The 288,358-nt window shown below is 43.4% G+C and overlaps 1 protein-coding gene and 3 long non-coding RNA genes across 5 annotated transcripts in view; 3 read left to right on the top strand and 1 right to left on the bottom strand.

Annotated features, from left to right (window-relative positions):
• Nucleotides 1-448: 448 nt before the first annotated feature.
• On the bottom strand, nucleotides 449-1,219 carry LOC123752988 (uncharacterized). The gene is made up of 3 exons (XR_006772253.2): nucleotides 1,119-1,219; nucleotides 867-992; nucleotides 449-499 (listed from the first exon to the last, which is right to left on the bottom strand). It is a non-coding gene; the product is annotated as an uncharacterized lncRNA (long non-coding RNA).
• A 4,797-nt stretch (nucleotides 1,220-6,016) lies between these two features.
• Nucleotides 6,017-43,230, top strand: LOC138357079 (uncharacterized). The gene is made up of 2 exons (XR_011224750.1): nucleotides 6,017-6,244; nucleotides 41,661-43,230. It is a non-coding gene; the product is annotated as an uncharacterized lncRNA (long non-coding RNA).
• Nucleotides 43,231-51,877: 8,647 nt separating this feature from the next.
• Nucleotides 51,878-185,921, top strand: LOC123771588 (zinc finger protein 271-like). 2 transcript variants are annotated; one of them, XM_069313627.1, is made up of 3 exons: nucleotides 51,878-52,362; nucleotides 181,681-181,779; nucleotides 182,188-185,921. In XM_069313627.1, exon 3 carries the CDS (start codon nucleotides 184,203-184,205, stop codon nucleotides 185,316-185,318), a length of 1,116 nt encoding a protein of 371 aa, XP_069169728.1. In that variant the 5' UTR covers nucleotides 51,878-52,362; nucleotides 181,681-181,779; nucleotides 182,188-184,202; the 3' UTR covers nucleotides 185,319-185,921. The 2 variants fall into 2 exon arrangements, 1 of the variants encoding a protein (XP_069169728.1); XR_011224751.1 differs by lacking the exons at nucleotides 181,681-181,779; nucleotides 182,188-185,921 and adding an exon at nucleotides 76,517-76,806.
• A 48,422-nt stretch (nucleotides 185,922-234,343) lies between these two features.
• LOC123771428 (uncharacterized) overlaps nucleotides 234,344-288,358 on the top strand; it is a 112,326-nt gene continuing 58,311 nt past the window's right edge. The window contains exon 1 of the long non-coding RNA XR_006774479.2: nucleotides 234,344-234,650. This is a non-coding gene — a long non-coding RNA (uncharacterized lncRNA). The remainder of the gene's footprint in view (nucleotides 234,651-288,358) is intronic.

Genomic DNA, 288,358 nt, shown 5'->3' on the forward strand with positions numbered 1-288,358 from the left:
AGTTATCAATTCGATCCAGCAACTGAGGTTGAATTTCTAGCGCAGGTGGAGGAGAGGGGGAAAGAGGTGGCGGGGGTGATGGGATAGGGCTGGGAGGGGTGGGGGGTGGTGATAACCCTCCCCCTCCGAGATGAATGGGTGAGACCGCTGGGTCCGCTATTACGCCAGACGGTGCTAACAAGTCAGAATTGACAGACGCTGGCGGGTCAAGGTCACGGTCTGCTGAGCTGTCGTCTGAGTCACTGTCTGAGATGAAAATGGTACGATTCTCACCACTGCTGCTGCTGCTGCTGATGCTGCTGCTGCTGCTGTCATAGCTGTCGCTGATTGATTGGGGTACAGGGCTGAGGGAGGAACGAGGGGTTGAGTGAGCGGGTGAACGAGTCCTCCTCCCCTCCCTGTGAGAGCCGGAAGTGGCTACTGTCCGCCCTGCTGTGTCACTCACTGCCACTGCTGCAGCTGTCGCTGGATGTCAAATCTATGCACAGCGGTGTGTCGTCTGTAAAAAAAAAGAAAACATATTATCTCTAGAAAGAATGAAGCATATATATATATATATATATATATATATATATATATATATATATATATAATATATATATATATATATATATATATATATATATATATATATATATATATATATATATATATATATATAGAAAGAATGAAAGCGTATATATTATGAGGTATGGGAACAGACTAGTGGGAATTAATATGTTTAGGAAATAGACTGAAATAAGTAGGTATTAACTTACTTATGGCCTGGTGAAGGGGTTGAGCAGGTGAGTGGGTATGAATTCGTAACATCGTGTTAACAGGGGGCGATACGGTCTCGTAGCCCCTCATCTGTCGGGGTGGCTGACCTTGATGAAGGGGCTGTGACTCCTGGCGAGTGAGATGTGCTCTCCTTAGCTCAGTGTGTGAGGAATGGGGTATAGGCTCGATGACGTCGATCTGTTCCCTCCGTCGATTGAGGTATGGATTATAACCTGAAATGGAATAAATGATATTCAGCATGGGTGAATGGGGAAAATATGTTTATTATTATGCATGTGTGTTCGCTTGCAAGTGGATGAAATACAGATACGAGAAGTATATTTTTATATGCTACCTACGTTTATGTGAAGTTTCATTCCGACGATGACCTCCTCGCGGGGCGGGTGAGCAATAAGGACACTTCACGGTTTTGTAAACTGAAATTGGAAAGAACATATTTAACTGTGTGGAATGTAATAGACCGAATGAGTTAATATTCTCACACTATAGTAGTTTACACGCGATATTTCACCTGTGGTTGCCATAAAATGAACTGTGGAATATTAAATATGAATATCACTCACGGTTATCACAGAAAATCTGCTGACATCGCTTGCATTTGATGTTGTAATGTCCTAGGGGCGGTTTTTCACAGCTTGCGCATTGCAGTCGACACACTTAGATTCGGTGATGGAATATAAAACACTCCGCATTTCATGCATGCTGTAGAGCTTCGCCTTTCCATGACATGGAGCTGTATGACGCGTGTGTAGCGGATGAAGTCTCGCAGGGAACTGGCGGCGGCGTTTGTGTGTGAGGGGAGTGAAATGCCCCGGGTCAAATGAGAAGTGATTGACGGCTGACAGGTGTGGGTCTGTCTGTCGGCAGGAGTAAGTACCTCGCCCCCTCCTTACCGGAATCCACAGTGTATGGGGAGTCGCCGTGGGACGAACATCAACACTCTGAAGACAACGAAAACCCTTTAGACAAATGGCCCCCACTTCCACAGGAGGGTGCCCTCTCTTACCCTCCTCTCGCACTTATGACTTCCTGTAGGAGGAAGCTAATGGACGTCTAGACCTTCCTCTCAGGTATGGGGGTTCTCCTCTCCCTCCCCCCCCTCCCCAAACAACATAACCACTATGATGGATCCCCTCTCTTCCTCTACTCACGATCATCATCACACAGGATTAAGTCTATGACAAACACACATACATATTCTTTTACTCCTTCCTCACTCTTCCTTCTATTTTCTTACTCTATCACTTACTCTACCACTTACTCTACCACTTACTCTCACACTTACTCTCACACTTACTCTCACACTTACTCTCACACTTACTCTCACACTTACTCTCACACTTACTCTCACACTACTCCCATCTTTCCTGACCACTTACCATAAACCCCGAGGACTAGACCCGCGCGCGCGGGGTGGGGGGCCGCACCTGCTCACCCGCCACTCAAGACCGACACGCGCCAAACTTCCGGGAAATTCCCTTACCCCCTGTGACTAGACACCCGCGCTGCGACGACGACGTCGCGCACCACCTGGCACTCATCAACATGACCTCCCCTCTTTCCTGACCACATACCCAAACACCGGACGCTCACACGCGTCCGAAACGCGCCAAAACTTCCGGAAAAATCCCCAAAACCCCTGAGGACTACGACGGCGCGCGTGGCACCTGTCGGGTGGCACTCACCTGAAGGTGACTGCCACCTGGCAGGTGCCGCGCGCGTCGCCGTAGTCCTCAACCACACTACTTCTATGCTTGGATACAGTAATCCAAATGAGAGTGACAGATTTATACAGTTGAATCACCACCACCTTGTCTTAAAAATCAAAGTTACACTTGATTTTTTCATTTTTTTTAACTTTTCTGATTGCTGCTCCTACAAGTTGTGCAACTTTTAGTAAGTGGTGGATTTTAACTCCAAGATTATTAAACAGTTAGTTAAGGATCTCGGTAGTACAGTCGGGTTTGTTATCGATGTATAATCGCGGATTCCGGATTCGAATCCTGGGTGGGACAGACATGGTTGGGCACATTTCCTTTCACCTAATTCTCTCTTCATCTAGCAGTAAGTAGGTACTCAGGAGTTAGCCAGCTTGTTGAGGGGTTGCATCCTGGACGGGGTCAGTAATTCAACTTGTGTAGGACCTCATATAAACCTAATGTGTATGAATACACTCTGGCTTCCTGTCCCCTGACACAACGAAATATTATTTATTATTTTCTTCGTCAATCTGCTGTAATGTAATGCTATTAATTTGGTAGTTGTGGCGTGAGTTGTTATGCCCCTTACGTAGGGTCTTGCATTTGTCGATATAAAAAAACGTTTGCCAGTCTTCTAAGCATTTGTGTAATTCATGTAGATCTCTTTGTAAGGTTTAAATATAATTTTCACTTCCCACTTTACCATAAATTGTTGTGTCATCTCCAAATTTAATGATGTGGTTTGTAATATTCTCGTCTGTGTCATCGATGTATATGACAAAAAGGGTTGGCCCCAAAATGGACCCCTGTGGCACCCCACTCACCACATTTCTTCAGTGAGAGTCATTCCCATTTATCACGACTCTTTGTTTTCTTTGTTTCAATGGTTGTTCTATCCATTCTAGTATTTTACAATTTATTCCACGAGCATGTCTTTTCCTTGCCAGTCCTTCATGTGGAACTTTGTCAAAGGCTTCAGCAAAATCCATTGTATACTACATCCGCCGGAAATTCCTTATGTGATGTTATCTTGAGGTTATCTTGAGATGATTTCTTGGCTTTCAGTGTCCTATCGGCCCGGTCCTTGACCAGGCCTCCACCCCCAGGAAGCAGCCCGTGACAGCTGACTAACACCCAAGTACCTATTTTACTGCTAGGTAACAGGGGCATAGGGAGAAAGAAACTCTGCCCTGGGATCGAACCCAGGACCACAGGATCACAAGTCCAGCGTGCTGTCCGCTCGGCCGACCGGCTCCCGTGAAGCTGGTGACCGTTTCCAGAAATGTGAGCAAGTTTGTAAGACAGGATCTATTTCTAACAAACCCATGTTGTGTCGATTTTAATAAATTGTTCACTGAAAGATAGTGAATAATTCCCTCCCTTAGGATTCTCTCTGTGAGCTTGCAGATGTGCGATGTCAAGCTGATTGGCCAGTAGTTCTCTGTTGAGCTCTTTCTGCCTTTTTTTTAAAATAAGGGATAACATTTGCATATTTCCAGTCTATAGGGACTACCCTTAGGTCCAGAGATTTTACGAAAGTAGCTTCAGGGGCAGGCATGGTTCTTCTGTCAGTTCTTTTAAGACTGAATTGGATTCCATCCACACCCTTGGAGCTTTTGGGGCTTTTAGTTTCTCAATGTTCTTCCTGATTATGTCACATGTTATGGTTATATTCCTAAATTCCTTCTCCACCTCTCCTTCAGACATGTGTGTGGGTGATGGGATGTCATCTAACCTATATTGTGTGAACACCGATGTAAAATATTAATTTAGAGTGTTTGGTGCCTGTTTGTCATCTATTATTACTTGGTTAGTCTCATCTATTATAGGTCCTACCGAGTCCTTTGTTTTGGTTTTACTTCTAATATAGGCATAGAACAACTTTGGATCATTCTTTATGGTTTGGCCAAGTTTTCTTCTGTAATTTCTTTTGGCTGATCTGCATTCTGAGTGCCCTTTTGAGTTTAGTTTAGTGCCCTTTTGTATAACTCATTATAAATGATGTCCATCGAGGATTTATATGCTCTCCAGCGATTCCTCTTGGTTACCAGTGCTTATGTCATCCATCGAGTTCCCTTATTCCTGTTGCCACATATTTTTGAACGAGTTCCGTGATGACCTTGAAAATTTGTCATGGTGCTTCTATGCCATGTTCACCCTCTCCCTCCAGGAGATGTTTTGTAGTTCCTCTCTCTCATTCCTTGATAGTCACCTCGCTGGTAATGTAGACAGTCTCCATCATGAACCTTTATGTGGGTTCCTGTATTTGTTGTCCATCTTAAAATATGGACAAGTGTAAGTGTCTCTTCTGTCTCATCACTTAGTGTAAGTGCTACTTGTCTCACCTCACTATGTTGCTCGTGTTTTCTAAGTCAATGAAAAAGTTTCTATAGTCACCATCACTGACAGTGTTGCCACAGTCACCATCACTGACAGTGTTGCCACAGTCACCATCACTGACAGTGTTGCCACAGTCACCATCACTGACAGTGTTGCCACAGTCACCATCACTGACAGTGTTGCCACAGTCACCATCACTGACAGTGTTGCCACAGTCACCATCACTGACAGTGTTGCCACAGTCACCATCACTGACAGTGTTGCCACAGTCACCATCACTGACAGTGTTGCCACAGTCACCATCACTGACAGTGTTGCCACAGTCACCATCACTGACAGTGTTGCCACAGTCACCATCACTGACAGTGTTGCCACAGTCACCATCACTGACAGTGTTGCCACAGTCACCATCACTGACAGTGTTGCCACAGTCACCATCACTGACAGTGTTGCCACAGTCACCATCACTGACAGTGTTGCCACAGTCACCATCACTGACAGTGTTGCCACAGTCACCATCACTGACAGTGTTGCCACAGTCACCATCACTGACAGTGTTGCCACAGTCACCATCACTGACAGTGTTGCCACAGTCACCATCACTGACAGTGTTGCCACAGTCACCATCACTGACAGTGTTGCCACAGTCACCATCACTGACAGTGTTGCCACAGTCACCATCACTGACAGTGTTGCCACAGTCACCATCACTGACAGTGTTGCCACAGTCACCATCACTGACAGTGTTGCCACAGTCACCATCACTGACAGTGTTGCCACAGTCACCATCACTGACAGTGTTGCCACAGTCACCATCACTGACAGTGTTGCCACAGTCACCATCACTGACAGTGTTGCCACAGTCACCATCACTGACAGTGTTGCCACAGTCACCATCACTGACAGTGTTGCCACAGTCACCATCACTGACAGTGTTGCCACAGTCACCATCACCTGACAGTGTTGCCACAGTCACCATCACCTGACAGTGTTGCCACAGTCACCATCACCTGACAGTGTTGCCACAGTCACCATCACTGACAGTGTTGCCACAGTCACCATCACTGACAGTGTTGCCACAGTCACCATCACTGACAGTGTTGCCACAGTCACCATCACTGACAGTGATGCCACAGTCACCATCACTGACAGTGTTGTTAGTCACCATCACTGACAGTGTTGTGTTGCAGGTCGCCGCTGGTGACGCTGGACCTGGGGGTGGGGGTCGCTGGGGCGGCCTGGTCCCCCTACACCAGCACGGTGCTGGTGGCGGTGACGGAGGAGTGTCGGGTCCACGTCTACGACCTCTTCCTCCGTCAGTGTCGTCCACTCTGTCTCCAGAACCTGTCCCAGCGCCGGCGAGTCTCCGCTTCCTGTCTCGCCTTCAGCCCCTTCTACCCCGTCGTGTCCGTCGGCGGTGACAGGTTGGTGCCTTCTCTCTCACCTCCCACCTTCATGTCACTATAAGTAGACAGACAACGTTTTAACTAATAGATCACGTAGATACATTTCTGCTATATCTTTATCTTCAGAATAAAAGGTCTGTCTGTCTGGTCAAAGTAGGCCAGATGTGTGGAGTATTTATGGGCCATTGGCCTGTCTGAGTCGGCCTAAGTGCCAGGCTTTAAGAAATTTCGTCATATTAGATCACTGATCAAAGTATGCAGAAAAACCATGTGAGATCATCACCATGTGCGAATCTAGCAGGTAGTGGATGGGTCCTCACGCCCAATTTATACTAAATGAATGGGGTTAGGGGCTGGAACCTGAACAACTCAAGTTTTTTTTTATTTTTGTTTTTTTTATTTTTTATTTTTACATGCAAAGCATGCAATTTAAATACAATAAAAACAACACATAATACAGAACAAAACAAAATAAAACAATAGACCACCGGCCAGAAGGGCCGACAGCACAGCACAACAAAACACAAACACGATAAATGCATAGAAAAATACAGCATACATCAAGGCACAAAACATAATACAATGGCAAACTAGCAATCACAGTAACATCACAAAACAAAACCTGCATAAAACAAAACATACATCAAGAGGCATAACAGGAAACATAACAGGACAATCACAATACAGTCCAAACAAAACATAAAGAACAAACACGTACAACATGTAAAGCAATATGAAAACACCAGGTCAAACGTACAGCACAGAAACAATACAGGAATAAAAACACTCACACCAAACCGTCCGCCCCGTAACAAAGGGCGAGGCCAAAAGAAACAATAATAATAAACAAGCAAACCACGCAAACCAGAAAACAAAACAGGTACAAACACAACAACATACATGCACTGGCCTGAAGGACCGAGAAGAAAACACAACATAAAGTACAACAAGAAACATGCTGGAACTGAAGTTTTTTTTTTTTTTTTTTTTTTTTTTTTACTTTTATGTTTACATGCAAAGCATGTACCTGAAATACAATAAAAACACAGAAAACATAACAGAACAAAATAAAACAAGAGACCACCGGCCAGAAGGGCCGACAGCAGAGTACAACAAAACACAAACATGATAAACTCATAGAAAAATACAGCACACATCAAGACACTAAACATTATACAATGGCAAACAAGCAAGCACAGTAACAACTCAAAACAAAAAACACTGCATAAAACAAAATATACCTATACTATTCGCCCCGCAACCAAAGGGCGAGGCCAAAATAAACAATAATAAGAATCAAACAAACCAAACACAATAACATACATGCACTGGCCTGAAGGACCGAGAATAAAACACAAAACAAGACAACACGCACAGCACCTAACAAGCCATGAATAACAACAAAAACAACAACTACGGTAAGTGTACATGCAGGCCCGTGAGCCTGTCCGGTGGGAACCGCACATTGAACGCCTCCCAAAGCAGCCACGTCGTCCAGGAGGCTCGACCCAACACCGGGGGCGCCATGCGGACCGGAACCCCGGCAACAAACACCCACAGACATGGAACCCACATGGTGTCCCTCCGGACGCGAGTAACCGCCACCCTATCCCATAAACTCGGAACCCGTCCATCAGAAAAATCCTCTGGCCGGGCAAGCAGCAGGAACTCGGCAACCCGGGCCTCCAGGTCCGCAAAGCACAACACCGCAGGAGGGGGCTCGACAGAGGGCATCACCACAGAGGCATCAGCGTCCACGAGCACACCACCAGACGACTGCAGGGAATCATGGCGGGGCGGATCCTTACGTAAAGTCACCACCAGGCAACGCCCAGCACCAGCATCCGCACCATCCCTGGCAGCAGAAGCCACCACAACCTATAGCGGAGAGCCCCCGGACGGGGAAGAAACAGGAGACACACCCGAGACACGGGCATCAGCACCAGCAGGCACATGAACCTCCGCCACCACCACCCGTGGAGACAACGACTCAGCCGGATCCACGCCGTCAACACTAGAAGACCCACAGTCACCGAAGTCCTCAACATCAGCCCTGGCCGTAGACGAACGCCTGGAACGTTTGGGCTCCGGCCGGATATCGTCAGAGCCGGAAGCGGACCCAGAAACACGGGCACCACCAGCCGGACGAACCGACGCCCGACGCAGAACGGCAGCAGCCTCTACCACAGGGGGAACCGGACCACACACAGCAGGAGGCACCGCAGCCACCCCATCACCCAGCACAGACGGCGAGGGTGCAGGGACCAGGACAGACGCAGCAAAGGAAGAACCGGAAGACGAGGGGCCCGAGCAGCTGTCAGACGGAAGAGGCTCAGGAACGGCAGACGGAAGAGGCTCAGGAACACCAGCCGGAACAGGCGGAGCACCAGGTGAGGACACAACCACCGGAGGAGAGGTGACAACAGGGGGCGCAACAGGCGGAGCAACAGCTGAAACAGAGGGCACCTCCACAGCCGAAGAGACGTCCACATCCACCGAATCATCCCCCACAGGAAGTGGCGGAAAATCCTCCTCACTGAAGAGATTCACTGGTGCCACGGCAGGCGCAGAACAGGCAGCAGCCTGATGGCCCAAAAGACCACAACGATAACATGTCCGCAGCTGGCGGGCGTAAAACACCCGAACGTTGTACCCCATAAGGCGCACAGAGGACGGAATATCCTCCCAGAGTCTCATGCCCAGGGTGCGAATGTTAGACCTCACCCTTAAGAGGACTAGAAGACACCACGTTCACCCTCACACTAACTACCGCGCCAAACCGGCCGAAATACCGCCGTAGCAGAGCCTCTGGAAACTCCAAGGGAGCCCCATGCACACTGATGTAAGTAAGTGCACCACTTCTATCAGAGAGGGTTACAGTGCCCGCACCATCCGGCAGGGGTAGTGTCCGCCCCTCGTATCGCCGGAGAAAATCGCGATACGCCACCTCCCCTGTGAACTTCACAATCGCCCTACGGGCCGTTACCAACTCGACCCCATAAATCTCAAAAAACAGGGACAGAGAACATATCACAAGCCAGCGCAATCTTCGGGTAACCAGCCCGCACAGAGAACTCTAGTCCCACAGACTGAGCCCGGACGACAGGGGATAGAAGGACCCCCCATCGTAACGCCACGTCAGCACAGGCGGGCAGAGACACACCCGCCCCCAACCGGCCGAAACTGAAAAACAACCCCAACTGCTGGAGCGCCGAAGCAACACGTCTGTCCCCTACCGAAGCTAGGGCCTGAACAACTCAAGTTGTTGTAATAGGGGCCAGCCATTAACCTCTATTTACTGGTTAAATGCTGGTCGTTATTAAGTAAAATATTCAGAAACCAGAGTTCTACTGTGTAACCTCCTTAAGATCTAAGAACGTTCGACCGTTTAGATATCATAGCTCGAGGATAATGTACCCTTCTATGCTACACTGCAAAGCCTCTGAAAACGCCGCCACCACCTGCTACCCGCTGAGTAATTCCCCCAATTGACGGTGAAGCAGGATACCATCAATTAGGTATAAACACCGTAAATGGATCCCCAGTTATCGGAAAAAGCGGGATAAGATTTATGTTAAGTGTGGAGATTAAATCAAAGTACAAAGGGATCATCTTATGTAATAAATAAATGCTTGCTGGCTTGCAGGGGGAGTCCTAGTTTCAAGCACGGGACTTAAGATCAACAACAATAAGAAATAACCGTTGGGGGAAATTCCACTAAACACCATAAATTCTATAAAAGATTTATTAAAACAAAGATTAATTAAATTTTAATACACTTTCGCGCAGCGGTGGCGCCAGACATCGTTACCAAGTTTTCTCTCGTGTCCGCATAAGTGACTCCGTCTGGAGTCTCGAGCAAAAAATATTTGTATAAATTCCAATTTCTGTTCGATCTACTTGGGGATAGTTTACAAATGTTCGTCATGAAATTTACGTTTTCTCTAATAGCCGAAGAGCTTATTTGGGAGAACGGCATGGCATTGAATCATCGTGGTAAAACAATTGTATTATTGACACGACGAGTATAATCGACGTAGTTTTTTATTTGTTGCCGGTCAAACGCATCCTTATGTGACGTTTTATACTTATGTTCTTCTAGAACATTCTATCACGAACACATTGGTACAAAAATGAAATACGTACATAGAAAATTAATGTCAGGACAGTGAATTGAATATACACTTTTCAATGCAGGTTTCGCCGATATGCCGCCACGGGTAACACTTGGGCCACATCCCACACTGTTGTGGATGGGCTGCGACATTGATTCTAGATTTATATGCATATGTCCGCGTAGGGAATTTTATTGCGATTTCAGTTATATCAAAATTAACGCTGTAGGACAAGTGTGGAGTTGACAACCCTGAAGATAGTAGAAACATTTCGTTGCTGTCTGGCGTTCACGGCTAGTGATCGACGTAGTTTTTTATTTGGTGCTGATCTAACTTATGTTTTGGTGACATTTTATACTTATGTTCTTCTAGAACATTCTATTGCGAACACATTGGTCCAAAAATGAAATACGTACATCGAAAATTAACGTCAGGACAATGACAAGAGTATACACTTTTAAGTGTTGCCGCTCGATCGCCGGAAACGCCGCACGCACAAGGGGCAAGTTTTTTTCCACTGCGCCAAGTGCGCGAAAGTGGTGGAAAGGATGCCGGTGGAAAGAAGCGGCATCATCCAGACACCCAGGCATCACCCATTGAAAATAATGACAAAATTCCTACGGCCCATCTGAACAGTCCTTAAATTTAAAATCTTCCTAACTGAGGCAAAAATACAGAAATAATGTGGACTCTACACTGTACTAAAACTTCAGACACAGATACCTAAAAATATTACAGCCAGACCTCGATGGCCTGGCCCGGCTCCAGAGAGAGATGTTGACCCCCGTTAATACACAGCCCACACTGACCTGGACCTAGATTCAGGAAGCTCTGTGTATTTCTTCGTAAGTGGGTTTGCTACGAAGGTTCCTAAGTGCGCCCTAAGATGATGCTTAGGTGCGATTCAATAAGGTCCACTTAGGAAGAAAATTGTTGGTTCACCTGCGTGCCGATAGAGGTCACTACTGTGTTTCGTTTTGGCCAATCAGAGAGCAGCAACATTCTTCATATTGAAGATTTAGCGCTGGTTTATCGGAGCTCTACTGCCTCCTATTTACGTCGAATTTTCTTTTAAAATTAGTATATTTCGAAGTAAAACAATGTTTTTTCAACTTCTACAGCAACTTCAACTACTTCTACAACTTTTCACCGACATTGTAGTAAACAAATATGTTACATTTGTTGTTTACCTATGTAATTCTAAGAGATACTGTTTAGCTGTCCTTGTTGCTCGGAAGATGCGCTGACAATTATTGTATATATTTACTGAATTTACCCAAGGGCCACTAACTATCTAGTGGCCTCGAAGAGGACAGAAAGCCGGCGGCTTGTTAAAGGGCCCGCCAATTGTCTTAATGATATTTTTTAGCTGCAATTTGGCATTTACGGCTTCAGCGGGTAGGTGGTTCCATGGATTTATAGCCCTCTTGGTGGAAAAAAACATCTGTTTTCAGTCCTACTTGAGAGAACATACTCTCCAACACTATATCTGTGATTGTCCTGTTATCAGTGACTTCATACCAAATGGTATGAGGTATTTTGAGCTCTGTAATTACTTCATACACTCAGGAATATTGGAAGATATTCTTGTGCTGCACCCAGATTTTGCCAGTGAAGGCTAATAGATTAGCATTAAGTATTTTGTTCTCTCCTAATTCCATGTATGACTGGCCATCCTGTGAGGTGAGGATGTTGGATGAGCTTGTAGCTGGTTTTTGATCTACACTGTGTGGTCCTTTATACAGAATAGGGAAGCAGCACATTGCTCTGTATACCTAAACATGTTTAAAAATACATTGTTTGAGAGGAGTCTGGTAGAAACTAGTAAGAGTAATTATAATATAATGTTTCCATGATTCAGTGCTTACCTCTTTGAAAATTGCTTAGAGTTGTTTAGTCAGAGTTGATTTGTTTTTTGTATTGAGGCTGGTATTTTCTAAATTGATTCCATGTACAGTATGTCTAACCATCCTGTGAGATGGGAATATTAGATAAACTTATAGCTAGTTTTTTATCTACACTGTGTAATATTCCATATAGAATAGGGTAGTAGTACATTGCTGTGTATACTTAATCTTCTTAATAAAAAAATCAGTAATAAAGATTTTAAATTATAGTTTGTATTATTACAAATTCAGTACTGTATTATCCTTATTAAATCATGTTGACCATGGATCATTAAGATCTCATGTTGATATGTAATGTCATATTTCTTTTGAACTGCTAATCCATGCTAATCATTCATTAAATTGTGCATTATGTCTCAATTTTTCACTTCCTTGGATATACTGTACAGTACAAAAAGATAGGATAAAAATAAACCAGTAATATTTCTTTCATTATATTTTTCATTTAAATAACTGCATCAATATTTTTACAGCTGACAGGATTTGTTAAAAAAAAATTTGGTTTATTGTTACACACAATGGTGCTACATAGCCTTCCCAGCTTGGTGCCTTCTTTTAATACTTACTGATTAAAAAATAAATAATAAATACATTTTATTCAGGAAAAGTACATACAGTTGATTTACAAACATAATGTTGGATTTATAGACAGAGCTAGTACATACAATACCAAAAGCCACTAATACTCATAGAAATTTCGGGCAAGGTGTGGGGGAAAAAACACAGACTAAAACTTAATAGTAATCGGGATTAGGTATAAATTGTGTTGAAAGAAGGAATAAAAAATACAAAAAGGGGGGTTAACATAGCATAAATCAGCAATTGCACATGTTGGTGAACAGCGTTGTTTAAAAAATAGCAAGACATGGGTTGACATTTAGGAGGTAAGTTAGGTTACATGGAGTTAATTAGGCAGTACTTGGCTTAACTCTTAAACTCGTTGAGAGAGGTACAGCCTTTGACATGATTCGGGAGGTCATTCCACATTCTGGGTCCCTTGATTTGTAGAGCATTTCCAGTTTGGTTACACACAGCCAAATTGTGTAACAGGAAGAGGTCTTGGACACAAATTTGTTCCATGCTAAATGTAAAGGAATCAGCTGAGTATTCCTCAAATAAAATAAGTTGCCTCAGCTTATAAGGTAAATAAAATAAGCATTTCTCAAATAAGTAGCTGTCTCACCTCACTGCCTTACTGCTACATAGTCTTCCCGGCATGGTGCCTTCTTTTGATAATTACTTGTTCCACACCCAAATTGTATAACAGGAAGAGGTCTTGGACCCCTACTTCCCTCTCTCTTTTTTAATAATCTATATAGTCATAATTATAGCTTTAAGTATTCAATGAATAAAGTTTTTGACATTTTTACCCTTCTCCTTACCTAACATCATTTGTGCAGCATATTTTTATTTTATGTCTCACCCAGATTTAATTTCAAAATAAAACCAAACTAAATAAATTAGAAATGGGTATGTATAGCTAAGGTACACCCTTACTACTAGGTGAACAGGGGCATTTGGTGATAGTAAATGATCCCATCAGGCAGGGCTCATCACCTTCTCTCATATTTCATGTTCACCAGTGTTTATTTACTTAATATCTACGGGTATAATATCTTGCTATTATAAAACTAATTCTACTATCATCAAACACATATTTACTTCAAGTTTCAAGCAGAGAATGCATATATAACTAACACGAAGGACTCCTCTTCACTAGATTCACCAGCTATAATATTTTGGTCATGTTCCACTATCATAAATCGATCCCAGTATTATGTAGTAGAGAAAAAATGACTTATATCCAGTTTACGTAAAGCTACGAGTGGTCGAACCCACACTTAAAGCCCGGAATGAACTTACGAAGGTTTTTCCCCTTAGGGTAGTTACTTGAATACGGACGTAGCCGCCACGAAGGCGCTAAGAGGGAAATCGTTCTTAGCCAAGAGGAAAAACCTTCGTAAGTACCTTCCTAAATCCGGCCCCAGGTTCTCTCAAGGTCCGACTGACCTAGGCTAGTTGCCAAATTAATCTTTGAAGAAGAATACTAACTAAAATCCTGTATGCGTCCCTTGAAGATGACTTATTATCCCAAAACAATTGGGAATAATCTAGATACGAGAACCAGGCTAATTACAATATTCAATAGCCTTTGCATTTCACTAATTTTACAGGAATTAACAAACAAGTTAGTAGGTACCTATTTTCCAGTGACGAAATATGTCTTACCTATTTTCAGATCTTACTGAACTCAAATGTTTATTTGATAACCTACAAGACTTATTCTTTATTCACATTTGACGTTAATTTTAACATAAGTACTTAACCACGATTGATATTTTCTACTAATTCTGTAATACCTTTCATTATTCTCCTTGTCGAATGACTCGACACAAGGGCGAGTGACGCTACCGTTCCTTACATGAGTCTAATTCCTTGGGGAAGGGATTAGGCTAGCCTGCCAGTCAGGTCACTACCAACTTTTAATGTTAAATCTGTGATCTTTCTATAGTCCTTTCACACAGTCCTACTGTTACATTCTCTTAAAGTCAATTGGTAAGTTAAATAGATGGGCAGTACTGCAGAATGAGCAATGGTATTTAAGAGGCACGTGTATAAAAATAAATTAATGTATTCAACAAACTTTTTGTCAGTCACAATTACTTTATCACACACTGTCACATAGACGGTTAATAATCAATGATAATTAAATCAAATACAATTTACTACTCAAATAATCAAAGATAAACAATTACGTTAACTACTGTCACATAGACAGTTAACAAACCAACAGTTACGTTAATGACACTATCACACAGGCAAGTGTCCGAACAGTCATAATCAAATCACTTCGCTAATTACATTACAACAACAACAACAATACAATTTTATTTAGGTAAGGTACATACATACAATAAATATTTACAAGGATTGTTTGACTTATAGGTATAGCTAGTACATACAATGCCTAAAGCCACTATTACGCAAAGCGTTTCGGGCATGATAAACTTAAATGACAAGCTTAATACTAATTGAGCATAATGAGTCGAATGAAAACAAGAAATGAAAACATAGATGAAAAAGCAGCACAAATACAATTATGTCGACAAACAGCGCTCTTTAAAGAAAAAAAAACAGACATTGGTTGACAATAGAAGGGTAAGGTAGGTTACAGGGAATTTATTAGGTATAGCTTCGCTTTTGACTTAAACTGGTTGAGAGAGGTACAGTCTTTAGCATGGGGTGGAAGGTCATTCCACATTCTGGGCCCCTTGATTTGTAGAGCATTTCTAGTTCGATTAAGTCGTACTCTAGGAATATCAAAACTGTATTTATTTCTGGTGTGATGCTCATGGGTTCTGATACAACCTTCTATGAAGCTTTTGAGATCAGGATTGGCATTATAGTTTAGCGTTTTATACATGTATAATACACATGAGAGAATGTGCAGTGACTTAATGTCTAACATATTCAGAGATTTAAGTAGGGGTACCGAGTGATGTCTGGGGCCAGAATTGGATATTGTCCTAATAGCAGCTTTGTGTTGAGTAATTAGAGGACGTAAGTGATTTTGGGTAGTAGAGCCCCAAGCACAAATACCATAGTTGAGATATGGATAGATAAGGGAGTAATAGAGAGTCACCAGAGCAGGGCGTGGTACATAATATCTGATCTTAGAAAGAATGCCCACAGTTTTTGAAACTTTTTTTGATATGTTTAGAATGTGTCCCTGGAAATTAAGCTTGTGGTCAATGAGAATGCCAAGGAATTTGCCATCTAATTTGTTACAAATTTGGGTATTGTTTATTTTGAGATTTATTTGATTAGAGGATTTATTGCCAAACAGAATATAAAAGGTTTTGTCAATGTTAAGGGTGAGTTTGTTGGCAGTTAGCCACAGATGGACTTTATTTAGCTCAGTATTTACTGTGGCATTTAGAGCAAGGGGATCAGGACTGGAGTAAATGAAGGTTGTGTCGTCAGCAAATAGAATTGGTTTGAGGTGTTGGGAGGCATTTGGAAGGTCATTAATGTAGATGAGAAAGAGGAGAGGGCCAAGTATGCTGCCCTGGGGAACACCAATGTTGATGGGTAGGGTGGGAGAAATTGTATTATTCACAGAAACATATTGGAGCCTGTCAGTAAGGTAGGATTTGAGGTATTGTAGGGAGTGTCCTCTGACTCCATAATGATGTAATTTAAGAAGAAGGTTTTGGTGGTTGACAGTGTCAAAAGCTTTACGCAGGTCCACAAACAACCCAACAGAGAACTCATTTTTATCAAGAGCTGTATGAATCGAGTTAAGCATACTAATAAGTGCATCGTTAGTGCTTTTTTTGGGTCTGAAGCCATATTGGCAAGGGCTAAGTATATTGAGTTTGGCTAGATATGAGTAAAGCTGCTTATAGATTAGTTTTTCAAAAATTTTTGACAGGATAGATATAGGTCTGTAGTTGTTAACATCTGTAAGATTACCACATTTGTGGACAGGCGTTACTCTCGCTTTTTTTAGAATATCTGGGAAGGTTTGGAGTTCAAGTGACTTGTTGAAGAGCAAAGCAATAGCAGGGGCTAAAGATCTGGAGGCTTTTTTGTAAATTAAAGTTGGTATCTCCTCAAGGGCACCAGACTTGGTTTTAAGGGAAAGGATTATCTCATTGACGTCAGTGGAATTAATAGGCTTTAGGTACAGAGACTGTGGATAGTTACCTGAAAGATAGTCATTAATGTCTGTACTGGAAGATGGAATATCATTTGCAAGGGATGAACCAATGGAAGAGAAGAACCTATTGAACTCAGTAGCAGAATCAGAGGCTGAAAGCTGACCATCGTTATTAGACAGGAGAGTCGGTTTGTTATTTAAAGACTTCTTTGATCCCAATATTTGAGAAATTGTTCTCCAAGTTTGTTTAATGTTGCTCTTTATTTGGGTAAATTTATCTTCGTAGTATTTAGTTTTGGCTCGTCTAATTATCTTAGACAGCAATAATGAGTAATTCTTTGAGAATTCTTTGGAGACAATTCCTAACCTATACTTCTTCTCAAGGTCATGTTTTTTATTAATAGATTTAAGTATTCCCTTTGTAAGCCAGGGATTGTTAAGCCTTTTGGTTGTGACTTGTTTTGTAAGCATAGGACAGTGGGTATTATAAAGGCTAAGAGTTTTTTGAAGAAAAGATTGCACTGCTAGGTTGATGTCCACTATGTTACCTAACTCGGACTCCCAGTTGACATTATCAGCAGCAGTTATAAAATTGTCTATAGCAGTTTCATTGTGTAGTCTAAAACGTATCACTCTTGACTCAAGAGGTGGTTTGCTAATGTTAGTTAAGAGAAATGTGGGGTAATGATCTGTAGTGCTATCGGTGATTATACCTGAAGTAAGCGGAGAGGTTATGTTTGTCCAGATGTGATCGAGCGTCGTGGCAGTGCTATCAGTGATTCTAGTAGGTCTAGTGATTAAGGGTATGAGGAAGCAGGAATTCATACAGTTGAGGAAGCTAACAGCAGTGGGGTGTTCAGGCTCGCAGAGGTCAATATTAAAGTCCCCTGCGATAATTAGGTGGTTTTTGTTCAGTCTGTTATCAAGTATTAGATTTCTAAGGTTTGAGTTGAATTCGGACACATCAGTGTTAGGAATTCTATAAACTGCACCCACAGTCAGGACAGACTCGGCACCCTTGACTCTGAAGCTGGCGAAGATATACTCCCCATAGCAGTCTCTGGTTCTAATGTCTTTTAAGCATGTTAGTTCTTGGTGGTAGTAAAGAGCAGTGCCACCACCTCTCTGAATTTGACGACAGTTGTGAATTGCTGAGTAGTTAGGCATGTTAAAGAGCTGAGTAGTATCCTCTTTCAACCATGTTTTAGTAAGTATAATAAAAGAGAATTTGTTGTCAATAGCTTCAATCAAGGCACTAACATCATCGAAGTGTTTACCTAGGGATCTAACGTTCAAATTGATTACAGAGATATTGTGATTATGACTTAATACATTGTTTACATCATGTGCTGCAAAATATCTGCAATTTAGATCATTAAAGTGATAATTGGCATAGATAGTGGATAAGAGGTTAAGTTCAGGGTCTATACTTGTCTGCATAAAAAAAGCTGATTGCAGGAAAAACAAGGGAAGAAAGGCAAATAACAAGGTAGAAATAAGCTATAAAATAGGGAAAAAGATGTACACAATACAGAACAAAGCAAACTCAAAAGGGGCTTACAGGGGTACAATGGAGTAAGGGAGTATGGCTAGGCTAGGCAACCTAGGTAATAAATGAGATTAACGAAAAAACATATAAACATGGACTATACAAAACACAAGATATAGAAATACAAAACAAAAATATAAACAAGACTAAGCAATACAAAAACAAATTGAGCAAAAATGAAAAATGAGGTAGATTGCTTACAAGTACTCTCAGGTACACTGTAAGTAACAATTTGCAATTTGAGATGCAGGCAAAGCCAGGGGTACAATGGAGTAAGGGAGCATGGCGAGGCTAGGCAACCTAGGTAATAAATGGAATCAAAGAAAAGTTGAATAATAAGCATAGGCAAATTTAAGCTAATGATTATTAACTATAAATGTGTATCTAGTAGGAAGTTCAGTTATGACTGTATAATTAATAAGACCTGAAGAACTATTTATGCACTCAATTAAATAATTTCAGTAAATGACTAGTTAAGAGTAAGTTAAAAATTAAGTCAGAAAATGAAACAATGAGACTTAGGAAACCTAGCCCCACTAGTTGACAGGGGGTTAATTAAGTTAATTCACTGGGAGTGATAATGAGCTGAGACAGACCACATTGGGAGAGGAAAGCGTTGAGGTTCTCTTCTTTAGTAATTGTGAACATTTTGCCCTCTGCGGTTTTTCTCACCTTTATCAGTCCATCTCTAACGAAGCACTGATGAATCGCATCTGGGTTTTTTTGACGGATTTGACGCAGGCGGTAGAGGAGGTGCTGTCTGTTCCTAGTCAAGCACTCGTTGATGTATAATCCCTTCCGTTGGGCTACAGCTGTCCGGACTAGATTGGATTTCGTGAACTGGGAAGACAGCTTCAGGCGAATTTTCCGTTGGTTTTGACTTGATGGATTCTTTTTGCCTACTCTGTAGGCAGCAATAACGTCAGATTTGTTTAGACTGAGCTGCAATTTGTCTTTTATGAGATCCAGAGCTATTTCGACACAGTTTTCACCATCATGTTCCACAGGTATATCTTGGGACGACACTATAACAGAGTCTAGCAGCTTTTGCTGGTCTTGTTCATCCTGGGAGACAGAACGCTGGGCTGAAAATGTAGATACATGCAGTCATTTTGTTGAGGGCTTCCTCCTGTTTTTTAATGGCTTCATCAGTTTTCAGAAGGTTGCTTTCCTCACGGAGATCATTTAAATCATGCTGTAGTTGGTCTTGGCTTGCCTTGCAGTTTCTAATTTCCTCGCGGAGGAGGGTTATTTCTTGTTGTTGTTGTTGGAGATTAGCGCGGATCGCTAGATTCTCATTTAGAAGACTCAAGATGATAGCATTTTGAGACTCGAGGACTTGTCACAACTTTTTGAACCACTGATTCTCGGCCCAGTTATAGAATTCCGGTGAGGGACCGGAAGCTCGCTTGAATTGCTTATAGTGGGATGCTAGCATGTCCATAGGAGAGGGTTGAGATGTGTCTGCTCCCTTGCTCAAAGGGGTGGAGGGGAGGGCAGCACCGCTGCCCTGGACCCCAGAGCTTCCAGACGGAGAAACACGAATGTTGTTTGAGTTGGCCGGGATGGTTGCCTTGTTAAGGGGTTTGTTGTCCTTTCTCTGCACAGCCCCATGTTTAGGAGACATGATTGGTTAGAATGGACTGGGGGTATATATTGTGAAGAAACTTGCGTCAGGCAGCGCGGTGGCGGCAGCATGCACTGGTACTCACAGCCGTAGAGGAATGTTTTGAAACTTAATTGAGATGGAATGAGTCGATTTTGGTCGGTTACTTTGGTTTTGCTATAACATGCTAGGACTCCATGTACTTAGCTGCCTGTGGGTGGCGGTCTACATCATCTGGCAATAGTATAAGGGCTGATATACAGCTAAGAGTGAGGAGCGCTGCGTGATCACGTTGGTCTCGTAGCGTAGCTGAGACAAGTCTCCAATTAATGACTTTTCAATACCTATAGTACAATCAATAGTTAGGCTTATCACCCAGACAAGCCACTGGCAAGACATTACCTAGACCACCACTAACAAGGCATCACCCAGACAAGCCACTAACAAGGCATCACCCAGACAAGCCACTAACACAATCTATATAAATATAAATGAAAATGTTCGTTTGTTCAAAATCGCTAATCTCCGAAAGTTCTTCACCGATTGCTTTGAAATTTTCACACAATGTTTCATTCGCATCCGAGCGGGTTTTTATATACATACTAAATTGATGCCACGTCTGTGACGGAAAAAACATGCTTTTTTTAAAAACTGTTTTTCATGTGAGAGAAATCTTCGAAACTTCTTTACAGATTGTTTTGAAATTTTGACACGACGTTGCATTCGAATAGGCGCGGGTTTTTATATACCTACTATATACTTGCCTCACCCGTGACAGGAGAAAACTTTTTTTTTTAAACAGTGCCATCTATTGGACGTAAGAGCAATACACTCTGTAATCTCCCAAAGTTCTTCACCGAGTGCTTTGAAATTCTGACACAACGTTCCATTCGAATATAAGTGTGTTTTTATATACTTACTATATAGATGTCACACCTGTGACAGGTAAAAACATGTTTTTTTTTCAAAAACAGCGCCATCTGTTGCACGTAATAGCAACACACACACACACACTATACTAAATATGTTACGAATTCCATTTCAATGTTTCCGATTGCAATGACCAATTTAATTTTCATAGATTTCGATTTATTTAAATTTGTATTTTATTAATTTTATCATTTTATTAATTGTTATCATTTTATTAATTCTGCTAGAATTTACCTACTTAAAATTATCTGTTAGATTAAGGACCTGCCCGAAACGCTGCGCGTACTAGTGGCTTTACAAGATTGTAAATACTATGCTATGTATTCTCACAAACCAATGTACATTCTTGTATATAAATAAATAAATATATATATATATAAATAAATATATAAATAAAATATATTGAATTATTTTGTTTGACACTGTGTTGGAATTGAGCTGTGTTGTTTAGCATACCTTTCATTTTGTAAGTATAAGTATAGATGCCACACCTGTGACAGGAATAAACTTCTTTTTTTTATGAAACAGTGCCATCTGTTGCACGTTAGTCACACACGCTATACTAAATATGGTATGATTCCATTTCAGTGTTTTTGATTGCATTGACAAATTAAATTTTCATTCATTTCGGTTTATTTTAATTTTGATTTTATTATTTTGCGTGACATTGCGTTGGAATTGAGCTTTGTTGTTTACCATACCATTCATTTCGTGAGTATAGTTTATTTTTCATTTTTTCATTGTTTTTCATTTCGTTTTTTTATTGTTTTTCTTATATTTCAGTGATGGGAACATCAGATCATTTAATATTCCCAATTTGCTGATGGGAACATCAGATCATCCGAGAATGCATCGAAAGAGGGACTGAGGAATGGTGAGGAGGACGGGAGTGGGGGATGGTGGGGAGGACGAGGGAAAAGGGGAGGGGGTAATGGTAGGGAGGACGAGGGAACAGGGAAGTTGGGGATAGTGGGGACGAGGGGACAGGGGAATGGAGATTGGTGGGGGAGGATATGGGGACAGGGAAGTGGGCATGGTGAGGAGGATGAGAGGACGGGGCAGGGGGGGGGGAAATGGTAGGGAAGACGAGGGATCGGGGAAGTGTGAGATGGTGGAGAGGACGAGGGGACGGTGGAGTGGGCAAGGAGTAAGAGGACGAGGGAACAGTAGAGTAGTCGATGGTGGTGGAGGAAATGGTGGGCATGTGCTCAGCAACGCAAATGCTTTGCTAAGCCACAGCAATACGTGGCCGGGTACAGCTAGTGCACAATAATTACACACAAATGACAATATTGAGCCACAGAGACAACCGCTAATCACTTACGACCGTGCCACTAGAATAACCATGCCATTAAGACGACAGTGCCACTAAGACGAATGTGCCACTAAGATGACTGTGCCACTAAGATCAGCGGGCCACTAAGACGACCTTGCCACTAAGGCGACTGTGCCACTAAGACGACCGTGCCACTAATATGACCGTGCCACTAAGACAACCGTGCCACTAAGACAACCGTGCCACTAATATGACCGTGCCACTAAGACAACCGTGCCACTAAGACAACCGTGCCACTAATATGACCGTGCCACTAAGACAACCGTGCCACTAATATGACCGTGCCACTAAGACAACCGTGCCACTAAGACAACCGTGCCACTAAGACGACCGTGCCACTAAGACAACCGTGCCACTAAGACGACCGTGCCACTAAGACAACCGTGCCACTAAGACGACCGTGCCACTAAGACGACCGTGCCACTAAGACAACCGTGCCACTAAGACAACCGTGCCACTAATATGACCGTGCCACTAAGACAACCGTGCCACTAAGACAACCGTGCCACTAATATGACCGTGCCACTAAGACAACCGTGCCACTAATATGACCGTGCCACTAAGACAACCGTGCCACTAAGACAACCGTGCCACTAAGACGACCGTGCCACTAAGACAACCGTGCCACTAAGACAACCGTGCCACTAAGACGACCGTGCCACTAAGACAACCGTGCCACTAAGACGACCGTGCCACTAATATGACCGTGCCACTAAGACAACCGTGCCACTAAGACGACTGTGCCACTAAGACGACCGTGCCACTAAGACGACCGTGCCACTAAGACAACCGTGCCACTAAGACGACCGTGCCACTAATATGACCGTGCCACTAAGACGACCGTGCCACTAATATGACCGTGCCACTAAGACAACCGTGCCACTAATATGACCGTGCCACTAAGACGACCGTGCCACTAAGACGACCATGCCACTAAGACAACCGTGCCACTAAGACGACCGTGCCACTAAGACAACCGTGCCACTAAGACGACCGTGCCACTAAGACAACCGTGCCACTAAGACAACCGTGCCACTAATATGACCGTGCCACTAAGACAACCGTGCCACTAAGACAACCGTGCCACTAATATGACCGTGCCACTAAGACAACCGTGCCACTAAGACAACCGTGCCACTAAGACAACCGTGCCACTAAGACGACCGTGCCACTAAGACAACCGTGCCACTAAGACAACCGTGCCACTAAGACGACCATGCCACTAAGACAACCGTGCCACTAAGACGACCGTGCCACTAAGACGACCGTGCCACTAAGACAACCGTGCCACTAAGACGACCGTGCCACTAAGACGACCGTGCCACTAATATGACCGTGCCACTAAGACAACCGTGCCACTAAGACGACCGTGCCACTAATATGACCGTGCCACTAAGACGACCGTGCCACTAATATGACCGTGCCACTAATATGACCGTGCCACTAAGACGACCGTGCCACTAAGACGACCGTGCCACTAAGACGACCGTGCCACTAAGACGACCGTGCCACTAAGACGACCGTGCCACTAAGACAACCGTGCCACTAAGACGACCGTGCCACTAAGACAACCGTGCCACTGAGACAACCGTGCCACTAAGACACCGTGCCACTAATATGACCGTGCCACTAAGACAACCGTGCCACTAAGACGACCGTGCCACTAAGACGACCGTGCCACTAAGACGACCGTGCCACTAAGACGACCGTGCCACTAAGACAACCGTGCCACTAAGACAACCGTGCCACTAAGACGACCGTGCCACTAAGACGACCGTGCCACTAAGACAACCGTGCCACTAAGACAACCGTGCCACTAAGACGACCGTGCCACTAAGACGACCGTGCCACTAAGACGACCGTGCCACTAAGACAACCGTGCCACTAAGACAACCGTGCCACTAGGACAACCGTGCCACTAAGACAACCGTGCCACTAAGACGACTGTGCCACTAAGACAACCGTGCCACTAAGACAACCGTGCCACTAAGACAACCGTGCCACTAAGACAACCGTGCCACTAAGACAACCGTGCCACTAATATGACCGTGCCACTAAGACAACCGTGCCACTAAGACAACCGTGCCACTAAGACAACCGTGCCACTAAGACAACCGTGCCACTAATATGACCGTGCCACTAAGACAACCGTGCCACTAAGACAACCGTGCCACTAAGACAACCGTGCCACTAAGACAACCGTGCCACTAAGACAACCGTGCCACTAAGACAACCGTGCCACTAAGACGACCATGCCACTAAGACAACCGTGCCACTAATATGACCGTGCCACTAAGACAACCGTGCCACTAAGACAACCGTGCCACTAAGACAACCGTGCCACTAAGACGACCGTGCCACTAAGACGACCGTGCCACTAAGACAACCGTGCCACTAATATGACCGTGCCACTAAGACAACCGTGCCACTAAGACGACCGTGCCACTAAGACAACCGTGCCACTAAGACAACCGTGCCACTAATATGACCGTGCCACTAAGACAACCGTGCCACTAAGACAACCGTGCCACTAATATGACCGTGCCACTAAGACAACCGTGCCACTAAGACAACCGTGCCACTAAGACGACCGTGCCACTAAGACAACCGTGCCACTAAGACAACCGTGCCACTAATATGACCGTGCCACTAAGACAACCGTGCCACTAGGACAACCGTGCCACTAAGACAACCGTGCCACTAAGACAACCGTGCCACTAAGACAACCGTGCCACTAAGACGACCATGCCACTAAGACAACCGTGCCACTAATATGACCGTGCCACTAAGACAACCATGCCACTAAGACAACCGTGCCACTAATATGACCGTGCCACTAAGACAACCGTGCCACTAAGACAACCGTGCCACTAAGACACCGTGCCACTAATATGACCGTGCCACTAAGACAACCGTGCCACTAATATGACCGTGCCACTAATATGACCGTGCCACTAATATGACCGTGCCACTAATATGACCGTGCCACTAAGACAACCGTGCCACTAAGACGACCGTGCCACTAAGACAACCGTGCCACTAAGACAACCGTGCCACTAAGACAACCGTGCCACTAAGACAACCGTGCCACTAAGACGACCGTGCCACTAAGACGACCGTGCCACTAAGACAACCGTGCCACTATGACAACCGTGCCACTAAGACGACCGTGCCACTAAGACAACCGTGCCACTAATATGACCGTGCCACTAATATGACCGTGCCACTAAGACAACCGTGCCACTAAGACAACCGTGCCACTAAGACAACCGTGCCACTAAGACAACCGTGCCACTAAGACAACCGTGCCACTAAGACAACCGTGCCACTAAGACGACCGTGCCACTAATATGACCGTGCCACTAAGACGACCGTGCCACTAATATGACCGTGCCACTAATATGACCGTGCCACTAAGACGACCGTGCCACTAATATGACCGTGCCACTAATATGACCGTGCCACTAAGACGACCGTGCCACTAATATGACCGTGCCACTAAGACAACCGAGCCACTAAGACGACCGTGCCACTAATATGACCGTGCCACTAAGACAACCGTGCCACTAATATGACCGTGCCACTAAGACGACCGTGCCACTAAGACACCGTGCCACTAAGACACCGTGCCACTAAGACACCGTGCCACTAAGACGACCGTGCCACTAAGACACCGTGTCACTAAGACGACCGTGCCACTAAGACGACCGTGCCACTAATATGACCGTGCCACTAAGACAACCGTGCCACTAAGACAACCGTGCCACTAAGACGACCGTGCCACTAATATGACCGTGCCACTAAGACAACCGTGCAACTAAGACGACCGTGCCACTAAGACGACCGTGCCACTAATATGACCGTGCCACTAAGACACCGTGCCACTAAGACGACCGTGCCACTAAGACGACCGTGCCACTAAGACAACCGTGCCACTAAGACGACCGTGCCACTAAGACGACCGTGCCACTAATATGACCGTGCCACTAAGACAACCGTGCCACTAAGACAACCGTGCCACTAATATGACCGTGCCACTAAGAGAACCGTGCCACTAATATGACCGTGTCACTAAGACAACCGTGCCACTAAGACGACCGTGCCACTAAGACGACTGTGCCACTAAGACGACCGTGCCACTAATATGACCGTGCCACTAAGACAACCGTGCCACTAATATGACCGTGCCACTAAGACGACCGTGCCACTAAGATACCGTGCCACTAAGACACCGTGCCACTAAGACACCGTGCCACTAAGACGACCGTGCCACTAAGACACCGTGCCACTAAGACGACCGTGCCACTAAGACACCGTGCCACTAAGACGACCGTAGTAATCATTCAACAATTCCTGTAAACACATATTAAACAATACTTCCTTCTAATTACACTCACCTTTCCTCCGTCCCCCTCTCTCCCTGCTCACACTCACCCTTCCTCCGTCCCCCCTCTCTCCCTGCTCACATTCACCCTGTCTCCGTCCCCTCTCTCCCTGCTCACACTCACCCTTCCTCCGTCCCCCCTCTCTCCCAGCTCACATTCACCCTGTCTCCGTCCCCTCTCTCCCTGCTCACACTCACCCTTCCTCCGTCTCCCTCTCTCCCTGCTCACACTCACCCTTCCTCCGTCTCCCTCTCTCCCTGCTCACACTCACCCTTCCTCCGTCCCCCCTCTCTCCCTGCTCACACTCACCCTTCCTCCGTCTCCCTCTCTCCCTGCTCACACTCACCCTTCCTCCGTCCCCCTCTCTCCCTGCTCACACTCACCCTTCCTCCGTCCCCCCTCTCTCCCTGCTCACACTCACCTTTCCTCCGTCCCCTCTCTCCCTGCTCACACTCACCTTTCCTCCGTCCCCTCTCTCCCTGCTCACTCACCCTTCCTCCGTCTCCCTCTCTCCCTGCTCACACTCACCTTTCCTCCGTCCCCTCTCTCCCTGCTCACACTCACCTTTCCTCCGTCCCCTCTCTCCCTGCTCACACTCACCCTTTCCTCCGTCCCCTCTCTCCCTGCTCACACTCACCCTTCCTCCGTCCCCTCTCTCCCTGCTCACACTCACCCTTCCTCCGTCTCCTCTCTCCCTGCTCACACTCACCTTTCCTCCGTCCCCTCTCTCCCTGCTCACACTCGCCCTTCCCCCGTCCCCTCTCTCCCTGCTCACACTCACCTTTACTCCGTCTCCTCTCTTCCTGCTCACACTCACCTTTCCTTCGTCCCCTCTCTCCCTGCTCACACTCACCTTTCCTCCGTCCCCTCTCTCCCTGCTCACACTCGCCCTTCCCCCGTCTCCTCTCTCCCTGCTCACACTCGCCCTTCCCCCGTCCCCTCTCTCCCTGCTCACACTCGCCCTTCCTCCGTCCCCTCTCTCCCTGCTCACACTCACCCTTCCCCCGTCCCCCTCTCTCCCTGCTCACACTCACCTTTCCTCCGTCCCCTCTCTCCCTTACCTTGAGGTTACCTTGAAGTGCTTCCGGGGCTTCGCGTCCCCGCGGCCCGGTCGTCGACCAGGCCTCCTGGTTGCCGGACTGATCAACCAGGCTGTTGGACGCGGCTGCTCGCAGCCTGACGTACGAGTCACAGCCTGGTTGATCAGGTATCCTTTGAAGGTACTTATCCAGTTCTCTCTTGAACACTGTGAGGGGTCGGCCAGTTATGTCCCTTATGTGTAGTGGAAGCGTGTTGAACAGTCTCGGGCCTCTGATGTTGATAGAGTTCTCTCTCAGAGTACCAGTTGCACCTCTGTTTTTCAACGGGGGTATTCTGCACATCCTGCCATGTCTTCTGGTCTCATGTGATGTTATTTCTGTGTGCAGGTTTGGGATCAGCCCCTCTAATATTTTCCACGTGTAAATTATTATGTACCTCTCCCGCCTGCGCTCAAGGGAGTACAGTTTTAGGCTCTTTAGTCGGTCCCAATAGTTTAGATGTTTTACTGAGTGGATTCTAGCAGTAAAGGATCTCTGCACGCTCTCCAGGTCAGCAATTTCTCCAGCTTTGAAAGGTGCTGTCATTGTGCAGCAGTACTCCACTCTAGAGAGCACAAGCGTTTTGAAAAGTATCATCATCGGTATAGCATCTCTAGTGTGAAAAGTTCTTGTTATCCAACCTGTCATTTTTCTTGCAGTTGTGACGGCTACTTTATTGTGTTCTTTAAAGGTAAGGTCTTCCGACATGAGTACACCCAGATCCTTTACATCGCCTTTTCGTTCTATGTTATGATTTGCCTGAGTTCTGTACGTGGTTTCCGTTTTTATATTTTCATTTTTTCCATAGCGCATGAGCTGGAACTTATCTTCGGTAAACACCATATTATTTTCTGTAGCCCATAGAAAGACCTGATCTACATCTGACTGGAGGTTCGCCGTGTCCTCTATGTTGCCTACTCTCATGAAGATCCTAGTGTCATCTGCAAAGGGTGATACAGTGCTATAGGTTGTGTTCTTGTCTATGTCCGAAATGAGGATGAGAAAAAGTACTGGAGCAAGCACAGTACCCTGGGGGACTGAGCTCTTCACGGTTGATGGGCTGGATTTTATTTTGTTGACTATTACACATTGGGTTCTGTTGGTCAGGAAATTGTAGATCCATCTGCCTATTTTTCCGGTAATTCCTTTTGAACGCATTTTATGTGCAATAACACCATGGTCACATTTATCAAAAGCTTTTGCAAAATCTGTGTAAATTACATCCGCGTTATGTTTGTCTTCCATAGCATCCAATGCCATATCATAGTGGTCCAGCAACTGCGACAGGCAAGAGCGCCCTGTTCTGAAACCATGTTGTCCGGGGTTATGGAGTTGCTGTGATTCCATGTATTTTGTGATTTTACTTCTTAGCACTCTCTCAAAAATTTTTATGATGTGCGATGTTAGCGCTATCAGTCTGTAATTTTTTGCCTCTGCCTTATTTCCTCCTTTATGAAGTGGTGCTATCTCTGCTGTTTTTAGTATATCAGGAATAACGCCAGATAGTGGTTTTTTACAGTTCTTTATGAATACGGAGTTCCAAGAAACCGGGCCTGGTGCAGAGTGCATAGGCATACTGTTTATGGCTTCTTCAAAATCCAGTGGGGATAGGGTGACGTCTGATATATGATTTGATGTTGGTATCGTATCCATGAAAAATTCATTTGGGTTATCAATCTTTAGTGTGTTTAATGGCTCGCTGAAAACAGAATCGTACTGCGTCCTCAGTAGCTCGCTCATTTCTTTGTTGTCATCGGTGAAAGTTCCATCTCCCTTTCGCAGGGGCCCGATACTAGATGTGGTTTTTGATCTTGATTTTGCATAGGAGAAAAAATATTTCGGATTTCTTTCTATTTCACTGATGGCCTTTTGCTCTCTTTGCCTCTCCTAGGTTTTGTATGATTCTTGTAGCTTCCGTTCAATTGTTTCTATTTCTCTTGTGACGATAATCTCCTTCAAGAGATTGAGCCTGCTCTTCCCTCCAAAATACGTCGCTATACATCTATATAAAACAAGTATGGAAGAAATATCCAACAACTACATCTCCAAGGTTTGCCAGAGCGCAAAACGTATGCAGCCAGGAACACCTGCTCCACCTCGAACCGCCAAACTACCTGTCTGTCGCTTGCTCATCGCTGATTGGCTGCGTGTCCAGTTGCACCTGCCCTCCACCCCCCCACACTTCCTGATGTCTGGGGCCACACGACCTACCGCTCTCAGAATATCCAGTGCTTTCATCAGGTTAACACGTCTCCTTGGTGGACTAAGCTGTGGCTTACGTGTACTAAGAGAGGTGATAGCTTAAAGCCAATATTCCTGCACCTCTTATTTGATTGTATATTATTCACTTGTTATTACTCACTTGTCTTAATGGAACTTTTCATTTTGTCATTTGATTATTCTTATTATTTTGATTGATTGATTTTATTATACGAATTTGTATGTCCATTTTATTCATGTTTTGCTTTTTCTAACGTAATTAAAATCGCATTGTTAAATTTACTTGTGTTTTGTGTGTCTTCTCATTACCTTACCACAGACGAAGTTCCAGATTTTCTATTTTTTTGTTTCTATGTGACGAGGCCATACCCCTAGCTTTTGAACAGCCGAACACCAACGCGTTACCGTCACATTAAGTGGGGACCTGTCCTAGGAGCTTCACTCAGGTACTGGTGCCAAGTAGTAATTTATGGTAAGCGTATTTAACTTTGTTAACGTAGCTTTTATTATTTTTCATATTCAATTTCATTTTTTATATGGTGCGGTGTATTGTGCATTACGAGAGTAGCATATGGTGAAGGTGAGACAACTTTGGATTACGTGGTGACTGTAGGCCTCAGTCATACTCTTAATTGGTCATCTCTCCCTCCGTGTTATTACTCGTGTTTACCATCTTTGTCCCTTGGATATTTCTCATTTTAGACAGATCATCATATTGGTACCCTGGTACTGTGGTCTGCCCCGGGTCAAGTGCACCTAATCTTCTGCAATCTGACTGTAGGAGGACAAAGAGGGCCATAGTTCCTCTAGCTCGAACTTTAGTTGCTGAATTGGGACCTCAGCAGCAGTTCTCGTCACCAGTTGGCACCTCGCACCCCTACACGTCAGTCAGAGATGATGATACGTACAACGGTAGGGAATTAGCTTACTTTTTCAGAGCACAAAAGTTCGCTTATTCTGTAAGTATCATATTAATTTCAGTAGGAAAAACTTGCTTTATGTCCTATAGAGACTCGGCAAGGTATGCCTACATCCTTGGACTACCAATTTTACTTTTGAGGCAATTAACTGTTTCATTTGTTTTCGAAACTCTGTTTCATTTGTTAGTAGGATTTTCTTGCCCTTATCCTCTTACATGAGTACCGGGTACAAGATTTCCAACAAGACAAGATGTACATTTAACGATGCACTTATTAGTATGATTAACTTAATTCACGCAGCTCTTGATAAAAAGGAGTTTCCTGTTGGGTTATTTGTGGACCTACGTAAGGCTTTTGACACTGTCAACCATCAAAACCTTCTTCTTAAATTACATCATTATGGAGTCAGAGGACACTCCCTGCAATACCTCAAATCTTATCTTACTGACAGGCTCCAGTATGTTTCTGTGAATAATACAATTTCTCCCACCCTACCCATCAACATTGGTGTTCCTCAGGGCAGCATACTTGGCCCTCTCCTCTTTCTCATCTACATTAATGACCTTCCAAATGCCTCCCAACACCTCAAACCAATTCTATTTGCTGACGACACAACCTTCATTTACTCCAGTCCTGACCCCCTTGCTCTAAATGCCACAGTAAATACTGAGCTAGAGAAAGTCCATCTTTGGCTAACTGCCAACAAACTCACCCTTAACATTGACAAAACGTTTTATATTCTGTTTGGCAATAAATCCTCTAATCAGATAAATCTCAAAATAAACAATACCCAAATTTGTAACAAATTAGATGGCAAATTCCTTGGCGTTCTCATCGACCACAAGCTGAATTTCCAGGGTCACATTCTAAATATATCAAAAAAAGTTTCAAAAACTGTTGGCATTCTTTCTAAGATCAGATATTATGTACCCCGCCCTGCCCTGGTTACTCTCTATTACTCCCTCATCTATCCATACCTCAACTATGGTATTTGTGCTTGGGGTTCTACTACCCAAAATCATTTACGTCCTCTCATTACCCAACACAAAGCTGCTATTAGGACAATAACCAACTCTGGCCCCAGACATCACTCGGTACCCTTACTCAAATCTCTGAATATGTTAGATATTAAGTCTCTGCACATTCTCTCTTGTGTATTATACATATATAAAACGCTGAACTGTAATGCCAATCCTGACCTCAAAAGCTTCATTGAAGGTTGTAACAGAACCCATGAGCACCACACCAGGAATAAATACAGTTTTGATATTCCTGGAGTACGACTTAATCAAACTAGAAATGCTCTACAAATCAAGGGACCCAGAATGTGGAATGACCTTCCCAACCATGTTAAAGACTGTACCTCTCTCAACCAGTTTAAGATAAAAACTAAACACTACCTAATAAATTCCCTGTAACCCACCTCACTCCTTTATTGTCAACCCATGTCTGTTATTTTATTTTATTATTATTATTTTTTTTTTTTAATCAACACTGTTTGTCAACCTATTGTATTTGTGCTGCTTTTTCAGTCATGTTCCCCCTTTTTTTTATCTTAATTTGTATTTGTTTTCAACACTTTTTATTCTTTATGCTCAATTAGTATTAAGTTCTAGATATTAATGTTTTTCTTGCCCGAAACGCATTGCGTAATAGTGGCTTTAGGCATTGTATGTACTAGCTCTATCTATATATCAATCCATTAATGTAACATCACTTGTATGTATGTACCTTACCTGAATAAACATATTTATTTATTTATTTATAACATCTTGTACTTAACTTTAATTGTTAAAGATTCCACAGGATAGGTACCAGTTGCCACGTTGTCCTGTTTCTGACATTCACTATAACTGTATATTCGTTGTACATTTATTTGCTAATTTCACCATGTTTCGTCTCCAAGCTTTCCGTGCAGATCCAGCAGGTGCAATAGGGACTTTAAGTCATGCCAAGAAGACTGAATTACAAACTCTTGCACATGAGTATCAACTAACAGTTCCCTACCAAGCCAACAAGAGTGAAATACACAACCTGTTGCTGGATCATTTCTTAGAGCAAGGTAAGATAGACTCTGAAACTCATGAAACTTACTATATTGCAGATAAAACTGATTTGGCAACGATGAAACTCAAACTAGAGCTGGCCAAGATTGAACGCGAGCAGCAAAGGGAAGCCCTCAAACAACAAGAACGAGCAGCTGCCATACGAAGAGAAGAACAAGAACGAGAAATCGCCCTCAAGGAACGTGAAACTGCCTTGAGGAAGGAAGAACACGAACGAGAAATCGCCCTCAAGGAACGTGAACTCGCCCTCCAGGAACGTGAGGTTGCAATGCTCCAGGAGCGGGAACGCGTACAGCTTGAAACCAAACGACGCGAGTTGGAGATGCAACGCGAACATGACAAGCAACAAGCGACTCTGGCTCTAGAGTGTCGTCAACGAGAATACACGTTGGAAACTTCACACCTCGCTCAACGCCAGCAAGCTACTGCCAATCTTCCCGTCAGTTTTAATATATCACATGCAAGTAAGTTAATGCCATCCTATGTAGAAGCAGAAGTTGATGTGTTTTTCACCACCTTTGAAACCCTTGCTAATCAACTCAGTTGGCCTGTCGACCAATGGGCCACACTTCTCAGAGTCCATCTTACAGGTAGAGCTGCAGTCACACTCAGTACTTTGGCGTCTGAGAATGACTACCAGACTCTGAAACAAGCAGTGTTGGACGCCTACCTCCTCTCCACAGAAAGTTATCGAAGGAAATTCCGTGACCACCTGAAGGCAAGTACCACTACCTTCCTCGAGTTTGCTAACACAAAACGGAGATATTTCATGAAATGGCTGGAAGCAGCACATGTCTCTACTTTTACAGAACTCGTCAACCTGATGCTAGTTGAAGAATTCTTGAGGCGTGTGCCGCCTCCTGTCCGTCTATACTAGGCAGATAAAGAAGAAACCGACTACCTGAAGTGTGCTAAGTCGGCTGACACTTACAGCCTCATCCACCGGCTGACACCCGAACCATCCTCCAGTAAGAAGTCGTGGTACAGTTACGAGAAAGTGAGCACCGATCAAGCTGGCTCGCAATTGTACTGCAAGTATTGTAGACTCTATGGACATACCATAGACAAGTGTGGTAAGTCTCAATACAAGGGAACCACTGACCCACAGAAACCCAAACCAACTCCTCCTAAGTCCGGTAAGCCTGTGATGAATGTTGGTGTTCATGTTAATGATCTTTCTCTTTTCAGTAACCACCTGTATACTGGAACTGTCTCTGCCAACGGTTCAAATCCGGAGGGACGTTTCAAATTGAAGATCTTGAGGGACACAGCGGCTCTTCAATCGATCATCTTGAAGTCGGCTGTGCCCAACATCGTCTACACCAGAGAAACTGTCTTCATCACTGACCTCACTGCTACCACTCCATACCCTCTCGCCAGAGTCCACCTGGATTGTCCCTACGTGAACGGAGAAGTCCAAGTCGCCGTCAGGGAAAAGCCTTTTCCCATGCCTGGAGTGCAACTTCTCCTAGGCAACGACTTGGCAGAAGACCTGCAACCAACCAACCTGATCGTCATGGACAAACCCCAGGTGTGTAACTCCGTGCCAATTAACCCTATTCTAGCGTATGTTCCAGCAGAGGTTCAAGAGAGTGATGAAGTTTCTCCTCCGGTTCTCGTGACCACCCGTGCACAAGCCGCACGTCCACAGCCAGCTGACTCTACTGCTACCGCTGTCCCTCAAGACCCTCAGAAACTACCCCCGCATCTGACCAAGTTGGAGTTCCGTAAGTTGCAGAGGGAAGATCTTACTTTAACACCATTGTTTTTCCAGGCTGAGACTCCACCCGACAGTAGTCCTGGGTTCTTCCTAGAGAACGACTTGCTCTACCGCAGATATAGACCCAGTAAACTGAAGGAGGAGGACGATTGGGCCAACATCGAACAACTTGTGATTCCTACCAGCCTGCGGCCCATTATTCTACACCTGGCCCACGGAGCACTCTCCCACTACGGATTCAACAAGACTTACCATGGAATTCGTCAAGACTACTACTGGCCAGGTATGGTAAATAGCGTCAAACAGTACGTAAAACAGTGTCATACATGTCAGATGGCAGGCAAACCGAACATCTCTATTCCCAGAGCGCCACTGATTCCCATACAGGTGCCTGCGGAACCTTTCCACAGACTTATAATAGACTGTGTTGGTCCTTTACCTCGGACCAGTTCAGGTAACGCCTATATCTTAACCATCCTGTGTCCTACCACCAGATTTCCCATAGCAGTTCCAGTGAAGAACATCACGGCTGCTACAGTTATAAAACATCTATTGAAGATCTTCACTCAATACGGATTTCCCAGGGAGATTCAGAGCGACTGTGGTACCAACTTCACCAGTGATCTCTTCAAAAGGACACTGGAGGAGTTCAACATCAAACAGGTATTGTCCAGCCCCTATCATCCTGCTTCACAGGGTTCTCTTGAACGTAGTCATCAGACTATCAAAGCACTCTTGAAAAAGTTTTGTAGTGAAACCTCTAAGGATTGGGATAAGCAAATCGACCTTATAATGTGTATTTACAGAAGTCTTCCCAATGAGTCCCTAGGAGTATCTCCTTATGAGATGCTCTACGGCCGTAAGTGCCGTACTCCCCTTAAGGCTTTCAAAGACTCTCTCCGAGATGCCACCTTCAGTGAGCATCAGAATGTGCCCCAGTTTCTTCAAAACCTTCAACACATTCTAGAGAGAGTCCACCGTTTTGCCCATGATAATCTATTGAAAGCCCAGGAGAGGATGAAGACTCATTACGACCAGACCAGCAAAGTAAGAAAATTTAAGCCGGGAGACTTCATCCTAGCATACTTCCCTATCCCAGGTTCACCTTTACAAAACAGGTTTTCAGGACCCTACCGCGTCAAAGAGTGCAGAAATAACAACAACTACGTTATTGAGACTCCAGATAGGCGGCGGAAGACCCAGCTGTGCCACGTCAACCTCCTGAAGCAATATAATAGTACTCCTCCCACTGTCCTAATCAATTATTCTACCTTCACAGAACCCTACATCCACAGCGAGACCTTCCCAGCTTCTCCTCCCGAAAGCACTGACAAGGAGTCAGCGCTTTCTAATTCCGAAATCCTTAATGATCTTCCCAAATACTTTCAGGATAATCCTAGTGCACCTCTTGTCAAGATCTTCAGAGAACATCAGGAGTTGTTCCGAGATGACCCCCAAGAGTGTAATGTTACCCAGCACGACATCCAACTGCTCCCCGACACCCGGCCGATTCGTCAACCCTTCTACCGAATCAGCCCGAGCAAGAAGGAAGTCATGCGTGCTGAGGTGCAGTACCTCTTGGATCATGGACTGGCTACACCTTGTGAGTCCCCCTGGGCCTCACCCTGTATCTTGGTGCCCAAACCCCAAGGTAAGGTGCGGTTATGTACTGACTATCGAAAACTCAATAAAGTAACTGTCAAGGATGCTTACCCCTTGCCTAGGATAGATGACATCCTTGATGCCATTGGTAGTGCCCAGTACTTGTCCCAAGTGGACTTGCTTAAGGGGTACTATCAAGTGTGTCTAACAGAGCGCGCTAAAGAGATATCTGCCTTCATCACTCCTTTTGGACTTTTCAGATATGAACGCCTTCCTTTCGGACTATGTAATGCCCCGGCCACCTTTCAGAGAGCTGTCAACCGTGTCATCCAGGGCTTGGATAACACATACGCCTACCTGGACGATATCGTCGTAGCATCCAACACCTGGAGTGAACATCTGCTCCAGCTGCGACGTCTGTTCTCCAAGCTCCTGACAGCCGGCCTCACCATCAACCTGGATATCACCAAGCCTTTCGTCCTTCAGGTCGACGCTAGTGATACCGGCGTTGGTGGTGTCCTGATGCAACAACGAGGCGAGGAGGTTCTACCTGTCAGCTACTACAGCTACAAATTGAAACCACACCAGAGGAACTACAGCACTATTGAAAAGGAGCTACTATCCATCGTCCTGAACCTCCAACACTTTGCTCCGTACCTACAAGGCGCCAGGTCTATCACCATCTTCTCAGACCACAACCCTCTCCGCTTCCTACATCAAGCCCAATTCACTAACCAGCGTCTTCTACGATGGGCTTTGTATTTACAAGATTTCAACCTGGAGATCCGCTATATCAAGGGTTCTGACAACATCATAGCCGATGCCCTCTCCAGAGTTTATGAAGTAGAAGCGACTCCATCTATTACTCCACCACAGAACGACGTACTTCTTCCAGAACCGCAGGCTTCGGGGGAGAGTTGTGACGATAATCTCCTTCAAGAGATTGAACCTGCTCTTCCCTCCAAAATACGTTGCTATACATCTATATAAAACAAGTATGGAAGAAATATCCAACAACTACATCTCCAAGGTTTGCCAGAGCGCAAAACGTATGCAGCCAGGAACACCTGCTCCACCTCGAACCACCAAACTACCTGTCTGTCGCTTGCTCATCGCTGATTGGCTGCGTGTCCAGTTGCACCTGCCCTCCAGCCCCCCACACTACCTGATGTCTGGGGCCACACGACCTACCGCTCTCAGAATATCCAGTGCTTTCATCAGGTTAACACGTCTCCTTGGTAGACTAAGCTGTGGCTTACGTGTACTAAGAGAGGTGATAGCTTAACGCCAATATTCCTGCACCTCTTATTTGATTGTATATTGTTCACTTGTTATTACTCACTTGTCTTAACGTAACTTTTCATTTTGTCATTTGATTATTCTTATTATTTTGATTGATAGATTTTATTATACGAATTTGTATGTCCATTTTATTCATGTTTTGCTTTTTCTAACGTAATTAAAATCGCATTGTTAAATTTACTTGTGTTTTGTGTGTCTTCTCATTACCTTACCACAGACGAAGTTCCAGATTTTCTATTTTTTTGTTTCTATGTGACGAGGCCATACCCCTAGCTTTTGAACAGCCGAACACCAACGCGTTACCGTCACACTGTACCTAACCTTCTTCGCCGTTCTTGAGATAGGGTGCGACTCTCAAGTTGTTCCGCGATTCGTTTTCTTCGCCTATATAGGGAACGACGTTCCCGTTCCAATCTGCATCTCTTCCTCTTTTTTCTTAGAGGTATGCAGTTTGAACATATTTCTAGTGCCACTGAGCTTATTTTTTCCAGGCACTGGTTCAGGTTTGCATTTTCTAGCTGTTCTTCCCAGTTTATTTCTGTGAAGTCCTGGTTTATTTGCTCCCAGTTTATCTGTTTATTATTGAAGTTGAATTTGCTGAAATCTCCTCCACCGGGAATCTGGACTGGTTTTGAAGGTCTACTCCCCATGGTTGTCATAACTTCAATTAAGTTGTGATCTGAGTAACAGGTATTTGTAATCATTATGTTCCTGATCAATTCATCATTATTAGTGAAAATGAGGTCCAGCGTGTTCTCCTTCCTAGTTGGTTCTACAATTTGCTGGTTTAAGGCAAACCTGTCGCACATCCGTAGCAGGTCATTTGCATGTGCCTGTTCATATAGGCTACTTCCTGGTATTCTTTCTGATATTACTGTATTAGCCAGGTGCTTCCATTTCAGGTGCCGTAGGTTGAAGTCCTCAAGCAGGATGATGTTCGGAGCTGGATTTGTGAGGTTTTCCAAGCAGTGCTCTATTTTCATTAGTTGGTCTTTAAACTGCTGAGGGTTTGCCTCCGGTGACTTATATACAAGGACAATAACTACATTTAAAATCTCTATTTTGATTATCAGCACTTCCACCATATCATTTGAGGTGTTTAGCAGCTCAGTACAGATGAGTGTGTCTTTGATGTAGAGGCTGACCCCACCCTGAAGCCGGTGTTTCCTATCACATCTGAAAAGATTGTACTCTGAGATCCATATTTCACCATCATGGTAGTCCTTTGTGTGGGTTTCTGTTAGGGCTGCAAACACTGCATTTGCCTCATGAAGGAGACCATCTATAAATTGAACTTTGTTGGTTTTGCGTGTTTTTATACCCTGGATGTTGGCAAATATAAATGATGTTATCGTGTTAGTGGAAGTGCTAGAAGCCTTACTTGGTGTTAATATCTGAGGCTCTGGTAAGGAGGCCACTGTGTTTGCGTCCAGGGTGTGTCGTTTTGGAAGTGATTCGTCCAGTTTTGGTAGTAGGCCCTGCTCACACTCACCCTTCCTCCGTCCCCTCTCTCCCTGCTCACACTCACCCTTCCTCCGTCCCCTCTCTCCCTGCTCACACTCACCCTTCCTCCGTCCCCTCTCTCCCTGCTCACACTCACCCTTCCCCCGTCCCCCTCTCTCCCTGCTCACACTCACCTTTCCTCCGTCCCCTCTCTTCCTGCTCACACTCACCCTTCCTCCGTCCCCTCTCTCCCTGCTCACACTCACCTTTCCTCCGTCCCCTCTCTTCCTGCTCACACTCGCCCTTCCTCCGTCCCCTCTCTCCCTGCTCACACTCGCCTTTCCTCCGTCCCCTCTCTCCCTGCTCACACTCACCCTTCCTCCGTCCCCTCTCTCCCTGCTCACACTCACCCTTCTTCCGTCCCCTCTCTCCCTGCTCACACTCACCTTTCCTCCGTCCCCTCTCTCCCTGCTTACACTCACCCTTCCTCCGTCCCCTCTCTCCTTGCTCACACTCACCCTTCCTCCGTCCCCTCTCTCCCTGCTCACACTCACCTTTCCTCCGTCCCCTCTCTCCCTGCTCACACTCGCCTAGCTTTCCTCCCTCCCCTCTCTCCCTGCTCACACTCACCCTTCCCCCGTCCCCTCTCTCCCTGCTCACACTCGCCTTTCCTCCCTCCCCTCTCTCCCTGCTCACACTCACCTTTCCTCCGTCCCCTCTCTCCCTGCTCACACTCACCTTTCCTCCGTCTCCTCTCTCCCTGCTCACACTCACCTTTCCTCCGTCCCCCTCTCTCCCTGCTTGCACTCGCCTTTCCTCCCTCCCCTCTCTCCCTGCTCACACTCACCCTTCCCCCGTCCCCTCTCTCCCTGCTCACACTCACCCTTCCCCCGTCCTTTCTCTCCCTGCTCACACTCACCCTTCCCCCGTCCCCTCTCTCCCTGCTCACACTCGCCCTTCCCCCGTCCTTTCTCTCCCTGCTCACACTCACCCTTCCCCCGTCCCCTCTCTCCCTGCTCACACTCGCCTTTCCTCCCTCCCCTCTCTCCCTGCTCACACTCACCTTTCCTCCGTCCCTTCTCTTCCTGCTCACACTCACCTTTCCTCCGTCCCCTCTCTCCCTGCTCACACTCACCTTTCCTCCGTCTCCTCTCTCCCTGCTCACACTCACCTTTCCTCCGTCCCCCTCTCTCCCTGCTCACACTCACCCTTCCCCCGTCCTTTCTCTCCCTGCTCACACTCACCCTTCCCCCGTCCCCTCTCTCCCTGCTCACACTCGCCCTTCCCCCGTCCCCTCTCTCCCTGCTCACACTCGCCCTTCCCCCGTCCCCTCTCTCCCTGCTCACACTCACCCTTCCCCCGTCCCCTCTCTCCCTGCTCACGCTCACCCTTCCCCCGTCCCCTCTCTCCCTGCTCACACTCACCCTTTCCCCGTCCCCTCTCTCCCTGCTCACACTCACCCTTCCCCCGTCCCCTCTCTCCCTGCTCACACTCACCCTTCCCCCGTCCCCTCTCTCCCTGCTCACGCTCACCCTTCCCCCGTCCCCTCTCTCCCTGCTCACACTCACCCTTTCCTCCGTTCCCTCTCTCCCTGCTCACACTCACCCTTCCTCCGTCCCCTCTCTCCCTGCTCACACTCACCCTTTCCCCGTCCCCTCTCTCCCTGCTCACACTCACCCTTCCCCCGTCCCCTCTCTCCCTGCTCACACTCGCCCTTCCCCCGTCCCCTCTCTCCCTGCTCACACTCGCCCTTCCCCCGTCCCCTCTCTCCCTGCTCACACTCACCCTTCCCCCGTCCCCTCTCTCCCTGCTCACACTCACCCTTCCCCCGTCCCCTCTCTCCCTGCTCACACTCACCCTTTCCCCGTCCTCTCTCTCCCTGCTCACACTCACCCTTCCCCCGTCCCCTCTCTCCTTGCTTACACTCACCTTTCCTCCGTCCCCCTCTCTCCCTGCTCACACTCGCCCTTCCCCCGTCCCCTCTCTCCCTGCTCACACTCACCCTTCCTCCATCCCCTCTCTCCTTGCTTACACTCACCTTTCCTCCGTCCCCTCTCTCCCTGCTCACACTCACCCTTCCTCCGTCTCTTCTCTCCCTGCTCACACTCACCCTTCCTCCGTCCCCTCTCTCCCTGCTCACACTCACCCTTCCCCCGTCCCCTCTCTCCCTGCTCACACTCACCCTTCCTCCGTCTCCTCTCTCCCTGCTTACACTCACCCTTCCTCCGTCCCCTCTCTCCCTGCTCACACTCACCCTTCCTCCGTCCCCCTCTCTCCCTGCTCACACTCGCCCTTCCTCCGTCTCCTCTCTCCCTGCTCCCACACGCTTGTCCCCTGGAAACTCACCCGTGGGTAGATGAACTTTGATCAAGTAAAAACATAGTTCCCACAATATGACGGTAATTTGTAACATGATCCTTCATTTCACTTTGTTTACATTCCTGAGGCCTTATCCTCCTGAAAAATTTTCCCTAACTCTCATAAGCACTCAATATCTCTTCCTCTCACTCACTATCAGTTCACTTCACCAGTGACGCAGGTCACATCATCATTATGACCACGGTGTTGAATGACGGAGCTTTCTCCCACAGGGGCCACCTGGTGCTGCTCAAGCTTTCGCCCAACCTCCGAAAACTTCCCAGGAATGCCAGAGACCTGGACGCCAGTATGCTGAGGGAGGTCGAGCGCAGCAAGCTGGAGCGACTCATAGCCACCAACAAGGGATGAGGGAGGCAGCCCAGCCACCTGTGGAAAACACTAGGGAGCAACACCATAACACGGGCCATCAACACGGGGTGACAGAGACAGCCCAGCCACCTGTGGGAACACTAGGGAGCAACACCATAACACGGGCCACCAACAAGGGATGAGTGAGGCAGCCCAGCCACCTGTGGAAAACACTAGGGAGCAACACCATAACACGGGCCATCAACAAGGGGTGAGGGAGGCAGCCCAGCCACCTGTGGGAACACTAGGGAGCAACACCATAACACGGGCCATCAACAAGGGGTGAGGGAGGCAGCCCAGCCACCTGTGGGAACACTAGGGAGCAACACCATAACATGGGCCATCAACAAGGGATGAGTGAGGCAGCCCAGCCACCTGTGGGAACACTAGGGAGCAACACCATAACACGGGCCATCAACAAGGGGTGAGGGAGGCAGCCCAGCCACCTGTGGGAACACTAGGGAGCAACACCATAACACGGGCCATCAACAAGGGATGAGGGAGGCAGCCCAGCCACCTGTGGGAACACTAGGGAGCAACACCATAACACGGGCCACCAACAAGGGATGAGTGAGGCAGCCCAGCCACCTGTGGGAACACTAGGGAGCAACACCATAACACGGGCCATCAACAAGGGATGAGGGAGGCAGCCCAGCCACCTGTGGGAACACTAGGGAGCAACACCATAAAACGAGCCATCAACAAGGGGTGAGGGAGGCAGCCCAGCCACCTGTGGGAACACTAGGAAGCAACATTATAACACGGGCCATCAACAAGGGGTGACAGAGGCAGCCCAGCCACCTGTGGGAACACTAGAGAGCAACATAATAACACAGGCCATCAACAAGGGGGTGACGTAGGAGGCCCACGTGTTGTGAGACTTGTGATTGGTTCGTGTGAACAATGACACATGTTGTGAGGCTTGTGATTGGTTCGTGTGAACAACGACACATGTTGTGAGGCTTGTGATTGGTTCGTGTGAATAACGACACATGTTGCGAGGCTTGTGACTGGTTTATGTGAACCCTCCAGTCACACGCCTCCTGTTCTTAACACCTTTCACTCACACACACTCTGTTCGTAACACCTTCCAGTCCCCAGTTTACTAACTGTAGGTAGTAACTAAGTGACTGTAACTATCCACCGCTGCCTTCTGGATGGGGGGCGGTGTGCAGGACAAACTTATCAGTTGTGACACTAGTTCTCCACATATGTCAGTTGCTTAATTTAGAAACTGTACTTGTGGTCGATCTCGAGCCCCAATGATGATGTGAAGATGTTTTTTGAATTTTGTAACTAGCTCATCAAGACTGTAACTTGCTTAACTAAATGAATTGTGGGGTTCAGTCCCTGAGCCCATTATGTGCCTCTGTAACCCTTTCCACTACCACCCACAAGATGGGTATAGGGTGCATAATAAATGAACTAAACTAACTCCTCTTCTACACTTTCTTGTCCTCCTGAGTCCTCTAGGTCTAATGAGAGTGTCATGGCAGCGTTTGTAGCCCCTGACTGAGCATAAGAGGCAGAAAGTTTCTGTGCCGTTTCTAGTGTGTGTGCCTGGTCAAAGGCTGACTGTAAGTCTAAAGTTTTATTTTCAAGTAAGCACTGCCTTATTGTGGCAGAACCTAGCGCATTAATGAAAGCATCTCTCACATAGTTATCACTGGCTTCTACAGCAGTCACTGCTTTGAACTGGCAATCTTTAGCTAATAACTTTAATGCCTGAAGAAACAAGTCTAGCGACTCACCGGGTTCTAGGTGTCGTGTTGCAAGCACATACCTTGCGAATACTTTATTCTTGGGCTTCACAAACAGTTCTGTTAGGGATTTTTCAGCAGCATTATACGTAGTGCAGTCAGCTATGTAGTCGAACACACGTGGAGCAACGTAGTTCATCAGGAGACCCAGCTTGTCCATGGAGGGAGTAGTTTGCTGTACTGCTAGAGAGAAGTTTTTGAATGCCTTGAGCCAGTGACGCCATTCTTGAGCAGCGTTGGTGGAGTCTGAGTCAGTAGTAAACCGCTCGGACCGTGGTAACCGCTTCATGTTCACTGGCTGAATTATTTCATCAATACATTAAGGTAAACAAACGCATTATCAAACTTGTGACTTTTTTATCAAATAATTACAGTACACTTACATCCTGCAATAATACCAAGCCATATAATATACAATACATATATGCAGTTTCAGCACTTTATATTCACTTTAACAATAAATAAACTGCATATGAACTAAAGCTAGAACAAACAGAAAATAAGAATACATAACACCGATCTGTATTCATGTGAGTCACAACTGTTCTGACAGTCACCAAAACAATAACAGTCAAGCGAGCATCCAGCTGATACAACAATAAATCCAGCCAGGTACGATAGTTACAATACATTTACTACAAATATATTATAATATTATACTCTATTATAATAACACTGCGCCACGAGGACTAACTGTCCTCCAGGCACAGTGGTAAAACACTCGCCCGGTGCTTCAAGAGCGCTTTGGCCTGGGTTCGAATCCTGGCCGGGGAGGATTGACCGGGTGTCAATCCTTAACTGTAGCCTCTGTTCACCCAGCAGTGAATGGGTACCTGTTTGTTAAACGATTTGGCGGGTCGTATTCCAGGAAAAATTAAGATTAAGGATCTGCCCAAAACGCAATGCTGCTGGGTAGTGGCTGTACAAGAATGTAAGAACTCGAACTGTATATATAAATACAATAAATAATCATGATCCCGGTTCAAAGAACCATAAATATGTAGGGAAATCCATGGGAATTTATTTATTATTTATTGTTCATTAAATTTATAAACCAATTCTTCTGTCAAATAATGATGGTCTGCTTTCAGCCTCTGACACTGTTCTTGAGTTCAATAGGTTCTTCTCTTCCATTGGGTCATCCCTTGCAAATGATATTCCATCGTCCAGTACTAATATTCAGGACTATCTTACAGGTAACTATCCACAGTCTCTGTACCTAATGCCTACTAATTCCACTCTATTGTCAACCAATGTCTGGTTTTTTTTTTAATGACGCTGTTTGTCGACCGAATTGTATTTGTGCTGCTTTTTCAGCCATGTTCCCCCCTTTTTATCTCTTTTTTTTTATTTGTTTTCAACTCATTTTATTCTTTATGCTCAATTAGTATTAGGCTTTAGTCATTTAAGTTTTTCATGCCCGAAACGCTTTGCGTAATAGTGGCTTTAGGCATTGTATGTACTAGCCCTATCTATAAATCCATCACTCTTTGTAAAATCTCTTGTGTGTATGTACCTTACCTAAATAAACATTTGATTTGATTTGATTTGATTTGATGTTACTGACATAATCCTTTCCCTTAAAACCAAGTCTAATGCCCTTGAGGAGATACCAACTCTTATTTACAAAAAAGCCTCCAGATTTTTAGCTCCTGCATTGCATTGCTCTTCAACAAGTCACTTGAACTCCAAACCTTTCCAGATATTCTAAAAAAAAGCGAGAGTAACCCCAGTCCACAAATGTGGTGATCCCACTGATGTTAACAACTTCAGACCTATATCAATTCTGCCAAACTTGTCAAAAATATTTGAAAAACTAATCAATAAGCAGCTTTACTCTTATCTAGCCAAACTCAATATACTTAGCTCTTGTCAATATGGCTTCAGACTCAAAAAAAAGCACTAACGATGCACTTATTAGTATGATTAACTTGATACATACAGCTCTTGATAAAAATGAGTTCCCTGTTGGATTATTTGTAGACCTGCGTACGGCTTTTGACACTATTAATCACCAAAACCTTCATCTTAAATTACAACATTATGGAGTCAGAGGTCACTCCCTGCAGTACACTAAGTCTTACCTTACTGACAGGCTCCAGTATGTTTCTGTGAATAATTCAATTTCTCCTACCCTACCCATCAACATTGGTGTTCCCCAGGACAGCATAGGTTTCGTTATGTTGATTCGCTTTATCTATTTTCTACATAATTCATTATTATTTTCTACATTTCTTTATTAATTTATTAGGTCATTCAAGTCCTGCACTTTCAATCAGATGTTTCTCCTTATTTTGTTCTTTCCAGGCCTGCTTTTGTTTATGTTCATGTTTTCTATGTCCCTCCTTTTTTGTTTTCATATTTAATTTAATTTACCTAAGTCTTTCTTAAGTTTTGCGTAGGTTTTAAGCTTTATTTAAGTTCTACTTATGGTTTTACTACTTTTCTCATTTCACTCACTATACACATTATTTAACTATATTTGTCCCCCATTTGTGACTATAATTATTACATTTTATTATCATTAGTCCTTTATTTATATTCTCTTCGCGTTCGTTTTAAGTTTTGGTTCTTGGGTCGTTTTTGCTTTCTCAGCTTTCATTTATTTATTTCTTCTTTCCTTAGCTCTGGACTAGTCTCCTTCCCTCCCCGTTTGCGCCCGTTCTCCCCCCCCCCCCCTTCCTGTTTCGGGGTAGTCGTTTTCTCCTTTGCCCTCCTTCGCTTCCTCACCTTGCTCTCGTTGCGTTCGGTGCCGTCCCTTGGGGACCGCCCTCCTTGTCTTTTATTTACGTATCTTGCGTGTACTTTTACGCTTCTTTCAGTTCGACTTACTCTTGGGTTTTTTGTTCCACCTTTCCTATGTTTCACGTTTTCTTCATTTACTCGGTTTAAATTCTTAATTTAATTTCTCCTCTTTTGCCCAGTCCTTTGTTACGGGTGTTGCATGCTTGTTGCTTGGCCGTTCTCTCTGCCCTCCCCCTTCCTGCTTTGGTTCTATGGGTTATTTAGTTTTCATTACTAGTCATAACTATGAATATTAAATGTAATTGTGTTCATACGTACCTTTATTATTTCATTACTTTATAATTATTATTCATTGTATTATTTATTTAATTAATTATTCATTATGATTAGGTAGGTTTGTTATTGCTTAATTTATTATTTACATAATTATTTATTATTTACCATTTTCCACATTAATAAAATATACAAGTAAAGTGTTTACAAGTAGTGGAGTTACTACTTATTTATTATGTTATTTACAGTTCCACATTTTATTCATGGGTATTTATTTATTATTCGTTATTAGTTATATAATTTATTATTTATAATTTTAATTCCTATTATTGATATTTATTACTTATTTATTATTATTATTATTATTTATTATTTTATTTCTCTGTATAATTATGTTTCTTTAAGCTTTATTTGCAATTATATATTTCTTATTGTCCCTTCTTTGTGGTTTCATGTTTTACTTCACGTGAATTTTAATTTAGTGACGTTGGTTACTATTATCATTTCATTTTTTTTCTCCATTATTTATTTTCGACTAGTCTCCTTTATCTTATCTTCTCCTTCCCCCACTACGTCTTCTGGGCTGCTCCTCAGGGGCGTTTGTTAATTGTATTATTTTTATAGTTTATTTACTTTTGTTATTCATTTATTTCTTTGTATTTTTGTTTTGTTTGTTATATATTACGGTTATTTATTTTGTTTCTTTAGTTCTACTTTTATTCTTTATTTTCTGGTTTCACTTTGTCCTTCTCGCCCTACTTTTTTGTTATGGTTTATTTGCTGCTTTACCTGTCTCTGCCCTTGCCGTCTGCTTACATTTCCTTTCTCCGCAGTACGGAGAAGCCGGCCCACACCCCCCAGCGCGGAAGAGGACAAGGACGGCGTCGACGAGAGGACAGCGACGAAGGGGCGCCAGAACGCAACTGCCCAGGGCAAGGGCGAAACCCGCCCGCTTCGCCTCCCCCTCAACAGAGGCCTCTTCGGGGGGCTCCGACACGGACGGCGACACACCCGACACACACCTGGCCAGCAAGGCCACGGGGGGCGCGGCTGCCCAGCCCCCACAACTTTCGGCTGATGACTGGGCGGCGCTGCAGTCGCTCATCACACAGGTTCGGAGCCCCTCCGCCGACTCAAGGTAACGGCACAACACGAACACGAACGACGCAGCCCTCTCGGACCAGCCTACCCGCCCTGCCTCCCCCTCGGTAAGCCGCCCATGGTCAAGGGCGAGGAGGCACATGACGAGGCGCCGAAACAGCTCTTCCAGCCCCGAGCTCTTACGGTGAGTACCGCAGAGAGAGCTCGTCTCCCCTCTTCCGCTAGTTCTTGGCTGGGACAGCACCGGCGGTCGGAAGGCTCCACCGTCCCCATACTAGGTGAGCACGTTCCGCAGGCCCTACGAGAGAAAGTCTGGGTGTTATAAATTTACGTGCTGTTACTTTAAAAGCCTTGGTCCACATAGGCAGGATACAAGGTTTTACAATTAGGACAAGCTAGGGTAAAGTCTACTAGTGAAGAACTTGAAAGCTTGAGGCAGCTTGGGGTAGTAAGCCCACGTGGTACCCAATCACAACACAAACACTTAGGGATGCCCAAAACACTGGCTTATACTATACAAATCACACAAGCATATCTAGAGCACAGTACACAGGTTTTGCACTTATCTTAGTAGCTTAAGTTAAGGGAAAGGGAGAAGGAGGAGAAGAATTGAGGCAGAGCCCCCACAGGAAGTTGTTGACACCACACAGCCCGAACAGAGAAGAAAGCATCAGCCTTCGCGCTTCCTGCCTCTGATTCACTGCCAGCCTGATACTCAGCTAATCGTACAGCAGCCCTCAAACCAAGTTTTCTCAGACCTACTTTACTAATCATTACTAAGCATAGCTGATAACTAGTTCACTAATTAATAATCAACAATAAGCTCAGAGTCTGAATGCTCTGTGAGAAGCAATATTCATCTTACGTTTGGCAAGGATGACGGGGATAAGGCATACTCCAAGTTTCAAGAGCCCGGATATAAATATTATTGTAATTAAATATCCCTCTCACATTATCCAATTCTATGAATTAATGTATAGTTATTATTTAGAGCTCGACTTGACCTCTGGTTTCCAACTAAGGAACCCAGGGTCATAACACTGGGCAAACAAGTACATCAACTTTAGGGAGCTGCTAGCCTACGAACGCGACGCCAGGCCCTCCAAGACGTGCCACGCCACTTCCTCTGAGGCTCAGTCGTCCGCTAAGAATCTGCCGCCTCTGACGCCCAAGCTGTGGGGGCACGGCTTCGACAATTTTGCATCAATCTACCTGGAGCAACATCCCGCCAAAGGGCAGGCGCTTTTCATTTATGTATACTATGTGAAATCCATGAAGCGCGCCCTCTGTGGCGACTGGATGTGGTATGATGAGGCTTTCAGGTGGGACAAGGAGAGATCGGGCTGCCCTTGGACTGCTCTATGACTCGACCTGGAGATTCGGTCGGTACAACGCGCTGCGCAGGAGCGGACTCAGGTGGTGCATCAAACCGTTGCCTCCTCAGCTGGATGGCTCTCCACTGCACGGGCCTATGGCCTCCCCCCGGGATACAGCTACGCTTTCTACGCAACAGGGGCAGGCTGTTCCGTCACCTCCTGCACCTACAAGCACTACTGTCCGCGTTGCCACAAGCGACACCCTGCCTCCTCCTGCCGTGCCCCCAGGCCCAGCATCGCGTCGCCGCCACCAAGGAGAAGCGCTCCCGTCGCCCCACTCAGGACAGGGGCAAGAGGAACGACACACGTAACAATGCCAGTGGACGCAGACGCACTTGATGCTTTCCTGGTGGGTTACCCCCTCCGGGACTACGTCGTGGGAGGCTTCCGGAGGGGTTTCCTATACTCGGTTTCGAGGGGGCACTGACTTCAATCTCCTCACGCAACCCCCCAGCAACTACAGCCCTTCCAAATATAGTGGGGCCTATGCTCGACAAGGAACTAAGTCTGGGACGCATAGCGGGCCCCTTTGAGGCCATTCGAGAACTTCAAGTGTTCTCCCATAGCCCTGAGAGAAGTCTATGCTGGGCAAGTACAGGCTCCTGCACAACCTCAGCTACCCCTATTCCTCCAAGAGCATGAACGCCAACATCCCGTGGGAGTCGACAACAGTGACCTACCAGTCCATCAACGACGCGGTGGTCTTGGTGGTCAGACGCTCGCCGGGGCGCACTTGGTGAAGTGCAACATAGCCGAGGCGTTCCGGATCGTCCCGGTCCACCGGGTTTTCAGTTTGTTGAGAAAATTATGTGATTTTGCTTTTTTGGATTGCACAATTTAAGAAGAAGGTTTTGGTGGTTGACAGTATCGAAAGCTTTACGCAGGTCCACAAATAACCCAACAGGGAACTCATTTTTATCAAGAGCTGTATGAATCAAGTTAAGCATACGAATAAGTGCATCGTTAGTGCTTTTTTGGGGTCTGAAGCCATATTGGCAAGAGCTAAGTATATTGTGTTTGGCTAGATAAGAGTAAAGCTGCTTGTAGATTAGTTTTTCAAAATTTTTTGATAAGTTAGGCAGGATTGATATAGGTCTGTAGTTGTTAACATCTGTGAGATCACCACATTTGTGTACAGGGGTAATTCTCGCTTTTTTTTAGAATATCTGGAAAGGTTTGGAGTTCAAGTGACTTGTTGAAGAGCAATGCAATAGCAGGGGCTAAAGTTCTGGAGGCTTTTTTGTAAATTAAAGTTGGTATCTCCTCAAGGGCACTAGACTTGGTTTTAAGGGAAAGGATTATCTCATTGACGTCAGTGGAATTAATAGGCTTTAGGTACAGAGACTGTGGATAGTTACCTGTAAGATTGTCCTTAACGTCAGTACTGGAAGATGGAATATCATTTGCAAGGGATGACCCAATGGAAGAGAAGAACCTATTGAACTCATTAGCAGAGCCTGAGGCTGAAAGCTGACCATCGTTATTGGACAGGAGTGTTGGTTTGTTATTTAAAATCTTCTTAGATCCCAATATTTGTGAAATTGTGCCCCAAGTTTTTTTAATGTTGCTCTTTATTTGGGTAAATTTATCTTCGTAGTATTTAGTTTTGGCTCGTCTAATTATCTTAGATAACAATAACGAGTAATTCTTTGAGAATTCTTTGGAGACAATTCCTAACCTATACTTCTTCTAATGTATTTAATCTCAATTAGTATTCTTTAATATCAATTAGTATTAAGTTTTAGTCTCTAGTATTTTTCCTTCCCGAAACGCTTTGCGTAATAGTGGCTTTAGGCATTGTATGTACTAGCTCTATCTATAAATTCATCAATATTTGTATCCCCCTTGTATGTATGTATGTACTTTACCTGAATAAACATTTGAATTTGTATTTTGAATTTGTTTGACATTTTGAATTTGTATGACACTGTGGGCATTCTTTCTAAGATCAGATATTATGTACCACGCCCTGCCCTGGTGACTCTCTATTACTCCCTTATCTATCCATATCTCAACTATGGTATTTGTGCTTGGGGTTCTACTACCAAAAATCACTTACGTCCTCTAATTACCCAACACAAAGCTGCTATTAGGACAATATCCAACTCTGGCCCCAGACATCACTCGGTACCCCTACTCAAATCTCTGAATATGTTAGACATTAAGTCACTGCACATTCTCTCATGTGTATTATACATATATAAAACGCTAAACTATAATGCCAATCCTGATCTCAAAAGCTTCATAGAAGGTTGTAACAGAACCCATGAGCACCACACCAGAAATAAATACAGTTTTGATATTCCTAGAGTACGACTTAATCAAACTAGAAATGCTCTACAAATCAAGGGACCCAGAATGTGGAATGACCTTCCCAACCATGTTAAAGACTGTACCTCTCTCAACCAGTTTAAGATAAAAACTAAACACTACCTAATAAATTCCCTGTAACCTACCTCACTCCTCTATTGTCAACCTATGTCTGTTATTTTTTTTTTTTTTTTTTTTTTTTAATCAACACTGTTTGTCAACCTATTGTATTTGTGCTGCTTTTTCAGTCATGTTCCCCCTTTTTTTTTATCTTTATTTGTATTTGTTCTCAACACTTTTTATTCTTTATGCTCAATTAGTATTAAGTTCTAGATATTAATGTTTTTCTTGCCCGAAACGCATTGCGTAATAGTGGCTTTAGGCATTGTATGTACTAGCTCTATCTATATATCAATCCATTAATGTAACATCACTTGTATGTATATACCTTACCTGAATAAACATATTTATTTATTTATTATTTTATTTGAATTTGAATAGTCTCCGTGGTGTAGTGGTAAGACACTCGCCTGGCGTTCCGCGAGCGCTTTGTCATAGGTTCGTATCCTGGCCGGGGAGGATTTACTGGGCGCAAATCCTTAACTGTTTAACTCAAGAGTAAAATGTGTACTTGGTTGTAGCAACGATTCTTCGCGGCGGGGATCGTATTCCAAGGACCTGCCCGAAACGCTACGCGTACTAGTGGCTGTAAAAGAATGTAACAATTCTTGTATATATATCTCAAAAAAAAAAAAAAATACACTCTAGCTTCCTGGCCTCCGACACAGGGAATTATTATATGAAAAGATTCTATACAAAATTGTCAGTGAACGAACTGGTGTTCTGTGTACGGAACTGACGGTATCCGAAACGGCTATGTACGATTCGACCACTTCCCCAGTGGATAGACTCACAACATCACCTGGCTGGTTGTTGTTCTCGTATTCTGGCCAATTCTCCTCATTATATGATGATTTATGGTGGAAAGATTGACACTTAAGGTAAGTTGGAATGACAGTGTAATAAGTTATTACTGACAGACACTGTAATTATAGCAGAAAATATGGCTGCGTCGCTCGCGCTGTGTTGGCCTAGACCGGTCCATAGAATTACACAAAGCCAGCTAGTATTACGTAAGTAATGAAGAAATGTGGTATATTTACTCACAGTAATGTTGGTGCTGAGTGCAGAACATGATCAAATTTATTTTTACTCGGAAATACTCTAATTTCATAGCGAAATTAGAAGTAAATGTGAAGCAGGTGACGCCATAGGAAGTCGAGGGTCCAAGCGACAATGTTGTGGAGCGACTTATCCAAGATATATGGTCGCCTGGAGTGTTTGCTGGCCTATCGGCCTCCTGTACAGTGATCCAGTCGCCGCACTTCTTTGCTTAAATTGTCGCATATTTAATTGGTGATATTAATAAGTAGAATGTATATTTATATCTTTCATGAATAGACAAAGTATTTATTATTTATTTCTAACACACAACGGGCTCAACCCCTGCAAGAGATTACACACAGAAATCACAATTGCGTGATGCATCAAATGAACAAATCCACAAGGGCCATGACGATTCGAACCTGCGTCCGAGAGCATCCCAGACGCTGCCTTAATCGAGTGAGCTACGACATGGTAAAAGGAGTTGAAACCGAAGTTCTACTGAACTTACTGGATCCTGCAGCCTCTCCGAGGCACAAACCAGGGTTTTACACAACTCTTCCCACCCCCCCCATACACTCGAGCTATGTTAATAGGCTGTTCTCCCTCTTTTCCCTTACTTCATTACTTCTAATTGAAGTACAGTAATTATTTTAATTACTTCTAATGAAGTAAGGGCGAAGTGGGAGAACAGCCTATTGACATAGCTTGATTGCAAGGGGGGAGTTGTGTAAAACCCTGGTTGTGCCTCGGGGAGGCTGCAGGATCCAGTAAGTTCAGCAGAACTTCAGTTTGAACTCCTTTTACCATGTCGTAGCTCAGTCGATTAAGGCAGCGTCTGGGATGCTCTCGGACGCAGGTTCGAATCCTCGTCACGGCCCTTGTGGATTTGTTCATCCCCTGCAAGAGACTGTGAGACAAGAGACCTTTGTGTGTTTACCTTTGGCTTGTGGTTTGTGCATGTTTACGTGTGAATATTTATTTTAAATTAAAAAAATCATATTCATAAGAACATAAGAACAAAGGTAACTGCAGAAGGCCTATTGGCCCATACGAGGCAGCTCCTATATATAACCACCCAATCCCACTCATATACTTGTCCAACCCGCGCTTGAAACAATCGAGGGACCCCACCTCCACCACGTTACGCGGCAGTTGGTTCCACAAATCAACAACCCTGTTACTGAACCAGTATTTACTCAGGTCTTTCCTAAATCTAAACTTATCCAATTTATACCCATTGTTTCGTGTTCTGTCTTGTGTTGATATTTTTAATACCCTATTAATATCCCCCCTGTTATGTCCATTCATCCACTTGTAAACCTCTATCATGTCACCCCTAACTCTTCGCCTTTCCAGTGAATGCAACTTAAGCTTTGTTAATCTTTCTTCATATGAAAGATTTCTAATTTGGGGAATTAACTTAGTCATCCTACGTTGGACACATTCAAGTGAATTTATATCCATTCTATAATACGGCAACCAAAACTGAACTGCATAATCTAAATGTTTATTCAGGTAAAAGTACATACATAGAAGATGTTACAAACATAATGTTGGATTTATAGATAAAGCTATTACATTCAATACCTAAAGCCAATAACACGCATAGCGTTTCGGGCAAATTAACTTCACAGGACAATAATTTTGATATATAGTTACAAACGTTATTTGTTGGTATGCGTTCGCCACTTAAACTACTCGTGTCCATTTCGGTCATAGAACACTGAACCCAACATGCTCTGATATATTGGTTAATTAAGAGATTCACAAATAAAGATTATATTTGTATATGTTGATTATATTTGTATATGTTATCAGAAAGGCAGAAATATAATAGTCTTTTGTGAATCCATCACAGAAATTATACCTTATTAAGGAGGAAAGATATTTATACCTGTATTTTAAACAAAGTTTCTTGGCTGACACACTCCCTATCGAAGGGAACTACGACCTTTCAAAGATCAATGTTAATTTAATCTAGATATTTTAATAAGCAAAGTTTTCTATGTCGTCATAAAGACAAATATAAGCTGCATGTTAATACTTTGGCATAAATATAACTGAAGTGAAAGTATATATTCCTTTTTATAGTTACTTGATGGTTAGCTCAGGGAGTGTGATGGCCTGGACACAAGCCAATCAATTGTATAATTAAATTTCATATATGCAAAGTAACATTAAAGGTCTATATGTCAGTATAAAGACAGATGTAGACAATAATGTAACTACATTTCAAGGACCCCCTCCTTGTCTAGCCCCATTGCTGCTGTGAGTGGGGCTTGGTGGGCGGCTGCCGGAGTGTGACGCTCCATGGTACAGTCCTCTGTTCTTTTGTGGCCTTATGCTCCTGCTGCTGTCCTCATGAATTCTGCTTCACGACTTTTCTTTTTTCTTATGTTTCATTTTTTCTCCCCCCTCTTCTCCTTTTTAATTGTCATTTCCCACCAACCTTTTGCCTGTGTTGACTATTCTTTTGGCCTTCTTTTGTTTTGACGCCGGGGTGTTTGAGGAGGCATACTCTTGCACCCGTAGAACTGTAGTACCCAACGTCTCGAGCGACAGGACCCTTTTATTGGCAATCCTCCTTTCGTCACTGAACCCAATCTCGACAGGCTGATGGTTCTTAACCCTTCAATTGCGCATCGCATCATGTGATGCTTTGGAGTACTATGCAAGATTTAAATGGCCCACGGATACACGGGGTTCACCACACCTTCATCAGGGCTCTTGTAAACAGACGCCATTTTTTTTTAAAATCGTGGGCCAAACTCATGGGTGTTAGGGGCCTCAGTATTGAGTGAGCAACCAAGCCTGACACACTCAGCATGAACTCACAGCACTGCTGTTCGACTTTTTTTTTTTTTTTTTTTTGAGATATATACAAGAGTTGTTACATTCTTGTACAGCCACTAGTACGCATAGTGTTTCGGGCAAGTCCTTAATCCTATGGTCCCTGGAATACGATCCCCTGCCGCGAAGAATCGTTTTTTCATCCAAGTACACATTTTTTACTGTTGCGTTAAACAGAGGCTACAGTTAAGGAATTGCGCCCAGTAAATCCTCCCCGGCCAGGATACGAATCCATGACATAGCGCTCGCGGAACACCAGGCGAGTGTCTTACCACTACACCACGTAGACTGCTAATGCTTGTGACCACAGCATCGCTTAAAAATGCCATAATATACTTGTTCATGCTATTATGTAGCGATGATATTATTACAGAAGACCCTTGACTGTGATAAAACTGATCAGGGTTCTGATAATAGCAGGATTGTGGTGATATTTAGCGCTGTGCGCTACGGAGGGAGGAGTAATGCTGTGGGAGGGGAGGGTAGGGGCGTTATCTTCTGACTGTGTGTGGCCACCTTTTATTGACTGCACTCACCATACCAGCTTAGTGGTTTGCTATGGTGAACACAAATGTAGATACTTATATATAACGTGTGTATAGAAGGTATAAACAGCAAGAGGAGTAGGTTGGGAGCCGCCATTTTGGTGAGGGAGGAGCGTCGTCTGCAGGACTTACCATGTTGTTTACTGAAGACCACGATGGTCTTTGGGCACCATACCAGTTTACTTGTACAAGTATGGTGAATAAAACAGGTAGATATTTATATATAATGTGTGTATATAGCGTAATAACACCACAAACAGTATTGTTGGAGGAGAAATATTAGTGCGTCTGGCCTTGAGGGAGGCAGCCATCAGCTGACTGTGTGAGGTCCTACGTCTTTGTGCCTTTACTCACCAGGGTTCTGTAAAGGGTTCGGTACGGGTTCTAAAGGTACGGGTTCTACGAGGTGGGCCTCGTAGCCTGGTGGATAGCGCGCAGGACTCGTAATTCTGTGGCGCGGGTTCGATTCCCGCACGAGGCAGAAACAAATGGGCAAAGTTTCTTTCACCCTGAATGCCCCTGTTACCTAGTAGTAAATAGGTACCTGGGAGTTAGTCAGCTGTCACGGGCTGCTTCCTGGGGGTGGAGGCCTGGTCGAGGACCGGGCCGCGGGGACACTAAAGCCCCGAAATCATCTCAAGATAACCTCAAGATAACCATACAAGCTTAGATGTACAGTTATGGTGAACAAAACATGTAAATACTTATATATAGTGTCTGTATATAAAAGCAAAAACAGTATGGTGGGTGGAGAATGTGGGTGAGTCAGGTGACTTGAGGGAGGGTGTGAGTGACTGGCTGGTACACTGCGGTCACTCCTCGTTACGTTTTTGACTCATAATAGCAACTTAGTGGTTCGTTATGGTGAACACGAATGTAGATACTTATATATAGCGTCTGTATATAGTGAATAAAAGCAAAAACAGTATTGTGGAAGGAGAATGTGGGTGAGTCAGGTGACTTGAGGGAGGGCGTGAGTGACTGGCTGGTACACTGCGGTCACTCCTCGTTATTTTTTGACTCATAATAGCAACTTAGTGGTTCGTTATGGTGAACAAAACATGCAGATACTTATTTATTTTTATTTTATTTTATTTATTTATATATATACAAGAAGGTACATTGGGTTTGAGAGAATACATTGGATAGTACAGTATTTACATTCTTGTAAAGCCACTAGTACGCGCAGCGTTTCGGGCAGGTCCTTAATCTAGCAGATAATTTTAAGTAGGTAATTTCAATCAGAATTGATAAATGAAAGATACATTACAAGAGAAAAATGAGATGAGAGAGATAAGTTTATTAAAGCACATTGTTATATTAAAGCTCTGATTGATTACATTGACAGCTTGATTAGTAATTTAAACAAGATTAATAGACACCATACAGCAGATTGACAGCACATATAAGACAGCAATGATCACAATGGTAAAGATGTTCAGAATGGGTACATAAAGATTGGGAGACTGGGTAGCAAAAGATACAGATAACAAGATTTATAAACACCATACAACAGATTGGCAGCACATATAAGAAAACAGCAATGATCTCAATGGTAAAGATGTTCAAATTGGGAACATAAAGGTTGGGAGATTGGGTAGCAATAGATACAGTGCAATTTTAAGGCAAAAAGTGAAAAACTATGAAGATGAAATTAGGTACTTTTTAGTATTGATTTTGAATGATGTAAAAGTTGGACAGCTTTTCAATTCAGTAGGGAGTGAGTTCCATAAACTGGGTCCCTTTATTTGCATAGAGTGTTTACACAGATTAAGTTTAACTCTGGGGATATCGAAGAGATATTTATTTCTGGTGTGGTGATAATGGGTCCTATTACATCTGTCCAGGAAGAGTTTCAGACAAGGATTTGCATTTAAGAACAGGGTTTTGTAAATGTAGTTGACACAGGAGAATTTGTGGAGTGAGATTATGTTTAGCATGTTTAGGGAGTTAAACAAGGGGGCTGTGTGTTGTCTGAAAGCAGAATTTGATATTATTCTGATAGCAGATTTTTGCTGGGTGATGATGGACTTGAGGTGGTTTGCAGTGGTTGAACCCCATGCACAGATACCATAGTTGAGATAGGGATAGATTAGTGCATAATATAGAGAGATGAGAGCAGAGTTAGGAACATAATATCTGATTTTGGAGAGTATACCAACTGTTTTAGAGACTTTCTTAGTTATGTGTTGTATGTGGGTACTGAAGTTGAGTCTCTTGTCTAGGAATATGCCAAGAAACTTTCCATCATTTTTATAGCTAATGTTTATATTGTCAATCTGAAGCTGAATTGCATTTGTAGATTTGCTTCCAAATAGGATGTAGTAGGTCTTTTCTATGTTAAGTGTTAGTTTGTTGGTTGACATCCATAAGTGGACTTTTTTTAGTTCATTATTAACAACATCATTTAGTGTATGTGGGTTGGGGTTGGAGTAAATGAGGGTAGTATCATCAGCAAACAAAATAGGTTTCAGAATTTTAGAGACATTAGGCAGATCATTAATGTATATAAGAAATAGTAGGGGTCCCAAGATGCTGCCCTGTGGCACTCCAACGGTTATTGGTAGAATGGGAGAGATTATATTATTGATGGCTACACATTGGTGTCTATCACTAAGATAGGATTGGATATAGTCCAGTGTATGGCCTCGGATTCCATAATGATGGAGTTTACATAAGAGGTAATCGTGATTAACAGTATCAAAGGCCTTTCTCAGGTCAATGAAGAGTCCAATTGGAAACTCATTTTTGTCAAGGGCTGAGTAAATTATATCAAGGAGACTAATAATTGCATCGTTGGTACTCTTTTGAGAGCGGAAGCCAAACTGACAGGGGCTAAGAATGTCGAATTTTACGAGATAGGAGTAGAGCTGTTTGTAGATAATTTTTTCAAATATTTTTGATAGTATGGGTAGGTTCGATATTGGTCTGTAGTTGTTTATGTCTGACGGATTACCTCCTTTATGAACTGGCATTACTCATGCGTTTTTAAGGATATCAGGGAAGGTATGACACTCAAGGGATTTGTTGAACAGCAGAGCTATAGGTGGTGCAAGGGCATGGGAGGCGCTCTTGTATACAATGGATGGGATTTCACTGATGTTCCCAGCTTTGGTTTTTAGTGAGTGTATGATGGACACAACATCTGACGGGCTGACTGGTGAGAGGAGAAGAGAGTTTGGATAGCTGCCTGAGAGATATGTGTTGATATGTGTCTGAGTCTGTGGGATTTTACTTGCAAGGTTAGTACCAACCGATGAAAAGAAGCTATTAAATTCATTCGCCATTTCTAAGTCAGATGACAGTGTAAGGCCATCCTTAGAGAGTGTTATCTGGTTGTGGGAGTGTTGTTTAGTTCCCAGGATGTTAGAGATGGTATTCCATGTGCTTTTCATGTTGCCTTTTGCTTCTTTGAATCTAGTCTCGTAATATGAAAGTTTTGCTTTTCTTATGATACTGGTAAGCACTGATGAGTACCTTTTAACTACTTCCATTGAAACTAGGCCACTCCTAAATTTCTTTTCGTATTCATGTTTTTTGTTGATTGATTTAATTATGCCACTTGTGAGCCACGGGTTATTTTTTCTTTTATCAGTTACTTGTTTGGTAAGGAGGGGACAGTGAGTGTTGTAGAGGCTTAGAGTTTTGGATAGAAAGTGGTTAGTTGATGAGTTTATATCCTGTGAATTATTAAATTCAGATTCCCAGTTAATATTGTGAAGTGCATTAGAGAGATTGCCTAAAGCTGATTCACTATGTAGCCTGAATGAAAGTTTTTTGGTTTCTGGTGGTGATGTGTCAATGTTTGCTATGAGGAAGGTAGGATAGTGGTCAGTTGTTCTGTCATAAATTACCCCAGATGTAAGGGGAGCTGTTATATTAGTCCATAGGTGATCCAGGGTAGTGGCAGATGTTTGAGTGACTCGGGTGGGCTTGGTGATTGTGGGGATTAGCATACAGGAGTGCATGCTGTTACGGAAATAGTCAACTTGAGGGTTGTTTTGAAGACCCAGGTCAATATTGAAATCACCTCCCAGAATGATGTGATTTTTGTTGAGATTGTTATTTATGATAAGATTCCTTACATTGTCAGAGAATAAAGCTATGTTGGTATTAGGAAATCTATAGATGGCACCGATTATCAGGGAGGATTTAAGGGATTTACTGGAGAACTTGGCAAAGGTATATTCACAATAGTCGTCTCTATCACTAATGACACTATTGCAAATGAAGGTATCTTTGTAATATATTGCTGTACCGTCACCTTTTTTATTAGGCCTGCAGTTATGTATGGCTTTATAACCAGCTAAATTGTAGAGTTGGGTATAGTCATTACTTAGCCAAGTTTCTGTTAAAATGATGAAAGATAATTTAGTACCTAGTGCTGTGAGTAGTGCATTTATATCATCAAAATGTTTACCAAGTGACCTAACATTTTGGTTGTAAACTGATAAGCAGGTGCTGTTTAGGAGTTTGTTTTTTGCAAGATTTGCTGTTTAGTACCTGCAATAATGATGATCAATGTGCTGATTAGTGTGGATATGGGACAGAAGATTTCGATCAGGATCAATATCAGTAAGCATATAGATAAGAATGTCACGATACAATAAGATAAGCAATTTCAGGAACAGATGAAAACTAAATCTGCTGTAAAATAGAAAGTAATTATAGCAAAACACAGCAATATAATAATATAACAATACAATAAGAGCTTACAAAGTATTGAGTCTGCTAAAATTAGAGAATAATTATGGCAAAACACAACAATAAATGCAAGTAAACAAAAGAATTGAAACAATTAGAGGTAGAATTAAGGTCACTAGATAGCCATGGAGGATACACAAGTTTGGTGGAGAGAACAAAAAATCAGTAGAGACTGTCAAGATGAATATATAAAAAAAAATTTGACAATGATAATTGTAAAGTAAAATAATCTTAAAGATAATAAATTTTATTTAGCTTAGTTTTAACCTATAATTAGTATGAACTTAATTAAAAGAACAAAAATGAGATCAATAATTGATTTCAATAAATGACATAGATCAATACAATTAAATTTAAAATTTAAATGGAATAGGGTTAGATTAGATTTAAGAGTAAAATTTTACAATGAAACTGAGGTAGATGCTTGCATAAGTGCATGGAGACTTGATGGATTATTTAGGAAATTATATGAATGAGAGAACATTAGGTGAATGGTAAGGCAGAGACAGCACCTTAGACAAAGTTAGATTAAGTTAGGTTAGGCTCAGGCACTGAAAGAGTTATTTTAAGTACTGGCATTGGTCGGGTTCAGGTTTTCAGATATACCACAATCCACTTAAGAAGGCCAGTAGTTGTTGGTCACATTTTATTTCATATCTTTTTCCTGTACTTTCCTTCTTCACAAAAATCGTACCATTCCTAGTGTAGCACTGCTTGATAAGACCAGGGTTTTGTTTGCGAATTTGACGCAGCCTGTAGAGGAGGGATCCACGTTGCTTTGTAAGACACTCATTTATATAGAGGGTGTATATATATATAGAGGCTTATATATAACCTGTGTATATAGTGTAATAACCGACAAAGTATTTGTTCACTGTTTGATGAACATAATTGAATCAACAATATGCACACCATATTTTTTAGTACAGCGATGATTCACTCATTTTATTATATAAATATATCACACTACACACTATTGAATAATATTACAGCAAAAAAACTACGAAAAATCAGAGACATTGAAATAATTAGGTAATTATCTCTTTGTGGCAACTCCGGCTTGACAGCTGGCGATCAACAGACCGCCTGGGACGCACGCTGAGTCAGCGCATATTTTTTGCCAGAATTCCCCACAATATAGCGGGCAATATATGCGATTGCTTACGATTTTATTATTATTTTTCCCGTGATCAGTGAAACACAAATTAACAGGTGAGGAAGAAAAAATATTTTTTTTTTTTTTTTTTTTGGTATGCGCCTGTGGGTGTCAAATGGTATATAGCTATGCACCATTTAAGGGTTAAGGTGGGGTTTGTGGGACATATGCTCACGACGCACCCCTAAGATCAACAACATGTTTCTTGTTGGGTGTCCTGCCTCTTAATTGTGGCTCTGTGGTGGGTGTGGGGGGCACATTCGTGAATGAAAGAATTATCTCTCGTTTCATGTCTCATTCTGTTCCTCATATACCTTCTCAGGCTCGTGGGGTGGGCGACCAAGCCCCCGAGTTGGAAGACCGGGCTCTGTAGCCCCCGCTGCATTGGGTCCCGACTTTGTTCCTCCTTTGACCCTCCCGACTACTCTCGGCTTCCCTCCCTTCTCTGTGGTTGGGTCGGGCCACAAGCCCCCAGTGGTGACCACCTCGTCCCCTGGCATAGCTCAGTCTCTCATTGTGACTACTGCTCCTTTTAACCCCCTCTCTCTCTCTCTGGGGGTTCTCAATGCCGTCCACGCCACGGCCACACTTGCTCGATCCCTGCCTGTACTGATGCATAGCAGGCCTTGTTTGGTCCCGCTTCGTGGGCCAAATACTTTGATCTCCATCTGGATTCTACACCTGACGATTTCTCCTTCCATACGCACCTTGTTGATTCAGTAGATGCCTGTTAGTTTCAACCCCACCCGTCTCGGTATACGTGTCGTTGCTGCTGCTTCTCAGGATGCAGCCACCCCGCTTGGCCGCCTTATCCTACCTTGGCGAGACCCCTGTTCAGGTCTCCAAGAACACTCACTTGAATCCCAGTGTTGGCACTATTCTCCTCCCACCCCATGTTGCAACCGGTGTTGGGAATCTACAGGACTGCCACGAAGATATTCGGCATATCCTCGAAGCCCAGGGCCATTCTGTCCTCCAGGTAGATACGTTTACTTGTCCTGCTCATGGTCGTCTCCGTCAGTCCCTTCGGGTTGTGAAGATTACCTTTTATGGTAGGATCCTTCTGCCCTCTGTCATTCTTGCTGGTGCCAGGTGCTCCGTCCAGGAGTACATTCCATCTCCTTGGCTCTGTAATAAGTGCTGGAGGGTTGGGCATGGTGCCCTCCGGTGCTCCAGTACTGTCTTTCTGTCCCTTGTGTGGGGACGAAGGTCAGTCTAAGTCGGAGTACACTTCTTCCCGGTCTCACTGCCTCAATTGCAGTGAGACCCACCCTACCTTCTCCTGTGCATGTATACATTACAAGCTTGAGGTGGCCGTCCTCAACTTGAAGCACTGGGAACGTTTGTTTTTTTCCTGAGGCGAGGTGCCAAGTTCGCAGTCTTCCCTTTCCCTCGCTGGCGTTTCTAAGGCTCACGTGTTGCGTTCTTCCTCTCCTCGTCCTTCCCACCTTCCTCAGCCTCTCAACCATTTCCAGCCCTTAGACTCAGACACGCCCACTGCCGCCTCCTCTGTTCCTTTAAGTTCTGTCCCGAAGGGTCCCCCTCATGGTTCTCTGCTCTTAGCTCTCCACGCCACCTGTCACTGCGAGCTGATGTCCGTCACTCTCCCAGCGGCCATCGTGTTGTTTGCAATCGTTTGCAATAATTATGTTCATAAAACAATAAACAAATAGTTTTGCTGTTGTTACACTATATACACAGGTTATATATAAGTATCTGCATGTTTTGTTCACCATAACGAACTACTAAGTTTGTCTTGTGAGTCAAAAAGCAACAAGGAGTGACCGCCAAACACCAGCGAGCCACTTGCTGCCACTCCCTCCCTCAACACCACCTCACTCACCCTCATTCTCCTCCCACAATACTGTTTTTGCATTTATTCACTATACACAGATGTTATATATAGTATTTACATGTTTTGTTCACCATAACTACATCTAAGCTTGTATGGTGAGTAAAGGCACAAAGACGTAGTTACTCACACAGTCAGCTGATCGGCAGCCGCCCTCAAGGCCAGACGCACTAATATTTCTCCTCCAACAATACTGTTTGTGGTGTTATTACGCTATATACACACATTATATATAAGTATCTACCTGTTTTATTCACCATACCTGTACAAATAAGCTGGTATTGTGCCCAAAGACCATAGTGGCCATCAGTAAACAACATGCCAAGTCGTGCAGACGACGCTCCTCCCTCACCAAAATGGCGGCTCCCAACCTACTCCTCTCGCTGTTATCTCACACTATACACACGTTATATATAAGTATCTACATTTGTGTTCACCATAGCTAACCACTAAGCTGGTATGGTGAGTGCAGTCAATAAATGGTGGCCACACACAGTCAGAAGACGACGCCACAACCCTCCCTCCACAGCCTTACTCCTCCCTCCATGGAGCACAGCACTAAATACAGTATCCACTCAATTTAACAGCCTATATGGGGCTGAGCCCAAGTCGTTATTTACGGAGCTCCGTTATTTCCGACGTTAAGTCGGGTCGGGTAATTTTTCAAGTAACATTCAGGTAGGATATATTTTATACTGTATAACTAAAATTAAATAAAGTTCATTGTGTAATTGCATTCCAATTTAGTGCACGGCCGACGATTAAGCCAGTTGCTGGCTGCTGCATGGATGATGTGTAAACATGCTCTGATCAAGTCCAGATGGGTGGGAAAAAATTGATTCATTCCTTTGTATTGAAAAATATTTCATGTATCAATCAGCGAGTTAATATTGTCTTAATAAAATTTTAGAGATGTGTTTTGATTTACCCTGAACAGTGCAGGTAATGTATTTTTAATGTTACGACACAGGCTGTGGCGGCCATGCCATAACAATGGCGATCGAGCCTTGTCACTGAGAGCTAGCCAAGACGAAATATTTTGAGCTCACCTTTTCTCTGCTGACGATAGAATATACATTTGCAGAGACTAATATGTAGCTTTTGTTGAAAAAAAACAACTAATATCTTGTAATACTATAATAAAATTGGTAAATTGACTGACTTTTAATGTTACAACACACGCTGTGGCGGCCATGCCATAACAATGGCGATCGAGCCTTGTCACTGAGAGCTAGCCAAGACGAAATATTTTGAGCTCACCTATTCTCTGCTGACGATAGAATATACATTTGCAGAGACTAATATGTAGCTTTTGTTGAAAAAAAACAATTAATATCTTGTAATACTATAATAAAATTGGTAAATTGACTTACTTTTAATGAAGCTGAAGATTACGAAGCTGTGAAGATTACGTCATCCTCTGCAGCGCTTGTTTTATATTGTTTATATTGTATACAGGGTACATACTGTATGTACACTTATTTTCAGGCATATTTTAATAGAGTATCCTTCTGTTTCTTGATGTCACTTACTGTACTTTTCCCGATGTTAAACTCTGCTGCTGGTCGTGCATGAGAATATCCTTTATCAAGTTTCTTAATTAACTCCAGCTTCTGTGCAACCGTCAGGCGCTTCCTTTGGGTAACTTTTGGCATTTTGTAAATTAAAAAGATCACAATTACAGTACAGTAATATCCTTCACAATTGAAGCTAGCCGCGCGAGTTCACGGTAAACAATGGGAACACATGGCCCGGCGGAGTACATACTAGGTCCGTGGGAAAAAAAATACCTAGTGCCTATACATACTATAAAAGGTATTTAATAAGAAAACAAAGACTTTTGCTTAATAAAAACTGTTTCAAAATATTTTATTAATAATAATTTACAATTTTCTTCATTAAAGTGAATCATTTTAAAAGAAAATTAAGATGTAATATATGACTCTGGACGATCCAGGTCGGTGGCGGCCTGGTCGCCATGTGAGGGGATGCTGATGCCACAACAAACCCAATACCGACTGTCGGTAATATCGACCGCAGACCGGTATAGCAGGCCCTAGCTACTGGGCTCCCAAACCGGTCGTTAATACCAGCAGATCGGTATAAAAGAGGCCGTTAAATTGAGTGGATACTGTATCACCACAATCCTGCTATTATCAGAATCCTGGTCAGTTTTATAACAGTCAGGGGGCTTCAGTAATACTATCACTGCTAAATAATAGCATGAACAAGTATATTATGGCATTTGTAGGCGATGCTGGGGTCACAAGCTGAACAGTGGTAATTACCTAAGTGTAATTACCTAAGTGTAGTTACAGGATGAGAGCTACGCTCGTGGTGTCCCGTCTTCCCAGCACTCTTTGTCATATAACGCTTTGAAACTACTAATGGTCTTGGCCTCCACCACCTTCTCCCCTAACTTGTTCCAAACGTCTACCACTCTGTTTGGGAAAGTGAATTTTCTTATATTTCTTCGGCATCTGTGTTTAGCTAGTTTATATCTATGACCTCTTGTTCTTAAAGTTCCAGGTCTCAGGAAATCTTCCCTATCGATTTTATCAATTCCTGTTACTATTTTGTATGTAGTGATCATATCACCTCTTTTTCTTCTGTCTTCTAGTTTTGGCATATTTAATGCCTCTAACCTCTCCTTGTAGCTCTTGCCCTTCAGTTCTGGGAGCCACTTAGTAGCATGTCTTTGCACCTTTTCCAGTTTGTTGATGTGCTTCTTAAGATATGGGCACCGCACAACTGCTGCATATTCTAGCTTTGGCCTAACAAAAGTCGTGAACAATTTCTTTAGTATATCGCCATCCATGTATTTAAAAGCAATTCTGAAGTTAGAAAGCGTGGCATAGGCTCCTCGCACAATATTCTTTATGTGGTCCTCAGGTGATAGCTTTCTATCTAGAACCACCCCGAGATCTCTTTCTTTATCAGAATTCTTTACAGATTTCTCACATCTATGTGGGGTCTATGTTCTCCTATTCCACATTCCATAACATGACATTTATTAACATTAAATTCCATTTGCCAAGTGGCGCTCCATGCACTTATTTTGTCCAGGTCTTCTTGAATGGCATGACAATCATCTAAGTATCTTATCCTTCCTACTATCTTAGCATCATCAGCAAAATGTTCATATAATTCTGTATACCAACTGGTAGATCATTTATGTAGACAATAAACATCACTGGTGCAAGAACTGAACCCTGTGGTACTCCACTTGTGACATTTCTCCAGTCCGATACATTGCCTCTGATCACAGCCCTCATTTTTCTATCAGTCAGAAAATTTTTCATCCATGTTAGAAGTGGTGCTGTGAGCTCGTGCTGCCTGCGCCAGCCTTGGTGGCTTGCTCAATACTGATGCTGTAACACCCAAGAATGTTGGCCTGGATTTTTTTTCTAGGTGGCATCTGGCAACTATCGGTCGTGGCTGTACTATAGCTGCCCCTATCCCAGGTGGGGCGTTTAAATTATAGCGCTAGACACGAAATCATGTATAAATGATGTGCGTGGTTTCGGTTTTGTCAGTGATATAATTTATATATGATATGCGCGGTTTGAGGGTTAATGGAGCGCTGCCCTGCTCCTTATTGTCCAAATTGCATTGTCCCTCTTAAGGTCATGCATATCCTTTTTGATTGTCCTGACTTCCGGGACGAGCATGTTTCTTGTTTTCCGACCGTCCCTCGCGGTTGTTTGTCCCCCGATATAATTCTTGGTGAATCGGATTCTTTTGATATTGTTCGCCTTGTGCGTTTTTGTTTTCATATTGGCATCCTTGGTGATATTTAGCACCCTCTGATTATTCCGCACATTTGATGGTGTTACATAGCCTTCCTGGTTTTGTGCCTTCTTTTGATAATTACTTACTTACATTTCAAGGAAAATATATCAAATGAAAACAAAGATATGGTTAAATAAATAGCCAATACCACACCATTGCCGGTGTCCGGACACATGAACAGTTGCGTTAGGTGATGGGGAAATGTATCCAACTATTTCTGTCCTGCCCAGGATTCAAACTTGGAATTCTCAATTGTGTATCAAGAATGAACATAACAGTACAGTACTGGTTGATACCTGGTTGATGGGGTTCTGGGAGTTCTTCTACTCCCCAAGCCCGGCCTGAGGCCAGGCTTGACTTGTGAGAGTTTGGTCCACTAGGCTGTTGCTTGGAGCGGCCCGCAGGCCCACGTACCCATCACAGCCCGGTTGGTCCGGCACTCCTTGGTGGAATAAATCTAGTTTCCTCTTGAAGATGTCCACGGTTGTTCCGGCAATGTATCTTATGCTTGCTGGGAGGACGTTGAAAAACCGCGGAACTCTGATGTTTATACAGTGTTCTCTGATTGTGCCTATGACACCTCTGCTCTTCACTGGTTCTATTCTGCATTTTCTTCCATATCGTTCACTCCAGTATGTTGTTATTTTACTGTGTAGATTTGGTACTTGGCCCTCCAGTATCTTCCAGGTGTATATTATTTGATATCTCTCTCTTCTTCTTTCTAGTGAGTACATTTGGAGGGCTTTGAGACAATCCCAGTAATTTAGGTGCTTTATTGCATCTATGCGTGCCGTATATGTTCTCTGTATTCCCTCTATTTCAGCAATATCTCCTGCTCTGAAGGGGGAAGTGAGTACTGAGCAGTACTCAAGTACTCATTAACACAAGTGACTTGAAGAGTACAACCATTGTGATGGGATCCCTGGACTTGAAAGTTCTCGTAATCCATCCTATCATTTTTCTGGCTGTCGCAATATTTGCTTGGTTATGCTCCTTAAACGTTAGGTCGTCAGACATTATTATTCCCAAATCCTTTACATGCTGTTTTCCTACTATGGGTACATTTGCTTGTGTTTTGTACTCTGTATTATGTTTAAGGTCCTCATTTTTACCGTACCTGAGTACCTGGAATTTATCACTGTTAAACATCATGTTATTTTCTGATGCCCAGTCGAAAACTTTATTAATATCAGCTTGAAGTTTTTCAGTGTCTTCAGCCGAGATAATTTTCATACTGATTTTTGTGTCATCTGCAAAGGATGATACGAAGCTGTGACTTGTATTTTTGTCTATATCTGATATGAGAATAAGAAAAAAAGCAGTGGTGCAAGGACTGTACCCTGAGGTACAGAGCTTTTAACTGCACTTGGACTACATTTTAACCCTTACACTGCTCAGGGGTCATATGGACATTTACACCCCTGTGCGCAAGAAAAAAAAAATTAAAAATTTTTTTTTCGTCTTCTAAACATGTTAATTTGTGTCCCCTGAGCACGGAAAAAAAAAAAAAATCGTAGGTGACATATTTTGGGCGCAATTGACCGAGGAAGTCTGGCAAAAAGTGGGCGTTGACAGAGCGGTCGTCAGACCCAGTCAGCGTCACCCGCGTTGACAGATGGGAGTTGCCACAAAGATATTATTACCTAATTGTTTCAATGTCTCCGATTGATTTTTTCTTAGTTTTTTTGCAGTAATATTATTCAATAGTGTGTATTGTAATATATTTATATAATAAAAGTGGTTAATAATCGCTATACTCAAAAGTATGATGTGCATATTAGTGATTCAATTATTATGTTTATAAAACAATAAACAAATAGTTTTGCTGCTATTACACTCTATACACAGGTTATATATAAGTATTGGCATGTTTTGGTCACCATAACGAACCACTAAGTTGGTATTGAGAGTCGAAAAGCAACGAGGAGTTACCGCCACACACCAGCCAGCCACTCGCTGCCATTCCCTCAACACACGCACTAAACTTTCTCCCCCAACAATACCAGTTGTGGTGTTATTACACTATATACAGACGTTATATATAAGTATGTGTATATTTTGTTCACCACAACTGTACAGCTAAGCTGATATAGTTAGTTCAGGCACTAAGAGTCGTCGCTATACACAGATGGCGGCTGGCGGCTCCCTCACTCTTTCAAGGTCACACGCACTAAACTTTCTCCCCCAACAATACCTTTTGCAGTGTTATTACCCTATATACACATATTATATATAAATATCTACATGTTTTATGCACCGTAACTGTACACCTAAGCTTGTAGAGCGCCCAAAGAGCATAGTGGCCACCCTCTAAACAGCTAGAGATATCGTGCAGACGACGTCACCTCCGTCACCCATATGGCTCCTCCCAGCATAATCCTTTTGCTGTTATTACACTAATACACACATTATATATAAGTACAGTATCCACTCAATTTAACGGCCTCTTTTATACCGATCTGCCGGTATTAACGACCGGTTTGGGAGACCGGTATCTGGAGCCTGCTATACCGGTATCTGGAGCTATACTATACCAGGCCACCGACCTGGATCGTCCAGAGTCATATATTACATCTTAATTTTCTTTTAAAATGATTCACTTTAATGAAGAAAATTGTAAATTATTATTAATAAAATATTTTGAAACAGTTTTTATTAAGCAAAAGTCTTTGTTTTCTTATTAAATACCTTTTATAGTATAGGCACTAGGTATTTTTTTTCCCACGGACCTAGAATGTACTCCGCCGGGCCATGTGTTCCTAGTGTTTACTCTGAACTCGCGCGGCTAGCTTCAATTGTGAAGGATATTACTGTACTGTAATTGTGATCTTCTTTTTAATTTACAAAAATGCCAAAAGTTACCCAAAGGAAGCGCCTGACGGTTGCACAGAAGCTGGAGTTAATTAAGAAACTTGATAAAGGATATTCTCATGCACGAGCAGCAGCAGAGTTTAACATCGGGAAAAGTACAGTAAGTGACATCAAGAAACAGAAGGATACTCTATTAAAATATGCCTGAAAATAAGTGTACATACAGTATGTACCCTGTATACAATATAAACACTATAAAACAAGCGCTGCAGAGGATGATGTAATCTTCACAGCTTCGTAATCTTCAGCTTCATTAAAAGTAAGTCAATTTACCAATTTTATTATAGTATTACAAGATATTAATTGTTTTTTTTTCAACAAAAGCTACATATTAGTCTCTGCAAATGTATATTCTATCGTCAGCAGAGAATAGGTGAGCTCAAAATATTTCGTCTTGGCTAGCTCTCAGTGACAAGGCTCGATCGCCATTGTTATGGCATGGCCGCCACAGCCTGTGTTGTAACATTAAAAGTAAGTCAATTTACCAATTTTATTATAGTATTACAAGATATTAATTGTTTTTTTTTCAACAAAAGCTACATATTAGTCTCTGCAAATGTATATTCTATCATCAGCAGAGAATAGGTGAGCTCAAAATATTTCGTCTTGGCTAGCTCTCAGTGACAAGGCTCGATCGCCATTGTTATGGCATGGCCGCCACAGCCTGTGTTGTAACAATAAAAATACATTACCTGCACTGTTCAGGGTAAATCAAAACACATCTCTAAAATATTATTGAGAAAATATTAACTTGCTGATTGATACATGAAATATTTTGCAATACAAAGGAATGAATCAATTTTTTCCCACCCATCTGGGCTTGATCAGACCGTGTTCACACATCATCCATGCAGCAGCCAACAACTGGCTTAATCGTCGGTGTGGCACTAAATTGGAATGCAATTACACAATGAACTTTATTTAATTTTAGTTATACAGTATAAAATATATCCTACCTGAATGTTACTTGAAAAATTACCCGACCCGACTTAACTTTGGAAATAACGGAGCTGCGGAAATAACGACTAGGGCTCAGCCCCATATAGGCCGTTAAATTGAGTGGATACTGTATCTACATTTGTGTTCACCATAGAGAACCACTGACCTGGTATGGTGAACGCAAACAATAACAGGTGGCCACACAGTCAGTAAACGATGCTGTCTCCCTCCGTCTCTCAGCATCACTCCTCACACAGCGCTAATTATTACAACAATCCTGCTATTATCACAACCCTGGTTATTTATATCACAGTCATTGGTCATCTGTAATATTGTCATCGCTAAATAATAACAATTATATATTTATTTTGACATTTTTCGGCGATGCTGTGGTCACAAGCTGAACATCAATGCTGTTCGCTCATGCTGCGTGCGCCGGCCTTGGTTGCTCCAACAGTACTGTGCCTCTCACACCTGAGAATATTGCCCACGATTTTTTTTTTAAATGGCATCTGTTTACAAGAGCCCTGAGGAAGCTACTGTGAACCCCGTGTAGCCGCGGGCCATTTGAATCAGGCCTGGCACCCTATGGCGTATATATACGCCATGCGCACCATGGGACATGTTACTCAGGGCGTATATATACGTCATGCGCAGTTTAAGGGTTAATAATTGACCGTTACTCGCCGAGTCCTGTTTGACAGAAAACTGAGTATCCAGCGTCCTACTTTACTGGTTATTCCCATTGACTTCATTTTGTGTGCTATCACGCCATGGTCACATTTATCGAAAGCCTTTGCGAAGTCCGTGTATATCACATCAGCATTCTGTTTTTCATCTAATGCTTTAGTGACTTTGTCGTAGTGCTCAAGTAGCTGTGAGAGGCACGATCTTCCTGCTCGAAATCCGTGTTGGCCTGGGTTGTGAAGGTCATTGGTCTCCATGAAATTGGTGACCTGACTCCTAATCACTCTCTCAAATACTTTTATGATGTGCGATGTTAGTACAACTGGTCTATAATTCTTTGCCAATGCTTTGCTCCCTCCCTTGTGTAGAGGGGCTATGTCTGCTACTTTAAGTGCATCTGGTATCTCCCCCATGTCCAAGCTCTTCCTCCACACTATACTGAGTGCCTGTGCTACCGGCACTTTGCATTTCTTTATAAATATTGAGTTCCATGAGTCTGGACCTGGGGCCGAGTGCATGGGCATGTTTTCAATTTCTCTTTCAAAATTTAGTGCGCTCGTGTTGATATCAGTTATATTTACAGGGGTTTGAATATCCCGCATAAAGAAATTGTCTGGATCTTCCACTTTCATGTTGTTTATTGGAGTGCTAAACATGTCCTCATACTGCTTTTTTAGGATTTCACTAATTTCATTGTCATCCTCTGTGTATGAACCTTCACTTGTACGAATAGGTCCAATACTGGCAGTGGTTTTTGCTTTTGATTTCGCATATGTGAAGAAATATTTTGGATTTTTCTTTATTTCCTGAATTGCTTTCTATTCTAACTGCCTCTCTTCAGTTTCATATGTGTTTCAATTTCCGCTCAATTTCTTCAATCTCCCTATTTAAATTATTCCTTCTTTGACGGGAAATTCGTGTCTGCATAAGCTGTTCCGTTATTTTTTTCCTGCGTTTATAGTGTCGTCTGCGTTCTCTTTCTACGTTGGATCTCTTTCTGGCTTTCCTCAAAGGAACATGTTTCAGACAGACTTGATATGCTTCTGAAGTCAGTTTTTCTATTCCTTCTGTAGGACTTGTATTACTTAGAACAGTTTCCCATGGAATGTTTGTAAGTTCCCTGTTTATTATCTCCCAGTCTATCCTTTTATTATTAAAATTGAATTTACTGAATAGCCCCTTTTGCTTTATCAATGTTTTAGGTCTATTCTGAGTATTAATGGTCGTTTGCACATCAATGAGCTTGTGATCTGAGTATGTGGTATCTGATATCGTAATGTCTCTGATAATGTCTTCATTGTTTGTAAAGACCAGATCTAGAATATTTTCATTTCTCGTACTACTGGGACCCCTATATATATGGTATGTTCTATTATCATCAGAAAATCGGAAACATACAATATATTTTCAAATATTTGTCATTAAAATATTTATTTTGGAAACAGGTGTATTTTAGTTACCCTAATATAGAGCACGACCATCATAAACTAATCCTGTGAGTGGTAGTTTATTGTGCACCCCATACTCATCATGTGAGTCATTGTTTACGTGCACCCCATACTCATCCTCTGTGCGGTAATTTATTGTGCAACCCATACTCATCCTGTTACCATTTCTGCAACTCTCACTCATCCTGTGACCTGTAGTTTATTGTGCAACCCATACTCATCCTGTGAGTGGTAGTTCATTATGTACCCTATACTCAAACTGTGAGTGGTTATCTTGTTCATTTTGCACCCCCATACTCATCATCAAGAAGTGTATTTTACCAGCATGGTAATACTGTCTCCACTCGACTATCCAGACTATATGGGAAGGACCCCCAGCCGGATTATCACATGTTCCGGATAATAGTACTTTTTCATCTCTTGAGTCCAAAAGGGACCATTTCCGACAATTTTTATACCACACGCATGATTTGAATTGACACACTAATTAGTGTGTGGGGCTGGTGCATGGGTGGTTAGCTGCCTAACTGGTAGGTGGGCAGGGAAAGTGGGTGGGCAGGCAGGTGGGTGGGTGGGCAGGCAAGTGGGTGGGTGGGTGGGCAGGCAAGTGGGTGGGTGGGCAGGCAGGGATAGGTGGGTTCAGGCAGGTGGGTTTTGGATGAGTGGATGGCAGGTAGATGGGCTTGGTGGGTGAACAGGTTCGAGCAGGCAGGTGGGTGAGTGGGTAAGCAGGCAGGTGGGTGTGCAGGTAGGTGGGTGAACAGGTGGGTGGATGGATTGACAGGTGGGTAAGTGGGCGTGCAGGCAGGTGGGTAAACAGGTGGGTGGGCAGGGAAGTGGGTAAATAGGTGGGTGGGTGAACAGGTGGGTAAATGGGTGTGCAGCCAAGTGGGTAAACAGGTGGGTGGGCAGAGAAGTGGGTAAACAGGTGGGTGGCAGGGAAGTGGGTGAACAGGTGGGTAAGTGGGTGTGCAGGCAGGTGAGTGGGCAGGGAAGTGGGTGAACAAGGTGGGTAAGTGGGTATGCAGGCAGGTGGGTAAACAGGTTGGTGGGCAGGGAAGTGGGTGAACAGGTGGGTAAGTGTCGAGACTGGAACAGAGACAGACGACACGTGTGATCTCCTGCCTGGTCAACCCTCCCCCCACCTCACGCCAGCCTTCCCTCCACATGTGTCGACAGACACGTGGGTGTTAACACGCTGTACGATGCGCCTTAAGTTCTGTTAAATCCCATTTTATTTTATTGTAAATATTTAAATGAATAAATAGCAAACCAAATACTATACTGTTCATCTATTATAGTGTTATTTAATTAATATTCGTAACTAGCTCTCCACAGCAATATGAAAACAATATAATTCTTGCAACACCGCCAATGCCACCTTCGTTAGGCTTAAGCGAGTCCCATACACACCACAATAGTTTTTCCTCCTTCCGTGACCAACTCTCTCCCTCCCTTCCTGACCAACTCCCTCCCTTCCTGACCAACTCCCTCCCTCCCTTCCTGACCAACTCGCTCCCTCCCTTCCTGACCAACTCCCTCCCTCCCTTCCTGACCAACTCCCACCCTCCCTTCCTGACCAACTCCCTCCCTCCCTTCCTGACCAACTCCCTTCCTCCCTTCCTGACCAACTCCCTTCCTCCCTTCCTGACCAACTCCCTTCCTCCCTTCCTGACCAACTCCCTTCCTCCCTTCCTGACCAACTCCCTTCCTCCCTCCCTTCCTGACCAACTCCCTCCCTCTCTTCCTGACCGTAATCCCCCAGGTGGTCCCTCCCAACGCTCCCCTCTCTCCCGACATCACCCACCTACCCTATCCCCTCCAACACCATGGCCTTGAGCCACAGCTGTACGGGATTAATACGGTACAGCCCACCGGCTCAGATTTTTAACCGGCCAAACCGACTTTTATCAGGCTCCCATGGCCATTTTGGCCGGATATTGAGAACTTTATCCGTTCACGATTTTGGCCGTATAAGGGCATTTTCCGGATGTTCGAATCCCGGATAATCGCGGGGTTACAGTATATATTAAGAATAAAGGCTTAACTGGGTTACGGATCCATAATCAAAATAAGAGCCATCACTAATTAACATGACAAATGGCCTAGGCTCCATTTCCTCCTTCGACAAGCTGCCGCCGGAGGTGTGTAGTTTATTGTGCACCTCCAGCCCTGGGAAGAGGGCATTGGAATGTGGACACGTGAACCACTCCCCCCCCCCCCTTCCTGTTAATAATAATACTAATAATAATAAAAATTGAATAATGATAATAATAATAATAATTGAAAACTTACTCTAATGTCGTATTGCTTGAATTAAGGTGAAGGAAAGACCTAATAAATGTGTATTAAAAGCACTTACTTATTTAAAGTAAGTGTATTAAATACCAAATTTTGGGATCTAACCTTCATTCTTTCTCAATGTATTGTATACAATGATCTGATTATACATTTCTTCTGTTGTAAATTACAGGATGTATAATTGTGAACAATTATACATTGTTCTGTTGTGAACATTGTATACAGTGCCTCAGGATATACATCCCCACAACAGTTAACTAACTCCTGGGTACCTACTTACTGCTAGGTGAGCAGCAGTTCACCTAGCAGTGAACACCACCTGCCAGCTCACCTAACAATAAACATCACCTGCACATCGCACCTCGCCACCTGCTGGTACGATGGAGAGAACAAAGTATACAATATTTCAAGTATAAGAATCAAGATATATATAGGATTTAATGATATCCTATAAAGTTTCAATTAAACATTTATTGCACTTTATCATCATCATCATCATTTACAGAAAGAAATTAACATAAAAATGTTATTTGTTTACTACATTATGTTATGTATGTTAATACATAACATATATGTTAATTATGATGCAGGATCGCTATTAAGAACTTAATTATAAACCACAATATGTTCTATATCATCAGAAATTCGGAAACATACCATATACTTTAAAATATTTTTAATTAACCCTTAACCACTGTGCTGCGCCGAGTTTATTGTGAAATTCCCCCGGTGCTCATAAAATCAAGTGTTCCCCACAAAATTATTTTTTCTTTTTTAAAATAATAAATTCCCTTCCCTGAACACTTGTATATAAAAAATAATGTCAAATTCCACTTACTCTAGCCGTGAGGAGGTGGACAAGGTGCGCTGTAACGTCATCATGGGCTGGTCGCTGGAGCGTAACTCGCCCAGACACGGTCGCGCGGGCCATTCAAGATCCGCCAGTTGTCACAATTATATATACAAATATTATTTCTATGTATTTTCAATGCTTTCTAATGTTTTTTTCATATCGTATCAGATGTATATATGTGTCCTGACAATGTGTATAAAGTATAACGTCCATAATGTTCCATGGAACTGTGATACATGTGTCACTAAAGTGTCCTCAATAAAGGTTTATTGTTGCAATATTACTTGTTTTACTTTCACTAATAATACATTATATACAGTTTCACACACTATTTACAAAGTAACACACAGTATTACACTCTTAGTACTTAGCAAGTGAATGATATTTAAAGAAGCAGTCCATGAGACACAGCGGGACTTTGCACTCGACACATATGGTACACACAGATTTTCGCTTCCTTGGTTTTCGTTCTGAGTGCTTGCAAACAATGCACTCACATATGCCTTTGGCTTCAGTTCCTGTAGGTGGTAGGTAGGCAGGCTTGTGAATTGCAAAAGCCTCTTTACCAGTCAGTCTATTGGAAACTAAATGCGCTCTGGTTGGGGCATGATAAACTGTCCTTACGCTATCTTCCTGGCCATATATGGCGAGTAATTGCGACAGCAGAGCTTGACTAAACACTCGAATTGAAGTTTTTTTTGCCCGTTTTCATCAAAAACATGTTGAAACAGTTGAACACTGTTAATTCCACAAGATGAAAGAAGAATTTCCTTGTCCACTTCACAGTTCTGCAGACACACTCGATGGCACCAACCATCATGTCACATTTATCTACAAGTCTCATATTTATATTGTAGTCAATGATACAATCTGGCTTGAACAATGATCCATCACCTCGATACCTCACTTTGCCACTGTCAAGCATTTCACCAGTGTGAATAGTTGTCAACATATTGACTTCATGTTTATCTTTCCAACGCACTGCTAATATTTTGTCACATTTTCTAAGTTCACAATCGCCTACACCAATATTATTTTCAAAAACTGGCATTTCTTTCCTGTTTGTCTTTACAGTGCCACACACTCCCGTGTTATGTTCAAGCAAGAACTTTGTTAGCAAGGGGCTCGTATAATAATTGTCAGTGTACAGAATGTGCCCGTTGTTCAGCAATGGTTCCATTAGCGTCTTAACTACACTGCCAGAAAACCCGAGAGGATCCTCTAAGGGTATGTCTACATTGTTTACAAGAATATAATATATCGATCACCATTCCGGTTTCACAGTCGCACAGTACAAAAAATTTAAGGCCAAAGCGGTGCCGTTTTGATGGGATGTACTGTTTGAAGAGAAGACGTCCCTCGAAAAGAACTAGGGATTCATCAATGACAACATTCTGTCCAGGTACAAAGTAATCACGAAATTTTCCTCTGAGATCATTGAACACTTTTCACACTCTTCAAAGTCGATCATTTCTATCAAAATTTTCAAGGTTTTCAAAGTGCAGGCACCGTAGTAGTAGCAGGAACCTGTCTCGTGAAATGTATTTGTTGAACGCAGGTGATGGAACAGCAGCTTCTTTGTTCCAATAATTCTGAATAACTTGCTTCTCTGAATGTTTTTGGAGCATACATAGAGCAAAGAACACATACAGCTCTGCCACAGTGGTGTCCTTCCAACGTATCATACGTGAAGCCTGTAATATTCCAGCTTCAATAAGTTGCTCTGCATATCTGTTCGTTTCGCCAACAAGATGTTGCATGAACTGCTCATCAAAATGTGCATGAAAATATTCCATTTCCGTCATGTCTTCACCTGTGTACGGGAACATGGGTGCAACCCCCACATCACTATCATCAAATAGAGGTTTGTGTGGTAAAAAATAGCACAGTCCTCCCACACAAATTCAGCCTTTCTCCTTTTAGCACCTCCACGAGCGACTCCACTATGGGTGCGTTTTCTGGCACTAAATCTCCTTTGGGGAGGAGTTGGAGGTCTTCTACCATGTCTACTAGTAGGGCGATCAAGGAAAGTAGATGTAGAGGCAACACTGTCGTCAGTGTCGTTGAGAGGGGATACATGGTGGCGCTTGGCAGGGTGACCTGCTGAGACAGCAGATCTGCGCCTGATAACACCGCAACAACGGTAGCTGCTAGCCCTTGCCTCATCTATGCTACTTGTATCAGAAGCAACGTCACTAAACCCGGGAAAATGACTCAATAGTATCACTTTCATCAAAAATGGGAGATGGAGGTGGTGGTGGGGTTAATTCTGGCAAGGGCGATGACCTGTGACACTTCACTGTGCGTGCAGCTCGCCCTGAACGATACGCGCTCACTGTATCATCATCATCTGTATCTATTTCACTTCCACTAGACCCTTTGAGTTATGTCTCTATCAATCCTTGGGTCATCAATATAATATTCCGCTTCATCCTCAAACAAAAAACTGTTTATCTCCCCTGGAGAAAGCGGTTTTGCAACAGCGTGCCCCACAGGTGACTGGGAGCTGGAGGCGCGTGCGTCAGCCATGGTTACTCAATCAAAACTGAGGCCACCCTCGGGCCTGGGGCATTCTGGGATTTTTTTTCAAAATGGCCGCCCCTCACTGACGGCCTCGGGCATCCATCTTGTACACAACCAACCGCACGCGCATTTCGAATGGGTACCATAAAATCAGAGTTTTCTCGGTTGGCGCAGTTTCCCGCTGACCGAGAAAACTCGGCTGGCGCAGTTAAGTAGTTAAGCTGCTAAGGGGTCCTGAAGAGATTTACACCCGATAGGGTACTGATAGGGTAGATAAAGACAAGCTATTTAACACAAGGGGCACACGCACTAGGGGACACAGGTGGAAATTGAGTGCCCAAATGAGCCACAGAGATATTAGAAAGAACTTTTTTAGTGTCAAGAGTGGTTGACAAATGGAATGCATTAGGAAGTGATGTGGAGGCTGACTCCATACACAGTTTCAAGTGTAAATATGATAGAGCCCAATAGGCTCAGGAACCTGTACACCTGTTGATTGACGGTTGTGAGGCAGGACCAAAGAGGCAGAACCCCCCGCAAGCACAATTAGGTGAGTACCCGTGTGCAAGAATTTTTTTTTATAAATTTTGTTTTCGTCTTCTAAAAATGTTTGTGTTCCCTGAGCACGGGAAAAATATACAAAAATCGTAGATGGCATATTTTTGGCGCAATAGGCCGAGGAAGTCTGGCAAAATTTGGGCATTGATAGAGCAGTTGTCAGAGGTGGTCAGCGTCACCCGAGCTGACAGGCGGGAGTTGCCACAACGATATTATTACCTAATTCAATGTCTGATTTTTTCTTATTTTTTTTTTTTTTTTGCAGTAATATTATTCAATAGTGTGTAGTGTGATATATTTATATAATAAAAGGTGAATTATCGCTATACTCAAAAGTATGGTTTGCATATTAGTGATTAGTGATTCAATTATTATGTTCATAAAACAATAAACAAACAGTTTTGCTGTTATTACACTATATATACAGGTTATATATAAGTATCTGCATGTTTTGTTCACCATAACGAATTACTAAGTTGGTATTCTGAGCAGGATTGTTGTAATAATTAGCGCTGTGGGACGAGTGATGCTGAGACGGAGGGAGATAGCATCGTTTACTGACTGTGTGGCCACCTGTTATTGTCTGCATTCACCATACCAGCTCAGTGGTTCTCTATGGTGAACACAAATGTAGATACTGTACTTATATATAATGTGTGTGTATTAGTGTAATAACAGCAAAAGGATTATGCTGGGAAGAGCCATTTGGGTGACGGAGGTGACGTCATCTGCATGATTTGTCTAGGTATTTAGAGGGTGGCCACTATGCTCTTTGGGCGCACTACAAGCTTAGGTGTACAGTTACGGTGCATACAACATGTAGATACTTATATACAATATTTGTATATAGGGTAATAACACTGCAAACAGTATTGTTGGGGGAGAAAGTTTAGTGCGTGTAACCTTGAATGAGTCAGGGAGCCGCCAGCTGACTGTGTGTATAGCGACGACTCTTAGTGCCTGAACTAACTATATCAACTTAGTTGTACAGTTGTGATGAACAAAATATGTTGATTCTTATATACAACGTCTGTATATTTTGAATAAAACATAAAACAGGATGGTGGGAGGAAAAAGTGGACAAGTGAGGCGTTGTTGTGGGAGTGGCAGCGAGTGGCGGTCACTCCTCGTTGCTTTTCGACTCTCAATACCAACTTAGTGGTTCGTTATGGTGAACAAAACATGCAGATACTTATATATAACCTGTGTATAGAGTGTAATAGCAGCAAAACTATTTGTTTATTGTTTTATGAACATAATAATTGAATCACTAATATGCACACCATACTTTTGAGTATAGCGATTATTCCCCACTTTTATTATATAAATATATTACAATACACACTATTGAATAATATTACTGCAAAAAAACTAAGAAAAAATCTGTCAGAGACAGAAATAATTAAGTGATAATATCTTTGTGGCAACTCCCACCTGTCAGCGCAGGTGATGCTGACCGGCTCTGTCAATGCCCACTATTTGCCAGACTTCCTCGGTCAATTGCGCCCAAAATATGTCGCTTACGATTTTTTTTTCCCGTGCTCAGGGAACACACATTAACATTTTAACCCTCAAACCGCTATGGGCCCAAATGGATTTCACACCCACAGGCGCAACAAAAAAAAAAATCCAAAAAATTCTTTCGTCATATAGAAGTGTTCATTTTTGTTCCCTGATTACGGAAAAATTTAAAAAAAAAATCGTGGGTGGCATATTTTAGCTGCAATAGGGTAGGGAAGTGTGGCAAAAAAGGGGCGTTGACAGAGCCTTTGCCAGACGAGGTCTACTCCGCCCGAGCTGTCAGGCGGCAGTTGCCACAAATATATTATTGCCTAATTATTTCAATGTCTGATTTTATCTTAGTTTTTTTTTGGAGTAATATTATTTAATAGAGTGAATTGTGATATATTTATATAATAAAATGTGTGAACCATCGCTGTACTCAAAATTATGGTGTGCATATTAGTGATTTAATTATTATGTTCATAAGCAAAATACATGGAATCACAGCATGGTTTCAGAACGGGGACGCAAAACCGGAACACATTTGCAAATTCTACGCTAAAGGAATATGCAAATATGGAAAATTAGGAGCAAAATGCCATTTTCTGCATCCTCAAAAATGCAGGAACATGTTGGCGAGGGGTACATGCCGTTTTGGAACAGGGTGTAGATACTTCCACCCTAAATTATGTCAATTTTCAATTAGGGACAAAAAATGCTACAATCTTCAGTGTCCGGAATTCCATGTGAGAGGTACAGAGCGTTATAGACGGGAAGATCAATATGACACTACTGTAAATTTTTTAGAGGAAGGCAGAAACAGAGTAGTAAATATAAGAGAGAGGAACAGTCAGATGGAACCACTACAGGATTACAGAGGGGAACGGAGATACCCACAAGACTGGAATTCAAATTACCAACAAGCACACAGGTACTACACCAGACAACACCCGTCCTACTACCAAAACTGGACGAATCACTTCCAAAACGACACACCCTGGACGCAAACACAGTGGCCTCCTTATCAGAGCCTCAGATATTAACACCAAGTAAGGCTTCCAGCACTTCCACTAACACGATAACATCATTTATATTTGCCAACATCCAGGGTATAAAAACACGCAAAACCAACAAAGTTCAATTTATAGATGGTCTCCTTCATGAGGCAAATGCAGTGTTTGCAGCCTTAACAGAAACCCACACAAAGGACTACCATGATAGTGAAATATGGATCTCAGAGTACAATCTTCTCAGATGTGATAGGAAACACCGGCTTCAGGGTGGGGTCAGCCTCTACATCAAAGACACACTCATCTGTACTGAGCTGCTAAACACCTCAAATGATATGGTGGAAGTGCTGATAATCAAAATAGAGATTCTAAATGTAGTTATTGTCCTTGTATATAAGTCACCAGAGGCAAACCCTCAGCAGTTTAAAGACCAACTAATGAAAATAGAACACTGCTTGGAAAACCTCACAAATCCAGCTCCGAACATCATCCTGCTTGGGGACTTCAACCTACGGCACCTGAAATGGAAGCACCTGGCTAATACAGTAATATCAGAAAGAATACCAGGAAGTAGCCTAAATGAACAGGCACATGCAAATGACCTGCTACGGATGTGCGACAGGTTTGCCTTAAACCAGCAAATAGTAGTAGAACCAACTAGGAAGGAGAACACGCTGGACCTCATTTTCACTAATAATGATGAATTGATCAGGAACATAATGATTACAAATACCTGTTACTCAGATCACAACTTAATTGAAGTTATGACAACCATGGGGAGTAGACCTTCAAAACCAGTCCAGATTCCCGGTGGAGGAGATTTCAGCAAATTCAACTTCAATAATAAACAGATAAACTGGGAGCGAATAAACCAGGACTTCACAGAAATAAACTGGGAAGAACAGCTAGGAAATGCAAACCTGAACCAGTGCCTGGAAAAAATAAGCTCAGTAGCACTAGAAATATGTTCAAACCGCATACCTCTAAGAAAAAAGAGGAAGAGATGCAGATTGGAACGGGAACGTCGTTCCCTATATAGGCGAAGAAAACAAATCGCGGAACAACTTGAGAGTTGCACCCTATCTCAAGAACGGCGAAGAAGGTTAGGTAGAGAAATAGAAACAATTGAACGGAAGCTACAAGAATCATACAGAACCCAGGAGAGGCAAAGAGAGCAAAAGGCCATCAGTGAAATAGAAAGAAATCCGAAATATTTTTTCTCCTATGCAAAATTAAGATCAAAAACCACATCTAGTATCGGGCCGCTGCGAAAGGGAGATGGAACTTTCACCGATGACAACAAAGAAATGAGCGAGCTACTGAGGACGCAGTACGACTCTGTTTTCAGCGAGCCATTAAACACACTAAAGATTGATAACCCAAATGAATTTTTCATGGATACGATACCAACATCAAATCATATATCAGACGTCACCCTATCCCCACTGGATTTTGAAGAAGCCATAAACAGTATGCCTATGCACTCTGCACCAGGCCCGGATTCTTGGAACTCCATATTCATAAAGAACTGTAAAAAACCACTATCGCAGGCCCTCCACATTCTGTGGAGACAAAGCCTAGATACTGGCGTTATTCCTGATATACTAAAAACAGCAGAGATAGCACCACTTCATAAAGGAGGAAATAAGGCAGAGGCAAAAAATTACAGACCGATAGCGCTAACATTGCACATCATAAAATTTTTTGAGAGTGCGCTAAGAAGTAAAATCACAAAATACATGGAATCACAGCAACTCCATAACCCCGGACAACATGGTTTCAGAACAGGGCGCTCTTGCCTGTCGCAGTTGCTGGACCACTATGATATGGCATTAGATGCTATGGAAGACAAACATAACGCGGATGTAATTTACACAGATTTCGCAAAAGCTTTTGATAAGTGTGACCATGGTGTTATTGCACATAAAATGCGTTCAAAAGGAATTACCGGAAAAATAGGCAGATGGATCTACAATTTCCTGACCAACAGAACCCAATGTGTAATAGTCAACAAAATAAAATCCAGCCCATCAACCGTGAAGAGCTCAGTCCCCCAGGGTACTGTGCTGGCTCCAGTACTTTTTCTCATCCTCATTTCGGACATAGACAAGAACACAACCTATAGCACTGTATCATCCTTTGCAGATGACACTAGGATCTTCATGAGAGTAGGCAACATAGAGGACACGGCGAACCTCCAGTCAGATGTAGATCAGGTCTTTCTATGGTCTACAGAAAATAATATGGTGTTTAACGAAGATAAGTTCCAGCTCATGCGCTATGGAAAAAATGAAAATATAAAAACGGAAACCACGTACAAAACTCAGGCAAATCATAACATAGAACGAAAAGGCAATGTAAAGGATCTGGGTGTACTCATGTCGGAAGACCTTACCTTTAAAGAACACAATAAAGTAGCCGTCACAACTGCAAGAAAAATGACAGGTTGGATAACAAGAACTTTTCACACTAGAGATGCTATACCGATGATACTTTTCAAAACGCTTGTGCTCTCTAAGAGTAGAGTACTGCTGCACAATGACAGCACCTTTCAAAGCTGGAGAAATTGCTGACCTGGAGAGCGTGCAGAGATCCTTTACTGCTAGAATCCACTCAGTAAAACATCTGAACTATTGGGACCGACTAAAGAGCCTAAAACTGTACTCCCTTGAGCGCAGGCGGGAGAGGTACATAATAATTTACACGTGGAAAATATTAGAGGGGCTGGTCCCAAACCTGCACACAGAAATAACATCACATGAGACCAGAAGACATGGCAGGATGTGCAGAATACCCCCGTTGAAAAACAGAGGTGCAACTGGTACTCTGAGAGAGAACTCTATCAACATCAGAGGTCCGAGACTGTTCAACACGCTTCCACTACACATAAGGGGCATAACTGGCCGACCCCTCACAGTGTTCAAGAGAGAACTGGATAAGCACCTCCAAAGGATACCTGATCAACCTGGCTGTGACTCGTACGTCAGGCTGCGAGCAGCCGCGTCCAACAGCCTGGTTGATCAGTCCGGCAACCAGGAGGTCTGGTCGACGACCGGGCCGCGGGGACGCTAAGCCCCAGAAGCACCTCAAGGTAACCTCAAGGTATAAAACAATAAATATATAGTTTTGCTGTTGTTACACTATATACACAGGTTATATAAACGTATTTGCATGTTTTGTTCACAATAACGAACCACTAAGTTGGTATTATGAGTCAAAAAGCAACGCGGAGTGACAGCCACACCAGCCAGCCACTCACTGCCACACCCTCCCTCAACAACACCTCACTCGCCCTCATTCTTCTCCCACAATACTGTTTTTGCATCTATTCACTATACACAGACGTTATATATATATATAAGTATTTACATGATTTATGCACCATAACTGTACATCTAAGCTTGTATGGTGAGTAAAGGCACAAAGACGTAGTTACTCGCACTCAGCTGGTTGGCGGCCGCCCTCAAGGCCAGACGCACTAATATTTGTCCTCCAACAATATTGTTTGTGGTGTTATTACGCTATATACACACATTATATATAAGTATCTACCCATTTTATTCACCATACCTGTACAAATAAGCTGGTATGGTGCCCAAAGACCATAGTGGCCACCAGTACACAACATGGTAAGTCGTGCAGACGACACACCTCCCTCACCAAAATGGCGGCTCCCAACCTACTCCTCTCGCTGTTATCACACACTATACACACGTTATATATAAGTATCTACATTTGTGTTCACCATAGGGAACCACTAAGCTGGTATGGTGAGTAATTACCTAAGTGTAGTTACAGGATGAGAGCTACGCTCGTGGTGTCCCGTCTTCCCAGCATTCTTTGTCATATAACGCTTTGAAACTACTGACGGTCTTGGCCTCCACGACCTTCTCACTTAACTTGTTCCAACCGTCTACCACTCTATTTGCAGAGGTGAATTTTCTTATATTTCTTCGAGGTGATCATATCACCTCTTTTTCTTCTGTCTTCTAGTTTTGGCATGTTTAATGCTTCTAACTTCTCCTCGTAGCTCTTACCCTTCAGTTCTGGGAGCCACTTAGTAGCATGTCTTTGCATCTTTTCCAGTTTGTTGATGTGCTTCTTAAGATATGGGTACCACACAACAGCTGCATATTCTAGCTTTGGCCTAACAAAAGTCATGAACAATTTCTTTAGTATATCGCCATCCATGTATTTAAATGCAATTCTGAAGTTAGAAAGCATAGCATAGGCTCCTTGCACAATATTCTTTATGTGGTCCTCAGGTGATAGTTTTCTATCTAGAACCACCCCTAGATCTCTTTCTTTATCAGAATTCTTTAATGATTTCTCACATAATATATAGGTTGTGTGGGGTCTATGTTCTGCTATTCCACATTCCATAACATGACATTTATTAACATTAAATTCCATTTGCCAAGTGGTGCTCCATCTACTTATTTTGTCCAGGTCTTCTTGAAGGGCATGACAATCATCTAAATTTCTTATCCTTCCTATTATCTTAGCATCATCATCAAACATGTTCATATAATTCTGTATACCAACTGGTAGATCATTTATGTAGACAATAAACATCACTGGTGCAAGAACTGAACCCTGTGGTACTCCACTTGTGACATTTCTCCATTCCGATACATTGCCTCTGATTACTGCCCTCATTTTTCTATCAGTCAGAAAAATTTTCATCCATGATAGAAGCTTACCTGTCACCCCTCCAATATTTTCCAGTTTCCAGAGCAACCTCTTATGTGGAACTCTGTCGAAAGCCTTTTTTAGGTCCAGATAGATGCAGTCAACCCAACCATCTCTTTCCTGTAATATCTCTGTGGCTCGATCATAGAAACTGAGTAAATTCGATACACAGGATCTTCCAGATCGAAAACCATACTGTCTGTCTGATATTATATCATTTCTCTCCGGGTGTTCTACCCATTTAGTTTTGATTAGTTTTTCCAATACTTTCACTATTACACTTGTCAATGATACAGGTCTATAATTGAGGGGGTCTTCCCTGCTGCCACTTTTGTAGATTGGAACTATGTTAGCGGATCGGATTGATGTCCATAGGGAATGGAAAGGATGGGGGAGGTAGAGGGATGGGGAGATGAAATTCAGGAAGAGGATGCGGGTGTAGAGAGAGAGGAGGTTTGAAAGTTCGGTGGCCTGTCCACCATGGGTTGACATTTTTGTATGTGTTGTTTGTTTGCGTATGTGTTATGTTGGGTTGTAAGTACATTGGCTGGGGGGGCTAGTGTTTGTGACCTTGTTGGTGTCCTAAAGCACTAGAGCCGATGGAGTTGGCTGAAGGAGGCTAATCTTAGAAACATCAGGGTAGTTACACTTCTGACGCCACGACAAATGGTTTTTTGGTTTTATATTTTTTTTGTAGGTGTTTTATTTATTTATTATTATTATTTTTTTTTTTTTTATTATTTATTCTTCATTTGGTGTAGATTGGGTCCGGGATGGGCCACTCATCTGGATCGTCTGGCAGACCGCTTAGTATCTGAGGGCTTGGGAAGGCCTCATCATGGATATGTCTGATCACTTTTTGTTGGAGAGTGATTCTTCTGGTTCTGTGTGGTGGTTCGTGGATCTCGTAGTCGCTGGTGGTGTTTTCTGCTACGAAGGGATCTTCTGGGTCTGGGACATACATGTTCTTAATACGGTACAGCATTCTGAATTCTGGCCAGGTAGCTGAGCCTAATGTTCATTGGCTTCATGTTGAGCGTCTCATGGATTTGGTCAGTTCTTACCTTGTCCCTCAGAGTCAGGCCCTCTGCAAAGCGAAGTGCTTTGTTTTGTACTCGTTGAATCTTCAGCATGTTGGTTTTGTTGGTGAGGTTCAGGGGAACGTAGGGGTATTCCAAGCTAGGCCTTATGATCATTCTGTACAGGTGGAGCTTGATGTGGGATGGGGCTTGGTTGAAACGGAAGAGCCTCGCCAGTGAGCCCCGGGCCATCGCTGTCTTCTGGGATACGTACTGGGAGGAGTTGAGTAGCCTGTTGAAGTTGTACCCGAGCACTGTGTTGGAGTTTGAGATGGCTATGGGTTCACCCCTGATTCTTATTCCCCCCTCATTTTCAATGGAGAAGGCCATACAGCCGACAGTGCTTAATTGGATCTTTTCTGGGTTAGTGGTGATCCTCCATTTCCGTTCCCAGTTAGCAGTCCTTGCTAGTTCTACGTTTGCCTTACGGGTTACAGTTGCATGCTTGGCCGCTTGGATGCTAGGGTTAGATGTTATTACATGTGTTACGTCGTCCGCAAATTGTACGATAATGGTGTCCCTATACTCTGGTTGGGGTAGGTCGTTTACAAAGATGTTGAAGAGAACCGGGCTCAAGCATGATCCTTGGGGGACTCCAGCTGTTGGGGTGAAGGCTGCAGCCTCTTTTGCCTTGAAGCTGGGGGTAACTTGCCTATTCTTAAGGAAATTTCTGATCAGCCTGAGGAGGGTCCAGTTTTGCGCTGGTAAGTCTGCTAATTTGTACACAAGACCATCGTGCCACAGGCTGTCGAAGGCCTTGTGTACGTCCCTCGTCGCAATCAAAGCTACCTGTTTTTGCTTGCGAATTGAGCTTACGGCGTCGTAGATGATGTTAATTGTGTGCTGGGTTGATCTATGTGCTCGAAAGCCAAACTGCTTTTCTGTGAAGAGGTTGTTGTACTCCATGTAGTAGTTAAGACGGTTTGACATGATTTTTTCAAAGCACTTTCCTATTGTGTCTAAGAGGGAGATTGGACGGTAGTTGCCAGGTTGGTGGGGGTCTTTCTTGGGTTTGGGAATGAATATCATCTTGGCTGACTTGAATGCTACAGGAATGTGACCCGATGCCAGCATAGCGTTGAATAGGTTGAGTATGGATTGCATAAGATTGCCTGGTAGAAGTTTGATCTGCAGCGCTTTGATCCCTGATGGTCCTGGGGCCTTATCTCTGGTGCTTTTGATGACTCCTCTCATCTCTAGCATAGTTATGGGTCTTGTTAGAGGGTGGTCGTCTTCTAGGGTTGTCAGGTCAATCAGAGGGGTGCTGTTAAGGGAGGCGGCATTTTCTGTTGTCCATTGGTTGACACGTTCAAAGTGAGTGTTGTTGAAGGCTCTGCTGTTTGAAGCTGTGAGTGTCTTTTTCCAAACTGTGCCCATGAGGTCAGCCTGATCCTGCGGGTCTTCTATTTTTTCTTGTTGCTCCTCTTCATCTTCGTCAAGGAATGTGTGTACAAGGTGGGTGAGGCTGGGGTTAACCGATCCCAGGAGCTGTCTGATCTTGCGCCAGAAAGTACCCGGCTCCCTTTTGTACTGGTTGGCCTGTCTCACTAGGGTTCCCCAAATGTGGCTCTTGTGGGTCAGCGTAAGGTCTATGGTTTCCCTTCTGAGTGTTTGTAGGGTCAACGCTGGTGGCTGGCCAGTTTGGTAGTGGCTTTGGCAGGCTCGCTGGTACTCATTCATTTTGCCTCTGATTTCTCGGGTCGGCTTATATTGGTGGTAAGTCCTTGTGGTGGATATTTCACAAGTGGCCTCGGTTGCAAGCTGGATCCGGTTGTGGATGGTGTTTACTGCTTGGTCAATTGTTTGGGTTGGGAGGTTCTCGAACTCAATGATGGGGTCGTCAGCAAGGAAGGTGTCATATTCACGGGCACGTATGGTTCCCAGTCTGGGCCTGGATGGTGCCACATATCTGAAGGGGGCTGCTTGGAGGGATGTGACCACAGGGATGTGGTCCGACCCCACGTTCTTGCCTGGGGTTACTCTGCAGTGGAACAGGTCACAATCTCTGTTGGTCAGCACTATGTCAGGGTGCCCCTCTGGTTGCCCGCAAAGAACGTCTTAAAGTGGGGGCCTTGAAAGGAGAGGTCCCGGTTTTGCATTAGATTGAAGAGCTGCCTGCCCTTGAGGTCTGGCCTGGCAGGTGCGTTGAATAAGGCCTGATGGTGGGCATTCAGGTCTCCTGCGATGATAGTGGGGAGGTTCCTGTCGAGCAGCTTGTTCAGAGGGATGGAGGGGAGGTAGGCCAGTCTAGGTGGTAGATATGCGGTGCAGACGACGAGGGGGCCGTGTGAAGTGGTGAGTTCTATTGCAAGAAAGTTGTCGTCTTCTACGAGGATGGGGCGGTAGGAGAGTCCTCTTCTTATCAGTATTGCCACCCCACTGTACCTACCCCTGTTGACTTCCCTGGTGGAATATCCCCAGATGGAGATGTGCTGGTCCTGTCTGACCGCTGTTTCATTGAGTAAGATTACATCTGGGTTAAGTCTGGCTACTTCCAGAGTGAGTAGGTATCTGTTGTTGAAGTAATGCCTGATGTTCACCTGAAGGATTGTGATCCCCATTATTGACTATGAGACGGAAGTGTTTGTTTGGCTCTAGTGCCAGTGTTATTACATTCGGTTTGGCCGCTTCTGTTTGTGGAGGTGGGGGGTAAAGCTATTGAGCCAGGTCATGTTATGGAATGTGGAATAGCAGAACATAGACCCCACACAACCTATATATTATGTGAGAAATCTTTAAAGAATTCTGATAAAGAAAGAGATCTAGGGGTGGTTCTAGATAGAAAACTATCACCTGAGGACCACATAAAGAATATTGTGCAAGGAGCCTATGCTATGCTTTCTAACTTCAGAATTGCATTTAAATACATGGATGGCGATATACTAAAGAAATTGTTCATGATTTTTGTTAGGCCAAAGCTAGAATATGCAGCTGTTGTGTGGTACCCATATCTTAAGAAGCACATCAACAAACTGGAAAAGGTGCAAAGACATGCTACTAAGTAGCTCCCAGAACTGAAGGGTAAGAGCTACGAGGAGAGGTTAGAAGCATTAAACATGCCAAAACTAGAAGACAGAAGAAAAAGAGGTGATATGATCACCTCGAAGAAATATAAGAAAATTCACCTCTGCAAATAGAGTGGTAGACGGTTGGAACAAGTTAAGTGAGAAGGTGGTGGAGGCCAAGACCGTCAGTAGTTTCAAAGCGTTATATGACAAAGAGTGCTGGGAAGACGGGACACCACGAGCGTAGCTCTCATCCTGTAACTACACTTAGGTAATTACTCACCATACCAGCTTAGTGGTTCCCTATGGTGAACACAAATGTAGATACTTATATATAACGTGTGTATAGTGTGTGATAACAGCGAGAGGAGTAGGTTGGGAGCCGCCATTTTGGTGAGGGAGGTGTGTCGTCTGCACGACTTACCATGTTGTGTACTGGTGGCCACTATGGTCTTTGGGCACCATACCAGCTTATTTGTACAGGTATGGTGAATAAAATGGGTAGATACTTATATATAATGTGTGTATATAGCGTAATAACACCACAAACAATATTGTTGGAGGACAAATATTAGTGCGTCTGGCCTTGAGGGCGGCCGCCAACCAGCTGAGTGCGAGTAACTATGTCTTTGTGCCTTTACTCACCATACAAGCTTAGATGTACAGTTATGGTGAATAAATCATGTAAATACTTATATATATATAACGTCTGTGTATAGTGAATAGATGCAAAAACAGTATTGTGGGAGAAGAATGAGGGCGAGTGAGGTGTTGTTGAGGGAGGGTGTGGCAGTGAGTGGCTGGCTGGTGTGGCTGTCACTCCGCGTTGCTTTTTGACTCATAATACAGTGGTACCTCGGAATGCGATTGTCCCTGTATGCGAGGTTTTCGGAAGGCGAGGTGTATTTACTCCAAAAATTTGTCTCAGAAGGCGAGGGTTACTTCGGGAGGCGAGTTTGGACGCGAGTTTGTTGATACGCGTACAGCCGACCTAGCGCGTTCGTCGCCCCTCCGCCCCGCCGCCCCTCAGTTTATTATTGTCTGGCGCTCAGTGACTACCCCCACATCAATTCTTCTCGCGGATTTTCAGTGTTTTGTTGGATTTTTGGTGATTTGTCTATACAATTTGTTATTATATATCTCACCATGGGTCCCAAGAAAGCCAGTGGTAAGGATAAAGGCCAGAAAGCTCCTGTGAGGATGACAATAGAGGAGAAACAAGAGATCATTCGGAAGCATGAGAACGGTACACGTGTTGTTGAACTTTGTAGGCAGTACAACAAAGCCACATCAACAATATGCACTATACTTAAGAAGAAAAATAAGATTATGGGTGCTAAAGTGGCAAAAGGAGTAAGAACATTAACGGCACAAAGACCACAAATACTTGAAGAAGTGGAAAAGTTGTTATTAATTTGGATACACGACAAGGAGTTGAGGGGTGATAGTGTTTCGGAGGCCATTATTTGTGAGAAAGCCAGGGTGTTGCACGAAGACCTTCTAAAGAATACCCCTGCAACGAGTGATGCAGATAAGAAAGAGTTTAAGGCAAGCAGGGGCTGGTTTGAAAAATTTAGAAAGAGAAGTGGTATCCATAGTGTTACAAGGCATGGGGTTATGTGATGTGATTATGGAAGGGGACTCCCCTTCCAAACAGTAACTCCTCTCCTCCTCCCCCCTCCTCACCATCTTCCATACGCCTACAGCACTCGACAGTAAGGTAAGTAATAACTGGAACACAGTTTTGTAGGTTTATTTAGATGAATTAGGTAAATTAGGTATAAAAATTTAGTTTGATGTGGGGTTTTTGGGGTAGTCAGGAACGGATTAATTCATTTCCCTTTATTTCTTATGGGGAAATTAACTTCGGAATGCGAGTTTTCGGAAGGCGAGGCGTCTCCAGGAACGGATTAAACTCTTATTCTGAGGTATGCCTGTACCAACTTAGTGGTTCGTTATTGTAGTAGATCAAATTGTTGGTCTCGTGGAAGGTCTTACAACCATAGAGAATGTGTGCGACTACAGGAGAATAGGCAGGTACGTAAAAGGGAAAGACCGACCTTTGAGGATCACCCTAAACGGTGCCAAACAGATGGAAGAAGTACTAAGGAATGTTAGAAAATTGCAAAGTGATGAGGATGGGAAAGGGTGGTCGTTAAGACGAGATCTTTCAAAAGAAGATAGAGAGAAGCTGAAACTGAACCTCGCCGAGGCAAAACATTTAAATGAGAGCAGGAATGAAAAAGAAATAAATTCTTTTTTCTACAAAGTGATAGGGGTAGGCAAACCAGTAAAGTGGTACATAAAGGCAAACCAACAAAATCAATAGAGAGAGGGGGAGTGAAGAATAAGGAGAGGGGGAACAAGTTCCTGAAGATTGCATACACCAACATAGATGGAGTGAGATCGAAGATACTGGAGTTAAGTGATGTAATACAGCTGCAGACACCAGACATTGTTGCACTCACGGAGACAAAACTTGAAGATGTAATTTTAAATGAGGTCATATTCCCAAGGGGCTACTCAATTTGGAGACGGGACAGAAAAATTAGGAGAGGCGGTGGCGTTGCTGTGCTGGTAAAAGAACACCTAAAGGTGAACGAAATAATGACTGCCAATCCACAAGAAGTTGACATAATAGCACTAGAGATCTGCCATGAGGATGATAAACTAATGATAATAAATGCATATAGTCCACCGCCAAGCAGCACATGGTCAAAGGAGGAGCTAGATAGTAAACGTGAAGGTCTTATAACAATAATGAGAGAGATTATAGCGAGAGCGGATAACGATAGATCACGACTGTTGATAGTCGGTGACTTCAACTTGAAATCCATAGACTGGGAAGCATATGAAGCTAAAACAGAAGATTTTTGGACCTGTAAATTTGTAGACCTCATCCTGGAAACATTCTTGTATCAACATGTTAAACAAGCTACGAGGATGAGGGAAGGGGACGTTCCCTCCATGCTAGATTTGATATTTACCAGGAAGGAGGAAGAGATATTTGACATTCAGTACCTTCCTCCCTTGGGTAAAAGTGACCATGTCTTTTTGGGAATAAAGTATGCAATGCGTTATAAGCTGGAAGAAAATAAGGAGGGTGAAGCAGTTGAAAAACCAGACTTCAGGAGAGGACATTATGGTGACCTTAGAAATTTTTTTAGTGAGTATAATTGGACAGACTTGATGCTAGGCAAGGAAGTGAATGAGATGTATGTCAAGTTTTGTTAAATATATGATAAAGGCACAAAAAAATTTATACCAAAACAGAGATGCAGAACTAGGAAACAGGATTGGTTCAATAGAAATTGCGAGAGGGCTAGAGACCAAAAGACACAAAAATGGAATCAATACAGGAAGGGGCCGAACCCCCAAACATACCAGCGATACAAAGATGCGAGAAACAACTACACAGCAGTGAGGAGAGAGGCAGAAAGAAATTTTGAAAAAGGGATTGCAGACAAATGTAAAACAGAACCAGGTCTATTCTATAAATTCATAAACAACAAATTGCAGGTAAAGGATAATATCCAGAGGTTGAAAATGGGAAACAGATTCACGGAAAACGAAAAGGAAATGTGTGAAACATTAAATGAAAAGTTCCAAAGTGTGTTTGTACAAAATGAAATCTTCAGAGAACCAGACACAATACGAATTCCAGAGAACAACATAGAGCGGATAGAGGTGTCTAGAGACGAAGTGGAAAAAATGCTCAAGGAGCTCGGAAAGAACAAAGCAGCTGGCCCAGATGGCGTTTCACCATGGGTTCTGAGAGAATGTGCATCTGAGCTCAGCATTCCACTTCACCTGATCTTTCAGGCATCCCTGTGTACAGGAATCGTAGCAGACGTGTGGAAACAGGCTAACATAGTTCCAATCTACAAAAGTGGCAGCAGGGAAGACCCCCTCAATTATAGACCTGTATCATTGACAAGTGTAATAGTGAAAGTATTGGAAAAACTAATCAAAACTAAATGGGTAGAACACCTAGAGAGAAATGATATAATATCAGACAGACAGTATGGTTTTCGATCTGGAAGATCCTGTGTATCGAATTTACTCAGTTTCTATGATCGAGCCACAGAGATATTACAGGAAAGAGGTGGTTGGGTTGACTGCATCTATCTGGACCTAAAAAAGGTTTTCGACAGAGTTCCACATAAGAGGTTGTTCTGGAAACTGGAAAATATTGGAGGGGTGACAGGTAAGCTTCTATCATGGATGAAAAATTCACTCTTCTATTCACTCACTCTATTCTTCACTCCCCCTCTCTCTATTGATTTTGTTGGTTTGCCTTTATGTACCACTTTACTGGTTTGCCTACCCCTATCACTTTGTAGAAAAAAGAATTTATTTCTTCTTCATTCCTGCTCTCATTTAAATGTTTTGCCTCGGCGAGGTTCAGTTTCAGCTTCTCTCTATCTTCTTTTGAAAGATCTCGTCTTAACGACCACCCTTTCCCATCCTCATCACTTTGCAATTTTCTAGCATTCCTTAGTACTTCTTCCATCTGTTTGGCACCGTTTAGGGTGATCCTCAAAGGTCGGTCTTTCCCTTTTACGTACCTGCCTATTCTCCTGTAGTCGCACACATTCTCTTTGGTTGTAAGACCTTCCACGAGACCAACAATTTTATCTACTACTTTAGCTTCTTCTACAGCTCTTTCTGACCTAGATGTTATCGCCTTTTCTTTGCAGCCAAAAATGATCAGGGACTTACTCCGATCAACTGTGTTTTGCACCAACTTCGGGTTAGATGCCAATTCTTTTCTCACTTCCAGCCTAATGTTTGTTTTATCTTTGTTGCTGCAGTGTTTGACTTCCTTTACTGCTTCTTCTATTTTTTCCTTCTCCTTGGCCACTTGTGCATAAGTGAGTTGCATATCTTTTTTGCACTGTTCTATTCCCTGTGTAACTTCCTCCATCTGTGCTGACAAAAGCTGTTTCTCCTGTTGAATTTCCTTGCCTAACCTATTGTAGTCATTTATGTTTAAATTTACTTTAACTTCTTCCAAAGCTATTTTTAAGAGTTTATTTTCTTCTTCCATGTCTTTGCAATTTGTTTCCAATTGATTCTTATCCTTGCACAAGTCTTTCACTAAACCCTCAAGACATAAAACTTTGCTATTCAAATGGTCATTACTTTCTTTCAATTTACTAATTATTTCTACATGAGAGTTCACTATAGTATCTAAATTTACCAACTTGTTATGTAGACTGCTAATATCAATGCTTTCTTCATTGAATCCCTCAAAATCAAGCTCTGTTTTGTTTTTCCCCTTGCCAGTGGCCATCTTGAATGTTCTTCTCTGCACTGCAAACACTAGGGCAACTTTTTCTCATCCGATTTTTCACTTCCCTTAGCACTTTCCTGTTATCTCACCTATTTTTCAAGAGCACTATACCTTTATGTTCTCTGGGACACCACTCACTACCATCAACCTGTACTACAATGCTTAGGATTGTTGAAATATGCTGGAGCTCCTCTGCTGCAAGTGTTGACCCTAGGGGTGTCACCTTTTGAATGTCAATGTGAGTGCAGTCAATAAAAGGTGGCCACACACAGTCAGAAGACAATGCCACCACCCTCCCTCCCACAGCATTACTCCTCCCTCCATGGAGCACAGCACTAAATATCACCACAATTCTGCTATTATCAGAATCCTGGTCAGTTTTATCACAGTCAGGGGTCTTCTATAATACTATCATCGGTAAATAATAGCAGGATCATATATATTTTGGCATTTGTAGGCGATGCTGTGGTCAAAAGCTGAACAGCGGTGCTGTGAGCTCGTGCTGCGTGCACCAGCCTTGGTGGCTTGCTCAATACTGATGCTCTTAACACCCAAGAATGTTGGCCTGGATTTTTTTTCTAGGTGGCATCTGGCAACTATCGGTCGTGGCTGTACTATAGCTGCCCCTATCCCAGGCGGGGCGTTTAACACTTTCGCGCTCTCGGCGCTCAAAAAAAAAAACAATACCCCAGATGCTTTCGGCACTTCGCGCGCCTACGCGGTAAGACCGAAAAGTGTACACTCTTTTGACTGTCCTGACAATAATTGAAGGCGCGCGTATTTAAATTTGGTATCACTGTGTTCGCAATGAAATTGTCTATAAGAGCATACCTATAAAGCTGCCCAAGCATAAGGAGTATCAACACCAAATAAAAAACTATGCAGATCACTCGCCGAGAGCGCCAAACAGCAACAAAATGTTTCCACTCTCTTAATGGTTGCGAAGCCTACAGTTGTCCTACATCGCTAATTTTGGTATCATTGGAATCGCAATAAAATTCTCTACACGGACATATGCATATGAATGTTTAATATAGGTAATTGCCCACCCGCAAGAGTGTGTGAAGTGGAGAGTAGTTAGCCGCGAGCGCACTGGCGAAAACACAGGGGGGAAATCATGCTTGGAAAGTTTATACGTTTCCTGACCCTACTTTTCTATGTACGTATTTCTTTTTTATACCAATGTGTTCGCAATAAAATTTTCTATAAGATGAACTGTATAACATTTGTACAAAGCATGTGTAAGAGAAGCGCCAAATATAGAACCACGTCGCTCAGTATCCGTTCGCGGCAGAAACGAACGCATTGTTTTCGTTCGTTTGATGTTTGTCATGTTTATACTTGTTGAAACATTTTATAATTTGTATGACAGTGATCGCAGTAAAATTCCCTACACAAACATATACATAACACATACAAATATTTCCCACGTGTTGGATATATCAACGGCTAAAGGGAACCCACTGCCACACGCTCGCCACACCCCCAAACATACTTTGTGTATTTTTTTTTTTACTCATAGAAGTTTATGTGATATAATATTCATTCTGGTACCAAAACATTCGCAAATAAATTCTCTACAAAACAAAAGTATCCCCATCCATTTCGGTTAAAAAATGGAATTTATAGAAATATTTTTTCGATGGACGAGAAAAGTAGGCTGTTATGCGGAATCGTAAGAGAAAACGGCGACGAGTTATCTCTAATCTAAAGCGCGAAAGTGTTAAATTATAGTGCTAGACATGAAATCATATATAAATGATGTGCGCGGTTTCGGTTTTGTCACTGATATCATATATATATGATATGCGCGGTTTGAGGGTTAAGAAGACGAAATAATTTTTTTAGATTTTTTTTTCTTGCGCACAGGGGTGTCAATGTCCTCAGGACCCCTGAGCAGTGAAAGGGTTAAATACATGGATGGCGATATAGTAAAGAAATTGTTTACGACTTTTGTTAGGCCAAAGCTAGAATATGCAGCGGTTGTATGGTGCCCATATCTTAAGAAGCACATCAACAAACTGGAAAAGGTGTAAAGACATGCCACTAAGTGGCTCCCAGAACTGAAGGGCAAGAGCTACGAGGAGATGTTAGAGGCATTAAATATGCCAAAACTAGAAGACAGAAGAAAAAGAGGTGATATGATCACTACATACAAAATAGTAACAGGAATTGATAAAATCGATAGGGAAGATTTCCTGAGACCTGGAACTTTAAGCACAAGAGGTCATAGATTTAAACTAGCTAAAGACAGATGCCGAAGAAATATAAGAAAATTCACTTTCGCAAACAGAGTGGTAGACGGTTGGAACAAGTTAGGTGGTGGAGGCCAAGACCGTCATTAGTTTCAAAGCGTTGTATGACAAAGTGTGTTGAGAAGATGGGACACCACAAGCGTAGCTCTCATCCTGTAAGTACACTTAGGTAATTACACAGACTCCCTCCCTCAGCATTACTCCTCCCACACAGCACTAATTATCACAACAATTCTGCTATTATCACAATCCTGGTCATTGTTATCACAGACAGGGTTCATCTGTAATACAGTACAACCTCCATTCAACGTACTATATGGGACCAACCCCAGTGCGTTGGAGCGTTGGATGCGTTGCAAGAGGTGACCTTCAGGAGGCATTTGCGTCGGTGTCTTTTTTTCTTGTACACAATAAAAATGCATTATCATATTATATACTGTACCTATATACTATTACGCCTACTAAAAATACTCTGTTACATTTGTTATTTACCCTATTGTTGGAGTTATGTCCAGCTGGAAGTCTCATGGAGTTGTGAATGCTATACAGTAAATATGTACTGTAGTGTATCATGCCATTAGCACTGTGTTGATTAAGTAGTTTTGCTGTATGTTGAGTACTACAATACAGTTTATGAAAACTTTGTACACTAAAATTACGGCAACTTTAATTTTAACACTATGTACACACTTTAAACTCGTGCTGGGTACAGCTGTTCTTGTGCTGGGTACGACTGTTCTCGTGCTGGGTACAGCTGTTCTCGTGCTGGGTAATTAGCTAAGTGTAGTTACAGGATGAGAGCTACGCTCGTGGTGTCCTGTCTTCCCAGCACTCTTTGTCATATAACGCTTTGAAACTATTGACGGTCTTGGCCTCCACCACCTTCTCACTTAACTTGTTCCAACCGTCTACCACTCTATTTGTGAAGGTGAATTTTCTTGTATTTCTTCGGCATCTGTGTTTAGCTAGTTTAAATCTATGACCTCTTGTTCTTGAAGTGCCAGGTCTCAAGAAATCTTCCCTGTCGATTTTATCAATTCCTGTTACTATTTTGTACATAGTGATCATATCACCTCTTTTCTTCTGTCTTCTAGTTTTGGCATATTTAACCCTTAACATGCCCGGGGTCTAATATCCTGCCATTTCCACAGGCGCATGTCATTTTGAAAAAAAAAAAAAAAAAATTTTTTTTTTTTTTTGCTAATCTTTTAAGTTGTGTTCACTGATCACAGGAAAAATAAAAATAAAAATTCTATTGTACTTTTGTTGCAATAGAGCCGGAAAGCTCAGCGATGATGTCACAATCTGCATGTTCGCTCATGCAGTACACGCCCCAGAGGCGTTGCACGCGGTCCTCAAACAGCCAGAGTTGCCACAAATATATTTTTGCGCTATTTATTTACAATGTCTAGGCGCATTTTATCCAATTTTTTTCACTAATTGTGTTTCAAATAATGTTTGAACATATTTTGTATCAATAATTGTTGCATATTTGAGTATACACAGGCGCACACATATCTTGAGTTATCTTGAGATGATTTCGGGGCTTTTTAGTGTCCCCGCGGCCCGGTCCTCGACCAGGCCTCCACCCCCAGGAAGCAGCCCGTGACAGCTGACTAACTCCCAGGTACCTATTTACTGCTAGGTAACAGGGGCATTCAGGGTGAAAGAAACTTTGCCCATTTGTTTCTGCCTCGTGCGGGAATCGAACCCGCGCCACAGAATTACGAGTCCTGCGCGCTATCCACCAGGCTACGAGGCCCCGTTGTATGTTTTCAATTACGGCAATATAATATGTCATTACAGTTTATTATATTGTATGTTCTGCTTATATTTTTATATATTTACACACATGCACACGCTATCTGCTTATATGTTTACATATTTACACACTCGCACACGCTATACACACTTTGAAGCACACTTAGAAGTTTTCTAGACTGTGGTAGTCATTGAAGCAGTCGACAGCACATAATGGGATACCACACGTTTCATACCATGTTTGGACAAGCTTCCATTTCTGGTCTCTACGTGTCGTTGTTTTACACACCAAGCAATCACGTTGGGCTATTGCACGCTTCCCAGCTGGTGGCAAATACTTGAGTCTGTGTGCTAGGAAGCCTTCAGTGTGAGCGAGGCGTGGAGTACCAGCATGCTGCAACAGTGGGTTTATGATGGGCCGCTGAATCCATGGGACATCTTTTGCATACTTTCCTAATAACTGTATTGCAGCATCAAATACAAAGTCACGGAAAGTGGGCTTACGTCCAATTCTCACAAGGTACATGTTGAAACAGTTCAGCATGCTCATGTCCACAAGATGGAAGAACACTTTTTTCGTCCACCTACATGTCTTCCACACACACTCTGCAGTGCCAATCATCATGTCTGATTTATCAATCAACCGCATGTTGATATTATAGTCTAAAACACAGTCTGGCTTATATAGTGGTGCGTTTGTTTTATGGTTCACTTTCCCACTGTTCACCATTGTTCCATCATGAATTGTTGTCAACAAGTTCACCTCTCTTTTGTCTTTCCACCGAACTGACAGAATGTTATCACTTTTCCTTCTCTGACACTCACCAACTGCAATGTCGTTGTCAAACACAGGCATTTCCCTTCGTTGTGGCTTTACTGTACCAACCAATCCGGTTCTATTTTCTAGCAAGGGACTTGTATAGTAATTATCCGTGTATAAAATGTGTCCCTTGTTCATCCACGGAGCCATGATGGTCTTCACTACATTTCCCGAGAATCCATGTTCGTCGTTACCGGAAATGTCTACATCACTTAACACGTATCCTGTCTCACAATCACAAAGAACAAATATTTCAGGCCAAATTGGTTTCGTTTTGAGGGAATGTACTGTTTGAATGGAACACATCCCTTGAAAAGTACGAGAGATTCATCAACCACCAGCTTCTGTGCTGGTACGTAAAAATCTCTGAATTTTCCAATAACATCGTTCATGTAGTGCCTCACTCGCCACAGTCTATCATCAGCTGTTCGGTCCTGAACACTTCCAAAATGTAGACACCTGAGGAGTATCTGAAACCTGTCTCGTGAGATATATTTTTCCCGAATAAAGGTGTTGGTATTGTATGGTCCTTGCTCCAATAGTCACTTATTGCATGTTTGTGACAGTGCTTCATCAACAAACAGTGCCTAAAACACATACATTTCCGCAACTGTGGTATTTTTCCAACGCTGCAGTCGTGAAGATTCTGTGATTTCCCTCTCAATCAGGTAAGCAGCATGCAAGTTCGTTTGGTGTACAATGTATTCCATGAGTGGTTCTTCATAGAATGCTGTAAAATATTACATCTCAGCCATGTCCTCACCTTGATTAGGGAAAAGGTTTGTAATCCCTACATCTATATCGTCAAAGTGAGGAATATTAGGAATAAAATCGTCACCATCACTCCACTCAAGTACACCAGGCGTCCTGCGAGATGCAGAAGAAAGACGGCGAGGAAGCGATGCATACCCAACCTGTCCTCTTAAAAAGAACGTCGCTTTTGGCAGTTTGCCCGTATGGCCGAATTTGGAGGTACAGTACAACCTCGATTCAACGTACCCCGATTCAACGAATCTCCGGCTAGTTCGCACACTTTTCAGGCCGAATTTACTCACCCGGTTCGACGAACAATGGTTCGCCGAAGCGAGGGATGTTCGGATTTGCTTACGATGTCCAGACAGAGTTCACAGACTGGTGGAAAACTTTCCCATTCTATAACAGATTACAATTAATAATTCTCTCATATGACAAGTTGGATCACACAAGTGGACCACACAAGTGGACCACACAAGTGGACCACACAAGTGGATCACACAAGTGGATCACACAAGTGGATCACACAAGTGGAGCACACAAGAGGATCACACAAGTGGATCACACAAGTGGATCACACAAGTGGACCACACAAATGGACCACACATGTGGACCACAAGTGGTCCACAAGCTTACGATTTTGGGACAGAGTTCACAGAGTGGTGGAAAACTCTCTCATTCTATCACAGATTACAATTAATAATTCCTTCATAAGAAGTTGGATCACACAAGTGAACCATATGAACCAAACACCAGCCAAAATGGTCCACACAAACACCAGCCAAAATGGTCCACACAAACACCAGCCAGTGATCCACACAAGTGAACAACTGAGTTTCCATGATTTTCGTTCACTGATTTGGGGCACACGTATCTTTGTACATTAATTTAAAGGATGAAGCGTGATTACCTAGCTACATGTGGTAAAATCTCCTTATAGACATTTTCTGTGATGAAACAAGATGAGTGAGGGTGGACAGATAAGAGAATACTGTACTGTAAACCTCACTTTACAGTGAGGTTTCACTCACTTTCGTCTGTGTGTCGTCATAGTTCAGTGACCCATGACTTTTGAAAGTTTCATATTAATAAATAATTTCTAAAACCAGTGTTTTAATAGCTTTTTATTATCCTAATTAAACTAAATAAAACCGAAAATATGCTGTAACATGATAGACATCTGCTCTTTGAGAAATTACTGTATGTTATTGGAACAACTCTAGCGTGAGTGGACGGGTCTAATCCCTGTACACACACCATGCTTGTTTCATCCCTCCCTCCCTCCCTCCCTCCCTCCCTCCCTCCCTCCCTCTCTCCCCCTCCCTCCCTCCCTCTCTCCCCCTCCCTCCCTCCCTCTCTCCCCCTCCCTCCCTCCCTCTCTCCCCCTCCCTCCCTCCCTCCCTCCCTCTCTCTCCCCCTCTCTCCCCCTCTCTCTCTCCCCCTCTCTCTCTCCCCCTCTCTCTCTCTCCCCCCCTCTCTCTCTCTCTCTCTCTCCCCCTCTCTCTCTCTCTCTCTCTCCCCCTCTCTCTCTCTCTCTCTCTCTCTCTCTCTCTCTCTCTCTCTCTCTCTCTCTCTCTCTCTCTCTCTCTCTCCCCCCCCCCCTCTCTCTCTCTCTCCCTCTCTCTCTCTCTCTCTCCCCCCCTCTCTCTCTCTCTCCCCCCCTCTCTCCCCCCCCCCTCTCTCTCTCTCTCTCTCTCTCTCCATCCATCCCCCTCCCTCCATCCCCTCCCTCCATCCATCCATCCCCTCCCTCCATCCATCCATCCCCTCTCTCCATCCATCCATCCATCCATCCCCTCCATCCATCCATCCATCCATCCATCCCCTCCCTCCATCCATCCATCCCCTCCATCCATCCATCCCCTCCCTCCGTCCATCCATCCCCTCCCTCCCTCCATCCATCCATCCATCCCCTCCATCCATCCATCCATCCCCTCCATCCATCCATCCATCCCCTCCCTCCATCCATCCATCCCCTCCCTCCCTCCCTCCATCCATCCATCCCCTCCCTCCATCCATCCATCCCCTCCCCTCCCTCCCTCCATCCATCCATCCATCCCCTCCCTCCATCCATCCATCCATCCCCTCCCTCCATCCATCCATCCATCCATCCATCCATCCATCCCCCTCCATCCATCCATCCCCTCCATCCATCCATCCATCCATCCATCCCCTCCCTCCATCCATCCATCCATCCATCCATCCCCTCCCTCCATCCATCCATCCATCCATCCATCCCCCTCCATCCATCCATCCCCTCCATCCATCCATCCATCCATCCATCCATCCCCTCCCTCCATCCATCCATCCATCCCCTCCATCCATCCATCCATCCCCTCCCTCCATCCATCCATCCATCCATCCCCCCTCCATCCATCCCCTCCCTCCATCCCCTTTCTCCCTCCATCCATCCAGAATTGAAAAAACAAATCAAGTTAAAAAAAAAAAAGTTAACTGGGTCAGAGTTAGGGTTATCAGCGAGTCGGTCCCTTCACCACCACCGACACCCCTCCCCCCCCACCCCTACAGCCCATACACATGCACACACACCCTCAAATCATCCATCCTTCCATCCCTCCGTCCATCCTACCATCAATCCATCTCCATCCTCTCCTTCCCTGCCTCCCTCCCAAGCTCTGCCTGCCTCCCTCCGTGCCTGTCTCCCTCCGTGCCTGCCTCCCTCCCTGCCTCTCCCTCACAAGCTCTGCCTGGCCACCTCCCTCCCAACCTCCCACTGATTTGTGGCAGACGTATCTTTGTAAATTAATTTAAAGGCTGAAGCGTGATTAGCTAGCTACATGTCGTAAAATCTCCTTATAGACATTTTCTGTGATAAAACAAGGTGAGTGAGGGTGGACAGATAAGGGAATACTGTTCTGTAAACCTCACTTGGTTTTCCTTCGTCTGTGTCGTTATAGTTCAGTGACCCATGACTTTGAAAGTTTCAGACTAATAAATCATTTCTAAAACCAATGCTTTAATAGCTTTTTATTATCCTAATTAAACTAAACTAAATAAAACCGAAAATATACTGTAATATGATAGACATCTGCGATTTGAGAAATTATTTGTTATTGGAACAACTCCAGCGTGAGCGAGTGGACGGGTCTAATCCCTGTACACACACACCATGCGTTTCTCGTTTCAATTCGTCGCCACAGTTCAGTGACTACGGCTCCGAAATAATAAAATTAATAAATCATTTAATCAATGGTCATTTAACAGATGATGAGATTATACAAAATGTTACTGGCACTGTTGATGTTCCCAGCACCAGCACAGCCGTACCCAGCACCAGCACAGCCGTACCCAGCACCAGCACAGCCGTACCCAGCACCAGCACAGCCGTACCCAGCACCAGCACAGCCGTACCCAGCACCAGCACAGCCGTACCCAGCACCAGCACAGCCGTACCCAGCACCAGCACAGCCGTACCCAGCACCAGCACAGCCGTACCCAGCACCAGCACAGCCGTACCCAGCACCAGCACAGCCGTACCCAGCACCAGCACAGCCGTACCCAGCACCAGCACAGCCGTACCCAGCACCAGCACAGCCGTACCCAGCACCAGCACAGCCGTACCCAGCACCAGCACAGCCGTACCCAGCACCAGCACAGCCGTACCCAGCACCAGCACAGCCGTACCCAGCACCAGCACAGCCGTACCCAGCACCAGCACAGCCGTACCCAGCACCAGTACAGCCGTACCCAGCACCAGCACAGCTGTACCCAGCACCAGCACAAAAGCAGCTGAAGCCAACACAGCAGCAGCGAGCACCAGCAAAGCTGATGCAAACATCTAAAAACATCGTGTGTGAAGTGAACAATTAGAATAAGTGTTAAATTCAAGTTTGTACATAGTGTTAAAATTAAAGTTGCAATAATTCTAATGTACAATAGTTTTCAAGAACTATTGTAGTACTCAACATACAGCAAAACCACTTTTAATAATACAGTGCTAACGGCTTAATGCACTGCAGTACCTATTTACTGTAGAGCATTCACAACTTCACAAAACTTCAAGATGGACATAACTCCAACAATAAGGTAAATACATGAATTACAGTATTTTTAGTAGAGTAGTAAAATATAGGTACAGTAAGTAATATGATACAATGCATTTTTATTGTGTACAAGAAAAAAAAAGACACTGACGCAAACGCCTCTTGAAGGTCACCTCTTGCAACGAATCCAACGCTCCAACGAACTGGGGGTGGTCCCATATAGTACGTTGAATCGAGGTTGTACTGTAATTTGAAAATGAAAAAAAAATTAAAATAAATTTGGAATTTTTTTTTCAACAACAGTAAGTTAAGGGTCCTCTGATAGGATAGGTGGGCAGGAAATTCTCAAAGTTTCAAAACGGTATGAAAAACGTTAATTTAAAGTGTCCTCGTATAACCTCTGCGCGTACGCCGGACGACTCAAATAGAAAACGGAATAGTACGTCACTTTTGTGAGTCGATTTCATTTCAAATTACGTCTAAATTTGGCCATAGTGCGCATACGAGCCAAAAGTGACGTTATTTTTAAGAGGACAGGTTGGCATACCGGCGACCAGGAGCTGAATACCGTCTGCGAGAAGCACGGCGGCTACGTGCACGTGAGGTGGATGCACGTGAACACGAGGGTCTTGGTCCCTCATGTGGTGCCATGCGGTGGCGCTTGGCTGGGCGAGATGCTGCTGACACGACAATTTCTCGCCCAGTTAAACCACTGGTACCAGCCACAGGCTCAATAAAACTATGATCCGAGTCACTAAACCCAGAAAAGGAGTCACCTCCTTCTGACTCGTCACCCTCAAACAGAAAATATCCACAGGAACTGTGAGGTCGTGGTAGAATTGGGGTAGAAACTGGCGGAGGAGGCATGGGTGAGCGTAGAGCCCTCGCCATGGCATGGCGAGCATTGTCACTCACTGCTGCTGCTACTATCACCCGACAACTATGTATAATCCTCATTGTTGTCTGAATCATCAAACACACTTTCTTCACCTTCAGAGAATAATTCGTGGGCTATTTGCTCTGGGGTGAGGGATTGAGTGGTGCGTGCCCGTGAGGCGTTTGACCGTGCGCTCGCCATGGTGACTCGCTAAACTGAGGCCTCCCACGCCTTCGGTTCGTGAGCGGAAATTTTTTTCAAAATGGCCGCTGTTTACTATAGCCCCTGGGCAGCGTATGGGAACCCCAGCTACACTGCGGGACATTCAAATCGTGTGCGGTACCCATATACGCCATATGACGTGAAGCGCAGTTGACTGGTACAACGCCTAGCACGTCAATGCTTCTAACCTCTCCTCGTAGCTCTTGCCCTTCAGTTCTGGGAGCCACTTAGTAGCATGTCTTTGCACCTTTTCCAGTTTGTTGATGTGCTTCTTAAGATATGGGCACCACACAACAGCTGCATATTCTAGCTTTGGCCTAACAAAAGTCATGAACAATTTCTTTAGTATATCGCCATCCATGTATTTAAATGCAATTCTGAAGTTAGAAAGCATAGCATAGGCTCCTCGCACAATATTCTTTATGTGGTCCTCAGGTGATAGTTTTCTATCTAGAACCACTCCTAGATCTCTTTCTTTATCAGAATTCTTTAAAGATTTCTCACATAATAAATAGGTTGTGTGGGGTCTATGTTCCGCTATTCCACATTCCATAACATGACATTTATTAACATTAAATTCCATTTGCCAAGTGGTGCTCCACATACTTATTTTGTCCAGGTCTTCTTGAAGGGCATGACAATCATCTAAATTTCTTATCCTTCCTATTATCTCAGCATCATCAGCAAACATGTTCATATAATTCTGTATACCAACTGGTAGATCATTTATGTAGACAATAAACATCACTGGTGCAAGAACTGAACCCTGTGGTACTCCACTTGTGACATTTCTCCATTCCAATACATTGCCTCTGATTACTGCCCTCATTTTTCTATCAGTCAGAAAATTTTTCATCCATGATAGAAGCTTACCTGTCACCCCTCCAATATTTTCCAGTTTCCAGAACAACCTCTTATGTGGAACTCTGTCGAAAGCCTTTTTTACGTCCAGATAGATGCAGTCAACCCAACCATCTCTTTCCTGTAATATCTCTGTGGCTCGATCATAGAAACTGAGTAAATTCGATACACAGGATCTTCCAGATCGAAAACCATACTGTCTGTCTGATATTATATCATTTCTCTCTAGGTGTTCTACCCATTTAGTTTTGATTAGTTTTTTTAATACTTTCACTATTACACTTGTCAATGATACAGGTCTATAATTGAGGGGGTCTTCCCTGCTGCCACTTTTGTAGATTGGAACTATGTTAGCCTGTTTCCACACGTCTGCTACGATTCCTGTACACAGGGATGCCTGAAAGATCAGGTGAAGTGGAATGCTGAGCTCAGATGCACATTCTCTCAGAACCCATGGTGAAACGCCATCTGGGCCAGCTGCTTTGTTCTTACTGAGCTCCTTTAGCATATTTTCCACTTCATCTCTAGACACCTCTATCCGCTCTATGTTGTTCTCTGAAATTCGTATTGTGTCTGGTTCTCTGAAGATTTCATTTTGTACAAACACACTTTGGAACTTTTCATTTAATGTTTCATACATTTCCTTTTCATTTAATGTTTCACACATTTCCTTTTCATTTTCCATGAATCTGTTTCCCATTTTCAATCTCTGGATATTATCCTTTACCTGCAATTTGATGTTTATGAATTTGTAGAATAGGCCCGGTTCTGTTTTACATTTATCCACTATCCCTTTTTCAAAATTTCTTTCTGCCTCTCTCCTTACTGCCGTACAGTATAGTTGTTTCTCGCATCTTTGTATCGCTGGTATGTTTGGAGGTTTGGCCTCTTCCTATACTGATTCCATTTTTGTGTCTTTTGGTCTCATGCCCTCTCACAATTTCTGTCGAACCAATCCTGTTTTCTGGCCCTGCATCTCTGTTTTGGTATGAATGTTTGTGTGCCTTCCTCGTATATTTTTAAAAATTTGGCATACATTTCATTTACTTCCCTGCCTAGCAACAATTCTGTCCAATTACACTCATTAACCCTTAAAGTGCGCATCACGTCATATGACGTGCTGGACGTTCTTCCAGTCAACTGCGCATCACGTCATATGATGTGTTGGAGTACTATGCAAGATTTAAACAGCCCGCGGATACACGGGGTTCACCAAACCTTCATCAGGGCTCTTGTAAACAGACGCCATTTAAAAAAAAAATCGTGGGCCAAACTCCTGGGTGTTATTGGCCTCAGTATTGAGTGAGCAACCAAGCCTGATGCACACAGCATGAGCTAACAGCACTGCTGTTCAGCTTGTGACCACAGCATCGCCTAAAAATGCCAAATTATACTTGTTCATGCTATTATGTAGCAATGATATTATTACAGAAGACCCCTGACTTTGATAAAACTGACCAGGGTTCTGATAATAGCAGGATTGTGGTGATATTTAGCGCTGTGCGCCGTGGAGGGAGGAGTAATGCTGTGCGAGGGAGGGTGGTGGCGATGTTTTCTGACTGTGTGTGGCCACCTTTTATTGACTGCACTCAGCATACCAGCTTAGTGGTTCGCTATGGTGAACTTATACTATGTAGATACTTATATATAACGTGTGTATAGAGGGTATAAACAGCAAGAGAAGGTTTGGAGCCGCCATTTTGGTGAGGGCGGTGTCGTCGTCTGCACAACGCCACCGTGCAGACGACGGTGTTGTTTACTGGTTTCCACGATGGTCTTTGGGCACCATACCAGTTTATTTGTACAAGTATGGTGAATAAAACAGGTAGATATTTATATATAATGTGTGTATATAGCGTAATAATACCACACAGTATTGTTGGAGGAGAAATATTAGTGCGTCTGGCCTTGAGGGCGGCCTCCGATCTGCTGACTGTGTGAGTAGCCACATCTTTGTGCCTTTACTCACCATACAAGCTTAGATGTACAGTTATGGTGAACAAAACATGTAGATACTTATATATAACGTCTGTATCTAGTGAATTATAGCAAAAACATTATTGTGGGAGGAGAATGTGGGTGAGTCAGATGACTAGAGGGGGAGCGGGAGTGGCTGGCTGGTAAACGGCTGTCACTCCTCGTTACTTTTTGACTCATAATAGCTACTTAGTGGTTCGTTATAGTGAACAAAACATGCAGATACTTATATATAACCTGTGCTTATAATGTAATAACCGACAAAGTATTTGTTCACTGCTTGATGAACATAATTGAATCAACAATATGCACACCATATTTTTGAGTACAACACTGATTCTTTCATTTTATTATATAAATATATCAAACTACACACTACTGAATAATATTACAGCAAAAAAAGTATGAAAAATCAGAGACATTGAAATAATTCGGTAATTATCTCTTTGTGGCAACTCCAGCCTGACAGCTTGCGAGCAACAGACCACCTGGGACGCACGCTGAGTCAGCGTCTATAATTTGCCAGACTTCCCTACCCTATAGCGGGCAATATATGCCACTTACGATTTTTTTATTATTTTTCCCGTGATCAGTGAACACAAATTAACACTTTCGCGCTATCTGGACGCGCCGGCGCGTTCGGTTTCGTCTAACGTAAACGCATAGTGGACATAAAGTTATGTCTACTTTTAAAATATTTGTATAAAATTCAATTTTTATCCGATTTACTTTGGGTTTGTTTCAAACTGCGCGCTATGAGGCTCTCTTTCTCACCACTAGGCTGCATGGTACAATAAGACCATGAAAGGTGTGGATAACTTCGATCAAATGGTATTTTGTCCCAAACGGGTTGCAGGTGGGTGACTTTAGCCGTTTATACTGGTAATTCTTCCCCCATATCATGTATTATATGCATATGTCTGTTTAGGGAATTTTATTCCGATCAATATACAACCAAAAATAACTGTGTGCAACAAGTATAATCTTGACAAACATAACAAAAGTAAAAATATTTCGTGTGTGTTTGACGCTCACTGATATGTTCCAGCGTTGTTTTATATTTGTCGCTATTCTAACTTACGCTTTGTTGATATTTTTTACCTATGGGCACATAGAACATTCTATTGCGAACACATTCACATAAAAATGAATGACGTACATAGAAAATTAATGTCATGAGAGTGAAATAAGTATAAACTTTCAAAGCGCCGTGCGTCGTCCCGTCACCGATACCGGGTAACAATTTCACCACTTCCCACACTCTTGCGGGCGGGCTGCATCATTATTCTACGCTTATATTCATATCACCGTGTTCGGAATTTCATTGCGAGTCCATTGATACCAAAATTAACGCTGTAGAACAAGTGTGGAGGTGATTACAATCCCAAGAGTAAAAAACATTTTGTTGCTGATGGGCGCTCACGGCGAGTCATCTACGTAGTTATTTATTTGGTGCTGGTATTCTTATATGTTTCGTGACTTATTTTACTAATGTTCTTCTAGAGAATTTTATTGCGAACACGTTGGTACCAAAATGAAATACGTAGCATGAGAACTAAGGTCAGAAGAGTAAAAAGAGTATACACATTTTTGTTTTTACGCTTAAGCGATAAAAACGCAGCGCGCACATTCGGTTGGCTGAGTGACCTTTGCGGAGAGCGCGAAAGTGTTAACAGGTTAGGAAGAAAAAATAATTTTTTTTTTTTTCCAAAATGACATGCGCCTGTGGGGATGACAGGATATTAAACCCCGAGCATGTTAAGGGTTAAAAAAATGTTGAAGTTCCCCATAGTGTCCTCTCCTTAAATCGTGTTTATCAACTGTTTCAATGTCCCCATTTCCTTCTAGATGATATCTTAAAGCATAATCAATGTCTAACAGGACATGATCACTCTTTCCCAAGGGAGGAAGGTACTGGATGTTAAATATCTCTTCTTTCCTGGTGAATACTAGATCCAGTACTGACGGTACATCTCCTTCCCTCATTCTTGTTGCCTGCTTTGTGTGTTGATAAATGAATGTCTCCAGAATGAGGTTCACAAATCTGCATGTCCAAAAGTCCTCCGTTCTTGCTTCATAGGCCTCCCAGTCTATTGCTTTAAAGTTGAAGTCCCCCAGTATCAACAGTCGTGATTTATCTTTATCTGCTTGTACAATAATATCTCTCATGACCATTATGAGGCCCTCTCATTTGTCATCCAGTTCTTCCTTTGTCCATGTGTTGCTTGCTGGTGGGCTGTAGGCATTTAAAATTATCAGCTTATCGTCCTGATTCCAGACCTGCAATGCCATTATGTCAATATCTCGAGGGTTTTCAAATATTAACTCTCTTACCTTCAGGTCTTTTTTCACCAGTACAGCCACTCCTCCTCCCTTCCTAGTTTTCCTGTCACGTCTCCAAACTGGATAGCCTTTTGGGAATATGACTTCATTTATTATATTTCCTTCAAGTTTCGTCTCTGATAATGCAACAATATCTGGGACCCTAAGCTGGATTATATCTTGCAACTCCAAAGTTTTTGACCTCACTCCATCTATGTTGGTATATACAATTTTCAGGAACATGTTCCCTTTTCCTTTGCTCTTTACTCCCCCCTTCCACTACTGATCTTGTTGCTTTGTTTTTATGTACCATTTCACAAGCTTTCCAGTCCCTGTCACTGTGTAAAAAAAAGAATATCTGTCTTCTTCATTTCTATCCCCATTTAGACGTTTTGCCTCAATTAGGTTCATTTTCAACTTTTCTCTGTCTTCCTTGGAGAGGTCTTGTCTTATTGACCAAAGTTTGCCATGGGGCCTCGTAGCCTGGTGGATAGCGCGCAGGACTCGTAATTCTGTGGCGCGGGTTCGATTCCCGCACGAGGCAGAAACAAATGGGCAAAGTTTCTTTCACCCTGAATGCCCCTGTTACCTAGCAGTAAATAGGTACCTGGGTGTTAGTCAGCTGTCACGGGCTGCTTCCTGGGGGTGGAGGCCTGGTCGAGGACCGGGCCGCGGGGACACTAAAGCCCCGAAATCATCTCAAGATAACCTCATCACTCTGCAATTTCGTGGCATTTTTTAGCACATCCATCATGTTTTTCACTCCATTAAACGTCACCCTTAAGGGGCAGTTCTTTTCTTTCTCATATTTTCCTATTCTTCTTAAATCACTGACATTTTCCTTTGAGCCTTCTCCTAAACCTACTATTTTCTCTATGATTTTCATCTCTTCTGCCGCTCGGTCCACCCTAGATGAAATTTCCTTCTCTAAACATCCAAAAATGATTATGGACTTAGTTCTATCTGCAGTGTTTTGTACCAGTTTACTGTTGGTAACCAGTTCTTTCCTAATTGCTTGCCTAATTTCTGCTTCTTGTTGGTCATTTCTGGTTTTGACTTCTGAACACACTTCTTTGAGTCTCTCTCTCTTTTACAACTTGAGCATATGTCGCTTTTATTTCTTCTTTATACTTTTCTAGTTCTTTATTCACCTCCTCTATGTGAGTTGTCAGTGAAGTTTCCAGTTGCAGATCCTTACCTAACTCTATGTTAGCCCTTAGGCTTGCTTGGAGTTGTTCACCATATGAGTCTATTTTCTTGTTTATTTCTTCAAAGTCACCACACTTCACTTTCCACGCCTCATTTTCTTTCACTAGTTCCTTGATTTGCTCCTCCTGATTTGTTACCTTGTCTGTTAATGCAGTAATAATCTTACCTTGCTGAAGAATACTCCCTTTTAGAGTGCAAAGCTCACTCCAAAGAGCTCCATTGTCCTCTTCCAATTTAAGCACTTTTTCTTCATACTTCTTTTGCATATCCTCAATTATCTCTAACCTGCCAAGAACACCTCCGTTCCTTATATCTTGTGGTGAGAATCCTTTGAAACCATCATCTGTTGGTGTGTCTACATTCCCAGTGGTGGTGGTGGCGGCGGCCATCTTTGTTTTTGTTCTAGAACCAAAACAAACTTTTCCACTCGGCTATTTTCACTCACTTTTACTTGTTTATTGTATTTTATTTGCTTTTACACTTCCCTGAACCTTTATTTAACCTGGGACACCACTGTAGCCCTTAACCTGTTCCCAATACTTAGGTAATTCGATATTTCCAGGAGCTTGCTGCAGTGTGACTCCTGCCTCCTCCAGCTCACAGTCGTGTGTGCAGCTGTGCTCGTGCTGATTGATTTTCTGCTACTAGTTCTTGGAAAATATTGCTTCATTTTTTACATTAGTAAGGCACTATTATTAAACCCCTAAGACATTTTGTTGTATATCAATACAGCTGTAGTAAAAAAATGATAAATTCCACGATTATTCTTCCACCGGCGGTTAAATACTGTACGTCAATCGCAGACAAAGCTGAGAGCACTGGGTGCATACTGTACGAACGCAGACTAGGTCTTTACGTACACGTTACAGTAGGCTGGTGTTTAAGCCAGATCCAGTAACATAAATTTCTCTCAAATGTTGGATTTACATTAAATTATATATTTTTGAGTTACATATTTAGTTTAGCAACATTATTACAATAATAAGAGCTATAAAAAAATACTTATTTTAGAACTGATTTATTAATTTCATTATTTCGAAACTGTAGGTCACTGAACTGAGGTGACGAAATCAAACAAAACAAGCATGGTGTTGTGTTTGATTTCCAATAACATAAATTTCTCTCAAATATTGGATTTACGTCAAATTATATATTTTTGGGTTTTATTTTTAGTTTAGCAACATTATTACGATAATAAGAGCTATAAAAATACTTATTTTAGAACTGATTTATAAATTTTATTATTTCGAAGCCGTAAGTCACTAAACCATGGCGACAAAATCGAACAAAGCAAGCATGGTGTTGTATGCACACAGTAGACCTGCCCACTTGCGCTGGACTTGTGAGCCACCAATAACATGAATAATTTCTCAAATAGCATATATCTATCATATAGTATATTTTTAGTTTTATTTAGTTTAGTTTAATTAGGATAATAAAGAGTTATTAAAACACCAGTTTTAAAAATGATTTATTAATCTGAAATGTTCAAAATCATGGTCACAGAACTATGATGACACAGATGAAAGTGGGTTAAACCTCACTGTAAAGTGAGGTTTACTGTACAGTATTCCCTTATCTGTCTACCGTCACTCATCTTGTTTCATCATAGAAAATGTATATAAGAAGATTTCAACACATAAGCTAGCTATTCACGCTTCAGCCTTTAAATTAATTTACAAAGATACGTGTGCCACAAATCAGTGAACGAAAATCATTGAAACTCAGTCGTTCACTTGTGTGGACCACTCTGGCTGGTATTTGGTTAATATGCGTCACTTCTTGTGTGGACCATTCTGGCTGGTGATTGGTTCATATGGTTCACTTGTTGTGTGGTCCACTTGTGGGATCCAACTTGCCTTATGAAGGAATTATTAATTGTAATCTGTGATAGAATGAGACAGTTTTCCACCTCTGTGAACTCTGTTCCAACATCGTAAGCTTGTGGACCACTTGTGGTCCACTTGTGTGACCCACATGTGTGGTCCACTTGTGTGATCCAACTTGTCATATGAGCAAATTATTAATTGTAATCTGTGACAGAATGGAAAAGTTTTCCACCAGTGTGTGAAATCTTGTCGCGGTATCGTAAGCAAATCCGAACATCCCCCACTTTGGCGAACCATTGTTCATCGAACCGGGTGAGTAAATCCAGCCTGAAAAGTGTGCAAACTAGCCGAAGATTCGTTAAATCGGGGTACGTTGAATCGAGGTAGTACTGTACTGTAATTGCTAAATAATAGCAGTTACATATTAGACATTTTTAGGCGATGTTGTGGTCACAAGCTGAACAGCAATGCTGTTAGCTCATGCTGCGTGCGCCAGCCTTGGTTACTCACACAGTACTGTGGCTCTCACACCTGAGAATATTGCCCACGATTTTTTTTAAACATGGCGTCTGTTTACAAGAGCCGTGAGGAAGCTGGTGTTGAACACCGTGTAGCCGTGGGCCATTTGAATCGGGCCTTGCACCCTATGGCGTATATATATGCCATGCGCACAGTGGGACATGTTACTCATGGCGTATATATACACCATGCGCAATTTAAGGGTTAAAGTATTTATTTAGGAAACATCTATTTTAGTTACCCTAGTTAGCTCTGAGAACACACCTTCTTGCAGCTAGAATTTCTTCCCTCCCATCTGAGAGGTGCTAATGAGACCAGTCTCGACCCACTGGGACAGGTCATGAACAACAGTGAACTATTTAAACTAATTTGCGCTGTTATAACCTACTTGATAATTTGCGCTGTTTGTAATATTGTGGAAGGAGTAATGTTGAGGTAGGGAGGGCAGTAGCATCGTCTGCCGAATCTGTGTGGCTACTTGTCACTGTCTGTACTCACCATACCAGCTTAGTGGTTCACTGTGGTGAACACAAATGTAGATACATTATATATATATATATATATATATATATATATATATATATATATATATATATATATATATATATATATATATATATATATATATATATATATATATTTTGTGACTGTAAAGCGTTGATGTTCGGCTGTTTCAAAAGCTAGGGGCAGGGCCTCGTCACATAATCAAAAAACAAGAGAAAAGTTGGTCCTTTCGTCTGTGGTAAGGTAATGGGAAGACACACAAAACACAAGTTTTTAAGCAATGAAATTTTAATTACTCTAGAAAAACAAGACATGAATAAAGTTAATCACATAAAATATGCAAGACAAGTCAATAAACAAAATAATATGAATAATCACTGGCAAATGAAAAGTTACGTTAAGACAAGTAAGTTACAGTGATAGCAAAATAAAATATAAGTGGTGCTGGAATACTGGCTTCGAGCTGCCACCTCCCTTAGTACACGAAAGCCAAGGCTTAGTCTACCAGCGAGAGATGTCAACTGCTTGGAGCACTGAGATATTCTGACGATACTGCTGCACTGCAGCCCAGACGTCGACTTGTGGTGGAGGCGGAGGGCAGGGGCGACGAGTCACCAGCCAATCAGCGACAGGCAGGCATAGGATGAGCTGGTGGTTAGCTGGTTACGGCGGTGGTAGCAGGTGTCACTGTGTGCTGGGTACGATTTGCTCCCTGGGCAAAACGTTTGGCGATACTTGGTGGACGTATCTTCTATATTATCTGGTATATTGACGTACTTATGTAGGGAAGAGCAGGCTCAGTCTCTCTTGAAAGAGATTATCGTCACAATATATATATATATATATATATATATATATATATATATATATATATATATATATATATATATATATATAATCTATATAAATAAAAATAATCTGCCCGAAACGCTTTGCGTAATAGTGGCTTCAGGCATTGTATGTACTAGCTCTATCTGTAAATTAATCAAAATCTGTCACCCCTTGTATGTATGTACTTTACCTAAATAAACAATTGATTTGATTTGAAAAATGGAAATGTTCGTTTGTGCATAACCGCTAATCTCCAAAAGTTCTTCATCGATTGCTTTGAAATTTTCACACAACGTTCCATTCGCGTCCGAGCAGGTTTTTATATACGTACTATATAGATGTCATGTCAGTGACGGTAAAAAAAACATGCTTTTTCTGAAAAACTGTGTTTTTCATGTGAGGGGAAATCTTCGAAATCTCTTTATCGATTGCTTTGAAATTTTTACACAAGGTTGCATTAGAATAGGTGCGTCTATTTATATATCTACTATATACATGCCTCACCTGTGACAGGAAAAACATGCTTTTTTGAAAAACAGCGCCATCTGTTGGACATAAGAACAACACACTCTGTAATCTCCGAAAGTTCTTCACCAATTGCTTTGAAACTTTGACGCAACGTTGCATTCGAATAGGCGCATCTTTATATATACGTACTATATAGATGCCTCCCCTGTGACAGGTAAAAACATGCATTTTTGAAAAACAGCACCATATGTTGCACATAATAGCAACATGCACTCAACACTAAATGTCACGAATTCCATTTCAATGTTTTCGATTGCACTGATAAATTTTATTTTCATAGATTTCTATTTATTTTATTTCTTGTTGAATTATTTTGTGTGACATTGAGTTGGAATTGAGCTGTGTTGTTTATCATACCGTTCATTTTGTAAGTACAGTATACGTATAGATGCCACACTTGTGACAGGTAAAACTATGCTTTTCTTGAAAAACTGCACCATCTGTTGCATGTAAGAGCAACACACATGCTATACTAAATATGTTACAATTCCATTTTAATGTTTCTGATTGCCCTGATAAATTGAATTTTCATAGACTTTGATTTATTTTCATTTTGATTTAATTATTTTTGTGAATTGCATTGGAATTGAGCTGTGTTGTTTACCATACCATTCATTTTGTGAGTATAGTTTATTTTTTTATTTTTTCAAATTTTCATTTCATTTTCTAACAGTTTTTCTTATATTTCAGTGATGGGAACATCAGATCACTTGATGTTCCCAATTTTCTGATGGGAACATCAGACCATTTGGGAAGGCATCGACAAGGGAGAAAGGAATGGTGGGAATGTTGAAGGGACGGAATTGAGAGATGATGGGGAGGACGAGGGGACAAGGGAGAGAGTAATGGTGGGGAAGGACGAGAGGACGGGGGTGTTTGGGATGGTGGGAACGAGGGGATGGGGGAATGGAAAATAGTGGGGAGGACAAAGGGACAAGGGAGTGGGGCATGGTGGGAAGGAAAAGGGAATGGTGGGGGAAGACGAGGGGATGGTGGAGTGGGGAATGGTTGGGAGGCCGAGGAGAAGGGAGAGGGGGTAATGGTGGGGAGGACTGGGGGACAGGGAAGGTTGCAGTGGCTCAGCAGCCACAGCAATGCGTGGCCAGGTACTCCTAGTGTGTGTGTGTAATTACCTAAGTGTAGTTACAGGATGAGAGCTACGCTCGTGGTGTCCCGTCTTCCCAGCACTCTTTGTCATATAACGCTTTGAAACTACTGACGGTCTTGGCCTCCACCACCTTCTCACTTAACTTGTTCCAACCGTCTACCACTCTATTTGCGAAGGTGAATTTTCTTATATTTCTTCGGCATCTGTGTTTAGCTAGTTTAAATCTATGACCTCTTGTTCTTGAAGTTCCAGGTCTCAGGAAGTCTTCCCTGTCGATTTTATCAATTCCTGTTACTATTTTGTACGTAGTGATCATATCACCTCTTTTTCTTCTGTCTTCTAGTTTTGGCATATTTAATGCTTCTAACCTCTCCTCGTAGCTCTTGCCCTTCAGTTCTGGGAGCCACTTAGTAGCATGTCTTTGCACCTTTTCCAGTTTGTTGATGTGCTTCTTTAGATATGGGCACCACACAACAGCTGCATATTCTAGCTTTGGCCTAACAAGTCATGAACAATTTCTTTAGTATATCGCCATCCATGTATTTAAATGCAATTCTGAAGTTAGAAAGCATTGTATAGGCTCCTTGCACAATATTCTTTATGTGGTCCTCAGGTGATAGTTTTCTATCTAGAACCACTCCTAGATCTCTTTATCAGAATTCTTTAAAGATTTCTCACATAATATATAGGTTGTGTGGGGTCTATGTTCTCCTATTCCACATTCCATAACATGACATTTATTCACATTAAATTCCATTTGCCAAGTGGTGCTCCATATACTTATTTTGTCCAGGTCTTCTTGAAGGGCATGACAATCATCTAAATTTCTTATCCTTCCTATTATCTTAGCATCATCAGCAAACATGCTCATATAATTCTGTATACCAACTGGTAGATCATTTATGTAGACAATAAACATCACTGGTGCAAGAACTGAACCCTGTGGTACTCCACTTGTGACATTTCTCCATTCCGATACATTGCCTCTGATTACTGCCCTCATTTTTCTATCAGTCAGAAAATTTTTCATCCATGATAGAAGCTTACCTGTCACCCCTCCAATATTTTCCAGTTTCCAGAACAACCTCTTATGTGGAACTCTGTCGAAAGCCTTTTTTAGGTCCAGATAGATGCAGTCAACCCAACCATCTCTTTCCTGTAATATCTCTGTGGCTCGATCATAGAAACTGAGTAAATTCGATACACAGGATCTTCCAGATCGAAAACCATACTGTCTGTCTGATATTATGTGTGTGTGTGTGTGTGTGTGTGTAATTACATAAGTGTAGTTACAGGATGAGAGCTATGCTCGTGGTGTCCCGTCTTCCCAGCACTCTTTGTCATATAACGCTTTGAAACTACTGACGGTCTTGGCCTCCACCACCTTCTCACTTAACTTGTTCCAACCGTCTACCACTCTATTTGCGAAGGTGAATTTTCTTATATATCTTCGGCGTCTGTGTTTAGCTAGGTTAAATCTATGACCTCTTGTTCTTGAAGTGCCAGGTCTCAGGAAATCTTCCCTGTCGATTTTATCAATTCCTGTTACTATTTTGTACGTAGTGATCATATCACCTCTTTTTCTTCTGTCTTCTAGTTTTGGCATATTTAATGCTTCTAACCTCTCCTCGTAGCTCTTGCCCTTCAGTTCTGGGAGCCACTTAGTAGCATGTCTTTGCACCTTTTCCAGTTTGTTGATGTGCTTCTTAAGATATGGGCACCACACAACAGCTGCATATTCTAGCTTTGGCCTAACAAAAGTCATGAACAATTCCTTTAGTATATCGCCATCCATGTATTTAAATGCAATTCTGAAGTTAGAAAGCATAGCATAGGCTCCTTGCACAATATTCTTTATGTGGTCCTCAGGTGATAGTTTCCTATCTAGAACCACCCCTAGATCTCTTTCTTTATCAGAATTCTTTAAAGATTTCTCACATAATATATAGGTTGTGTGGGGTCTATGTTCTGCTATTCCACATTCCATAACATGACATTTATTAACATTAAATTCCATTTGCCAAGTGGTGCTCCATATACTTATTTTGTCCAGGTCTTCTTGAAGGGCATGGCAATCATCTAAATTTCTTATCCTTCCTATTATCTTAGCATCATCAGCAAACATGTTTATATAATTCTGTATACCAACTGGTAGATCATTTATGTAGACAATAAACATCACTGGTGCAAGAACTGAACCCCGTGGTACTCCACTTGTGACATTTCTCCAGTCCGATGCATTGCCTCTGATCACTGCCCTCCTTTCTGCGGGGAGCCCCGTCGGCTCCCCGGAGCTTTACCGGCTGATATGCTAATGTCAGACTTTGGCATCAGTCATGTGTATGGAGTTCTAGGGCCTACCGGGGACCACGAGCCAGAACCTGGCCCCCTCAGAGAGGCAAGGGGAGCAATGGCCTATAGAAACCCCCATGTGGTTGGAAGCATTCTATGTCTGCCATTGACCGGGTCAAGCATCCAGAAAGGTAAGCATTCCAAAACAAACCCCTATTCTGGTGAAAATTGCTACCTAAACCCGAACTAGTGGATAGAACTCTTCAACAGAAAACAAGGAAACTAGTATGACGTCATACGTCACTGCGCCGCTGTCTGCGCAGCTCCCCCCTCCCCGGGAGGGGGAAGGGGGAGCCCCAGACCTCCCACGCCGGCTATCCACCCATCAGTTCTTCGGCTGATGCTATGGGCAATGGTTATGTGCTCCGGCTCCAGTGGTTGTTTCAGCACTGTACCTAGAGTGTGGTGTCTGTTTTCTAGGTGGTGCGTGAGCCGGGAGTGATTCTTCAGTACTCGGGCTGCATGCGCCTAGGGTTCCCTTCCCTAGGTGCCCTGTAAGTACTGCCCTTGGGGCTTGGGGCCACCTTCCACAAGTTCCTTGGGTCCTGCCCCTGCTTGGCCGTTTACTGCTTGGTTTTCGGCCGCTCTTTGTGTGCTCGGGTGTTCTGTCTCCCTTGTTCGCCTTAGAGTAAGGGGCAGTTTTTGCACTGGTGGGGCGCAGGGTACTGTGCAGCTTGTCTTTACCAATCATAGCGGCCAGCTCTGTTCTGCTTGGGTACGCTGTCCTCTTGCGGGGTTTTCTTTTTATTTTTGTTTATCTACCTGGTGGGGGGGTCTGCCTTCGTTCTTGCCCCTTGTGTCCCTTGTGTTCTGAGTATTTTCTGGTGGTACCCCTGCTAGGTCCCCGTGAGTGTACATGTCCCGGGGGTTCAGCTCTTAGAAAGTTGTTTGGTAGCTTTGGGTCCGATGGATGTGACCCCAGAGTCCCCCCCTCGCTTCCAGCGAGTTTGAGGGTTGCTCTCACCCTTTGTCTCTGGGTGACTCTCTGTTTTGCCTCCGTCTGCTGCCTGTGGGGTCGCTGACACCTTCGACCCGGAGTCCTGCGAGTTTGGTTGCTCGTTGTGGCTCGGTTACCCAGTTGTGCTAACAAAGCGGGTGCGGGCAGCAGGGGCGTTGCACTTGAGCCTTGGTGGTGGCAACGTTCTCGTGGTTTCCTTCCCGGGAGCCCCGGGGCTGCCCCGTTGTAGTTCGTTTTGGGACTTGGGGGTGTTGGTTGCTTCGGTTCCATCCACGCCCCCTTGTCTTTCCCCTGGATCACCCTTCCTGCCTGCATCCGGTTCCTTACTGTCTGTAGGTTCGGGGCGGGGTTTTTGATGGTGTTGAGACTCGGGCAGTCTCGGGGAATTCCCCTTCCGGGGTAGTGACGGGGGCATTTGAGCCTGTTCCTCCAGCCGTGTTGTACGAGTCTGCCAGTGGGCTCCCTTCATTAGTGTTTTCACGGCTGTCCCGGTTTTCTGGTACGGCCGGGGCTTTGGGGGAACGGCTCGGCCCCGGGGCCTGTCGTGTAGGTTCCCAGGGCTGGGAAGGGGCTGACTTGGGGGGCCTTGGCCCCGTTGGACCCCGTGGGGGGTTTTTATCCCCCTCTAGGCGGGGCTTGTGGTTACGCGGAGTGGGGTTTTCCTCCCCACTCGCCGTACGTGCTGTTGGGCGTCGGCCTCTCCCCGGGCTCGGTTCCTTGGCCTTTGAGTCGGTTGGTTCCGTCCTGTGGGTGGATGTTTCCTCCCACCCCTTTTTGGGACGGTGTTTTCGTCATGTTTCCCCGTTCGATGGGGTTCTGCGTGACTTCTGATCTCGGGTGCGCCTTCGTGTGCCTTCGGGACTAGTGTTGGCTTCTGTGTTCTCGAGGGTACGGGAAGGTTTTTCGCTACTTCCCGCATTATTGGAACATCTGTCGGCTCCTCGTCCTTGTCGCCCTGTTGGGCTACTTGTCGCCCTGTTGGGCTGCTTGTCGCCCGGTTGGGCTGCTTGTCGCCCGGTTGGGCTGCTTGTCGACCTGTTGGGCTGCTTGTCGCCCTGTTGGGCTGCTTGTCGCCCGGTTGGGCTGCTTGTCGCCCGGTTGGGCTCCTTTTTGGGCTCTTTGCTTCTTTGGCCGGTTTTATTGTTCCTGCTTCCTCTTTTGGCTACTTTTCTCGTGCAGTAGTCCTGGCTGGCGCCTTCCCGCAGGGAGGGTGTGCGGTTCGGCCAGCGTGTTATGCGCATGCGCCGTGGAGTTTGTTTTGGTCTGGGCGGTGTTTCAGTGCTGGTGTTTTGCGCCCTTTTTGCTACAGTGCTTCGCCTCTCGTTCTTCTCCCTGGCTGCGGTATGTGCCCCTTCGCGCCGGCAGTGTCCTGGTTCCCAGTTGTGGGGAGGACACCGCGGTTTTCCCTGTGTCATGGGTGTGGACCGCCTCCTTCGCCTCTCCCTGCTCTCCTGCGGGTCCGGCAGGGTCCGGCTGAGGCGTCTTCACCTGGCGGTGCTCCCAGGTTCTTCTGGGCATGGTTGAGTCGTGTCAAGTTCGTGCCACCATTCGCCAGGTGAGTTTCTGCGGTCTGGCGTCTTTTGGCCGGGCGCTGGATGCGGTGTTGTTTATATACCTGTCTTTATTTAGGTATATTTTTGTACGACTGAGACCGTTCGCACACCAGTGACTGTCCCTTTTTTTCAACCCTTCCTGTCCCTCTCATGTGCATGTCCAACCCATGCTGGAGTCATTCAGGGGACCCTCCTTTTTAATGTTGTGAGGTGTGGGGGTTGCAGGGTTGGTTCTGTACTCACCTGGTAAGGCTCCTGGCTGTGCTTGCAGGTTTTGAGCTCTGGCTCTTGGGTCCCGCCTATCTGGTAGAACTTGCGGGATAGTACCAGTGGAGTGCAGTGGTGCTATTGGCACATTTGGGGAACACTGTATAACCATCAGAGGTCTGTGCTTGTTACATGACCTACTTGTGAGCATAAGCCTTCTTGCTGGTTCGTCCATGGACTTCCAAGGCGCACTAGCCTGTTTTCGTATGGCAGTTCCGGCCCGTCCTGGTTGTGGGGGTATGTGGGCCGGTGGACTGCTCCTAGCAGCTGCCTGGTGGGCCACCCTCTGGACGGTCTAGCCTGGCCTTGGGCCGGGCTTCAGGTGTAAAAGAGCTCCCAGTACCTCATCCAGCGGGTATCGAGCGGGGTTTCTCCGCCGTCGGTCGCCTGGTGCAGGCTTCTGGGCCTGCAGGGTTTTGTCGTGTCTCCGTTGGTCCTGTCTGGGGTCTGCCTGCTCCGTTCTCTGCCTTTGCAGAAGGGAGTTGCTATTTACATGTTGCAGTGGTGCCTGTTGCTGCTGCTGCACGTGTGCATTGGTACCGTGTTTCACGGTGGCGTGTCTTTGTTCCTGTGTCCGGTTGTGGAGTGGCACTTTGCTGCCGTTTTGTGCCTGGGGATTGTTTGGGGGTTTTTCTATCCCTGCCTGATTGTCCACCCCTGGTTGTTCTCCTGGGGTTTTTGTGCTTCTGCTCTTTCTTCCTGCCTCCTCTGCAGCAGGGATGTTCTGCGTGTGTTCTTAGGCGTTGGTCAGCCTGTGTCCTGTGATGTGCTTCTTTGTCTCGGTCTATTGCAGTTGTTCGTACCCCTTGGTTCGGGTACTGTTCTGGCGGCGACCTTTCCGCCTTCTTTGGTTTCCTAGCTTGCCCTGCCGGTTGTTTTTTTTTTTTTTTGGGGTCTTGCGATGTCTCACGTCGGACCCGTCGTTTCTGAACTCCTGGCGGGCTTGCATGCTTTGGGGAGTTTTTCTGTTCGGCAGGCGTTCCATCTCCTTGTGCCGCCTGGGTTTCGGTGGTGGCGCCCGAGGTCTTCCCACGGCTCCGCCTTTTCTTGGGCTCGGAGGGGCCTTGTCGGGGCTGCTTATGTTCTGCCTCACGGTCTCGCCTCCGGTTGGTGGTCGGGTGGCTTTGTGGTAGGGGTCCCACCTGCGTGCTTCTCTTGGCGGCAGTATGGGGTATTTTGGCGGTCCTTCCTTTTCCTGTCCCTTCTTAGGTGGTTACTCTTGTTAGCTTGGTTTACTCTCGGCTTGGTTTTCTGGTGGGGGTTGGGGGCCGTCGTCTTGCCACATACTGTCGTCTCTTTTCGTACGGCGCTGGCGAAGCCGCTTCAGCTTGCTTTCGGTCTTGGTGTTGCTTCTGCACCGTTAGTCAGCTGTCTTGTGCGCCGTTTCACCTCCGGCCTGTTCGTGCGCCGCTTGCACCATCCTGGTCTCTGGTCAGCGTGCTCTGTCTTCTCCTCGGTTGGTAGTGCCCCTTCGGTTCCGGTGTGTTTTTTCGTCGGCTCTTTCCTTTGGGCCTTTGCCTCTGGGGGTCGAGTCGCTGAGTTTTCTTGCTCCTTCGGTTTTAGCGTTTTGGTTGTTTGGTGGCAGCAGTCTCCATCTTTTCTGGCGCGGGGTGGGGCTGCTGCATTCTGGAGGGGTCCAGGGTTTGTTGGTGCTTCGTTGGTCGGGCCGGGGGTGTGTCGTTTGTGTTCAGTGGGGGGCCCTCCGCTGTTGTTTGAGTGCCACGGCGTTTGGGTCCGGAGCGCGTTTTGCGTTGCTCCGGTTCTGTTCTTCCCAGTTCGTGGGTGATAGTGTCCCAGGTGGTCAGCCGTGTTCTTGCGGCTAAGCTGCCTGTGTTCTTCCCTCATGCCTGTGGCGTTCGTGGCTTCGCTGCTCTTGCTGCCATCTGGGCGACGTGGCCTTGCGGTCTTTCGGGCATGGATTTTTGGTGTTCGTGCAGGGGCCTTGCTGCTCGTGGTTCTCGTGTTGTTCTCGGGATTTTCGGGGCTGTGGCGCCTTGGGTTGGCGTTTGCTGCCGGTTGTCTCGCCTCCTTGGGGGGTGCGTGGTGTCCGCCTCCCGGTTCTGTCCCTTTGACCTTCCTCTGTGGGTAGTTAGCTCCGGGGAGCCGACGGGGCTCCCCCCAGAAAACCAGCGTTGAATGTAATAAAACGCCATTTTCTGGGTGAGACCCGGAGGCTCCCCGGCAACCCTCCCTCCCTCCGGTCGGCGTTTTTCGCGTGTTTTGACATCCAGCCTCAGAACTGATGGGTAGATAGCCGGCGTGGGAGGACTGGGGTTCCCCCTTCCCCCTCCCGGGGAGGGGGGAGCTGCGCAGACAGCGGCGCGGTGACGTATGACGTCATACTAGTTTCCTTGTTTTCTGTTGAAGAGTTCTATCCACTAGTTCGGCTTTAGGCAGCATTTTTCACCAGAATAGGGGTTTGTTTTGGAATGCTTACCTTTCTGGATGCTTGAGATGATTTCTTGAGATGATTTGACCCAGTCGATGGCAGACATAGAATGCTTCCAACCACACGGGGGTTTCTATAGGCCATTGCTCCCCTTGCCTCTCTGAGGGGGCCAGGTTCTGGCTCGTGGTCCCCGGTAGGCCCTAGAACTCCATACACATGACTGATGCCAAAGTCTGACATTAGCATATCAGCCGGTAAAGCTCCGGGGAGCCTCCGGGTCTCACCCAGAAAATGGCGTTTCATTACATTCAACGCTGGTTTTTTCTATCAGTCAGAAAATTTTTCATCCATGTTAGAAGCTTACCTGTCACCCCTCCAATATTTTCCAGTTTCCAGAACAACCTCTTATGTGGAACTCTGTCGAAAGCCTTTTTTAGGTCCAGATAGATGCAGTCAACCCAACCATCTCTTTCCTGTAATATCTCTGTTGCTCGATCATAGAAACTGAGTAAATTCGATACACAGGATCTTCCAGATCGAAAACCATACTGTCTGTCTGATATTATATCATTTCTCTCTAGGTGTTCTACTCATTTAGTTTTAATTATTTTTTTTCAATATTTTGACTATTACACTTGTCAATGATACCGGTCTAACATTGACCGGTGTGTAATTGCCTAAGTGTAATTACCTAAGTGTAGTTACAGGATGAGAGCTACGCTCGTGGTGTCCCGTCTTCCCAGCACTCTTTGTCATATAACGCTTTGAAACTACTGACGGTCTTGGCCTCCACCACCTTCTCACTTAACTTGTTCCAACTGTCTACCACTCTATTTGCGAAGGTGAATTTTCTTATATTTCTTCGGCATCTGTGTTTAGCTAGTTTAAATCTATGACCTCTTGTTCTTGAAGTTCCAGGTCTCAGGAAAAGTCTTCCCTGTCGATTTTATCAATTCCTGTTACTATTTTGTACGTAGTGATCATATCACCTCTTTTTCTTCTGCCTTCTAGTTTTGGTATATTTAATGCTTCTAACCTCTCCTCGTAGCTCTTGCCCTTCAGTTCTGAGAGCCACTTAGTAGCATGTCTTTGCACCTTTTCCAGTTTGTTGATGTGCTTCTTAAGATATGGGCACCACACAACAGCTGCATATTCTAGCTTTGGCCTAACAAAAGTCATGAACAATTTCTTTAGTATATCGCCATCCATGTATTTAAATGCAATTCTGAAGTTAGAAAGCATTGCATAGGCTCCTTGCACAATATTCTTTATTTGGTCCTCAGGTGATAGTTTTCTATCTAGAACCACCCCTAGATCTCTTTCTTTATCAGAATTCTTTAAAGATTTCTCACATAATATATAGGTTGTGTGGGGTCTATGTTCTCCTATTCCACATTCCATAACATGACATTTATTAACATTAAATTCCATTTGCCAAGTGGTGCTCCATATACTTATTTTGTCCAGGTCTTCTTGAAGGGCATGACAATCATCTAAATTTCTTATCCTTCCTATTATCTTAGCATCATCAGCAAACATGTTCATATAATTCTGTATACCAACTGGTAGATCATTTATGTACACAATAAACATCACTGGTGCAAGAACTGAACCCTGTGGTACTCCACTTGTGACATTTCTCCATTCCGATACATTGCCTCTGATTACTGCCCTCATTTTTCTATCAGTCAGAAAATTTTTCATCCATGATAGAAGCTTACCTGTCACCCCTCCAATATTTTCCAGTTTCCAGAACAACCTCTTATGTGGAACTCTGTCGAAAGCCTTTTTTAGGTCCAGATAGATGCAGTCAACCCAACCATCTCTTTCCTGAAATATCTCTGTGGCTCGATCATAGAAACAGTAAATTCGATACACAGGATCTTCCAGATCGAAAACCATACTGTCTGTCTGATATTATATCATTTCTCTCCAGGTGTTCTACCCATTTAGTTTTGATTAGCTTTTCCAATACTTTCACTATTACACTTGTCAATGATACAGGTCTATAATTGAGGGGGTCTTCCCTGCTGCCACTTTTGTAGATTGGAACTATGTTAGCCTGTTTCCACACGTCTGCTACGATTCCTGTACACAGGGATGCCTGAAAGATCAGGTGAAGTGGAATGCTGAGTTCAGATGCACATTCTCTCAGAACCCATGGTGAAACGCCATCTGGGCCAGCTGCTTTGTTCTTCCCGAGCTCCTTTAGCATATTTTCCACTTCATCTCTAGACACCTCTATCCGCTCTATGTTGTTCTCTGGAATTCTTATTGTGTCTGGTTCTCTGAAGATTTCATTTTGTACAAACACACTTTGGAACTTTTCATTTAATGTTTCACACATTTCCTTTTCATTTTCCGTGAATCTGTTTCCCATTTTCAACCTCTGGATATTATCCTTTACCTGCAATTTGTTGTTTATGAATTTGTAGAATAGGCCCGGTTCTGTTTTACATTTATCTGCTATCCCTTTTTCAAAATTTCTTTCTGCCTCTCTCCTTACTGCTGTATAGTTGTTTCTCGCATCTTTGTATCGCTGGTATGTTTGGGGGTTTGGCCTCTTCCTATACTGATTCCATTTTTGTGTCTTTTGGTCTCTTGCCCTCTCACAATTTCTGTCGAACCAATCCTGTTTTCTGGCCCTGCATCTCTGTTTTGGTATGAATGTTTGTGTGCCTTCCTCGTATAGTTTTAAAAATTTGGCATACATTTCATTTACTTCCCTGCCTAGCAACAATTCTGTCCAATTGCACTCATTAAAAAAATTTCGAAGTTCCCCATAGTTGCCTCTCCTTAAATCGAGTTTATCAACTGTTTCAATGTCCCCATTTTCTTCTAGATGATATCTTAAAGCATATTTAATGTCTAACAGGACGTGATCACTCTTTCCCAAGGGAGGAAGGTACTGGATGTCAAAAATCTCTTCTTCTTTCCTGGTGAATACTAGATCCAGTACTGACGGTACATCTCCTTCCCTCATTCTTGTGGCTTGTGTGTGTGTAATTACCTAAGTGTAATTACCTAAGTGTAGTTACAGGATGAGAGCTACGCTCGTGGTGTCCCGTCTTCCCAGCACTCTTTGTCATATAACGCTTTGAAACTACTGACGGTCTTGGCCTCCACCACCTTCTCACTTAACTTGTTCCAACCGTCTACCACTCTATTTGCGAAGGTGAATTTTCTTATATTTCTTCGGCATCTGTGTTTAGCTAGTTTAAATCTATGGCCTCTTGTTCTTGAAGTTCCAGGTCTCAGGAAGTCTTCCCTGTCGATTTTATCAATTCCTGTTACTATTTTGTACGTAGTGATCATATCACCTCTTTTTCTTCTGTCTTCTAGTTTTGGCATATTTAATGCTTCTAACCTCTCCTCGTAGCTCTTGCCCTTCAGTTCTGGGAGCCACTTAGTAGCATGTCTTTGCACCTTTTCCAGTTTGTTGATGTGCTTCTTAAGATATGGGCACCACACAACAGCTGCATATTCTAGCTTTGGCCTAACAAAAGTCATGAACAACTTCTTTAGTATATCGCCATCCATGTATTTAAATGCAATTCTGAAGTTAGAAAGCATTGCATAGGCTCCTTGCACAATATTCTTAATGTGGTCCTCAGGTGATAGTTTTCTATCTAGAACCACTCCTAGATCTCTTTCTTTATCAGAATTCTTTAAAGATTTCTCACATAATATATAGGTTGTGTGGGGTCTATGTTCTCCTATTCCACATTCCATAACATGACATTTATTAACATTAAATTCCATTTGCCAAGTGGTGCTCCATATACTTATTTTGTCCAGGTCTTCTTGAAGGGCATGACAATCATCTAAATTTCTTATCCTTCCTATTATCTTAGCATCATCAGCAAACATGTTCATATAATTCTGTATACCAACTGGTAGATCATTTATGTACACAATAAACATCACTGGTGCAAGAACTGAACCCTGTGGTACTCCACTTGTGACATTTCTCCATTCCGATACATTGCCTCTGATTACTGCCCTCATTTTTCTATCAGTCAGAAAATTTTTCATCCATGATAGAAGCTTACCTGTCACCCCTCCAATATTTTCCAGTTTCCAGAACAACCTCTTATGTGGAACTCTGTCGAAAGCCTTTTTTAGGTCCAGATAGATGCAGTCAACCCAGCCATCTCTTTCCTGTAATATCTCTGTGGCCCGATCATAGAAACTGAGTAAATTCGATACACAGGATCTTCCTGATCGAAAACCATACTGTCTGTCTGATATTATATCATTTCTCTCCAGGTGTTCTACCCATTTAGTTTTGATTAGCTTTTCCAATACTTTCACTATTACACTTGTCAATGATACAGGTCTATAATTGAGGGGGTCTTCCCTGCTGCCACTTTTGTAGATTGGAACTATGTTAGCCTGTTTCCACACGTCTGCTACGATTCCTGTACACAGGGATGCCTGAAAGATCAGGTGAAGTGGAATGCTGAGCTCAGATGCACATTCTCTCAGAACCCATGGTGAAACGCCATCTGGGCCAGCTGCTTTGTTCCTTGTGTGTGTGTGTAATTACCTAAGTGTAGTTACAGGATGAGAGCTACGCTCGTGGTGTCCCGTCTTCCCAGCACTCTTTGTCATATAATGCTTTGAAACTACTGACGGTCTTGGCCTCCACCACCTTCTCACTTAACTTGTTCCAACCGTCTACCACTCTATTTGCGAAGGTGAATTTTCTTATATTTCTTCGGCATCTGTGTTTAGCTAGTTTAAATCTATGACCTCTTGTTCTTGAAATTCCAGGTCTCAGGAAGTCTTCCCTGTCGATTTTATCAATTCCTGTAACTATTTTGTATGTAGTGATCATATCACCTCTTTTTCTTCTGTCTTCTAGTTTTGGCATATTTAATGCTTCTAACCTCTCCTCGTAGCTCTTGCCCTTCAGTTCTGGGAGCCACTTAGTAGCATGTCTTTGCACCTTTTCCAGTTTGTTGATGTGCTTCTTAAGATATGGGCACCACACAACAGCTGCATATTCTAGCTTTGGCCTAACAAAAGTCATGAACAATTTCTTTAGTATATCGCCATCCATGTATTTAAATGCAATTCTGAAGTTAGAAAGCATAGCATAGGCTCCTTGCACAATATTCTTTATGTGGTCCTCAGGTGATAGTTTTCTATCTAGAACCACTCCTAGATCTCTTTCTTTATCAGAATTCTTTAAAGATTTCTCACATAATATATAGGTTGTGTGGGGTCTATGTTCTCCTATTCCACATTCCATAACATGACATTTATTAACATTAAATTCCATTTGCCAAGTGGTGCTCCATATACTTATTTTGTCCAGGTCTTCTTGAAGGGCATGACAGTCATCTAAATTTCTTATCCTTCCTATTATCTTAGCATCATCAGCAAACATGTTCATATAATTCTGTATACCAACTGGTAGATCATTTATGTACACAATAAACATCACTGGTGCAAGAACTGAACCCTGTGGTACTCCACTTGTGACATTTCTCCATTCTGATACATTGCCTCTGATTACTGCCCTCATTTTTCTATCAGTCAGAAAATTTTTCATCCATGATAGAAGCTTACCTGTCACCCCTCCAATATTTTCCAGTTTCCAGAACAACCTCTTATGTGGAACTCTGTCGAAAGCCTTTTTTAGGTCCAGATAGATGCAGTCAACCCAACCATCTCTTTCCTGTAATATCTCTGTGGCTCGATCATAGAAACTGAGTAAATTCGATACACAGGATCTTCCAGATCGAAAACCATACTGTCTGTCTGATATTATATCATTTCTCTCTAGGTGTTCTACCCATTTAGTTTTGATTAGTTTTTCCAATACTTTCACTATTACACTTGTCAATGATACAGGTCTATAATTGAGGGGGTCTTCCCTGCTGCCACTTTTGTAGATTGGAACTATGTTAGCCTGTTTCCACCCGTCTGCTACGATTCCTGTACACAGGGATGCCTGAAAGATCAGGTGAAGTGGAATGCTGAGCTCAGATGCACATTCTCTCAGAACCCATGGTGAAACGCCATCTGGGCCAGCTGCTTTGTTCTTACCGAGCTCCTTGAGCATTTTTTCCACTTCGTCTCTAGACACCTCTATGTGTTCTATGTTGTTCTCTGGAATTCTTATTGTATCTGGTTCCCTAAAGATTTCATTTTGTACAAACACACTTTGGAACTTTTCGTTTAGTGTTTCACACATTTCCTTTTCATCTTCCGTGAATCTATTTCCCATTTTCAACCTCTGAATATTATCCTTTACCTGCAATTTGTTGTTTATGAATTTATAGAATAGACCTGGTTCTGTTTTACATTTGTCCGCAATCCCTTTTTCAAAATTTCTTTCTGCCTCTCTCCTCACTGCCGTGTAGTTGTTTCTCGCATCTTTGTATCGCTGGTATGTTTGGGGGTTCGGCCTCTTCCTGTATTGATTCCATTTTTGTGTCTTTCGGTCTCTAGCCCTCTCGCAATTTCTATTGAACCAATCCTGTTTCCTAGTTCTGCATCTCTGTTTTGGTATAAATTTTTTTGTGCCTTTATCATATATTTCGCAAAACTTGCCATACATCTCATTCACTTCCTTGCCTAGCATCAAGTCTGTCCAATTATACTCACTAAAAAAATTTCTAAGGTCACCATAATGTCCTCTCCTGAAGTCTGGTTTTTCAACTGCTTCAACCTCCTTATTTTCTTCCAGCTTATAACGCATTGCATACTTTATTCCCAAAAAGACATGGTCACTTTTACCCAAGGGAGGAAGGTACTGAATGTCAAATATCTCTTCCTCCTTCCTGGTAAATATCAAATCTAGCATGGAGGGAACGTCCCCTTCCCTCATCCTCGTAGCTTGTTTAACATGTTGATACAAGAATGTTTCCAGGATGAGGTCTACAAATTTACAGGTCCAAAAATCTTCTGTTTTAGCTTCATATGCTTCCCAGTCTATGGATTTCAAGTTGAAGTCACCGACTATCAACAGTCGTGATCTATCGTTATCCGCTCTCGCTATAATCTCTCTCATTATTGTTATAAGACCTTCACGTTTACTATCTAGCTCCTCCTTTGACCATGTGCTGCTTGGCGGTGGACTATATGCATTTATCATCATTAGTTTATCATCCTCATAGCAGATCTCTAGTGCTATTATGTCAACTTCTTGTGGATTGGCAGTCATTATTTCCTTCACCTTTAGGTGTTCTTTTACCAGCACAGCAACGCCACCGCCTTTCCTAATTTTTCTGTCCCGTCTCCAAATTGAGTAGCCCCTTGGGAATATGACCTCATTTAAAATTACATCTTCAAGTTTTGTCTCCGTGAGTGCAACAATGTCTGGTGTCTGCAGCTGTATTACATCACTTAACTCCAGTATCTTCGATCTCACTCCATCTATGTGTGTGTGTGTGTGTGTGTGTGTGTGTGTGTGTGTGTGTGTATGTATGTATGTATGTATATATATATATATATTAGTATATTTTGGTAGTAGTCTTTCCTGTAGACATATATTATTAAATATGACCGAAAAAGTAAGATTAATAATTCTAACACGAATTTTCTCAATCTTTCGTACATTTCTTTTCACTGTTGGAGGTAAATCAAAAATTAATTCTCCAAAATAAAAATGAATTTTGGAGAATTAATTTTTGATTTACCTTCAACAATGAAAAGAAATGTACGAAAGATTGAGAAAATTCGTGTTAGAATTATTAATCTTACTTTTTCGGTCATATTTAATAATATATATATATATATATATATATATATATATATATATATTGTGACGATAATCTCCTTCAAGAGATTGAGCCTGCTCTTCCCTCCAAAATTACGTCTTCACAATTATATAAAAAGACTATGGAAGAAATGTCCAACAACGACAACAACACCAGCACCAGCAAGGCTTGCCAGGGTGAGCAGAAACGTATGCATCCAGCCACCTGTTCGAACTCCAACCACCAAACTACCCGTTGATCGCTACGGCTCCGCTGATTGGTCGCCGGTCTGGCTGCACCTGCACTCGCCCCCCAATACTACCCGATGTCTGGGGTCGCCCCAACATCAGTCTTCAGAATGTTCCGTGCTTTCGTAGCCAGCACACCTCCCAGCTAGACTCTAGAGTGTACTGAGAGAGGTGGTGGCTTTAAGCCAATATTCCAGCACCTCCCACTTAACTTTTGTGTTGCACTTCTTATTATTTTGCCTTAACGTAACTTTCATTGTGTCATTTCAGTATTCTTATTATTTTGATTCATTGATTTTATTATACATATTTGTTTGTGCATTATTTTCATGTTTTGATTTATTTAACGTAATTAAAATTTCATTGTTAAAGTTTTACTTGTGTTTTGTGTGTCTTCTCCTTACCTTACCACAGACGAAGTTCCAGTTTTTCTATTTTTTTTTATAACTATGTGACGAGGCCATACCCCTAGCCTTAAACAGCCGAACACCAACGCGTTACCGTCACAAGTTTTATGGGGGCCTGTCCTAGGAGCCTCACTCAGGTACTGGTGCCAAGTGGTAATTTATGGTAAGCGTATTTAACTCTGTTAACGTAGCTTTACTATTTTTCATTCAATTTCATTTTTTATAAGGTGCGGTGTATTGTGCATTACGAGAGTAACATATAGTGAAGGTGAGACAACTTTGGATTACGTGGTGACTGTAGGCCTCAGTCATACTCTTAATTGGTCATCTCTCCCTCCTTGTTATTACTCGTATTTACCATCTATGTCCCTTGAATATTTCTCATTCTGACAGATCATCATATTGGTACCCTGGTACTGTGGTCTGCCCCGGGTCAAGAGTACCCAATCTTCTGCAATCTGACTGTAGGAGGACAAAGAGGGCCATAGTTCCTCTAGCTCGAACTTTAGTTGCTGAATTGGGACCTCAGCAGCAGTTCTCGTCACCAGTTGACACCTCGCACCCCTACACGTCAGTCAGAGATGATGATACATACAACGGTAGGGAATTAGCTTATTTTTTCAGAGCACAAAAGTTCGCTAATTCTGTAAGTATCATATTAAATTCAGTGGGAAAAACTTGCTTTATGTCCTTTAGAGACTTGGCAAGGTATGCCTACATCCTTGGACTACCAATTTTACTTTTGAAGCATTTAACTGTTTCATTTGTTTTCGAAACTTTGTTTCATTTGTTAGTAGGATTTTCTTGCCCTTATTCTCTTACATGAGTTCCGGGTACAAGATTTCCTGCGCCCTTGATTTAATTTAATCATTTAATATCTTTCACTTAACGTTAATTGTTAAAGATCACACAGGATAGGTACCAGTTGCCACGTTGTCCTGTTTCTGACATTTCATTATTGAACATTCGTGTACCTTTATTTGCTAATTTCACCATGTTTCGTCTCCAAACTTTCCGTGCAAATCCAGCAGGTGAAATAGGGACTTTGAGTCGTGCCAAGAGGACTGAACTACAAACTCTTGCACATGAGTATCAACTAGAAGTTCCCTACCAAGCCAACAAAAATGACCTACACAACCTGTTGCTGGATTACTATTTAGAGCAAGGTAAGATAGACTCTGAAACTCATGAAACTTACTATATTGCAGATAAAACTGACTTGGCAACGATGAAACTTAAACTAGAGCTGGCCAAGATTGAACGTGAGCAGCAAAGGGAAGCCCTCGAACAACAAGAACGAGCTGCTGCCATACGAAGAGAGGAACAAGAACGAGAAATCACCCTCAGAGAACGTGAAGCTGCCTTGAGGAAAGAAGAACATGAACGTGGACTCGCCCTCCAGGAACGTGAGGTTGCACTACTCCAGGAGCGTGAACGAGTACAGCTTGAAACACTCCAGGAGCGGGAACGCTTACAGCTTGAAACCAAACAACGCGAGTTGGAAATACAACGCGAACATGACAAGCAACAAGCAACTCTGGCTCTAGAGTGTCGTCAACGTGAAATCGCCTTGGAAACTTCACACTTCACTCAACGCCAACAAGCTACTGCCAATCTTCCCGTCAGTTTTAATATATCACATGCAAGTAAGTTAATGCCATCCTTTGTAGAAGCAGAAGTTGATGTGTTCTTTACCACCTTTGAAACCCTTGCTAATCAACTCAGTTGGCCTGTCGACCAATGGGCAACACTTCTCAGAGTCCATCTTACAGGTAGAGCTGCAGTCACACTCAGTACTTTGGCGTCTGAGAATGACTACTACACTCTGAAACAAGCAGTGTTGGACGCCTACCTCCTCTCTACTGAGAGTTATAGAAGGAAATTCCGTGACCACCTGAAGGCAAGTACCACTACCTTCCTTGAGTTTGCTAACACGAAACGGAGGTATTTCATGAAATGGCTGGAAGCAGCACATGTCTCTACTTTTACAGAACTCGTGAACCTGATGCTTGTTGAAGAATTCTTGAGACGTGTGCCGCCTCCTGTCCGCCTCTACTTAGCAGATAAAGAAGAAACCGACTACCTGAAGTGTGCTAAGTCGGCTGACACTTACAGCCTCATCCACCGGCTGACACCTGAACCATCCTCCAGTAAGAAGTCGTGGTACAGTTACGAGAAGGTGAGCCCCGATCAAGCTGGTTCACAACTGTACTGCAAATATTGTAGACTCTATGGACATACCATAGACAAATGTGGTAAGTCTCAATACAAGGGAACCACTGACCAACAACGACCCAAACCAACTCCTCCTAAGTCCGGTAAGCCTGTGATGAATGTTGGTGTTGATGTTAATGATCTTTCTCTTTTCAGTAACCACCTGTATACTGGAACTGTCTCTGCCAACGGTTCAAATCCGGAGGGACGTTTCAAATTGAAGATCTTGAGGGACACAGCGGCTCTACAATCGATCATCTTGAAGTCGGCTGTGCCCAACATAGTCTACACCGGGGAAACAGTCTTCATCACTGACCTCACTGCTACCACTCCATACCCTCTCGCCAGAGTCCACCTGGATTGTCCCTACGTGAACGGGGAAGTCCAAGTCGCCGTCAGGGAAAAGCCTTTTCCCATGCCTGGAGTGCAACTTCTCCTAGGCAACGACTTGGCAGAAGACCTGCAACCGACCAACCTGATCGTCATGGACAAACCCCAGGTGTGTAACTCTGTGCCCAGAAACCCTATTCTTGAGTATGTTCCAGCAGAGGTTCAAGAGAGTGATGAAGTTTCTCCTCCGGTTCTCGTGACCACCCGTGCACAAGCCGCACGTCCACAGCCAGCTGACTCTACTGCTACCGCTGTCCCTCAAGACCCTCAGAAACTACCCCCGCATCTGACCAAGTTGGAGTTCCGTAAGTTGCAGAGGGAAGATCTTACTTTAACACCATTGTTTTTCCAGGCTGAGACTCAACCCGACAGTATTCCTGGGTTCTTCCTAGAGAAAGACTTGCTCTACCGCAGATATAGACCCAGTAAACTGAAGGAGGAGGACGATTGGGCCAACACCGAACAACTTGTGATTCCCACCAGCCTGCGGCCCACTATTCTACACCTGGCCCATGGAGCATTCTCCCACTACGGCTTCAACAAGACTTACCATGGGATTCGTCAAGACTACTACTGGCCAGGTATGGTAAACAACGTCAAACAGTACGTAAAACAGTGTCATACATGTCAGATGACAGGCAAACCGAACGTCTCCATTCCCAGAGCACCACTGATTCCAATACAGGTGCCTGCGGAACCTTTCCACAGACTCATAATAGACTGTGTTGGTCCTTTACCTCGGACCAGTTCAGGTAACGCCTACATCCTAACCATCCTGTGTCCTACCACCAGATTTCCCATAGCAGTTCCAGTGAAGAACATCACGGCTGCTACGGTTATCAAACATCTATTGAAGATCTTCACTCAATACGGATTTCCCAGGGAGATTCAAAGTGACTGTGGCACCAACTTCACCAGTGATCTCTTCAAAAGAACACTGGAGGAGTTCAACATCAAACAGGTATTGTCCAGCCCCTATCATCCTGCTTCACAGGGTTCTCTTGAACGTAGTCATCAGACCATCAAAGCACTCTTGAAAAAGTTTTGTAGTGAAACCTCGAAGGATTGGGATAAGCAGATTGACCTAATAATGTGTATTTTCAGAAGTCTCCCCAATGAGTCCCTAGGAGTATCTCCTTATGAGATGCTCTACGGCCGTAAGTGCCGTACTCCCCTTAAGGCTTTCAAAGACTCTCTCAGAGATGCCACCTTCAGTGAGCATCAGAATGTGCCCCAGTTTCTTCAAAACCTTCAACACATTCTAGAGAGAGTCCACCGCTTTGCTCATGATAATCTATTGAAAGCCCAGGTGAGAATGAAGACTCATTACGACCAGACCAGCAAAGTAAGAAAATTCAAGCCGGGAGACTTCGTCCTTGCTTATTTCCCTATCCCAGGTTCACCTTTACAAAACAGATTTTCAGGACCCTACTGCGTCAAAGAGTGCAGAAGCAACAACACATACGTCATAGAGACTCCAGATAGGCGGCGGAAGACCCAGCTGTGCCACGTCAACCTCCTGAAGCAATATAATGGTACTCCTCCCACTGTCTTGATAAACTATTCTACTTTCACAGAACCCTACATCCACAGTGAGACCATCCCGGCTTCTTCTCCCGAAAGCACTGACAAGGAGTCGGCGCTTTCTAATTCCAAAATCCTTAATGATCTTCCCAAATGCTTTCAGGATAATACTCGTGCTCCTATGCCCTCTTCTAATTCCACTCTCACCTCGTCAGATAAGCCCTACATCCTCCATGTCGACGCCAATGGTACCGACGATGGTGGTGTCGTGATGCAGCAACGAGGCGAGAAGAATACACCTGTCAGCGACTACTGCTACAAGGAACGACGGAACAATTGGCAAGGAGCTACTCTTCCTCATCCTGAAGCTTCAGCACTTCACTCCACACCTGAAAAGTGCTCGGTCCACCATCAATACGGACCACACCTCCCTACACCTCCTGCAGCACGCCCACTTCTCATCTCAACGTCTTCTACTATGGGCTTGCTAACTGCAGAAATTCAACCTGGAGACACGCTATACCAAGAGTCTGACAACATCTTAGCCCATGATCTCTCCAGAGTTTATGAAGTAGAAGCAACTCCATCCATTACTCCACCACATAACGACGTACTTCTTCCAGAACCGCAGGCTTCGGGGGAGAGTTGTGACGATAATCTCCTTCAAGAGATTGAGCCTGCTCTTCCCTCCAAAATTACGTCTTCACAATTATATAAAAAGACTATGGAAGAAATGTCCAACAACGACAACAACACCAGCACCAGCAAGGCTTGCCAGGGTGAGCAGAAACGTATGCATCCAGCCACCTGTTCGAACTCCAACCACCAAACTACCCGTTGATCGCTACGGCTCCGCTGATTGGTCGCCGGTCTGGCTGCACCTGCACTCGCCCCCCAATACTACCCGATGTCTGGGGTCGCCCCAACATCAGTCTTCAGAATGTTCCGTGCTTTCGTAGCCAGCACACCTCCCAGCTAGACTCTAGAGTGTACTGAGAGAGGTGGTGGCTTTAAGCCAATATTCCAGCACCTCCCACTTAACTTTTGTGTTGCACTTCTTATTATTTTGCCTTAACGTAACTTTCATTGTGTCATTTCAGTATTCTTATTATTTTGATTCATTGATTTTATTATACATATTTGTTTGTGCATTATTTTCATGTTTTGATTTATTTAACGTAATTAAAATTTCATTGTTAAAGTTTTACTTGTGTTTTGTGTGTCTTCTCCTTACCTTACCACAGACGAAGTTCCAGTTTTTCTATTTTTTTTTATAACTATGTGACGAGGCCATACCCCTAGCCTTAAACAGCCGAACACCAACGCGTTACCGTCACAATATATATATATATATGTCGTACCTAGTAGCCAGAACGCACTTCTCAGCCTACTATGCAAGGCCCGATTTGCCTAATAAGCCAAGTTTTCCTGAATTAATATATTTTCTCAATATTTTTTCTTATGAAATGATAAAGGTACCCATTTCATGAAGTATGAGGTCAATTTTTTTTTATTGGAGTTAAAATTAACGTAGATATATGACTGAACCTAACCAACCCTACCTAACCTAACCTAACCTATCTTTATAGGTTAGGTTAGGTTAGGTAGCCGAAAAAGTTAGGTTAGGTTAGGTAGTCGAAAAACAATTAATTCATGAAAACTTGGCTTATTTGGCAAATTGGGCCTTGCATAGTAGGCTGAGAAGTGCGTTCTGGCTACTAGGTACGACATATATATATATATATATATATATATATATATATATATATATATATATATATATATATATATGTGTATGTATGTATGTCGTACCTAGTAGCCAGAACGCACTTCTCAGCCTACTATGCAAGGCCCGATTTGCCAAATAAGCCAAGTTTTCATGAATTCATTGTTTTTCGACTACCTAACCTAACCTAACTTTTTTGGCTACCTAACCGAACCTAACCTATAAAGATAGGTTAGGTTAGGTTAGGTAGGGTTGGTTAGGTTCGGTCATATAACTACGTTAATTTTAACTCCAATAAAAAATAATTGACCTCATACATATTGAAATGGGTAGCTTTATCATTTCATAAGAAAAAAATTAGAGAAAATATATTAATTCAGGAAAACTTGGCTTATTAGGCAAATCTGCCCTTGCATAGTAGGCTGAGAAGTGCGTTCTGGCTACTAGGTACGACATGTATATATATATATATATATATATATATATATATATATATATATATATATATATATATATATATATATATGCAACAATGATCACAAAAACACTGATCCAAGTATGCAAAATAACCACATGTGAAAAATAGAAAATGCTTAACGCGTTTTCGGCTAATTCGCCTTCATCAGAGCAAAGTAGAATCAACTTTGATTATATGGTCATATATATGAACATATAATCTCTTCCCACAACCAAACCATCGCCAGAGAACTGGGGTCGCCATGGGTTCTCCCCTAGGTGTCCTGTTTGCAAACTTCTACATGGGTACCATCGAGCAAAAAGTCTTAGTCGACATGAACTTGAAACCGGCCATATACTGCAGGTATGTTGACGACATTTTTACACAGGTACCTGATGTCAGACATCTGCAGGAGCTGAAGGAGGCATTTGAGCAGAGTTCCGTGCTGCGTTTCACTTACGAGATGGAAAAGGATGGGAAGCTGCCCTTTCTAGATGAAAGTCATGGAAAAGAGCGGAGGTTTCCACACTGCAGTCTACACTAAGGAAACGAACATAGGAATGTACCTAAATGCCAACAGCGACTGCCCAGACAGGTACAAGAGGAGTGTTGTTAACACTTATGTCGACCGTGCTCTCAGCCACAGCTCGGAATGGAAGCAAGTCGACGAAGAACTCTGTAGGGTAAGGCAGGTCCTAGTCAACAACGGCTTCTCCAATGGTTTCGTCGAAGACATCATAAGAAGGAAAGTGAAACGCCACGCAACCTCTGAAGAGACAACTAACACAACACCTATACCCCCTATTAGACTATTTTACAGGAACTTCTTTTCCACAGCTCATAAAACGGAGGAAAGGGTCCTGAAAGATATTGTTAATAGAAACGTTATCCCTACAGACAAAAATCAGGGGATACAACTGACGATTTACTATAAAACCAGAAAAACGGCCAGCCTACTCATGAGAAACTCTCCAGACACAAAGCAGAACGCTTTAAAAGAGACCAACGTCGTCTATGCCTTCAAATGCCCTCTTGGGGACTGTAAGCTCCAAAAAACCCAGTATATAGGCAAGACAACAACATCTCTTTCTAGGCGTTTAACGATGCATAAGCAACAGGGCTCCATTAAGGAACATATAATCACTTCCCACAACCAAACCATCGCCAGAGAAATCCTAGTAAACAACACAGAAATCATCGATAGATACAGCGATAGCAGGCGGCTTGACGTCTGCGAGGCACTACACATCAAGAAGTCAACACCAGCAATCAACAGCCAATTAATGCACAACTATATTCTACCCACCTCAAGACTCCGCTCCAATATAGAAGCATCAAGAAATATGGACCAATAGGCTTTCTACAATCACTTCCATTCAATACCCATTGTTTCGTGTTCTGTCTTGTGTTTAGGAATTTAATACCCTATTAATACCACCGCACCCCATCCACCTCACTCAAATGTAGATATAAACAAATCGAAGATGTGTAAGTTCTATTCAGTTGTGTATGTGTAAACTAAAGTCTTTGAAAATGTAATAAGTTTTACGAAACGCGCTCAAGTGTCGCGTCAGACTAGAAATAAAAATGAATTTTGGAGAATTGATTTTTGAATTACCACCAACAGTGAAAAGAAACGTACGAAAGATCGAGAAAATTCGTGTTAGAATTATTAATCTTACTTTTTCGGTCATATTTAATAATATATGTCTACAGGAAAGACTGCTACCAAAATATACTAATATACTAATATATATATATATATATATATATATATATATATATATATATATATATATATATATATATATATATTATTAAATATGACAGAAAAAGCAAGATTAATAATTCTAACACGAATTCTCTCGATCTTTCTTATGTTTCTTTTCACCGTTAAGTCGTGTTAGAATTATTAATCTTACTTTTTCGGTCATATTTAATAATATATGTCCACAGGAAAGACTGCTACCAAAATATACTAATATATATATATATATATATATATATATATATATATATATATATATATATATATACATATACATATATATATATATATATATATATATATATATATATATATATATATATATATATACATACATATATATATATATATATATATACATACATATATATATATATATATATATATATATATATATATATATATATATATATATATATATATATATATATATATATACAGAGCACCACTTGGTTTCCGAACTTTAGTTATCCGAAACTTCCAGTTTCCCAATTGGAGTTAGGGAGTCATGCTACACGAACAAAGTTCGGGTAGGAAGTGGTCCGCGAAGCGTCGCACCGGCCCGTGGTGATAGGTGGGAGATGGTCCAGTTTGCCGCCTTCTACCTGTGATTTCACAGATTCACAGCCTATTATTCCTATTATTTTGATTTGTCACGAGGCTGGAGAGTTGATTCTATAATTTTGTTTTACATATCTGCACAATCAAGAAAGATGTGTGCACCATGTCAGCTCCAAATGCACGCATTGCGTCAGTGATTGCTGGCTGGTGGGTGGATGGGGGAGCTTAGATGGAAGGCAGTATGAGAGAGAGGGGGAGAATTAGAGAGAGAGGGAGAATTAGTGAGAAAGGGAGGGGGAGGTAGGCAGGAAGGAAGTAGTGAGGGGGGGGATGGGAGAATTAGGGAGGGAGGGAAAGGCAGGCAAGCAGGCTGGCAGGGATTGGCACAGGCAGGCAGGCAGAGAGGCTGACTGACTGGCTGGCTGTCAGGCAGGCAGGCAGGCAGGCTAGCAGGCTGGCAGGCAGGCAGGCTAGCAGGCTGGCAGGCAGGCAGGCTAGCTGGTAGGCTGGCAGGCTAGCTGGCAGGCTGGCAGGCAGGCTGACAGGCTAGCAGGCTGACAGGCTAGCAGGCTGGCAGGCAGGCTGGCTGGCAGGCAGGCTGGTAGGCAGGCAGGCAGGCTGGCTGGCAGGCAGGCTGGCAGGCAGGCAGGCTGGCTGGCAGGCAGGCAGGCTAGCAGGCAGGCAGGCTAGCAGGTTTGCAGGCTGGCAGGCAGACTGGCTGGCTGCCGGCTGCCTTTCCCTCCCTCATTAATTCTCCCATTCTCCCTCCTAGCATCTCTCTCTACCTTCCCCTCCCCTCCTTTCTCACTAATTCTCCCCCTCTCCCACTATTTCTCCTCTCTCACTAATTCTTCCTCCTCTCTGTTGGTGGAGTGGTGAGGGAGGCAGTAAGGAAGGATTTGCTGACCAGGCGATGGTTGCCAAACTTATTGCCCATATTGTATTACAAATTTTAATCTTAGTTGTAAAATATTTATGCCAAAATGTTAATTTTCATATATTAATTACATTATTAATCATTAACATGTTATATGATTTCCGATTTATTAATTAAACAAATATAGTTTTATTTATGAATTATGCACAGTTGGCATCTGTGAGCAGGCGCTGACAGACATGTCCGCCTCTACACAGCCTCCACCCCGTTAGTAGTTCCCGACCCCATTAGTAGCTCCCCCTCCTCCATAGCCTGCTGTTCTCATGTTATGAGGAAGGCAGCGAGAGAGGGATGGCAGGCATTGAGGGGAAGAGGCAGTGAGGGGGAGAGGCAGTGAGGGGGGAGAGGCAGTGAGGGGGGAGATGCAGTGAGAGATAGAAGCAGTGAGGGAGAGAAGGATGGGGGTGAGTGAACGCAATTACAGTACACAATGAACTTTATTTCATTTGTTGCATTTATGCTATGAATCTGTCGATTATTTCCCTTAGAATTTTTTGTTAAATTTAAAAAAAAAAAATTCTCTGTCCATTTTCCTCCATTTCTCGTTTATGAACTTACACAATAACCGACCGGTCTCGTCCCCAAGGGGTTCGGAAACCAAGTGGTGCTCTGTATATATATGTTAAATATGACCGAAAAAGTAAGATTAATAATTCTAACACGAATTTTCTCTATTTCTTATGTTTCTTTTTACTGTCGATGGTAATTGAAAAATCAGTTCTCCAAAATTCATTTTTATTTCTAGTCTGACGCGATGCTTGAACGTGTTTTGTAATTACCTATTACATTTTCAAAGACTTTAGTTTACACACAGAACAGTAACCTGTAAACACGCTATTTGCTTCTTTATTTATACTTGCATTTGGGTGAGGTGGTATGGTATAACAGTTTTGGATGAGGTGAACAAACTTGTGACAAACACAAGACAGAACATGGAATAATGGGTATTAATTGGATATGAGAGCATAAGAATGGAAGTAACTGCAAAGGGCCTATTGGCTCATACTTCCTCTTGATGCTTCTATATTGGTACGGAGTCTTGAAGTGGGTAGAATATAGTTGTGCATTAATTGGCTGTTGATTGCTGGTATTGATTTTTTGATGCCTCGCAGATGCGATCTGCGAGGCATTTTGCTGCCTTGCAGATGTCGAGCCGCCTGCTATCGCTGTATCTATCAATGATTTCTGTGTTGTTTGTTAAGACTTCTCTGGTGATGGTCTGGTTGTGGGAAGAGATTATATGTTCCTTAATGGAGCCCTGTTGCTTTTGCACTGTTAATCGCCTGGAAAGAGATGTTATTGTCTTGCGTATATACAGAGTTCTTTGGGGCTTACAGTTCCCAAGTGGGCATTTGAAGGCATAGACGACGTTGGTCTCCTTTAACCCTTGGACTGCTCACCTATTTTCGGCAAAAACGTCTTGGTGCAATTGTCAAGGACATATTTTTGTTATTTTTACAAATGTTCAGGTAAATTTAATGTCAAAATGTTTCCAAAGTCAACTATTTCCATTTCAAAACACAAATAGTAATGAAAACATTAAAAAACATTAAAATATAGCCAAATTAAAAAACAAAAAGCACAACTCTCTAAGCGCCTAAAGGCGCTTTGCGCAGTGCAGTGGTTAAGGCATTTAGGACGTGTCTTGAGAGTTTTTCATGAGTAGGTTGGCCATTTTTTTGGTTTTATAGTAAATCATAAATTGTATCTTCTGATTTTTGTCTGTAGGATAACGTTCCTATTAACAATATCTTTCAGGACCCTTTCCTCTGTTTTATGAGCTGTCGAAAAGAAGTTTCTGTAAAATAGCCTAATAGGGGGTACAGGTTTTATGTTAGTTGATTCTTCAGAGGTTGTATGGCATTTCACCTTTCTTTTTATGATGTCTCCAACGAATACCATTGGACAAGCCGTTGTTGACTAGAACCTGCCTTACCCTACAGAGTTCTTCATCGACTTGCTTCCATCCTGAGCTGTGGCTGAGAGCATGGTCGATGTAAGCATTGACAACACTCCTCTTATACCTGTCTGGGCAGTCACTATTGGCATTGAGGCACATTCCTATATTTGTTTCCTTAGTGTAGACTGCAGTGTGGAAACCTCCGCTCCTTTCCGTGACTATTACATCTAGAAAGGGCAGCTTCCCATCCTTCTCTATCTCGCAAGTGAAACTCAACACAGAATACTGCTCGAATTCCTCCTTCAGCTCCTGCAGACGTCTGACATCAGGTACCTGTGTAAAAATGTCGTCAACATACCTGCAGTATATGGCAGGTTTCAAGTTCATGTTAACTAAGACCTTCTATTTGATGGAACCCATGCAGAAGTTTGCAAACAGGACACCTAGGGGAGAACCCATCGATGAACCCGTAGATGGCGACCCCATCTACTTGCTTACACATGTGCCCATCCAGGCTCAAGAAGGGTGCCTCTTTAGTACAAGTTTTTAGTAGTTTCCTTAGAATGTTTTCTGGTATGTCAAGAGGAGTACAAGCCGGATCACGATACACTCTGTCCGCTATCATCCCGATTGTTTCATCCACAGGTACGTTGGTAAACAGTGATTCTACGTCCAACAAGGCTCTTATCCCTGTTGCCTGTGTTCCCCACAGTAAGTCAACAAATTCCTTTGGAGACTTCAGGCTGAAAGCACAAGGTACATCAGCAAGGAGTCAGCAAGGTGTTGAGTCGCTTCGCCAGTCTGTGCATGGGTGTGGGTATCTGGCTGATGATTGCCCGAAGTGGGTTTCCAGGCTTGTGTGTCTTGACATTTCCATACGCAAATCCAGGTTTGTATTCCTCAATAACCTTTGGCAGGTGGAGTCCGGATTTCTTGGCGTTCACAGCTTCGATCAATCTGTTTACCTTTGTTTTCAATTCGGCTGTAGTGTCCTTCGTTACCCTTTGGAATTTAGTTTGGTCAGAGAGTATGAGGTTCATTTTCGCCAGATATTCGTCTTTTTTAAGAATGACGTATATTGGCGACTTGTCACCTCTCCTGACGACTGTCTCCTTGTTCTCACGAAGGCTCTTAGCTGCTGTTTTGAGCTCGAGGGACAGTATGGTGCTTCTGTAGTTGCCTCGAATCTTTCCTCCTTCTGCAATAAGTTCTGCTTGCAAGGTGTCTTTGGTGGTGACCTTCTTTAGCGTCTCGAACACTTTATGGTGAACAAAACATGTAGATATGTATATATAATGTGTGTGTATATAGTGTAATAATACCACAAACAGTATAGTTGGAGGAGGAATATTAGTACTCACCTAATTGTGCTTCCGGGGGTTGAGCTTTGGCTCTTTGGTCCCGCCTCTCAACTGTCAATCAACTGGTGTACAGAATCCTGAGCCTACTGGGCTCTATCATATCTACATTTGAAACTGTGTATGGAGTCAGCCTCCACCACATAACTTCCTAGTGCATTCCATTTATTACTACTCTGACACTGAAAAAATTCTTTGTAACGTCTCTGTGGCTCATCTGGGTACTAAGTTTCCACCTGTGTCCCCTTGTTTGTGTCCCTCCCGTGCTGAAGAGTTTGTCTTTGTCCACCCTGTCAATTCCCCTGAGAATTTTGTAGGTGGTTATCATGTCTCCCCTTACTCTTCTGTTTTCCAGGGATGTGAGGTTCAGCTCCTTTAGCCTTTCCTCATAGCTCATTCCTCTCAGTTCCGGGACGAGCCTAGTGGCATACCGCTGAATCTTCTCTAGCTTTGTCTTGTGTTTAACTAGGTATGGACTCCAGGCTTTAGCTGCATACTCCAGGATTGGTCTTACATAAGTGGTATACAGGGTCCTGAACGATTCCTTACACAAGTTTCTAAAGGCAGTTCTTATGTTGGCCAGTCTAGCATATGCCCCGATGATTTTCTTTTGATGTGGGCATCTGGGGACAGGTTCGGTGTGATATCAACCCCCAGATCTTCCTCTCTATTTGACTCTTGCAGGATTTCACCTCCCAGATGATACTTTGTGTTCAGCCTCCTGCTCCCTTCGCCTAATTTCATTACCTTACACTTTCCTGAGTTGAACTTTAGCAGCCATTTTCTAGACCATTCCTCCAGTTTGTCCAGGTCATCCTGTAGTCTCTGTCTATTTTCATCCATCTTGATTCTTCTCATAATTTTTGCATCATCAGCAAACATTGAGAGGAACGAGTCTATACCCTGCGGAAGATCGTTTACGTATATTAGAAACAGGATGGGTCCAAGTACTGAACCCTGTGGGACTCCGCTGGTGACATCTCGCCACTCTGATGTCTCCCCCCCCCCTCACCATTACTCGCTGTTTCCTGTTGCTTAAGTACTCCCTTATCCACTGGAGCACCTTCCCTTTTACTCCTGCCTGATGCTCCAACTTTTTTAACAGCCTTTTATGGGGTACTGTGTCAAAGGCTTTTTGGCAATCCAGGAAAATGCAGTCAGCCCACCCTTCTCTTTCCTGCCTAATTTTTGTTGCTTGGTCATAGAATTCTATTAAACCTGTGAGGCACGATTTACCATCTCTGAACCCATGTTGGTGGTGCGTTACAAAGTTATTTCCCTCCAGATGCTCTACGAGCCTTTTCCTCACGATCTTCTCCATCACCTTGCATGGTATACAAGTTAAGGAAACTGGCCTGTAGTTCAGTGTCTCTTGCCTGTCACCCTTCTTGTATATTGGGACTATGTTAGTTGTCTTCCAACTTTCTGGTAAGTCTCCTGTTTCCATTGACCTGTCATACACCATAGAGAGTGGCACACTTAGTGCTTCTGCACCTTCCATTATTATCCATGGTGAGATTCTGTCAGGCCCAACAGCCTTTGTCACATCCAGCTCCAGCAAACACCTTTTGACCTCATCACTGGTGAGGTCAAATTCTTCCAAGGTTGCTTGGTTTGCCTCCTCCTCATTTAGTGCAGGGGCTTCTCCTTGTTCTATTGTGATGACCTCCTGGAATCTCTTGTTGAGTTCTTCACACACCTCCTTGTCATTCTCTGTATCTGTTCTCCCCTTTTCTCAGTTTCATCACTTGTTCCTTCACTGCAGTTTTCTCCTGATGTGGCTGTGGAGCAGCTTTAGTTGGGTCTTGGCTTTACTCGCTATGTCATTTTCAAACTGTCTCTCTGCTTCCCTCCTCACTCTGAGGTACTCATTTCTGGCCCTCTGGTATCTCGCCCTGCTCTCCGGTGTTCTGTTATTTCTGTAGTTTCTCCATGTTCTTTTACTCGGTTACTTCGCTACCTTGCATTCCTGGTTGAATCATGGGTTGTTCTGTTGTTCTTTGTTTTTCTTCTTTTGGACGGGGATAAACCTGTCTGCAGCTTCCTGGCACTTCTGGGTAACAAAATTCATTATGTCCTGTACATTTTTGTCTCTAAGTTCTGTTTCCCATGGTATTCCCCTGAGGAAGTTCCTCATCTCGTCATATTTTCCTCTTCGGTAATTTAGTTTTTTCCCTCCGATCCCATCCTTGGATAGGTTATCCCTACCTCCACCAAGTACTCAAAAGTCAGTACACTGTGGTCACTCATTCCTATGGGAGGCTTTAACTTTGACTAGTTTGTTAGTTTTAACTAGTGTGTCTGGCCTTGAACTAGTGAGGGAGGGAGGGAGCATCAGCTTTGTGTGGCGGTCTGTGTTGGTCTGAACTCACCATACCTGCTTAGTTGTACAGTTATGGTGAACAAAATATGTAGATACTTATATATAACATCTGTATATAGTAAATAAAAGCAAAACAATATGGTGGGAGGATGATGTTGGCGAGTGAGGTGTTATTGAAAGAGGGAGTGGCGGCGAGTGGCTGGTTGGCTGGTGTGGCGGCCACTTCTCGTTGCTTTTTGACTAACCATACCAACTTAGTGGTTCATTGTGGTGAACAAAACATGTAGATACTTATATATAACATGTGTATATAGTGTAATAACAGAAAACTATTTGTTTATTGTTTTATGAACATAAAAAATGAATCACTATATACTCACAATACTTTTGAGTACAGACAGCCACTTGATTTGCGAACTTAAGGTATCCGAAAGTTCCAGTTTCCCGATTGAGGTTGGGATGTCATGCTACACGAACTAAGTTCGGGTGAGGAAGTGGTCCACCAAGCGTCGTGCCGGCCCGGAGTGGTGGGTGGGAGATGGCCCACTGACCGTGTCAGGCGCCAATACTCTAGAGTGCCTTCTATCCTGTGACATCATAGTCACAGCCTATTGTTCCCATTGTTTTGATTTGTCACGAGGCTGAAGTGTTCATTCCATGACTTTGTTCTTCATATCTGCACAACCAAGGAACATCCATGCACCATGTCGGCTCCAAATGCACGCATTGCATCAGTGATGGCTGACTGGTAGGTGGATTGATGGGGAAGTTTAGGTGGGAGGCAGTAGGTAAGGGAGGGAGGCAGTGAGGGAAGGGGAGGTAGTGAGGGAGGGGGAGGAAGTGAGGGAGGGGGAGGTGGTGAGAGATGATAGGAGATAGGCAGGAAGGGATGGAAGGGAACGGCAGGCAGGGAGAGGCTGGGAGGGAGGGAGGCAGGCAGGCAGGCAGGCAGGCAAGCAAGCTAGCAAGCTGGCAGGCAGGCAAGCAGAGAGGGAGGGAGGGAGGCAGGCAGGCTGGCTGGCTGGCTGTCTGGCTGGCTGGCTGGCTGGCTGGCTGGCTGGCTGGCTGGCTGGCAGGCATGCATGCATGCACGGAGGCAGGGAGGGATGGATGTTGTGACGTAAATCTGAAAGAATAGAGCAGTGGCTCTTCTTGCTGGTGTTATGTCAATCCCATAAAATAAAATAAAAAACTAAACTGAAGTAAGACTGCTTCTAACCTCTTTACGGTGTGAGAGCTGCGGGATAAAATGCAAAAGAATGAAAAACTTAAACTCTTACAAAAAAAAATATGACTACTATTCTAGTAGTCACAATTTTTTTTTCTCTGAAGGGGGGAGGAGTGTTACGACCCTGGGTTCCTCAGTGGAAACCAGAGGTCAATATTGAGCTGAATAGACTGCCTTATAGTAGTGGAAACGCATCACGAGAGGCATTTGTTTGTATCTTCCCTGCCAGACGTAAGACTATTCTTGTTTCTCAAAGAGCATTTAAGATTGAGCTTGGGGTTGATTATTAAATAATAAAATAGGCACCAACTATGTTTACTAATACGTTCTAATCATTTGTAAAGTAAACCTGAGTAAACTTGGGATAGGAATGCTGTACGATTAGTTGAGTAGTCTGCTGGCAGCGAGTGAATTGAGGCAGTAGAGTGGAGACGATCCTTCTCTGCTGGCTGGCTGTGGTGAAAGGAACCTCCTCCCCTTCCTCTCGTTTCTTTATTTCTGTGTCTTTGATACCCAGCTAAGTATACTGTGTAACGTTCTCATTGTCTGGCATAGGCGTGTTCTAATGTGTAGAATATTATACCGTGTATGAATTAGGTGTTCCTAGTGTTTGTATTACTAGTTATTCTAAAAGGGGTCCAAGTGGAACCACGTGGTCTCCCTACCCTAAGCTGACTCAAGCCTCTAGCTCTTCACTAGTAGTACTTTACCCTAGCTTGTTCTGAGTGTAAACCTTGTATCCTGCTTAAGTGGACCAAGGCTTTTAACGTAAGATTGTGTGGTAAAGTAATTATTATTATTGTTATTGGTGTGAGTGTATATGGGGGGTTGTTAAGGGGTTAATAAATAAGTTAGTTAGTTAAAGGAGTATCCTTTCTTCCTGTGTGGGAGATCTATGATCAACCTCTAGGCTGACATGATATAGTAGCAAGTTGTTATTACTGTGGATAGTTTATTTTGGGGGCCGGGCCTTTTAGTTCTCCCATAGTTGATAGCTCTTAATGCTAACTACTGCCCCTACACCCATGTTATACTAGACTATATCCCCCATAGTACAGACTCCCATCTATAACAAGTGGCCATTTAATATAACAAAAATGACTAACAATAAAATCAATTCCCATATTCTACTTGGCGATACACAATACAGTACAACCTCGATTCAACGTACTACAGTATATGGGACTGACCCCATTTCGTTGGAGCATTGGATTCGTTGCAAGAGGTGACCTTCAGGAGGCGTTTGCATCAGTGTCTTTATTTTTCTTGTAGACAATAAAAATGCATTATCATATTATATACTGTACCTATATATTATTACTCTACTAACAAATACTGTGTTACATTTGTTATTTACCTTATTGTTGGAGTTAAGTCCATCTTGAAGTCTCATGGAGTTGTGAATGCTGTACAGTAAATACATATTGTAGTGTATTATGCCGTTAACACTGTGTTGAGTAGTTCTGCTGTATGTTGAGTACTACAATAAAGTTTATGAAAACTATTGTACACTAAAATTATGGCAACTTTAATTTTAACACTATATTTTGATTTGTCATGAGGCTGGAGTGTTCATTCCATGACTTTGTTGGACATATCTGCACAATCAAGGAACATCCGTGCACCATGTCGACTCCAAATGCACTCATTGTGCCAGTGATGGCTGACTGGTGGGTGGATGGGCAGGCAGGGAGGGAGGCAGGCAGGCAGGCAGGGAGGGAGGCAGGCAGGCAGGGAAGGAGGCAGGCAGGGAAGGAGGCAGGCAGGCAGGCAGACAGACACGCACGGAGGGAGGCAGGCAGGCACGGAGGGAGGCAGGCAGGCAGGCAGAGGCTGGGAGGGAGCCAGGCAGGCAGGCAGGCAGAGGCTGGGAGGGAGGGAGGCAGGCAGGCAGAGGCTGGGAGGGAGGGAGGCAGGCAGGCAGAGGCTGGGAGGGAGCCTGGGAGGGAGGGAGGCAGGCAGGCAGGCATAGGCTGGGAGGGAGGCAGGCAGAGGCTGGGAGGGAGGCAGGCAGGTAGGCAGAGGCTGGGAGGGAGGCAGGCAGGCAGGCATGCAGAGGCTGGGAGGGAGGCAGGCAGGCAGGCAGAGGCTGGGAGGGAGGGAAGCAGGCAGAGGCTGAGAGGGAGCCAGGGAGAGAGGCAGGCAGGCACGCAGAGGCTGGGCGGGAGGGAGGCAGGCAGGCAGGCAGAGGCTGGGAGGGATGGAGGCAGGCAGGCAGGCAGGTAGGCAGAGGCTGGGAGGGAGCCAGGGAGGGAGGCAGGCAGAGGCTGGGAAGGAGGCTGGGAGGGAGGCAAGCAGGCAGGCAGAGGCTGGGAGGGAGGGAGGGAGGCAGGCAGGCAGGCAGAGGCTGGGAGGGAGCCAGGGAAGGAGAGGATGGAGATGGATTGATGGAAGGATGGAGGGAGGGATGGAAGGATGGATGATTTGAGGGAGGTATGGAGGTTGAGTTGAGCAGAGTGTGTGTGTGTATGGGCTGTAGGGGTGGGGGAGGGGGTGTCGGTGGTGGTGAAGGGACCGCTGATAACCCTAACTCGTTGACCCAGATAACTTTTTTTTAACTTGGTTTGTTTCTTCAATTCTGGATGGATGGAGAGAGGGAGGGAAGGATGAATGGAGAGAGGGAGGGATGGAGAGAGGGAGGGAGGGAGAGAGGGAGGGAGGGAGAGAGGGAGGGATGGAGAAAGGGAGGGAGGGAGAGAGTGAGGGAGGGAAGTATGGATGGAGAGAGGGATATGGAGAGAGAGGGAGGAAGGGAGGGCTGGAGAGAGGAAGGGATGGAGAGAGAGGGAGGGCTGGAGAGAGAGGGAGGGCTGGAGAGAGAGGGAGGGCTGGAGAGAGGGAGGGAGGGATGGGGAGAGAGAGGGAGGGATGAAACACGCATGGTGGCGTGTGTACAGGGATTACACCTGTCCACTCACACTGGAGTTGTTCCAATAACATATAGTAATTTCTCAAATAGCAGATGTCTATCATATTACAGTATATTTTCTGTTTTATTTAGTTTAGTTTAATTAGAATAATAAAAAGCTTTTAAAACACTGGTTTTAGAAATTATTTATTAATATGAAACTTTCAAAAAGTCATGGGTCACTGAACTATGATGACACACAGACGAAAGTGAGTAAAACCTCACTGTAAAGTGAGGTTTACAGTATAGTATACACTTATCTGTCCACCCTCACTCATCTTGTTTCATCACAGAAAATGTCTATAAGGAGATTTTACCACAAGTAGCTAGGTAATCACGCTTCATCCTTTAAATTAATGTACAAAGATACGTGTGCCCCAAATCAGTGAACGAAAATCATGAAAACTCAGTTGTTCACTTGTGTGGACCATTCTGGCTGGTGTTTGGTTCATATGGTTCACTTGTGAGATCCAACTTGTCTTATGAAGGAATTATTAATTGTAATCTGTGATAGAATGAGAAAGTTTTCCACCACCTTGTGGACCACTTGTGGTCCACATGTGTGGTCCACTTGTGTGATCCAACTTGTCATATGAGAGAATTATTAATTGTAATCTGTGATAGAATGGGAAAGTTTTCCACCAGTCTGTGAACTTTGTCTGGACATCGTAAGCGAATTCGAACATCCCCCGCTACGGCGAACCATTGTTCGTCGAACCGGGTGAGTAAATTCGGCCTGAAAAGTGTGCGAACTAGTCGGAGATTCGTTGAATCGGGGTACGTTGAATCGAGGTTGTACTGTACAAATGAAATATGAACATGTGACAGTCACATTAACCCGTTAACTGCGCGGCCTATAAATATGACATCCCCCCAGTGCGCAAGAAATGAAACCTCGGGAAAAAATTATTTTTTCTTCTGAAAGTGTCAAAAACCCCTCCCTATATATGGGTATAGCAACGGAAGTTTGAAATTGTACTTACTTTGGCTGCTATGGGGTCCGAAAGGTGGGGCGTGACGTCATCATTCCCCGTGCGCCAGAGCAGTATGCTCCCGGGGCCGGTGGGGCGTGCGAGTTGCAGCGAATATATATTTTTGTTCATTTTTTGCGCACAGTTCCAAATACATTTTATTTGGTTTTACGTGCTAATCCTATGTATAACGAACACGTACACTATATTATGGCAGTAAAACATCCATACTGTCTGAAGACAGTGTGTTATGTGCATGACACTTGCGAACACATATGTTGCACATATTTACCATGTATCATGCTAATTTATGTATATATACAATCTATTTACAGAATATACACTGTCACACACTATATACATTCACCATCAACACATTCAGAACACCGCGAGTGTGATCTGTCACACCCAGCCAGCCCTCCCTCACTCCTCCAACATTGTATTCACCAACATTACTCCTCCAAATCATACAGTTATTCACACCAATGTTTCATGTTCATTTATGTATATTTACAACATATGTACACACTATACACTGTCACACACTGTATACATTCACCATCAACACACTCAGAACACCGTGAGTGTGAGCAGCCACACCCAGCCAGCCCTTCCTCACTCCAACATCTTACTCGCCAACATTGCTCCTCCCACCATTCTGTTATTGTTCTTATTACACTAATTACACATGTTATATATACCTATCTACAGGTTTTATTTACCAGAACTATGCAAGTAAGCCAGTATTGTGTCCAAACAGTATAGTGGCCACCATACACTGCATGACAAATCACACAGCAGACAGCAGACGACCCCACGATTACGATGTCACCTCCCTCACCAAAATAGCTCCTCACAACATATTCCTAGTGCTGTTATTACACTATTCACACACACACACTATATACCCATGTAGATGTGTGTTCCCCATAGCGAACCACGAAGGTGAGCAAAACAAGAGTTACTGCCACACAGTGAGACTACCTCAATTCTCTCCCTTCCTTCCTCCCTCACCAAAATTCCTCCTTCCTACGCACAACGCTAATTATAACCACAATCCTGGTCACTAATACCTGTAAATGAATAATTGACCACAAGTTTATTTTGAAAAGGAACCTAAAAAGTCGTTTGAAGATTCCTAGATGGACGAAATAGTGCTGTGGTGCTGTGGCTAGCGCTGTGAACATCGTGAACAGCATTGAATCACTGATATTTGAACATTGTTCCCAGTCATTATCACACTCGGGCTCTTCTATAATACTATCATGGCTAAATAAAACAGATTATATATATATTTTGACAATATTAGGCGATGCTGTGGTCACATGCTGAACAGCAGTGCTGTGCGCTCATGCTGCGAGCGCCAGCCTTGGTTGCTCACTCACTACTGAGGCTATGACACCCGGCAATGTGGACCTTGATTTTGTTTAAAGATGGCGTCTGTTTACAAGAGCCCTGAGGAAGCTGATGTGAACCCCATATAGCTGCGGGAGTTTTGAATGGGACATGAAAAATAAAAACACCCGGAGGCGCGTTGCGCACCTGAAGCCTAGGCCTGCAGGCGCGCTGCACAGTTAAAGGGTTAATGGCAAAGAAAGGTGCAAATTAATACAATATACAAAAAGCTGTGTGCATCTACTATTTCCTGGGAAGGCTATGATACATTTATTTATTTATTTATTTATACACAAGAAGATACATTGGGGATTAAGAGAGTACATAAAAAGATGTTGATTTTACATTCTTGTAAAGCCAATAGCATGCATAGCATTTCGGGCAAGTCCTTAAACTAACAGATAATTTTAAGTAGATAATTTACAGTAAAATTGACAAAAGATGTTTACAGGTGCACTGTAAGAAATTTTGACACAACGAAGATGAAACATGTTATGGCTTGAGAGCACGAAGCGTATTCTTAGGACTAGCCGGTGGTGAGCTGCTTATATATGCAGACCAGACCTAGATGGCGCTGATGTGCAGGTAACTATCGCCGGCAGTCTCAAACAAGCAGTTAGGCTGGTTAACTGGCGAGTGGCATTGGCCCCAGGCAGCAGGTGTCCAGGTGTCTCGGGTACTTGAGGGTGGAGGGGGGGTGGGGTCTTGTCTAGACACAGGCTTCTGAGCACATATTGCTGTTGTTGTTGATTTCTTATACTGGAGTATGCAGATATGTTGTTGAATAGGCAGTAAAGTGAACAGGCAGGGTCTACTCCCTATGCAGGAGATTTCCGTAACAATGTTGAGTTGAACTATGTGACCTTGAAGCAATGTGTGTGTTTGGGATGATGGGGGGTGGTGGTGGAGGAACTGGCTCACTCCGATAACCCTATCACACTCGACCCCGTTAGCCAGATTTGTTTCTTAAATTCTGGATGTACATAATAAAATATTTTTGGTTACAGATTTTGTTTAGTAATATTATTAGGATTATAAAAAGTTATAAAAATACTTGTTTCATGAATGCTTTATTGTATTAGATGGAGATTCTCCAGGCTATCTCTGGCTGGCAATCTACTAGGCTAGCCACCTGGGGGAAGAGAGGGAGACTAGCAGCAGTGAGTGTATTCATCTAGTTGTACTCACCTATTTGTACTTGTGGGGGTTGAGCTCTGGCTCTTTGGTTCTGCCTCTCTTGAGGAAGATGTGGATCAGGACTAATCTTATTGGTGAGTGCAAACAAAATACTGTCGCATTTATGCTATGAACCTTTCAATTTGCTCCCTTAGATTTTTTCTCTTCATTTTCCTCCATGTGTTGATTACGAACCGACATGATAACCGACGGGTCTCGTCTCCAAGGGGTTCGCAAACCAAGTGGTCGTCTGTATAGCAATAGTTCACACATTTTATTATATAATTATATCGCACACTATTGAATAATAATACTGCAAAAAACAGAGGAAAAATCAGACATTTAAATAATAATATCTTTGTGGTAACTCCTGCCTGACAGCTCAGGTGGAGCTGACTGCCTCTGACATTTACTCTGTCAACGTCTCACTTTTGCCAGACTTCCTCAACCTATTATTGCCCAAATATATCACCTATGATTTTTTCTGGGGGGGTGGGAGCCCCTTCGGCTCCCCGGAGCTTACTAGTCTGATGTGCCTATGTCAGACTTTGGCATCAGTCATGTGTATCGAGTTCTGTGGGCCTACCGGGGACCACGAGCCAGAACCTGGCCCCCTCAGAGAGGCATGGGGAGCAATGGCCTATAGAAACCCGTGTGGTTGGAAGCATTCTATGTCTGCCATCGACTGGGTCAGGCACCCAAAAAGGTAAGCATCCCAAAACAAACCCCTATTCTGGTGAAATTATTGCTACCAAAGGCCGAACAAGTGGATAGAACTCCCCTAAAAGAAACAAGCAAACGATCATGACATCACACGTCGCCGCTCTGCTGTCTGTGCGGTTCCCCCCTTCCCGGGAGGGGGAAGGGGGAACCCCAGACCCTTCACGCCGGCTATCCACCCGTCAGTTTTAAGGCTGATGCTAGAGGCTAAGGTCATGTGCTCTGGCTCTGGTGATTGTTTCAGCACTGTACCTAGTGTGTGGTAACTGGTGGTGGTGGTGCGTGAGCTGGGAGTGATTCTCCAGTACTCGGGCTGCATGCACCTAGGGTTTCCTTCCCTAGGTGCCCAATAAGTACTGCCCTTGGGGCTTGGGGCTACCTTCCACAAGTTCCTTGGGTTCTGCCCTTGCTAGGCAGGGCTGGAACGTTTACTGCTTGGTTTTCAGCTGCCCTTTGTGTGCTAGGGTGTTCTGTCTCCTTTGTTCGCCTTGGGGTAGGGGCAGTTTGCACTGGTAGGGGCGCAGGGTACTGCGAAGCTTGTTTTCACCAATCATAGTGGCCGGCTCTGTTTGGGTACATTGCCCTCTTACGGGGTTTTCTTTTTCTTTTTTTTTTTTGTCTGCCTGGTGGGGGGCTCTGCTTTGGTTCTTGCTGCCCCCTGTGTACTGGGTACTCTTCCTTCTTCCGGTAGTTCCCTCTGCTAGGTCCCCGTGAGTGTACACGTCCCGGGGGTTCAGCTCTTAGAAAGTTGTTTGGTATTTGTGAGTACCCTGCCTGAGATTACCTGAGCGTGAGTCACTGTAGGTAAACGCTCAGGACCTTGGGAAACCCTGAGGGGGAGCGTGGGTCCGATGGATGTGGCCATGGAGTCCCCTCCTCGCTTTGTGCGACTTCGAGGGTTGCTCTGTCCCCTTGTCTCAGGGTGACACTGTTTTGCCCCCGTCTGCTGCCTGTGGGGTCAGTGGCACCTTCGGCCTGGAGCCCTGCGAGTTTTGTTGCTTGTTTGTGGCTCGATTACCCTGTCTTATGCTGACTATACGGGTGCAGGCAGCACGGGCATTGCGAGTTGAGTTTTGGTGGTGCAACGCGCTAGGTCGTTTGTTTCCCCGGAGCCCCGGGACTGCCCCATTTTAATTGGCGTGACGGGGCTTGGGGGTGTTGGATGCTTCGGTTTTGTTCCTTCCGCGCCTCTTTGTCTTTCCCCTGTTATGGCCCCCCCCCCCCCCTTTCTTCCATGCATCCGGATTCTTACCGTTTGTGGGTTCAGGGTCGGGGTGGGGCTTCGCTGGTCTAAAGACTCGGGCAGTCTCGGGGATTTTCCCCTTCCGGGGTAGCGACGGAGGCATTCGAGCCTGTTCCTCCAGCCGTGTTGTATGAGTCTGCAAGTGGGCTCCCTTCCTTAGTCTTTGTCCGGTTTCCCGGGCTTTTCTTGAGGTTGGGGCTTTGAGGAAACGGCTCGGCAACGGGACCTACCTTGTGGGTTCCCTGGGCTGGTGAGGGGGCTGACGTTTGGACCCCGCCTGGGGTTTTCTACCCTCTGGGTGGGACTTGCAGTTACGAGGAGTGGTTTTTTTTCTTACCCCCTTCCCCTCTTCGTACATGTTTTTGGGAGTCGGCCTCTCCCCAGGATCGGTCCCTTGTCCCTTGGATCTGTCGGGTCCGTCCTGTCGGTGGGTTCGTTTCTCTACCCTTCTTGGGTCGGCCCTTCACAGTCATGTTCCCCTCTTCTCGGGGCTCTGCATGACTTTCGGTCTCAGGTGTGACTTTGCCTTCCATGCCTTCGTGCTTCTCGCTTGCTTCTTTATGTTCTAGAAAGATCGGGTAGGTTTTGATTCTTCCCGTGTTAGTGGAACGTCTGTCGTCTTTCAGTCCTTTCTGGGGCTTGTTGGTCCTTCTCCAAGCTTCTCGGTTTTCGGTCCTGTTTCATTCTTTCGTGTTTGTCTCTTCTCTCTGTGCACTGTCCTGCGCTGCACAGGGTTGCCAGATTGGGCTCCTTGTAGCCCAAATGGGTAGCTGTGCTATGTTTCTTTTCACTCCTTCCTGCTCTTGTCAACTACAGTTGGCGGCTGCCCTGTGTACTCTCATATGGGATTCGGTCATTAACAACACTATTTTGTCTATTTTTCTAGTCACATTCGTGGTTTCTTCTTCAGCTCGCGACTTCTGGCGACCCTCATCTGGCATCCCTGCTGTGCATGTGCTGTGGTTGTTTGTTTTGATATGGGCAGTGTGTACGTGTGCTGGGGTTTTGCGTCCCTTTTCTCTCGGGTGCTTCGCCTCTCGCTCCTCTCATTTCTCCAGTCTGTGACCCGTAGCTTCTGGGGCGTTCTGGTTTACTGCTATAGGGAGGATGCTGGGCTTCCGCTGCTTATAGGTGTGGGGCTCCTCCTTCGTCTTTACCCTACTCTTCTGCTGCATGTGTGGCTCTGCCTTCTTCCACTGGCGGTGCTCCCGAAATCTTCTCGGCTACGTTGTGTCATGACACGTTTGTGCCCATGTTCTGCAGGCGAGTTTATGCAGTCTGGCATCTCTTTCGACCAGGCGCTGGTTCGTGGTTTTAGGATACATATCTAAGAACATCAGAACACAGGTGACTGCAGCAAGCCTATTGAGCCATACAAGGCAGCTCATATTTATACCCATCCAGTCCCACTCTTATGCATGTCCAGCCCATGCTAGAGTCAGATAGAGGCCCTACCTCCACCAGGTTACGAGGTACAATGGTGGGGGTATATGTTATGGGGTAAGTGTTCCTGTCTGGATGTTTTGAGGTGACATTTTGCTGCAGTTTTCATGCTGTGGCTGCGTGTTGGGGATTAGTTGTGGATTTTTGTTTGGCCCTTCTGTGCTTCCTGGGACCTTACTTGTTCATCTGGGTAAATGGTTGCAAGGAGGTCATGGCTCCGTTTTTCGTAGTCGTCTCTGGGTCACTCATTCCTTGCACGTCTTGCAGTGCCTAGCTTAGCCCTTCCATATACATTGGATTCTCTGTACAGTAGTTGTCCTAACCTAGTTGTGTTTGCGGGAGTTGAGCTCTGGCTTTTTGGTCCCACTTCTCACCTGTCATTCACTCACGTGCAGGTTCCTGGGCCTGCTGGGCTCTATCTTATCTGTGCTTGAAGTTGTGTGTGTGGTGTCAACCTCCACCATGTCGCTTCCTCATGCATTCCACTTGTCTACTATTCTGACACTGTAATACTGTACTTCTTTCCCATGTCTCTTTGGCTCGTTTAGGCTCTCATTCCACCGGTGTCCCCGGGTGCGTGTGCCCCTGGGGTCCCATAGTTGGTCTTCTCTACCTTACCCCTTCCTTTCGAATCTTAAATGTGGTGATCATATCCTCGTAGCTCATACTCCTTGGTTTGGGTACTGGTCTGGTGGCATACCTTTGCACCTTTTTTCTTTTCGTCTGGTGTTGGGACGTGTCACACAACTGTGTTGGCGTGGCTTGTTGGGACATGACCAGTGACTCTGTGTGTTGTTGGTCTTGTCCCTTTCATTCCCGTTTTGCTACTTGCCTTCTTCGTTCCTCATCTTCCTTCTACGCTGTTGTTCCTGGCCGTTGGTGCAGGAGCTTTTTTTCTGGTCTTTTTTTGTTTTTCTGTCTTCTCATTTTATACTACACATGGTTGTGTGTTTTGTTTGTGCCTTTTGGCTCTCCTATTGCCAGGTTTGGGTTTCTGGTTTCATGGCTTACCCGGCCTGTTGGCGTTTTCACGGTCTCTCGGTTTCCCTTCTCTAGCGTCGCGCATCAGGACTGTCGTCTCCAATCTCCTGGAGGGCTCGCGGGCGTTGGGATGTGTTTATGGCGGACGTTCCATCTCCTCCTTTGCCAGCTTGGGTTTTCGGCTCTGCTGGTTCCGTGGTCGCATCCAAGTTTTTCCCGCAGCTCCTCCTCTTCCTAGGCTCAATTGGCCCATGACAGAGTCGGTTCGGGTCTGCCTCGAGTCTTTCACCTTCTGTCGGTGGTCGGGGTGGCTTCGTTGATGGTGTCCCACCTGCGTGCTTCTTCTTGGTGGCAGTGTGGGGTTTTTGGCAGTCTTTCCTTTTCCTTCTGTCCCTTCATCGGTAGCTGCGTTTGTTGGCGTGGTCTTGTCCTTCTCTTGTGGAGGTTTGGGGCCATCATCTTGCTCCATACTGTCGCCTCGTAACGTGCGGCGCTAACGGAGCTGCTTCAGCTTGATTTCGGTATTGATGTTACTTCTGCCCCGTTTCGTAAGCTGTCTCATACATTGTTTCACCTCCGGCCTGCTCTTGCGCCGCCTGAGCCGTCCTGGTCATTGGACAGAGTGCTCTTCTCCTTGGTTTGTTGTGGCCCCTTCGGTTCAGGATTGTTCTCAAACAAGGGTTGGGTTGGGGAGTTTCCGGCTCTCCTTCGGTGCAGGGGTTTCTGCTCTTTCGGTCTTCGTGTTGGTTTTGTTCGTCTGTAGCCGTTTCCTTCTTTTCTGGCGAAGAATGAGACTGCTGCTTTCTGGAGGGGTCCCTAGGTTGTTGATGGTTGGTTGGTTGGGCCAGGGGGTGCATAATGTTTTGGGTCCAGTGGCAGCTTTTCACCGTTATTGCGCACCACCGCTTCTATGTCCAGGGACGCGCTTTGGGTTGATCCAGTTTCCCTTCTTTCCTGTTCACGGGTGCCGGTCTCCCTTGTCGTCTGCAGAGTTCTTCAGGCTAGCCAGCCTGCGGTCTATTCCCGTGCTCATGACGTTCGTAAGTTTGCTGCTCTTGCTGCCAACTTTGGCACCATGTCCTGGGCTGACTTTCGGGCACGGGGAGCTTTTGGCAGTTGAACAGGGTCCTGACTGCTCGTTGCCTCATGCACGTCCCAGGGTCTCGTCGGGCCTGTCGTTTTGGGTTGGCGGTTGCAGCCAGTTGTCTCGACTTCGAGTTGTGGAGTGAGCAATGACCGCTGTAAGTCCCGGGTAAGTCCCTAAGTTTTTCCTCTGTGAGTAGTTAGCTTCAGGGAGCCGAAGGGGCTCCCCCCAGAAAACCAGGGTTGAATGTGACGAAACGCCATTTTCTGGGTGAGACCCGGAGGCTCCCCAGCATTTTTCATGTGTTTTGACATCCAGCCTCAAATCTTGACGGGTGGATAGCCGGCGTGAAGGGTCTGGGGCTCCCCCTTCCCCCTCCCGGGGAGGGGGGGAGCTGCGCAGATAGTGGTGCGGCGACATGTGACATTACGATCGTTTGCTTTTAGGGGAATTCTATCCATGTGTTCAGCTTTTGATAGCAATAATTTCACCAGAATAGGGGTTTGTTTTGGGATGCTTACCTTTCTGGGTGCCTGACCCGGTCGATGGCAGACATAGAATGCTTCCAACCACATGGGGGGTTTCTATGGGCCATTGTTTCCCATGCCTCTCTGAGGGGGCCAGGTTTTGGCTCATGGTCCCCGGTAGGTCCACAGAACTCCATAGACATGACTGATGCCAAAGTCTGACATTACCATATCAGCATAGTAAGCTCCGAGGAGCCTCCGGGTCTCGCCCAGAAAATGACGTTTCATTACATTCAACGCAGGTTTTTTATTATTTTTCCGTGATCAGGGAATTCAAATGAAACCTTTTATCAGACAAAATATTTTTTTTTTGTGCTCCTTTGGCTATTGAAGGCCATATAGCCCAGAGCAGTTTGACCCTCAAACCGCTAAGAGGCTTTTTGCCTTCAACACCCACAGCCGTAACAAAAAAAAAATCCAAAAAATTCTTTCGTCTTATAAAAGTGTTCATTTGTATTCCCTGATCACGGAAAAAGTAACAAAAAAATTGTAGGTGGTATATTTTGGCTGCAATAGGTCAGAGAAGTCTGGCAAAAAAGAGGCATTGACAGAGTAGGTGCCAGACAAGGTCTGCTGGGCCCTAGCTGTGAGGCGAGGGTTGCCACAAAGATATTATGTGACTCCCAACAGCAAAGCCTAAAGTCGGCAAAAGTTACCCATGGGCGCACAAAATCAGTAAAATGTGTATACTCGTTCCATTTTTCTCACCTTAATTCTCGTGCTACGTCGCTCGTTTTGGTATCATTGTGTTCGCAATTAAATTCCCTACAGATGTGTATGAATATAATGTACAAAAGCCTGGAGTGCCTCTCCACAGAAAAGCCTAAAGTTACCCATGAATGAGCACCAGTTTGTACACTGCAACCTAATGTGTATACTCGTTCAGTTTGATAACATCAATTTTCGTGTTACGTCTTTCATTTTGGTATCAAATTGTTCGCAATAAAAAGGCGCGCATTTTAAAACTAGTCCCATAATAATAGAGTAATAACTGTAATTTTAACACATATTTTAATTATGGAAGCTCATCATCGCAAAATTATTTATATCTTTCCAGTGTTCTGACATAAATTTTTGTGTTACATCTTTCATTTTGGTATCAAATTGTTCACAACGTAAAGGCGCACATTTTAAAACTAGTCCCAACATAATAGGACAATAAATAGAATTTTACCAAACATTTTAATATTTTGACCAAAAACCTATTTATAATCTTTCAAGTGTTCGGACATCAAGTTTCATATTATATCTTTCATTTTGGTATCAAATTGTGCGCATTCTAAAGGCGCTTATTTTGATTCTATCCCGAGGTCGATCGGATAAAAAATGACATTTATACAAATATTTTTGTATTGGACGCAAGTCAGGTCCAAAGTTTGGATTCAAGATAAAAAAATTGGACGAAAGTCAGATCCAAAGTTTGCGATACTGTTAAATATTCAACTAGAAACCTCAACTTACCTTGTTGTTGTTCGTCTTCTTGATTAATGCCACACATCTTGAAGTAAAGTATTCTTGACAATTTACATAACCTATACTAACACAACACTAGAATTAATACTTAAAATTACTGTACAGTTCATTAACCCTTAAACTGCGCATGGCGTATATATACGCCATAGGGTGCCAGGCTCGATTCAAATTGCCCGCGGCTACACGGGGTTCACAGTAGCTTCCTCAGGGCTCTTGTAAACAGATGCCATTTTTTTTAAAAATCGTGGGCAATATTCTCAGGTGTGAGAGAGACAGTACTGTTGGAGCAACCAAGGCTGGCGCACGCAGCATGAGCGAACAGCATTGCTGTTCAGCTTGTGACCACAGCATCGCCAAAAACTGTCAAAATAAGTATATAATTGTTATTATTTAGCGATGACAATATTACAGATGACCCATGACTGTGATATAAATAACAAGGGTTGTGATAATAGCAGGATTGTTGTAATAATTAGCGCTGTGGGAGGAGTGATGCTGTGAGTGATGAGACGGAGGGAGACAGCATCGTTTACTGACTGTGTGGCCACCTGTTGTTGTTTGCATTCACCATACCAGGTCAGTGGTTCTCTATGGTGAACACAAATGTAGATACTTATATATAATGTGTGTATTAGTGTAATAACAGCAAAAGGATTATGCTGGGAGGAGCCATATGGGTGACGGAGGTGACGTTGTCTGCACGATTTGTCTAGCTGTTTAGAGGGTGGCCACTATGCTCTTTGGGCGCACTACAAGCTTAGGTGTACAGTTACGGTGCATAAAACATGTAGATACTTATATATAATATGTGTATATAGGGTAATAACACTGCAAACAGTATTGTTGGGGGAGAAAGTTTAGTGCGTGTGACCTTGAAAGAGTGAGGGAGCCGCCAGCCGCCATCTGTGTATAGCGACGACTCTTAGTGCCTGAACTAACTATATCAGCTTAGCTGTACAGTTGTGGTGAACAAAATATATACATACTTATATATAACGTCTGTATATAGTGTAATAACACCACAAATGGTATTGTTGGGGAAGAAAGTTTAGTGCGTGTGTTGAGGGAGTGGCAGCGAGTGGCTGGCTGGTGTGTGGCGGTAACTCTTCGTTGCTTTTCGACTCTCAATACCAACTTAGTGGTTCGTTATGGTGACCAAAACATGCAGATACTTATATATAACCTGTGTATAGAGTGTAATAGCAGCAAAACTATTTGTTTATTGTTTTATAAACATAATAATTGAATCACTAATATGCACATCATACTTTTGAGTATAGCGATTATTCACCACTTTTATTATATAAATATATTACAATACACACTATTGAATAATATTACTGCAAAAAAACTAAGAAAAAATCAATCGGAGACATTGAAACAATTAGGTAATAATATCTTTGTGGCAACTCCCATCTGTCAGCGCGGGTGACGGTGACCAGGTCTGACGACCGCTCTGTCAACGCCCACTTTTTGCCAGACTTCCTCGGTCAATTGCGCCCAAAATATGTCACCTACGATTTTATTTTTATTTTTCCCGTGCTCAAGGGACACAAATTAACATGTTTAGAAGATGAAATTTTTTTTTTTTTTTCTTGTGCACAGGGGTGTAAATGTCCCCAGGACCCCTGAGCAGTGTAAGGGTTAAGCAAAGTTCGTTTTGACTGCCAGTGGCTGAAGCCTCACTGGTTGAAGGCACTTGGCTTACCTGTGACACCTCACTGGTTGAAGGCGCTTGGCTTGCCTGTGACGCTTCACTGGTTGAAGGCGCTTGGCTTGATTTTCTTACCAATCAATCAATCGATTAGAATCAAGTTTAGCTTGTCCTCTGTGTTCATTGGCCTGTTGTATGATCAGCTCTTTGGTTCGCCTCAGGTGCTGATACATGTTTCCAACTTCTGGATTAGCACAGTTGGATGAAAAATTAATTAATCCGTCAACATAAGTCATGAGTAAACTGTATTTCGTGGTCAGTGGTGTTGGTTCTTCACTGCCTTCTTCATCCTCCTCCTCTTCGTCGACCTCACCAGTAACAGACTGAAGAATCTCGTCTTCACTCATCACACCATATCCTGGGTCATTGGCATCTCTTTCAAGCCAATCAACCACATCCTGTCTTTCTAAGTTTTCGCCGGCATTTCTGAACATTCCATGGATTTCATCAGTAAATCCTTCAAAATTCATTTCTTCATCCTCCTCAATGCTGACCGTAGACATGAGGAGTTTTTTCCAGGAATTCTTCAAAGTCGATTCCTTTACTTCACTCCACACCTTGGCCCAGTTATAGATGGCTTCCTTGATTGTAGAGTTCTTCAAATTCTCAATGTTTTTTTTAGCCGTGTTATCCACACTGAGTTCCACATCTTCTGGAAGAGGAAAAAATCACTAAAACTTCGTTGAGCATCTTTTTGGTGTACAACCTCTTCATGGCACAGATATCTCCCTGATCCATAGGCTGGATGAGAGAGGTTGTATTAGGAGGAAGTGCCATACACATTATCTTGCCATCATGTGAGGTTCATGTGTCAATTCTGGGGTGGGCAGGCGCATTATCAAACAACAGCAAAGCCCGAACTTCGCTTGGCCTTACTTTGAGTTTCTTAACTTGATAGTCAAGAACTTCCCTGCAGAACACATCATGAAACCAGGAAAGAAAGATCTGTGTAAACCATGCATTGTTTGAGTTATAATATTTGACAGGCAGTCTGTCCAAGCAATGTTGCAAGGCTCTTGGTTTCTTTGATTTCCCAACAATTGCACACGTGATTCTGTCTGTGCCGTCGGCATTCGCACACATCGTGGCTGAGAGCCTGTCCTTGTTAACCTTACGGCCTGGCACACAACTTTCACTCCTCATAGCTAGAGTTTTTTCTGGTAAACTCCTCCAATACAGCCCAGTTTCATCAGCATTATAAATCTGATAAGAATATAAAGTATTTGACAAAATGTATGTTCTTAATTTATTTTTAAATGGTTCTACACTGCTTGTATCTGCACTAAATTTTTCACCGACAATTTTCCTCTTCACAGTATTGTGCCTCCTTTTGAACCTTGCAATCTACCCTTCACTAGCTTGGAAATCCTTTAATCCAAGGCTTGCTGCAAATCTGCTTGCAACATTTTATTTTCTGGGCCACGAATTGTCACACCAGCTGTGCTGTGCTGAGCAAACCATTTATACACAGCCTCATCCAACTGTACATGCTTCGAAGTTTTCAAAGTTTTTCTTCCACACCCTCTACTAGTGCTTGCACCTTCACTCTCATTGGTTGAAATGTAATTCAGATATTTCTCTTTTTGTTTCCTTATATCAGAAACAGTACTAGTCCCTATGTTAATTCCTTGGCAACACTGGAAGTCGACTGTCCATATTCACAAAGTGGTAAAACACGTAATTTGTCTTTAATTGGTAAAACAGCCTTCTTCCTCTTAACACCTCCAGAATGATTGATGCTACTACCAGACATAGTCTTGGCCAAAAGTGTTAAAAGTTACTATGAAAATATAAAAGTTATTTAAAAAAATATTTCACTAATGGCGCAGCACTGTGGTATAACACAAGGGACGGGAGCACATGGCTTGACCAGGCCTAGACGGGTCCACTTGGGGCAGGGAATCACGTTACGTAGATCACCAGGAGGAAAAACTCTCAATATTTTTTAAGGAAACTTCAGTCTGTGCAAATTGTTTTTAGGAAACTGGTACAATATATTTGTTATTACATAATTACTAGTGTTTCTTTTATTTTTGGCTATAATGAAATGCTCTAAAATTAATGGTAATTCCTGTACTGTAGTGTATAGGCCCCTCCACATCCCCCTTATCCCCCCTGCGGTCCCTCCCAACGCTCCCCTCTCTCTCGACACCACCCACCCACCCCACCTCCCTCCTACACCATGTGCCTCGAGCCACAGCCATACGGGCTTAATATGGTACAGCCCACTGCCTGGCTTTCGTTTCCGAACAATTCACCACTTGTCCGGCTGACTGTGTGGAGAGTGTAACATCGGCAGCAAGTTAACCCGGCTCAGATTTTTATCCGGCCACGATTTTAGCTGGATAAGGCCATTTTTCGGATGAAAGGATTCCGGATAATCGCATGTCTACAGTATTAGTGATTCAATTATTATGTTCATAAAACAATAAACAAATAGTTTTGCTGTTATTACACTATATACACACACATATATATATATATATATATATATATATATATATATATATATATATATATATATATATATATATATATATATATATATATATATATATATACGTATCTGGATGTTTTGTTCACCATAACGAACCACTAAGTTGGTATTGTGAGTCAAAAAGCAATGAAGAGTGGCCTTCACTCACCAGCCAATCAGCCACTCGCCACCACTCCCTCACTCACCTCCTCACTCGCCAACATACTCCTCCAACCATACTACTTTTGCTTTTATTTACTATACACAGACGTTAAATATAAGTATCTACATGTTTTGTTCACCATAACTGTACATCTAAGCTTGTATGGTGAGTTCAAGCAATAAGAGACGTAGCTACACACACAGTCAGCTGGTGGCTGCTGCCGTCACTGGTTCAAGCCCAGACACACTAATATTTCTCCTCCAACAATACTGTTTGTGGTGTTATTACACTTTATACACACATTATATATAAGTATCTACATGTTTTATTCACCTTACCTGTACAAATAAGCTGGTATGGTGCCCAAAGACCATAGTGGCCACCAGTAAACAACATGACAAGTCGTGCAGACAACGCACCTCTCTCACCAAAATGGCGGCTCCCAACATACTCCTGTTGCTGTTATTTCACTCTATACACACACGTTATATATAAGTATCTACATTTGTGTTCACCATAGCGAATCACTAACATGGTATGGTAAATCCAGTCAATAAAAGGTGGCCACATACAGTCAGAAGACAATGCCACCACCCTCCCTCCCTCAGCATTACTCCTCCCACCATGGAGCACAGCGCTAAATATCACCACAATCCTGCTTTTATCAGAATCCTGGTCAGTTTTATCACAGTCTGGGGTCTTCTGTAATACTATCATTGTTTAATAATAGCATGTACATACAGTGGCACCTCGATTAACGAGCGGCTCTCTCTATGAGCATTTCGAGTAACGAGCGAGCCACTCGTAGCAAATTTGTCTCTATTGACGAGCTTCACCTCTATTAACGGGCAAAACCACATGGTGCTTCCAAGCGTCTCACGGGTTCTCGCAAATTCTCAGACGCCAGTGTTGTTATTGTATCGCACACGACAAGCATCCCTCTGCATTTATTTGTGTTTTTTTTTTTTTTTTTTTTTTTTTTTTGTAGTTTTGTGACTACAATTTGTAACACACGATGTCGCCAAAGAAGCTGCTTGCTAAAGATAGTGTTGTCAGGAGGAAGAAAGACAATTACTGTGGATTTGAAGAAGAAAATTATGGCAAAGCATGATCATGGTGTCGTTGTGACTGATCTCACCAGGGAGTATGGCAGGTCCTCATCAACAATTTGCATCATTAGTAAGGGGAGGAGGAGGAGGTAAGGGAGGATGCTGTCTCTTCCAGTGAGATCAGGGAAGTGTTGGGAATGTTTGAAAAGGTGACCGCATTCTTGGAAAAGCTGCCCTGATAAAGCAGTGATAACCCGATGTATGAACATGTTTAATGACAATTTGCTGTCTAGTTTTAGGAATATCCTAAAACAAAGACAAAAGCAATTGTCAATAGATATGTTCTTTGCAAAAGTAGAAAAAAGAAGAGCCAGTAATAGTGAACCACAACTCGGTCCCAGTGGGGTGAAATTTCCAAGAAGAGAGAGCCTGCCTGACTCAGAGGTGGATTCTCCTTCCACACCATAACCCCTCTTTTCCTTCCCACCTCCCCATTGTCTCCCTCAAGCCAGCAACGACTCTTCATAAGGTAAAGTAAACATGAAAATAGTACAACAAAACATTTATAATTACATGTGCAGTATTATATTTACATTATAAAATGTCATACAAGTATGGATGTTTTTGGGAGTGGAACAGATTAAATTTATTTCCTTTATTTTAAATGAGGAGATTTGTTTCTTAACCCTTAACATGCTCGGGGTTTAATATCCTGTCATCCCCACAGGCGCATGTCATTTTGAAAAAAAAAAAATTATTTTTTCTTCCTAACCTGTTAATTTGTGTTCACTGATCACGGGAAAAATAATAAAAAAATCGTAAGTGGCATATATTGCCTGCTATAGGGCGGGGAAGTCTGGCAAATTATAGGCGCTGACTCAGCATGCGTCCCAGGCGGTCTGTTGCTCGCAAGCTGTCAGGCCAGAGTTGCCACAAAGAGATAATTACCGAATTATTTCAATGTCTCTGATTGATTTTTCATACTTTTTTTGCTGTAATATTATTCAATAGTGTGTAGTTTGATATATTTAGATAATAAAATGAGTGAATCATTGCTGTACTCAAAAATATGGTGTGCATATTGTTGATTCAATTATGTTCATCAATCAGTGAACAAATACTTTGTCGGTTATTACATTATAAGCACAGGTTATATATAAGTATCTGCATGTTTTGTTCACTATAACGAACCACTAAGTAGCTATTATGAGTCAAAAAGTAACGAGTAGTGACCGCCGTTTACCAGCCAGCCACTCCCGCCCTCCCTCCAGTCATCTGACTCGCCCACATTCTCCTCCCACAATAATGTTTTTGCTATAATTCACTATATACAGACGTTATATATAAGTATCTACATGTTTTGTTCACCATAACTGTACATCTAAGCTTGTATGATGAGTAAAGGCGCAAAGATGTAGCTACTCACACAGTCAGCTGATCGGCGGCCGCCCTCAAGGCCAGACGCACTAATATTTCTCCTCCAACAATACTGTGTGGTGTTATTACGCTGTATACACACATTATATATAAATATCTACCTGTTTTATTCACCATACTTGTACAAATAAACTGGTATGGCGCCCAAAGACCATCGTGGTAACCAGTAAACAACACCATCGTCTACACGGTGTTGTATACTGCCCTCACCAAAATGGCGGCTCCCAACCTTCTCTTGCTGTTTATACCCTCTATACACACGTTATATATAAGTATCTACATTTGTGTTCACCATAGCGAACCACTAAGCTGGTATGCTGAGTGCAGTCAATAAAAGGTGGCCACACACAGTCAAAAGACATCGCCACCACCCTCCCTCCCACAGCATTACTCCTCCCTCCATGGCGCACAGCGCTAAATATCACCACAATCCTGCTATTATCAGAACCCTGGTCAGTTTTATCACAGTCAGGGGTCTTCTGTAATAATATCATCGCTACATAATAGCATGAACAAGTATAATTTGGCATTTTTAGGCGATGCTGTGGTCACAAGCTGAACAGCAGTTCTGTTAGCTCATGCTGCGTGCGTCAGGCTTGGTTGCTCACTCAATACTGAGGCCAATAACACCCAGGAGTTTGGCCCACGATTTTTTTTTAAAAATGGCGTCTGTTTACAAGAGCCCTGATGAAGGTGTGGTGAACCCCGTGTATCCGCGGGCCGTTTAAATCTTGCGTAGTACTCCAACACATCATATGACGTGATGCGCAGTTGACTGGAACAACGTCCAGCACATCATATGACGTGATGCGCACTTTAAGGGTTAAGACAAGTTTTCCCCATAACGAGCTCGATGCCAGAATGGATTAAACTCGTTAATCGAGGTGCCACTGTATATATTTTGACATTTTTAGGCGATACTATGGTCACAAGCTGAACAGCGGTGCTGTGAGCTCATACTGAGTGTGGCAGCCTTCGAGGCTCACTCAGTACTGAGGCTCTCACACCCAGGAATATAGGCCACGATTTTTTTTTTTTTTTTAGGTGGCATCTGTCAACTATCGGTCGTGGCTGCACTATAGCTGCCCCTATCCCACATGGGGCATTTAAATTAAAACGCTAGACACTAAAACAGCTTTTAATGTATTGCACAGTATCGGTAATGTTACTCAAATCATCTATGTATTGCGTGGTCTAAGGGTTAACCACTGAATTGTGCAACACGCCTGCAAGCACTTGACGGGGGTGTGCAACGCGCCACCCGGATCTTATATTTTTAGCATACCATTCAAAACTGGCTCGCACTGATGCAAGTGCAAAATGGATGCCTGGGGGCCCCAGTGATCGTCCACCATTTCGAAAAAAAAATCCTAGCATGCCCCTGGGCCATGGGGAGCTGCAGTTTCAAAGAAGTAACCATGTCTAATGCATCGTCTACGACCTCCCGCTCCACGGTCAGCCGCGCTCATGGAAAACGACTCTCCGAGGAGGAAATACACGGCATTTTGTACGATGATGGTGCTATGGATGATGACTTACTTTATGATCCAGGGAAAGACCTTACACAGAGGTCTGATATGAGTGAGGGAGAGACTGAGGTGGATGATGTCGCGAGTGTGTACAGTACACGCGCCTCTCCCGGCCTGCCTCACCACCCTGGGTTAACACCGTTAGTCCCCCACCACCACATGTGTCCTCTGATGCAAGTTTATCAAGCGATAGTACTTGCAATGAATCATTCTCAGGCTTCAGTGACATTGGCTCCAATACAAGTAGTGTTGACGACCCGAGTACGAGCAGCGAGGGTGTTACTAGGCGGGGTTTTGGTGCCCCAGCAACACACTGTGGCAACACAGTCAGAGGACAATGACGACAGTGTTCCCCTCTACATCAGGTGTTCATGGTAGGCCTATGATACGCAGAACAGCCTCATATCCTTCCATACCTACATGCAGCTCTAGCACAAGACTATGGAACCGTGTTTTTGGTGCTCGTGGTGGTGTTGGCACCAAAACCAAACCCCCGGGTGTACTTGTGTTGGAGGATTGTGCCAGATTTGTTCCACAAATACCAACTTTTGATGGTACTGATGTTGATGTGACACCATTATTCCCATATACAGGCATACCTGCGTTTACGAGTTTAATCCGTTCCTGGAGACGCCTCGTATTCCGAAAACTCGCATTCCGAAGCTAATTTCCCCAAAAGAAATAAAGGGAAATGAATTAATCCGTTCCTGACTACCCCAAAAACCCCACATCAAACTAAATTTTTATACCTAATTCATCTAAATAAACCTACAAAACTATGTTCAAGTTATTACTTACCTTGCTGTTGAATGCTGTAGGCGTATGGAAGATGGTGAGGAGGGGGGGGGGAAAAGGAGAGGAGTTACTGTTTGGAAGGGGAGTCCCCTTCCATTATCACATCAGGCAGTGAGGACTTCACTGGTATGCACACTCTGGCACATTTTGCCTGCATACCACTAGGACTTGCTTGTTTTACTAAGAATTTGTCTAATGACACTTGTTTTTCCCTACATTTTAACACTTGTCTGTAGTAAGACATCACATTATCATTTAAAAGGTCAATGCAACGGCCTGCTACAGCTTTATCTGGGTGAGTTTTTTCAACAAAACTTTGCAGTTCTTCCCATACTTCACACATTTTCTTAATCAAGAAGGGACATCCTCTACTGCCTCTACTCACAGCTATTTTCTTTGGTTGAACCTTACCAATGGCTTTCTTGAGACCCATGGCAAGATATATAATGACAACTTTTATGCTCAAATGGCCAAAAAAACGATAAAAAACTGTAAATCCTTGTGAAGAATTCAGGTGGGATAGTCACTGGACACGAGACACTGGTAAACTGAGGCGCGATCGCCATGCCACCACGCGCCAGTCGGCCTGTACACGTATCAACAAACTCGCGTCCCGAGGTAACCCTCGCCTTCCGAGACATATTTTTGGAGTAAATCCTGCTCGTCTTCCGAAAAACTCGCATACAGGGACATGATCGAGCCACAGAGATATTACAGGAAAGAGATGGTTGGGTTGACTGCATCTATCTGGACCTAAAAAAGGCTTTCGACAGAGTTCCACATAAGAGGTTGTTCTGGAAACTGGAAAATATTGGAGGGGTGACAGGTAAGCTTCTATCATGGATGAAAAATTTTCTGACTGATAGAAAAATGAGGGCAGTAATCAGAGGCAATGTATCGGAATGGAGAAATGTCACAAGTGGAGTACCACAGGGTTCAGTTCTTGCACCAGTGATGTTTATTGTGTACATAAATGATCTACCAGTTGGTATACAGAATTATATGAACATGTTTGCTGATGATGCTAAGATAATAGGAAGGATAAGAAATTTAGATGACTGTCATGCCCTTCAAGAAGACCTGGACAAAATAAGTATATGGAGCACCACTTGGCAAATGGAATTTAATGTTAATAAATGTCATGTTATGGAATGTGGAATAGGAGAACATAGACCCCACACAACCTATATATTATGTGAGAAATCTTTAAAGAATTCTGATAAAGAAAGAGATCTAGGAGTGGTTCTAGATAGAAAACTATCACCTGAGGACCACATAAAGAATATTGTGCAAGGAGCCTATGCTATGCTTTCTAACTTCAGAATTGCATTTAAATACATGGATGGCGATATACTAAAGAAATTGTTCATGACTTTTGTTAGGCCAAAGCTAGAATATGCAGCTGTTGTGTGGTGCCCATATCTTAAGAAGCACATCAACAAACTGGAAAAGGTGCAAAGACATGCTACTAAGTGGCTCCCAGAACTGAAGGGCAAGAGCTACGAGGAGAGGTTAGAAGCATTAAATATGCGAAAACTAGAAGACAGAAGAAAAAGAGGTGATATGATCACTACATACAAAATAGTAACAGGAATTGATAAAATCGACAGGGAAGACTTCCTGAGACCTGGAATTTCAAGAACAAGAGGTCATAGATTTAAACTAGCTAAACACAGATGCCGAAGAAATATAAGAAAATTCACCTTCGCAAATAGAGTGGTAGACGGTTGGAACAAGTTAAGTGAGAAGGTGGTGGAGGCCAAGACCGTCAGTAGTTTCAAAGCGTTATATGACAAAGAGTGCTGGGAAGACGGGACACCACGAGCGTAGCTCTCATCCTGTAACTACACTTAGGTAATTACACTTAGGTAATTACTCGCATTCCGAGGTACCACTGTATATATATATATATATATATATATATATATATATATATATATATATATATATATATATATATATATATATAATATCAGACAAAACCGAAACCGCGCACATCATTTATATATGCTTTCGTGTCTAGCGCTATAATTTAAATGCCCCGTCTGGGATAGGGGCAGCTATAGTACAGCCACGACCAATAGTTGCCAGATGCCACCTAGAAAAAAAATCAAGGCCAATATTCTTGGGTGTTAGAGCGCCAGTATTGAGCAAGCCACCAAGGCTGGCGCACGCAGCATGAGTTCACAGCACCGCTGTTCAGCTTTTGACCACAGCATCGCCTACAAATCCCATAATATACTGTAACCCTGCGATTATTCGGGATTCAAACATCCGGAAAACGCCCTTATACGGCCAAAATCGTGATCGGATAAAGTTATCACAATATCCGGCCAAAATGGCCACAGGAACCGGATAAAAGCTGGTTTGGCTGGATGAAAATACGGCCATACCGTATTAATCCCATCTGTGGCTCTAGACGCACTGTGGAGGAGGGGGTGGGGTGGGTGGGTGGTGTTGGGAGGGACCACCTGGGTACAGGAAATACCATTAATATTAGAACAATTAATCATAGCCAAAAACAAACGAAATAAGTGCTAGTAATTATGTAATAACAAATAAATAAGTTTCCTTAAAGCATTGTGCACAGGCTGAAGTTTCCTTAAAAAATATTGTGAATTTTTTTCCTCCTGGCGGCCTACGTAACGTGCTATAGCTGCCCCACCCCAAGTGGACCCGTCCAACACTGGTCAACCCATGTGCGTCCGTCCCTCGTGTTATACACAGTGCTGCACCATTAGTGAAATATTTTTTTTAATAACTTTTTTATTTTCATAGTAACTTTGAACATTTTTGGCCAAGACTATGTCTGGTAGCAGCATCAATCTTTCTGGAGGTGTTAAGAGGAAGAAGATTGTCCTAGCAATTAAAGACAAGTTACGTGTTGTTCAACCAGTGAGGCGTAACAGGCAGCCAAGCGCCTTCAACAAGTGAGGCGCTACAGGCAAGCCAAGCGCCTTCAACAAGTGAGGCATTACAGGCAAGCCAAGCGCTTTCAACAAGTGAGGCACCACAGGCAAGCCAAGCGCCTTCAACAAGTGAGGCGCAAGCAAGCGCCTTTAACAAGTGAGGCGTCACAGGCAAGCCAAGTGCCTTCAACAAGTGAGGGCATGCAAGCGCCTTCAACAAGTGAGGCCTCACAGGCAACCCAAATGCCTTTAGCCAGTGAGGCTTCAGCAGCTGGCAGTCAAAACTAACTTAGCTTAATGAACTGTACAGTAATTTTAAGTGTTAATTTTAGTGTTTAGTATTTAATAATTGTATGTGGCAAGGCAATTCAAATTATGTTGTTTGTAGTATAAAAATAGTTGGAAATGGTCACTTTTGGACTCGTAGGTGAAAAAGTACCATTATCCGAAAAATGTGATAATCCGGCTGGGGGTCCTTCCCATATAGTCCGGATGATCGAGTGGAGACAGTACATGATACTGCTAATATTTAGCAATGATAGTATTATAGAAGACCCCTGACTGTGATAAAACTGACCAGGATTCTGATAATAGCAGGATTGTGGTGATATTTAGCGCTGTGCTCCATGGAGGGAGGAGTAAGGCTGTGGGAATGAGGGTTGTGGCGTCATCTTTTGACTGTGTGTGGCCACCTTTTATTGACTGCTCTCACCATACCAGCTTAGTGGTTCGCTATGCTGAACACAAATGTAGATATTTATATATAACGTGTGTATAGTGTGAGATAACAGCAAGAGGAGTAGGTTGGGAGCCCCCATTTTGGTGAGGGAGGTGCGTCGTCTGCACGACTTGTCATGATGTTTACTGGTGGCCACTGTGGTCTTTGGGCACCATACCAGCTTATTTGTACAGGTATGGTGAATAAAACAGGTAGATATATATATATAATGTGTGTATATAGCATAGTAACACCACAAACAATATTGTTGGAGGAGAAATATTAGTGCGTCTAACCTTGAGGGCGGCTATCATCAGTTGACTGTGTGAATGGCTACGTCTTTGTGCCTTTACTCACCATACAAGCTTAGATGTACAGTTATGGTGAACAAAACATGTAAATACGTATATATAACATCTGTGTATAGTGAATAAATGCAAAAACAGTATTGTGGTAGGAGAATGAGGGTGAGTGAGGTGTTGTTGAGGGAGGGAGTGGCTGGCTGGTGAGAGGCGGTCACTCCTCGTTGCTTTTTGACTCACAAGACCAACTTAGTAGTTTGTTATGGTGAACAAAACATGCAGATACTTATATATAACCTGTGTATATAGAGTAACAACAGCAAAACTATTTGTTTATTGTTTTATGAACATAATAATTGAATCATTAATATGCACACCATAATTTTGAGTACAGCGATGGTTCACACATTTTATTATATAAATATACCACAATTCACTGCATGGAATAATATTACTGCAAAAAAACTAAGAAAAAATCAGAGACATTGAAATATTTAGGTAATAATATATTTGTGGCAACTGCCGCCTGACAGCTCGAGCAGAGTAGACCTCGTCTGCCGAAGACTCTGTCAACGCCCACTTTTTTGCCACACTTCCCTACCCTATTGCGGCTAAAATATGCTGTTACGAATCTTACTAGGATTCTAACATTACTCTTGATGCTTATATTACTTTATTGTCTTGTTCTATAATTAGTATAGTATCCAGTTGGATGATATTAGATTATTGTATGTTATATATTGTAGCATGCTGTAGTGTGCCTGAGTTGCATTATATTGTATGAGACTTTTGTGCAAGTATTTTCATGTTGGTTTCTCCGTGTGGGGGGATGACCATATTTGGATGTGGCCAGTGTGGGAACTCGATGTCAAGCGAGTGTTTATAGTTTAATCTTGATTAACCCTTTAACTGCGCAACGCGCCTGCAGGCCCAGGCTTCGGCTGCGCAACGCGCCTCCGGGTGTTTTTATTTTTCACGTTCCATTCAAAACTCCCGCTGATACATGGGGTTCACATCAGCTTCCTCAGGGCTCTTGTAAACAGACGCTATCTTAAAAAAAAATCATGATCCACATTGCCGGGTGTCAGAGCCTCAGTAGTGAGTGAGCAATCAAGGCTGGCGCTCGCAGCATGAGTGCACAGCTCTGCTGTTCAGCGTGTGACTACAGCATCACCTAATAATGTCAATATATATATATATATATATATATATATATATATATATATATATACATATATATATATATATATATATATATATATATATACATATATAATATATATAACCTGTATTATTTAGCCATGATAGTATTATAGAAGAGCCTGAGTGGGATAATGACTGGGTACAATGTTCAAATATCAGTGATTCAATGCTGTTCACGATCACAGCGCTAGCCACAGCACCACAACATTATTTCGTCCATCTAGGAATCTTCAAACGACTTCTTAGGTTCCTTTTCAAAATAAACTTGTGGTCAATTATTCATTTACAGAAATTAGTGACCAGGATTGTGGTTATAATTAGCGTTGTGCGTAGTATTGTGGAAGGAGGAATTTTGGTGAGGAAGGGAGAGAATTGAGAATTGAGGTAGCCTCACACAGTGAGGCTACCTCAATTCGCAGCTACCAGGTGAGGTAGCTGCTATTGGCCCATACAAGGCAGCTGCTATTGGCCCATACGAGGCAGCTGCTATTGGTCCATGCGAGGCAGCTGCTATTGGCCCATGCGAGGCAGCTGATATTGGCCCATACGAGGCAGCTGATATTGGCCCATACGAGGCAGCTGATATTGGCCCATACAAGGCAGCTGATATTGGCCCATACGAGGCAGCTCCTATTGGGCCTGTGTGGGTGTGGCTGCTCACACTCGAGATGTTCTGAATGTGTTGATGGTAAATGTATATAGTGTGTGACAGTGTATAGTGTGTACATATGTTGTAAATATACATAAATTAGCATGATACATGGTAAATATGTGCAACATATGTGTACACAAGTGTCATTCACGTAACACAGTGTCCTTGGACAGTACGGATGTTTTACTGCCATAATATGGTGTACGTGTTCAGTATACACAGGATTAGTGCATAAAAACAAATAAAATGTATTTGGAACTGTGCGCAAAAAATGAACAAAAATATATTCGCGGCAACTCGCACGCCCCAGGCGCCCCACCGGCCCCGGGAGCTTACGGCACGGGCGCATGGGGAATGATGACATCACGTGCCACCTTACAGACCCCATAGCAGCCAAAGTAAGTACAATTTCGAAATTCCGTTGCTATACCCATATACAGGGTGGGTTTTTTGACACTTTCAGAACTAAAAAGAATTTTTTCCCGAGAATTTATTTCTTGCGCACTGGGGGGTGTCGTATTTATAGGCCGCGCAGTTAAACGGTTAATACTTATTATTGTTTGCCAGTAAATTATATTGAGCAATGTAACAGTATTTAATACTCTTAAGATTAATAATGATTTGAATATTAGTACTACATTTTGTTAGTAGAATTTCCACAATAGTTTATGTGGATGTTTAGTTGATGTGTGGTAGGACGCCTACCTGGCAAGCCAGGATTTGGGCAGAGGCGTGGCAGCTTTGGTTGAGAGGAGACATGTTATTTAAGTCCGTGGTTATGGTTATTTTAGCTAATACTCGGTTAATTCTCTGGTTAGATGATTGTGCATTTAGTCCATTAAGTCATTCATGTGTTGGTGATATTGCTCATTGCTCAATAAGGATTTGTATTTATATTATTGCATGCTAAAGAATATTTCTGGCTATTACCTGTACCATTTAATTGTTATGTTTGTCATCCTTAGCGTAGATATATTGTTTCCCCAAGGTATGCAGTGTTTTTTTCCTTTACCCCTAGACACCTGTTGGCAAGGCCGATTTAATATAATTAATCACTGCGGGGAAAGAACCGTACTAAGTCTCAAGGGTTGTAACATATGCCACCTACGATTTTTTTGTTTTTTCCGTGATCAGGGAACAAAAATGAACACTTCTATAAGACGAAAGAATTTTTTGGAATCTTTTTTTTTTTTGTTGCGCCTGTGGGTGTTAAATCCATTTGGACCCCTAGTGGTTTGAGGGTTAAAGGATTTAGTGTCCAGGATTCTGATAATAGCAGCATTATGGTGAGAATTAGTGATGTCCATAGTATGGTGGGAGAAGGAATCTTGGTGAAGGAGGAAGGGAGGTGTCTTCATCTGCTGAGACTAGTGTGGTGGCCACTGTTATTGTCTGGACTCATTATACCAGCTTAGTGGTTCGTTATGGTGACCACAAATGTTGATTTCTATATATAACGTGTGTGTGTATATAATGTAATAACAGCAAAAAGATTATGTTGGGAGGAGCCATTTTGGTGAGGGTGGTGGTGATATCTGCTGGCTGGTATTGTGACTTGTCATGCAGTGTATGGTGACCACTATGCTGTTTAGACATCATACCAGCTTAGTTGTACAGTTATGATGAACAAAACATGTAGATACTAATATATAACATGTGTATATAGTGTAAGCACAAAGACAAATCACAAACAGTAAGGTGGGAGGAGGAATGTTGGCGAGTGAGGTGTTGGTGTGGGAGGGAGGGAGGGAGGGAGGGAGGGAGGTGACATCAGCTGGCTAGTGGCCACTGTTATTGTTTGGACTCACCAAAATACGCCACCTATGATTCTTTTCACGTAAACAGGGAATACATTTTAACAATCTAAGAAGACAACAAAAATTTTATTTTTTTTCTTGCACACTGTAGTGTTATCAGCTATTATTAGCATCACTGCCCAAGAGTTAATATCTAAAAATATCTTTGCAGCTACTTCTGCCCCACAACAGGACCTTGGGCTACTGCCACAGGACGAATGCTGCATGAATGCTTGTGAATTGGAAGATTCTGGCCTACATCATTGCCAAAGTAAGTTGCACACTATTTTTTTCCCATGATCAGGGAACACAATTTAACAATATTAGAACAATTTTTTTTTTCCTTGAGAACCAGGAGAATGTCTGCTATAAACAGTGGTGAAATGCAGGGGTTAATATCTCTTGCACAAAAAAAAATCGATCACTTTAAATTTCTTGATACCTGGAATGAGACAATACTGATTTTCAATGTAGTTAATGATTATTGGTGTATATAGTCTATTGGCTGCCTTATTTTGCCTATATAGTATGTATTAGATTATGATAAAAGAAACTGCAATATTGCCGTACCTAACAAAAATTCATCCTTTTTGGGAATTTTTATTAAAATGTGAAGGATTCTGTATTTTGTATTTGTTTACTTTTAGACCTGGTGATCTCTCAAACTTTTCTTTTGCAGCTGCCAAGGTCAGAAGAAGAATTACTCATATAGTGCCACCATCCAGTGGTATTAGAGCTGAATTGTGAGAAATGCTGCATACATGATCATGTCAGCAGTGTCATGAAGTACATTACAGTGCCGCATATGCTTCATATATATATCATATCATTAGCAGTGCCATAATTTTCATTTCCGTGTCAGAAAACTACATATACAGTATAAGGATAAAACTTTGCTTGAGTTCATTTCCACATATTAATTATTACATGCACAGCCTCAGCATTCTGTGGATGGATGTTTACTTGACTCCTTCAAATATTGTCGTGCGTTGCCTTATCACCAAGTATTAACACGTTCATCTGATGCACTGTTCATGTATTATCAGCATCTCGTGCACTGTGTCACCATGGTAACATGCATCTGAAGCACTGTTCATGTATTATCAGCATCTCATGTACTGTGTCCCTACAGTAACAAGCATCTGAAGCATTGTTCATGTATTAAAAGCATCTCATGCACTGTGTCACAACGGTAACAAAGGAAATGTGTATTTAAATACAAATTTAGTGTATCATTGTCAATTCATTGTGTTGGGGTACAGGCAACCAGTGTATATATAATTCATAATATAATAATTCATTGGGACAGGAAGCCAGCGTTTATTCATACACTTTTTGTCTTTTATCTTTTTTATTTATTTTATAAAAAATTGTATATGCATACATGTATCTACAAAAAATTGTATATACTGTATAGTGTATACGGATTCAAGTAATTTAATGTTGAAGTTCATAGGGCTATCCAAGTAAAATAATATATGTAATAAGACATACCACAGTACTATAGTTATAATTATAATTAGCCATCCCTCAGTGCTGTAGGTATATTTATAATTAGCCATCCCACAGTGGATATATTTATAAGAAGACATCCCACAGTACTGTGGAAATATTTAATCAGACATCCCACAGTACTGTGAAAATATTTATAATCAGATATCCCACAGTGCTGTGGAGATATTTATAAGAAGACATCACACAGTGCTGTGGTTATATTTATAATCAGGCATCCCACAGTGCTGCAGTTATTTGTATAATAAGACAGACAGACAATATGTTGTATTATATTGCTGTATAATACAACATACTTTAGTGCTTTAAAAATATATCAATTTTTTCTTTAGAAGTGATTCAAAGGCATATGATACAATCTTGAAAAATTCAAATTAAAAATCTTGCCACAGGATTTGTTTTGACTTGTTTACAAAGTCATGCACAGGCACTAATTTTTATGTTGTTGGCTGCATGTTGAAGAGTGCATTTATATGTAACTCATTGGATATATTTTATATATATACATATTTTATTATATGAATTCAATGTTTTCATACTGTTCAGGAACCAGTAAGACCAGTGGTTTATATATTGTCGATTTTGCAGTAACTTTTACATCTTAATAAGATATTTATTTGCTTTATATTAATACCAAAGAGATTGGTTAATTTTCAGTAATTTGACCTTCAGTGCCATCTGTTGACAACAGAGGTAAGACTTCATAACCTGACTGCTCTATGCTGGCTGCAAGGTAGTAACTTGTATTAATTACATATCCCACAATCCAAATGTTTACCATCTCTAACAACATTTGCTTTAGTAAAATTAAAAAACTTGTGCAGATTAAAATTCCATATCACAAATATATGTTATTAAGACTGTTCTCAAATATTTATTAAGCAAACAATAATATATTCAGCAAAATATAAGAAAAATCTGTGTCTACTGGAATTTACAAATACAATGTAGGACATTTCATTAGAAAAAAAAATTGGGGAAGAGTTCAAATAAGTTTTCAGATTTATACTATCAAACAAAATTTGAAAAAAGAAAAACTTTATCAGCAAGGAATGTTCAAAAAACTATAGAAAAAATCTTAAAAAGGTATCGTGCAAAGGAAGCATTCAAAGATTTGAAGAGCACAAAACCAGTATTAAAAATTCATTATCCAAAAGCTACTTTTAGAATATCAAGACAAATATGAGTGCTCATTTAGAAGAGAAACCATATAACTGTTCAGTGTGTCTAAAAGACTTTTCAAATAAATCACATCTAGTAAAGCACATGAAGGTTCATTCAGGAGAAAAGCCATATCACTGTTCAGTATGTTTAAAAGACTTTTCAGACAAATCAAGCCTAGTAAGGCACATGAGGATTCATACAGGAGAGAAACCATATCACTGTTCAGTGTGTCTAAAAGACTTTTCAAATAAATCACATCTAGTAAAGCACATGAAGGTTCATTCAGGAGAAAAGCCATATCACTGTTCAGTATGTTTAAAAGACTTTTCAGACAAATCAAGCCTAGTAAGGCACATGAGGATTCATACAGGAGAGAAACCATATCACTGTTCAGTGTGTCTAAAAGACTTTTCAAATAAATCACATCTAGTAAAGCACATGAGGGTTCATACGGGAGAAAAGCCATATCACTGTTCAGTGTGTCTAAAAGACTTTTCAGACAAATCAAATCTAGTAAAACACATGAGGATTCATACAGGAGAGAAACCATATCACTGTTCAGTGTGTCTAAAAGACTTCATACATAAATCAGATCTACTAAAGCACATGAGGGTTCATTCAGGAGAAAAGCCATATCACTGTTCAGTTTGTCTAAAAGACTTTTCAAATAAATCATATCTAGTAAAGCACATGAAGGTTCATTCAGGAGAAAAGCCATATCACTGTTCAGTATGTCCAAAAGACTTCATACATAAATCAGATCTAGTAAAGCACATGAGGGTTCATTCAGGAGAAAAGCCATATCACTGTTCAGTATGTCTAAAAGACTTTTCACATAAATCAACTATAGTAAGGCACATGAGGGTGCATACAGGAGAGAAACCATATCACTGTTTAGTGTGTCTAAAAGACTTTTCAGACAAATCAAATCTATTACATCACATTAGGATGCATACAGGAGAGAAACCCCATCAGTGTTCAGTGTGTCTAAAAGACTTCATATATAAATCAGATCTAGTAAAGCACATGAGAATTCATACAGGAGAGAAACCATATCACTGTTCAGTGTGTCTAAAAGACTTTTCAAACGATTCATATCTAAAAAAGCACAAGAGGAGGATTCACACAACATAAGAACAATGTTAGTGTTCCATTTCTAAAAGATTTTTCATGTATGTTTAGTCTATTAAGACACATGAAACCTCATGTAGGATGACAATGACATTTTCTTGTAGGGACAATATGAATTTGGGACCCCATAACAGATCTATTATTGTTTTAAAGATTTTACATGAACTTTATCTAGTATCCCTACTCTCCCAGCTGCTAAACCACGGTGACTTGGCTTTACATGCCAAGGAAGACTAAATACTGATGTAATATACACATTTGCAAAAGCTTTTGACAAATGTCTCCTCCGTCGTGTTGCCTTGTCGTGGTAACCCCCTCACTGTCTGGCCCGTTGCCGCTGTGAGGGGGCTTGGTGGCCAGCTGCCGGAGTGTGATGCTCCATGGGTCAGTCCTCTGTCCTTTTGCAGCCTTATGCTCCTGCTGCTGCCTTTACCAATTTTGAGAGACCCCCTTTTCCTCGTGTTTCATTTTTCTCCCCCCTCTTCTCCTATCAAATTGTCATTTCCTGCCGACCTTTTGCCTGTTTTGATTATTCTTTCAACCTTCTTTTGTTTTGACGCCCAGGTGTTTGAGGAGGTATACTCTTGCACCCGTAGAACTGTTGTACCCAACGTCTCGAGCGAGGGGACTCTTTTATTGTCAATCCTCCTCTCGTCACTGAACCAGCTCTCGACGGACTCACAGTTCTTAAGGTTGCGTTTGTGGGGCGTATACTCATGACGCAGCCCTGGGGGGGGGGGCCGGCAAGATCGGCGATAGCTTCTTGTTGGGTGTCCTGCCTCATATTGTGGCTCCATGGTGGGTGTGGGGGCACATTCGTGAATGAAAGTTTTCCCTCGTTTTCATGGCTGATAATGTTTCCCTTGTACTTTCTCAAGCTCGTGGGGTGGGCAACCAAGCCCCCGAGTCGGACTGTGTTGGAAGACCAGGCCCTGTAGCCCCTGCTGCATTGGGCCCCGACGACCTGAAATACTTCCTTCAGCTCCCCTCCCTCCTCTGTGGTAGGGTCGAGTCCCCAGCCCCCAGTGGTGACCACCTCGTCCCCTGGCACAGCTACGTCTCTCATTGTGACTACTGCGCCTTTTACCCCCTCTCTCTCTCTCTGGGGGTTCTCACCGCCGTTCCTGCCAAGGCCGCACTCGCACGATCTCTTCCCGTAATACTACTTACAACGCCTTGTTTGGTCCCGCTACATGGCTAAATACTTTGATCTCCACCATCTGGATTGTACTCCTCCTGACGATTTCTCCCTCCATAAACACCTTGTTGATTCAGTAGATGCCTCTGTTACTTTTAACTCCACCAGTTACAGTACGGGTGTCGTCGCTGCTCCTTCTCAGGATGCAGCTACTCGCTTAGCCGCTTTGTCCTGCATTGGAGAGACCCCTGTTTGGGGTCTCCAAAAATGCTCGGTTAAATGCCAGTGTTGGCACTGTTCTCCTCCCACACCATGTTGCAACTGGTGTTTGGGACCTCAAAGATTGCCATAAGGATATTAAACATATCCTCGAAGCCCAAGGCCATTCTGTCCTCCAGGTGGACACATTTACTCGACCCCCTCGTGGTCGTCGCCGTCAGCCGCTTCGAGTTGTAAAAATCACCTTTGATAGTAGGACCCTTCCGCCCTCTATTATTCTTGCTGGTGCCAGATGCTCCATTCAGGAGTACATTCCCTCTCCTAGACTTTGCAATAAGTGTTGGAAGTTCGGGCATGGTGTCCTCAAATGCACCAGTACTGTGTATCTATGCCCCATATGTGGAAACGATAGTCACTCTAAGTCCGAGTGCACTTCTCCCCAGGCTTGCTGCCTCAATTGCGGTGAGGCCCACCCTACTTTCTCACACTCGTGAATACACTACAAACTCGAGGAAGCCGTCCTCAACTTGAAGCACCGTGATCATCTGTCTTTTCCTGAAGCGAGACGCCAAGTTTGTCGTCTCACCCCTTATGCGGGCGTATCCTACGCTCGCGTGTTGCGTTCTACCTCTCCTCGTCCTTCCCACCTTCCTCAGTCTCACAACCGTTTCCAGGCCTTAAACCCGACCACACCCACCACTTCCTCCCCTATTCCTTTGCCTCCTGTCCCAGATGGTCTCCTCCTTGGTTCTCCATCTGGGGTTTCCCCCCTTCCTACCCAGGCCACCATATCTCCTTTGTCTTCTTCCCCATCTCCCCCACTCTTTCTTCCCGACCCTCCCCCCAGTCTCTTGACCCTCCACACTGCCTGTCTGTCCAGGCTGATATCCATCATTCTCCCAGCAATCTTCGGGTTATTCGCTCCCGCTCCTCTTCTCCTGCTGAGACCATTGAGTCTGTCGCCCGGTACGTTGTTACTGGCACGCCTGTCTCTTCGAGTCAGAAACATAAGCCTGGCTCCTCTCCTTCTTCCTCTCCAGCAGGTAAGAAGGATTGACTGTCTTCCTCACTCCCTCCCTCTGACTCTTGTCACTACATCCCCTCCCATTTCAGTGGTCGAACCCCCTGTCCCAGATATGGAGATTTCTTTCGGCCCCGACTTCCTCTCGGTTGCTGCCCTTGCTGAGGCACACTCCCTGCCTTCTGCCCCCCCCCCCCCCTTCCTCCAGCTGTCCTTGCCTGTCCCTCTCCGTTGCCTCCTCCCCCTCCGGACCCCGTCAGTCCACCTCTGGTCTGTCCTCTTGCTCCCTTCCCTCTATCCTTCCTTACTAAGTTTACCCATGCCCCCTAACCCTGATTTTGCCATCCCTGCTCCTGATCCTGGCCCCTGATCCTGACCCCTGATCCTGAGATTCTTTAATAAACTGTGTTCTTCTATACCTTTATTTCTTTCTTGTTCTCTGTTACTGTCCTTTCTCTTTGGTAATGTCTATTCTTCAGTGGAATATTCGTGGATTTTATGCCAACTTCCATGAGCTTCAACTTCTAATTACACAGTTTTTACCGCTTTGTGTTTGTCTCTAGGAACCCATGCTTGGTGCTTGTCCTGGTCACTTTCGTGGTTATTCCTTTCTTTCTCACCCCCCCCCCCCTCTCCCAGCTCTTGCTGGGGCCCGTAACTCTACTGCTTTCTTAATTCGATCTGATATTCCCTTCGTCCCCCTACTTCTTCCGTCACCTATCCATTGTTCTGCTGCCCCTGTTTTTGTGGGTAAATGGTATACAGTCTGTTCCATTTATCTCCCCCCAAATGTCCCGCTTTCCCTTCCTGATCTTAAGCACCTCCTGGACTCCTTGCCAGAGCCGGTGCTCCTTTTGGGTGATTTCAACTGTCAACATACCCTCTGGGGTGATATTCTGACAATCACCCGAGGCCGTCTTCTCGAACCGTTCGTCCTCGCTTCTTCTCTATCTCTTCTGAATTCTGGTGAGCCCACTCATGTGGACTCTCGAACTCGCACCCTTTCCTGTCTTGATCTTTCTCTCTGCTCGTCGTCCCTCTACTTAGATTTCAAAAGGCAGGTTCTTGATGACCTCCACAACAGTGATCATTTCCCAATCCTCGTTTCCTTTTTCTCTTTCCACCCTCCCCTTTCCTTCCCTAGGTGGCAGTTTGCCAAGGCTGACTGGTGCCTATTCACCCTCCGTGCTACTCGCTCTGACCTCTCCTCTCTGCCTCTTCCTCGCGCCCTCCTTCTTTTTTATGACAGTTTTCAACGCTGCCCTCCACTCTATTCCTCGCTCTTCCTCCCGGGGCACACGGAAGTGTGTTCCCTGGTGGAATGCGGACTGTGCTCAGGCTGTCCGCTGTAAGCGTGCAGCCTGGAAGAAACACCACCGCCGGCAGACGGCTGATTCTTTTATTCTGTTTCGGAAGGCAAGTGCGGTGGCCCGTAGGAACATCCGTACAGCTAAACGTGAGATTTAGAAATCTTATGTTTCCACCATTATGTCCGATACTCCTTTGCCGCAGATCTGGAAGAAGATCCACAAGATTACAGGCAAGTTCATTCCGGATGTCTCGCCGGTTCACCACCTCCGTGGTACTCTTGTGGCGGATCCAGTGCAGGTCGCGACCGAACTGGGTTCCCACTTTTCTTCTGTTAGCTCTGGCTCTCATCTTCCTCAATCCTTCCTTCTTCGTAAGCCTGTTCTTGAATCTTATCCTTTTAGATTTCCGCACTTATCTCAGCCTTCCCTATAACGATCCTTTCTCTCTTTCTCAACTTCAGTCTGCCCTGGCCCTCTGCGGATCTACGGCGGCGGACACGGATAATGTTCATTATGAGATGCTTCGCTACCTCCCTCTGTGCACGTCTCAGTATTTACTGAGTCTGTATAACCAGGTCTGGGAGTCGTCGTCCGTCCCTGAGAACTGGCTCGATGCCATTCTACTCCCTATTCGGAAACCAGGGTCTCTCAGTATGTCCTCTAAGGACTTCCACCCTATTGCTCTCACGAGTTGTGTTTGCAAGCTCTTTGAGCGTATGGTAAATGTCCGTCTGATGTGGTTCTTGGAACACCATCACCACCTCTCTCCTTCTCAATTTGGTTTTCGCAAGTGCCGCAGCACGACTGATGTCCTCGTGAACTTGGAGGTCTATATTTGTACTGCTTTTGCTGCGAAGACCTCCGTTGTTGCTGTCCTTTTTGACCTGGAAAAGGCTTATGACACAACTTGGAGATACCATATTTTGTCCCAACTTCGTCCTTTTGGCCTTCGTGGTAATCTCCCTCTCTTCCTTGAAAGCTTTCTCTCTCGTCATATCTTTTGAGTCAGGCTTGGTGCCACTCTCTCTGCGTCTTTTCGGCAGTATGAAGGTGTGCCCCAAGGTAGTGTTCTGAGTACTACTCTTTTTCTGGTTGCCCTCAATGGTCTTCTTTCCTCCCTTCCTTCTGGCATCGTCTCTGCTCTTTATGTTGACGATCCTACTCTTTGCTGTCAAGGTGATGATTCGCCTCTCCTTCAACGGCGGCTTCAACTTGCGATTGATGCCGTGTCATCTTGGGCCACCAATCATGGCTTCAAGTTCTTTACTACTAAGACTTGTGCCATGACTTTTACTCGGAAGCGGGTCGTTCTTCGTCCCTCTTTGTCACTTTTTGGTCATGCCCTTGAGTACAAAGATTCCGCAAGGCTTTTGGGGTTATTCTTTGACACTCATTTGTCTTGGTCGCCCCATGTCTCTTACCTCCGTGTTGAATGCTCTAAGGCCCTTAACCTACTTAAGGTTTTATCCCATACTTCTTGGGGAGCAGATAGGCGCCGCTCCTCTATTTGCATTCCTGTCTCGTCCTGTCTAAACTCGATTATGGTTGCCCTGCATACTCTTCTGCTTCTCCTTCTACTCTTCGCCGTCTTGATCCTTTGCACCATACTGGGTTGCGCCTCAGCTCTGGTGCTTTTCGTTCAACTTCTACCCTCAGTTTGTACGCTGACACTGGCTTTGTCTCTCCAGGATTGCCGTGATCGCTACAGTCTTCGCTATCTTGCGCAATCCTTACAGCATCCTCACTCTCACCTCTATCGTGCTTTGACTTTTACCCCTCCTGTCGTTCCCGTTCCTCTTCACCTCCTTCCTCTTTCTGTCTGTTTGTCTCACTTACAGGATTCTCTTTCAGCTCATATTACCAATGTTTCTCCTCGTATTGTTCCATCCTTGCCCCCGTGGAGGGTCCCCCTTCCCACATTTTGTACTTCTCTGACCCGCATCACTAAAGCTTTTACCCCTCCTACAGTTCTGAAACTCCTCTTCCCTGAGCACTTTTCTTCTCACTCCCACTCCATTCCCATCTTCACCGATGAGCCTAAGTCTACTGATGGTGTGGGATACTCTGCTGTTTTTCCTGACCACGCTAATATGTGTCGCCTTCCTCTGGAGGCTAGCATCTTCACAGCAGAAATTTATGCTATTCTCTATGCTCTTCATCTCCTGCTTTCCCGGTGTCAATCCTCCTTTGTTGTGGTAGTTGACTCTCATAGTGCCCTCATGGCGTTAGGGTCCTTTAATCCGGTCCACCCGGTGGTTGTCGAGACTCAACATTGGCTGTTTCTTATCTCCTGTAAATTTAAGTCAGTTGCATTTTGCTGGGTTCCCAGCCGTGTTGGTGTTTCTTTAAATGAGCATGCGGATGCTGCCGCTAAGGAAGCTATCCGCGCTTGTCCCATCTCCCGTAAAAGTACAGTATTCCTTATTCCGACTTTTACCCAGTTCTTCATGCCTCCATCCTTGCTTGCTGGCAGAGTTGTTGGTCTTCTGTTATTGGTAACAAACTGCGTACTCTCAAGAGTCGTGTGTCCCAGTGGCCTTCCTCCTGCCACCGTAACCAGCGGTAGGAAATGGCTCTGGCTAGGTTACGTATTGGCCATACCCGTTTAACTCACGGTCACTTAATGGAGCGCCGCCCTACTCCTTATTGTCCATATTGCATTGTCCCTCTTACGGTCGTGCATATCCTTGTTGAATGTCCTGACTTCCAGGACGAGCGTGTGTCTTGTTTTCCGACCGTCCCCCGTGGTCGCTTGTCCCTCAATAGAATTCTTGGCGACTCAGATACTTTTGATATCGTTTGCCTTATGTGTTTCTGTTCTCGTATTGGCATCCTTGGTGACATTTAGCGCCCTCTGATTATCCCGCACATTTAATGGTGCTACATAGCCTTCCCGGTTTGGTGCCTTCTATTGATAATTACTTACAAATCAAGGTACCCAGAATATGGAATGACCTTCCCAATCATGTTAAAGACTGTACCTCTCTCAACCAGTTCAAGATAAAAACTAAGCACTACCTAATTAACTCCCTGTAACCTACCTTACCCCTATAATGTCAACCCATGTTTGTTATTTTTAAACAATGCTGTTTGTCGACCAATTTGTATTTTTGCTGCTTTTCTGCCATGTTCCCCCTTTTTTATTTTTTTATTTTCTCAACACATTTTATACTTTAATCTCAATTAGTATTAAGTTTTAGTCTTTAGTGTTTTCCTGCCCGAAACTCTTTGTGTAATAGTGGCTTTATGCATTATATGCACTAGCTCTATCTATAAATTCATCAATATTTGTATCACCCCTTGTATGTATGTACTTTACCTGAATAAACATTTGAATTTTGAATTTGAATTTATTGTGGACACATTACTGACATATGTATCACAGTTCCATGGAACATTATTTATTTATTTATTTATTTATTTATTTATACCTGTACCTTTATACCTGTATACAAGAAGGTACATTGGGTTAGAGAGAATACAAGCATAGTATTTACAATCTTGTAAAGCCACTAGTACGCACAGCGTTTCGGGCAGGTCCTTAATCTAACAGATAATTTTAAGTACGTAAATTCTAGCATTCTACTGTATTACGAACATTACTGCATTATGAACATACTGTATTGTGAACATCTACTGCATTATGAACCTTCTACTGTATACATATTGTAAAGGACACAAATATGCATCATTTGTGATAAAAAAAATAAAACTGCATTGGAAATACATAGAACAAATAATTGAAAATATATTTGTGGCAACACCCAGTGCTTGAATGGCCCGCACGCAACCGTGTCTGGGAGCATCACGCATGGGCCACCAGCCCCTGATGACATAACAGCGCACCTTCTCCACATCCCCACAGCCAAAGTCAGTGGAATTTGGTATTTGTTTTTTTAGATAGACATGTTCAGGGAAGGGAATTTATCATTTTACAAACAAAAAATAATTTTTTGGGAACACTTTAAAATTGCACTATATCTAGTGCTACCCAATCTCCCAATCTTTATGTACCCAATCCGAACAACTTTACCATTGTCATCATTGCTGTCTTCTTATATGTGCTGTCAATTTGCTGTATGGTGCCTATTAATCTTGTTTAAATTACCAATCAAGCTGTCAATGTAATCAGATCTTTAATATACCAATGTGCTTTAATATAATTACTAATCTCTCTCATCTCATTTCTTTCTTGCAATGTATCTGTTATCATTTTATCAATTCTGCTAGAATTTACTTACTTAAAATTATCTGTTTGATAATGGACCTGCCCAAAAAGCTGTGAGTACTAGTGGTTTTACAAGATTGTAAACACCATGCTATGTATTCTCACAAACCCAATGTACCTTCTTGTATATAAATAAATAAATAACTTGATTTCATGCGCACAGGGAGAATCTCACAATAAACTATAAGAATCACAGTGGTTAACCCTTAAGCTGCAAGGGGTCCTGAGGAGATTTACACCCCTGTGCACAAGAAAAAAAAATTCTTAATTTTTTTTCGCCTTCTAAAAATGTTAATTTGTGTTCCCTGAGCACGGGAAAAAATATTTGTAAATCACATATTTTGGGCGCAGTAGGCTGAGGAAGTCTGGCAAAACTTGGGCATTGACAGAGCTGTCATCAGAGGCAGTCAGCGTCACCCGAGCTGACAGGTGGGAGTTGCCACAAAGATATAACCTAATTATTTCAATGTTTCTGATTGATTTTTTCTTAGTTTTTTTCCAGTAATATTATTCAATAGTGTGTAGTGTGATAGATTTATATAATAAAATGTGTGAATCATCGCTATACTCAAAAGTATGGTGTTCACATTAGCAGTTCAATTATTATCATCGCCTGACATTTTTAGGCAATGCTGTGATCACAAGCTGAAGAGCATTGCTGTTAGCTCATGCTGCATGTCCCAGCCTTGTACTGTGGCTGTACTGTACCACAACAGTACTGTGGCTCTCACACCGGAGAATATTACCCACGATTTTTTAAACATGGCGTCTGTTTACAAGAGCCCTGAGGAAGCTGATGTGAACCCTGTGAAGCCGCAGACCATTTAAATCGTGCCTGGTACCTTATGGTGTATATATATGCCATGTCCACCGTGGGACATGTTACTCATGGTGTATATATACACCATGCGCAGTTTAAGGGTTAATCCAGTCCGTCTGGTGGTAGTCGAGATTCAACATTAGTTGTTTCTTATCTCCAGAAGATTTAAGACCGAAGAGTTTTGCTGGGTTCCCAGCCATATTGGTGTCTTTAAATGAGCATGTGGACACTGCCGCTAAGCAAGCTATCCGCACTTGTTCCATCTCCTGTAAAGGTATTCCTTATTCAGATTTTTACCCAGTTATTCATTCCTCCATCCTTGCTCGTTGGCAAGGTTGTTGGTCTTTTGTTACTGGTTACAAATTGCGTGCATGGCCTTCCTCCTACTCCTGTCACCGGTGGTGGGAAACGGCTCTGGCAAGGTTGTGTATTGGTCATACATGCTTAACCCTTAAACTGCGCAACCTTCATATGACGTGATGAGTACTGCGCAAGATTTGAATGGCCAGTGGGGTAGGGGGGTGCCCCCACATACTGCCCAGGGGCTATAGTAAACAACCACCATATTGAAAAAAATACAGCTCTACCACCAATGCATGGCAGGCCTCGGTTACCCAGCAGTCACCATCGCGAGCACACAGCCAAACTTCTTCCTGGCACACACCACGCAATCGATACTTACTCAAGATCAAATAACTAGTGAATTATTTTCTGATGGTGAGGAAAGTAATATTGATGACTCTGACATTGCTAAGGACTACACACAAATGACTGATGATGATAGCACAGAGAGTGAATTTGAGATACAGCTTGCTCCCATGGCGAGGCCTACACGCTCACCAGTGTCTACTCCAATTCGGGCACGATCACACAGTTCTTTTACTTATTTAGAATGAGGATATTTTGGGCAACGAGTCAGAGGAAGGTGACTCTTTTTCTGGTTTTAGTAATTACCTAAGTGTAGTTACAGGATGAGAGTTACGCTCGTGGTGTCCCGTCTTCCCAGCACTCTTTGTCATATAACACTTTGAAACTACTGACGGTCTTGGCCTCCACCTCCTTCTCACCTAACTTGTTCCAACCGTCTACCACTCTGTTTGTGAATTTCTTATATTTCTTCGGCATCTGTGTTTAGCTAGTTTATATCTATGATCTCTTGTTCTTAAAGTTCCAGGTCTCAGGAAATCTTCCCTATCGATTTTATCAATTCCTGTTACTATTTTGTATGTAGTGATCATATCGCCTCTTTTTCTTCTGTCTTCCAGTTTTGGCATATTTAATGCCTCTAACCTCTCTTCGTAGCTCTTGCCCTTCAGTTCTGGGAGCCACTTAGTAGCATGTCTTTGCACCTTTTCCAGTTTGTTGATGTGCTTCTTAAGATATGGGTACCACACAACAGCTGCATATTCTAGCTTTGGCCTAACAAAAGTCGTGAACAATTTCTTTAGTATATCAACATCCATGTATTTAAAAGCAATTCTGAAGTTAGAAAGTGTGGCATAGGCTCCTCGCACAATATTCTTTATGTGGTCCTCAGGTGATAGTTTTCTATCTAGAACCACCCCTAGATCTCTTTGGTCTAACCTAACCTATAATAGGTATAGGTTAAGTAATAATTGTAATTACGAAGCAATAAGATGCTTATCTTAAGATACTAACAAGGTTAGGTAAGGTCAGTGTTTTCTATGAATCTTTTTAAGGGTATCTATTATGTTTAGAATATCACCTATGCACGTAGTTAATAAGTCAATATTGACTTATTAAATTTGCGAGAACGGGTTGCAACCTTTATCAGAATTCTTTAATGATTTCTCTCATAATATATAGGTTGTGTGGGGTCTGTGTTCTCCTATTCCACATTCCATAACATGGTATTTATTAACATTAAATTCCATTTGCTAAGTGGTGCTCCATAAACTTATTTTGTCCAGGTCATCTTGACGGGCATGACAATCATCTAAGTTTCTTATCCTTCCTATTATCTTAGCATCATCAGCAAACATGTTCATATAATTCTGTATACCAACTGGTAGATCATTTATGTAGACAATAAACAACACTGGTGTAAGAACTAAACCCTGTGGTACTCCACTTGTGACATTTCTCCAGTCCAATACATTCCCTCTGATCACTGCCCTCATTTTTCTATCAGTCAGAAAATTTTTCATCCATGTTAGAAGCGTACCTGTCACCCCTCCAATATTTTCCAGTTTCCAGAACAACCTCTTATGTGGAACTCTGTCGAAAGCCTTTTTTTAGGTCCAGATAGATGCAGTCAACCCAACCATCTCTTTCCTGTAATGTGTCTGTTGCTCGATCATAGAAACTGAGTAAATTCGATACACAGGATCTTCCAGATCGAAAACCATACTGTCTGTCTGATATTATATCATTTCTCTCCAGGTGTTCTACCCATTTAGTTTTAATTATTTTTTCCAATATTTTGACTATTACACTTGTCAATGATACCGGTCTATAATTAAGGGGGTCTTCCCTGCTTCCACTTTTGTAGATTGGAACTATGTTAGCCTTTTTCCACACATCAGCTACAACTCCTGTAAACAGGGATGCCTGAAAAATCAGTTGAAGAGGAATGCTGAGCTCAGGTGCACATTCTCTCAGAACCCATGGTGAAACTCCATCTGGACCAACTGCCTTGTTCTTATTTAGCTCCTTGAGCATTTTTTCTACTTCGTCTCTAGACTCTATGTGCTCTATGTTGTTCTCTGGAATTCTTATTGTATCTGGTTCCCCGAAGATTTCATTTTGTACACACTTTGGAACTTTTCGTTTAATGTTTCACACATTTCCTTTTCATTTTCCTTGAATCTATTTCCCATTTTCAACCTCTGTATATCATCCTTTACCTGCAATTTGTTGTTTATGAATTTATAGAATAGACCTGGTTCTGTTTTACATTTGTCTGCAATCCCTTTTTCAAAATTTCTTTCTGCCTCTCTCCTCACTGCTGTGTAGTTGTTTCTCGCATCTTTGTATCGCTGGTATGTTTGGCCTCTTCCTGTATTGATTCCATTTTTTAGTGAAGTGGAATCAGTATTGATTCCATTTTAGTGAAGTGGAATCAGAGCATAGTATTACCACGCCAGTCGCTAGTGCCAGTGGTGTCAGCAAGCAAAATGAATAAACATTTGATTTGATTTGAAGCAAAATTTTGTCCCGTCAGCAGCGTCTCACCTAGCGAAGCGCCGCCGAATGGCACCACATGAGGAACCTAGACCCTCATGTTAACGTGATTTTACCTCACCTTCAGTTAGCGCCAGTACTTTGCGTAGACGGGCAAACAGCTCCTGGTCCACGGTGTGCAACGATTCCTTGCCATGGTGCTGCTGTTTAGTCTTACAGGACACCAGGTGTACTTGTATGGAGTGGTGACGATTTTGTTCCTCTAATTCCTGCCTTTGACAATAAAGACCTTGGGATAAAGTCGGCTTATAATAAATAAAGACGGCTGCTCGGTCGGCAGATTACAGAACCAACTAGGAACGAAAACACGCTGGACCTGATATTCACGAACAATGATGAGCTAATCAGAGACATACGTACTCGGACCACAAGCTCATTGAAGTGCAAACTAGCATTAATAACGGTAGTAGGCCCAAGAGAAACAACAAGCGAGAAGGGTTATGCTATAAATTCAATTTTAATAATAAAAGGATAGACTGGGAGAAAATAAACAGGGAACTTGCAAACATTCAATGGGAAAAATGTTCTTAGAAATAAAAATCCTACACAAGGAATAGAAAAACTGGCTTCTGAAGCATATAAAGTCTGTCTGAAACATGTTCCTTTGAGGAAAGCCAGAAAGAGCTCAAATGTAGAAAGAGAACGCAGACGACATTACAAAAAGAAGAAATTAACGGAAATGCTTAAGCAGACACGACTCTCTATACAAAGAAGAAATAATTTAAACGGAGATTGAAGAAATCGAACAGAGACTGAAGCATTTCTATCAGACTGAAGAAAGGCAACTAGAACAGAAAGCAATTCAAGAACTAAAGAAAAACCCAAAATATTTCTTCATATATGCTAAATCAAAAGCAAAAACCATTGCCAGTATTGGACCTATTCGTATTAGTGAAGATTCATACACTGAGGATGACAAAGAAATTAGTGAAATCCTAAAAAAAACAATATGAGGACATGTTTAGCACTATGATACACAGCATCAAAGTGGAAGATTCGGACAATTTCTTTGAGTGATATCCAAACACCTGTAAATATAACTGATATCAACACGAGCGTAGCAGATTTTGAAAGAAAAATTAACAATATGCCCCTGTACTCAGCCCCGGGTCCAGATTCGTGGAATTCAATATTTATAAAGAAATGCAAAGTGCCAGTAGCACAGGCACTCGGTATAGTGTGGAGGAAGAGCTTGGACATGGGGGAGATACCAGATGCGCTGAAAGCAGCAGACATAGTCCCTCTACACAAGGGAGGTAGCAAAGCATTGGCAAAGAATTATACACCAGTTGCAATAACGTCCCACATAATAAAAGTATTTGAGAGAGTGATCAGGAGTCAGGTCACTAGATTCATGGAGACCAATGACCTCCACAATCCAGGCCAACATGGATTTAGAGCAGGAAGATCATGCCTCTCACAGCTACTTGACCATTATGACAAAATCACTGAGGCATTAGAAGAAAAACAGAATGCAGATGTTGTATACACAGACTTTGCAAAGGCATTCGATAAATGTAAAATGTGACTGTAACGGTTCTTTTCTGAGGTTGGAAGAAAACGTGCTCAGGTTGGGGACTTGTTTATTTTATAATTGTAAATAATAAATTAATATATAATAAATTAATAAATAATAAATTAATAAATAATAAATTAATAAATAATAAAATTATTATTATATAATAAATAATAATAACAAATAGTATAATGATAAGCAATTATTTTTAATGAATCAAATAGCTAATTAGGATGAATGATAAATAATTATTGACTAGTGCATAACAATAAAGTATTAAGGAATAATTCTAATGAATAATCCTTAATGATAAAGTAGAAATCAATTACAATTAATAACTACATCCATAGGTAGTAAATGAAAGTTGCATTAATTTAATTACACTAGTTACAATTCATGCGAATATTTCTTAGCTATCTGCAGGCTTATCACTTTGGGGGTTACAGCGGAGCACCCCCAAAGATACAGCAAATGCTTAGCATGCTAGAGCAAGTGCCCCTTGAGCACGTCTGTGGGCCGTCCCTTTCAAAATTAAAACAGGATGCAGAGGATCCCGGGAGGAGGGTGGGCGTTATGTAAGAGCAGCTGCTAGCTTGGGAAGAGGGGCTGCACAGTCTCTGTCCAGGTTTATATAACCTCGGCTCGTTGCGCGCGCAGCTTGGGGCGGTTAAAGTCAGCTTCCAGACATACAATACAGTACAATACAATACAATTTTATTTAGGTAAGGTACATACATACAATAAATTTTTACAAGGATTGGTTGACTTATAGGTAGAGCTAGTACAGGCATACCTCAGAATAAGAGTTTAATCCGTTCCTGGAGACGCCTCGCCTTCCGAAAACTCGCATTCCGAAGTTAATTTCCCCATAAGAAATAAAGGGAAATGAATTAATCCGTTCCTGACTACCCCAAAAACCCCACATCAAACTAAATTTTTATACCTAATTTACCTAATTCATCTAAATAAACCTACAAAACTGTGTTCCAGTTATTACTTACCTTGCTGTCGAGTGCTGTAGGCGTATGGAAGATGGTGAGGAGGGGGGAGGAGGAGAGGAGTTACTGTTTGGAAGGGGAGTCCCCTTCCATAATCACATCACATAACCCCATGCCTTGTAACACTATGGATACCACTTCTCTTTCTAAATTTTTCAAACCAGCCCCTGCTTGCCTTAAACTCTTTCTTATCTCCATCACTCGTTGCAGGGGTATTCTTTAGAAGGTCTTCGTGCAACACCCTGGCTTTCTCACAAATAATGGCCTCCGAAACACTATCACCCCTCAACTCCTTGTCGTGTATCCAAATTAATAACAACTTTTCCACTTCTTCAAGTATTTGTGGTCTTTGTGCCGTTAATGTTCTTACTCCTTTTGCCACTTTAGCACCCATTATCTTATTTTTCTTCTTAAGTATAGTGCATATTGTTGATGTGGCTTTGTTGTACTGCCTACAAAGTTCAACAACACGTGTACCGTTCTCATGCTTCCGAATGATCTCTTGTTTCTCCTCTATTGTCATCCTCACATGAGCTTTCTGGCCTTTATCCTTACCACTGGCTTTCTTGGGACCCATGGTGAGATATATAATAACAAATTGTATAGACAAATCACCAAAAATCCAACAAAACACTGAAAATCCGCGAGAAGAATTGATGTGGGGGTAGTCACTGAGCGCGAGACAATAATAAACTGAGGGGCGGAGGGGCGACGAACGCGCTAGGTCGGCTTTACGCGTATCAACAAACTCGCGTCCAAACTCGCCTCCCGAAGTAACCCTCGCCTTCTGAGACAAATTTTTGGAGTAAATACACCTCGCCTTCCGAAAACCTCGCATACAGGGACAATCGCATTCCGAGGTACCACTGTACATACAATGCCTAAAGCCACTATTACGCAAAGCGTTTCGGGCATGATAAACTTAAATGACAAGCTTAATACTAATTGAGCATAATGAGTAGAATGAAAACATAGATGAAAAAGCAGCACAAATACAATTATGTCGACAAACAGCGCTCTTTAAAGAAAAACAGACATTGGTTGACAATAGAAGGGTAAGGTAGGTTACAGGGAATTTATTAGGTATAGCTTCGTTTTTAACTTAAACTGGTTGAGAGAGGTACAGTCTTTAACATGGTTTGGCCCCCTCCCCGCTCAGCTCGTTGTCGCCGTGTGGGGGCTTCGTGGGCGGCTGCTGGAGTGTGATGCTCCTTCGGACAGTCCTCTGTCCTTTTCTAGCCTTGTGCTCCTGCTGCCGTCCTCTCCAATTCTGCTGGGCACCTTTTCCTTTTCCTTCTGTTTCGTTTTTCTCCCCCCTCTTCTCCTATCTGCTGGCCGTTTCCTGCCGACCTTTTGCTCGTTCTGGTTCTTCCATGGACTTCTTCTATTTTGACGCCCGGGTGCTTGAGGAGGCATACTCATGCACCCGTAGAACTGCAGTACCCGACGTCGAGAGCGAGGGGAACCTTTTATTGTCAATCCCCACTTCGTCACTGAACCCGATCTCGACGGACTGTCGGTTTCTTAAGGTGGCGTTTGTGGGGCGTATACTCACGACGCACCCCTAGGAGGCCCCGACAAGATCGGCGATAGCTTCTTGTTGGGTGTCCTGCCTCTAATTGTGGCTCCATGGTGGGTGTGGGGGCACATTCGTGAGTGAATTCGTAATTTCGTCAAGATGATAACCCCTGTTTCGGCTGCTTCTGGCTTACCTTTTCAGGCTCGTGGGGTGGGCGACCAAGCCCCCGAGTCGGTCCGTATTGGAAGACCGGGCTCTGTAGCCTCCGCTGCATTGGGCCCCGACCTTGCTCCTCCTTTGGCCTCTCTGACTCCTTCCCCTGGCCCCCCTCCCTCCTCTGTGGTTGGGTCGAGCCCCAAGCCCCCAGTGGTGACTACCTCGTCCCCTGGCGCGGCTCCTTCTCTAGTTGTGACTACTGCGCCTTTTAACCCCTCTCTCTCTGGGGGTTCTCACCGCCGTTCTCGTCACGGCCGCCCTCGCTCGATTCCTTCCAGTTCTGCTACCTATCAAGCCTTGTTTGGTCCCGCTTCGTGGGCCAAATATTTTGATCTCCTCCCTCTTGATTCTGCACCTCCTGACGATTTCTCCCTTCATCGACATCTCATTGATTCCGTGGATGCCTCCATTACTTTTAACCCCACTCGTCTCGGTACGCGTGTCGTTGCTGCTCCTTCTCAGGATGCTGCTTCCCGCTTGGCTGCCTTATCCTGCCTTGGCGAGACCCCCGTTCGGGTCTCGAAGAACGCTCAATTGAATGCCAGTGTTGGCACTATTTTGCTCCCGCCCCATGTTGCAACCGGTGTTCGGGACCTGCGCGACTGCCACGACGATATTCGCCATATCCTCGCTGCCCAGGGCCATTCTATTCTCCAGGTGGACACGTTTACTCGTCCCCCTCGTGGTAGTCGCCGTCAACCCCTCCGGGTTGTGAAGATTACCTTTGATGGTAGGACCCTTCCACCCTCTGTCATTCTTGCTGGTGCCAGGTGCTCTGTCCAGGAGTACATTCCTTCTCCTCGGCTCTGCAACAAGTGCTGGAGGTTTGGGCATGGTGCCCTCCGCTGCTCCGGGACTGTATCTCTCTGTCCTTTGTGTGGTGGCGAAGGTCACTCTAAGTCGGAGTGCACTTCTCCCCAGGCTCGTTGCCTCAACTGCGGTGAGGCCCATCCTACCTTCTCCCGTGCGTGTGTCCATTACAAGCTTGAGGCAGCCGTCCTCAACCTGAAGCACCGGGAGCGTTTATCTTTTCCTGAGGCGAGGCGCCAGGTTCGCCGGCTCCCGCCTTATGCTAATATCTCTTATGCTCGCGTGTTGCGCTCTTCCTCTCCACGTCCTTCCCGCCTTCCTCAGACTCACAACCGTTTCCGGGCCTTGGACCCTGATGCGCCCACTGCCCCCTCCTCCATTCCTTTGGGTTCTCTCCCGAAGGATCCTCCTCCTGGTCCTCTGTCTGGGGTTCCCCTTCCTTCTACCCGGTCTGTCGTGTCTTCTGTGTCTTCTTCCTCGTCCCCCTCCGATCCTCCTTCCCGTCCTCTTCCTCCATCTATTGGCTCTCCCCACCACCTGTCGGTGCGGGCGGATGTCCATCGCTCTCCTAACGGTCGTCGTGTGTGCTCTCGTTCGGCTTCTCCTGTTGAGACACTGGAATCCGTTGCCCGGTACGTAGTTGCTGGGACACCGGTCTCTTTAAGTCAGAAGCGTAAGCCTGGCTCCTCTCCTTCCTCTTCCCCGGCGGGTAAGAAGGCTTCGCTTTCTTCCTCAGCTCCTCCTTCTGGCTCTGTTGCTCCTTCCCCTCCCGTTTCAGTGCTTGCGCCCCCTGTTCCTGCTATGGAAGTTTCTTTGGCCCCTGCTTCCCTTTCGGTTGCTGCTCTTGCTGGGGTGCGCTCCCCTCTTTCTACTCCCCCTCCTCCTGCTGCTGTCCTTGACGGCTCCTCTCCGTTGTCTCCTCCTCTTCCTCCTCCTCCTCCAGACCCTGCCCGCCCACCTCTGCTCTGTTCTCCCGTTTCCTTCCCTCCGTCTTTGCTCAGTTTACCCATGCCCCCTAACCCTGACTTTGCTGACCCTGATCCCGACCCTGATATTCTTTAACGTGCTCTGTTGCTCTTTCGCCTTTGTTTCTTCCTTGTTCTCTGTTTTTGTCCTTTCTCTTCTCGTCGTTGTCCATTCTTCAATGGAACGTTCGAGGTTATTACGCCAATTTCCTCGAACTCCAACTTCTGATTTCGCGGTTTTCGCCCCTTTGTGTCTGTCTCCAGGAGCCAATGCTTGGTGCTCGTCCTGGTCGTTTTCGTGGCTATTCCTTTCTCTCCCCCCCCCCCCAGCCGTTGCTGGGGCTTCTAATTCTTCTGCTCTTTTGATTCGGGCTGATGTTCCCTTTGTTCCTTTACTTTTTCCTTCGCCTCTCCATTGTTCTGCTGCTCGTATCTTTGTGGGGAAATGGTACACAGTTTGTTCCATTTATCTCCCCCCGAGTGTCCCGCTCTCTCTTCCTGATTTGAAACACCTCCTGGACTCCTTGCCGGAGCCTGTGCTCCTGCTGGGTGACTTCAATTGTCGTCATTCTCTTTGGGGTGACGTTCTGACGAATACCCGGGGTCGCCTCCTTGAGCCGTTTCTCCTCTCTTCTTCCCTGTCTCTTCTGAATTCTGGTGAGCCCACTCATTTGGACTCTCGGACTCGCACCCTTTCTTGTCTTGATCTTTCTCTCTGCTCTTCTTCTCTTTACTTAGATTTCACGTGGCAGGTTCTTGATGACCTCCATGGAAGTGATCATTTCCCCATCCTTGTTTCCTTTTTCTCTTTTCGCCCTTCCCTCTCTTTCCCTAGGTGGCAGTTTGCTAAGGCAGACTGGACCCTATTTACCCTCAGTGCTGCTCTCCCTGACCTCTCCCTTCTGCCTCTCTCTCGCGCTCTCCTCCTTTTTCATGACACTGTCTTCAACGCTGCCCTCCGCTCTATTCCTCGCTCTTCCTCTCGGGGTCCACGGAAGTGCGTTCCCTGGTGGAATGCGGACTGTGCTCGGGCTGTCCGCTGTAAGCGTGCAGCCTGGAAGAGGCACCGCCGTAGGCAGACGTCCGATTCTTTTCTTTTCTTTCGGAAAGCGAGTGCGGTGGCCCGTAGGGCCATCCGTACGGCTAAACGTGAATGTTGGGCATCTTATGTCTCGACAATTACGTCCGAGACCCCTCTGGCCCAGATCTGGAAGCGTGTCCGCAAGATAGCGGGTAAGTTCGTTCCCGATGTTTCACCGGTCCTTCACCTCCATGATACTCTTGTGGCGGACCCGTTGCAGGTTGCTTCCGAACTGGGTTCCCATTTTTCTTCTGTTAGCTCTGGTCTTCATCTTCCCCAATCTTTCCTTCTTCGTAAACCTGTCCTTGAGTCTCGTCCTTTAGATTTCTGCACTCATCTTCAGCTTCCCTATAATGATCCCTTCTCTCTCTCTGAACTTCGTTCTGCCCTGGCCCTCTGCGGTTCTACGGCGGCGGGCTCCGATGGTATTCATTATGAGATGCTTCGCCATCTCCCTCCGAGCACGTCTCAGTATTTACTGAGTCTGTATAATCGGATCTGGGAGTCGTCGTCAGTCCCTGCGGACTGGCTCGATGCCGTTGTCCTCCCTGTTCGCAAACCGGGGTCTCTGGGTACTTCCCCTAAGGACTTTCGCCCTATTGCTCTCACAAGTTGTGTCTGCAAACTCTTTGAACGTATGGTTAACGTTCGTCTGATGTGGTTCCTGGAACACCATCACCTCCTCTCCCCTTCTCAATTTGGTTTCCGCAAGTGCCGCAGCACGACAGATGTCCTGGTGAACTTGGAGGTCTATATTCGTACTGCTTTTGCTGCGAAGACCTCCGTTGTTGCCGTCCTTTTTGACCTAGAAAAGGCTTACGACACCACTTGGCGTTATCATATCCTATCTCAACTTCATTCTTTTGGCCTTCGTGGTCATCTCCCTCTCTTTCTCCGCAGCTTCCTCTCTCGTCGTTCCTTTCGGGTGCGCCTTGGTACCGCTCTCTCTCCCTCTTTTCAGCAATACGAAGGTGTGCCCCAGGGTAGTGTTCTGAGCACTACTCTTTTTCTTGTTGCCCTCAATGGTCTTCTTTCCTCTCTTCCTTCTGGTGTCTTCTCCGCTCTCTATGTCGATGGTCTTACCCTTTGTTGTCAGGGTGATGATTCGCCTCTCCTTCAACGCCAGCTTCAACTTGCAATTGATGCCGTGTCGTCTTGGGCCACAGGTCATGGCTTCAAGTTCTCTACTTCTAAGACTTGTGCCATGACTTTTACGCGGAAACGGGTTGTTCTTCATCCCTCTTTGTCGCTTTATGGTCATCCCCTTGAATACAAAGATTCTGCGAAGCTTTTGGGGTTATTCCTTGACACTCGTTTGTCTTGGTCTCCCCATATCTCTTACCTCCGTGTTGAGTGCTCTAAGGCCCTTACCCTCCTTCGGGTCTTGTCCCATACTTCTTGGGGGGCAGATAGGCGCGCACTCCTTGCTTTACATTCCTCTCTCGTCCTGTCTAAGCTCGATTATGGTTGCCCTGCTTACTCGTCTGCTTCTCCTTCTACTCTTCGCCGTCTTGATGCTTTGCACCATACTGGGTTGCGCCTCAGTTCTGGTGCCTTTCGTTCGACTCCCATCCTTAGCTTGTATGTTGACACTGGCTTCCTGTCTCTCCAGGACCGCCGTGATCGCTACTGTCTTCGCTATCTTGCGCGGTCCTTGCAACATCCTTCCTCTCGCCTCTGTCGTGCTTTAACTTTTACCCCTCCTGCGGTTCCTGTTCCTCTTCACCACCTCCCTCTTTCTGTCCGGTTATCTCGCCTACAGGATTCTCTCTCCGTTCGTATTTCTGATGTTTCTCCTCGTGTTGTTCCTTCTTTGCCCCCGTGGAGGGTCCCTCTTCCGCGGTTTTGTACTTCCTTGACCCGTATCACTAAAGCTTTTACCCCTCCTACGGTTCTCAAACGCCTTTTCCTCGAGCACTTTTCTTCTCACTCCCGCTCCGTTTCTGTCTTCACCGATGGGTCTAAGTCAGCGGACGGTGTTGGCTACTCTGTTGTTTTTCCTGATCGCACTTATATGTGTCGCTTGCCTCCGGAGACTAGCATCTTTACAGCAGAACTTTATGCTATTCTCTATGCTCTTCGTCTCCTGCTTTCTCGTTGTCAGTCTTCCTTTGTGGTTGTTGTTGACTCTCGTAGTGCCCTCATGGCTCTCGGGTCCTTTAATCCGGTTCATCCGGTAGTTGTCGAGATCCAGCATTGGCTGTTTCTCGTTCACAGTAAATTTAAGTCGGTTGAGTTTTGTTGGGTTCCCAGCCATATTGGTGTGTCTTTAAATGAGCGTGCGGATGCTGCCGCTAAGGAAGCTGTCCGCTCTTGTCCCATCTCTCGTAAAGGCATTCCGTATTCCGACTTTTACCCAGTTATCCATTCCTCAGTTCTTACCCGTTGGCAGGCTTCTTGGTTGTCTGTTACTGGTAACAAGCTACGTACTCTTAAATGTTGTGTTTCCTCGTGGCCGTCCTCCTTCCACCGTAACCGGCGGTGGGAAACAGCTCTGGCGAGGTTGCGTCTTGGCCATACTCGCTTAACCCATGGTCACTTGATGGAGCGCCGCCCTGCTCCTTATTGTCCTAGTTGCATTGTCCCTCTTACGGTCGTGCATGTCCTTCTTGAATGTCCTGACTTCCAGGACGAGCGTGTGTCTTGCTTTCCGACCGCCCCTCGCGGTCACCTGTCCCTCGATAGAATTCTTGGTGACTCGGATACTTTTGATATCGTTCGCCTTATGCGTTTTTGTTCTCGTATTGGCATCCTTGGTGATATTTAGCGCCCTCTGATTATTTTGCGTCTTTGATGGTGCTACATAGCCTTCCCGGTTTGGTGCCTTCTTTTGATAATTACTTACTTACTTACTTTAACATGGTTTGGAAGGTCATTCCACATTCTGGGTCCCTTGATTTGTAGAGCATTTCTGGTTTGATTAAGTCGTACTCTAGGAATATCAAAACTGTATTTATTTCTGGTGTGGTGCTCATGGGTTCTGTTACAACCTTCTATGAAGCTTTTGAGATCAGGATTGGCATTATAGTTTAGCGTTTTATATATGTATAATACACATGAGAGAATGTGCAGTGACTTAATGTCTAACATATTCAGAGATTTGAGTAGGGGTACTGAGTGATGTCTGGGGCCAGAATTGGATATTGTCCTAATAGCAGCTTTGTGTTGAGTAATTAGAGGACGTAAGTGATTTTGGGTAGTAGAGCCCCAAGCACAAGTACCATAGTTGAGATATGGATAGATAAGGGAGTAATAGAGAGTCACCAGGGCAGGGCGTGGTACATAATATCTGATCTTAGAAAGAATGCCCACAGTTTTTGAAACTTTTTTTGATATGTTTAGAATGTGTCCCTGGAAATTCAGCTTGTGGTCAATGAGAATGCCAAGGAATTTGCCATCTAATTTGTTACAAATTTGGGTATTGTTTATTTTGAGATTTATTTGATTAGAGGATTTATTGCCAAACAGAATATAGAAAGTTTTGTCAATGTTAAGGGTGAGTTTGTTGGCAGTTAGCCACAGATGGACTTTATTTAGCTCAGTATTTACTGTGGCATTTAGAGCAAGGGGATCAGGACTGGAGTAAATGAAGGTTGTGTCGTCAGCAAATAGAATTGGTTTGAGGTGTTGGGAGGCATTTGGAAGGTCATTAATGTAGATGAGAAAGAGGAGAGGGCCAAGTATGCTGCCCTGGGGAACACCAATGTTGATGGGTAGGGTGGGAGAAATTGTATTATTCACAGAAACATATTGGAGCCTGTCAGTAAGGTAGGATTTGAGGTATTGTAGGGAGTGTCCTCTGACTCCATAATGATACGTTCTCTTCCACTCAGAAAACCCACCGTTTTGGGAAAAAACAGTGTTCTTATTGTTATGTAAAGTATGATGACAATAAACATAAACACTAAGAGAATATATATATTTGGTCGAGTATACAGAAGTATGTAGGTGATACTTTGACGAGCAATAGTGTGAGTTGAGCACACTGAGAGTTGGTACAGTATCTCGCAAGTGTCTGTTCTAGAGCACACTTGAGAGTAGACTAGTTATTATTCGTTGTTGTTGTTATAGATTCAGCTACTCGGAACAAGTTCCAAGTTGCACGGGCTATGGTGAGCCCGTAGTGGACTTACCTGGCACGGGAGTGGTGTAGTTATTATTCGCTACTCTGCTGCTTATATGCTCGGGCAACACCTCACCGTTCTCCAAAGGTTGACAGGAATATTAACTGGAAGTAGGGAAAGGTTTGAGTTCCATAATTAGTACTAAGAAGAGCTTTGCTTCTCTCATTAGACTAATGCGTTTGGAGCGAGTATATTATTGGGATAATCTACTCGCTACATGACCTTGGAGTAATTGCACAAAATATGAGGTCAATGGGTATAACTGGTAAAGTAGGACGCTGGATACTCAATTTCCTGTTGAACAGAACACAAAGAGTAACAGTCAATCAAGTAAAATCTAGTCCGAGTGCAGTTAAAAGCTCTGTACCTCAAGGTACAGTCCTTGCACCACTGCTGTTACTTATTCTCAAATCCTATAAAGACAAAAATACAAGTCACAGCTTCGTATCATCCTTTGCAGATGATACAAAAATCCGCATGAAAATTACCTCTGCTGAAGACATTGAAAAACTACAAACAGACATTAACATTGGGCAGCAGAAAATAACATGATGTTTAACGGTGATAAATTCCAGGTACTCAGATACGGCAAAAACGAGGATCTGAAACATAATACAGGGTACAAAACACAACCGAATCGGCCCGTAGTAGGAAAACAGCATGTCAAGGATTTGGGAATAATGATGTCCGACGATCTAACGTTTAGGGAGCATAACCAACCAAGTATTGCGTCAGCCATAAAAATGATAGGATGGATTATGAGAACCTTCAAGATCAGAGATCCCATCACAATGGTTGTTCTCCTCAAATCACTTGTGTTGTCCCGTCTTGAGTACTGGTCAGTACTGACTTCCCCCTTCAGAGCAGGAGAGATTGCTGAAATAGAGGGAATACAGAGAACATATACTCTCATATTTATACTCAATTATTTATATTATTTATCAACATATTTATACTCAATTAGTATTAAGCTTTAGTCATTTAAGTTTTTCATGCCCGAAACGCTTTGCGTAATAGTGCCTTTAGGCATTGTATGTACTAGCCCTATCTATAAATCCATCATTCTTTGGTAAAATCTCTTGTATGTATGTACCTTACCTAAATAAACATTTTATTTTTTATTTTTATTATTTCATATTGGGCACGCATAGACGAGATAAAGCACTTAAATTATTGGGATCATCTCAAAGCTCTCCAAATGTACTCACTAGAAAGGAGACAAGAGAGATACCATAAAATAATACAATAGGGCCTCAACTTACGTTGCTAATCCGTTCCCAGAGACGGATCGTAAGTCGAAATATCGTAAGTCAAAGCGATTTTTCCCATAAGAAATAAAGGGATTTGAATTAATCCGTTCCCCACTCTTCAAAATATTAACATACAAATACATTTTATACTGAACACAATGTTTTTTTCTAACTACAATACAGTGCCGAAGTTTATCTACCTTGATGGCATATGGAAGATGGTGATGAGGGGGGAGGAGGAGAGTTGTTACTGTTTGGAAGGGGAGTCCCCTTCCATTATCACATCAGGCAGTGATGTTTTCTCTGAGGTACTCACTCTCCTACGTTTTGCCTAAATACCACTAGGACCTGGTTGTGGTTCAGTGCTTGTTTGTCTCACTACAAATTTGTCAAGAGACATTTGTTTTTCCCTTCGTTTTAACATTTGTCTGTAATGATGCATCACTTTAGCACCCATAATGTTCTTTTTCTTAGCCAGTATGGTGGATATCGTTGACTGAGATTTGTTGTACTGCCTAGCCAGTCCAACAACCACACACCATCTTCATATTTACGAATGATCTCTTGTTTCTGCTCAATGGCCATCCTTACATGGGATCTCATATGTTGAGCCTTACCACTGACTTTCCTGGGACTTATGGCGTGATATATAATAATTACTTTAATGTTCAAAATGCAAAAAAAAAACACCAAAAAAGTGAAATTTCTTATAGGCGCGATTGTCACTAAGCGGGCAGCTGTAGTAAACTGAGGCAGGTCGGCCGCGTGACCAGGAACCACGTGCTCGGTGGACCTGAACGTGTACCAACAAATATCGTAAGTCGATGACACCATCGGATGTCGAGTCGCATTTTTCGATGAAATTTACATCGTAACTCGAAATTATCGTAAGTAGGGGCAATCATAAGTCGAGGTGCCACTGTAATAATAATAATATTTTATTTAGGAAAAGTACATACATAGATGCAGAGTTACAAACATTCTGATTGATTCATAGATAGAGCTAGTACATACAATACCTAAAGCCACTAGTACGCATAGCGTTTCGGGCAAAGTGAGGTGGGGAAAAAACACTTAGATTAAAACTTAAAAGTAATTGAGCTTAAAGTATAAATTGCGTTGAAAGAAAAAAATAAAGGATAAAAAAGGGGGAGCATGGTAGAAAATAGCCAATATACAAGTTGGTCAACAAATAGCATTGTTTAAAAAAAATAGTAAGACATGGTTTGACATTTAGGGGTTAGGTATGTTACATGGAGTTAATTAGGTAGTACTAGTATCGACATTTGTGTTCACTATAGTGAACTACTAAGCTGGTGTGGTAAGTTCAGTCAATAAAAGGTGGCCACACACAGTCAGAAGATGATGCCACCACCCTCCCTCCCACAGCATTATTCCTCCCTCCATGGAACACAGCGCTAAATATCACCACAATCCTGTTATTATCATAATCCTGATCAGTTTTATCACAGTCAGGGGTCGTCAATAATACTGTCATCGCTAAATAATAGCATGAACATATATATTTTGGCATTTTTAGGCGATACTGCGGTCACGAGCTGAACAGCAGTGCTGTGCGCTCATGGTGCGTGCGTCCGCCTTGGTGGCTTGCTAAATACTGAAGCTCTCACACCCAGAAATGTTGATCATGATTTTTTTTATAGGTGGCATATCTGACAACTATCAGTTGTGGCTTCACTATAGCTGCCCCTATCCCACACGGGGCATTTAAATTAAGGAACTAGGTACACTAAAACAGCTATTAATGTATTGTGCGGTTTCGGTTTTGTTACTGAAATCATCTATATATGTATTGCGCGGTTTAAGGGTAAAGGTTTTGTCCCATACTTTTTGGGAAGGGATAGGCGCACGCTCCTCTCTTTACATTCCTCTCTCGTCCTGTCTAAACTTGATTATGGTTACCCTGCTTACTCGTCTGTTTCTCCTTCTACTCTTCACCGTCTTGATGCTTTGCACCACACTGGGTTACGACTCAGCTCTGGTTCCTTTCGTTCGACTCCCGCTCTCAGCTTGTGTATTGACACTGGCTTTCTATCTCTCCAGGACTGTCGTGATCGCTACTGTCTTCGCTATCTTGCGCGGTCCTTGCAACATCCTTCTTCTCGCCTCTGTCGTGCTTTGACTTTTACCCCTGAGGTTCTCTTGAGTTATCTTGAGTTGCATTATCTTGGTTACTACTCCTCCTGTATTTATTTATTTATTTATGCATATACAAGAATGTACATAAGGAATGTGAGGATACAAATATGGTAATTACAGTCTTGTAAAGCCACTAGCACGCGCAGCGTTTCGGGCAGGTCCTTAATCTAAGAAAATTTTAAGGAGGTAAATACTTGCAAAATTTATAGACAAAAAAATGATAACAGTTACATGAAATGAAAAAAAAAGATGAGAGAAAATTGTAGGTACAGTATATTAAAGCACATAGGTAGCTAAGATTGATTGCAATGACAGCTTGAATGGTAGTTGACAAAAATTGGTAGGCACAATACAGCAGAAACAATATAAGATTGATTGCAATGACAGCTTGAATGGTAGTTGACAAAATTGGTAGTCACAATACAGCATATGGCTAGCACATAAAAGAGGACAGCAATGAACACAATGATAAGGTTGTTTGATATTACATAAAAATTAGGAGATTGGGTAACACTAGGTACAGAGCAAATTTAAAGCTCAGTGTAGGAAACTAAGAAGATGAAGTTAGGTACTTTTTGGTTTTGCTTTTAAATAAGGCAAAAGTTTTACAGTTTTTCAATTCACTAGGGAGTGAGTTCCATAGATTAGGTCCCTTAATTTGCATAGAGTGTTTACACAGATTAAGTTTGACCCTGGGGATATCAAAGAGATATTTATTTCTGGTGTGGTGATAATGGGTCCTATTACATCTGTCCAGGGAGAGTTTCAGAGCATGGTTTGCATTTAAGAACAGGGTTTTGTAAATGTAGTTCACACAAGAGAATGTGTGGAGGGAGTTAATATTTAGCAAGTTTAGGGATTTAAACAAGGGAGCTGAGTGTTGTCTGAAAGCAGAGTTATTTATTATTCTGATAGCAGATTTTTGTTGTGTGATGATGGGCTTAAGGTGGTTTGCAGTGGTAGACCCCCATGCACAGATACCATAATTAAGATAGGGGTAGATTAGTGCATAATATAGTGAGAGGAGAGCAGAGTTAGGAACATAATATCTGATTTTGGAGAGTATACCAACTGTCTTAGAGACTTTCTTAGTTATGTGTTGAATGTGGGTGCTGAAGTTGAGTCTCTTGTCTAGGAATAGGCCAAGAAACTTGCCATCATTTTTATTACTGATGTTAATGTTGTCTATCTGTAGCTGAATTGCATTTGATGATTTGCTTCCAAATAAGATGTAGTAAGTCTTTTCGATGTTTAATGTTAGTTTGTTCGTTGACATCCATAAGTGGACTTTTTTAATTCATTATTCACAACATTATTTAGTGTATGTGGGTTGAGGTTTGAATAGATAAGGGTAGTATCGTCAGCAAACAATATAGGTTTGAGAATATTAGAGACATTAGGCAGATCGTTTATATATATAAGAAATAGAAGAGGTCCTAAGATGCTGCCCTGTGGCACTCCAACGGTAATTGGTAGAGTGGAAGAAGTTGTATCATTGATGGTTACATATTGGTGTCTGTCACTAAGATAGGATCGGATGTAGTCAAGGGCAAGGCCTCGGATTCCATAATGCTGGAGTTTAAGTAAGAGGTAGTTGTGATTAACAGTATCAAAGGCTTTTCTTAGGTCAATGAAGAGTCCAATCGGAAACTCATTTTTGTCAAGGGCTGAGTAGATAACGTCAAGGAGACTAATGATTGCATCGTTGGTGCACTTTTGGGACCGGAAGCCAAACTGGCAGGGGCTGAGTATGTCGAATTTTACGAGGTAGGAATAGAGCTGTTTGTAAATAATTTTTTCAAATATTTTTGATAGAATGGGTAGATTTGATATTGGTCTATAATTGTTTATGTCCGCCGGATTGCCTCCTTTATGGACTGGCGTTACTCTTGCTTTTTTGAGGATATCAGGGAAGGTGTGACACTCTATAGATTTGTTGAACAGTAGTGCTATGGGTGGGGCAAGGGCATGGGAGGCTCTCTTGTACACAATGGACGGAATTTCACTGGTGTTCCCTGCCTTGGTTTTTAGAGAGTGTATGATGGACACAACATCTGCCGGGCTGATTGGTGAAAGGAGAAGAGAGTTTGGATAGCTGCCTGAGAGATATGTGTTAATATGTGTCTGAGACTGTGGGATTTTACTGGCAAGATTAGCACCAACCGATGAAAAGAAACTATTAAATTCATTTGCCATTTCTAAATCAGTTGACGGTATATCCCCATCCTTGTAGAGTTTTATTTGGTTATGTGAGTGTTGTTTAGTTCCTAGGATACTAGAGATAGTTTTCCAAGTGCTTTTCATGTTGCCTTTTGCTTCATTGAATCTATTCACATAATATGCAAGTTTTGCCTTTCTTATGATACTGGTAAGCATTGATGAGTACCTTTTAGCTACTTCCTTTGAAACTAGGCCAATCCTAACTTTCTTTTCATATTCATGTTTCTTGTTGATTGAGTTGAGAATGCCACTTGTGAGCCGTGGATTGTTTAATCTTTTGTCAGTTACTTGCTTGGTAAGAAGGGGACAATGAAGGTTGTAGAGGCTTAGAGTTTTGGAGAGGAAGAGTTCCTGTTCCTCTTCACCACCTCCTTCTTTCTGTCCGTTTATCTCGACACTTGCAGGATTCTCTTTCAGTTCGTATTTCTAATATTTCTCCACATATATTATTCCTTCCTTGCCCCCATGGAGATTCCCCACTTCCAAAATTTTGTACATCCTTGACCCGCATCACTAAAACTTTTACCCCTTTCACGGGTCTGAAACGCCTTTTCCTTTAACACTTTTCTTCACACTCCCGCTCCATTTCCATCTTCACTGATTCGTCTAAGCCTGCGGACGGTGTAGGCTACTCTGTTTTTTTCTGGACTACACTTATATGTGTCGCCTGCCTCTGGAGACTAGCATCATTACAGCTGAACTTTATGCTATTCTCTATTCAGGTAAGGTATGGTAAGGTATATACATACAAGTGATGTTACATTAATGGATTGATATATAGATAGAGCTAGTACATACAATGCCTAAAGCCACTATTACGCAATGCGTTTCGGGCAAGAAAAACATTAATATCTAGAACTTAATACTAATTGAGCATAAAGAATAAAAAGTGTTGAGAACAAATACAAATAAAGATAAAAAAGGGGGAACATGACTGAAAAAGCAGCACAAATACAATAGGTTGACAAACAGTGTTGATTAAAAAAAAAAAAAGAAAATAACAGACATGGGTTGACAATAGAGGAGTGAGGTAAATTACAGGGAATTTATTAGGTAGTGTTTAGTTTTTATCTTAAACTGGTTGAGAGAGGTACAGTCTTTAACATGGTTGGGAAGGTCATTCCACATTCTGGGCCCCTTGATTTGCAGAGCATTTCTAGTTTGATTAAGACGTACTCTAGGAATATCAAAACTGTATTTATTTCTGGTGTGGTGCTCATGGGTTCTGTTACAACCTTCTATGAAGCTTTTAAGATCAGGATTGGCATTATAGTTTAGCGTTTTATATATGTATAAAACACATGAGAGAATGTGCAGTGACTTAATATCTAACATATTCAGAGATTTGAGTAGGGGTACCGAGTGATGTCTGGGGCCAGAGTTGGATATTGTTCTAATAGCGGCTTTGTGTTGGGTAATTAGAGGACGTAAGTGATTTTGGGTAGTAGAACCCCAAGCACAAATACCATAGTTGAGATAAGGATAGATAAGGGAGTAATAGAGAGTCACCAGGGCAGGGCGTGGTACATAATATCTGATCTTAGAAAGAATGCCCACAGTTTTTGAAACTTTTTTTGATATATTTAGAATGTGTCCCTGGAAATTCAGCTTGTGGTCAATGAGAATGCCAAGGAATTTGCCATCTAATTTGTTACAAATTTGGGTATTGTTTATTTTGAGATTTATTTGATTAGAGGATTTATTGCCAAACAGAATATAGAAAGTTTTGTCAATGTTAAGGGTGAGTTTGTTGGCAGTTAGCCAAAGATGGACTTTATTTAGCTCAGTATTTACTGTGGCATTTAGAGCAAGAGGGTCAGGACTGGAGTAAATGAAGGTTGTGTCGTCAGCAAATAGAATTGGTTTGAGGTGTTGGGAGGCATTTGGAAGGTCATTAATGTAGATGAGAAAGAGGAGAGGGCCAAGTATGCTGCCCTGAGGAACACCAATGTTGATGGGTAGGGTGGGAGAAATTGTATTATTCACAGAAACATATTGGAGCCTGTCAGTAAGGTAGGACTCGAGGTATTGTAGGGAGTGTCCTCTGACTCCATAATGATGTAATTTAAGAAGAAGGTTATGGTGGTTGACAGTATCAAAAGCTTTACGCAGGTCCACAAATAACCCAACAGGGAACTCTTTTTTATCAAGAGCTGTATGAATCGAGTTAAGCATACTAATAAGTGCATCGTTAGTGCTTTTTTTGGGTCTGAAGCCATATTGGCAAGGGCTAAGTATATTGAGTTTGGCTAGATATGAGTAAAGCTGCTTATATATAAGTTTTTCAAAAATTTTTGACAAGTTTGGCAGGATTGATATAGGTCTGTAGTTGTTAACATCTGTGGGGTCACCACATTTGTGGACAGGCGTTACTCTCGCTTTTTTTAGAATATCTGGAAAGGTTTGGAGTTCAAGTGACTTGTTGAAGAGCAAAGCAATAGCAGGGGCTAAAGATCTGGAGGCTTTTTTGTAAATTAAAGTTGGTATCTCCTCAAGGGCACCAGACTTGGTTTTAAGGGAAAGGATTATCTCATTGACGTCAGTGGAGTTAATAGGCTTTAGGTACAGAGACTGTGGATAGTTACCTGTAAGATAGTCCTTAATGTCAGTACTGGAAGATGGAATATCATTTGCAAGGGATGAACCAATGGAAGAGAAGAACCTATTGAACTCAATAGCAGAATCAGAGGCTGAAAGCTGACCATCGTTATTAGACAGGAGAGTCGGTTTGTTATTTAAAGATTTCTTTGATCCCAATATTTGTGAAATTGTGCTCCAAGTTTGTTTAATGTTGCTCTTTATTTGAGTAAATTTATCTTCGTAGTATTTAGTTTTGGCTCGTCTAATTATCTTAGATAGCAATAATGAGTAATTCTTTGGAGACAATTCCTAACATATACTTCTTCTCAAGGTCGTGTTTTTTGTTAATGGATTTCAGTATTCCCTTTGTAAGCCAAGGATTGTTAAGCCTTTTGCTTGTGACTTGTTTTGTAAGCCTAGGACAGTGGGTGTTATAAAGGCTAAGAGTTGTTTGTAGAAAAGATTGCACTGCTCTACACTCTTCATTTCTTGGTTTCTCGTTGTCAATCTTCCTTTGTGGTTGTCTTTGACTCGAGTAGTGCCCTCATGGCTCTGGGTTTTTTTTAATGTTTCTGCTTATCAACTTATTCTTTCTTACCACCTCAGTTCTTAAACAAACAAATTGGTACTTAATTCAGTAACAAATTTACCAAGGCAAACTTTTCCTGGCGTTTCTCAACTAAATTATTTGTCAGTCAACTGAAAATAGGCGCTTTCATCTTTTCTCAAATAAAATAACATTTCTTTCAACTGATAATAGTGAAGCTTAACTTCTTTCATCACTTTAACACTGGTTATGCTTCTTGGATAACCACTTAACATTCTATAGGGAAGTATACTCTGCTTATGTACAACCGGATGAATAAGGAAGCAGCTTGCTGCACACCCACCCAACTGGGCGGCAGCTTTAGTCATGTGCATGCATTACCTACAGTAAGCAAATTTTGGATACTTCGCTAAGATTTCGGGCAGCACATCATTATGAATGAAGTACTTACACATTTCTTGGACACTATTGATGGTGTTATCTCTAAATTCCGCAATTTTTTCACATTCCATTATATAATGACGCAAAGTATGCGAATAGTTCTGCTGACAGAGTTTACATTTAGTCAAATTTACATCAGCAGATGTTATAAACTCCCAGAGGTACTTGTAGCCGAGCCTAAGCCTAGCAGTGGTAACATCTATTGGGATCAAAGAAGACTTTAAATAACAAACCAACACTCCTGTCCAATAACGATGGTCAGCTTTCAGCCTCAGATTCCGCTATTGAGTTCAATAGGTTCTTCTCTTCCATTGGGTCATCCCTTGCAAATGATATTCCATCTTCCAGTACTGACGTTAAGGGCTATCTTACAGGTAACTATCCACAGTCTCTGTACCTAAAGCCTATTAATTCCACTGACGTCAATGAGATAATCCTTTCCCTTAAAACCAAGTCTAGTGCCCTTGAGGAGATACCAACTTTAATTTACAAAAAAGCCTCCAGATCTTTAGCCCCTGCTATTGCATTGCTCTTCAACAAGTCACTTGAACTCCAAACCTTTCCAGGTATTCTAAAAAAAAGCGAGAATTACGCCTGTCTACAAATGTGGTGATCTCACAGATGTTAACAACTACAGACCTATATCAATCCTGCCAAACTTGTCAAAAAATTTTGAAAAACTAATCTATAAGCAGCTTTACTCTTATCTAGCCAAACACAATATACTTAGCCCTTGCCAATATGGCTTCAGACCCAAAAAAAGCACTAACGATGCACTTATTAATCTAAAGGGAATCTACATCAACGAGTGCTTGACTAGAAAAAGACAGCAACTCCTCCACCGCCTGCGTCAAATCCGTTATCAAAACCCAGATGCTATTCATCAGTGCTTCGTTAGAGATAGCATGATTAAAGTGAGAAAGACTTCAGGAGGTAAAATGTTTACAATTGCTAATGAGGATAACCTCAACACTTTCCTTTCCCAATGTGGTTTGTCTCACCTTTGTAGCGAGTAGATTATCCCAATAATATACTCGCTCCAAATGCATTGTTAATATTCCTGTCAACCTTTGGAGATGAATGAGGTGAGGCGTTGCCCGGGCAACACGGTGAGGTGTTGCCCGAGCATATAAACAGCAGAATAGCAAACATTAACTCACATCTGGTCACCATTTGGTCCGGGAGACATCTCCCGTCACGCTGGGTGCAGTCGCACCTCCACAGATCTCCAGTATCATCTATTGATACTGGTGATGGCTCAAAAGGGCCACCACTTACGAGCTATTCATGCCCGTGCCACCTATTGGGTGGCTTCATCTTCATCTTAACACATTCACAAGGGAGACATCTCCCGTCATGCAGGGTGCATTCGCACCTCCACAGATCTCCAGTATCAGCTCTTGATACTGGTAATGGCTTAAAATGGCCATCGCTTACGGGCTATTTATGCCCGTGCCACCTTTTGGGTTGCTTCATCTTCATCTTAACACATTCATAAGGGAGACATCTCCCGTCATGCAGGGTGCATTCGCACCTCCACAGATCTCCAGTATCAGCTCTTGATACTGGTAATGGCTTAAAAGGGCCACCACTTACGGGCTATTCATGCCCGTGCCACCTTTTGGGTGGCTTAATCTTCATCAATCAATCAATCAAACATTAACTAGTCTACTTTCAAGTGTGGTCCACTCGTCCATCTGGTCACCATTTGGTCCGGGAGACATCTCCCGTCACGCAGGGTGCAGTCGCACCTCCACAGATCTCCAGTATCATCTATTGATACTGGTGATGGCTCAAAAGGGCCACCACTTACGAGCTATTCATGCCTGTGCCACCTTTTGGGTGGCTTCATCTTCATCTTAACACATTCACAAGGGAGACATCTCCCGTCATGCAGGGTGCATTCGCACCTCCACAGATCTCCAGTATCAGCTCTTGATACTGGTAATGGCTTAAAATGGCCACCACTTACGGGCTATTTATGCCCGTGCCACCTTTTGGGTGGCTTCATCTTCGTCTTAACACATTCATAAGGGAGACATCTCCCGTCATGCAGGGTGCATTCGCACCTCCACAGATCTCCAGTATCAGCTCTTGATACTGGTAATGGCTTAAAAGGGCCATGCACCACTTACGGGCTATTTATGCCCGTGCCACCTTTTGGGTTGCTTCATCTTAACACATTCATAAGGGAGACATCTCCCGTCATGCAGGGTGCATTCGCACCTCCACAGATCTTCAGTATCAGCTCTTGATACTGGTAATGGCTTAAAAGGGCCACCACTTACGGGCTATTCATGCCCGTGCCACCTTTTGGGTGGCTTAATCTTCATCAATCAATCAATCAAGTGTGGTCTAGAGCAGACACTTGCGAGATACTGTACCGACGCTCAGTATCGCCGCTCAGTGCGCTCAACTCACACCAAAGTATCACCTGTGTACTTCTGTATATTCGACCAAATATATATATAGTATCTTAGTGACTGTGTTTGTCACCATACTTTACGTAACAATAGAACCGTTACATTGGTGACCCCAGAGAGTTTCGACGATACCCAGCCACGATGGACTACAACATGGACTCTCACTGGACCTCTACTGCTACTGTTTGCTGTGATGGAACACTGCCAACACCCTCGCCACAGCTATGATTTTCATCGGGTCCATCTCTGCATTTTCATCTACTACGGCTTGCTGCTCCACGATCGTTACTCACTCATCTGACAGCCTCATCAATGATTACATCATGTTGGATCTACAGCTTGTCCTGCCGACTCTCCGTAGCTGCCAGGGCACTGCTTGTCCTACGCCCACGACAGCTGCTCTGTCATCAGATTCATCTACACGTTCACTGCATTTTGATACTCGGCCGACTCAAGCCCTTTGCGCAGTACAGGACTTACAGCTTGCGTTTCCGACACTTCGTCGCCTTCAGGACAATTCAGCTCTAGATGTGATTACCTCGTTGTCCTAACTAAGTGCCTAAATTACCTCCTAATGTCCTGGTGCCCGAGCCCATCCGCCCCGGATCTAAATGCTCCACCAGCGACCCAAGGACGCAACAATTATGCACATTTTTCTCTCCTGCTACACCGAGCTTGTCCACACACTGCCTACATCTTTTATTGGTACCAGACTACAATTTCCACAGTCAACAATGTAGTACTCGGCGTGTACAGTCCTAATCAACCCAAGACGCTACAGCTTCGACACAGAGCAGACAGCAGACTACGACCACATCGAGCCGCCACGCTCTCGCTTCCCGAGTTCAGACACTCACAATTCTCAATCGAGCCGCCACGCTCTCCCACATAGAGCTCCACGACTCCGGCCTCACTCAGCTCTCTGCTCTGCTCCAGGCTTCGTCTCAAACGTCTGCGACACTGCTAAATCCAGAGACACATCCGCCGACTACGCAGTTCACTTTTCGACCACAGTTACCAGCAGCACCGCCACCTACGACAACGGACGATCCTGTACGACCTCCCACCCTACAACCCCAGTTACCAGCCGCACCACAACCTGATCCTACGACGACGGACGATCCTGTGCGACCTCCCACCCTACGACCCCAGTTAGATGACATCAGCGAAGAGGAGGAAGTTAACTTTGATGGTTATGTAACGCGAGCAGGGCGTACAATTCACCGACCAGCTAAGTTCCTTGATCAAGTATTTTTCCTTTCATCCCCTGGGAGGGGGAGTTCTGTAGCGAGTAGATTATCCCAATAATATACTCACTCCAAATGCTTTGTTTGGAGCTCTCTGTCAACCTTTGGAGATGAATGAGGTGAGGCGTTGCCCGGGCAACACGGTGAGGTGTTGCCCGAGCATATAAGCAGCAGAATAGCAAACATTAACCAGAGTCTACTTTCAAGTGTGGTCTAGAGCAGACACTTGCGAGATACTGTACCGACGCTCAGTGCGCTCAACTCACACCAAAGTATCACCTGTGTACTTCTGTATATTAGACCAAATATATATATAGTATCTTAGTGTCTGTGTTTATTGTCACCATACTTTACGTAACAATAGAACCGTTACACCTCCTATTGTCCTGGTGCCCGAGCCCATCCCCCCCGGATCTAAATGCTCCACCAACGACCCAAGACGCTACAGCTTCGACACAGAGCAGACAGTAGACTGCGACCGCATCGAGCCGCCACGCTCTCGCTTCCCGAGTTCAGACACTCGCAATTCTCAATCGAGCCGCCACGCTCTCCCACATAGAGCTCCACGACTCCGGCCTCACTCAGCTCTCTGCTCTGCTCCAGGCTTCGTCTCAACGCCTACGTCGACGGACGATCCTGTGCGACCTCCCACCCTACGACCCCAGTTAGATGACATCAGCGAAGAGGAGGAAGTTAACTTTGATGGTTATGTAACGCGAGCAGGGCGTACAATTCACCGACCAGCTAGGTTCCTTGATCAAGTATTTTTCCTTTCATCCCCTGGGAGGGGGAGTTCTGTAGCGAGTAGATTATCCCAATAATATACTCGCTCCAAATGCATTATTAATATTCCTGTCAACCTTTGGAGATGAATGAGGTGAGGTGTTGCCTGATCATATAAGCAGCAGAATAGCAAATATTAACTAGTCTACTTTCAAGTGTGGTCTAGAGCAGACACTTGTGAGATATTGTACCGCCGCTCAGTGCGCTCAACTCACACCAAAGTATCACCTGTGTACTTCTGTATATTCGACCAAATATATATATAGTATCTTAGTGTCTGTGTTTATTTGTCACCATACTTTACGTAACAATAGAACCGTTACACCTTATTATCCCTCTCAATGAGTCAACATAATTAACCCCCTTGTCACCTAGTGCAGGCTAGGTATCCAAAGTCTCTTTGTTACACAGTTTTTTAAATTAAATTTTATTTTACTTTTTAATTAGTCATTCATTGGACTTAATTGAATGCATTAATATTTTCTTTAGTTCTTATTAATTATAGGATCATAACTAAACTATTTATAGTTAATAATTATTAGATTAAATTTGCCTATGTTTAGTATTCAACTTTTTTCTTTGCTTTCATTTATTACCTAGGTTGCCTAGCCTCGCCATACTACCTTATTACTCCATTGTACCCCTGGCTTTGCCTGTATCTCAAAATGCAAATTACTTACAGTGTACCTGAAAGTACTTATAAGCAATCTACCTCATTTTTCTTTTTTTTTGTTCATTTTGTGTTTGTCTTGTATAGTCTTGTTTATATTTTTATTTCCCCCCCCCCCCTTTTATATAAAATTTTTATTTTGTAATTGCCATTCTTGCCTTGTTTTCCTACAACCAGCCTTCTTATGCAAACAAGTATTGACCCAGAACTAAACCTCTTATCAACTATCTATGACAATCATCACTTTAATGATCAAAATTGCAGATATTTTACAGCACATGATGTAAACAATGTATTAACACATAATCACAATATCTCTGTAATTAACTTGAACGTAAGATCTCTAAGCAAACACTTCGATGATGTTAGTGCCTTGATTGAAACTATTGACAACAAATTCAACAGTCACTGCACATTCTCTCATGTGTATTATACATATATAAAACGCTGAACTGTAATGCCAATCCTGACCTCAAAAGCTTCATAGAAGGTTGTAACAGAACCCATGAGCACCACACCAGAAATAAATACAGTTTTGACATTCCAAGAGTACGACTTAATCAAACTAGAAATGCTCTACAAATCAAGGGACCCAAGATGTGGAATGACCTTCCCAATCATGTTAAAGACTGTACCTCTCTCAACCAGTTTAAGATAAAAACGAAGCTATACCTAATAAATTCCCTGTAACCTACCTTACCCCTCTTTTGTCAACCCATGTCTGTTTTTTTTAAACGACGTTGTTTGTCGACCTAATTGTATTTGTGCTGCTTTTTTAGCCATGTTCCCCCCTTTTTATCTCTTTTTTTTATTTGTTCTCAACTCATTTTATTCTTTATTTATTTATTTATTTATATATATACAAGAAGGTACATTGGGTTTGTGAGAATACATTGGATAGTACAGTATTTACATTCTGTTTGGCAATAAATCCTCTAGTCTTATAAATCTCAAAATAAACAATACCCAAATTTGTAACAAATTAGATGGCAAATTCCTTGGCATTCTCATTGACCACAAGCTGAATTTCCAGGGACACATTCTAAATATATCAAAAAAAGTTTCAAAAACTGTGGGCATTCTTTCTAAGATCAGATATTATGTACCACGCCCTGCTCTGGTGACTCTCTATTACTCCCTTATCTATCCTTATCTCAACTATGGTATTTGTGCTTGGGGTTCTACTACCCAAAATCACTTACGTCCTCTAATTACCCAACACAAAGCCGCTATTAGAACAATATCCAACTCTGGCCCCAGACATCACTCGGTACCCCTACTCAAATCTCTTAATATGTTAGATATTAAGTCACTGCACATTCTCTCATGTGTATTATACATATATAAAACGCTAAACTATAATGCCAATCCTGATCTTAAAAGCTTCATAGAAGGTTGTAACAGAACCCATGAGCACCACACCAGAAATAAATACAGTTTTGATATTCCTAGAGTACGTCTTAATCAAACTAGAAATGCTCTGCAAATCAAGGGGCCCAGAATGTGGAATGACCTTCCCAACCATGTTAAAGACTGTACCTCTCTCAACCAGTTTAAGATAAAAACTAAACACTACCTAATAAATTCCCTGTAATCTACCTCACTCCTCTATTGTCAACCCATGTCTGTTATTTTCTTTTTTTTTTCTTTTTTTTAATCAACACTGTTTGTCAACCTATTGTATTTGTGCTGCTTTTTCAGTCATGTTCCCCCTTTTTTTTTATCTTTATTTGTATTTGTTCTCAACATCTTTTATTCTTTATGCTCAATTAGTATTAAGTTCTAGATATTAATGTTTTTTCTTGCCCGAAACGCATTGCGTAATAGTGGCTTTAGGCATTGTATGTACTAGCTCTATCTATATATCAATCCATTAATGTAACATCACTTGTATGTATATACCTTACCTGAATAAACATCTGAATCTGAATCATCTGAATCTTTGTAAAGCCACTAGTACGCACAGCGTTTCGGGCAGGTCCTTAATCTAGCAGATAATTTTAAGTAGGTAATTTCAATCAGAATTGATAAATGATAAAGATACATTACAAGAGAAAAATGAGATGAGAGAGATAAGTAGGTAGGGGCCTCGTAGCCTGGGGGATAGCGCGCAGGACTCGTAATTCTGTGGCGCGGGTTCGATTCCCGCACGAGGCAGAAACAAATGGGCAAAAGTTTCTTTCACCCTGAATGCCCCTGTTACCTAGCAGTAAATAGGTACCTGGGAGTTAGTCAGCTGTCACGGGCTGCTTCCTGGGGGTGGAGGCCTGGTCGAGGACCGGGCCGCGGGGACACTAAAGCCCCGAAATCATCTCAAGATAACCTCAAGGTATATTAAAGCACATTGTTATATTAAAGCTCTGATTAATTACATTGACAGCTTGATTCAACAACTTTATGCTCTTTTTGCTTTTTGCATAAAGTTGCAACTTTATGCTCAATTAGTATTAAGCTTTAGTCATTTAAGTTTTTCATGCCCGAAACGCTTTGCGTAATAGTGGCTTTAGGCATTGTATGTACTAGCCCTATCTATAAATCCATCATTCTTTGTAAAATCTCTTGTATGTATGTACCTTACCTAAATAAACATTATTATTAGTATGCTTAACTCGATTCATACAGCTCTTGATAAAAATGAGTTCCCTGTTGGGTTATTTGTGGATCTGCGTAAGGCTTTTGACACTGTCAACCACCAAAACCTTCTTCTTAAATTACATCATTATGGAGTCAGAGGACACTCCCTGTGTAACGGTTCTATTGTTACGTAAAGTATGGTGACAAATAAACACAGACACTAAGATACTATATATATATATTTGGTCGAATATACAGAAGTACACCGGTGATACTTTGGTGTGAGTTGAGCGCACTGAGCGTCGGTACAGTATCTCGCTAGTGTCTGCTCTAGACCACACTTGAAAGTAGACTAGCCAATGTTCGCTACACCGCTGCTTATATGCTTGCTCAACACCTCACCGTGTTGCCCAGGCAACGCCTCACCTCATTCATCTCCAAAGGTTGACAGGAATATTAACAATGCATTTGGAGCGAGTATATTATTGGGATAATCTACTCGCTACAGAACTCCCCCTCCCAGGGGATGAAAGGAAAAATACTTGATCAAGGAACTTAGCTGGTCGGCGAATTGTACGCCCTGCTCGCGTTACATAACCATCAAAGTTAACTTCCTCCTCTTCGCTGATGTCATCTAACTGGGGTCGTAGGGTGGGAGGTCGCACAGGATCGTCCTTCGTCGCAGGATCAGGTTGTGGTGCGGCTGGTAACTGAGGTTGTAGGGTGAGAGGTCGTACAGGATCGTCCGTTGTCGTAGGTGGCGGTGCTGCTGGTAACTGTGGTCGAAAAGTGAACTGCGTAGTCGGCGGATGTGTCTCTGGAGGGATGTCTGGGGCAGCGTCACAGTGTGCTGGTTTAAGGCGATCGATGGAGATGTTTACCCGCTGTCCTCGGCGTTCAATGGTGAAGAACTTCGGTGTTCGAGAAACCACTTTAAATGGTCCTTCGTAAGGTGACTGTAGAGGGCGTCGAACAGCGTCGACTCTTACAAACACGTGTTCAGTTGTGTGGAGCTCATGAGGCACATATGTACCACGAGTTGTCGGTTGGCGTGGTGGTGTAGGCCGAATGTTTGTCATGGCCGCCCGTAATTTCTGGACAAAAGTGGGGTCTGGGGGTGTAATAAGTGGCGTTGGGGTTAAGAATTCGCCCGGAAGCCGCAGGCTAGATCCGTATACTAAGTCTGCTGCCGAGAATCCACTGCCCTCCTTCGTGGCCGAACGGATGCCAAGCAAGACTAATGGAAGGTTGTCGATCCAATCATCAGGGCGTGCTTTAGCTCTTAGGGCGGCTTTTAGTTGTCTATGAAAGCGTTCTACCATTCCGGTCGACTCAGGGTGGTATGCTGTGGTTCGGTTATGTGTGGTGCCGAGGAATTCCATAAGTTCCTTCCATAGATATGATTCGAACTGTCGTCCTTGGTCGGTGATGATGACAGAGGGGCTGCCAAAACGGGCGACCCATCCAGAGAGGAAAGCCTGGACCACTGACTCAGCTGAGATGTTGATTAATGGGATTGCTTCCGGCCATCTGGAGAATCGATCGATGCAGGTGAGTAGATAAGAATATCCTCTTGCCGACGGTAATGGTCCAACGATGTCTACATGCACGACCTCGAAACGGTCAGAAGGTAACGGAAACTGTTGAAGAGGGCTCTTTGTGTGACGACGTGTTTTCGCTCGCTGGCACTGGAGACATGAGCGAGTCCATCGTCGAACATCGGCATTGATTCCTGGCCATACAACACGCTCCGTTAGTAGTTTCTGGGAAGCACGTACTCCTGGGTGTGCTAGGGAGTGAAATACTGAGAACGTTTTCCAGCGAAACTGGGCAGGAATGTAGGGCCTAAGTGCTCCCGTCCGTGAGGTGTCACAGATTATCCTTCCGCCACCTTCCATGGGAATCTCGATGAACCGGAGAGTTGTGTCAGATGTTCGTAATCGCTGCAGATCAGGGTCTTCCCGTTGGGCCTTACTGATTACACAATAGTCCATCTGAGCTGGGTTTGTCACGACGTGGTTTATGGTGGGTCGAGACAGTGCATCGGCTATGACATTATTAGTTCCTTTGACATGACGGATATCCGAGGTAAATTGGGAAATAAATCCCAGGTGGTTGGCTACTCGAGGAGAGTGAGCATCACCCTTGGCCGCCAGCGCATAAGTGAGAGGTTTGTGGTCTGTGAGGATGTGAAAGTTCCGCCCCTCGAGAAAGTGCCGGAAATGTTGTATGGCTGAGTAGATGGCGAGCAGTTCCCTATCAAAAGTGCTGTACTTCTCTTCAGTGGGTGACAGGCGCGCTGAAAAGAATGCAATTGGGCGCCATTCTCCTTCAACGAGCTGTTGTAGTACAGCACCAATTGCTGTGTTTGAAGCGTCGGTAGATAGATTGGTGGGAGCGTCAGACACTGGGTGTGCGAGCAAGGTGAATTCCGCCAGCTTGTGTTTTATGTCGGTGAATGCTGTCTCTGCCTGGGGAGTCCACTCCAACGGAAGACGGGACGTGAGTTTCCGACCTCGTAAGAGGTCGTATAAGTGTCGCAAGATGTCCGAACAATGTGGGATGAATCGATGATAAAAATTCACTACACCAAGAAATTCTTGCAACTTCTTTGGAGTAGATGGGCGCGGGAATTCCTTGATTGCCTCGATTTTCTTCTCGAGTGGTTGGACCCCTGCTGCTGACACACTGTGTCCCAAGAAATCCAGCTCTGGAACATGGAAAATATACTTCTCGGAGTTGAGCTGCAAGCCGAAGTTGCGCAGACGGGTGAGAAGGAGTCGGAGGTGTAGCAGATGTTCTGTTGGTGATGTACTGGCCACCAGCAGATCGTCAATGTAGGCGTAGCAAAAAGGAAGGTCCTTAACTACTTGGTCGATGAAGCGTTGGAATGTCTGGGCTGCATTCCGTAGACCAAAAGGCATCCGGACGAACTCAAACAGTCCAAAAGGTGTTGTGATCGCTGTTTTCGGAATGTCTGCCGGTTCCACAGGGATCTGGTGAAATGCCCGCACAAGGTCAATTTTCGAAAAAACGGTTGCGTTGCTCAATCCCTGTGAGAAATCCTGGATGTGTGGTATTGGGTAGCGATCCGGCAGAGTGCGAACGTTGAGAGCCCTGTAGTCTCCGCAAGGGCGCCATTCCCCTGGGGCTGTTTTCGGGACCATATGGAGAGGTGAAGCCCATGGACTGTTCGAAGGGCGGATTATTCCCGCCTACTGTAGCTTATTGAATTCAGCACGTGCTACCGCCAGTCGTTCCGGTGCCAGGCGGCGTGGTCTGGCGAAGGTAGGTGCTCCCGTTGTAGTAATGTGATGCGTAATCGTATGTTGCACCTCTGGTCGAGGGCTGGCGGGTTGGGTCACATCTTTGAATTCATCCAGGAGTGCTTGAAGTTCCGTAGATGCGACTGGGGTGACGATGTTAACTTGTGTAGAGGTACTAGGAGAGGCTCGAAGTACTGCACCTGCGGGATCCACCATAAGTCGATGGTGTTGCAGGAAATCCCATCCAAGAATGGGTTGTTCAACATCCGCTATGAGGAAAGTCCACGTAAAGCGACCCAGAGAGGCGAACTCGAGAACCAGGGCGCGGGTCCCATATGTACGGACGGACGTACCATTGGCAGCTCGTAAGTCCAAACCAGGAGTACGGGTTGGTTTGACTAGTGGGGGAGGCAACACGCTAGCTGCTGCACCTGTGTCAACGAGGAAACGGCGTTTGGTTATGACGTCAGATATGTAGAGCAGTGTAGTGTTTGAAATGGCGGGGTCACTGGCCGTTAACAGTCCCCGCCGAAGTAGTTTCCCGACCAGGAACAAGGAGCCCTACAGTTGCGGGCTTGGTGTCCGAACTTCTGGTGGTAAGAACAAAGCTTTCCCCGACGTTCTCGCTGTCGCCTAGAGACTGATACTGGATTCGCATGGTACGTTTTCCCTGGGTGGAAGAAACGCCGGTTCTGGAGGACGTCGAGTTGTTGGGTGTCTGTAGTCTGCTGTGTATCACTGAGGTGGGACAATATAGTGTTATTAGACGTCGTATGAAGCCGGTCTGCCAGTGTAGCCAGCTGGGCTAATGGGGTGTCGTCAGCCATACTGAATAGGGCCGGTTGAATGTGTTTTGGACAGAGTTGTATCCACAGTGATCTCAATCTCGCTGGGGGCTGGGCCAGTTGCAGTATGCATCACATACTGAATATGCCGCAGAAGCTGAGCTGGTGTTTTGTCTGCTAATCTTTTGTCAGTGAGGAGTTGGTCCCTTTGTTGAATGCGGCGTTTCATTGCTGCCTGTAGAAGAGCGGCCTTCAATGCAGTGTACGTCCTGGTGTCTGGTGCGGTGATGACAGCGGAGGCAGTGTGCATAGCCTCCGAGGTAAGTGTTGGCAGGGTACAGGCATATCGGGCTTTCTCAGTCGAAATTTCGTGAAGGTCGAAAATAGCCTCCATCTGCATGAACCAAAATTCTGGCTCATCTGCGTTGTATGCTGGAAACCTGGTAGATAAATCCATGGCGAAGATCTAGTTTGTGACTAGGTGTTCTTTTTCACTCACTGGGTCACCAATGTAACGGTTCTATTGTTACGTAAAGTATGGTGACAAATAAACACAGACACTAAGATACTATATATATATATTTGATCGAATATACAGAAGTACACCGGTGATACTTTGGTGTGAGTTGAGCGCACTGAGCGTCGGTATAGTATCTCGCAAGTGTCTGCTCTATACCACACTTGAAAGTAGACTAGCCAATGTTAGCTACACCGCTGCTTATATGCTCGGGCAACACCTCACCGTCTTGCCCAGGCAACGCCTCACCTCATTCATCTCCAAAGGTTGACAGGAATATTAACAATGCATTTGGAGCGAGTATATTATTGGGATAATCTACTCGCTACACCTGCAATACCTCAAATCCTACCTTACTGACAGGCTCCAGTATGTTTCTGTGAATAATTCAATTTCTCCCACCCTACTCATCAACATTGGTGTTCCTCAGGGCAGCATACTTGGCCTTCTCCTCTTTCTCATCTACATTAATGACCTTCCAAATGCCTCCCAACACCTCAAACCAATTCTATTTGCTGACGACACAACCTTCATTTACTCCAGTCCTGACCCCCTTGCTCTAAATGCCACAGTAAATACTGAGCTAAATAAAGTCCATCTTTGGCTAACTGCCAACAAACTCACCCTTAACATTGACAAAACTTTTTATATTCTGTTTGGCAATAAATCCTCTAATCAAATAAATCTCAAAATAAACAATACCCAAATTTGTAACAAATTAGATGGCAAATTCCTTGGCATTCTCATTGACCACAAGCTGAATTTCCAGGGACACATTCTAAATATATAAAAAAAAGTTTCAAAAACTGTTGGCATTCTTTCTAAGATCAGATATTATGTACCACGCCCTGCCCTGGTGACTCTCTATTACTCCCTCATCTATCCATATCTCAACTATAGTATTTGTGCTTGGGGTTCTACTACCCAAAATCATTTACGTCCTTTAATTACTCAACACAAAGCTGCTATTAGGACAATATCCAACTCTGGCCCCAGACATCACTCGGTACCCCTACTCAAATCTCTGAATATGTTAGACATTAAGTCACTGCACATTCTCTCATGTGTATTATACATATATAAAACGCTAAACTGTAATGCCAATCCTGACCTCAAAAGCTTCATAGAAGGTTGTAACAGAACCCATGAGCACCACACCAGAAATAAATACAGTTTTGATATTCCTAGAGTACGACTTAATCAAACTAGAAATGCTCTACAAATCAAGGGACCCAGATTGTGGAATGACCTTCCCAACCATGTTAAAGACTGTACCTCTCTCAACCAGTTTAAGATAAAAACGAAGCTATACCTAATAAATTCCCTGTAACCTACCTTACCCCTCTGTTGTCAACCAATGTCTGTTTTTTTTTAAAGAGCGCTGTTTGTCGACAGAATTGTATTTGTGCTGCTTTTTCAGCTATGTTTTCATTCCATGTTTTCCTTTTACTCTTTATGCTCAATTAGTATTAAGCTTTAGTCATTTAAGTTTTTCATGCCCGAAACGCTTTGCGTAATAGTGGCTTTAGGCATTGTATGTACTAGCCCTATCTATAAATCCATCACTCTTTGTAAAATCTCTTGTATGTATGTACCTTACCTAAATAAACATTTGATTTGATCTAGAAGTCTGCTAACATTATTGGATGACCCATAGACGTGCTGTTCTTCCTGCATAATAGAATGATGATAGATGGAGTAACTGGTGTGAATTTCACTTTGTCTTAAGTCTCCGAAATTTAGTTGATGTTCGGGGGATATTGCTGCCCTCAGGCTGCTCAAAGGCAGTCCAAGTTGGTAATCAATTCCCTCTTTACGAGCAAGTCTTGGCTAGCTCATCAGTTATAATAATAATAATAATAATAATAATAATAATAATAATTTTATTTAGGTAAGGTACATACATAAAGAGATTTTACAAAGTTTGTTGGCTTTATAGATAGAGCTAGTACATACAATGCCTAAAGCCACTATTACGCAAAGCGTTTCGGGCAGGAAAAACATTAATGACTAAAGCTTAAAACTAATGGGTAAAAAGAATAAGATGTGTTGAGTACAAATAAAAATAGAGGTAAAAGAGGGGGGAACATTGTTGAAAAAGCAGCACAAATACAATTACAAATTATTACAGAAAATTACATTCAAACAGCGTTGATTTGAAAAAACAAAAAAAAAACAAAAAACATACATGGTTTGACAACAGAGGGGTAAGGTGAGTTACAGGGAATTTATTAGGTATAGCTTCGTTTTTAACTTAAACTGGTTGAGAGAGGTACAGTCTTTAACATGGTTGGGAAGGTCATTCCACATTCTGGGCCCCTTGATTTGTAGACCATTTCTGGTTTGATTAAGTCGTACTCTAGGAATATCAAAACTGTATTTATTTCTGGTGTGGTGCTCATGGGTTCTGTTACAACCTTCTATGAAGCTTTTGAGATCAGGATTGGCATTATAGTTTAGCGTTTTATATATGTATAATACACATGAGAGAATGTGCAGTGACTTAATGTCTAACATATTCAGAGATTTGAGTAGGGGTACCGAGTGATGTCTGGGGCCAGAATTGGATATTGTCCTAATAGCAGCTTTGTGTTGAGTAATTAGAGGACGTAAGTGATTTTGGGTAGTAGAGCCCCAAGCACAAATACCATAGTTGAGATATGGATAGATAAGGGAGTAATAGAGAGTCACCAGGGCAGGGCGTGGTACATAATATCTGATCTTAGAAAGAATGCCCACAGTTTTTGAAACTTTTTTTGATATGTTTAGAATGTGTCCCTGGAAATTCAGCTTGTGGTCAATGAGAATGCCAAGGAATTTGCCATCTAATTTGTTACAAATTTGGGTATTGTTTATTTTGAGATTTATTTGATTAGAGGATTTATTGCCAAACAGAATATAAAAAGTTTTGTCAATGTTAAGGGTGAGTTTGTTGGCAGTTAGCCACAGATGGACTTTATTAAGCTCAGTATTTACTGTGGCATTTAGAGCAAGGGGATCAGGACTGGAGTAAATGAAGGTTGTGTCGTCAGCAAATAGAATTGGTTTGAGGTGTTGGGAGGCATTTGGAAGGTCATTAATGTAGATGAGAAAGAGGAGAGGGCCAAGTATGCTGCCCTGGGGAACACCAATGTTGATGGGTAGGGTGGGAGAAATTGTATTATTCACAGAAACACATTGGAGCCTGTCAGTAAGGTAGGATTTGAGGTATTGTAGGGAGTGTCCTCTGACACCATATGATGTAATTTAAGAAGAAGGTTTTGGTGGTTGACAGTATCGAAAGCTTTACGCAGGTCCACAAATAACCCAACAGGGAACTCATTTTGTTCTATCATGCATTCGGAGACCAATATGGAAAGGAATCCACAGGAGACAAACTCTGACTCCATCATTGATTATTTCACTATATCTGTGTCTAGCTTCAGAGATAAGCACGTCACAGTTATGCCTTAGGGAGCTGAGGGCAGTCAAGGATGACAAGGAGTCACTTACAATTAGCGTGTCAACTTTGGATTCATATATACGCGCTCGAGTGCAAGGATTATGGCAACCAATTCTGTTTGAAGAGTGGAGGCCCAGTTACTTAGACGCGCTCCACATTCCGGTACCCCTACTCAAATCCCTGAATATGTTAGACATTAAGTCACTGCACATTCTCTCATGTGTATTATACATATATAAAACGCTAAACTGTAATGCCAATCCTGATCTCAAAAGCTTCATAGAAGGTTGTAACAGAACCCATGAGCACCACACCAGAAATAAATACAGTTTTGATATTCCTAGAGTACGACTTAATCAAACCAGAAATGCTCTACAAATCAAGGGACCCAGAATGTGGAATGACCTTCCCAACCATGTTAAAGACAGTACCTCTCTCAACCAGTTTAAGTTAAAAACGAAGCTATACCTAATAAATTCCCTGTAACCTACCTTACCCCTCTATTGTCAACCCATGTATGTTTTTTGTTTTTTTTTGTTTTTCAAATCAACGCTGTTTTAATGTAATTTTCTGTAATAATTTGTAATTGTATTTGTGCTGTTTTTTCAACAATGTTCCCCCCTCTTTTACCTCTATTTTTATTTGTACTCAACGCATTTTTTTCTTTTTACCCATTAGTTTTAAGCTTTAGTCAGTAGTGTTTTTTCCTGCCCGAAACGCTTTGCGTAATAGTGGCTTTAGGCATTGTATGTACTAGCTCTATCTATAAAGCCAACAAACTTTGTAAAATCTCTTTATGTATGTACCTTTGCCTAAATAAAAATTATTATTATTATTATTATTATTATTATTCATGGGAGAAGGAACCATCTCTCTCTGTCACAACAACTGCACTTCCAGCTGCGCTGAAAGTAATTATGCTCATTATGCTTCATGCAGCAAATATTGCTAAGTTATCCTATCAACACATTTTATATTACACGTGTAGTGATAATATTAATACAACCATTAAGTCATGTAGTGTTTCTCTATGTATTAAAATACATTACTCTGAAAACAATATCAATCGCTAAACAAAATTTTAGGCTACTTTACCTACAAACTCGCTACTTTTAGACCGTCAGCTCGCTACATTCAACAACTTGGATCTGGCAACCCTGAACTTCCCACAACAACAGCAGCTGGCTGGTTGTTGCTCTCGTATTCTGACCAGTTCCCCTCATTAATATGATGATTAGCGATGGAAAGATGGACATTTAAGGTAAGTTGGAATGACAGTGTAATAAGTTATTATTAGTAGACGCTGTAATTGTAGCAGAAAATATGGCGGCGTCCCTCGGGGTGTGTTGTTGATGGTCATTTCCAGCGTTGTTTAACCACCTAATTATGCTTTGTTTATATTTCAGTATCTTGCTACACAGTGTTTGTTTAGGGAGCTGTGTTTCACTTTGTGATGGTGAGAGAGATGTTGGTGTTGGGTACCAGTGCCACTGTGGGGGTCCGTCTAATTACCACAAGCTACCACAAACTACACAAACTTCAGAAAGCTTCCTGGCAATACGTTAGTAATGAATAAATATGATATATTAAGTTAGGCTGACCTATCCTAACCTATCCTAACCTAACCTAACCTAACTTAACCACACCTAACCTAACCTAACCTAACCTAACCTAACCTAACCTAACCGAAGCTTGGATCGTCGACTTGATTTGGCGTCACCAGCTTTTTATTTTCGTCTAATTTCTTTATAAAAAGATACTTTTTCAGATTAAAATTATGTTTTTTCGTGTTGTACATTCAGCACCAACATTATAATGAGTAAATATATCATATTTATTCATTACTAACGGATTGCCAGGAAGCTTTCTGAAGTTTGTGTAGTTTGTGGTAGCTTGTGGTAATTAGACAGACCGCACTGTGGTAATGGGCGACGTTGCTGTAGGGTAGGAGTGGACGTTTCGCACATGAGAAGATTCGTCGAAGCTCGTTTTCTGTTTTTAAAACTATATACAGAATATTGTTATGCTAGGGTGCATTCAACCGGGCTGTGGTGGGTATGTCTGCCTGAGGGCCACTCCAAGCAACAGCCTAGTGGACCAAACTCTCACAAGTCAAGTCTGGTCTCTGGCCGGCGGTCTGTCTAATTACCGCAAGGTACCACAAGCTTCACTAAGCTTCCAGGCAATACGTTAGTAATGAATAAATATGATATATTTACTCATTTTAATGTTGGTGCTGAATGTACAACACGCTAAAAACATAATTTTAATCTGCAAAAGTATCTTTTTATAAAGAAATTAGACGAAAATAAAGAGCTGGTGATGCCAAATCAAGTCGACGATCCAAGTGTCGGTTAGGTTAGGTCAGGTCCGGTCAGGTCAGGTCAGGCCAGGCATGCCTAACCTATCATATCATATTTATTCATTCATTACTAACGTATTGCCAGGAAGCTTTGTGATGTTTGTGTAGCTTGTGGTAGCTTGCGGTAATTAGACGGACCCTTGGCCGGGCTTGGGGAGTGGAAGAACTCCCAGAACCTCATCAAGCTGAAGTTAGATTGCATTGGGCATCGTTGGTTTGGGTTAGTTTAGGTTGGGTTAAGCTAGGTTAGGTTGGGTTAAGCTAGGTTAGGTTGGGTGGAGCTAAGTTAGGTTAGGTTGAACTAGGTTAGGTTAATTATAGGTTTCAAAATCCATTGGTAAATTGTCTTGTGTATCTTGTATCCTGGTCGAGTCTAGGTATGGTCATTTTAGACAAGAGACTATGATTTATCAAAGCTTGTTTTGTTTATTAAAACCATATGTATTGTTATACTAGGATGTATCGCATATCTTTCAGGTAACTACCCAAACACTCTTCTCCATTCACCAGTCAGCCCTATAGATGTTGTGTCCATCATCTACTTACAAAAACCAAAGCTGGGAACATTAGTGAAATACCATCCATGGTATACAAGAGTCTCTCATGCCCCTGCGCTACCCATAGCTTTGCTGTTCAACAAATCTCTGGAATGTCATACCCTCCCTGATATCCTTAAAAAAGTTAGAGTAATACCAGATCATAAAGAAGGCAATCTGGCATACATAAACAATTAGACCAATATCAAATCTATCTATATTATCAAAATTTTTTGAAAAAAATATTTACAAACAGCTCTACTACTATCTTGTAAAATTCAACATACTAAGTCCCTGTTCATTTGGCTTCCGCTCCCAAAAGAGTACCAATGATGCAATTATTAGTTTGCTTGACTTAATCTACTCAGCCCTGGACAAAAATGAGTTTCCAATTGGCATCTTGATTGACCCGAGAAAGGCCTTTGATACTATTAACTATTACTACCTCTTACTTTAACTCCACTATTATGGAATTCGAGGCCATACCCTGAACTATATCTGATCCTATTTTAGTGACAGACACCAATATGTAGCCATCAATGATATAATCTCTCCTACTCTACCATTAACCGTAGGGGTACCACAGGGCAGCATCCTAGGACCTCTCCTATTATATATATCAATGATCTGCCTGATGTCTCATAACATTCTTACACCTATATTATTTGCTAACGATACTGCCCCTCATCAACTCAGACCCCAACCCACACACACTAAATAATGTTGTAAACAATTAACTAAAAAAAGTTCACTTAAGGATGTCAACCAACAAACTCACACTAAACATAGAAAAGACCTACATCTTATTTGGAAGCAAATCAACAAATGCAATTCCGCTTCAGATAGACAATATTAACATCAGCAACAAAAATGATGGGGAGTTCCTTGGCCTATACTTGGACAAGAGACTCGACTTCAGCACCCACATACAACACAACCAAGATAGTCTCAAAAAACATTTGGTATACTCTCTAAAATCAAATATTGTGTTATGAACTCTGCTCTGCTCTCTCACTATACTATGCACTAACCTATCCTTATCTTACATATGGTATCTGTGCATGGGGGGTTCAACCTCTGCAAACTACCTCAAGCCCATCATCACCCAGCAAAAGTTTGCTATCAGAACAATAACAAACTCGACTCTTAGGCAACACTCAGCCCCCTTGTTTAACCCTTAAAGTGCGCATCACGTCATATGACGTGTTGGACGTTGTTCCAGTCAACTGCGCATCACGTCATATGATGTGTTGGAGTACTACGCAAGATTTAAACAGCCCGCGGATACACAGGGTTCACCACACCTTCATCAGGGCTCTTGTAAACAGATGCCATTTAAAAAAAAAATCGTGTTATTGGCCGGGTGTTATTGGCCTCAGTATTGAGTGAGCAACCAAGCCTGACGCATGCAGCATGAGCTAACAGCACTGCTGTTCAGCATGTGACCACAGCATCGCCTAAAAATGCCAAAATATACTTGTTCATGCTATTATGTAGCGATGATATTATTACAGAAGACCCCGACTGATAAAACTGACCAGGGTTCTGATAATAGCAGGATTGTGGTGATATTTAGTGCTGTGCGCCATGGAGGGAGGAGTAATGCTGTGGGAGGGAGGATGGTGGTGATGTCTTCTGACTGTGTGTGGCCACCTTTTATTGACTGCACTCAGCATACCAGCTTAGTGGTTCGCTATGGTGAACACAAATGTAGATACTTATATATAACGTGTGTATAGAGGGTATAAACAGCAAGAGAAGGTTTGGAGCCGCCATTTTGGTGAGGGGGTGGCGTCGTCTGCACGACGCCACAGTGCAGACGACGGTGTTGTTTACTGGTTACCACGATGGTCTTTGGGCACCATACCAGTTTATTTGTACAAGTATGGTGAATAAAACGGGTAGATATTTATATATAATGTGTGTTTATAGCGTAATAACACCACACACACTATTGTTGGAGGAGAAATATTAGTGCGTCTGGCCTTGAGGGCAGCAGCCATCAGCTGACTGTGTGAGGTCCTACGTCTTCTGTGCCTTTACTCACCATACAAGCTTAGATGTACAGTTATGGTGAACAAAACATGTAGATACTTATATATATAACGTCTGTATATAGTGAATTATAGAAAAAACAGTATTGTGGGAGGAGAATGTGGGTGAGTCAGATGACTGGAGGGATGGCGGGAGTGACTGGCTGGTACACGGCGGTCACTCCTCATTACTTTTTGACTCATAATAGCTACTTAGTTATTTATTTATTTATTTATTTATTTATTTATTTATTTATTTATTTATTTATTTATGCATATACAAGAATGTACATAAGGAATGTGAGGATACAATTATGGTAATTACAGTCTTGTAAAGCCACTAGCACGCGCAGCGTTTCGGGCAGAAACTTAGTGGTTCTTGAGGTTATCTTGAGATGATTTCGGGGCTTTAGTGTCCCCGCGGCCCGGTCCTCGACCAGGCCTCCACCCCCAGGAAGCAGCCCGTGACAGCTGACTAATTCCCAGGTACCTATTTACTGCTAGGTAACAGGGGCATTCAGGGTGAAAGAAACTTTTGCCCATTTGTTTCTGCCTCGTGCGGAAATCGAACCCGCGCCACAGAATTACGAGTCCTGCGCGCTATCCACCAGGCTACGAGGTTCGTTATAGTGAACAAAACATGCAGATACTTATATATAACCTGTGCTTATAGTGTAATAACCGACAAAGTATTTGTTCACTGATTGATGAACATAATTGAATGAACAATATGCACACCATATTTTTGAGTACAGCAATGATTCACTCATTTTATTATATAAATATATCAAACTACACACTATTGAATAATATTACAGCAAGAAAACTATGAAAAATCAGAGACATTGAAATAATTAGGTAATTATCTCTTTGTGGCAACTCTGGCCTGACAGCTGGCGAGCAACAGACCGCCTGGGACGCATGCTGAGTCAGCGCCTATAGTTTGCCAGACTACTCCGCCCTATAGCGGGCAATATATGCCACTTACGATTTTTTTATTATTTTTCCCGTGATCAGTGAACACAAATTAACAGATTAGGAAGAAAAAATAATTTTTTTGTTTTTTTCAAAATGACGTGCGCCTGTGGGGATGACAGGATATTAAACCCCAAGCATGTTAAGGGTTAAATCCCTAAACATACCAAACATAACCTCACTCCACACATTCTCTTGTGTCAATTACCTTTACAAAACCCTGTTCTTAAGTGCAAACCCTGTTCTAAAACTATTCTTGGACAGATGAAATAGAACACATGAGCACCACACCAGAAATAAATATCTCTTTAATATCCCGAGTCAAACTTAACACTTTGGCGTACCCCGCGCGCCACCCCTCAACTGTGCGATTTGGGTCCCAGCGTTTCACGGGAGCGCGCGTTAATTCTGAAAAGTGTATACTCTCTTCAACTTTGTCACCTCAATTCTCGTCCTACGAGATTAAATTTGGTATCATTGTGTTCGCAATAGAATTCTCTACAGCACTAAATGCATATAAACTCCAAAAGCCCGGCTAATTACCCTCAGCAAACAGAGAAAGTGCGAACGAGTTACCCAGTAGCGTGCAAAAGCTATAAAATGTGTTCACTCTTTTCACTCTGGTCACCTCAATTTTCGTCCTAGGTCTTTCATTTTGGTATCAATGGGTTCGCAATAGAATTCTCTAGAGGAACATTAGCATATAAAATAAAAAACCTGGTCACGCTCCACCCGCCGAAGAGTTGTAGACGGGCCACGCGTTAGCCGGGAGTGAGCGCCCAGACGCCTTCCAGCTACACACCCAATTCCTGCCCACAAATGTTTAGTATTTAGTATTTTAGTATATTTAGTATTATAGTTTAGTATTTTTTGTGTAGTAGTACATCACATAAGCATAGCCAATATGCACAAAATAGAAGGTCATTTTCTTTGTCCATTTGTGAGTTTTTCTTATGAAGTGATAATATTTGATCATTTGGTCAAAGTGATCAACACCTTTCATGTTTGTATTGTAGTCACAGATTGCATTCAGCTTGTTGACAGTTACCAAACAGTCCCCCAAAAATCGGATAAAAACCTGATTTTTGGCAATTATTTTAGTGGACGATGCAGCATTGCGTCATCCCCGAGATTACCGACAGTAAACGGATGACGCAATCCAGCGTCATGCCCGGACTAAAGTGTTAATCTGTGTAAATACAATGCAAATAATGGGACCTGGTTTATGGAACTCGCTCCCTAATGAATTGAAAATCTGTCACACTTTTTCCTTATTCAAAAATAAAACCAGTAAGTACCTAATTTCATCTTCATAGTTTCCTTCCTAGTGCTTGACTCACATTGTATTTAGTGCTACTCAATTTCCCCAAATATGTACTTATGCCAAACAACTTTACCATTGTAATCATTGCTGTCATCTTATATCATGTTATACATATAGTTTGCTATATATCATATTTTGCAATAATCCTCAAATTATGCTAAAATGTAACTGTGGACAACCGTTTAATTTACTTTACCTATTTTTTTTTTTTTTTGTCAAATTATTTGTGCTTTTATAGCATTGGTGAGTAATACATAATAACACAAATAATATTGAGTAGGTATGTTATTAGGCTCTATTTTGTTATATATCATATAAATACATTGCCCAATGTTATTATCAGCTACTCTCAACAATGTCCCCCCCCCTCAAATTTTTTTTTAGGGGATTTTTTTTTTTTTTTAGATTTTTAGTTTTTTCCTTTGTTTATTATTTCATTTTTTGGTAACCTATACATCCTGGAGAGTGCATACCCATACCTAACTATGTGAAGACAGAATTAAATTGGTCAACAAATAAATCAGTCACAACTCTCAGAACTTGGGACTGAATATTTTTTGACAGACTTTTTCACAGATTTCAAACTCTATTATTATCCTTGTTTCTTTAGGTTGTTTTGATGATAATGAACCAGATTAGGGCATTTTTACTTTTATAAAGTACAGTGGCACCTCGACATACGATTGCCCCTACTTACGATAATTTCAAGTTACGATGTAAATTTCATCGAAAAATGTGACTCGACATCTGATGGTGTCGTTGACTTCCGATATTTGTTGGTACACGTTCGGGTCGACCGAGCGCATGGTTCCCAGTCACGTGGCCGACCTGCCTCAGTTTACTACAGCTGCCCGCTTAGTAACGATCACGCCTATAAGAAATTCCACATTTGTGGTGATTTTTTACATTTGGAACATTAAAGTAATTATTATATTGAGTAGGTATGTTATTAAGCCCTATTTTGTTATACAGGCATACCTCAGTTTAAGAGTTTAATTGGTTCCTGGAGACGCCTCGTATTCCGAAAACTCGTATTCCGAAGCTAATTTCCCCATAAGAAATAAAGGGAAATGAATTAATCCGTTCCTGACTACCCCAAAAACCCCACATCAAACTAAATTTTTATACCTAATTCATCTAAATATACCTACAAAACTATGTTCAAGTTATTACATACCTTGCTGTTGAATGCTGTAGGCGTATGGAAGATGGTGAGGAGGGGGAAGGAGGAGAGGAGTTACTGTTTGGAAGGGGAGTCCCCTTCCATTATCACATCGGGCAGTAAAGACCTTTCTGGTGTGCTCTCCCTGGGACGTTTTATCTGAGTGCCACTAGGTCCTGGTTGAGGCTCACTGCTCGATTTCCTCACCACAAATCTGTCCAAACCCTGGCTTTCTCACAAATAATGGCCTCCGAAACACTGTCACCCCTTAACTCCTTGTCGTGTATCCAAATTAATAACAACTTTTCCACTTCTTCAAGTATTTGTGGTCTTTGTTTCGTTATTGTTCTGACTCCTTTTGCCACTTTAGCACTCATAATCTCATTTTTCTTCTTAAGTATAGTGCATATTGTTGATGTGGCTTTGTTGTACTGTCTACAAAGTTCAACAACACGTGTACCGTTCTCATGCTTCCGAATGATCTCTTGTTTCTCCTCTATTGTCATCCTCACATGGGCTTTCTGGCCTTTATCCTTACCACTGGCTTTCTTGGGACCCATGGTGAGATATATAATAACAAATTGTATAGTCAAATCACCAAAAATCCAACAAAACATTGAAAATCCGCGAGAAGAATTGATGTGGGGTAGTCACTGGGCGCGAGACAATGGTAAACTGAGGGGTGGAGGGGCGACGATCGCCGAACCACCACGCGCTGGGTCGGCCTGTACACGTATCAACAAACTCGTGTCCCGAGGTAACCCTCGCGTTCCGAGACATATTTTTCGAGGAAATCCTGCTCGTATTCTGAAAAACTCGCATACAGGGACACTCGCATTCCGAGGTACCATTGTATATCATATAAATACATTGCCCAATGTTATTATCAGCTACTTTCAACAATGTCCCCCCCCCTCCCAAATTTTTTTGGGGGGATTTTTTTTTTTTTTAGGTCCCAGGTAAGGTCAGTGGTAAGGCTCAACATATGAAAACCCATGTAAGGATGACCATAGAGCAGAAACAAGAGTACAGAATGTCTCTTCCTCAACAATTAAGAAAATGTGTGCAGCATGGGAAGAATTGCAAACCTTTGCTGAAACAACTCGCCCAAATCAAGCTGCAGTAGGTCGTTGCCTTAACCTATTCAATGACACTGTGATGCATCATTACAGACACATGTTAAAATGAAGGGAAAAACAAATGTCTCTTGACAAATTTGTAGCGAGACAAACAAGCACTGAACCACAACCAGGTCCTAGTGGTATTCAGGCAAAACGTAGGAGAGAGAGTACCCCAGAGAAAACATCACTGCCTGATGTAATTACCTAAGTGTAGTTACAGGATGAGAGCTATGCTCGTGGTGTCCCATCTTCCCAGCACTCTTTGTCATATAACGCTTTGAAACTACTGACAGTCTTGGCCTCCACCACCTTCTCACCTAAGTTGTTCCAACCGTCTACCACTCTGTTTGCGAAAGTGAATTTTCTTATATTTCTTCGGCATCTGTGTTTAGCTAGTTTATATCTATGACCTCTTGTTCTTGAAGTTCCAGGTCTCAGGAAATCTTCCCTATTGATTTTATCAATTCCTGTTACTATTTTGTACGTAATGATCATATCACCTCTTTTTCTTCTGTCTTCTAGTTTTGGCATATTTAATGCTTCTAACCTCTCCTCGTAGCTCTTGCCCTTCAGTTCTGGGAGCCACTTAGTAGCATGTCTTTGCACCTTTTCCAGTTTGTTGATGTGCTTCTTAAGATATGAGCACCACACAACCGCTGCATATTCTAGCTTTGGCCTAACAAAAGTTGTGAACAATTTCTTTAGTATATCGCCATCCATGTATTTAAAAGCAATTCTGAAGTTAGAAAGCGTGGCATAGGCTCCTCGTACAATATTCTTTATGTGGTCCTCAGGTGATAGTTTTCTATCTAGAACCACCCCTAGATCTCTTTATCAGAATTCTTTAAAGATTTCTCACATAATATATAGGTTGTGTGGGGTCTATGTTCTCCTATTCCACATTCCATGACATGGCATTTATTAACATTAAATTCCATTTGCCAAGTGGTGCTCCATATACTTATTTTGTCCAGGTCAAAATGTGATAATGGAAGGGGACTCCCCTTCCAAACAGGAACAACTCTCTTTCTCCCCCCTCATCACCATCTTCCATATGCCATCAATAGCCCTCCATAAAGGTAAGAGACACTTTGGTACTTTATTGTAGCTAGAAAATAACATTGTATTCAGTATAAAATGTATTTGTATGTTAATATTTTGGAGGGTGGGGAACGGATTAATTCAATTCCCTTTATTTCTTATGGGAAAAATCGCTTCGACTTACGATATTTGGACTTATGATCCGTCTCTGGGAACGAATTAGCATTGTAAGTCGAGGCCCCATTGTATACCCGCCTGACAGCTGGGTGGACAGCGCTTAGGATTTGTAGTCCTGAGGTCCTGGGTTCGATCCCCGGTGGAGGCGGAGAGAAATGGGCAAAATGTTTCTTTCACCCTGATACCCCTGTTACCTAGCAGTATATAGGTACCTGGGAGTTAGACAGCTGCTATGGGCTGCTTCCTGGAGGGTGTGTAACAAAAAGGCCTGGTCAAGGACTTGGCCGCTGAGACGCTAAGTCCCGAAATCATCTCAAGATAACCTACCTTAAATATATCCCCCCTAAATCATTATAATTATTATAATTATCCCCATATTTTGTTTTTTGGGGGTTATTTTTCCTTGATTTCATTTCAACACACATTGACTTACAACTTTCACATATTTGAGTACGAATGCCAAGGAATGTTTATTACAATATAAAGTAAATTTATGAATTTACTAATTATTTAAGAATTTTAATTAAGAAAGTAAATTTATGAATTAGAACTGCCTTATTCATTGTTGATAACTTCAACTTCATCTATAACTAGAATTTCAACTTCAGTATCCAAAAATCTAATTTCTGACCGATTCTCACCATTTTTACATATACAGTATCCACTCGATTTAATGGCCTATACGGGGCTGTTCCATGGTCGTTATTTCCGGAGCTCTGGTATTTCCAAAGTTAAGTGTCAGTAATTTTTCAAGTAACATTCAGGTAAGATATATTTTATACAGACAGCCACTGGGTCCACCACGCTAGTGCCTTCTACCCTGTGACGTCACAGATTCACGGCACATTGTTTTGTCATGAGGCTGGAATATTCATTCCGTGACTTTGTTGGACATATCTGCACAATCAAGGAACATCCGTGCACCATGTCGGCTCCAAATGCATTCGTTGTGTCAGTGATGGCTGACTTGTGGGTGGATGGGTAGGCAGGCAGGGATGGAGAGGCTGGGAGGTAGGCAGTGAGGGAGAGGCAAGGAGGAAAGGAGGCAGGCAGAGCTTGGGAGGGAGGGAGGCAGGCAGGCAGAGGCTGGGTGGTAGGCAGGGAAGGAGGCAGGCAGGCAGGCAGGCAGAGGCCGGGTGGTTGGCAGGCAGGCAGAGGCTGGGTGGTAGGCAGGCAGGCAGAGGCTGGGTGGTAGGCAGGGAAGGAGGCAGGCAGGCAGGCAGGCAGAGGCCGGGTGGTTGGCAGGCAGGCAGAGGCTGGGTGGTAGGCAGGGAGGGAGGCAGGCAGGCAGAGGTTGGGTAGTAGGCACGGAGGGAGAGGCAAGGAGGGAGGCAGGCAGGCAGAGGTTGGGTAGTAGGCACGGAGGGAGAGGCAAGGAGGGAGGGAGGCAGGCAGGCAGAGGCTGGGTGGTAGGCAGGGAGGGAGAGGATGGAGATGGATGGTAGGATGGATTGATGGAGGGAGGGAGAGGGGGATGGAGCTATGGTTGTTGAGGTGAAGCTGAGAGAGCGTGTGTGTGTGGGAAGTATGGGGGGGGAGGGGGGGTGTCGGTGGTGGGGAAGGGACTGGCTCACTGATAAGCCTAACACACTTGACCCAGTTAACCAGATGTTTGGAAGGAAGGAAGGAGGGAGGGAGGGATGGAAGAACGGAGGAAGGAGGGAGGGAGGGATGGTTGAATGGAGGGAGGGAGGGATGGTTGAATGGAGGGAGGGAGCGGGGAAGGAGGGAGGGAGCTGGGAAGGAGGGAGGGAGCTGGGAAGGAGGGAGGGAGCTGGGAAGGAGGGAGGGAGCTGGGAAGGAGGGAGGGAGCTGGGAAGGAGGGAGGGAGCTGGGAAGGAGGGAGGGAGGGAAGAAGAGAGGGAGAGAGGGATGGAGCGATGGCTGTTGAGGTGAAGCAGAGACAGTGTGTGTGTGTATGGGAAGTATGGGGGGGGAGGGGGGGTGTCGGTGGTGGGGAAGGGACCGGCTCGCTGATAAGCCTAACACAGTACTTGACCCAGTTAACTAGATGTTTTTTAATTAAATTCTGGATGTACATCATATATATTTTTGCTTACAGATTTTATTTAGTAATACTATTAGGATAATAAAAAGTTATAAAATACTTGTTTCATGAATGCTTTATTAGATGGAGATTCTCCAGGCTGTCTCTGGCTGGCTGGCAGTCTACTGAGCCATTTCCCAGAAGGGTCTTGGGGGGGGGGGGGGAGACAGAAAGTGAGGGTGTGGGGGTAGAGGTTCAGCGAGGGTGAGGGAGGGGATGAAAGGGGTAGGCGGCCTGCCTGCCATGTTAGGACCCTCTGATGCCAAGACAAACCCATTTCCGACCTTTGGTAATATCAACCGCCAGACCGTTATATAAGGCTCTAAATACCAGTCTCCCAAACCGGTTGTTATTACCGGCAGATTGGTGTAAAAGAGGCCGTTAAATTGAGTGGATTCTGTAGTGTGCACAGCTGTCTGTTCTACAATTGCTTATGAAAATTAATTTTTCATAAACTCTTAATGTTTGGAGTTATACATTTTTGTTGTCTAAATTTGTGCATACAGTACTGTATTTCAAATGCCATATTGACAATTTTTTTTTTAACAGTAAACTACTGAAAACTTGTATTTTAAATATATGAAAATAAAGACCATATGCTATTCTGAGAGCATAATAACACCAAATGAACAATTGGTGATATTTTATATTTTTGCAGCTGATTTCAAAATCTGAAGTTTTCAATATTCAATTTTATAATTATTTTTTTCTTGTTTTTTAACCCCTTAACTGCGTTGCCTCCAAATGTGACACCCCCGCAGTGCGCAGGAAATAAATTCTCTGGATTTTTTTTTTTTTTCTTTTTAAAGTGTCAAAAACCCTTCCTTCAGTATGGGTATGTAAAAAAAAAGTCGAAATTGTACTTACTTTGGCTGCTATGGGGTCTGGAAGTTGGGGCGTGACGTCATCATTCCCCGTGCGCCCATGCCATAAGCGCTCGGGGGCGGTGGGGCGCTCGGGGCGGGGCGCGCGAGTTGCCGCGAATATATTTTCGTTCATTTTTTGCGCACCTTTCCAAATACATTTATATTGTTTTTATGTGCCAATCCAATGTATAATGAACACGTACATTATAATATCGCAGTACAACATCCATACTGTCCGAAGACACTGTGTTACGTGCATGAAACTTGTGTACACATATGCAGCACATATTTACTATGTATCATGGTAATTTGTGTATATATACAATCTATTTACACACTATATACATTCACCATCAACACATTCAGAACACCGCGTAGCAGCTGCTTCGTATGGGCCAATATCAGCTGCCTCGTATGGGCCAATAGCAGCTGCCCCGTATGGGTCAATAGCAGCTGCCCCGTATGGGCCAATAACAGCTGCCTCGTATGGGCCAATAGCAGCTGCCGCATATGGGCCAATAGCAGCTGCCTCGTATAGGCTAATAGCAGCTGCCTCGTATGGGCGGAGAGGAGCTGCCTCGTATGGGCCAATATCAGCTGCCTCGTATGGGCCAATAGCAGCTGCCCCGTATGAGCCAATAGCAGCTGCCCCATATGGGCCAATAGCAGCTGCCTCGTATGGGCAAATAGCAGCTGCCTCATATGGGCCAATACGAGCATTTGGCCATGAACACATTCAAAACACCTCGAGTGAGAGCAGCCACACCCAGCCAGTCTCCCTCACTCCAACATCTTACTCGCCAACATTGCTCCTCCCACCATATTGTTATAGTTCTTATTACACATGTTCTATATACCTATCTACATGTTTTATTTACCAGAACTATGCAAGTAAGCCGGTATTGTGTCCAAACAGTACAGTGGCCACCATACACTGCATGAAAAATCACACAGCAGACGACGCTACGATTACGTCACCTCCCTCACCAAAATAGCTCCTCTCAACATTCTCCTGTTGCTGTTCTTACACTATATACACACACTATATATACCCATGTATATATATGTGTTGCCCATAGCGAACCACTAAGCTAGTACGGTGAGCAAAACAAGAGTGGCAGCCACACACACACAATGAGGCTACCTCAATTCTCGCCCTCCCTCCCTCATCAAAATTCCTCTTTCCACAATACTACGCACAACGCTAATTATAACCACAATCCTGGTCACTAATTCCTGTAAATGAATAATTGACCACACGTTTATTTTGAAAAGGAACCTAAGAAATCATTTGAAGATTCCTAGATGAACGAAATAATGCTGTGGTGCTGTGGCTAGCGCTGTGAACATCGTGAACAGCATTGAATCACTGATATTTGAACATTGTACCCAGTCATTATCACACTCAGGCTCTAATATAACACTATCATAGCTAAATAATACAAGTTATATATATATATTAGGCGATGCTGTGGTCACATGCTGAACAGCAGTGCTGTGCGCTCATGCTGCGAGCGCCAGCCTTGGTTGCTCACACACTACTGAGGCTCCCACACCCGGGAATGTGGACCACGATTTTTTTTAAAGATGGCGTCTGTTTACAAGAGCCCTGAGGAAGCTGATGTGAACCCCATGTAGCCGCGGGAGTTTTGAATGGAACGTGAAAAATATAAATACCCGGAGGCGCGTTGCGCAAACCAGACGTGAGCCTGCAGGCGCGTTGCGCAGTTTAAGGGTTAAGTTACACTGGTTTTATTTAGACAAAGTTGGAACATTTGTCTAGTAGATTATGCACAAAACACTTGAGAGTTTCAGAAAATGTTAAAAACTGAATTCAATGTCACCCTTTGTATGACGTTTTGCGCAGTTTAGGTGTTAACTCCAGTCCTGCACTTCTTTTATTGTGACAGTCTGGTGGTGCATTGAAATTGAAGTGCTTCAAAAAAAATGTTCTCTGGATATTGTTAAAATTCCTTCCCTGAATATGTACATATAAGAAGCAATTTGAAAAACCTCATACTTAGGCTGTAGTGACAAAAAAAATGGGGCGTGATGTTCTGGAAAGATGTTTGCCTGTGTGGGGAGCCTCCCGGAGGCGGTCACACGGGCGATTAACAACTTAACTGTGCCAACCGAGTATTCTCGGTCGGTGGGAAACTGCGCCAACTGAGAAAACTATTTTGATTTTTTCGTACCCATTCTAAATGTGTGTGAGATTGGTTGTGTACGAAATGGACTCTTAGGACCTCCTGTGAGAGGCAACCATCTTGGAAAAAATTCCCAGAATGCCCAAGAGCTGCTGGCTGGGTAAGTATTGAGTGAGCAACCGTGGGTGGCACACGCACTTCTGGCTCCCAAACAGCTGTCCGAGGCAGTGTTGAAATATCGCGCTGTCGGTGAAATTCAAACCTTATTGTTTGAAAAACATAAGGGTCATAATATTGGTGAAGCTTGGCGCAATAAGGACCTAACACAAAGGTTGGATGAAAGTGATACAGCAACTATGAGGACAATACAGGGAGCGTATCCAATTGTAGCTCTGAGCGCCACCCTGGCCCACTTATGCTATCTCCAATTTATTTAAATGATACATAGATGAATTGTTTTCTGTGTTCAGTGATGATGCATCTGATACAAGTAGCATAGACGAACAGTGTTATCGGCTTCCCATGGTGTTGTTTTTCATAGATATTTTGAAGAATAGCCGAATCTCTTCTTGACTGACGGACACTCTTTGAGGCTGGCTGAATCTCTTCCAGACTGATGGACACTCTTTGAGGCTGGCTGAATCTTTTCCTGTGTGGGACCTTACAAAGCGATCTTTTCACGACTACCTCACAAATTGATCTTTTCCTGTAATCTTTTCAAGACTACCTTAGGTTTTACAAGCTTGGCTACATACCACCTACAGGTACTAATGCCAAGGGTGTACGTGAGTGAGTTATTTGGAAGCACACAGAACGAAGAAACAGGATGTGAAAATCTATCTATACCTGGTGCAACGAGAGCAAAGTCGCGCTATGTATCATGGACTACTTCGTTGATTATTACTCACTTCCGAAGTACTGAGTGTGTAATACAGTGTGTTACTGTGTAAATAGTGTGTGAAACTGTACATATTGTAAGCAGGCGATGAGTCACAATAACGTGGCTGAAGTATGTTGACCAGACCACACACTAGAAATTGAAGGGACGACGACGTTTCGGTCCGTATCGACTTGAGAATGGTCCAGGACGGACCGAAACGTCGTCGTCCCTTCAATTTCTAGTGTGTGGTCTGGTCTACATATTGTAATTTTAGTGAATTTTTAACAAGTAATATTGCGACAATAAACATTTATTGTGGACACATTACTGACACATGTATCACAGTACCGTGGAACATTATGAGCGTTCTACTGTATACATACTGTATTGTAAAGGACACAAATATGCATCATATATGATAAAATAACAAATAAAACCGCATTGGAAATACATAGAACAAATAAAACCGCATTGGAAATACATAAAACAAATAATTGAAAATATATATGTGGCAACACCCGGTGCTTGAATGGCCCGCGCAACCGTGTTTGGGCGAGTCACGCACGGGCGACCAGGCCCTGATGACGTCACAGTGCACCTTGTCCAAAGGTGCCCACAGCCAAAGTAAGTGGAATTTGGTATTTATTTTTACATAGACATGTTCAGGGAAGGGAATTTATCATTTTACAAAGAAAAAATATTTTTTTGGGAACACTTTATTTCATGCGCATGGTGAATTTCACAATAAACTCGGCGCAGCACGATGGTTAAAGACTTGCAAGTTGCCACAAGTATATTTTCATCCATTTTTTCAATGCATTTTCACTGCTTTCTAATTACTTTATATCATATGTTATATCTAATCATATCATATTTATCATATCAGTATGTCCACAGTAGAATGTTCATAATGTTCTAAGGAACTGTGATACACATGTCACTAATGTGTCCACCAAAAATGTTCATTGTCACAATATTACTTGTTCAATATTCAATTTATTTACACTATGTACACTCACACACACTATTTACATACATTACTACAATGTCACCTCGACTTACGACTGCCCCTACTTATGAATTTTTTCGAGTTACAACCCCAATTTTGTCAAAATGTGACTCGACTTACGACCTTTGCCTCGGTCGACTTTGTGTGTCGATGGAGTGCCCGCTTAGTAACGATCAGGCTTGTAAAGAATTAAATTGTTTTTGTTTTTTGTTTTTGGGAGATAAAAATAATTATTATATATCATGGCATGGGTCTCAAGGAAGTCAATGGTAAGATTCAACCTAAGAAAATAGTTGAGAGTAGGTGAAGCAGGTAATAAGCCACCTGCAGTAAGATGCAATGCATACCTGTTGGTTTTGTCAACAAGATATTGCATGAATTGCTCATCAAAATAAGCCATAAAATATTCTGTTTTACTCATATCTTCACCTATATATGGAAAAGTGGGTGCACCATCAACATCATCATCATCAAATTGTGGTTTGTGTGGTACAAAATTGTCACAGTCCTCTCACACGAATTCACCCATTCTCCTTGTACTGGCACCACCACCACTGACCTAGTAACACTACCATGGAAGCCACTAACACTCAGTTCATCCATGCTACATGTATCATATGTAGCATCACTAAACCCAGAAATATGATTCATCTATAGTATTACAGTGGCACCTCGATTAACGAGCGGCTCTATTTACGAGCATTTCGAGTAACGAGCGAGCCACTCGCAGCAAATTTGTCTATTGACGAGCTTCACCTCTATTAACGAGCAAAACCACATGGTGCTTCCTAGCGTCTCGCGGGTTCTCGCAAATTCTCGGATGCCTCCGACACCAGTGTTGTTGTATCGCGCACGACAAGCATCCCTCTGCATTTATTTGTGCTTTTCTTTGTTTTTTTTTGTTTTTTGTAGTTTTGTGACTACAATTTGTAATGCACGATGTCGCCAAAGAAGCTGCTTGCTAGAGATAATGTTGTCAAGAGGAAGAAAGACACAATTACTGTGGATTTGAAGAAGGAAATTATAGCAAAGCATGAGCGTGGTGTCTGTGTGACTGATGTCACAAGGGAGTATGGCAGGTCCTCATCAACAATTTACATTATTAGTAAGGGGAGGAGGAGGTAAGGGAGGATGCTGCCTCTTCCAGCGAGATCAGGGAAGTGTTGGGAATGTTTGAAAAGGTGACCACATTCTTGGAAAAGCATCACCCTGATAAAGCAGTGACAACCCGGTGTGTGAACATGTTTAATGACAATTTGCTGTCTCGTTTTAGGAACATCCTAAAACAAAGACAAAAGCAATTGTCAATAGACATGTTCTTTGCAAAAGTAGAGAAAAGAAGAGCCAGTGATAGTGAACCACAACCCGGTCCCAGTGGGGGTGAAATTCCCAAGAAGAGAGAGCCCGCCTAACTCAGAGGTGGATTCTCCTTCCACACCATAACCCCTCTCCTCCTTCCTACCTCCCCATCGTCTCCCTCAAGCCAGCAACGACTCTTCATAAGGAAAAGTAAACATGAAAACAGTACAACAAAACATTTATAATTACATGTGCAGTATTATATTTACATTATAAAATGTCATACAAATATGGATGTTTTTGGGAGTGGAACAGATTAAATTTATTTCCTTTATCTTAAATGGGAAAATTTGTTTCTTAAGATGAGTTTTCCACATAACGAGCTCGGTGCCAGAACGGATTAAACTCGTTAATCGAGGTGCCACTGTACTTTCATAAAATATGGGAGATGACACAGATGGTGATAATGGCACGGGTAATGACTTAGGAGGTCGTAACACACCTGGCACTCGCCCTGTACTGGATACGCTCGCTGTATCCTCCTCTTCCATGCTGTATCACTTGTATCAGACACTTGTGTTAGGTCTTTATCGTGCCTTGTTTCATCAATATCACTACCCTTATTTTCTTCAAACAAATAGGTCTAAATTTCACTTTCAGAGAGCGATCTTTCGACACCATGTCCGATAGGGGATTGGGAGCCAGGGGGCACATGCGCTACCCATGGTTGCTCACTCAGAACTGAGCCTACCTGCGGAGCTGTGATATGCTGGGAATTTTTTTGCAAGATGGCTGCATTGGAGGTCTCGAGCGTCCATTTCATACCCAACCTGCCCCACACGCATTTTTAATCTTACGATATCTTAACATCGCCTACATGTCAGGTAGTGCATGGTCATACCCCGTGTTGGGTGGTGCAGTGCAGTGGTTAGATATGAAACTGGCACCTACACACTTGTGGTGACAGTGACCCAGGGATCACCCAGGAAGTGAAGCCACCACTAACCACCAGGCTGCCATCATATCTACAGTATACCCCTGGAACCAGCAGTTAGGTAGTGCTTGAGATAAAAGAGAACAGACAAATTGGTCTTGCATATGGAATGTTGTAATACTACACAATTGCAAGATTAGGTAAGTACAAGAGCTTGGCATTCGTGCAAAATACAGCACACTGGCAATTGTGGGCTAGCCCCATTCCAAGTGTACAGATAAACAGCATACAAGGCAAAATGGTCATAAACAAACTAATTTGTGGTCACTGTAACAAAACTTTAAAAGACAGAAAGAACGGGAATTGAATGTTATATTCAGTGGCCCCCCGATTCGTCAAACCTCGGTTACGACTCGCACTTTTCAGGCCGGATTTACTCACGCAGTTCGATGAATTCTGGTTCACCAAAACGGGGGATGTGTGGATTTGCTTACCCCCCCCCCCCCCCCCCCCCTCCAAGCTGCTTTGGGTTACTTGGCCTTTGTCACCCCACAGGTGCATAAAAAAAAGAAATCTAAATTTGTTTTCTTTTAAACCTGTTAATTTGTGTTCCCTGATCACAGGAAAAATAATAATAAAAAAATCGTAAGTGGCATATTTTGGCCTCAATAGGACAGGGAAAGTCTGGCATAAAGAAGAGGCATTGACAGATCAAGCGTCGGAGGCGGTCTGCTCCGCCCCAGCTGTCAGGAGTGGCCACCCCTACCAACATGACAAATCATGCAGATGTTGCCACACCCATCACCAAAATGGCTTCTCCCCCCACACTCCTTTTGCTGTTATTACACTGTATATACACGTTAAAAAATAAGTATCTACATTTGTGTTCACCATAACGAACCACTAAGTTGGTATGCTGAGTGGCAGTAGCAGCGAGTGGTAGCCCGCCACTGGCTGCCCCTCCCTCCCTCACCTCACCTGACTTGCCACCATTCTCCTCCCACCATACTGTTGTTGCTTTTATATATAGACGTTATATATAAGTATCTGCATGTTTTGTTTACCATAGCGCACAACTAAGCTAGTATAGCGAGTCCAAACAGTAAAAGGTGTCTGCTGACAAAGTCAGCAGACAATGCTACTACCCTCCCCACCAAGATTACTCCTCCCACTACAGTGCTAGTTATCACAACAATCTTGCTATTATCAGATTCCTGGTCATTTTTATCACAGTCAGGGGGGTCTTCTGTAATAATATCATCGCTAAATAATAGCATGAACATGTATATTATGGCATTTTTAGGGGATGCTGTGGTCACAAGCTGAACAGCAGTGCTGTAAGCTCATGCTGTGTGGGTCAGGCTTGGTGGCTCACAGAATACTATGGCCCCTCACACCCAGGAATTTGGCCCACGATTTAAAAAAAATGGCGTCTGTTTACAAGAGCCCGGATGAAGGCGAGGTGAACCCTGTGTATCTGCGGTCCGTTTAAATCTTGCGTAGTACTCCAATACATCATATGATGGTAAGCGCAATTTATAGCAAGTCACTCAACCCATTATATGATATGTTGTGCAACTTAACCCTTAACCCTTTAACTGCGCAACGCGCCTGCAGGCCCAGGCTTCGGGTGCGCAACGCGCCTCCAGGTGTTTTTATTTTTCATGTTCCATTCAAAACTCCCGCGGATACATGGGGTTCACATCAGTTTCCTCAGGGCTCTTGTAAACAGACGCCATCTTTAAAAAAAATCATGGTCCACATTGCCGGGTGTCAGAGCCTCAGTAGTGAGTGAGCAACCAAGGCTGGCGCTCGCAGCATGAGTGCACAGCTCTGCTGTTCAGCGTGTGACCACAGCATCGCCTAATAATGTCAAAATATATATATAACCTGTATTATTTAGCCGAGATAGTATTAAAGAAGAGCCTGAGTGGGATAATGACTGGGTACAGTGTTCAAATATCAGTGATTCAATGCTGTTCACGATGTTCACAGCACTCAAACAGCACCCCAGCATTATTTCGTCCATCTAGGAATCTTCAAACGACTTCTTAGGTTCCTTTTCAAAATAAACTTGTGGTCTATTATTCATTTACAGAAATTAGTGAACAGGATTGGCCCATAGGAGGCAGCTGCTATTGGCCCATAGGAGGCAGCTGCTATTGGCCCATAGGAGGCAGCTGCTATTGGCCCATAGGAGGCAGCTGCTATTGGCTTATACGAGGCAGCTGCTATTGGACCATAGGAGGCAGCTGCTATTGGCCCATACGAGGCAGCTGCTATTGGCCCATACGAGGCAGCTGCTATTGACCCATACGAGGCAGCTGCTATTATCCCATACGAGGCAGCTGCTGTTGGCCCATACGAGGCAGCTGCTATTGACCCATAGGAGGCAGCTGCTATTGGCCCATAGGAGGCAGCTGCTATTGACCCATAGGAGGCAGCTGCTATTGGCCCATAGGAGGCAGCTGCTATTGGCCCATAGGAGGCAGCTGCTATTGGCCCATACGAGGCAGCTGCTATTGGCCCATACGAGGCAGCTGCTACGCGATGTTCTGAATGTGTTGATGGTAAATGTATATAGTGTGTGACAGTGTATAGTGAGTACATATGTTGTAAATATACATAAATGAACATGAAACATTGGTGTGAATAACTGTATGATGGGAGGGGCAAAGTTGGCGAAGTGAGGGAGGGCTGGCTGGGTGTGGCTACTCACACTCGTGGTGTTCTGAATGTGTTGATGGTGAATGTATATAGTGTGTGACAGTGTATAGTCTGTAAATAGATTGTATATATACATAAATTAGCATGATACATGGTAAATATGTGCAAGATATGTGTACACAAGTGTCATGCACGTAACAGTGTCCTTGGACAATACGGATGTTTTACTATCATAATGTAGTGTACGTGTACGTGTTCATTATACATAGGATTAGCACGTAAAAACAAATAAAATGTTTTTGGAACTGTGCGCAAAAAATGAACAAAAATATATTCGCGGCAACTCGCGCGCCCCGCCCTGGGCACCCCACCGGCCTCGAGAGCATACTGCTCTGGCGCACGGGGAATGACGACGTCACGTCCCACCTTTCGGACCCCATAGCAGCCAAAGTAAGTACAATTTCGAACTTCTGTTGCTATACCCATATACAGGGAGGGGTTTTTGACACTTTCAGAAGAACATAAGAACATAAGAACAAAGGCAACTGCAGAAGGCCTATTGGCCCATACGAGGCAGCTCCTATTTATAACCACCCAATCCCACTCATATACATGTCCAACCCATGCTTGAAACAATCGAGGGACCCCACCTCCACAATGTTACGCGGCAATTGGTTCCACAAATCAACAACCCTGTTACTGAACCAGTATTTACCCAAGTCTTTCCTAAATCTAAACTTATCCAATTTATACCTATTGTTTCGTGTTCTATCTTGTGTTAATACTTTTAATACCCTATTAATATCCCCTTTGTTATGTCCATTCATCCACTTGTAAACCTCTATCATGTCACCCCTAACTCTTCGCCTTTCCAGTGAATGCAACTTAAGCTTTGTTAATCTTTCTTCATATGAAAGATTTCTAATTTGGGGAATTAACTTAGTCATCTTACGCTGGACACGTTCAAGTGAATTTATATCCATTCTATAATATGGCGACCAAAACTGAACTGCATAATCTAAATGGGGCCTAACTAGAGCAAGATATAGCTTGAGAACCACACCAGGTGTCTTGTTACTAACGCTGCGATTAATAAATCCAAGTGTCCGATTTGCCTTATTACGAACATTTATGCATTGATCCTTTTGTTTTAAATTCTTACTAATCATAACTCCCAGATCCCTTTCGCAATCCGACTTCGCAATCTCAACACCATCTAGCTCGTATCTTGTAACTCTATCATCATTACCTAACCTCAGAACTTTACATTTATCAGCATTAAACTGCATCTGCCAATCCTTTGACCATTTCAAAACCCTATCTAGATCAACTTGAAGTGATAGTGAGTCCTCCTCCGAATTAATTTCCCTTCTGATTTTTGTATCATCGGCAAATTTGCAAATGTTGCTACTCAAACCTGAATCTAAATCATTTATATATATTATAAACAACAGAGGTCCCAAGACAGAGCCTTGAGGCACTCCACTTACCACATTTTCCCACTCTGACTTGACTCCATTTATACTAACTCTCTGTTTCCTTTGGTATAGCCATGCCCTAATCCAGCTTAATATAGCACCCCCAATACCATGAGACTCTATCTTTTTAATCAGTCTTTCATGTGGCACTGTATCAAAAGCTTTGCTAAAGTCAAGGTACACAACATTACAATCCTTACCACTATCAACTGCCTCAACTATGCTAGAATAAAAAGATAACAAATTTGTTAAACATGAACGGCCATTTATAAAACCATGTTGCGACTCAATTATTAATTTATGTTTTTCAAGATGAAGACGAATTTTATTTGCTATTATAGATTCGAGTAACTTTCCCACAATAGACGTTTGGCTAATTGGTCGATAGTTAGACGCAAGTGATCTACAGTATCTCCTTTCTTAACACTTTCGCGCTCCCTGGGAATAGGCTGACCGTAAGCCCTAAGTGGGCCGTTCGTGTCGGCCTACTGCGCGTCAGCACTAAAATGTTTATAATCTTTTCGGGGTGGGGAGCTTAATTTTGGCGGTATGTATTTAAATTTGGTATCATTGTGTTCGCGAGAGAATGCTCTAGAGGAATATATATATAAAATGTCACCAAAGACAACATGAGAACCACACCGAATAACAAACTGTGGCGTTCGTTAGTGGTGAGCGTAAAACCGGGCATCAATGTTTACGATGTTTTTATGTTTGCGAACCCCAGAATTGTTATTCGTGGTTTATTTTGGTATCATTGTGACCGCAATAAAATTCCCTACACGGACATATAAATATACACAATAAATAATGGTGTCGCCCCACCCACAGGAATGTGGGAAGTTGGCTTAGGGTTACCCGCTCCAGCGCGCCCAGCTGCACATGCGCTCAACCACAACTGAAAAGTTTATACTCTCCTCATGTCTGTGACCCTCATTTTCGATGTACGTGTTTTTTTTTGGTATCACTGTGTAGCTAATGAAATGTTCTATAAGAACATATGTATAACATTTCACCAAAGCTAACATTACGCGACCAGCAACCAAAGAACTGCGTGCTTTGTTTCGCGCTCACGCTAAACTCCGCTAAACTCTCCCTATATGTTGCTACTCTGATTGTGTTTATCAAGTCAAAACTTGTTGCATATGGTTTTGTTTGGTATCATGGTGATCGCAATAAAATTGCCTACACAGACATATGTATAAAAGTGGGTTACACGTGCGCGCCTCACCCGCAAACACCCCCAAACGCGTCGATGCCTCACCCGCCCAAACACCCGTTTCCACACCCGCTACACCCAATACACCCGACAAACAAAAATATTGTTCCAATGGAAGTTTTTGTGCTACATTGTTCATTTTGGTGTCAAAATACTCGCAATAAGATGCACTATGTAGACATACCAATCTGAGCACTAAGAACCGGAATATATATAGAGCTACCCACAGCAAAGTATGAAGAAGTAATAACCTCAAAATGTGTAATATAAATTATGTGTACTTACCCACGATGTGATGAAGGAAGGTCAACAAGTTGAGCATTTGATTATCCACTCCACTGGCTTCAGGAAAATGTCCCTGAAGTTGCTCAACAGATGTTACGTTAGGTGGAGTGGAAGCTTGCAGAAGAGTTATTTCTTTGCTTTCCAAAATATCCTCTTGCGGTGATATTTTGTGTAGCATGGTGTGGCACATTGAGCAACTCCACATGTCCTGCACTGCACATGTCTTTTCTAATTCCCGACTTCATACAAACTCGGCACCGTTTCCGTTTAGCAATTTTCACTAATGCATGAGTCAACTTCCTGTTTAGCCTGTCCTCTGAATCAACAATGCGTGGGTTTTTCACAGGTGGAGGAGTAGCTTCAGCTTGAGGTGCAGGCGCTTCAGTTTCAGGTTCAGTGTCTGATGAGGATGAGGCATGTGGTTGGCGTGCAAGACGATGAAATAAAGGACGCCTCGCTCCAGATGGGCCAGGTGTTGCCAAATCATGAGAAGGATCCTGGTAATCATCAGCATGTGGGAGAGGGCTTTCAGTAGCAGGCCACTCATCCATGTCCCACCTCAACAGGGCCCATATTGCTACTTCATGAAACTGGAGTAGGGTCAGTTTCTTGGCATCAGTTGTGTACATCTTGTACAACACATAGACATTGTGTATAGCCATCTGAAGGAAGTAAAATGTGATCTTCTTAGTCCACTTATGCGACTTCCTGGTGAACCTGTAATATTTGACCATTTGGTCGAAGTGATCAACTCCCTTCATGTTGTTGTTGTAGTCGCAAATGGCTGTTGGTTTGTTTACAGTTACAATCTGAACAGATGATGTTCCGTCACGTTTCTTCACTCTCTTCCTTCTCTGTACTTCCTGTGTGTCAGCATTATGGCAGTTTGTGATCACTGACACCACTCTCTTGTCTTTCCAAAGGATAACAAAAGTGTTATCCTTGCGCCTGAAAATAGTCTGATCAACAGCGAATTTACCTTTGGCAAGTTGTTGCAGCTCTTTAGGGGCACCACGCTGCAATCTGAGTGTTCCACAAGTGTACACACCATTTTCCCTTAGCAATTCTGTGAGATGGACAGAGTTATAATAATTGTCCATATAAAGATGATAACCTTTGTTCAACAAGGGTCACATAAGGCTGTTGAAGACGTCCTGCACGCCTCCTTACAGGTGCCTTGGGGCAGCCCACATCCGCTGCCTCATCCTCAATCCCCTCGCTACTCTCCTCACTCGATGATGAATCAAACTTATCAGACGACGCTGTCCCCTCATTATCACTACTGAAATCACTCTGATGCTCTTCCCCTTCAGCATCTGCCGCCACATCTGACAAACGATCCAACAAATCAGGAATTTTACTAGGGGTAAGCTTCACATTGCTGAACCTTTTGTACAGCTCACTCAACTTATCTTCCGTGGTCATTTCACTATCCTTCTTGGGGGTAGAGGTGCTCTGTCCTTTACCACGATCCATGTTTGCAAGTAATAATGCGTTGTAAAGAGACAGGAACGAATAAACACTGCTACACAGGGCAGAGTGTGGCACAGGTTCTGGACGCTGGAGCGCGGTAGTCCGGTCACGAGAGACTTAAACAAAGGACTAGGCCGACCGCATGGCGTGACCCAGAATCTTATGCGGCCTACGGAGGATTGTGGGAAAACAATGGCGCTCATTTCAAAAAAAAAAAAATTGAAGATCACATAGAAACTTTTTTTTTTACAAATTTTTATATCAAGTGACGCACCGATGCGTCACTGGAACACATTCAGTAGAAAAATGAGTGACGAGATATTAAGTCTGTGGAACGCGAAAGTGTTAAAAATTGGTACCACATTAGCTACCTTCCATGACTCTGGCACTCTGCCTGACTATTGATTTATTAAATATGGTAGACAGTGGCTCGGAAAGCTCCTCTTTGCATTCTTTAAGCACCCTGGCAAACACTTCATCCGGCCCTGGGGATTTGTTTGGTTTGAGTTTTACTATTTGTTTAAGAACATCCTCCCTAGTAACTATTAAACTCGTCAACCTGTCCTCGTCCCCACCCACATAGACTTGTTCGGCTGAAGGCATATTGTTAACACTTTCGCGCTCTCGGCGCTCAAAAAAAAACAATACCCCAGATGCTTTCGGCACTTCGCGCGCCTACGCGGTAAGACCGAAAAAGTGTACACTCTTTTGACTGTCCTGACAATAATTGAAGGCGCACGTATTTAAATTTGGTATCACTGTGTTCGCAATGAAATTGTCTATAAGAGCATACCTATAAAATGCCGCCCAAGCATAAGGAGTATCAACACCAAATAAAAAACTATGCAGATCACTCGCCGAGAGCGCCAAACGGCAACAAAATGTTTCCACTCTCTTAATGGTTGCGAAGCCTACAGTTGTCCTACATCGCTAATTTTGGTATCATTGGAATCGCAATAAAATTCTCTACACGGACATATGCATATGAATGTTTAATATAGGTAATTGCCCACCCGCAAGAGTGTGTGAAGTGGAGAGTAGTCAGCCGCGAGCGCACTGGCGAAAACACAGGGGGGAAATCATGCTTGGAATGTTTATACAGTGCTTCCTCAGTCTAACGAACCCCGCTCTATCGAATTCCCGGAAGAGCCGAACAAATTGAATTCGGAACCAAATGTTCAGTGGAATATACAAATGTTCGATTAAGTGAGGAATGTTCGTCCAAGCGGTCACCGAGGCCGAGCGTCGGAGCTGGCTGTCATCAACTATGATTCGCCAGAGTGTAAACAGTTATGTAGTGTTTTATTATCCTTACCCATTGTTTCTAGGGAGAAATGGTGATAAAATGGTGTCAGGGGGCATTGGTGAGAGTTGTTGTTGCCAGGAGGCAAGTGGTGTCAGTAGTTAAGGTCTTTTGTTAGGGGGAAGGTGGTGTAAAGTTATGTATTCTCATAGGAGGCAGGTTGTTAGCCAGGCAGCTGACAACCAGCTGAAATGGTGATAAAATGGTGTCAGGGGGCATTGGTGAGAGAGTTGTTGTCAGGAGGCAAGTGGTGTGTCAGTAGAGGCAACACGTGACGCCTCCATGCTCCCCCGCCCCCCACCCTCCTTCCTGCACCTGACCACAGAGACCACGCACTACCTCACTCTCCTCTCGTCGTCAGATGCCAAGAGTCAATTTAATGATTATTATCACATTATCTACACTGAAAATAGCCTTTTTATTAGAAAAATATCATATTGGAGCAATAATAATGGTGAAAATTGTGATATATACAGTACATATTTTAAACAGTTTGAACACATTTCCTTTTCACAGAATTTTTAATACAATTGGGGTGTAGATAACAGCTGGCATTGTGTGGCCGGCCGGTCGCTCCCTGAGCCATTGGAGGGGTGGGGGGGTGGGAGGGGGGGTTGTTTCCTGGATCCCTCCCTCCCTCTAACAGCCTACGTACTGTACTAATACCTATTTAGAATAAATTTTGAGTAGGCCAATAAAACAAGCACAGGTCGTGTGAACGTTAGGCCTTGGTGAGGTGGCTGGCATCATTTGTGGTGGTGTCAGGGGAGGCAGGCGGTGTCAGGGGAGGCAGGTGGGGTAAGGGGAGGCAGGTGGTGTCAGGGGAGGCAGGTGGGGTCAGGGGAGGCAGGTGGTGTCAGGGGAGGCAGGTGGTGTCAGGGGAGGCAGGTGGTGTCAGGGACGGCAGGTGGTGTCAGGGACGGCAGGTGGTGTCAGGGACGGCAGGTGGTGTCAGGGACGGCAGGTGGTGTCAAGGGAGGCAGGTGGTGTCAGGGGAGGCAGGTGGTGTCAGGGGAGGCAGGTGGGGTCAGGGGAGGCAGGTGGGGTCAGGGGAGGCAGGTGGTGTCAGGGGAGGCAGGTGGTGTCAGGGGAGGCAGGTGGTGTCAGGGGAGGCAGGTGGTGTCAGGGAAGGCAGGTGGTGTCAGGGGAGGCAGGCGGTGTCAGGGACGGCAGGTGGTGTCAGGGACGGCAGGTGGTGTCAGGGGAGGCAGGTGGTGTCAGGGGAGGCAGGTGGTGTCAGGGGAGGCAGGTGGTGTCAGGGGAGGCAGGTGGTGTCAGGGGAGGCAGGTGGTGTCAGGGGAGGCAGGTGGTGTCAGGGGAGGCAGGTGGTGTCAGGGAAGGCAGGTGGTGTCAGGGGAGGCAGGTGGGGTCAGGGGAGGCAGGTGGGGTCAGGGAAGGCAGGTGGTGTCAGGGGAGGCAGGTGGGGTCAGGGGAGGCAGGTGGGGTCAGGGGAGGCAGGTGGGGTCAGGGGAGGCAGGTGGGGTCAGGGGAGGCAGGTGGTGTCAGGGGAGGCAGGTGGGGTCAGGGGAGGCAGGTGGGGTCAGGGGAGGCAGGTGGTGTCAGGGGAGGCAGGTGGTGTCAGGGGAGGCAGGTGGTGTCAGGGAAGGCAGGTGGTGTCAGGGAAGGCAGGTGGTGTCAGGGGAGGCAGGTGGTGTCAGGGGAGGCAGGTGGTGTCAGGGGAGGCAGGTGGGGTCAGGGGAGGCAGGTGGTGTCAGGGGAGGCAGGTGGGGTCAGGGGAGGCAGGTGGGGTCAGGGGAGGCAGGTGGGGTCAGGGGAGGCAGGTGGGGTCAGGGGAGGCAGGTGGGGTCAGGGGAGGCAGGTGGGGTCAGGGGAGGCAGGTGGGGTCAGGGGAGGCAGGTGGGGTCAGGGGAGGCAGGTGGTGTCAGGGGAGGCAGGTGGTGTCAGGGGAGGCAGGTGGTGTCAGGGGAGGCAGGTGGTGTCAGGGGAGGCAGGTGGGGTCAGGGGAGGCAGGTGGTGTCAGGGGAGGCAGGTGGGGTCAGGGGAGGCAGGTGGGGTCAGGGAAGGCAGGTGGGGTCAGGGGAGGCAGGTGGGGTCAGGGGAGGCAGGTGGGGTCAGGGGAGGCAGGTGGGGTCAGGGGAGGCAGGTGGGGTCAGGGGAGGCAGGTGGGGTCAGGGGAGGCAGGCGGTGTCAGTGGTGGAAGGTGTTGTCAGGGGAGGTGGAAGTGGAGAGAGAAGGGTGGTGACCACGCATGGCTGCCAAACCTCTCATTCATACTCTATTATAAATCTCAATCTTAACTGTAAAATATTTATGCCAAAATATGTAAATTAATATACATTATTAATCATTAACATGTTTTATTGTTTCCTGTAGAAAACAATAGCTGACTTGGCATTGTGGTGTGTATGGCCGGGTACCTGGGGGGTGGGGGGGGGTCCTGGAGGTGTGAGAGGAAACCTGTCAACCCATCATTTTTTTTGTCGGGTGAGTTGAGACGCTTCCAAGCCTGCTGCTTCAATACACCCCATGGATGGTGTGGGTGGTGTGGTGTGGGTTGGGTGGTGTGGGTGGTGGGTGGGTGGTGTGGGGGGATGATGTGGGTGGTGTGGGGGATGATGTGGGGTGTGTGGGTGGTGGGGGCGAATGGTGTTGGGGATGGTGTGGGTGGTGTGGGGGATGGTGTGGGTGGTGTGGGGGATGGTGTGGGTTATGATGTGGAGGATGGTGTGGGTGGTGTGGAGGATGGTGTAGGTGGTGTGGAGGATGGTGTGGGTGGTGTGGGGGATGGTGTGGGTGGTGTGGGGGATGGTGTGGGGGATGGTGTGGGAGGTGTGGAGGATGGTGTGGGTGGTGTGGAGGATGGTGTCGGTGGTGTGGGGGATGGTGTGGGTGGGGTGGGGGATGGTGTGGGAGGTGTGGAGGATGGTGTGGGGGGATGGTGTGGGAGGTGTGGAGGATGGTGTGGGAGGTGTGGAGGATGGTGTGGGGGGATGGTGTGGGGGATGGTGATTCTCGCATCTCAGATTATTATTGACACCAAAAGAGCATGAAAGATATTATAATGAAGCACCACACAACGAAGAAACAAACTGTGTCCTGGCATATGTTTAAAAAAAAAAAAAAATTAAGAAGGTTGTTGGGGCCGGACGGATGGAACGAATTCCGCACTGGAACGAATCGGCTTCGCCCCATATAGTTCGTTCAAGTGAGAACACACTGTACATTTATACGTTTCCTGACCCTACTTTTCTATGTACGTATTTCTTTTTTATACCAATGTGTTCGCAATAAAATTTTCTATAAGATGAAATGTATAACAATTGTACAAAGCATGTGTAAGAGAAGCGCCAAATATAGAACCACGTCGCTCAGTATGCGTTCGCGGCAGAAACGAACGCATTGTTTTCGTTCGTTTGATGTTTGTCATGTTTATACTTGTTGAAACATTTTATAATTTGTATGACAGTGATCGCAGTAAAATTCCCTACACAGACATATACATGACACATACAAATATTTCCCACGTGTTGGATATATCAACGGCTAAAGGGAACCCACTGCCACACGCCCGCCACACCCCCAAACATACTTTGTGTTTTTTTTTTTTTTACTCATAGAAGTTTATGTGATATAATATTCATTCTGGTACCAAAAAATTCGCAAATAAATTCTCTACAAAATGTATATAATATAACTTCTTATAGATGATAAAAAATTCCAAATAGGTGTACTTACCCTGTGTATGTTGATTGAAGATCAACAGTTGAGCATTTTTTCTTCACTCCACCATCTTCAGGCTTCTGATCCTGAAGTTGCTCATCTGATGTTTCTTAGGTGGAGTGAAGATGTTGCCGGTGGTTATTTTTTCTCCACCCAAAATATCTTTCTTCGGTGGTACCTTGTGTAGCAAGGCGCAGCGCACAGTGCCACATCACAAGTTTTACATCCATATATCACATCCCTCCTTTTGCCAGACTTGAAACAAACACGGCATCTTCTTTTTTTAGTCAAGTGCACGAGTTCATGCGTCAACTTGTAGTTGAGACGTTGTTCTGAATCTATAATTCTTCTATTTCTTGGATGCACTGGAGGAATATTGTCTTCTACAGGAACCACCAAACTTGTAGTAGAATCTTCTATGAAATCAGAAACATCAAGTGGTTCTATGTCCTCAATGTCCATTTCAGAATTTGTGGTTGATGAGTGGGCTTGAGGTGTTGAGGTGAACAGAGGACGCCTAGCACCAGATGGCCCGGGTGTTGAAACTGCCGCGTCAGCAGGAAGAGCTGCGCTGGCATCTATGTCGGGAACATGTGGTATGCTTGTTGTTGTTGGCCATTCCTCGCTGTTCCACGCCAATAAGGCTTTTATTCCTACTGCGTGAAACTCTAATAGTGTTAGTTTTTTTGTATCTGTTGAGTAGTGGTTATACAATGCGTATGCATTGTGCATGGGCATTTGCAGAAAATAGAAAGTGATCTTCTTGGTCCATTTGTGGGTTTTTCTTGCAAACTCATAATATTTGACCATTTGATCAAAATGATCAACACCTTTCATGAACTTATTGTAATCCACTATGGCCTTTGGTTTGTTCATTTTCACAATTTCTACTCCAGTTCTCCTGTCACGTTTACGAACGCGTTTCCTGCGCTGTGCTTGAGTAGTGTCGGCATTGTGGATATTTGTGATGACAGAGACGGGTGTGCTTGTCCTTCCAAACTATAACATGATTTCTATTTCCATGAAAACTCCATGAATGAAACTCCATGAAAACTATTTCATGGAGAAAAATCTGAGAGTATCCCCATCCATTTCGGTTAGAAAATGGAATTTATAGAAATATTTTTTCGATGTACTACAAAAGTAGTCTGTTATGCGGAATCGTAAGAAAAAACGGTGACGAGTTATCTCTAATCTAAAGTGCGAAAGTGTTAAGTTCCTCTTTAGTAAATACAGATACAAAATATTTATTAAAAATACTACTCATCTCTTCATCACTATCAGTTATTTGACCTGTCTCAGTTTTTAATGAACCTATCCTTTCCCTAGTCTTAGTACGATATAACCGAAAAAACCCTTTAGGATTTGTCTTTGCTTGCCCTGCTATGCGAACTTCATAGTTTCTTTTTGCTTTCCTTATCTCTTTTTTTAACATTTCTAACTAGTTGTACGAATTCCTGTTCTAAAGTGACCTCCCCATTTTTAATCCTTTTGTACCAAGCTCTCTTTTTATCTATAAGATTCTTCAAATTCTTTGTTATCCACTTTGGGTCATTAGTATTTAATCTATTCAATTTGTATGGTATACTACGTTCCTGTGCTTTGTTTAGAATATTCTTAAATAAGTTATATATTGAATCCACATCGAAATCCCCATTTACGTCACCTATCGCTGGGTTCATGTCTTGCTCCAAGACCGGCCCACACCCCATACCCAAGACTTTCCAATCAATTTGACCCAAAAAATTTCTTAGGCTATTAAAATCAGCTTTTCGAAAATCTGGCACTCTAACAGAATTTTCTCCTACAGGTATGTTCCATTCTATGCTAAATCTGATTTCTTTGTGATCACTGTTCCCTAACTCACTCCCTATTTCGATGTCATTAATTTGTGTTTCCCTGTTAGTTAACACTAAATCTAAAATATTATTTTCCCGTGTTGGTTCCTTAATGTGTTGCGTAAGAAAGCAATCGTCAATTAATTCTAGAAAATCTTCAGCTTCACTATTCCCTGTTTTGTTCAACCAGTTTATTCCACTAAAATTAAAGTCACCCATGACGTAAATACTGTTAGATCTAGATGCCCTAGATATTTCATCCCATAGATGCTTTTGCCACAGAAGAAAAAATAATTTTTTCCTGAGGTTTCATTTCCTGCGCACTGGGGGGGGGGGTGTCATATTTATAGGCCGTGCAGTTAAAGGGTTAAATGGCGCATGGCTATATACTGATTGACACCCACAGGCGCCAAAAAAAAAAAAAAAAAAAAAAAAAAAATTTTTTCTTCCCAACCTGTTAAGTCGTATTCCCTGATCACGGGAAAAATATAAAAAATTTAATTGTACTTACCGGCGATGGATGTAATTGAGCCGAGAATATGGATGATGACGTCACAGTTTGCATGTTCGCTCATGCACGGTGCGTCCCGGAGGCGTCGCGTGCGGTCTTCAAGCAGCCACAGTTGCCACGAATTTATTTTCGTGTCATTATTTACAGTGTTTACGCATGTATTCTTTGCAATATTAGTCACTAATTATGATGCACATAATGTCACTTGACAGTTATTGTTAATATATGTTGCACACATTGAGTATTCACATGCGCACACAAACGTTTTCCATTATGGCATTATATTATGTACAGTAATCACAATGTTCATTATTTTATATGTACTCACTAGCACGCACTATGTACAGGTTTTTGCACTGTTATTGCACATTTAGAAGTCTTGGAGTGAGTGGTAGTTATTGAAGCAGTCGACAGCACACAATGCAACTCCACACTCTTAACACCATGTTTGCACCATTTTACGTTTTTGCTCTCTTCGTTTTGTTGTTTTACATACTACGCATGCACGTTGGCCTATTGCACGCTTTCCGCCTGCTGACAAATTCTTTAGTCTGTGTTGCTGCAAGGCATCCATGTGAGCGAGCCTGGGTGTTGCATCATGCTGCAACACTGGGTTCATGATTGGTCTTTGTATGCCAGGGACTTCTTGACCAAACTTTGCTAATAACTGTGTTGTAAGTGTAAAAGCAAATGTACAGAAAATAGGTTTACGTCCAGTTTTCACCAGGTACAAATTATAGCAGTTCAACATGCTCATGTCAACAAGATGGAAAAACACTTTTTTCGTCCACCTCAATGTTTTCCGCACACACTCAATAGTGCCAATCATCATGTCAGCCTTATCAATCAAATGCATGTTGATATTATAGTCAAGAACACAATCTGGCTTATATACTGGTTCTCTCATTACACGGTGCACCTTGCCACTGTTCAACATTGTACCCTCATGAACGGTTGTCAGCAGGTTCACTTCTCTCTTGTCTTTCCACCGTACTGAGAGAATTTCATCACATTTCCGTATCTGGCACTCACCAACTGCAAGTCCACCGACAAACACTGGCATTTCCCTTCTTCGTGGCTTTACTGTGCCAACCAACCCGGTTCTATTTTCAATCAAGAACTTAGCTAGCAATGGACTTGTATAGTAATTATCTGTGTATAGGATGTGGCCCTTGTTCATCCATGGTGCCATCAGTGACTTCACCACACTATCAGAGAAACCATGTTCGTCGTTACCGGGAATGTCTACATCGCTAGCTGAATACAGAATCATGTAATTACCTAAGTGTAATTAGCTAAGTGTAGTTACAGGATGAGAGCTACGCTCGTGGTGTCCCGTCTTCCCAGCACTCTTTGTCATATAACGCTTTGAAACTACTGACGGTCTTGGCCTCCACCACCTTCTCACTTAACTTGTTCCAACCGTCTACCACTCTATTTGCGAAGGTGAATTTTCTTATATTTCTTCGGCATCTGTGTTTAGCTAGTTTAAATCTATGACCTCTTGTTCTTGAAGTTCCAGGTCTCAGGAAGTCTTCCCTGTCGATTTTGTCAATTCCTGTTACTATTTTGTATGTAGTGATCATATCACCTCTTTTTCTTCTGTCTTCTAGTTTTGGCATATTTAATGCTTCTAACCTCTCCTCGTAGCTCTTGCCCTTCAGTTCTGGGAGCCACTTAGTAGCATGTCTTTGCACCTTTTCCAGTTTGTTGATGTGCTTCTTAAGATATGGGCACCACACAACAGCTGCATATTCTAGCTTTGGCCTAACAAAAGTCATGAACAATTTCTTTAGTATATCGCTATCCATGTATTTAAATGCAATTCTGAAGTTAGAAAGCATAGCATAGGCTCCTTGCACAATATTCTTTATGTGGTCCTCAGGTGATAGTTTTCTATCTAGAACCGCTCCTAGATCTCTTTCTTTATCAGAATTCTTTAAAGATTTCTCACATAATATATAGGTTGTGTGGGGTCTATGTTCTCCTATTCCACATTCCATAACATGACATTTATTAACATTAAATTCCATTTGCCAAGTGGTGCTCCATATACTTATTTTGTCCAGGTCTTTTTGAAGGGCATGACAGTCATCTAAATTTCTTATCCTTCCTATTATCTTAGCATCATCAGCAAACATGTTCATATAATTCTGTATACCAACTGGTAGATCATTTATGTAGACAATAAACATCACTGGTGCAAGAACTGAACCCTGTGGTACTCCACTTGTGACATTTCTCCATTCTGATACATTGCCTCTGATTACTGCCCTCATTTTTCTATCAGTCAGAAAATTTTTCATCCATGATAGAAGCTTACCTGTCACCCCTCCAATATTTTCCAGTTTCCAGAACAACCTCTTATGTGGAACTCTGTCGAAAGCCTTTTTTAGGTCCAGATAGATGCAGTCAACCCAACCATCTCTTTCCTGTAATATCTCTGTGGCTCGATCATAGAAACTGAGTAAATTCGATACACAGGATCTTCCAGATCGAAAACCATACTGTCTGTCTGATATATCATTTCTCTCTAGGTGTTCTACCCATTTAGTTTTGATTAGTTTTTCCAATACTTTCACTATTACACTTGTCAATGATACAGGTCTATAATTGAGGGGGTCTTCCCTGCTGCCACTTTTGTAGATTGGAACTATGTTAGCCTGTTTCCACCCGTCTGCTACGATTCCTGTACACAGGGATGCCTGAAAGATCAGGTGAAGTGGAATGCTGAGCTCAGATGCACATTCTCTCAGAACCCATGGTGAAACGCCATCTGGGCCAGCTGCTTTGTTCTTACCGAGCTCCTTGAGCATTTTTTCCACTTCGTCTCTAGACACCTCTATGTGTTCTATGTTGTTCTCTGGAATTCTTATTGTATCTGGTTCCCTAAAGATTTCATTTTGTACAAACACACTTTGGAACTTTTCGTTTAGTGTTTCACACATTTCCTTTTCATCTTCCGTGAATCTATTTCCCATTTTCAACCTCTGAATATTATCCTTTACCTGCAATTTGTTGTTTATGAATTTATAGAATAGACCTGGTTCTGTTTTACATTTGTCCGCAATCCCTTTTTCAAAATTTCTTTCTGCCTCTCTCCTCACTGCCGTGTAGTTGTTTCTCGCATCTTTGTATCGCTGGTATGTTTGGGGGTTCGGCCTCTTCCTGTATTGATTCCATTTTTGTGTCTTTCGGTCTCTAGCCCTCTCGCAATTTCTATTGAACCAATCCTGTTTCCTAGTTCTGCATCTCTGTTTTGGTATAAATTTTTTTGTGCCTTTATCATATATTTCACAAAACTTGCCATACATCTCATTCACTTCCTTGCCTAGCATCAAGTCTGTCCAATTATACTCACTAAAAAAATTTCTAAGGTCACCATAATGTCCTCTCCTGAAGTCTGGTTTTTCAACTGCTTCAACCTCCTTATTTTCTTCCAGCTTATAACGCATTGCATACTTTATTCCCAAAAAGACATGGTCACTTTTACCCAAGGGAGGAAGGTACTGAATGTCAAATATCTCTTCCTCCTTCCTGGTAAATATCAAATCTAGCATGGAGGGAACGTCCCCTTCCCTCATCCTCGTAGCTTGTTTAACATGTTGATACAAGAATGTTTCCAGGATGAGGTCTACAAATTTACAGGTCCAAAAATCTTCTGTTTTAGCTTCATATGCTTCCCAGTCTATGGATTTCAAGTTGAAGTCACCGACTATCAACAGTCGTGATCTATCGTTATCCGCTCTCACTATAATCTCTCTCATTATTGTTATAAGACCTTCACGTTTACTATCTAGCTCCTCCTTTGACCATGTGCTGCTTGGCGGTGGACTATATGCATTTATCATCATTAGTTTATCATCCTCATAGCAGATCTCTAGTGCTATTATGTCAACTTCTTGTGGATTGGCAGTCATTATTTCCTTCACCTTTAGGTGTTCTTTTACCAGCACAGCAACGCCACCGCCTTTCCTAATTTTTCTGTCCCGTCTCCAAATTGAGTAGCCCCTTGGGAATATGACCTCATTTAAAATTACATCTTCAAGTTTTGTCTCCGTGAGTGCAACAATGTCTGGTGTCTGCAGCTGTATTACATCACTTAACTCCAGTATCTTCGATCTCACTCCATCTATGTTGGTGTATGCAATCTTCAGGAACTTGTTCCCCCTCTCCTTATTCTTCACTCCCCCTCTCTCTATTGATTTTGTTGGTTTGCCTTTATGTACCACTTTACTGGTTTGCCTACCCCTATCACTTTGTAGAAAAAAGAATTTATTTCTTCTTCATTCCTGCTCTCATTTAAATGTTTTGCCTCGGCGAGGTTCAGTTTCAGCTTCTCTCTATCTTCTTTTGAAAGATCTCGTCTTAATGACCACCCTTTCCCATCCTCATCCCTTTGCAATTTTCTAGCATTCCTTAGTACTTCTTCCATCTGTTTGGCACCGTTTAGGGTGATCCTCAAAGGTCGATCTTTCCCTTTTACGTACCTGCCTATTCTCCTGTAGTCGCACACATTCTCTCTGTTTGTAACACGTATCCTGTTTCACAGTCACACAGTACAAAGAATTTCAAGCCAAATCTGTTTCGTTTTGAGGGAATATACTGTTTGAATGAAACACGTCCTTTGATTGTGGTAGAAAATAATAATAATAAAAAAAAATAGTATAAGGGATTCGTCAATCATCAGCTTCTGTGCTGGTACGTAAAATCTCTGAATTTTCCAATCACCTCATTCATACAGTGCCTCACTCGCCAAAGTCTATCCTCCTCAGTCCGGTCCTCATTAGTTGCAAAATGCACACACCTGAGGTGTATCTGAAATCTGTCTCTGGACATATATTTCCCGAAGAAAGGTGTTGGAATAGTCAGATCTTTGCTCCAGTAATCTGTGAGTGTGTGTTTGACACAGTGTTTCATCAACATACATATTGCAAGAAACACATACATTTCACCTATATTGGTGTTTTTCCAATGTTGCAAGGGTGAAAATTCTGTTCTCTTTTTCTAATGAGATGAGCCACATGAAGGTTCATTTGGCGTACAATATATTCCATGAGCGGCTCATCATAGAATGCGGTAAAATAATCACATTCACTCATATCATCACCATTATCAGGAAAAAATCTGTAATCCCAACGTCTTTATTGTCCAAGGCAGGAATTCGGGGAATAAAACCAGCACCATCACTCCACACTAGTACACCTGGTGTCCTGCGAGACGCAGGGGACGCAGCAGAGGCACTCAGGTGCATCAACACTGAATGCAGTATCATCTAAATAAATTGGAGATAGCATAGGATTGCAAGGGTGACACTCGGAGCTACAACTGGATACGCTCGCTGTATCGTCCACATAGGTGCTATATCACTTGCATCCGACCTTTGTGTTAGGCCCTTATTGCGCCTAGCTTCACCAATATTATGACCCTTATGTTCTTCAAACAATAAAGTTTGAATTTCACTGGCAGACTATTATCTTTCAACACCGCGTCGGACAGGTGTTTGGGAGCCAGAGGCACGTGCACCACCCATGGTTGCTCACTCAGAACTAACCTAGCCAGCAGCCCTAGGACTTTCTGGGAATTTTTCTCCAAGATGATTGCCTCTCACTGGAGGTCTTAAAGAGTCCATTTCGTACACAACCAACCTCGCACACATTTAGAATGGGTACGGAAAAATCAAAAAGAGTTTTCTTGGTTGGCGCAGTTTCCCGCCAACCAAGAATATGTGGTTGGCGCAGTTAAGTAGTTAACCACTTAACTGTAATTTACTGCAAGGGCGAATTTCACAATAAACTCGGCACAGCACGGTGGTTACAGACCAACTAATGAAAATAGAACATTGCTTAGAAAATCTCTCAAATCCAGCCCCAAACATGAACCTGCTTGGGGGACTTCAACCTATGGCACCTGAAATGGAAGGCCCTAGATAATAGTTATATCAGAGAGAATTCCGGGAAGTAGCCTAAATAAACAGGCACATGTAAATGACCTGCTACGAATGTGCGACAGGTTTGCCTTAAACCAGCAAATAGTAGAACCAACTAGGAAGGAGAACATGCTGGACCTCATTTTCACCAATAATGATAACTTGATCAGGAACATAATGATTACAAATACCTGTTACTCAGATCACAACTCAATTGAAGTTCTAACAAGCAAGGGGAATAGGCCTTCCAAACCAGTCCCGATTCCCGGTGGAGAAGATTTCAGCAAATTTAACTTCAATAATAAATAGATAAACTGGGAGCAAATAAACCAAGACTTCACAGAAATAAGCTGGGAAGAACAGCTAGAAAATGCAAACCTAAACTAGTGCCTGGAAAAAATAAGCTCAGTAGCACTAGAAATATGCTCAAACCACATACCCCCTAGGAAAAAAAAAGAGGAAGAGATGCAGATTGTAACGGGAACGTTGTTCCCTCTATAGGCGAAGAAAATGAATTGTGGACAACTTAAGTTGCACCTTATCTCAAGAACGACAAAGAAGGTTAGGTAGAGAAATAGAAATGAATGAATTAAAGCTACAAAAATCATACAAAACCCAGGAGAGGCAGAGAGAGCAAAAGGCCATCAGTGAAATAGAGAGAGATCCGAGATAATTTTTTCTCCTATGCAAAATCAAGATCAAAAACCACATCTAGTATCGGGCTCCTGCGAAAGGGAGATGGAATTTTCACCGATGACAACAAAGAAATAGTGAGATACTGAGGAATCAGTACAACTCTGTATTCAGCGAGCCACTAAACAAACTAAAGATTGATAACCCAAATGTATTTTTCATGGATATGATACCAATATCAAATAATATATCAGATGTCACCCTATCCCCACTGGATTATGAAGACGCCATAAACAGTATGCCTATGCACTCTGCACCAGGCCCTGAATCTTGGAACTCTTTACTCATCAAGAACTGTAAAAAAACACTATCACAGGCCCTTCACATTCTGTGGAGACAAAGCCTAGATACTGGCATTATCCATGACATACTAAAAACGGCAGAGATAGCACCACTCCATAAAGGAGGAAATAAGGCAGAGGCAAAATATTACAGACTGATAGCACTAACATCGCACATCATAAAAATCTTTGAGAGAGTGCTAAGAAGCAAGATCACAAATCACAGCATCTCCATAACCCCGGACAACATGGTTTCAAAAGAGGGCGTTCTTGCCTGTCGCAGTTGTTGGACCACTATGGTCCACCAACCAGGTATGGCATGGCATGGCCTTAGATGCCATGGAAGACAAACAAAATGCTGATGTAATTTACATGGATTTCGCAAAAGCCTTCATCAAATGTGACCATGGTGTTGTTGCACATAAAATGCGTTAAAAAAAATTACCGGAAAAATAGACAGATGGATCTACAATTTCCTGACTAACAGAACCCAATGTGTAATAGGTCAACAAAATAAAATCTGGTCCATCAACCGTGAAGAGCTCAGTCCCCCATGGTACTGTGCTTGCTCCAGTACGTTTTCTCATCCTCTTATTGGACATAGACAAGGACACAATCTATAGTACTGTATTATCCTTTGCAGATGGCACTAGGATTTTTATGAGAGTACACAACATAGAGGACACAAAATTGAAATATAAATAAGTTTATTGAGGTAAATACACACAAAGGGATGAGGTAGCTCAAGCTATTCTCACCCCGTTCAGTACATCGTGTTAATACATACATAGACACACATCACAAACAATAAACATATTACCAAACATTCTGAGAGATAAATATATACATTTCCTCCTTTACTCAAGTAGTATGGTATCAGATGTACAAATAAATACTCTTATGACCTAGGTATATTGTATTCACAATTTGCAAGAGACATGCAGATAATTCAACAAAAAATTACAGTCTTGGTGCAAAATTCTTATATTTCTCAAGAATATCATCAACCTTTCCATTGTGACACATTCAGGCTATTTGTTCAGGAACAGTCCTTGTCTCAGTGTTTCTATATACATTAATCAACGGACAATCAAGAACATAATGGGCTAGGGTGTGAGACCTTAACATACCACAAAGTTTACACTTCGTGTCATTATCATGAACACCTATCCCATATTCCCAGTAATATTTGTACCCAAGCCTGAGCCGCATGTACACAGTGACTCCAAGCATTTCTCCTTTTACCATAAGTGAAATGGGTGTTTTGACTCTCATACATGTAGTGTTGCATGGTTTGACTTCTCTCATACATTATACTTCTCCTCTCCACTTCTGCCTGTGCCTGAATATTTCTGATTTTGCTTCTTATTTGTCTCATTGTGAATTCACATTCAATGTCAACTTGTGGTTTTGATGTGGCACGTTTGGCCAAGTCATCCGCCACCTCGTTGAGCACTATTCCAACATAGATGGAATCCACATGAATTTCACACTATGACCTTTCAGCTGTATCTCAGTTATTCTTTTCTTACAATCCTCAACTATGGACATGAAGACTGAGTTTCGACTGTTTAACCCTTAAACTGCGCAACGCGCCTGCAGGCTCACGTCTGGTTTGCGCAACGCGCCTCCGGGTATTTGTATTTTTCACGTTCCATTCAAAACTCCCTGCGGCTACATGGGGTTCACATCAGCTTCCTCAGGGCTCTTGTAAACAGTCGCTATCTTTAAACAAAATCGTGGTCCACATTTCCGGGTGTGGGAGCCTCAGTAGTGTGCGAGCAACCAAGGCTGGCGCTCGCAGCATGAGCACACAGCACTGCTGTTCAGTATCTGACCACAGCATCGCCTAATAATGTCAAAATATATATATAACTTGTATTATTTAGCTATGACAGTGTTGTATTAGAGCCTGAGTGTGATAATGACTGGGTACAATGTTCAAATATCAGTGATTCAATGCTGTTCACGATGTTCACAGCGCTAGCCACAGCACCACAGCATTATTTCGTTCATCAAATCAGGAATCTTCAAATGATTTCTTAGGTTCCTTTTCAAAATAAATGTGTGGTCAATTATTCATTTACAGGAATTAGTGACCAGGATTGTGATAATAGCAGGATTGTGGTTATAATTAGCGTTGTGTGTAGTACTGTGGAAGGAGGAATTTTGATGAGGGAGGGAGGGCGAGAATTGAGGTAGCCTCATTGTGTGTGTGTGTGGCTGCCACTCTTGTTTTGCTCACCATACTAGCTTAGTGGTTCGCTATGGGCAACACACATGTACATGGGTATATATAGTGTGTGTATATAGTGTAAGAACAGCAACAGGAGAATGTTGAGAGGAGCTATTTTGGTGAGGGAGGTGACGTAATCGTAGCGTCATCTGCTGTGTGATTTTTCATGCAGTGTATGGTGGCCACTGTACTGTTTGGACACAATACCGGCTTACTTGCATAGTTCTGGTAAATAAAACATGTAGATAGGTATATAGAACATGTGTAATAAGAACTATAACAATATGGTGGGAGGAGCAATGTTGGCGAGTAAGATGTTGGAGTGAGGGAGACTGGCTGGGTGTGGCTGCTCTCACTCGAGGTGTTCTGAATGTGTTCATGGCCAAATGCTCCTATTGGCCCATACGAGGCATCTCCTATTGACCCATACGAGGCAGCTGCTATTGGCCCATACGAGGCAGCTGCTATTGGCCCATACAAGGCAGCTGCTATTGGCCCATACGAAGCAGCTGCTATTGGCCCATACGAAGCAGCTGCTACGCGATGTTCTGAATGTGTTGATGGTAAATGTATATAGTGTGTGACAGTGTATAGTGAGTACATATGTTGTAAATATACATAAATAAACATGAAACATTGGTGTGAATAACTGTATGGTGGGAGGGGCAAAGTTAGCGAATACAATGTTGGAGAAGTGAGGGAGGGCTGGCTGGGTGTGGCAGCTCTCACTCGCGGTGTTCTGAATGTGTTGATGGTGAATGTATATAGTGTGACAGTGTATAGTGTGTAAATAGATTGTATATATACACAAATTAGCATGATACATAGTAAATATGTGCTGCATATGTGTACACAAGTTTCATGCACGTAACACAGTGTCTACGGACAGTACGGATGTTGTACTGCGATATTATAGTGTACGTGTTCATTATACATTGGATTGGCACATAAAAACAATGAAAATGTATTTGGAAAGGTGCGCAAAAAATGAACGAAAATATATTCGCGGCAACTCGTGCACCCTGCCCCGAGCGCCCCACCGCCCCCGAGAGCTTATGGCACGGGCGCACGGGGAATGATGACGTCACGCCCCAACTTCCGGACCCCATAGCAGCCAAAGTAAGTACAATTTCGACTTTTTTTTTACATACCCATACTAAGGGAAGGGTTTTTGACACTTTGGAAAAAATTATTTTTTCTTTTTAGAGAATTTATTTCCTGTGCACTGCGGGGGTGTCACATTTGGAGGCAACGCAGTTAAGGGGTTAAGGAATCAAGTGCTCCTCGGCTATCAACAAATACAAAAACATTTTTGTCGTCATGATGCACTTCCTCCAAACACACCAGAATGGCCTGCAGTTCAGCTTGTGTGGATGATATATAATTACTAAGTCGAAGTTCAGTTATCCTGTCCATAGTCCCAAACTCGGTATATACCCTTATTAGGACACCACACCCTGCCCTGCCATCCTCTCCCACCGACCCGACACAATATACATGTAAACTGTTGCCTCTTGGTAACCGAGATATCATGCTTCCATACAAACACCGTAATTGTCCCGGTTCATGATGAATCTTTTTCACCTTGAGGGGTACAATTTCGACGTCTATTTTCTGTAATTTCCAGGGAGCACACCTATTACACCGGTGAGAGGGTTTACAGCAGTCAAGTACATCGTACTCCCTGAGGTCATGAGCTAATCCCCTCGTGTAGCGTGTCTCCCTCAGTTTCCTGGAAGTGTGTACGTCACTCAGGCAGGTCTGAACGCTCTGAAACAGCTTATCCCCTCCTTTTCTCCGCATGAAACGAATAGATACTCTAGTGTTAATGTCACGGACTCAATCATACACACTGTAAATTTAATTCCATTCTCATTATTTCAATCATTGCATTTCTTTGACATCCAAGAATAATCCTCATAGCTTCGTTCTGTATCAGTTCTATTTTTTGAATTCTGCCTTGGCCTGTGTAAGACAAAACGGGTGCTGCGTAGTCTATCAGGGACCGAACAGTGCTTATGTATAACATCCGCAAGATAGGTACCCCAACACCTTTACCAGAAAAAGCCAGTGCTTTTAGAGGATGCAGACGGGCTTTACATAAGGTGCTGATATGATGTATTTCAGCATTTTTACTCTCACATGTGTATCCAACATACATGCCCAGATACTTGTACTTCTGAACACGGCTCAGTTCCACACCATTTAGAGTAAGTGTTATATTTCTTCGTTTCCTATACTCATATTTGGTTTTGTCTGCATTTATGACTAAGCCTAATTTGTGACAGGTTGTACCAAGTATGTTAAGAGCAGTTTGAATTTTGTTCCCAGAAGTGCCTTGTATAAGAATGTCATCAGCATATATGATCGTCGTGATCCCTGGAGGATACATCTCTGATGCTAATCTGTTCATTAATACATTGAATAAGATGGGACTTAAAACTCCCCCTTGGGGGTTACCTAACTGAAACATCTGTTCCTCAGACATGTATCCCTGGTAATACACCTGACCTTTTCTACCTTGTAGATAATCCCTTATCCAATGTAGCAATCTCCCTGTTATTCCCAGATTGGCTAATTCGTATAAGATTACTTCCCCATTGGCTTTATCAAATGCTCCAGATCAACAAATACTCTACAATTGTCATCCACATTAGACACTTTAAGAGACAATCCGCAGTACTTTTGCCTTTGATAAAACCAAAGAGGTTACTGGACATGTTATCACCTACAAGGTAGAGTAGCCTATTTAACAAAATCCTTTCCATCATTTTACAAAAGCAGGATGTTAAAGAGACAGGCCTGTAGCCTCCGTTTGACTTAGGGATAGGAATGATGACAGCCTCCTTCTATTTTCTTGGTAACTTTCCCTCTCTATAACTCATGTTAAACAAATCAAGTAAGGGACTAGGTTTCATACCGGTTAAATAATTAAGAAGGTCATGCGTTACTCCATCTTTTCCCAGAGCTGCCACTTTTTATAGCATCCAGTAGCTCATTGTGAGTTATCTCAGTGCATGTTACAGATCTTGTATTTAAGGCACATAAAGTTACTCCATTTCTAATATTTTCCCATGACTCGACTAAAGAGCCTAAATCTGTATTCTCTTGAGCGCAGGCGGGAGAGATAAATAATAATTTATACGTGAAAAATAGTAGAGGGCTGGTCCCAAACCTGCACACAGATATAACATCACATGAGACCATATGGCATGCCAGGATGTGCAAAAAATCTCTGTTGAAGAGCAGAGGTGCAATAGGTACTCTGAGAGAGAACTTTGTTAACATCAGAGGCCTGAGACTGTTAAACACTCTTCCACTACACATAAGGGGCATAACTGGCCGACCCCCTCGCAGTGTTCAAGAGAGAACTCTATAAGTCCCCTCCAAAGGATATCTGATCAACCAGGCTGTGATTCATATGTCAGGCTGCGAGCAACTGCGTCGAACAGCCTGGTTGACCATTCCGGCAACAAGGAGGCCTGGTCGACGACCGGGCGGCTGGGACGCTAAGCCCCCGAAAACGCCTTAAGGTAAGGTAACCTCAAGGTATGGTGCCCCCTTTGCCCTCGCTCTATGTTAATGGACGCCTTGTCCCTCGGCTGGGGCTTTGTGAACAGTGCTCACAAAGCCGATAAGGAGCGGTGGGCTCCGTTGTTCCGTCGGGCTCATAGCACGATGCGGGAGTTTATAGCCATGTGGCTTTCACTGTTGCGGATTTGACTCGCTCAGGGCTCTGTGATCCGGCTCCATTCGAATTGCACCCTGTTGGTTCATTGCTTTAACTGCGGGGAGTTTCTTCGGTCCATGGCTCTTTGGGGTTGGTTGCTTCAAGTAGCTCTTCCAATGAGTTCTCGTTGTTTAGCTCTCTGGTCTGTTCACATCAGAGGGGTGTCCAACGTTCTGGCAGATGGCCTGTCTCGGTTCATTCCTTTGTCCATGGAATGGACGCTCATTGCCGACTCCTTCAGATGACTGTGCTGGACATTTGGGCTACCGGAGGTGAACCTTTTTGTGTTGGCGTGGTCGCGGAGTGTCCCAGTATATGTGGCGCCCTTCCTCAACTGCAAAGTCGTCGCGGTAGATGCTTTTCGGCAGGACTAGTCAAGGTGGGGTTACATGTACCTCTTCCCTCCGGTCTAGTTGTTGCTTCAGGTTTTGGCTCAGCTGGAGTCTTATCAGGGAAGAGTTCTTCTCCTGGCCCCATGGTAACCGGCCCAGCCTTGGTTTCAGTCGCTGCTTGCTCGGTATCTGAACCAGGGTTTTTTTTTTTGCGGCTCCGCCTCTTCCAGCAGGACAGGCCGGTGAGGTACCTTGAAGGTTCGACCTACTCCTCCGCTCTACAAGTCTGGTATTTTTGATGCGTGTGTATCACCACTTGTATGGTGATCAGGTGGCTTCTCTGATGGTGTCCCACCTGCAGTCTTTCTCTCGGCGACAGTATGAAGTCTCTTGGCGTTCTTATCGCCATTTCCTTTTTCTTTGTAGGTTGTCTTCTGTTTCTGTTGGAGTGGTCTTGTCTTTCATTTTTTGGCTCTTTCAAGACCGACTTCTTATGCCGAATACTGTTGTTTCCTATCCTGCAGCGCTGGCAGAGCCACTCCAGCTTGCGTTAGGGTTGGATGTCACTTCTGCTCTATTTTTGTAAGCTTTCTAGTTCGTTTATTCGCCTCCGGTCCACTCGTGTTCTGCCTGAGCTGTCTTGGTCTTTGGACTGGGTGCTCTCTTTTCTCACTGCTCAGTTTGTTGTAGCCCCTTCGGTTCAGGATGGTTTTGAGAGCTTTGTTTTTGTTGGCTTTGGACTCTGGGTCGGGTCGGGGAGCTTCATACTCTTCTCCAGCGCAGGGGTTGCTGTTCTTTCAGTCCTGGGGGTCATTTTTTTTAGTTTGCAGCCTTCTCCTTTTCTGGCGAAGAATGAGACGACGGGCTTCCGGAGGGGTCCATGGGTTGTCGATGCTTGGCGAGTCACACCGCGGGTGCACCACGTGTTGTGTCCAGTAGTGGCTCTTTGTTGCTTCCTGTGCACCACTGGTTCTGTGTCCGTGGATGTGCTTTGGGTGGATCTGGTTTCCTTCGTTCCCTGTTTTAGGGCTTGGGTGTCTCCGGTTGTCCACAGGGTTATCAAGTCTAGCCAGCCTGTGGTCTACCGTTGTGCCATGATGTGCAGAAGTTTGCAACTCTCGCTGCGATCTTTGGTGACACGTCTTGGGTTGATATTTGGGCATGGGGGGTTTTGGAGGTCGAATAGGATCCTGGCCGCCTGTTATTTGGTTAATATTCCGGGCCATGTGTGACTTTGGGGCACCTGTCATGGCCTGTCGTTTCATCTTTGTCCTGACACGGGTTTATCACCACTTGTATGATGATCAGGTGGCTTCGTTGAAGGTGTTCCACCTGAGAGGTTCATTTTGGGGACAGTATGAAGTTTCCTGGCGTTCTGTTTGCCATTTTCTCTCTCCGTAGGTTGTCTTCTCTCTCTGATCGGGTTGTCTTGTCCTTTCTTTCCTGGCTTTATCAGTACCGTCATTTGATGCCCAATACTGGCGCCTCGTATCGTGCGGCGCTGATAGAGCTGCTTCAGCTTGCGTTCGGGATGGATGTCACTTCCGCCCCTTTCTTAAGTTTGCTCGTGCTTTGTTTCACCTCTGATCTTGCTCGTGCTTTGCTTCACCTCCGACCTGCTCATGTGCCACTTGAGCCGTCCTGGTCCTTGGATCGGGTGCTCTCTCTTCTCTCTTCCCCTTGGTTTGTGGTGGCCCCATCAATTCATGATTGTTTTTTCTAAGGCTCTCTTTCTGTTGTCATTGGTCTCTGGGGGTCGGGTTGGTGTGCTTCATGCTTTCCTTTGGCGCAGGGGTTTCTACTCTTTCGGTCCGGGTGGTCATTTTGTTCAAGTGCAGCTGTCTCATTCTTTTCTGACGAAGAACGAGACTGTGGACTTCTGTAAGGGGCCTTGAGTCATTAATGCTTGGTTGGTCAGGCTGAAGATGCATCATGTGTTGTGTCTAGTTGCAGGTCTTCACCATTATCTGCATGCTTCAGCTTCTGTGGCCAGGAGTGCATTTTGGGTTGATCTGGTTTCCTTCATTCCCTGTTCCAGGGCTTGGGTCTCCCAAGTCGTCTGCAGGGTTAAGTCTTGCAACCATGCGGTCTATCCTCATGCCCCATGATGTTCGTGAGTTTGCTGTTTTGGCTGCAGTTTTTGGCACCCTGTCTTGAGCTGACCTTTGGGTGCGGGGATTTTGGAGGTCAAACAGGGTCCTGGCCACCTGTTATTTGGTAAACATTTCTGGTCCTGGGTGTTTGCGTGTGGCTTTAGGTCGCAGGTTGCAGCCAGTTGTCTCTACTTCTAGTTGCGGAGCGTGTGGCAGCTGCCTACCGGGCGAGTCCCTCTTTTACTTATCGTTGGTTATGTAGCTCCTGGAAGCCGAAGGGGGCTCCCCACAGAAAACCAGCATTTGAATGTAATGAAATGCCATTTTCTGGGTGAGCCCCGGAGCCCCTGGCAAACCAGTCGGCTGTTTCCTTTTGTATTTGATGCTTAGCCTCCGAACTGAGGTTGGGCAGCCGGCAGGATGGGTGTGGGGCTCCCCCTCCCCCTCTTGGGGTAGGGGTGAGGGGAGGCTGCACGGATGAGTGGCACGGCGGTGGTGTGTGATGTTTGCTTGTTTCCTTGGGATTTGGGGGAGTTCTACCTCTCTGCTCAGTTTTTGGTTGCAATTTTCTTACCATGTGGGGTCTGTTTTGTTATGCCTACCTTTTTGGGTGCCTAACCCTAGTCGATGGCAACTAAGGAAAACCTCCAACTAGGGGGGGGGGTTCCAGGGCCATTGCTCCCAGTGCCTCTCTGAGGGGGCCAGGTTCTGGCTTGTGGTCCCCGGTAGGCAGAACTCCTTTGACTAATGCCCTAGTCTAATATATCGCATATTAGCCCGATAACTCTAGGGAGCCTCCGAGGCTCCCTAGAGTACAAGGCTCCCTAGGAAACAAGGCACCTCTGTAAATTATGTTCAACCTGGCCCATTCTAAGATAAAGTAGGGACACTTGACTCGTCTGGTATGGGGAGGAACCAGTGAGAGGGGGAAGAGAGGGAATTGAGTGGGGGGGAGAATGGAGAGGGAATTGAGTGGGGGGAGGGGGGAATGAAGTGGGGGAACGTAGGAACTGAGAGGACCAAGCTAGCAAGACCACCCTCAGGTGCCTACATTCCCCCACTCCATTCCCCACTCAATTCCCTCTCCATTCTTCCCCACTCAATTCCCTCTCTTCCCCCTCTCACTGGTTCCTCCCCATACCAGGCGAGTCAAGTGTCCCTACTTTATCTTAGAATGGGCCAGGTTGAACATAATTTATCGGTTTCGGTGAACATTGCTCGCTGTGCTCAGATCTGAGGTGGTCCAACTACAGAGGTGCCTTGTTCCCGTCGGATAGCTGGGTAGAGCTGACTCGAGTCTTCGAGAATTTCATGTACCTTTCAGGCAGATCTGGAATGTGATTGGCCTCTTGCCCCTTGACTTTAGACAAATGGGCGAAGGGGGGGAGGGGGGAGGAGGGAATCAGCCGTTACAACTCCCCTCTCTCTGGAATTAAGAAATTCGTGTGTAAAGTACTTTGAAGCACAAATTTCTTATCCTGCCCTACCATAGCTATTACTCCAAAAAAATTAAAACCTTTATCTCAACAATATTGACCCAATGCCTCAAAAACAAAAGAAATTATCTAATCCTGACTAATTTCATTCCTAATCCTCCAAAACAATAATGGCACTCCCAAAAGGTGTGCCCCAGCATGTATGAATACATAACAACATGAAAGCAAAATAACAGCAATAATGCATAACAAAAATAAATGAGGACAGACCGTCCCTATAATCCCGGCTGTCCAACTTGGATGCATCCCCATATCCCTTCCAGCTACCTGGAAGACAAAACATCCTATATCTGTCCTGATATAGCAACAAATATCAAACTGTGAAAATCCATACCTATCAACTTACAACTAGCTAATCATTGGATAACCCTCAGCTATCAGCGTACTCTTCTTGAATCAAATTTAACCACATCACATCACTTCACATAAAATAGAAACATTAAAAATAAAACAATGTCATTAACCCTTGTGTTGCTCAGGGCTAATTAGCATTTGTCACCCACAGGTGCATACAAATTTTTTTTTTTTTTTTCTAAACCTATTAATTTGTGTTCTCTGATCATGGGAAAAATAATAAAAAAAATCGTAAGTGGCATATATTGCCCGCTATAGGGCGGGGAAGTCTGGCAAAAAACAGGCGCTGACTCAGCGTGCGTCCCAGATGGTCTGTTGCTCCCAGCTGCCAAGCATGAGTGGCCACAAAGAGATAATTACCTAATTATTTCAATGATTGATTTTTCATAGTTTTTTGCTGTAATATTATTCAATAGTGTGTAGTGTGATATATTTATATAATAAAATGAGTGAATCATCGCTGTGCTCAGAATTATGGTGTGCATATTGTTGATTCAATTATTATGTTCATCAAACAGTGAACAAATACTTTGTCGGTTATTACACTATATACACAGGTTATTTATAAGTATCTGCATGTTTTGTTCACCATAACAAACCACTAAGTTAGTATTATGAGTCAAAAAGCAACAAGGAGTGACCGCCACACACCAGCCAGCCACTCGCTGCCACTCACTCCCTCAACACCTCACTCGCCCACATTCTTCTTCCACCATACTGTTTTTACTTTTATTCACTATATACAGACATTATATATAAGTACAGTACAACCTCGATTCAACGTACTATATGGGACCAACCCCAGTTCGTTGGAGCGTTGGATTCGTTGCAAGAGGTGACCTTCAGGAGGCGTTTGTGTCAGTGTCTTTTTTTTTCTTGTACACAATAAAAATGCATTATCATATTACATACTCTACCTATATATTACTTCTCTACTAAAAAATACTGTAATTCATAAATTTACCTTATTGTTGAAGTTATGTCCATCTTGAAGTTTTGTGAAGTTGTGAATGCTCTACATTAAATATGTACTGCAGTGTATTATGCCGTTAGCACTGTGTTGATTAAAAGTAGTTCTGCTGTATGTTGAGTACTACAATACAGTTTATGAAAACTATTGTACACTAAAATTACTGCAACTTTAATTTTAACACTGTGTACACACTTAAATTTAACACTTGTCCTAACTGTTCACGCTGCACACGATGTTTTTAGATGTTTGCATCAGCTTTGCTGGTGCTCGCTGCTGCTGTGGGTTCAGCTGCTTCTGAGTTGTTGCTGGCTGCTGTTGTACCAGTACTGGGTACAACTGTGCTTGTGCTGGGTACAGCTGTTGTACCAGTGCTGGGTACAACTGTGCTCGTGCTGGGTACAACTGTGCTCGTGCTGGGTACGGCTGTTCTCGTGCTGGGTTCGGCTGTTCTCGTGCTGGGTTCGGCTGTTCTCGTGCTGGGTTCGGCTGTTCTCGTGCTGGGTACGGCTGTTCTCGTGCTGGGTACGGCTGTTCTCGTTCTGGGTACGGCTGTTCTCGTGCTGGGTACGGCTGTTCTCGTGCTGGGTACGGCTGTTCTCGTGCTGGGTACGGCTGTTCTCGTGCTGGGTACGGCTGTTCTCGTGCTGGGTACGGCTGTTCTCGTGCTGGGTACGGCTGTTCTCGTGCTGGGTACGGCTGTTCTCGTGCTGGGTACGGCTGTTCTCGTGTTGGGTACGGCTGTTCTCGTGCTGGTTGATTTTCTGCTACTAGTTCTTGCAAAATATTGCTTAATTTTTGGCATTAATAAGGCACTATTAGTTAGCGCCTGAGACATTTTGTTTTATAACCAAAGAGCTGTAGTAAAAAAATTCAATTCCATGATTATTCTTCCACCGGCGGATAAATACTGTACGTCAATCGCAGACAAAGCTAAGGGCACTGGGTGCATACTGTACGAACACAGACTAAGTCTATACATACACCCTTCAGTAGGCTGGTGTTTAAGCCTGATCCAGTAACATAAATTTCTCTTAAATATTCGATTTACATCAAATTATATATTTTTGGGTTATATATTTAGTTTAGCAACATTATTACGATAATAAGAGCTATAAAAAATACTTATTTTGGAACTGATTTATTAATTTTATTATTTCGAAGCCGTAGGTCACTGAACTGTGGCGACGAAATCGAACAAAACACTGCCTGGTGTTGTGTTCGATTTCCAGTAACATATATTTCTCTCAAATATTCAATTTACATCAAATTATATATTTTTGGGTTACATATTTAGTTTAGCAACATTATTACGATAATAAGAGCTATAAAAATACTTTGGAACTGATTTATTAATTTTATTATTTCGAAGCTGTAGATCGCTGAACTGTGGCGACGAAATCGAATACAACAAGCGTGGTGTTGTATGGACAGGGATTAGACCTGTCCACTCGTGCTGGAGTTGTGCTGCCAATAACGTGAATAATTTCTCAAATAGGAGATACATATCTTATTACAGTATATTTTTGGTTTTATTTAGTTTAGTTTAATTAGGATAATAAAGAGTTATTAAAACACCAGTTTTAGAAATGATTTATTAATGTAAAACGTTCAAAGCCATGGGTCACTGAACTATGAGAACACAGACGAAAGTGAGTGAAACCTCATTGTAAAGTGAGGTTTACTGTACAGTATTCCCTTATCTGTCCACCCTCACTCGTCTTGTTTCATCACAGAAAATGTATATAAGAAGATTTCGACATATTAGCTAGCTATTCACGCTTCAGCCTTTAAATTAATTTACAAAGATACGTGTGCCACAAATCGGTGAACGAAAATCATTGAAACTCAGTCGTTCACTTGTGTGGACGACTCTGGCTGGTGTTTGGTTAATATGTGTCACTTCTTGTGGACCATTCTGGCTGGTGTTTAGTTCATATGATTCACTTGTTGTGTGGTCCACTTGTGTGATCCAACTTGTCTTATGAAGGAATTATTAATTGTAATCTGCGATAGAATGAAACAGTTTTCCACCACTCGGTGAACTCTGTCCCAACATCGTAAGCTTGTGGACCACTTGTGGACCACATGTGCGGTCCACTTGTGTGATCGAACTTGTCATATGAAGGAATTAATAATTGTAATCTGTGATAGAATGTGAAAGTTTTCCACCAGTCTGTGAACTCTGTCTCGACGTCGTAAGCAAATCCGAACATCCCCCGCTTCGGCGAACCATTGTTCGTCGAACCGGGTGAGCAAATCCGGCCTGAAAAGTGTGCGAACTAGCCGGAGATTCGTTGAATCAGGGTACGTTGAATTGAGGTTGTACTGTATCTACATTCGTGTTCACCATAACGAACCACTAAGCTGGTATGCTGAGTGGCAGTGGCAATGGCAGCCCGCCACTGGTTGCCACTTCCTCCCTCCCTCAACTCACCTGGCTCGGCAACATTCTACTCCCACAATACTGTTTTGCTTTTATTCACC

The sequence above is a fragment of the Procambarus clarkii genome, chromosome 76 (assembly GCF_040958095.1).
Source record: "Procambarus clarkii isolate CNS0578487 chromosome 76, FALCON_Pclarkii_2.0, whole genome shotgun sequence".
In the NCBI taxonomy this organism is placed as follows: Eukaryota; Metazoa; Arthropoda; class Malacostraca; order Decapoda; family Cambaridae; genus Procambarus; species Procambarus clarkii.

Excerpts from the sequence above, each read along its gene's own strand:
- LOC123771588 (XM_069313627.1), top strand. The coding sequence starts at position 184,203 with ATGAGTGCTCATTTAGAAGAGAAACCATATAACTGTTCAGTGTGTCTA.